The 285,736-nt window shown below is 41.0% G+C and overlaps 16 protein-coding genes across 43 annotated transcripts; 9 read left to right on the plus strand and 7 right to left on the minus strand.

The window, feature by feature from the left end:
* Positions 1-3,002: 3,002 nt before the first annotated feature.
* Positions 3,003-14,890, minus strand: LOC139634849 (DENN domain-containing protein 2A-like). Of its 4 annotated transcripts, none has more exons than XM_071501534.1 (20): positions 14,745-14,890; positions 12,208-12,279; positions 9,888-11,012; positions 9,598-9,689; positions 8,855-8,949; positions 8,554-8,766; positions 8,138-8,231; positions 7,975-8,019; positions 7,677-7,888; positions 7,207-7,316; positions 6,834-6,903; positions 6,358-6,435; positions 6,125-6,265; positions 5,853-6,001; positions 4,904-5,081; positions 4,724-4,765; positions 4,491-4,599; positions 4,092-4,361; positions 3,926-4,012; positions 3,003-3,775 (listed from the first exon to the last, which is right to left on the minus strand). In XM_071501534.1, exons 1-20 carry the CDS (start codon positions 14,888-14,890, stop codon positions 3,744-3,746), a joined length of 3,360 nt encoding a protein of 1,119 aa, XP_071357635.1. In that variant the 3' UTR covers positions 3,003-3,743. The 4 variants fall into 4 exon arrangements, with proteins under 4 accessions (XP_071357635.1, XP_071357634.1, XP_071357637.1 ...); XM_071501533.1 differs by having other exon boundaries at positions 7,975-8,025; XM_071501536.1 differs by lacking the exon at positions 14,745-14,890 and adding an exon at positions 13,457-14,701 and having other exon boundaries at positions 7,975-8,025.
* A 70-nt stretch (positions 14,891-14,960) lies between these two features.
* On the plus strand, positions 14,961-25,696 carry slc37a3 (solute carrier family 37 member 3). 2 transcript variants are annotated; one of them, XM_071501537.1, is made up of 14 exons: positions 14,961-15,104; positions 17,112-17,364; positions 18,620-18,734; positions 18,878-18,970; positions 19,376-19,459; positions 20,134-20,279; positions 20,694-20,790; positions 20,885-20,969; positions 21,297-21,505; positions 21,596-21,737; positions 22,255-22,356; positions 22,590-22,789; positions 23,333-23,398; positions 23,939-25,696. In XM_071501537.1, the coding sequence occupies exons 2-14, from the start codon at positions 17,288-17,290 to the stop codon at positions 24,029-24,031; spliced, it is 1,509 nt and encodes a 502-aa protein (XP_071357638.1). In that variant the 5' UTR covers positions 14,961-15,104; positions 17,112-17,287; the 3' UTR covers positions 24,032-25,696. The 2 variants fall into 2 exon arrangements, with proteins under 2 accessions (XP_071357638.1, XP_071357639.1); XM_071501538.1 differs by having other exon boundaries at positions 15,085-15,265.
* Positions 25,697-25,938: 242 nt separating this feature from the next.
* cdkn1d (cyclin-dependent kinase inhibitor 1D) lies at positions 25,939-32,815 on the minus strand. Of its 2 annotated transcripts, none has more exons than XM_071501541.1 (3): positions 32,656-32,815; positions 29,401-29,897; positions 25,939-29,269 (listed from the first exon to the last, which is right to left on the minus strand). In XM_071501541.1, exons 1-3 carry the CDS (start codon positions 32,664-32,666, stop codon positions 29,211-29,213), a joined length of 567 nt encoding a protein of 188 aa, XP_071357642.1. In that variant the 5' UTR covers positions 32,667-32,815; the 3' UTR covers positions 25,939-29,210. The 2 variants fall into 2 exon arrangements, with proteins under 2 accessions (XP_071357642.1, XP_071357643.1); XM_071501542.1 differs by lacking the exon at positions 32,656-32,815 and adding an exon at positions 32,178-32,354.
* LOC139634853 (suppressor APC domain-containing protein 1-like) lies at positions 32,331-47,237 on the plus strand. 3 transcript variants are annotated; one of them, XM_071501543.1, is made up of 5 exons: positions 32,331-32,466; positions 43,828-43,973; positions 45,995-46,165; positions 46,709-46,864; positions 47,031-47,237. In XM_071501543.1, exons 2-5 carry the CDS (start codon positions 43,875-43,877, stop codon positions 47,118-47,120), a joined length of 516 nt encoding a protein of 171 aa, XP_071357644.1. In that variant the 5' UTR covers positions 32,331-32,466; positions 43,828-43,874; the 3' UTR covers positions 47,121-47,237. The 3 variants fall into 3 exon arrangements, with proteins under 3 accessions (XP_071357644.1, XP_071357646.1, XP_071357645.1); XM_071501544.1 differs by lacking the exon at positions 32,331-32,466 and adding an exon at positions 32,680-32,775; XM_071501545.1 differs by lacking the exon at positions 43,828-43,973.
* Positions 47,238-50,964: 3,727 nt separating this feature from the next.
* On the minus strand, positions 50,965-51,903 carry LOC139634846 (achaete-scute homolog 4-like). Of its 2 annotated transcripts, none has more exons than XM_071501527.1 (2): positions 51,764-51,903; positions 50,965-51,653 (listed from the first exon to the last, which is right to left on the minus strand). In XM_071501527.1, the coding sequence occupies exon 2, from the start codon at positions 51,651-51,653 to the stop codon at positions 51,108-51,110; it is 546 nt and encodes a 181-aa protein (XP_071357628.1). In that variant the 5' UTR covers positions 51,764-51,903; the 3' UTR covers positions 50,965-51,107. The 2 variants fall into 2 exon arrangements, with proteins under 2 accessions (XP_071357628.1, XP_071357629.1); XM_071501528.1 differs by having other exon boundaries at positions 50,965-51,657; positions 51,764-51,887.
* Positions 51,904-52,249: 346 nt separating this feature from the next.
* prdm4 (PR domain containing 4) lies at positions 52,250-58,481 on the plus strand. 3 transcript variants are annotated; one of them, XM_071501520.1, is made up of 12 exons: positions 52,250-52,328; positions 52,654-52,717; positions 52,907-53,022; positions 53,435-53,623; positions 53,859-54,626; positions 54,794-54,943; positions 55,393-55,511; positions 55,668-55,753; positions 55,947-56,074; positions 56,172-56,750; positions 57,092-57,260; positions 57,422-58,481. In XM_071501520.1, exons 3-12 carry the CDS (start codon positions 52,908-52,910, stop codon positions 57,774-57,776), a joined length of 2,658 nt encoding a protein of 885 aa, XP_071357621.1. In that variant the 5' UTR covers positions 52,250-52,328; positions 52,654-52,717; position 52,907; the 3' UTR covers positions 57,777-58,481. The 3 variants fall into 3 exon arrangements, with proteins under 3 accessions (XP_071357621.1, XP_071357623.1, XP_071357622.1); XM_071501522.1 differs by having other exon boundaries at positions 52,286-52,317; positions 57,422-57,955; XM_071501521.1 differs by lacking the exon at positions 52,250-52,328 and adding an exon at positions 52,336-52,474 and having other exon boundaries at positions 57,422-57,955.
* Positions 58,482-58,967: 486 nt separating this feature from the next.
* Positions 58,968-65,828, plus strand: tmem209 (transmembrane protein 209). The gene is made up of 15 exons (XM_071501525.1): positions 58,968-59,093; positions 59,455-59,616; positions 59,770-59,828; positions 60,140-60,271; positions 60,388-60,617; positions 60,689-60,893; positions 61,090-61,265; positions 61,348-61,419; positions 61,567-61,663; positions 62,046-62,171; positions 62,449-62,546; positions 63,518-63,632; positions 63,838-63,935; positions 64,620-64,693; positions 64,898-65,828. The coding sequence occupies exons 2-15, from the start codon at positions 59,477-59,479 to the stop codon at positions 64,950-64,952; spliced, it is 1,677 nt and encodes a 558-aa protein (XP_071357626.1). The 5' UTR covers positions 58,968-59,093; positions 59,455-59,476; the 3' UTR covers positions 64,953-65,828.
* A 752-nt stretch (positions 65,829-66,580) lies between these two features.
* On the plus strand, positions 66,581-107,234 carry ahcyl2b (adenosylhomocysteinase like 2b). 2 transcript variants are annotated; one of them, XM_071501523.1, is made up of 17 exons: positions 66,581-66,966; positions 91,899-92,010; positions 96,478-96,621; positions 97,435-97,535; positions 97,643-97,745; positions 97,926-98,020; positions 98,464-98,570; positions 99,470-99,586; positions 99,741-99,804; positions 100,744-100,832; positions 100,922-100,992; positions 102,337-102,431; positions 103,340-103,438; positions 104,709-104,777; positions 104,927-105,005; positions 105,721-105,841; positions 106,671-107,234. In XM_071501523.1, the coding sequence occupies exons 1-17, from the start codon at positions 66,631-66,633 to the stop codon at positions 106,675-106,677; spliced, it is 1,809 nt and encodes a 602-aa protein (XP_071357624.1). In that variant the 5' UTR covers positions 66,581-66,630; the 3' UTR covers positions 106,678-107,234. The 2 variants fall into 2 exon arrangements, with proteins under 2 accessions (XP_071357624.1, XP_071357625.1); XM_071501524.1 differs by having other exon boundaries at positions 66,582-66,966; positions 91,902-92,010.
* Positions 107,235-111,781: 4,547 nt separating this feature from the next.
* On the plus strand, positions 111,782-140,498 carry strip2 (striatin interacting protein 2). 3 transcript variants are annotated; one of them, XM_071501827.1, is made up of 22 exons: positions 111,782-112,266; positions 117,264-117,333; positions 118,424-118,498; positions 121,824-121,958; positions 122,571-122,691; positions 123,770-123,838; positions 124,751-124,857; positions 124,961-125,088; positions 125,840-126,028; positions 126,786-126,836; positions 129,907-130,139; positions 131,141-131,206; positions 131,298-131,361; positions 131,946-132,017; positions 132,154-132,228; positions 132,789-132,886; positions 133,409-133,535; positions 134,703-134,803; positions 135,460-135,526; positions 135,636-135,740; positions 136,186-136,390; positions 137,574-140,498. In XM_071501827.1, exons 1-22 carry the CDS (start codon positions 112,156-112,158, stop codon positions 137,822-137,824), a joined length of 2,520 nt encoding a protein of 839 aa, XP_071357928.1. In that variant the 5' UTR covers positions 111,782-112,155; the 3' UTR covers positions 137,825-140,498. The 3 variants fall into 3 exon arrangements, with proteins under 3 accessions (XP_071357928.1, XP_071357930.1, XP_071357929.1); XM_071501829.1 differs by having other exon boundaries at positions 111,783-112,176; XM_071501828.1 differs by lacking the exon at positions 126,786-126,836 and having other exon boundaries at positions 111,785-112,266.
* A 264-nt stretch (positions 140,499-140,762) lies between these two features.
* Positions 140,763-142,712, minus strand: morn2 (MORN repeat containing 2). The gene is made up of 6 exons (XM_071501830.1): positions 142,463-142,712; positions 142,276-142,308; positions 142,143-142,193; positions 141,964-142,070; positions 141,709-141,845; positions 140,763-141,048 (listed from the first exon to the last, which is right to left on the minus strand). Exons 1-6 carry the CDS (start codon positions 142,467-142,469, stop codon positions 140,928-140,930), a joined length of 456 nt encoding a protein of 151 aa, XP_071357931.1. The 5' UTR covers positions 142,470-142,712; the 3' UTR covers positions 140,763-140,927.
* A 105-nt stretch (positions 142,713-142,817) lies between these two features.
* On the plus strand, positions 142,818-153,358 carry dhx57 (DEAH (Asp-Glu-Ala-Asp/His) box polypeptide 57). 2 transcript variants are annotated; one of them, XM_071501826.1, is made up of 25 exons: positions 142,818-142,993; positions 143,603-143,636; positions 143,766-143,945; positions 144,064-144,378; positions 144,523-144,726; positions 144,989-145,893; positions 145,986-146,170; positions 146,299-146,420; positions 146,751-146,946; positions 147,161-147,285; positions 147,451-147,584; positions 147,697-147,751; positions 147,891-148,111; positions 148,241-148,357; positions 148,453-148,549; positions 148,998-149,171; positions 149,424-149,624; positions 149,907-150,183; positions 150,431-150,526; positions 150,649-150,732; positions 151,012-151,149; positions 151,373-151,447; positions 151,544-151,678; positions 151,765-151,965; positions 152,329-153,358. In XM_071501826.1, exons 3-25 carry the CDS (start codon positions 143,770-143,772, stop codon positions 152,470-152,472), a joined length of 4,377 nt encoding a protein of 1,458 aa, XP_071357927.1. In that variant the 5' UTR covers positions 142,818-142,993; positions 143,603-143,636; positions 143,766-143,769; the 3' UTR covers positions 152,473-153,358. The 2 variants fall into 2 exon arrangements, with proteins under 2 accessions (XP_071357927.1, XP_071357926.1); XM_071501825.1 differs by lacking the exon at positions 142,818-142,993 and having other exon boundaries at positions 143,066-143,636.
* Positions 153,359-153,405: 47 nt separating this feature from the next.
* On the plus strand, positions 153,406-154,858 carry LOC139634982 (small lysine-rich protein 1). Its single transcript, XM_071501832.1, has 3 exons — positions 153,406-153,603; positions 153,749-153,800; positions 153,884-154,858. The coding sequence occupies exons 2-3, from the start codon at positions 153,786-153,788 to the stop codon at positions 154,142-154,144; spliced, it is 276 nt and encodes a 91-aa protein (XP_071357933.1). The 5' UTR covers positions 153,406-153,603; positions 153,749-153,785; the 3' UTR covers positions 154,145-154,858.
* stmp1 (short transmembrane mitochondrial protein 1) lies at positions 154,402-155,954 on the minus strand. Its single transcript, XM_071501833.1, has 3 exons — positions 155,794-155,954; positions 155,556-155,609; positions 154,402-154,997 (listed from the first exon to the last, which is right to left on the minus strand). The coding sequence occupies exons 1-3, from the start codon at positions 155,806-155,808 to the stop codon at positions 154,926-154,928; spliced, it is 141 nt and encodes a 46-aa protein (XP_071357934.1). The 5' UTR covers positions 155,809-155,954; the 3' UTR covers positions 154,402-154,925.
* A 128-nt stretch (positions 155,955-156,082) lies between these two features.
* On the plus strand, positions 156,083-166,548 carry LOC139635590 (dynamin-1-like protein). 2 transcript variants are annotated; one of them, XM_071503072.1, is made up of 19 exons: positions 156,083-156,292; positions 156,815-156,956; positions 157,531-157,577; positions 157,663-157,734; positions 159,205-159,291; positions 159,649-159,811; positions 159,934-160,054; positions 160,465-160,596; positions 161,254-161,460; positions 161,674-161,794; positions 161,988-162,143; positions 162,246-162,335; positions 162,450-162,542; positions 163,127-163,180; positions 163,499-163,579; positions 164,267-164,398; positions 164,499-164,608; positions 165,290-165,449; positions 165,561-166,548. In XM_071503072.1, the coding sequence occupies exons 1-19, from the start codon at positions 156,191-156,193 to the stop codon at positions 165,615-165,617; spliced, it is 2,127 nt and encodes a 708-aa protein (XP_071359173.1). In that variant the 5' UTR covers positions 156,083-156,190; the 3' UTR covers positions 165,618-166,548. The 2 variants fall into 2 exon arrangements, with proteins under 2 accessions (XP_071359173.1, XP_071359174.1); XM_071503073.1 differs by lacking the exon at positions 163,499-163,579 and having other exon boundaries at positions 156,092-156,292.
* Positions 166,549-166,669: 121 nt separating this feature from the next.
* tnnt2e (troponin T2e, cardiac) lies at positions 166,670-177,570 on the minus strand. The gene is made up of 14 exons (XM_071503082.1): positions 177,551-177,570; positions 175,947-175,970; positions 175,299-175,316; positions 174,967-174,981; positions 174,448-174,468; positions 173,779-173,800; positions 173,620-173,680; positions 173,023-173,139; positions 172,852-172,929; positions 171,716-171,829; positions 171,484-171,596; positions 171,210-171,300; positions 169,066-169,103; positions 166,670-166,857 (listed from the first exon to the last, which is right to left on the minus strand). The coding sequence occupies exons 7-14, from the start codon at positions 173,662-173,664 to the stop codon at positions 166,818-166,820; spliced, it is 636 nt and encodes a 211-aa protein (XP_071359183.1). The 5' UTR covers positions 173,665-173,680; positions 173,779-173,800; positions 174,448-174,468; positions 174,967-174,981; positions 175,299-175,316; positions 175,947-175,970; positions 177,551-177,570; the 3' UTR covers positions 166,670-166,817.
* A 4,784-nt stretch (positions 177,571-182,354) lies between these two features.
* On the minus strand, positions 182,355-237,760 carry cald1a (caldesmon 1a). Of its 13 annotated transcripts, none has more exons than XR_011694260.1 (17): positions 237,427-237,651; positions 211,588-211,673; positions 203,526-203,663; positions 201,028-201,463; positions 200,901-200,933; positions 200,583-200,807; positions 199,008-199,120; positions 197,445-197,712; positions 194,710-194,847; positions 190,967-191,010; positions 190,653-190,728; positions 189,523-189,666; positions 189,245-189,340; positions 188,019-188,087; positions 187,620-187,671; positions 186,304-186,340; positions 182,355-184,038 (listed from the first exon to the last, which is right to left on the minus strand). XR_011694260.1 is itself a non-coding variant. In XM_071503074.1 (16 exons), the coding sequence occupies exons 2-16, from the start codon at positions 211,662-211,664 to the stop codon at positions 184,025-184,027; spliced, it is 1,908 nt and encodes a 635-aa protein (XP_071359175.1). In that variant the 5' UTR covers positions 211,665-211,673; positions 237,427-237,652; the 3' UTR covers positions 182,355-184,024. The 13 variants fall into 13 exon arrangements, 7 of the variants coding, with proteins under 7 accessions (XP_071359175.1, XP_071359177.1, XP_071359176.1 ...); XR_011694261.1 differs by having other exon boundaries at positions 189,523-189,663; positions 237,427-237,647; XR_011694262.1 differs by lacking the exon at positions 200,583-200,807 and having other exon boundaries at positions 189,523-189,663; positions 237,427-237,681.
* Between the last annotated feature and the right edge of the window lie 47,976 nt (positions 237,761-285,736).

Below are 285,736 nucleotides of genomic sequence, written 5' to 3' on the forward strand. Positions count from 1 at the left end.
CATGCATGGCAGGGCTGCAGCTGGACACTGCACCTGCAGCTCCGAAAAACAAGCTGACGGGCGCATGTTTGGGAACCCGTCGGTGTACGTGTGTGTGTGTGTACTGTGCACGTGCATGCATTTTTGCGTGTACATGGTCAAGCATTTTTTCTCATACATCAAACTCCCGCTCTTTTCTGCACCCTTCCTCTCGGTTTCCCCCCTTTTTTACTTTGCTACTTTTTTTTCTCATTTGTTTTTCCCACACTTCTGCTCCCACAGAGGCAGTGTTAGGCAAAATGAAATCAATGCGGGATGGTGTGTAGTACAGCAGTAGGCGCAATCATGGCCTCTAGGGTTCCTAAGTTCCTACCAGGCACAAGAGGACTACATGGGAACCTATAGGTACCATATTTGTGCTGTGATGAGAAAATCACCTGGAGCACGCTAGGATAATTTGTACAAAATTGCATATGGCACCTTGACTCTAAGCTTTTAGCAAATTCAAATGAGTTTAGAACCTCATTGAAACAGCCCTTTTGATTGAGGGTTGTGTTAGGGAGGATATAAAAAGTCTGCAACAAAATGATGGAAAATGACATTACACTTTTCATTTTGATTGATGGCAAGTGCTGCTCAGTTGCCGCACCTCCTTGCCTCCATAAATTACGCCATAAATCATGTAATTAGCAGAGGCAACCACCAGAGAGTTTAAAATGCAGGTTTGCAAGCTTTGAAATGAGGTCACTAAATCTCTGGAGATACTTTATAATTGAATTGGTGGTTGGTTTTAATGGGCCATGATGTTTGTGTGATTTTATTTCTGCTAAGAATAACAGGCATAATTGCAGCAGGTTCTTACTTGCAGGTAGCTACTTTCAATTACGAGCATAATGTGGTATCATTGTCTTAAAGGTGGAATCCAGTCAGGTAGAGGGGGCCTCTGAAAGGCACTTTGAGGGGAAGATTAGAGTTTCAACAACCTATTGTTGTTTCTAAGTGGCAGATAAGAGCGCTCTCTCTCCCTGACTGAAAATACATAACATTTCTGTTTGCAGTGGTGAGAGATATTCCACAAGGAGGTTTGCTGTGGAAATACACCAGTGCAGGATGTAAGGCTTTGGGGGTCAACCCATGCTTACTGGAATTAATCGAAACCATAATTACCTCCGCGCTAACGAGCCAGTTGCCTTGAACCGCAGCCAGGTGTTTAGCAGGAAACAGTATGTGACAGTTTGGGTTTGGTGTTCACCCATCTGAGCACATACACAAACACACTCGGGCTCCAAGAACCTGAGTGAGTTGAGCAAACATTTCGCCAGCCGTCAGTGCTCGTCTCTCACCACATACATTCATCTTCCTGAGACGCCTCCTGTCCCACAGCACTGCAGCTTTCCCACCTTGGGAGCCAGATAGGAAGCTGCGGTATGATTTTCACATTTGTTACTCTCTGACAGCTTCACTGAACATGTGTGTTTTAGAGCAATGGTTTCCAACCTTTTTTGACTGATGCAACCCCACAGCCATGTCGGCCCGACTACCCCTTCATCAACGCCACTCGTCATACTCTAAAGGTGTTCATTTGCATTGACTTTAAACTGGAGGTTCCCTATGTAACAGTGGATCATTTCTTTAGGCCTACAACTAAACTGTCTTTAAGCATTCATACTATTACCACAGGCAGAGGCACAAGGTGGACATTTCAACTATTTATCCATTACTTTTAGCTTGTTCCCTGGTCAGCTTTAGCTACCGAATACTTTTAGCAAACTGCTATTTCAACTGTTTATCGATAGCTTAGCTAAACAATACTTTCAGCTAATGTCTATTTCAACTGTTTATTCATTACTGATTGATATACTACTAATCCAGTACTTTTAGGTAATGTCTGTTACAGCTGTTATCCATTTCTAGCTAACTAAAAAGTACAGCCTAACCTTTCATTCATTAGTTAACTGTAGCAATTTAACCATTTAGCCAATGTTTGGACAGATATTTCAACTGTTATCTGTGTTTAGTTCCAGATCCATAACCATTAATCCATTGGTTACACTGAAGCTATCTATTTTTTGGTTAAATTTTTTTTTCATTACTTTTAGCTAACTACAGATAACAAAGGTTATTGTTTGTTTGTTTGTCTGTCTGTTTGTTTAACTAACAGGTTTTTTCACATTTGGTTGCAGTATGCAGCCTACTGTTATGGTGTGGAGTAGTTACTCCACAATCTTGATCCCCCTGGCAACTTCAAGTGCCCCCAGGGTAGTTACCCCTGACCAATGGGTTACAGCACGGAGAGTTATAGCCTGTGTCTGTTTAATTTATGTTTCGTACTCTGTCCATCTGTGTATGTGCATCAACATCTGTGTCAGCAGGTGTGTGTGTGAACCTGCCACTAACAAGGTGACAGGTTAGGTGCTTTGCAATGCCCTCAGGCTTGCTAAACAGGCACAAACTGAGCACTGTTTCTCAGACAATACACTACTATGCTCTGCTCTGCACCTGTGTTATGTTTTCATGCTGACAAAGATGTGCTTTCCTCTTTGTGGGCTAAAGATGTGCTTTGTTTCCATGACTCAGAGGCTAAAATAGTAAAGCTGCCACCAACTCTGAACCGAGGTTCTTTGTAGTAAAATGGCCAAATAACTTCAAACACACAAACACAGCAGTGAATGGTTAGCAAATGGGTGCTATGTGGATTACTCACTGAGCAAAACTGGCACACAAATGCTGAGTGAACACAATTCCCTTGGCTTTGATTTGCTTCTCATGATTTTCCAGTGTCTAACAAAACTCATATTGTAAAACCGTGCTATTCGATACATTATGTATTTAGCCTAAAGTAAACTCATCATTCATAATCTGCAAACTTGAGGATGGTAGGAAAAGAGATTTACAAAGTTTACAATAATGATATCCAAGCTATAAACATGCATAAACATGCAACACAATGATTATGAGACCTGGACTTCAGTTTTCATGGTGAAAAGAACATGACAACATCAAGACAATAACTCAGCACTTCGAAACAACAAACAGAATATTTATTTACTTGTCAGAGTCAAAGCGTTGGTGATGTTGTCATTGTTATGACTAAAGGAAAACTGAAGCATTAAAGAGCAGGAAAGAAGGTTTGTGTCAGTGTCTGGTTGGTTGCTGTCAGCACTGAGATCATTGAATCAGAGAAAATATACTACTGCCCCCTGGTGGATTCATAAAATACCTTGACCATGAACTTTAAAGTCAGTTTACAGTGCATACAAAGGGAGACTACCATACTGTGAAGCATATAATTCACCTGATTTTCATGCTTATCCAACATGACCTTTATAGAAGCATCTGGATTCTTTTATTCACATTCAGGTTTTCCCTTTAATCAATTGTCAGTCATATGTAGTTTACAACAATAATCTTAACACCAACATTATGTTTATATTGTACATTGTGTTATTTATGCTCATGAATGCAGTTGTTTGAAGATTATCATATAAAAAAAGAACCTAGTCCCAGGTTCCTTCCCTAGTGTGAAATACAGCAGCATCTTCCTTTAGTAGGAACAATTTGTGATTCACAACAGCCACCCTATGTCTATCATGAGTGTTTAAGCTAAACACTCAGTCTTACTCATTGACACAGGTGAGGATGGCACAGTCAAGCGTCTCTGAAGAAGCGCTCAAATGAGAATTTCTTTTGTTGAATTTCTGCAGTCTTTGAAGTCTTTTCCTGTGCTTCAGTGCTTCAGTGCTTTTTTTGCGATTATAGTTGCATTACTTCTTGGAAAGAAATTTCATTTTGTTTCCTGGAATAATGGAAAAGAAAGAGTAGTTTAAGGTGAGTCTGAGCCCACAGTAGGTCTGTAGGTCATTTGTATAGAGCTTGTAACAATGAACTGTTTCACTGTTACATTCTTCATAAATTCTGGCCAAGAATAGCTCAGAGACATCCTTACCCAAGCCTTTGAGAAACCTGTTAACCCTTCGATGTTCATTCTCATGGATAGAGTCTAGATACTCCTGCACCCTCACTTCAAACAGTCCTGAGAAAAGAGAAAGAATCGTGAACCACTGGATCAACTCCCAGCATCTGAACTTCAGCTTGCTGCTGCATCTCTGTACCTCTGAGACCCTGCCTGTGGAGCTCCCTCTCCTGGATGAACCAGCCAAACATTTGGGTCTCCATGAAGACCTCCAGGAATCGTCGTACAGTCTTAGATGGGATGGCTTTTCGAAAACCCTCCCGCTGGAAGGAACAGGGGACTGGCGAGGAGGATGAGGAGGAGTAGCCATCCTCCCGTTCGCCGATGATGAAGAGCGGATAGTGGCCTACCAGCTCCACGAAGAAACGGGCAAAGGCCTCGGACACAACAGTGCTTAGATGTCCAGAGTCTGAAAAGAGGAAGTTGTATAGCATATATGCAACAATACCACTGCAAGGATGCAAGATACAAGATATTAGAGGGTTGGAACTACAAATTTTCACAGCTTCTTGTGGTCTAATACCTTGTCACGACTTACCACTGGGTGTGTCCCCTCCTCTTTCATTAGCAAGCTCTCTTCTCCTCTCTAGAACATTCTCCAGGGCTGACTGAAGCTTGGGGGGCAGGATGGAGTCCTCATCATCTAACTACAAGGAAAAGATCCAGATAGGATATGATATGCAGATTTACATGTACATATGTAAAGGCTGAATGATACAGATCATGCAGAGCCATATGAAACACACAAACATGACTCAATGCATGGCCTACCTGCCTGAGAAACCGACTGTTTCCGAGATCCACAACTAGTACCTGTGCACACAAAGCCTACATTATTGTGAAGCACAACATTTTGTCATTGGTGTATTGATGTGATAAATCTGTGAATAAGTTTTTGTCTTTAGAAGTCACATTTAACCCCATAACTGCTAAGATTTAGTGTCCTCTGACCTCTTCCAGGGGCAGTTCAGTGAGCTGGGGCAGGGAGCTGGAAAGGAGGCCGACGATGAACGGGGTCGGGGTGCAGACGATGTCGAGCATGGCCGAGGGCAGCACGGGGATGTAAGTGTGCTGCCATACAAAGGGGTAAAGCAGTGCCACCACTGCATGGCAGCACTGGGAGAGAGTACTGCAAGAAGGATGACAAGGAGAAAAGAAAGTCATGAGAGGAGGACTTTTAGATATTATCAAATGATAAATAAATAGGGGGAAGTGTTTAATTTCCTGTTTACACCAAGGTGTGACACTTTTAACAATGATTTTTAAAAGCTTTTTCCTCAATGACGGATGGTGATAGGAGGCTAGAGGAAGAGGCAAAGATAAAAAGAAAAGTTCTGACATGGGAAGAGAAGAGAAGAAAGGCTCACAAAAGGGAAAGCCACACACACAGACTGACTTACTCATTCTTTCCACATGAGGGCAGTAAAATCTAAAATACAGCCTGAACACTGATTACCCCCTAAAGTCATAAAATTTCCCATGGAGGAAAGCAAGCCTGCATTCTTTCATTTACGTCATTCAACTTTGCATTCCTGTCCTCTACTACTGTGACCACACTCTCTAACTCCCACTGGTTTTCTCCTGCAGAACAAACAAACTGGCCTCAGTGCAACAACATCTCAACAGCCTGGCCTCAAAATATCTCTCTGGCATGTTCTCTGAATAAAACTGGGGGTTGCCTTAAATTTATTTAAAAATGTGGGTCTGGACCACCCACATTTCTTATAACTTCATAATGAAAACATCCCTGAAGCTTTCACTTAATGTCTGATGTCTCCATAATTACATAAACACTGGAGGAACGATGTTCAGTGCAACCGCATATTTCATAAGAGCTGCCACATAGATGCATCATACAGATTTTAAGGGGATGTGCAAACCCGCTGGGTATATGACCAACCTCAGTTTGTCTGCAGTGAAGATGACCCTTCGCTCCAGCAGCAGAGAGCCGAACACACGGAGGAGCAGCCGCAGACTCAAACAGGAGAACAGGCATTCAAAGTCCACATGCTCCAAGCGGGAGTCAGGGGGTCGACAGAGCTCCATCACCTGGGAAATGGGATGGATGAGCAATATAAACTAATTTATGAATATTTTTTTCCTTTCTTTTAACGTAGCTTATGTTCTCCATTTCAACAACCAGAATATTTTGGTGCTCACTGTGTCACTCACCTCAGTACCGGAGCCAGGGAGGAAAGTTTTGATAGTGATGGTTCGGCCAGGAGCTGGAAACTGGGCCTCCATGATGGCTCTCATAAAGGGCTGTACTAAGGCTGGAGACAGAGCCCTCCGCCTCTCCACCTCATCCAACACCTACAGCACACACACACGCACACAAACAAATACCTTATAAATTATTTTTATGCCAATTATATTGTTAAAGGGGACCAGTGGGAGTGATTTACCTTGGAGAACAGGTTGAAACAGCCAAGGTGACTGACGATACAATAGACCTCTGGTAGACGTTTGCCCTTTCCACTCGGCTGAAGAGAAAAGAGGAAAGTTCAGGTTAACAGGTGATGGATGTAGGCTATGGTGTAAAAATAGCATATTTTTTCCTATCCCACATGATTCTTTGCTTATCAGTTTATTTCTGGCTTCATAAAACTTTGAGAAATCAAAACACATTTTAAATACATCAGGAGTACTGAAACACACTCATAGAAATACACAGAAACATACACAAACACATACTGTATACACACATACACACTTTCCCAGTCTCACACACTTCCGCCCAGAGTCTGAGATGGACTGTTTTCCCACAGGCATGCTGACTATTTTGGCACCCTTATTTACTCAGCCGTCATCGTGGTATTTGGCCACTTCCTGTCCAGCAGCAGCAGCAGTGTACTTATTTATTATATTCAATTCTATTTACCAGTAAACGCCGGCAGTATCCAAACCTCCTGCTCCCGTCCTCTCCAGTCAAAACAAAGGAGAACATCTCACTATGAGGGATGGCCCACAGCAAATACACAAACAAACATGTGATTAATATATTTTGATTGTATATGTAGTACAAATACTAGATAATAGTATATATGGTGTAATACTCGCATTAAGTATTTTTGTGCACAGTCTAAACAGACACATAAGCAGTCATTTCTATCACTGGTTAAAAAGCAAGTTTTCTAATGCTAATAGGAGAATTATTTTCAGTGTCAGTTGTGGAGTTGCTAAGGCAGAGAAATGGCTCTAGGGGGAGTTTTGGCCATTAAGTTGAGAACAGTAAGTTAATTTTACACTCTCACCTCGGGTAGTTCTCCACCGACTCCCAGTCTTTAGCATCAGGGAAACAGAACTGAGGAATGATCCTCAGTTGATCCTCTGTCTCCCTCATGAACTTGAAGCTCCGCTCCAACTGCAACATAACAAAAGAGCAAACTTTCATGCATGGCTATTAACTTTATGAATGTATATTTATCCTTAATTTTCTTGACGTTTTTTGTTCTTATTAACACAATCGAAGCTTACAGCTTTAATTAAGATTGGATAAATTTTACTTCTGCATCTCTGTCATTTATTTCAGCTTCTCAAAATCCACCAGATCTTGTCCAGCAGACTTGAGCTCAGTTCCATTCTTGGAATTGTTTTTGAATGAACCTTTGCCTGCCTGTGTGTGCGTAAGACGTGTGTTTCTATTTTTTGCATTTGGTTCTCAACCTTAAAACAAAATCACCATAAAAATAATAAATGATTCAATGACTCCTCTGCTGCTGACCTTAGGGGGGAACTGCTGTGTGACCTCTGGAAGATAGTGGGCGCCAGCCTTCGACTTCTGCAGTGACACAACCAGGAAATATTCGAAAAGTTTGCGCTGGTGGAGCTCCTGTTCCAGAGAACTGTTTCTGTTGTTGGTACCATTGTAGTGGACCTGGGTCTGGTTTGGCTGGCTCAGTACGGACTGAACTGACACGAGGCGCTGACGGTGAGCTGTACGTAAGATACAGTGCAGTTAAATATGTTGAGAAAAAAAAAAATGAAGGATGAGGTTAAAATGCTCCGATGATGTAACCTACCTTTTGCTCTGTCTTCAACTTCACTCTCAGAGTCACTGTTCTCATCTGTTACTATAAACAAAAGTCAAAATTCATAAGCCAAAAATCAACATTAATATTTCAGGCATTAGAAAACACATTACAATAAAATTCTTCAAGATGATCAGCATTTCACCAGCATCACCTCTTCCTGAGCTTGTCTCAGCATAATGGTAGATCCTTCGTAGATGTTTCTTTCCAATTCGAGCTTCAAAGATGCTATTGATTCTCAACACAACCTGTGGAATAAAAAGGCCAAGTGTTTAAGGAAATAGGACAGTATCATGTCTTTTCTCATGGATAAGAACAAAACAGCCTTTAATAATATTTGGCAGCTACATTGGAACCTGGCAGCCATCCCGGACTAAAAGAAAATCTGACTTTAATCTATAAATTGGATTAAAGATCCATCAAACTATGTCTTGGAAGTAAAAAGGGGATCTGTGCTTAATCTGAGATCATAAAAAAGTTCAGTTTAGATAAAAAGAAACAATTTTTCCAATGTGTTGCATTTTGTTCGTGATCCAGGGCTGCTGGCCCAAGATTCAAGCACATACAGACCGTTGGTATCCTGCGGCAGGTGCGGCTGTAGGGCTCCCCGGGCAGCCAGGAACCGTGTTCAGGACCAGTGGGGGTGGAGGGAGGGCTGAGCTGGGGCGGAGATGAAATGCCGCCACTGCTGCTGGCACTGTGGGTCTGCTGGTTGGTTCTCCGCAGGTCTAGCAGCTTAAAGCTCCTGCCTGAGTTCTGCCTGAAGAAGCCAGGCCTCGAGGCCTGCGAACATATAAATAATTAGTAGGCTACTCTTTTAATCTCGAAATCACAAGTGTTGAGAATTATATTTAGTTTCTACTGCAGGAACCTTGGAGGTATCAGCACCAGGAGAGGAGGGCAAGGACTGCTGGGAGCACTGACTCTCCAACTCTATGTCCTCATATGGGTTCTCCTTGGGCGAATCTGTAGAGAGAAACGGAGTGAAATGTTCAATTCATGTTTTTTAGCATTTGTCCAGTTATTGTTTATGTGCATTAAAAATGACCAGGATTCTGAAAGCAGACCCAATAATTAGTAAGACAACATTGTCTACCTGCACATAAGGTGGTTAAAACTAGGCCCTGGACCCGTTTTTAGACTTCTATTTGAGTAAGTGTTTGTATGCCAGATTTGCACTTTTAACAGAGTATTTTTACATGTCTTGGTACTTTTACTTTAGTAAGTGTTGTGAATACTTCCACCACTTCCACATGTTACATTTACTGGGCCTAATTGTTAAGGCTCATGCCACAAAACTGCAAAATCCAGGGTTTGATTCCCAACCGGGCGATCTGTGTTGCATGTCAGCTCTGTTTCTCCAGTCTCCTGTTTCTCTATACTGTCAACTTTCAAATAAAAGTAAATTTAGTAAATGTTTTCTGCAGAATATATTTCATGTGAAAAAGTGATAAAGTTGAAAAATCTCCTTTAAAAACAGTCCCTTTAGTGCAGTTCCAATCTCAGTTGTCTCCTCTCTAACACACCGTCTTCACGTTATTTACATTTCATACATTACACTTGGCACAGATTTCAAAGGGAAAATAAAAATAAAGAATAATAGAGGTGTCTGACCCAGGATGTCTTCATAGTGATGTTCCTGAGATAGTGAATGAGAGAAGAGCGGGCTAGTCGACTCTGCAAGGTCTTCAAACTCAAAGGATTTCCTGTCATAGTGAACAGAACAGTACAAATCATTATATAATGTATTACTAAAGTATGAATACATTTGTATGAGAACTGAATGTGGTCTAACTGTGACTGTCGGTATTGTCCCCCCTACAGTCGTACAACATCAGATCTAACATTGGTTTAACTCTGGTTATTACATCAGCAAGGAATTCATTTCTCTGATCCCAGTGTACCTGTTCTCTCTGACTCTCTCGCCCCTGGGTCTCCCATAGGCACCAGAAGGAAGTTTTGATGAAGGTCGTGTGGAGGTGGAGGGCAGAGGAGGGAGGTTCCTCTGTCCTCTCCCTTGCCTCTGACTCTTCCCCATGGGGATGACAGCTGGATGCTGGAAGGTACGTCTGGGTTTGGGCACTGGGTTGATGGGGAGTGCTCCCGGCTCTGTGTACACATGGTCCTGGTGCTGCTTCCCATCTCTGGCCTCAGAGGATTTCATAGCACCACTCTGACTGATAGCTTCAGAGTCTTTCTTCTTCACCTCTACCTGTTTGTCCTTACTCGGAGGGCTAAAGTAGTTTCCAAGCTCTGGAGGTGTTTTCCCATGGTTCTCCCCCATAGCCTCCAGCTTTTTAAAGAGAGTGAACACGGCTCTCTTCTCCTGGCTGGTTTGTTCTGTTGCTCTTTTGTCATTGCTTTTCCTCGACAACCCTACCTGCTGCTGCACCGCCACTGTAGGTGAGCATGGCCTTGAATCTCTGAGCTTTTCCACATTCTCTTTCTCATGATCTTGCTTGTCTTTGTGAACCACTCTTTTGCAATCTTCCTCTCTTTGGTTTTCATGGGGCTTACTGCTCTTAAGCGTCCCTCTTAGCAGTTTCCCGGTTTCAACAGGTGAACAAGGCCTTGAATCCTCAAGTTTTCCTACAGTGTCTTTGGCAAGATTTTCCTTTTCCTTATGGGATACTCTCCTGCAACTCTCTGCACTCAGCTCATCAGTAGTTTTATTGTTGCTTTTTGTCAGGGATTCTGTCCTTTTTACAGTAGTGCACTGGCCTGAAGAACCTGAGGTAATGGGTGAATGAGTGGGTTCCTTTCCCTCCCACAGAGAAATTTTGTCCTTAATTTTGCCACCATTGGATCTGGGGAGCTTGTTGCCAACCAAGAGCGTGTTCTCATTGTCGTGAGGGTCAAGGTTTGGCCTCCTGTGAGCCATCATCGGTGATTCTTCCCTCTGGTTGTTCAGGTTGTCTAATGGGGTGAGGGGAAGTTTCGACGCAACCGCTCTTCTTTGCTCAGCTCTCTTGTTGTCCACTGAAGCAATATGGAAACCACTACTCCCACAAAGATAGCCCTTCTTTAGCCTAAACACACAAAGAAAAAATACTTCAGTTTTACAAAATTACAAATTAGCATCAAATGATCCATGTCAAAGAATTCATCAACATTACCGAAATTACAGGTTTCACAGCAGTGACTCCAACTCGGGTTATTTAGTTGCCCGGGGGCACATGAAAAGATTCTGGAGTAACTCAGCTAATTAAAAAAAATATTAATTCAAAAATAAACCACCAAACAAGTAGGATTACACATTGGTGTAATGCTGATATTTAGTACATTTATTACAACAATGGCCACAGTAGTTGAAATGGTTAAATAAAAGTCATGGAAATAGTTGAAAGAGAAAAATAGTCATCAAAAAGCAATGCATTAACATTTGAAATCATTAGCTAAAGTAATGGGTAAAGAGTTAGAAAAGCTGGCTTAAAGTAATAGATAAACAGTTGTAAACAGATAGCTATAAATACAGGGTGAACAGTTAAAATAGATAAAGTAATGGATAAACAGTTGAAATCTTTAGCTAAATGTAAACACTTATATAGCTAAACGTGATGGAGCAGCAGTCCAGCCTCTGCCACTCTAAGATAGGAGGACAAATACAAACCTGAAACTCAAAAGAATACTGAAATAATATCTACTTTTATATAGGTAAAAATAAAATATAGGTAAAATAACATCCTCTTTCAAATTAACTGGAATTGTTTGATGGATACTTGAGTTCATCATGCGGGCATGCAACACTAAGAAAGGTTGGGAACCACACAGCCAGTGATAACCTGAATTCAGTCCAAAAATGCAATAACGGCTAAGCAATAAACTTCTACGAGAGTTTCCTGAACTTCCCAGTACGGTCACTGTGGCTGCCAGTTAGGGGACACTCAGTCTTTTTCTGGAGACAGTGGGAAAATTCAGCCTGAGAGTAAATGCCAGAGGACAAGCCTATGACCGAGCATCTTCTTCTCATCGGCCTCGCTAAATAAACAAAAACTTGGACTGGATCCCATTTCATCAAACTGTTATGTTTTAATAAATAAACCAGAGGAAATGGGAAGCCCTAAGTTGAAAGACCTTTTCTGACTTTTCCTTAATAGATCTGAGGAGTAAAGGGCAAAACGAAACCCTGTTACTTATTTCTCAGGCTCAGGAGGAATTTGTGAGGTATAATGTCCTTTATCTAAAGGGAGAACCCTTCACTCATAAACCTGCTCTGATACAAACCTGTTGACAGTGGAGTAGATATAGTCTTCCTTTGTTTTCATTCTCTCAGTGGCCTCCATGATCACTGTACACCTGAGGGAGGAAGAGAGAGAAGCATCTTCAGTCAGTGTCTTCACATATTTCCCAGTTTTGTTGTTTGAGGCATTCAGAGTTAATATTTTAACATTTTTATTGATGTCCTGTGTAGCTTGTCTCCAGTTGACAATTCATGTCAAGACCATATCTCATAGTATCATATCTCTGCACTTTTTAATTTAGAATTGGGAACAATTTGACTCTCAGGAAATAAGGGAATCTAATAACTAATATGCTGAATAAGAAAAGACACAAACCTTTTCCCTTGAGGGCAACAGAGTGGTCTGATTTTGTATATATAGTAACAAAAATAGTACAAAAATCTTTTTGAAACTGTATCTAGTATCTATGTCACGAGACTAGCAGATCAATATGAGATTAAGATCCTTGGTGAGAATTGACATTTTATCCAGTGCCAGTATTTCTCCCTCTCAGATGGTAATGTGCAGTATTCAGAGGCCAGCTGGTCAGAATCAAGGAGAAACATGACAGCAACTCCCTCGAGCAGTTCATCACACAAACCAACATTTCGACAGTCATTAGGGACGTTTAGTGATGGAATCACTCTTCTCTCCACTTTTCTTCCCTTTATTATTGCATGATCCTCATTCTGCCACTTCCTCCACACAGAAGACCAACCTTTGACCCTGACAGCAACAAAAATGCTCGGTTCTCTGCATGAGTCCCATATTTTCACATCTCTAAGGCAAATGTTTCAAAGTTCAGTGGCCTCTAAGATAGCGATAATTTCCCAGATCTGGAACTGGTGTCATCATTTGTTTAGTTGACATGTTGTCCGAGGGACACTGCGTGAGCCACAGCCCTTAAAGCTGTAGGCTAGCTGATTAACTGGGAAACGAAGCATTCTTATATTTAGTTGAGATATTTAGTTACTGTGTGATAGAGACAGCAAGCCATCTAGACCTGCACAATCAATCAGAAAATGCATAAGCTGTTTTCATTATGCAGATTACTTTTACAATTATTGAAGCGACTAAGCAGAAAACATATGTCTCAGTTTAATTCATAATGAATCACATTACATTCTCCACAAAACCAGTTTGTGCGCTTTAGGCAACGGCAATGTAAATATGAGACTGCACGATCGATTTAAATCTGTTTGTGCACATGACATTCTGTATATTGAATATACAAAATTAAACCTGTTTCTTACCTCCTTGTGTTGTACAGTTTCCATGTGTTCATTAGTGAAATGGCAGCATATTGCCAAAGATGCTGCTATCACAGTATCCATTGGTATAACCTCCAAACCGCAGTGGTGTTGGTGTATGTCCAGATTAAACAGCCTGCAATAGGTTTTCTAACCTGATTGAAGCCTTGAGGTGAGTTGTCAGATTTTTACTTAGATGAGAGTAGAAACAAACTACTGTTCACACACTCTCTCTCCCTGCTTCTTCTCCAATCTTCAGCTTTCATTCACTCTCTCTCCTCCGGGCACCCGGAATATGACTCCCTCCCTCTCTCTCTCTCTCTCTCTCTCTCTCTCGCTCTCTCTCTCTATGTGTCTTTACATATCTCTCTATCTGATGGCTGTGACCCTCAAAACTGACTTTAAGAACAAGCAATGTAAAATGAATTTATGACTTAATACTGACTGAAATGACTTATTTTCCATAATCTTTCCCAGCGACTCACAGGACAGACGTCATCGTTACGTTGTTTTTCTGTGGGATTCATGTCACAGCTGCTTCTGAGCAGCAGTTGGTCATGCAGCTGTATCAGCCCGCCCTGTTTGTCCCATGGTGTGTTTTTACTGCCATACCAAAATTAATAAGAGCTCTCCAATGAGATTTGCAAACCACAAGTGAAGAAAATAATGACAAAGGGGTTCTTCTAAAAATGTCCCATCCAAAAAGAAACGACTGAAAATGTTTTCTTTTTTTCTACTGCCATGATACAGATTAAATCATGTGCTGAAGGGGTGACCACAGAATAATATATTAAAATACATACATACAATACATACTTTTTTGAACTGTGATTTTAACGTATTTTCTATTGGTGTATTTATTTCTTCTTCCTGTTCTCTATTAGATCCATTTACAAAGCTAAAAGGCATTTATTAAGATTTTCTAAAATATTTTATTTGAATTTGTGACATTTTTCTATCATTTTTTGTCTTCGGTTTTTATCCATATATCTATTTTTTCTAATCCCTATTTCTCACACTAATCTTTTAGTTTCACTTTAGGAGTACAGGACATATCACTTTACTGCACATCTTTCCAGATTATTAACCCTTTAATGCAAATTAACCTTTTAATCCTTGAACGCTCTAATATATATAGGCTGCAAAGCATCACTTGTAGTGATCATATGAAATTTAAGCACGGTGGAAATTTGGAACATACCCCCACAACGCTTACATAAACAGTAGCTGCATACAGTTTAAATACATATATTCTTAACAAACTATGTATTCATTATTGATAAAGGCTTACCAGAATTCAAGTGCAGTGTTGGATCCCTGCTGCAGTGTCAGGCAGTGCAGTGCGGCCTTAAAGAAAAGCATTTTTGGCGGTTCATGTATTAAGCCATGTGAAAGAAATCTGCCTGCAGCCAATGACAGGCCGGCCCCACCCCACATGTGTCACAGAGACAGGTGAAAGCCCAGCAGCCGTCCCTCTGGCCTCTGCTGTCAGCGGCGCTCTCGCAGGTGCACTTCCACCCCTGTCCTGCCGGGGGCAGCAGCGCGCCGCTGCGCCCTGCGGCCGGTGACGTCCGCGACGCACGAATCCACGGTAAACACAGTGTGTCGCCTCGCCGAGGACTCGCTGGCTAACGGGGACCCGAGCGGAGAGGTGAGCAGACGCCCTGTTTTGGTTTGTTGATTCGCAGGAGGTTTAAACTGCAATTACTGGTTGTCTGCTCTCGGACGTTTACTCTGGGCTGTCCGTGTAACTAACCCGGAACTGGCAAAATAAATAAAGACGGTTACAGCGTTGTGTGTCCTGTCACTCAGGTAAGAGGAGATGAGACAAACGACAAAACGACAAAACTCTGCCGAAAATGAAGTGAGACCACTGAAAAGCTATGCTGGTACTCAGTGGAGTAAAAAAAAAAAAAACAACGTAGATATCCTTTATTTAATCACACAGTGTTTACCCCAGAGGTGCAAGCTGGAGCTGGTGTGTTGTGTAATCTACACAAACCTGAAGGCGTCCTTTGAACAGGACGTCCTGCTTGCATTTTCCCTTTCGCCGTGGTGCGGGACACACAGTGTTACAGTCCTTACTCTCAGTTTATGTATCTGCAGGGGGTTGCAAAATGCTGCCAAACAAGTGCTGACAGATCCTGTTTTGCCTCCAATGTGTTTGTCTAACTTGCACTTTTGCAGGTAACAGCCTGTCTTTTATCAGGCTGCACATAATGGAGAAATCCGTGTGTGTGTGTGTGACAAGTCAGTGTTTGCAATATGAAAACTGTTTATTGATATGGTTCTTGAGGTTTTCCTGGTTAGATACATGTTCAAAATGTGTAACAGCAACCTACCAAATATGGCTCTGTTGTCCTTGTAGAAAGCACACAGTCACATGTCTGATTGTGTTATATGCCTGCGGCAGGAGGCTTTTTATTGCATTTGATTTAGAGCTGGAGTGAAAAGATACACAACCAGATACAGTAATTGTTACTTGGCAGGTATCAGGATGTCCTGGGTGGAGTAACATTCATGTGAAATGAAAACCTCAGCTGTTTTTGAAAGCTTTTATAAAGGAAATGGAAGTGAGGCCCCTAACTTTCATATCAGTGTTTTGGAGCTTAATGGCTCTCAACATTTTGGCTTCTGCCCACCCCCCATCCCCCACCCCGGCCTGAAGCCAGACAAAGGAAGCAGGCACGCTGTCTTCAAGAATACATATAATTATTGTCTGTGCCCTCTAACTTTAAACATAAGAACCATCCAGACTACTGTAATTCATATTTTATAAGTATTGGTTCCAAGGCATTGGTGCATTAGAAGTGAAACCATCCGTCCCCCAAAGGTATAATGTTTTGCAGCATAAAGTACATACAACAGAAACTAGCATGTGAGCATCACCAATACTGCAGTTGCAGGAACAGTGGACCAGTTGATGACGTGTGACAGCAGAAGATTTTTTTTCTGTGGTCCGAGTAAGTATCGGCACACATACAGACCTTTTTAAACTGACTGGGTTTCAGTCATGACAGAAATTGTGTGTTACATTCGTTCAGTTACCGTGCCAGTTTTTCATACCACACAGCAGTTTCCGGTCTCATGTGTATGTTTCAGAGACATGAGTCCAATGGCTTCCACACTTTGAGGTGTACAGATTCTTGATTTGGCGAAAGGAGCGGAGATCAGGAGATACCAGAGTTGAACTATTGGAACAGAAAAGGGGTTGATGCATCTTGACTTCCTAGTTAGCTGAGTCCTGTGTAAACAACATAGTTGCAGCTGAACAGGCTGGTGGGGGAGGTGGAGTGGTTTCGGGGGCAGTCAGTCGTCACACTGGGCCCATTGATACCTGTAGCTGGCAGTGCACACCTCAGCATTCAGACAAGATGCATGTATTAATGGTTGTCTTTTACAGCTGAGGAGGAGGGATGCTTCCACCAAGAAACTGTTGCCTGTCATAGTGCAGGAATCATCCAGGGCTAGTTTTAGGAACATATAGATCACCAGGTCACCACAGTGTTGGCTGAACTTTGAAACAAATGGAAATTTTAATTTTAACACTCCTTGGTCCGCTGTGAACCTGGGATGTGGTGGTTTTCTAATGTGGATTTCATCAATGATAAATGTTATTACAGTTAATTGACTTAATATTGGTTTCCTCTTTCTGCAGGCACAGCTTTGTTGTTCTAGTGATGTGCTAGTCCCATCTGGCATAGTGGGAAGCTCTAGCCGAACCCCCCTCCCCTCCTTATCCTGTCGCTGTTCCCTCAGAGGACCTCCACCAACACCACCTCCTTCCTCATCCTACACTTCCTCCTCCTCCTCCTCCCTTCGGCCGCCCCTGTGATGCCTCCCCCGTGCTGTGGCTACCTGTCACAGTACACCCATCATCACCTGGTTACCTTCCTCCTCACCTTCTTTAGGTAAACTAGACCCGCCCTGCTTGAAAGATTTACCTCAAGCCTGTTAGAGCTGTTTTCCATTGCAAGGTAGTCCTGGGTTTATAGATGATCCTGTGATACCGGTCATGTCCTCAAAGTAACTGGAAACCCAGCGAGGGCTAGACTGGTCAGCTGTACCAGTGACCGCTCCAGTTTGACTTTTGAGTCTTTTTTTTTTTTTTTTTTTTAAGGATTTTGTGTTTTTGAGGTTTTTTGAGCTGTATTGAACGGCTTCATTGAAAATTTTTGAAACAAAAATCTGCAAACGCGCCATTCATAACCAACAGATACGCAGCAGAATAGTGGAGTTGCATAAGAGGATGCAAAGAGAAAAGGAAATTTCAATGGAACTTGTGTAGAAACACATTGAATTGATGTGAGCTGTTAATTTAGGTGAAAGGTCTCTGGGGTTAATGTTAACCCAGGTCAGACATTGTCAAGATAGCATAAACTATGTATATAGATTTCCAACAGTCAGGCTTGCTACAGTACGCAGCCTGGAAATTATTAAATGTAATATTTAGCAGCTGTAAAAAGACATGCAAAAAAACATGAAAAATATTGTACATATTGTTAGAAAGCACACATTTTGTAAAGTGTTGACTGTGGAGCGGATCTGATTGGACAAAAGGTTTGTACACAGTTCACCCTTTTTTCACTGCAAAGCTTATTTTTCAACAGAGCAGTGAACGTGTGTGAGACCATCTGGTAAACTTCAGTCAATTGCTTCTGTATTTAGGCCAAACTCAGTTACATAGTTAATCATCAACTAGTAGCTGTCATATCACGCGTCTGTGGCCATGTCACCATAGTCATGACACGCAGCTTCGTCTGCAGCAGATAGGAGCACACAGTGAACTCTGCAGGTCATTCCGCTTCCCATTTCTTAGATAACAATGAATAACTATCAGTGTTCCCTGTAAAGTCTTTCAGCAGAATTAAACTGCTGCTACTGCGGAATTAATCATCTCCAAAAGGGAAATAAGCTTTTATTATATGAGCTTATGTAGCCCAGGACGACCAACAAGATAATTTTTTGCATTGTGGTATGATTGTGTAAATTCATGCCATTTTTTTTTTTAAACCATTGTCAAAGAAGCATTAAGTAAATAAGAGGTTTCATCCCCTCCCTAAAGTATGACTGTTTACCTGTGTCTGAACAGATGCTTTTAAATAAATCTCCATCAAATAGCTTTTGCTTTTACTCCGTGAGTCACACTCTTTTCTGTCTCTCCAGCTATGTGTTGCTGCATGCGTCGAGGAAGACGTTCAGCAATGTGAAAGTGAGCATCTCAGCCCAGTGGACGCCGTCCATCCAGAATGACAGCGCAGCCTCTTTCTCCCCTGGCGAGGTACGGAGCAGAGCAGCTTTCAGTGCAATGCAGACAAACACATGCTGTCCATGCTGACTTGGTTCTGTAAAACGGTTGATAATTGGGACCCCTGTTGCGGCTTAACTGCATTTAATGAGCTGTGTTTTCTCTGGCTGTCCTAGACGTGGGAGGACAATCATCTGTTTGCAGATGAGAAGCAGGCCACTCTGTTCCTGGGAGCTCTGGACTCCATCTTTCTCTTTTCATATGCCGTGGTGAGTATGTTTTTGTGTGTTTAACCAGCTTCTGAGAGCAGCGACGTCACAGAAATGACTTAGAAGTGGCTGAGGCGGAGGCTGGCATGGATTCACAGTTTGCCAAGTAGGGCTGGGACTGAAATCTGATTCCTGTTGCTCCCATTGATTCAGGCATGTTGGCTTCAAACAGCAGAAATATCTAAATATAAATCATCTGAAATAGACAACAGCAAGGAAATTTCCTGTTACACGATTAAGCAAAGTGAAAATACGTTCAAGCACATCACAACACTACTCAGACATATTATTCTGTTGCTGGGACATAGTGTGAAGCACAGAATCCCTTTTAATTTTGAACCAAATCAGACCTGAAGTTGTGTTTTTTTAATCTGGAGTCTTTTGTGTGTGTTCCTGTCCACACAGGGCCTGTATCTGAGCGGCGTGATCGGAGACAGAGTTAACTTGCGCTACGTGCTCTGCTTCGGCCTGTGTGGCTCTGCTGCAGTGGTAAGCTCACACATCACAAGTTGTGTTATGCATCTAATTCTTGCTCCTTTGGGATCACACTTTTGTTATTGTCAAGTTGTAAATTCCTTGAACTTTTCTTATTATCGATTATCGAAGCTACTGTTTTTGGAAATCTTGTTTTGTTTCTTTTTTGCCTTAATAAAAATAGAAATCTGACTTTATTAACAGAGGCAGTGATTTTAGGTGTAATCACTGTGTTCTGGAAATCTTACAAATAAATGGTGTCAAATCTGGCAGCAATCAACCATCACTTATGCGTACATCAGCTACACCAGCTTTACACGATGGAATGAATATTGCATGAAAACAACCATTTGAAATTTAATGTGACATCACACCTGGCTAGCCTATCACCAACAGACCCAGTTGTGTTTACAGGTACATGATTCCCTATGATGAGTTTTAATCTGGAAATAAATGTAATTCTATAATAAGATATGTTAGAAGCGGAAAAAAAGTTGGTGTCTACTAGAATATCACACCTGACGTTGCCTGGCATTTATATAAAACTCGCTATTTCTTAATATGGATGTTTTTATGAAATCAAGTGTCAACATTATAATAGGTTTAGTCCCCTATGTGGGTTTTTAACCATCAAATAATCAGGTAAAATGTGTTTTTCAATACAACTGTAGCTGTTTCTGTCTTTGCAGGAGTTTGTGTTTGGCACTCTAACAGAATGGCTCCACATCTACAACATCTATCTGTACTGCAGCCTTTGGGTGCTGAACGGGCTGCTGCAGTCGGCCGTGTGGCCATGCGTGGTGGCCGTCATGGGCAACTGGTTCGGCAAGGCGGGGTGTGTGCTGTTTGTCCGCTTTATAAACCTGCTTTTATCTAACACTGCTTCAAGTATTCCCAGCATCTGCCCAGCCCAGAAATATTTAGTCAAGTCGAGCTTTATGATGCATACCCACACACAGAAACACACGGGCTCACACTTGCACAAAGACATCCATTCACTGGTGCTTCCAAAACATAGACGCCATTTAGAGTCAGTTTTCCACGTGGGTGAACTTGCAAATATAATTTGCTGAAAATAGAAATAGCAAGTCACTGAGCTGTCTGTGAATTGCATTTCATAAAATATACTAAGTTCTGTATTTAAAAAAGTTTATTTAAGAGACCTCTCAAAATAGAACCACATGTAGCTTATTTAAAAAAATAATATTTATAGATCATAATAATTGAACTTCCTGTTGTTGTTTTCCAGGCGGGGCTTTGTGTTTGGTCTGTGGAGTGCTTGTGCCTCTGTAGGCAACATCCTGGGGGCCTTCTTAGCTTCTAGTGTGCTCAAGTATGGATACGAGGTAACGCAAACATATACACTTCACTGATTCCTTTTACCATAACATAGTCAGCAACTACATGCTAACATGATGTAATGTGTGTTGCCGTGTGCAGTATGCCTTCCTGGTGACCTCGGTGGTGCAGTTTGCTGGTGGGGTGGTGGTTTTCTTCGGTCTGCTCACCTCCCCAAAAGAAGTCGGTAAGGACGGTTAGGAACGTAATAGAAAACGTGTGTTCTTTGAATCTATTCAGGGTCATCCCACCGTTATGTAAAATGCTGCTTGTTTTCCGCAGAACATTGGAAGATGAAATCCTGATTAGTATGCTTTCAGTCAGATTGTTGTTTTTTCAACAGGACCACCCAACTCGTTTACTTGTAATTGACCTTGCTCCCACGGAAGCCAGTTTGAACTTGTGTCACACTTAACACTGGGAAACTGTGCCCGAAATAGAATCGGTTGCAAGTCTCTTGCTTGAGTTTAGCCACTCTCCGCAGCTTGAATGTGTGTTTCTGTGTGTGCGTCAGGTTTGAGTTTGGAGTCCGAGACCGGACTCAGCCCGGTGGAGACAGACACAGACAGCCACAGGCCTCTGATGAGCGACGAGGAGGATGAGGTGGAGGTGGAGGCGTATAGCAGACGATACCAGTCGGTTCAGCAGCCGGAGGAACTCCCGGCTGAGTCACCTCAAGCTATCGGCTTCTTCCAGGCCTTCTGTCTGCCAGGGGTGCTACCTGTGAGTCTGAAGCACCACCAAGTCAAGGCACATTCATTTATAAGCACTTAGCTACACACCATGCTGACTCTGTTTCTGTTTGAACCGCAGTACTCCTTGGCTTACGCATGTCTGAAGCTGGTCAACTACTCCTTCTTCTTCTGGCTTCCCTTCTACCTGAGCAACAACTACGGCTGGAAGGAGGCCGAGGCCGACCGCCTGTCTGTGTGGTATGATGTCGGAGGAATCATCGGTAAGTGGCTGCTCAAGCCAAGTCAAATTTATTTTCCTCATCCTGTATTTAAATCACACACTGAGATTTGACATTTTATTTTCAAAGACAGAATAAATAGGCTGGAAATGAATAATAACCGAAACAAACTGAGACAAAACATCTGCAGCTATTTTTATCAGTTCATAGTTCAAGTCATTTTCAAGCAAAAATGCCAAATATTTCCAGTTGCAGCTTCTCCAGTGTGGATTTGATGCTCTTTTTTAACTCGCGTGAGAGTTAAACCAGTTTTAGGAAATTATGTGGAGCTTAGTTTTTTTGGGGGTTTTTTGGCAACATTTTATTGAGTAAAATAATTTTCATCCTATTTTCATAAGTTTCATCCTATATCTAAAAGAGAATTTACATAAACAGACATATGCACCATCTTACTTAAAGATTCTGATGAATATGAACTGCTCTCGCTGATGTCTTTTTATAAATCTCTAAACATCAGCAATTCTCATCTTGACTCTGCCATCTTGTTTCTCCGTGTCAGGAGGAACAGTTCAGGGTCTGATATCTGACTTCATGGGCAAGAGATCCCCGGTGTTGGCATCCAGCCTGGCCCTGGCGATGGCAGCCCTGGTGGGATACAGCCGTGAGTACATACACATTATCCTACAGCATGAAGGCAAGCTTTGAAGACGCAGAGTGTGAATGATCAAAATGAAATGACAACAGCAAAATTAATCCTGAAATGTTGCCTGTTTGTTTTCCTATTTGCTGTGGATCATCACTTCAACATATTAAGTTCAAGATATAATAAAAATCTACACTTTAAGGCTAAAAAATACTTTTCACAGTTTATAATTCTGTCTCCCTCCATCTCAGGCTCACCTAACGACCAGGTGATAAACGCTGTGCTGTTGGCGGCCACGGGCTTCTTCATCGGTGGCCCATCCAATATGATCAGCTCCGCCATATCTGCCGACCTGGGGAGACAGGAGGCTCTGAGGGGCAGTCAGGAGGCTCTGGCTACTGTTACTGGCATAGTGGATGGAACTGGAAGTATAGGAGCTGCGGGGGGACAGGTAAACAAAAATACAGGATGTTTCACAACGAAAACTTTTACTGTGCTTAAAATTCATTCAGAGAAAACAACAGGAAAACATAACACTAATGAGATTAAATTACAAAATAAAAGACCTAGTAGTTTGTTACTATGGTCAGTAACTTTCTCTGCACTCAGCTATTGGCAAGCATGAACCATCTTGTCATGGCACATTTGTCCTGCCATTTAAAGCTGTTTGAAATAGAACCAATGCACTGCAAGTAATACAGTTGACAACATGTTTTTATTTTTATGTAATGGAATCACATCTACTAACCTTTATTTCTTGTTAGGTTACATAAATAGTCGTCATTGACCTAATCATGTGAGAAACAGTTAAGTTGCAAATGACATTACTGAACTCTGAATTAACGTGAACTCTAGACGACCGTCGGGCATTGTTCCTAGTTTGGATTTTAGCTTTGCAGTGACACTTTCAGGATACAGAGCCATGGTTACGCCCACAGTCACATCCACAGATTGATTTTTTAATCTGGGCATTTATATCTCCACCACCCTCCAGTACCTGGTGTCCCTGATTGAGAGCAAGCTGGGCTGGATGTATGTGTTCTACTTCTTCATCGTCATGGTAAGATGATCCACTAAAATTACAACCGGCCCACTTTCACAGGACATTTTGACAGTAGGCAGAGCACAGGTGTATTTTGTTCTTTCGTCTTTTATGTCAGCAGCAGAGGTAGTCACAGAGCTGGATCGACATCTGTGACAGTCGCTGATGCTGTTGTGTTACACATCACGCTTCATGGTCACACCTCTGATTGTGGAGCATGTTGTCTAAAATCACACACAGAGGGCACTTTATGCCGGCTCGTTTGGTTCAGCGTAAACAAGCAAAGGTGGCATAATGAGGGGGTCGCCTTGGCGACAATATAGCAGGATCTCTGTATAAAAAAGGCCACTGTCAAAGTTTACTGAGACTACACTTTCATAGAACAGAGACATTGTTTGTTATCAGTAACACCCGTGCTTTTCCTACTGTTATAAGTCAGAACGTCTGCTGTGTCTGTCTTAGAGATGTTTTTACACTGACATGGGTATAAATACAACTTCTGAAGTACAGAGCATAAATTAATACCCATTTGTGACTTCTTTTGTTTTTCTATTACAGACAGGGGGCAGCATTGTGTTCATCACTCCCCTGCTTCTCAAAGAGCTGCGTGCCATGTGGAGAGACAGACGAGCGCTGCGACGCCAGCTGTGAAAGCCTCAACATCTGCCGGCCGCAGCGTTTCCACTCCTGTCAGTGACAACAGAGCAGGTCGGCTCAGAAACGGGTCTTTGTAGGTGATTTGTGGGCTGTGCAAAGATTTGGTGGATGCCATTTCTCACGGTCAGGAGGGTTAAGGTGATCTAGAATTTCACACCCACAACCACAAGCGTATGTCTACTAACGTCCACGTGAGCAGGCACATGGTCGTTGAGCACAACACTAAAGTTTTACTCACACTAAAAACCTAAAATGTAAATGTACACTCCCGGTAGTGCCAATGCAAGGGTATAGAGGTTTAAGGGTCTTTGAGAGGGAACCAGCTGTCAGTCAGACCAGTCTGTGAATTCAGGCCCTCACAGAATGTACTAGTGTATATATGTAAGGGTTTTAATGGATGTAAATATTTTACATGTAGATGTACTTGAATTGAATGAATTTGAATTTTAAACCAGGGGTTCTTAATTTAAAGATCCGGCCCTTAAAGACAATTTGAGGGTCAGAATTGCCTGGAGAATGTGAATAATAATTGTAATGTAGAAATGTATTGTCATCTTTTGTAGATATGTATATTTTGTTTTTAGTTGAAATAATGAACATTGCACTCTAGGATCTTACAGTGATTAGACAAAGTCTTAAAGTTTCTAGTAAACTACTAAAAAGTAGATTTTAGAGTTTTTTTGGAATGTCGACCACACAGCCACTTGATTTCTCCTGTGTACAGTTTTGAGTAATCAGGCTCAGGAATTTTACTGTAAAGCCTTTTCATTATGGGATCTAGTTCTCTTGATTCTCTGTTCATTTCAGTCCCTAATTTGATATTTGCTGATCATTCCTATTTCACATCCTCCTCAAAGGAATGTATACAGACTTTCTTAGGTTACAAGAGATTCCCATGAAAACCCTCACGCACACACACACTCGCTGACAGAAACACACACGCTGACAGAAACACACAGAAATCTGACATCGTTTTCTCACACTTTTAGTTTACATTGTAGCATACAGGAGTGAACGGTTTTGCCTGCTTGTGGCAGAAGCTGCCTGTTTGTTGGGGATCGTTACTTTAAATCCATCTGGACCTTGCTAGTTATTAAGTTTTAACAGGAAATGAAGGTAAAATAAATCCTATTTACTGATATACAGGGTGGGGAAAATGATCATACAACACCAGCTGTTTGCTAGTTTACACTTGAACAGTTTGTCTGTATTACTAAGACACTTTGCTTGGTAACTAGCCACCATATGAATTAAGATCGTTTTGGTTAAAATCAGTGAAGGAGACTAAAACTGGTGATTTTCCTCACACTATGGTCAGTGGACAAAACAGGTAGTTCGCAGCCTTGTATGCAAATACATGAATCATCATGTAAAGTGCTTCTAACATGTAGGAAGACTCATATTAGGGCACATTTTTATCGTCATCATCGGCATGAGACAGGTTCCTAATGCTCCACTTGCTCAACTAAACGTTCCTCATGCAATGGAGTTTAGAATAATACTTGAACCTCTGGTATCTCTGAAGTGAAATGTAATAGAATGTAAACTGAAATGTATCTGTGGTGTATTTTTTATTTGTTTTATTTGTATGTTTCAAGTTTTAACCAATGTAAATATAATTGTTATTTTGAATAAATGCAAATTACATTTAGCAAATCATGGAATATTTCAAAAAAAGATTCTTTTGGTTTGGGTGGAAACTTGAACATGATTTTATTACAGCTCCTAAGCTGCACTAAGCTACATTATTATTGCATGCAACAATATGAAAATGACTTGACTTGATATATGCAATGTTACATCAAAACCACCAAGAGGCGCTATTAATGCAATAGAAACCTTCCCTTTTAATCCTTTCTTTTCTAATGCGACACACAATGGAAACAAACTTGAGACCAGTATTTTGAGGTTTATATCATTTATCATTTATGAACATTTTATTGTTTTGAGCACACTATACGAACAACATTATCAACATTATGAAAGGCAACAGTGCACCAACAACCCATCAATGGAATCTCATTTTCTATACAAATATTACCATCAAAAAAGGATATGATTCTGATCCCATACAATTACACTTCTTACATGTTGCAAGGATACATAAATCTATTAAATTACAATAAAATTATTACAAATGGTATACAAAGATTATCATACATACATGCATATACAAAATAAAAAAAAAAACACTACACTTTGATATAGCTGCGACAGGTGAATTGGGAAAGCAAAGTTTGCTTGAGCACAATTATATATGTCTTGACTCATCATTTAGTTGTACTTTTTCATTTATTTTTTCCTGCCAATGGACTTGAAGAATATTAATATTAGGCCACAGAAAATCTTAAAGAAACCAATAAACATGTCAGAAACTCCAACAGTGTGAAAAGTCTGTTGGGAGGAAAAAAAAATGTAATTGTCAAGAAATTCCTAATCTGTGCCTCAAATTCTCACTGAGGATTTGTATGTTTTTTTTTTAAAGATTACCATAAAAAAATAGTTCTCTTGTCAACAATGTTTAAAGTAGTGCAAAGATATAGTTTCAGAAATAACACAGTTAGTTATAGCAAAAAAAAAAAAAAAAAAACACAGGGAATTTATAATCATTTCCCCACAAAACAATGACAAACTCAAAATAAGTTAATATAGACTTTGAAAGTTTCGTCTTAAACACACTGAGAAGATAGATGCACACATAAACACTGTATCACACTCGCACACACAGATAAATTGACAGAAAAACAAGTAATCCTGACGAATTTCAAACAATTTGAAATCTGTGAAATTTAGCTGTGTGGAGCCATGAAAAGCCCCATCATTGTGTTAACATGATTATGAACAACTGCTTTCATTCCGATTTCTTGCAGAGACTGAGGCAGTTTGTTCATGAAAGAGAGACTGTGAGACTTTTAAGGGGGCAGACAAAAGCTTGTCTGAAACACAGGCCACTCGTCTGGCTGCGAAATCCTTTGATTTGGGACTTTTTCTCCTGAAGTTTCTCTATTAAAGTTTGTCCCTTCCCCTCGTCCTTCCCCCACACCACTATTCCTTGGCTCTGTCTATTTCTGGGAAAGCTGTCATAGCAAAGTGAGGCAGGGAGGGAGCAAGAGACAACAAAAGCCGCCTGATTCTCTCACCCCCCCGAGGGGCCGGAGTTTCCTCTGCACAGAGCAGGGCCTCGCTCTGACACACTGACTCTTTTACCTGATGTGAAACTCTACACGAAGCGCTGAACCTCCACAGCTTTTACCACAACTAAATAATTGCTTCTGTCTCTGTTTCGTGCAAACAACCTGAGCTACATTGTTTTTTTTGTTTTTTTTTTTGTTTTGTTTTTTTTTAATTAGTTTGAATTACTGAATTGTTACTGAATGAGGTAGTAAGAGTGGATTTATTTAGGTTATGGCTTTTTATCCAAATACAAACTAGAATAACTGTAGGTAGGGAGAGAAAATAGGCACATCCTATTTGAGTCCCCAATTTTGAAGGTTGAGCAGTTCTGGACCAGATCTCGAGACCTTCTGTGGCCTGTTACTGATCACTCAAACAGTGAGCGACTTCTATAAATGATGTGTTTCTAATTAAATGGCACAGCAATTTCTCTTTGGTTCAACTGCCTCAGCTGCCGCAACTTTTACAACTGGTGAAAACCTCAAGATAAAACCACACCAACACATTCATACACACACACACATATACATACACACACACACACACATATATATATATATATATATATATATATATATATATATATACATATACATATATATATATATATATATATATATATATATATATATATATATATATACACACACACACACACACACACACACACAATGCAAACACTTAGAAAGCTGCACTGCTATAGAAAATGTGACGTAGCTCAACTCTTCATATCAAAAATTACCAAAAGTAGAACCAAAAGTGTTGATTCCTGTGAGCTGCAACACAGTGATACAAGGCTACATTCCCTTCATGGAGAAAAGAGGCGCATTTAAAACCTACAAGGTCGACGTCACATCAAGACAAAGAGTGGGAAATGCTACATTGTTAAAAGCATAAAGCTGAAAAAAAAAAAACATACAACTAAATAAGGTATGTTCTGGTCTGTTGCCAAAAAAACATTTTTACAGCCCCATTATGCAAATTAATACAAAGCAAAAAGGGAATATAGTTTGCAATTTGAACATCTTTTGCTATGTTGTGATGGTGTAAAATTTACATGGTCAAAATTTTAAAGTGGCAACGGTGGAGTGTATATGAGCCATAATGACTTTTAGTCTTTGGCATAATTTGGGGGCAATGGAACAGGTTTCCACCTTATCTTACCTCGTTTTACACATTGCTTACTTCTTTTTTTTTTAATATATATTTTATTTTATTGTATTTAGACGATGATCTAGCATCGTGAATAATAAATAAATAGTCACATTTGAAACACTGTATTGTATTATTATTACTCAGAATTTAAGTCACTACCATATAAGTATGGCCGCATTACCTCATTGCTAAACCTCCACCGTTGACCTTTAACCTGATGCTAATCACAGTCGTGCTGCCAAAATTTTTAACCCCCGGTGAGGTTTTGACCCCTGGCTCAACTCGAGCTTTCGGAGCCTCGGGGTGAGACTAAAGGCTAAGTGTGATGCGAGGCCAGGAATAGTAACTCATCTAATCAAAACCTCTTACAACTTTTAGCGAGAGGGAGAAAAAAGGTTGAGGACTGAGGTCAAATACTATCCGCAGCCCGTTCAGAAGAAACTTAACCTCGTAGAACTAAAGCCCGTTTTCTGTTATTTCCTGAAAGAGTGCATTCAAAATCATTTCACAGTATAGTCAGCTGAGGAAAACAGTATATAGAATATATACAGTATATATATATATATATATATATATATATATATATATATATATATATATATAATATTGATAATTATCCAGAAACCGTTTCTAGAGTCTACGAAAACTGTAGCTTCCTTGTGCTGAAAATTAAAGGTATGCGGTGTCAGAGGAGTTTTTAAGCCCATGCTGTACGAGCTTGTGGACAGTCAGTTACAAATTGCTACATATATACATATGATATGAGACATATCAATGTGAGGTGATGTGGGGAGGGATGTGAACCACTTGGTGATCCTCCACTGGGTCTCGCTGTGCTTTTTTCTTACTGCCGGGAAGATGCTTTGTAATGCAGAAGCCTCCTCTTCTTCACCTTGAAGAAGTCTGGAGAGGGAAAAAAAGTCAATTAGTACAACAGTTTTAAAGGAAACGTTCAATATCATCTAACATGGCAAGAATGCGAAGGAAAGGATTTCCAAAAATATTTCTTTAACCAAGATATTCCATGGACTGACCTGTGATGTTGGACTGTCTACGTTTTCCTGACCGTTGCAGCCTGTAGCATCCCCTGGTGGTCACCTCCAGGTACTCATCCCCAGACCCGGACGAGCTGCTGGACACTGGGGAACCCTCGCCTGATGAAGACGACATCCGCCTCGTGCCCTTCTGCGCCCCGACTCCGGCCCGCACCACTGGCCTCACCATGCAGCTGCGGTAAAATGCTGGCACATCCTGGCACCGGAGCTCCTCCCACTTGATGTTGGAGCCCTCTCCTGGCATGTCGGTCTGGAAATCGAAGTTCCACCGCTTGTTGGCCACCTCCACGTTCATGCAGAGCAGCCTCTGGAAGTCCTGCTGCAGCTGCTGGTGGTCCACGGGCCCGAAAAGATTCCTCCGCACCGGCCCAACCTTCAACTTCAAGGCCTCTATGCCCCCCAGGCAGGAGGGCTCTGAGTCAGATGCCATAGCTGGTCCTGTGGTTGATGTTGATGGAGAGGCCATCGCCATGTCCCTGTCACAGAACAAACACATACAGACACACACAGCATTAGAGGAAGGGCAGAGGTTGAGTGCTGGCTCTGTTGGTCCTGCAGAGTTTCAGTGAGGTGTGATCTGGGGTTTTACTTGAATGGATTACAAACACACACACATACAAGCTATTAAATACTCAAACCCCTCACACACCATCTGCCCTCTTGGGGGCCTTCGTGTTTTATGTGATGAAATACATGTGTGCCCTAACCCGCTAAGTAATTACTGCAGCTACAGGTAACTGAACCAACACCAAATAAATCTCCAACAACATTCACTGCCCTGCCGTGTCAAAGTGAACCTGATTCTCCACCTGCTCTGGTGTCTGCCAGTCAAAGGTCGACAGTATAGATCAGCAGGTCACAGAGAAAAGGCCCACGTAGACCACTTTTGAGGAATGCTCTCCACACTCCCCATCTGACACTTTAAATTAGAGTAACTGGAACCGATCTGCACTGGATTTTTGGTTTTCTACCTTGAGTTTCTGGCTTCATCATATCACAACCTGCATTATCTCTAAACACAGTCAGATAATATTTCACATGGAGGTGGATAACAACCACATCCCTTGCTGCCTCTGAGCCTCACCATTATCAGCTATGTGTAGGCACTAAAAGCAGATGATATGTTCTCTGGGACAGGCCGTAACTACTATACAGATATATGGTTCTGCTGCTGATATATACCATATACTAAACTATATAAGCTTATATCCCCAACCCTGTGCTGGTAAGATTAATTGCAATTTTGCCTTGCTAATATACATCAGAAACAGACAATATAAACTAAATAAAGTGGCTCCTGCATTTTTCTCATTCTATCTTTGGCCCTCTATGGACTGGGGCCCTGTGTCCAAAACCAGCTGCAACACCTTTCATATTTCGATTCATATTTAGCTTTAATGGTTCACTTTCCTAAACATATTTGCATGTAATCCAAAGGGGGATTATTGTAAATATCAACAATCATGCCCCAAACTTTGTCACATTCTGGGCATATTTAGTCAAAGAAAAGTAAAACATTTTTGCCAATACCCACAGCCCTGCAATGAACGGCACACATTAACACTAGATAGGTGTATTTCACCCCCATACCACAAAATCTGGTGAAACATTTAGGCTATGTATCATAATTACTTAATTAGGTTAATTAAACCGTAAGTGACTGAGTCATTTGTGGTTGCTATAAGGTCCTGGCAGTAAAAACACAAAAAGGGAAAAAAAAACATGTGCAGACAGATTTTTGGAAACACCAACATGCCACCTTATCATCGCAAGATCAGCTTGAAGACAGAAATACCGTCTTTAAAAAAAAAAAAAAACACCCCTGAGGAGGCAGAAGAGAGGAGGGGGCGGCTTCAGTTTGACACAGACAGAATATACGGCTAAGAAGGGCACTTTCACGAGTCAAACAGCTTGTAATTTTACGATGTCTGTCTGCCCATAAAAACTGTTAGAAACCATGTGTTTGAAACCACAGCAGGCGACTCATTCACACGTTTTCCTGAGTCTAATCTCTATTAATTATACATTTCACCAGCACAACGTGAGTTTCCCCGTTTAGGGTTTCCTTCGCAGCTGCTTATAACTCATTGGGACAACATTTAAAAAAAAAAAAAAAAATTGCTTTCTTTCTTTCTTTCTCTCTTTCTCTCTTTCACTAACTACTGCTCAAGTCTCCGAGTGAAAGTTGTTTGCGTCGAAAGTGAAGTGGGCGCGGTTTGCAGATCAGGTTTCCACAGTGGTCGGTGTCCCCACTTGCAGAAAAACACCGAGTAAACCCCCAAAGATTTTACCCAAATTCACCAAAAAAAAAAAAAAAAAAAAAAAAATGCATCCACCACTTCTGCATCCCGTCACTCAAACAGCCTGAGGATCTTCACTTTGTCAAAAGTTTCACGCATTTTTCTGGAGAAAAAACTTCGTGACGCAGTTGGACTCGCTGAGGATGTGGGTCAATGAGATGCGACACACAAACAGCCCACGTCGTGTCACAGCGCTTAACACACACACACACACACAATGTTCACTTAAATACTGAGAGCGGCGGTGTAAGTTCACATTTACATACTAACACCGTCTCTGAATAAAACCTGCCAACAACAGCACAGCGAGTAAAGCTTATAAAACCGGACCGAGCTTACGTTTATCCAGAGCAAATCTAAAATAATCCTTTATTTAAGCAAATAAAATACGTCAAAAAAAAAACATATTATAACCTTAAACACTGACAAGGGGGGGGGGGGTCTTTTTCCTCTTACCATCGGCGTCAACAGCCTACTTCAAAAGTGTTCAAAAGCGGAGTTTTGACGGCTCTCGTCCACAAACGTCGCGCAGTTCCTCCAGTGACAGAGCGTCCCCGACAGCGGCGTGGAAATAAACACTGTCACGTTGAGAGGTTATAGTGGCCCCGACCCACGGGAGGGCTGTTCTCGTCCCCTTATCTGCGACTTGTTTGTTATGGACTCAGAAGACAAGTGGGACGTCCTAGCGGAGCAGCCAGTCACGTGGTTCCCATCAAAACAGTCATCGCTGGAGCTCAGCCAGGAGGTAAACAGCGCCTTCGCAATTTCTTACGACAATTAAACGCACCACAGGCTGCAAGTTGCACTGCTGCAGAAGTGCGCAGAAAAGTATCCAAAACGCGCGAAAGCGGGGGGAAATGTAACATAATTGCATTGCATACTGTTATGTTATATGTTTATAAAATGCTAATGATCGTAATGAATAGTTTCTTACCCTGTGATCATGAATGATGCAGAAATCCCCTGATTTTCTCCGTGCGCTCTTGCTCCAGACCTGTTGCTCCTACTCTCCGCTGCGTCCTTGTGCTGTGCTTCTCCTTCGGAGCGACTGGAAGTAGGTCAAATATCTTGGCAGTGGCGGCCATTTCCTCTTCTCTGTAAAATGTGACACACATTCTCGTGTAGTGCTTGCATCACGTTTTGTTTGGGCGCCGCGCCCACATCCTCCAGTCACGTTGAGCTGCAACGTGAGTGAGACAGACAACTCCATTTTGACTTCTCTGCAGATTTACCACATCCCCATATGGATATTTAATTGTGAATTGATAAAAAAAAACAAAAAAAAAACACTGAAACTCATGGTCATGTGCAAAAGTTCAAGGCAGTTCAGAAAAAGGCTCCAAGCAAATAAAACAGTTTGAATGCAAAACAAGCGTGTTTATGTGTTTTACAGAAAATAAATGAATAAATAAATAATCTCAAACTTGGGCTTCATTTTCTTGGATTCTGAACAGAAAGGGACTGTATGAGAATTATTAGGTTGGGTAGGGAGGTTGAACCTTAAAAAAAGAACAACAATAATACAATGAACAATAATAATTCTGGGGCAAAAAGAAATTGGAAGACTGTCCTCTTGTCCTGATTTCTGACCTCACATGACCCCCAGTAATTTTCTAAATAAAAAAAAAAAAAAAAATAGATGTAATGATAGTTTCTGGATGATCTGCTTTTCCACTGACATCATCTTTCCAACACAAACCTCTAAATGCTGAGTTATTTTAGGTCCTCCCTTCATAACAGTCAAATGAAGGTTGTGCCCCAGTTCCCTAATGCCCTACTAATCTGTGTGTCAAGTGGCCTTTATACACTGTCATATTTGACAGTAGACAATGAGCCCTCAGCAGCATGATCCCTCACTGTTTTGTCAGCTCCCTGACCTGTATTTACAGTCGGTTTATTGTACTCCATTAAATTCCTAATCCTCCTCTTGTTGTCTACAGTGCTGTGTGTGTTTTGGTGCACCCCCCACCCGACCCCCATCCTTAATCCTGAGCTGTATGTTACAGTTGGTTATGCAGTCATTAAGCCCATTGTCTCCCCTCCACGGTCAGTGCCCTTTGAATACATTAGCATCCCTGTAAAACAACAGTCACACAGTGCAATGTGACTCAGGTCAGAAGACGACGTGCTGGGGAACTGTCACGGAGGGTCTTGTGCTTGCAAAAAAAAATGATGGGGCTCTTTTCATTCAAATGCTACTGATTCATCGTAGAATAAAGCAAACAAAGGACACAACAGAGAGCCCATTAGGAAGCTAACCCTGTACATATCCTCCAGCAGCAGGCAGTCTTCTGCAATTGTATTTGGTTTGAGTGTTAATCAATTGGAGGTGATGTGCAACAGGATGGTATTTGTCAGATCAGGAAGAGGACAATAGAAATGTAGCTTGAGAACACCTTATCAAGGGATGATGCTCATAAAATAGAGTTAATAAAATTTAATTCAAAATCAAGCAACTGCAATACAGAAAACGACTTTAAGACTTCAAGCTCTTCACTGTGATTACACCTTAACACCAGACTGAAACTTCTTAACGTGGTTGTGTCACTCTTATTAAAGAAATAGTTTGATATTCTGGGAAATAAACATATTCGCTTTTTTACCAGTTAGATGAGAAGACTGATACCACACTCGTGACTGTCATATGAAGCTGGCACTAGTAGATGGTTAGCTTAGCTTAGCATCAAGACTGGAAAAAAAAAAACAGCTAGCTTGACTCAGACCTAAGGAAAAACAAAATCTTCTTGAAAACTCACAAAAAAAAATTTTTTTTCATTTCATTTCATTATTATTTTTTTCCAAGTAATTCTGAGCAAAAAAACTGAATAAGGAAATTAAATTTATATTATATATTGTATTCTAAATTTCTTTAAACTCATTATTTACTTAGCAGTGCTGTGTCTATTATCATTCAGTCTCTACTCTATACATAGTCTAAAAGAATTTTATAATCGTTAAGATTAAGAAAAAGAGTATGCAACAAAATGAAGATGTACTGAGTGAAACGTGTCTTTAATTAATAAGATGGCAAAGTACAACATCCACAAACTATTGATAGTGCTTTTTTTTCTTTCACAGTAAATGCAACCATCTAATATCACTGACAATACAATTACTCCATCACTATGTTGTTTTCAGATTCAAATGCTGTTTGGTTTCACTCCGGATGAGACGGTGGTTTCAGAGAGCTGCGGGTCAGAGGTCATAGGCAAAACCAAAACATTAAAGCCAAGAGTTTAGTGCTGAAGGTGCTCTTTAGTAAAACACCAAGAGGATGCATGGTGCGTACCATATGGCAGTATCAGTTCTACAGGAAGTCTCTCTGGTGAAGGAGAGGCTGTGATAGAGAGAACAGGATGAAAAATAGAGGAGAGGAAGTTGTTGGTTCGCAGGTGCAGTGTGGGGCTTTCCACATCCTTCTACCCCTCAGTTGCGGAAGCAAATACTGAGAAGAGACTCACCACAGACTGTAGAGTGTTTACGTCAATCATAATTTCCTGATGTACCACAACAAATTGAGAGCAATGAGCACTAAGAGAGACTTTATGTAGAAACATGGCATGGGGAATGGCAAAGTGGTTAAGAATTACAGGACGATAGAATCAAAATTAAAGCACTTAAAAGTAAAGAAAAAAGAAAGTGTGTAACATCACTCAGGCAAGCTTTCGGAGCTGGCTGCTAAATGCTGGTTTGAGAGATGAATCGCCTCTCGTGCGCTGATTTATGTCCACAAGCTGCAAAGATGAGTTATAACCTCAAAGCAGCTCATCCATATTTGCTGACATGCACATGCAAATATTCATACAGCAGATAGAGATCTAACCCAAAACAAGTTTGCACAACAGTAGTGACAGATACCTGTAGACTACAACCGTGCAGGCAGCACATTATGAACAGCAAGTGCATAGGTTTGGTCTCAACATTAGTAGAGACAAAACAACCCCACTACCCCGCCAAAACAAAGAGGACTTTTTAATGCTGTCATCTGTATGCATCTAAATAAAACTATACACAGTAATAGATCAAAGACTAGAAGTAAACTTAAGAAAATTACTTGCTAGTGGAAAATAAAATATTCCATTGTAACATATATTCCTATCCTGGATAACAATATCTTTGCATCCAGGATAGGAATTTCACCATTATAGGGCCATTTGGCCTTCGGTGTCACAAAGAATTTTAGGGCACAAAAGCCATTGAGTGATTTTCTGCCTACAAATAAATAACTTGACTTTGTGAAAATATCACAATGACATGAATAAATTCTTCACTTTTTTATATAAATAAAAAAGACATGTTTTAAGGTGAAGTCCGTTAGAATGTAACAATTACATTAATAATGTATCAATTTACCAGGATCTATAGATATATTTCATTTTAGAGAAACTTTCAGCAGCTGAATCAGTTGTCAGTTGTGATGAAGCCTCCAGGAGGACACATCAGAATGAGCTAATATGACTTCACTTCAAACGTAGTGTGAATCAGATCACTCAAATATTGGTAGGGACAATTGTGTCCTCCCAAAATATAGGTAGGGACGTGTCCCTAGCATCCATATGAACGGTACTGATGAACAGCAACCGTCTGGAAAACGAACTGATCTCAGTAAACATGGATTTGGAGAATTACAGGTTACACAAATTAAAACTGAGCAGAAGAAGTTTTGTCTTTGTGAGGGTTTGTGATGTTTAAGCTTTACCTCTCGACACATGGCAGCTGTTTATCCCTTTTTCTCATCACTAAACAAAAATGATCCCAGGGGTGCAAACTAAATTTGGAACTTTGTACTTTGCGAGAGGAGGTGGGGGAGCACTGATAATACACAGAGGAGTTAAAAAGGCAGTGAACCCAAAAGTGACGTTACAAGCGCACACAAGCGCTCTGTAAGCGGGAGGTGTTTCCACGGGTGCGTTAGCCCAGCTGTGGAGGCCACAGGTGGGGTTGTGGGGGAGGACGGAGGAGTGAGCTGTGCTCTGATTTCATATGTGTATGTGTGTAAGAGAGAGAAAGAGAGAGAGAGAGAGAGAGAGTGTGTGTGTGTGTGTGTGTGTGTGTGTTGTTCGGAGTGGGTCTGCTGAAATTTGGGGTGCATGGAGAGCGAGGCTGCTCGCTGGCAGCTGGATATTGTCAGGGGTTCACCAGGGGAGCTTGCTTGTCAGGGTGAACAGGTTTAAGATGAAATGTGCCCAAGGAGACCCTGACTCACTGTTTGCTTTGGGGGAGGGGGGGGTCCTCAGGGGCTTGCCTTGGGAGGGCGGGGGGCTGCTGGTGTAACATACAGATTTATTTTCTTTTAGCAGTGGTGGCCTGTATAGGTATTCAAGTGCGTGTGTATTCCCTTTGTGCATTTATCTGCAGATTTAAAGCACTTCTTGTTCTTCTCAGAGCAGCCTGTGGTTTGAGGTGATAACATCTTGTGCTTTCAAATATTGTTTTTGCAGAGTGTGTTTGTGGGCGTGGGGAGAGGAGGAGGGGAGGGGATTGAAGGGGCGGTGCGAGGTGAGTGTAAATTGATCCTTTGTTTTTGTCCCTGAATATGTGTCTGAGCGGGCCGTGTGTCGGTCCCACCGGAGCGACTTTGAGGCGAGTTCAATGTCAAAGCAAGAGACAAAGTCACAGCAAAGATCAGTTTCGTGTTTCTTTTAGACAAAAAAAGAAACATTTCCCCCCACAGATTGTTTAAAATGCTGCTTCTAAATGAAACCTTACCCCCCACAGATAATATATATGTTTATTTTCACTGCAACATAATGCAAGCAATGGCAGGAATGATACTAATGAACTTAACTCTCTGAAAAATATACTGTATGTGCCATTCAGGACCTTCAGCGGGGCCGTCTGTTTCTGCTCCGTACAGCTGAGGTGAAAAGGTGGCGCACTTCAGCTGATGTGTTTTCGTCCTTATCTACATCTGGAGAACATCTGGTTTACATCTGGCCCCGGCTGTGTAGTGTTGGGCTGTGCTTGAGCGTGACAATATGTGTATTGGTGTGAGAGAGGGAGGGAAAGAGAAGGGGAGGGCATGGAATATATTTGTGAGCTTGGAGGTGAGTGCGTGACTGCCCGGCAGAGGGGATAAATGAATGAGGGAGCAAGAATTACTGTGCTGAAGAGAGAGAGAGAGAGAGAGAGAGAGAGAGAGAGAGGAGTGTATGTGCGTGTGACTGTGTGTCACCTGGTCTGTAGCCAGTTATGTTAATGTTCTTGCCATAAATTGTAAGAATGCAGAGCAGAAATCTTCATGTATATTATTAAACTGGCTGTTTACAGGGGAAATCAGATATTTCATGCAATCAGTTCAGCACCTGCGACCATCAGATGGGAGATCTGCACGCACGCCTGGCAGTCAGCCTTATCTGTCACGTCTGGTGTCACTGAATGAAGTGCAGAATGTGTCACAAAAAGCCAAAGCATGACTCTGATCTGGAAGATACCAGCTTTTCACCCGGCCACAGTGATGTGCCTTTTGCTAAATCTGGATACAGCACGCAGTGAGGGTACATCCAGATGTAGAGAGGGAAGGTGAGGGAGGAGGATAGAGATGGCAGAAGAGAGGAGCTGGTATTTGGAGTCCCTGTGCTGGGGGCCAGTGGCGTGGTAACAGGGCCAGCTGGGCTCCGGTACAGTTTCCAAGGTATGCAGCAGTTTGTCTGACTGCACGAACCTGTCAAGAGAAAGACATAAAACATGTCATCTGTCCTTCTGATAAAAGGTTTCTTTGTCTATTTAAGTTAGAAATGTGATTATTTCACCTTGGAGAACCAGTGGCTCTCACTAAGCAGTCAAATGGAAAAAAATAAGAAGTTCAGTGCCCTGTAGCCATGTGACACCAGTAAGCTGCACACAACACGTGCATGTTTACCAGCCCGGCCAGTATGTAATGTGAAGGATACCACAGGGATGACTAAAGCTCCACACCGAACACTGTTGAGTTGTCCCTAGGTGGAGTCCCCGCTTCTGTTTTAAAAGCCAAAAGTATTTGGCTTTTTACCACTTTTATTTCCCCTTAAGGGATTTAATTCCCCTTAACTCTCCAAACTCCAAAGACTAACTGTTCAGTACTGCATTAGTATACAGTCACCCATTGCTCACTCACTGATTTTCCTCTCCACCTGTGTTAAAAAGCTACTAAAACTACACTGGTAAAGCCACACCCCTCATTATCAGTAAATGTTGTTTTTGAGTTGATCCCAGTTTCACAAGTCTAAACACAGCGAGGCTGTGAAGGAGGTGTAGTGAGGAGATCGGTTTTCGTGTTTTGTTTGTGATGACATTTAACGTTCCTGACAACCTCTGTAGTCTCATTTAGCCACTCGCTGCCAGCTGACATGCAAAAGCTTAAAAAAAAATCATGAATGGAGTATTTCCTGATATATTTTGGGTGTGAGGTCAAAGTTTATTTTATCATTTACGGTGTCCATATTTTTGACCATAGGTTCCCAACTTTTTGGGCTTGTGACACCTTAATATCAAGCCACTTGCAACACTTTGTCACAAGCTGCATTAGTTGTGAACAGATTCAAGATCTTTTATTTCATTAGGCCCTAAACTATCCAGTTATTCATTAGAAAAATGCTGCAGATTAGAGAGAAATGTGAAAAAATGATATAGATACAATGGTCATTTTTCAGTATTTACTATCATCTAATCAGCTCACAAACCTCCAGATTTGTTTTCCTGCATTGGGAACCACTGCTAAAGACTCTCTGCTGCCCATATCTAAACAGGACTTTATTTGGGCAAAGGAAGCAAATCTCTGAGGTCTGAGTTTGGTGTGACCCAGTTATGCTTTCGGCCAGTGTATTTTACCTCCAAATCTTGCTGGTGTGGCTTAAAAAATAATATCTTTGGCATGAATATCTCCAATGATTTTAAGGAGTGAGTTATCTTATTTCCGCAGTATGATTTGTTTTACCACAATCCAGTGTGTGGATCTGGGTCACAGGACAAGGAGGAGAGTGTCCATCTCTAATGAGACCCCTTGAGAGAAGAGATGCAGTTCTTTCATATCTGGATAAGATTCCTAGGAGCTATGATGTGGAACAGTGAGCCTTGAGTGGCCAGTGCTAGCGTGAGCTGGAGAGGCAGAGGGAATGCCCGGCTTCTTTTGGCCTGGAATAAAGTCTCAGTTCTACCTGGCAGAGCCTCCTCAGCTCTTCGCTGACTGCGGAAAAAAAAAAAAAAAAAAAAAAAAAACTGAACCATGTTGTATCTTGAAGAGATGTGCGTGACCATGTAGGTGCATACCATTCCAGTTGCTGGAGCATGTGCGTCCGTGTGTCGTTTTCATTCTTCGTGGTTTAAAAATCATGCATGAAAGCAGCAGTGACAGCGAGGGAGCAAATATTTGTGTGTGAAAGTGTGTATGAGTATGCAGGAGTGAGACAGGAAGCACCTAGGCGCCCCACTCCAAGCCACAAAGTAGTGTATTGACTAAAAAGAGTCAGAGCAGGGGAAAGTGGCTCGCTGCAGTATGTTTTTATGTGTATATATGTGTGTGTGTATCTAAAACTCAACAGTTAACCTTAACAGCCCGCCGATGTGAATACACGTGTGAAATTTAGCTTGTATGAATACATTTACACTATTTGTGTGGCGATGTGGTGAACTTCCTCCTCGGGGGGCCCACAGAGGAAACTCATGATGATTTTGCTTGCTGCATCAATGTGATACACAGCTGAAACAGCTCTATTTTGAAGTGGGTAGGCATCTGTAAAGTGAGCTTAAAATCTCTCTTACCTCCGTGTTTACTCCCAGAGAAAGAACCTTAAGTGGCGACAGTGAAAAGAGTGAGAATTGTTCATTTGTTAGCGTCTGTGATATCATGAGCTCATTTACAGCTTTAGGCTCTTTTCTGGTGACAGTCACATGCCTCATGATATAACACAGGGTCATGGGTTCCCCTCAGGCTCCACCTGGGGGATGCTGGAGCAAAGAGGGTCATTCCTCTGCAGCAGCTTAATCCCATGTTTTTGATGTGAGTGCTCGGCCTCAGCTTGTGACCTGTGTTCACGTACATGAAAGTACAACAGAAATACGGCTTTTAGTGTCTGCAGGGAACACTGATGTAACAGTGACTTTTCAGTCTCTTAATCTGGTGATTGAGATTGAGTTTGTTGTCTGTAAACTTTACAGGACAAAAAGCCCGTTATCAACACTATCATTGGGACATATCGCGTCTTATGCAGGCAAAAATAACAAAAGCACCTCACAGCACACGGTGTAGAGGGGTTGAAAATTGTTGGCATACTTCTGAGGACGTCTCAGTGCGCTGGCTCTTCACTGTGTAGTGCCATCTGGCGTTTTGTAAAAGCTACAGCTTCATGCTCCAATCAGAATATATCAAGTCACAAAATGTCAGCTCTGGACAGGAGCCTCAACTCTGGGAGGCGCTGCAGCTCCCTCTGCTGGTGTTAAAGCGCCTCACTGCCAGAGAGTAGGAGGTGTAATGAGGTAAAAGCCGTTGACAAATATAACCATGTCTCAAATCAGGTAAAATGCTTTACGTTTTTGGGTTTTAACCATGCAGTACTCTGGTAATCTGGTGGGTGAGGTTTATGGGAGGGCCCCATACTGACAGTGTCACACAGGGAGGTTTGTTAGTGTGTGTCTCCTGTCAGGATGAACAGACTCAGCCACACCCTCTGAGTAATCAAAACACAATAAATACTGAATGTATATCCGCCCTCTCAGCAGTTTAAAATGATACTCCTGCACCACGCTCCTATTAAGTTGAACGTGCAAGAGACAGAAGAAGGGTCAAAGTCGATGCAGCACATGCAGAGATATTCAGATTTTTTAGGCCCCAGAGTGGGTCAATTTGAAAAAAAAAAGCCTCCTGTATTTCCCATAATGCAACTTGTAACTATCTCATTGTTGGATCCTCCCTGCAAACACCAACATCTTTCAAACTTCAGACACCCAACTCACAAGACAGAGATTCTGTTTAAAAAAAATGTATGAAGCACAAGCTGAGCAACCCCCTGATGACATCACTGTGACATCACAAAAGTTTATTTCTTACACCTGTCAAAGATCTTCCAGAGCCTCAGCAGTCAGTACACACCCGTATTCACAGACTGAGTACTTATACCCATGACCAGTAAACTGAGTTTGAATTTTACCGTCATTCTACCGTCACAGTTTAAAGTGAAGTTATGCGATAAAATGAACTAAAACTATAGCTCCTTATCTTGTTCTGAGAGGCAGGGAGAAAATTAAAAAAAGTAAAAGACATCATTACAATGACAAGCGTCACCATAAAGGGAAATGATGTTGTTAATCTCTTAAAGATATTGCTCACAAAAATACATATGTTTCACGTCAGTAGTTCCCAGTGCAGTGATGGAAAGTTACTGAAGGACAAATTTAGAGATACTTGGATATTTTTTTCCTTTTTAAACTACTTTATACTTTTACTCCACTACATTTATCTGAGAGCTCGAGTTACTTTTCAAAATTGCATTTCTAATTAAAAAAATAAAAAATAAAAATGATGAGCTCATAACATACAATACATGTTAATAATTAAACCAGTTATTTTTGTGTTGTGACCCCTTTACAAAAAACAGAGCAACAATTAGAGAAGGAAGAGCAATTCCTTCTCTAAACTTCTCATTAAAATAATTGAACCACGTCCTAAAAGGATAAAGTATCCAATATTTCACAAATGTCCAAATACTAAACACAAATTTGTGTAGCAGAATTCTGTTTTCTCTTCTTTCCTGCTGGATTAATCATCTTTTGACCACTCAGATTTATCTTGGGACCCCTTGGCTGGGAAATACTGGACTAATATTTCAATGTATATAAAGTGGTTGAAACTAACTCCACCCTGAGCAGCAATAGTAAAACGCTGCTTACACATTAATACATCAGTATCAACAATCTAATAATGACATATGTAATAATATATATAATAATAAATTATAGCACCATATCAGTCACAGCGGCATTTTTCTCTTCACTGAGGACTTTTACCTTTTATATTTCAGTTCAGTTTTTTTACATGATGAAACTTACTGAAGCCATTTTTAACGTGAACCTTTATAAGGTGGGCAACATGACTGTGGTTTTCCATCCATCCACGGGGTCTAACAGCCAATTTGGCCTGAAGCAGTAATAAAAAAACATGTGCCACTGATTTTCCCTGCTGGCACTGACCAACTGAACAGCTGAGCGCTGATAGTAACGATGTTAACGTCAATGCACTGTGGCTAAAATCCATGAATACTCCACCCTGTATCCATCCTGCTCTGCTTTCACAAACAAAACGGCACTGCCCTGTTTTACTTTACTGTTTGTCTTGACATCTGTTCTCAGTTGCTATTCTGTCCACTGGCACACACTCCCACGCCTCTGCGCTCGCAGAGATTGCGTGATCTCTCGTCCCCAGGTTATGTCACATTCCAGGGAACATGTTGGGACAGGGAGCTCACCTGAAACTGTGGAGAAAATAATCACATGCACCCTCCTTTCATTCAGCAGCACCTACAGAGGAATGTCGAGTTTGCACTTCAGTTGAGGGATGACGGGATTCTTAGAAAAGTTCTGCCAGTCCTTGAGCTGAGAAACCCTTTAAGAGCTTGTTAAACTGAAGTTGCTTTTCTCTCTTCTTTCTTCAAGGCTTCAGACTTAGGATGAATAATATTTTTTAGCCAACAGTGCTGATCACACAGAAGCATTTTCTCAAATCTCTCATTCACACATTTATTTTCATATTTCCTGTTACATCTCACTCACTGTTTTCTATTCTCTCTTTTATTTGCTCCTCAACTGCCAGTTTTAGCCTCTCTCCACCCTCTCTCGCTCTCTCTCTCTCTCTCTCTCTTTCTCTCTCTCTCTCTCTGTCTCTCCCTCTGTGTCACTGTATGTCGATTAACCAGTCATGGCAGTGACATGTGGAATTTTTCATTACCTCGCCCCGGGGGCACCATGTTGTCCGTGCCTGTGTATCGTGCTGCTTTTTTTTTTTTTTTTCCCCACTCCTGCCTCCTCTCTCCCTCTCTCCTAAACACACACACACACACACACACATTCTCTCTCTGTGGTATTATTCAGTCAGAGTCAGCCACTGGTGAGCTGTGATTTGTTGTTTGTTGTCCAGCCAGCTGTATGGGGCAGTAGTAGCTGTCAGTGACTGATCTGCTCCCCATGGCCTGTCATCCCTCCGGCTCTGGCTCCTACACTGTGGTGCTCATCCCGCTCAGGACCAGCCTCTACAGCCTGGACGCACTTCGCTTCTACCTATGGGTGAGGAGGGAGATGATGGTGTGTGTGTGGTGTAGTATGAGCGTGGTTTTGATCATAATCAGTTACATCTCATTGCGCCTTTCTTGTGTGTGTGTGTATATGAGTGTGTTTCTACTGAGTTGGTGATGCTTATCAGCTGCCGTGCATACTCATGTGTGTCTGGTTTCAGCACAGTTTTTTTTGTTTTTTTTACAAAATTTAGGCAAAATTAGGCTGTTTGACACTTTTGGCCCGCGTATATTTACATGACCTTTTCTCCTCCTCTGGAATGTGGGATGTCTGTTATGAGCAGATCCTGTTTTTCAAAACTTTTATGTTTCGATTTGAACTGATACTAAAAGAAACACAAAAACAGTTGCGAAAGAGAGGTCTGTGTCACTTGAGGTTCATGTAGCACATTTTTCTGTGAGAGATTTGTGCTAAATGGCAACATTCAAAGCAATTCAATACATGTACTCACTGTAAGTACAAGCAAGTACAAGCCAGTAGGGAAGACGTGCCAAAGTGCACTTACAGCAGAAACACGGAGCCGTAGTGTGAGTTGATCGGGGCTGAAGCTGCTGATTATCGATTGATCTGCTGATTATTTCCTCCGTCAATTGTGTATAAAATATCAGAAACCAATGAAAATGTCAGTTTCCCAGAGTCCAAGGTGACTCCTTCAAATGTCATTTTTTTTCTTTATTTAAGCAAAGAACCTTCACATTGGAGCAAATGTTTGCCTAAAAATGATCTAAATAATTAATTGATTACCAAAAGGTTGTCGATTAATTCTCTGTGGATTGATGAATTAATTAATCAACTCACTGTTGCAACTCTTGTCATGAAATATAGGATCTAACTCGGAAATCTTTTCCCACACTGTTTAATTTGGGGTTTTTACTCTTTTTTTTTTTTTTTTACACTGCTTCAAAGCCCTCTCCACACTGTGAGGAATACAGCCCTGCCAGGGAAATCCTCAATTATGGATTTAGTCACTTTTTGTCGGCCTAAAAGTGATCACATTTAAATATATCAATCTATATAAATTATTCATATGATTCCAATGGAAGTAAATGTTTCATGCTGTTTAACTGAAAGACACGTCGGGTCATTCTGTTTTCACTCAGGTTTTCCATCATGTGTGCGTGTTGTTTTGGAGGTAGCATGGCTGCAGTCGTCCCGTTGACACATTCCCACATGTCAGGTCTGCTCCTCACAGCTTCCTGTTAAAGGCTCAATATAACCAGGTTTCCTCTGACTGTAAATCTGTGATCATAAAAAGTAGCTGTCAAACAGTAACTAAGGAACACAAACAGTAATATATGTTAGATTATTTTACAGCGGATAAACGGCGATAAGGTTAACACAGGAAACTGAACTTATGTGCGCGATGCATGAAATGCATCTAATATTAATCCTAGTGATGTCATGATGTCATGAGTTTCTAATGTCATCCTGAGCTAGCTCGTTGCTGATTGGCCTTCAACAAAGTGATCGTGATGTCCTGACCTCATGATGCCACAGGTGGATTATCACCAGCACATATTATGATTCCCTGGCTGCTGTAGCAGTGTTATTTCTGTTTGAGCCTATTTAAAGAGCATGACATCCAGCTGGGTGCATTCAATAGAACTAAAGGCCTCCTGCTGCTCTGTAGATTGGCTCCGCTGATAGACAAAGCCTTGGGGCCTCTGGAAGACAACAGGCAGCACTCTGCCAGTCAGGTTGCTTTACGTCAGGCTGCTGGCCAGGTTGTTGGTGGTCAGAATTGTTAGTCAAACATACACGTACTTAATGAAACTGGGTATATCATCAGTCTTAACATTTCTGATTATTTTTCAGGGAGTTTTGCCTCTTTAGATAGTAGAGAGTGGAAATATGACAGGAAGAGAAGGATGCGACAGGGGACGATGTGCAGCAACAGTTTTTCAATTATTTTTGTAATCATCCAACATTTCTCCCAATCCAGTTGAGTTTGGAGGTTACAGGACACAGTCAAGGTTTTTGTGCCTGATGTAGCTGTGTTCCTCTTGTTTCAGATTAAGCGCCTGAAGGATCTAGAGAGGGAGAAGGACGCTCTGTGGTCTGGTCTGGAGATTGTAGAGAAGGCTCGCCTCTGGTACCTCCAGCGGCTGGAGGAGAACCGGGTCCGGCAGAAAAACATGGAGAGCACAAGTGGGGCAGGCTCCTGCCAGGGAGGAGCAGCTGAGGTACAGAGCGTTGCTGGGGATTAGAGCCTCATGGACTTTACTGACCTTAATGCCATCAGTATCAACAAACAGATGGACACACGTGCAGCCACTGACTGTCACTTACAGGGTTTTTGAGTAAAAAGAGTAAATCAAAGCTCTTCAACAAACGTTCAACGCCACACTGATGCTATGCTGCATATTATATGGCACTGTGAGAGAATCCAGAGGCAGCATCAGGAGTTATCTTTGAGACCAATGACAAGTCAAATGCCCATCAGTAAGATTTTTGGAGGAAATATGGGTGACGATTGTTCACCTGAGATAAAGTCATCGAGTCAGACTGGGGTTGACAGTTGCATTGGATGAAAGAGACAGTTTTGTCACTAGATCTGGAAATAGGTGTGAATGAGGGCATTTCACTTGCCAAAATAACCCACGATTAGAAATTCTAAGACTTCATCCTTTTAAAAAGCAGCACCTGAATATCATCTTCTCATGGATATCTCTAGATAAAACTCTGAGCTGACTATGGTGGCGTTCCTGACTCTTGCCTCTCTCCAGGCTCGGTCCTGTCTCCTCAGGTCTCGTATCCAGCGGGTGAACGGCTGTCTGGGCTCTGTGATGGCTGAGCCCAATGTCATGAGCAGCAGCAACCCCTCTCTGCCTGAAACAGTGGCAGACAGTGACCTCCGGTGGTACAACTCAGTACTGACTCAGGTAAGGTATTGCGATTTGAAAGGCTTCAAGATACATAATTCCTATTTTGTATTCATTTCTAATATCATAGTTATATTATGGTGCATGCTTCAACTGATTAGCCTATTTGCGTGTGTGTGTGTTATATGGCCTTGGATGTCTCGGTTTATCTTTCCGTCTTCAACAGGAGTTGGGGGATAAAAATCGTCAGATCTCCATGTTAGAGCTGGAAAAAGATGCTCTCCTTGAACAGCTTGACGAACTGCAGGCCCACTGACTGCCAACACATGCTGCACTGCAAACCTACATTTCGCTGAATGTCTCACAGTTTATTACCTTCTAACTTCTTGTAAATATGTATTTAAGTGAATAAATTACAGTTAATGAAGCATTACGTCCTTCTGTGTTCTTCCTGTTCCGTGAACCAGTTTTTCTGAAGGGCTGTTGCTGCCGAATACCTTGACTAACGTGTCAGTCATAAGTGACTTTATAAAAGCCAAGCCCTGCTGTCATTTTTGCAACATGAGGTAACTTAATACAATAATTGACACTCATAATTATTGGGAGTTGTTTCCAATTGTTACCAAGAGGCTAAAATTGTAACCAGTTTCTGCACTAGTTGTTTAATATATGAAGGAGGCAAATGAGTTAGACAAAATAAGATGAATACTTTAGTTGGTGTAAAGTAACCAAGTACATTTACTCAAGTACTGTACTGCAGAATTTCGAGGTATTTGTACTCTACTTGAGTTTTTTTTCCACTTTACACTTCTACTCTACAAAAGTTCATGAGGAAATATACATTTATAAAAATGTAGGCTACTTTTTACTTTTTTCACAGCTGTAGTTACTTTTCATATTAAAAGTTTAAATACAAGATATATGATTTGTTTATCAAATATGATTTATTTTTTATAAACTAAACTAAAATTAGCTTCACCTTAATCAACTACAAAATTAAAGTACTGCTCACATATTAATGTATCAACAATAATGATGCAGTAATACAATATAAAACACTGATGGGGACCATTCTGTGTAATGAGTACTTTTGCTTTCGATACTTTGCGTACATTTAGTTGGCAATACTGACGTACTTTTGTTTTTTCTTTTTTCCTCTTTCCTCATCTGGTGTATTTCATACTTTGGATTTTTCTCTCAAATTCAATGTAACACTGTCATCAACATGCCAAAGATTAAAATCACTATTGTGTGGTGTCTGCTGCCAATGCTGAGTTGCAAATTGACATTATTTATTCTTAAAAAAAACAAAACAAAAAAAAAAACAGTTAAATCCTAAATGGAGTATGTGGTGATAAGCATTTTAGCACTGATGCATAAATGGGACGTTTGCTTTTAAGTTAAATCTCGGAGACCTCAGTGTTTGAGCTTTTCTGCAGCAAACAGAGGAAGACCCAGCATCACAGTCGTGTAATGCCCAGTTCCTCCGTTTCCGTCTCTGCATGAGGGCTCTCTGTCTCGACACGTAGTAGCAACCTTTCCCGGTGGTCCCGCACTGATCTTACTTCATCTGATAAACTTTATCTAGCCCAGTCATCATGCATTTTTGCAGGAATTTTTCTCTCTCCTGTACTGCACAAATAGGTAGCCTTGCACAGAGAGGAAAACATCAGCAGGCTTAATATAGAACCCAAATCTCTTGCATGTAGAAAACACGTGTGTGACACCCACAGAGGTGTTGAACGTTTTAGAGTTCCACTTCAAAACCAATCTTTACTCCATTTTGCTTGATAATTTTTGCTTTTGACTTGTTTTCATTTTTCATCCTCCATATCCTAAATCAGGACCTTTTTTATGTGACTGTTCTTACAAAGTGATGTTGCTGTCATTGTCCACAAGTGTGTGTTTACTCAGGGGGCCCATGGTGGCCCTGTGTCTCTGCCTGCCTGTTTGGAGGAGATGTTGTTGTTAGCTTGAGCTTCAGTACCAGGCTATAAACTTCCAGTCCTTATGGGAGAGGGTAAACAGAATGGAGAGAGGACAGCGTGCAGTATGAGGGCGCTTTGTTGTATCTGTTGCTGTGTGTGTTTTTCTGGGGCAAATGTTGTAAAAGATTCGCGAAACTGATAGTGCTGGAGGGTTAACACATGTGAAGTAATTCCGGAGATAAATTGGAATTAAACTGCAAAATGGAAATAAACTGCAATAATTCCCCAAAGTTATAAACCTTTCTTCTGTCTTCTGTGTTGAATCACATGCACGCATTAGCAACAGCTCTTCCAGTAAAGTAGAGCAATGCCTGCAAGGAATCTGTGCAGGAGTCCGATTAGAATCAGCCTGTGTGCATCAGGAAAGAAAACATCCATTATGGCAGAGGCTTTCATTTAAGTAGCTTCATGTTCTCTATCTTCAATGCCACTGAACCATCAAGCCCAGGGTACCAGCACTTGGCTAATTATTGGGTCTAATTCACACACTGCACGGCCAAACACCTCTTGCTGAGGGTTTGTCATGCCTTCATGCCTGTCAATGCCATTCCTCCATACTAACACGGATCACTTGAGCTGCACTCTGCTGGTCTCTCCACATCCCTTCTACTTATATACAATGTCATGTTTACTTTTTTTCCCCTGATTTGTGGTTTTGGTATTACTGTAAATCAGAAAAAGTGAGCTGTTTCCGTGCAGGTCGGCGGAGGTGGGAAGAATAAACACACAAATAGGATGGAAATTAGGTGTTTTTCTGGGGGCTCCTCTCATGAGGCTGAGGGCTCCCTGATAAATGCATTCTTCAGGCTATTAGGAGAGGAACTACTTCCTGAGAATCCAGAGATAGTACAGACAGTAGGTGGTCTTTGAAGAGCACTCAGGTAAAAAAAAAATAATTAAAAAAAAACCACAAGAGAAACTTTCTTATGAGGAGACACTTGTGGTTTGAGATGTCATTTCTGAGATTTGGAAACCGGTTAAATCTGGATTACCGAAATATAATGTCCACTTCCATAACATAACGTCTTGTTCATAGAAGTATAGTAGTATAATTAATGAAAAGACAGTTGGCTGCATTACATTTAGGTAGTTCATGGAAATTAGTTACTGATGTTATTACACACACCCATGCTTCTCCTCTTAGTCAAAAAGAAAAAGGTCTCTATGGCACAGGTGGAAACTGCTGCATTATCCGAGGCCATATTCAGTTCATTACAGTAGGTTTTCTGATTTTGCAGTAACAGTGCAACATCATAATGTGTAGGTGCGTTAGAAAAGTTCAAACACTGTGATCTCTTGAGTGGTTTGCTCCTTTGGTGTCAGTGGAGCACATGCATAGTACATGTCGCATTAGGACCAGTGCATTCAGACGATCTCGAGGAATAATCTGTCTGCCCCAAGGGCTTAAATTCAGCAATAAAAAAAAAAATTTTTTTTTCATTTATTTATGGTTTTCAGAAAATTTCACTGCTGGTCTGCACAGATCTGTAAATCTGAGATATTTAAGTTGTATTATACAAAACCTATGGTTGAATAGCCCTTCCACTGTTAATTTGCTTTGAAACAGAGTCAGTAATTGGAGATAATTATAAGTCATGTAATAAATTGTCCACAAGAGTTTAATGCAATACAAAAAATAACAATTTCCTCAAACAATGGCTTTGTACACTGAATTCACTTTCAGTACTCACGATGAGGTGAGGTGTCCCGGTAGAGAACAGAATTACCCCTGATACTTATTCTGACTGTAGCCTGGTACTTGGATTTAAAGGACTCCAGTGTTATTAAATCTCAGCGTCCCACACAGTCAAACATTTGTTCACTGAAATAATGTGTTGGTCAATAAACAGGCAAAGTCACTGACCTTGTTGATGATCATCACCAGGCACACAACCACCAAATCAGGAACATTTGGGATATTTAATCTCAACGTTAAACTTCATTTAAATCACATTAAACATATTGTTTCCAAAGGTCGAAGATAAAATTCCAAATATTGATCAAATATTGATGTTTTTTTGCCTCTAATGTCCACCTGGAAATAACTGTTTTCTCTAAAGGGAGTTTTTCCTGCCTTCCAACATGTAAACAAACTGCGTCTGTGCTCAGTGTACAGTTTAAATGGCGTCAGTGAGGCATGTTTTACCCTCTTGCTCCGCGTTTTATTCAAGCACATCTTTACTGTAAAAAAAAAAAAAACCTTAATGTTGCTTTCCATTGCTCTCCTTTACCTTCTCATTCACTTTGTCCTTTTAATTTAAGTGTTGTAGAAGTCACATGCAGCAGGTCATACAGAGAAGGAGAGAGAGTAAGAGCTAGTAAACAGTTTCCCCACTGTCGCTGAGGCCGGTTTTGGATTCTCCATCACTGTTGCACTCTGTCCTCTGAGGCAGCGGCGCACGGTTGCGCGCATCTCCAAGCGACGTCTCCATCCCGGACGCGTTCAAGTCCAGCAGGCTCTGCAGGTGTTTGATGTAGTCAATAGCCGCCCGCAGAGTCTCCACTTTGCTGAGCCGCTTGTCCTCAAACTCCTGCGGCAGATGCTCCCTGAGCCGCGCGTAACCCTCGTTTACGCAGCGCACCCGGTGTCGCTCCCTCTCGTTCCTTTTCCGGATGAACGCAGGCTCGAAGGAGTAATCACACACGCCGAGAGGTCCGTGAAAGGGGAAATAGGACAGCCGCCTGTACGGTAGCATGTGGCCGTGCACAGGGTCGAGGTATGCGGGGTCTAGGTGGAAGGGCAGTCCGAGTCTGAGCGCATCTTTGTAGTGCGCTCCGCTGTTGTCCATGGAGATGCCGTGGAGAGCCAGCGGGGGGAGATATGGAATATGCTCCATAAACTCCTTGTTGTGATAAGACATCTTTCTAAAAAAAATTTAAAAAAAATTAAAAAAGGAGACACTTTTATATTAAACATTTAGATACGTGCAAATGATCCTGCACTAAATTACCTACAATCATTTCAACTCACCTTGTCAGAGTCCCCTCACAGTCATCTCCTGCGTTGTGGAAGAGTCGCCACTTGAAGGTTAGGTATCAGTGTGACCTTTTCAAAGTCGACCGTGTTCGATCAGCACATTGCCAGAAACAGCTTGTTTGTGGGGTTTTGAGGGTAGGACAGGGTGGGTGTGATCCGGGGCGGGGATGCAGCCGTGAAGCTGTTCTCATAAAGATGAAACTGTTTACGTAACGTTTTCTTCCTTCCGCTGCGACGGCGACACATGGTGAAAGTAGTAGGCTATATCTCCCGGAATATCACAGTTTTAAGCCTATTGTCAAGACATGCTTTAATTCACTTGAACATTTATTACTCACATTTTTATTCACAGAAATCTTTATATCTATTTTTTTTTATGTCTTTCACTTCCTAATTTACAACAGCCTGTGTAATCTGGGGCCCCGTGAAGAGCCTCCGCAGTCTGGACACCTGAGGGAAGAGCAGCTGACCTGTGATCAGCACAAATACTCACTTGCTACCGCGCATGCGCAGAGGAGCGATATGCTGTCATGGCCCCGTTCATGGAGGTATTGTGCTGGTATGTTGTTGTTTTTAAGGCATCCTCCCTTTCAAATAACCGGTATCTTTGCAATGAATCTACACCTTCGACCATGACAAGGAATATATGTACTTTTGCCAAGGTCAAACCCCTGACTGTTGTTTGTTTTGGCGATATATGGAAAAGTAAGTTAGCAAGGCTAACGTTAGCAGTGTGATAAAGCTGGTTGTTTCGCTAACTAGTTGCAAACCAGTCGTTTTAAAATAACTCGCTAACTGTTATTTGTGGCTATTTGAGTAAGAAATGTGCAAGAACTATGAAGGATGCCTTAAGTTGTTTTCATACCAGGGCTTTAATTTAACAGGGAGAGGAATATAAAAGCACCCTTCAGCAGGACACGGACACTGATGGACAGTTGTTGAATTCAGGTAAGCTAATGTAGTAAGCTAATGTCTTTATATGGCTTATGTTGAATCCTGAATATTCACCGTTTCCTCTGTAAAATATTGACAATAATCTCCTATATCGGTCACAAGATAAGTTCACGGCTCATAATTGCAGCCAAAAAAAAAACCAAAAAAACACAACGTTGTTATGTGATGATGTTGTTTCCCCAGGATGAATGACATGAACCTGAGTCCTGTGGGCATGGATCAGCTCAGTGTGCCCTCAGTGAGTGCCAGCCACCTGGGTCTGCCCACCTCACCCACACACAACCCCATCCCCACGCCAGGTATGGAAGGCATTCCTGGCCTTGTTTGCTCAAGCTGGGAAACACACTAAATCAAAAATGCTTCATTTATCCTACTCAAGTGTGAAAAGACTCATCGTGACCTAGTGACTGAATTACCTGTGCAGATTACAGTTCTGGTCGTGTTGTAAACTTTCTCTAACAACCGGATTGTGTTGATTTCTCCAGATTTCACTTGCCAAAGTCATACTTATGATATACAGGAACAAAACTGAGTCCTTAACTTCTGCCTTATAGATGACAACTGGGCTTTAATACGTGTAATGTGTTGTGCTTCATGGCTTAATGAATAAAGGACTATACTTTTTACAAATACATCATATTCCTAACTAAATTGTATAATGCTCATAAGTCTGGAGTCCTTGCTCATCTGTTCATGGGAATTATGGTTTAGGCATGCCAGTGGCCATCCCCAGCCTGGGTCCTTCCCTGGGCTCCCTCCCTTCTGCCCTCTCGCTGATGCTCCCCATGGGTCCACTGAGTGACAGAGGAGTTATGTGCGGCTTGCCGGAGAGGAACTACTCCTTGCCACCTCCTCCATACCCCCACCTGGAGAGCAGCTACTTCCGGCACATACTGCCAGGTGAGGTTCTGTCTGTGTGTGAGATATATAAGTAATTTCTGTTGAAATTCTCAAATCAGTTGTTTGGATTCTCTTGTAGTGTAGATGCTTGTTAAATTCAGCTTTAACCCAGATGCTCTGTTTGAAGGGTAGTCTTTGTCCTGTTACTTTTCAGCTGATATTAATTAGGTTAATGAAACATTTATGTGTGCTTCTCAGTCCGTGAAAAACCACACCCTCTCTCTTTGCTCTACAGGTATCCTGTCTTATCTGGCAGACCGTCCACCACCTCAATACATTCATCCCAGCAGCCTTAACATGGATGGGACTCTGTCTGTGGCCAGCAACAATCCCTCTGGTCTGGACCCCTACAGTGGCCCTGGAGGCCCACTGGAGCAGGGCCTGGTGCCCATGGACTCCAGACAGGTCAGTGGGCAGGGAGACCTTCACCAGACCGGCGCTCATGAACTGGACTCTACAGGACTGGCCATGGAGTCACGTGTCAGCAGCCCCATGTCCCCTGACAGAATGGGAGAGGAGCTGGCCATGGATGGAGTCGGGGTGGTGGCGGTGTCTGACACCCAGCAGCAGCTTGGCGGCGGAAGGCAGCCTCAGTCACATGAGGGTCTGACCGGTGTGGACTCATCTGGTGGGGTGTTGCCCCTCCATGGGCCCCCTGTGCTTGAATTACCAGTGGTGATGGAGCCAGATCACATGGGGGGCCGAGTTGGAAACGCTGGAGGAGGAGGAGCAGGAGGGCTCGGGGAGCAGCTCCACTCGAATGGGGAGCTGAACTCAGGAGTCGTCAGTGTGGTGCTCACTGGCTCCATGGCCAGTCAGGGCCAGCTGGAGCCGGTGCCTCTACATGGACACTCTGGGATGGGGCTGGAGGCAGTAAACGTGTCCCCCATTACTGCAGAGGTGTCACTTGGGCCAGAAAACAACCTGGTGCTGGTGAACTCCACCTTGCAGCTTGAGGACTCTACCTCCAACAAGGAGAACATGGTCACTGCCTACACCATCTGTGAGTCTGTAGTTTAGCTCCCTCAGATGTTTAATAATAACTGGATATACTGAAAAATACTTTTATTCAGCAGTCATGGAATTGAAGTGAAAAGATGATTGTTACAAGTTAGTGACCCCAAATAACTCACCTGTAATAAATTTTGTGCTGGTTTTGCTGTCTACTAGGGTGCACACTGTGCGAGCGCTCATATACCTCAGACTGCCCAGAGCATGGCCCAGTCACCTTCATCCCTGACACGCCCATCCAAAGCCGAGCTCGCCTCTCTCTGCCACGCCCACTGTGCCTGCGCATCTCAGTGGCCGATGAACCACTTGGTAAGAGAATAAACCCCCTTAACAAGGTTCTCTGTGGCTGTTAGAGTGGATCAGAGCTGAGTCATTTTTCTGTGGACTGATAACATGTCTATATTTAGGAGAGAACATGACTGACATATCTGACTAACTGTCTGTTTACTTTTTCTGTCATTGTTAATCCTTAGCTGGAATTTTAAAAATGCACATAATCTCGCAATTTGTGTAGAAACAAACAAAAAAAAAAATTTCAAAACTTTTCATTCATGCATCATTAGTGGAACAGAAAAAGATTATTTTTATGGCTCATACAAGATTGTATGCACACAAATGTGATTTTTGGGACACTTGTTAATGGCTTTAGTAAAGTAAAGGCACCATTTAGGATTTGAAACACATGAACACCACACATGAAACACAAAAAAGTTTGGTAGACCATCATTAATATTGCTGGCAAACTGTGCTTTTTGTAGGAGTTTTTGCACGGGATGTCATTCCTCCAAGGACCTGCTTTGGACCAATGGTTGGCCAGCATTGTAGCAATGTGGATCTATCTGATTGGCCGGAAAAGGACACACCTCAAATATGGAAGGTCAGCGCAGTGTATTTAGTTGGGATATGATTTTTGTGGTCAGCACAAAACCACGCTAAGATAGATAGGTAGATAGATAATAGATAGATAAAATACTTTATTAATCCCTTTGGGAAACTTCAGAATGATGATGTTGGACTGTTTTTTGTGTCGCAGATGTATCACAACAACGTGCTGGAGTTCTACATCGTGACAACAGATGAGAATGAATGCAACTGGATGATGTTTGTCCGCAAAGCGAGGTATGACACAGAGTAGCAGTGGCGCTTGCATAGAATTAGCTGCTACAGTGAACTTCCTCTGATAACAAAAAAGAAAAAGAACACATATGATACAAAATTGTAATTCAATTTCCTGTTCAAGTAATCAGCGCTTGTGATCAGCATTCTGGCTTTTTAATTAATACACAGTTGTTTATTCGTTGTGTATATTTAGGACTCGTGAGGAGCAGAACCTGGTGGCGTACCCTGCCAGTGGTAAACTGTTCTTCTGTACAACCACAGAGATCCACCCAGACCAGGAGCTGCTCTTTTACTATAGCAGAGACTACTGCAGGATGATGGGTGAGATGACGGATGAGTAAACCTTTATAGTTCTGATTGTAAAATACCCTCACCTCACCTCACTCAACCATTTCCACCGACTTTTATGTCTCTACAGGTGTTCCACAGGTGCCTGAGGGCCAGATCTGCCAGTGTGGCAAAGAGTGCTCCTCCTTCTCTGAGCTCAAGTCTCACCTTAGCAGCCATAACAGCAACCACAGCCATAACCAACCTCCGCACAGCCACAGCCCGTCACAGCAGGACCACTCTCAGCAACAACCACAGCAACAACAACAACAACAGCAACAGCAGCAGCAACCACAACAAGAGCAACAACCACAGCAACAGCAACACACTCACCAGGAAGAGAAGATGACCAATGGCACCTCGAGCTCCTCCTCTTCGCCATGGCCCTGCCACGCCCATGCTGCAGGACAAACGAGCAATGACAACAGCAGCAGCAGCGGGGGCAGCGGCAACAGAAACTCTAATAATGTTACCAACAGAGCAAAAGGTCAGGGCCATGTACGGGAGAAGAAATTCAAGTGCAGCATGTGTTCGCGGGCTTTCATTACATCCACTAAGCTCAACGTGCACTTCATGGGTCACGTAGGGATGAAACCTCACAAGTGTGAATACTGCAGTAAAGCTTTCAGCGACCCCAGCAACCTCAGGATGCACCTCAAAATTCACACAGGTATGTACAGGGCTAACAGAAGTGTGAACAGTAGTCTGAAGTTTCAAGCTGCTGTATGACCCCAACAGCTCTTCCTGTTTCTTCCCAAACAAATTCATCTACATATGGGAGAAGATATTTTTCTTGAAAGGCTTGTCTAGCAAACTCCAACAGGTTATGATCATCACAAAAAAGATTTCTCATCACTTTTAACACTTTACCCCAAGCTTCTTAAAAGAATAGTTTAGATGAGAAGATTGATACCACTTGCATATCTGTCTGTTGAATAACTTTATTTCCCACAATGCCGAACTTTTGCTTTGCTTATGTTAAACCTCTGATTATTCTTTTCCAACTCACAGGCCAGAAGAACTATAGATGCACGGTTTGTGAGAAGTCGTTCACACAGAAGTCCCACGTGGCGTCACATATGCTCATCCACACTGGTGCAGAGAAGCTCAAATGTGACCTCTGCGACCGGGCGTTCATCAGGAAACATGACCTGAAGCAGCACATGCTCTCTCACACACAGTATGTAACTCATTTATCGTATTCTAGATAAATCTGTGGAAGTAAACAACATTTTTTTTTTGAGTTGGCAAAGCAATAGCTTGTGCGCCTGATTTGCACTGATTGTCATATTGAATGTATTGTCTCTCAGGACTGATGTTTCTTTCCCTTTCCCACCACAGCGAGCGCCGGATACAGTGCCCAAAGTGCAACAAACACTTCCTCAAGACCAACCACCTGAAGAAGCACATGAACTCTCACGAGGGCCGCAGAGACTTTGTCTGTGAGAAGTGCCACAAAGCTTTCCTCACCAAATACCACCTCACCCGTCACCTCAAGATATGCAAAGGGCCCAAGATGGAAAGAGCGTCCCGTAAGGAGCAGGATGTCGAGGAGGAAGAGGAGGACGAGGAGGACGAGGATGGCAGCAGGGGAGGAAGAGGAGGAGAGAGACTGGTTGACTCAGCCAATAATGAAGACTGTGGTTTAGATGTTGGAGGATATAACTCTGAAAAGTCCCTGTCACCCCCACATTGACAACACTGTGCCTCTTGAGATCTCTTTGTTTATTTATTTACTATTATCACAAAACTGAAGTTTACCTCTAGTTTTGCCAGATATCAGTTACAACAAATTTTCCAATTTTAATTGTAACATCTTAAAGAAGCAGTATATTTTAATTGCCCCATTTTCCATAATTAAAATTTAAAAATCTGTTTTTTGTTTTTTTTAAGTTTTCTGCTTCTAAAATATTCTTCATATCTGATCTGACTTAACTTTTACAGAGCTATTCTGTCTTATTTTCATTTTACTCAGGCCTGTGCAATTGTATTGATTGATGGGATTCATATAAGCTATTATTCATTCATTGTTATTTCTTAATCTGATTTTCCTCAACTCACTCAATAACATGGAGTGAATGTTTGATATTCATTTATAGTTATCATTAATGTCATCAATAATTCAAAATTTCTGATGCCATATTCTTGCGTAGTAGTCCTGATCATATGTAACTGCTAACTGACCTGTGCTTTTACTCCTTATTTATTAAAAGCAGGATTTTTTTTTTTTTTTTGTTCTTTTTATTTTTATTTTTTTATTGTCCATGTGAATAGAAGTGAGCCTCTTGAAAACAAGAATCTGGACACTGGTGTGATACTCATTGTGTGAATGTTGACTAAATGTCATAGCTCCATCCTTTCTTTTGCATAATGATTTAATAAATTAACATTTACAGTAACATTTTAGAATGTAATGTATATGGACTGGTGATCACAGCTGACCCAATCACCTTTACATTTAACAGATGATCACCCATGTGTAAAACCATATTGGTAATTATAACACAGGGACATTGCGCCCCCACATGGCCATGTGGGAGTCACTTGTTGGGCTTCAAAAAGTTATTTAAATGAAACTATGAAAAGTTCAGGGGGGAATTGGTGTACTTGCTAACAACATATACTGTGGACATATGAAATGTAGAGGAAACCCCAGCTACACACAGTTGAGTAGATATATAAAGTAGTATAAAATGGAAATACTCAAGTAAAGTAAAGTACAAGTACCTCAAAATTGTGCACAAGTACAGTAGGTAAATGTGCTTAGTTACTTTCCACCACTGACCAACTGTATTTTTTTATATTGATATAATAATAAGATAATTATTTTTTACTAAATCGTGGGCAGACTCAATTTAATTTTTTTTTTTTTAATGATGTATTTACTTTTAATTATTGAGAAGAGATTTATCACTTAGCATAACCTAGCATTTACTGCTAACGGAAGTAGATCCTGTAGCTTCCGGTTAAATACAAGTTATGCAGCGCCGTGTTTGTCATTCACTTTAACGTGGTAGGAATATCTATGTTTCTTATGCCTTCTGTTTGTGCTTCATTTGTGTCTTACTAAGCCTAAAATGTTATATCATTTGTCATATATCATGAAAGGAAATGTAACTGACCCATACGCTCTCTGCAAATTCTATATTGTTCATTTGTTAGCTAGCTAATTTTAGCTAACAGTTTAGCTGCAAGCTCTGCTATCCGCACTACACCGGTAGCCGTAAGTCTAGTGCAGTTGTCATGCAACAGTCTTATTCCATGTCGAGCTAAAGAATAGTAGTGCTATATGTTATTGGTAATATTTGAAGTTTTTAAAGAAGTTCGTACATGTGGCATTTTGTCTCAGTGTTGTTCTCTGCTCCTTGTGTTAGCCCTAAACAGTGAGATAAAATCATGTTGACCCCACCGAAGGAGGGGATGCCCAGTATGATAGACAGTGCGCTGAGGATGAGGAGAGAGGAGCAGGCTCGACAGGTGGTCCTCGCCTGGGCTGTGCTCAACGTTTCCCTGGCTGGCATGATTTACACTGAAATGTGAGTTGTTCCAAGTTCAGTAATGTGCTCTCCTGCAGACACAAACAATCATTTGTAATGTAACACTCATTTACAATCCATCCATATCCCTGCTTTCTCATTCCAGTGCACAGTGTGATGGTATCTGTGTGTCTCTTTTTACTTTTCTGTTAGGTCAGGGAAATTGCTGAGCCGATACTATAACATCACCTACTGGCCTATCTGGTATATTGGTGAGGACTGACTACACTTTCATTTATTCTAAGAATGTCTGCTTATGTTATGAAGTCATAAAATGTATTAAATTAAAAGTTGTTACAGCACAAAACATTATTAACTATAAAGAGTACATTCTTATATATTTAGACCGAAAATTATTTTCAAATTTATCTTAATTTAAATTAAATTATATATAAGTTGATCTAATATCACATGCCATGGGTACTAAAAATTAAAGTCAGAAATCTCATTTGACTCTAGCAGACAAGTATTTATACTTTCGTCACAGAAGACCCTGTGTCCTCTTTTCTGTCCTCCTTCACAGAACTGGTGCTAGCGTCTCTTTTTAGCCTCAATGCTCTTTTTGACTTTTGGAAATATTTCAAATACACCATGGCTCCATCCACCATTGCTGTATCCCCTGAGCAGCATCTCCTCCTGGGGCTGAGGAACACAAGTGAGGCTCTGTTTTTTTTTCCTGCAGATTGATTTTTCAATATGTTTGATTATTCATTATTACATGTATGTAAATACTCTCATTAAGTACGGTTGTCGTTATCTGTCCCCTTGCAGGTATTCAGGCCTCTCCACCCCAAAAGCCAGAAAAAAAGGAAACCCCAGCTCCAGCCCAGTCATCTCCTCTGCAGGGTCAGAGTGTGCTGAGTTTCAGCCCCTCTAGACCAGCCACCACCAGCCCCAAGTTCTCCCCCAGCTGCGTACCTGGGTACAGCCCCCCTCTCAGCAACCCACCCACCCCAAACAGTGCGGGGGGGCCCTTTTCTCCCTCAGTGGCCTTTGGAAAGGTACGTTCATCACAGCATTGATATAATGTGTGGGAAACGCTTCAGTAAATAACATATTATTCCTGTCTCAGGTGTTGAACTACAGTCCGTCCCCTGGTTCCTCTCCCTACCCCAGCAGCATTGGGCCAGCAGAAGGCTCCAGCTTAAGGGCTCGATACCGCACTTCACCCTCAGTGTTTAACTCTCCAGGAAGCAAGGAGGACTATATGGAGGATCTGAAAAGCCTGGAGAGGTTCCTCCACACAGAGGAGGAGAAGAGTCACCGCAGCCAACTAGGTACAATAAGTCAGTGTTGTAGCTTTTCCACTGCCAGTAACGAACTCGTTTCCTCAGAGTCACTGGTAATCTGAGCTGCCAGTCATTTCTTTAAAATGATTATGATCTCAAACTGAGCTAATTTTTTCACATGTGGATGTATAGCGTAATGGAATGAAACCTGTCAGATAAAGTGATTAACTGATGCCCTTTGCAGGGAGTCCAGAGTCTGTGTCTCCGAGCCACAGTCCAACATTTTGGAACTACAACCGCTCTGTGGGAGATTATGCTCAGAGCCTGAGGAAATTCCTGTACCAGCCAGCCTGCCGCTCTCAAGCCCCATCTGCCCACAAGGACGAGACTGACCTGGGCTCCAAACAGGCTGCAGAGGAGGTTTGTAAATTATGCCCTAATAAAATGAAATGGAATGTATGATTAGCATGAAATTATATCTTTTTCCCTTCCTGTTATGCAGGTGTGGGCCAGAATCACAACTAGTCGCCCTGTAGTGGACCGAATCGATAGCTGGACAGCCAAGCTTAGGAATGTGAGTGTTTAAATATATTTACAGAATTATGTAATTAAGGAACTTTGTGTATGAAAATATTTGAAATGATTTTCACATCAGATTTTTGTCACCAAAACACATAAAAGTTTTTGGATTTGAGGAAGGAAATATTTGTTTATTTTGCAGTGGATAAGTGACACTATATTGGTGCCTCTGGTCAAGGAAATAGACTCTGTCAACAGCCAGCTCAGGAGGATGGGCTGCCCTGAGCTCCAGATAGGAGGTAAACCATCTGCAGAGAGTATGAATGAGGCTAAACCTACTATCTCACACTGCTGTTAGAGTCTGATTAAAAAGGAAGTGATTTAATATATTTTGTTTACCAAAAATAATGAGCTATAGCACCTTAATATATATAAATGAACGTACAAAGTAAGAGTAAGTAAAGTAAAATCTTTTTGTGTTAGAGCAGCAGTAGCAGCATTTTGGCCGTGAGTTGTTTTGCTTATTTTCTGACATACAACATGGTATGTTTACCTGGCACTTTGCACAGCAAGAAAGCAGCTTGTTTAGGAAACTAAATAAATTCAGTATTTCATCTTGAAATACTGTATTTTTTTTTGTCATTTTGAAGTCTTACTAGTTTTTGCCCTTTCCTCCACCAGAGGCCAGCATAAGCAGCCTAAAGCAGGCAGCGGTGATGAAAGCCTCATCAATCCCCACCATGAACTCTATTGTCCAGTACCTGGACATCACACCCACCCAGGAATACCTAGTGGACCGGATGAAAGGTAGGTTCAGTTATAAAGACCACTTGTGTGTTGATATGTGCATAAAGTCCCTGCTAACTAAAGGGTTTTATGTCCCACAAAGTTCTGTCTATATTGATGTAAACCTATTGAAATTAAAGCTCAGACTTGGCACTTTAATGTAGCATCTATTATTTTATTTGAAATTAAACATGCTAAAGCTCAGAGTCTGAAGAACAAAAATGTGTAACTGTCCAAATACTGACAGTCCGGACTGTGGAGGTGTATTTCATATGTTTTCTGTGTTGTGTCCTGTCAGAGTTGGCTCACAGTGGCTGCATGAGCTCCTTTCGCTGGAACAGGGGTGGTGATCTGAAAAACAGGAAGTGGGACACGGACCTCCCCACTGATTGTGCTGTGAGTCCACACACACACACACACACACACACACACACACAGAGTTGTGCAGGCAGTTAGAATGTAAAAACAGTCATTGCAGAGGTCCAAATGTAGGTTTGATCTGTTATGTTATTAGTGCAGCATCTAACATTTATTTTGTGTCATGTGATCTACAGATTATTTTCTTGATTAGATTAGTAACTGATTTGCCCATAAAATGTCAACATATTGTGAAATATTCACACCCCAAGTTTCAAGAGCCCATGGAGATGTCTTCAAATCCCTTCTTTGTCTGACCTTCCATCCAAAACCCAAGAATATTCAGTTTACTATCAAAAGGTGCTAAAACAACAAACAAAATATTCACATCTGAGAAATAGACACCAGCTATTTTTTGCTGACGATATTACTAAATTGATTAATCAATTATCATATTTGTTGCTGATTTAATTTTCTGGTAATCAACTAATTGATTAATTGCTCTAAACCTTTCCATTCATTTGGTTCTTTGATATGTATTTTCGTGGAGGTCTCAGTGTCTCTGTATTGCACAGAGCGAGGCTCATTTTTCAAAATGTTGTTTGATTCCTTTGAGTCAATTGAGTAATTTATCTTGCTCATATTTGCATTTGTATATTTCAGTTGAAACAGTGTTAACGTCCTTGTCATCAAATGGCCTTTTTTTCTTGCCCACAAAAGGACAAGGACTGGTGGTAAAACAGATGCTAATACAAGCATCAGTAAGAAAACAGGTTCTGTAGATTGGGATTAGTCAAAATAGTGACTTGTTTTGCTTCTGAAATACATGCAAATGTTTCCGTTTACAGACTGTTAAGCTGTGAAACTGGTTGTCGTTGTCTTGACTGCAGGGTCTGTGCTGCAGTCTGTGCTATGTGGCTCATCACTTTGGGATCAATAGCCATATACCTAATATTGCCTAATACCTGAAACCCACCTAGTCAGGTCACTGTCTTTGTCTGTCCTCTCAGATCCTCATGCATATGTTTTGCACATACTTGGACTCCAGACTTCCCCCACACCCAAAGTACCCAGATGGGAAGACTTTTACTTCACAGCATTTCAGCCACACCCCAGACAAACCTGGTAAATACACACACACACACACACACACACACACACACACACACACACACACACACACACACACACACACACACACACACACACACAGAGGCTGGCTACCACAGGAAGGGAGAATTATAAAAGACTTGTGATTTCCACTGATGTTTATCATTTTAAAAATGCAACATCTACTTCCTTTTCATGATACTTCATTTCTTTGTCATAGATGTAACTAAGGAGAACCTCTTCTGCATCCACCAAAGCAGCACCACGCCCCCTCACTACCAGCTCATCTACCAGGGACACATCTACAGTCTACCCAAGGTGACCAAACACTCAGTGTTCTCACTCCTTTTCAGAAACAATTTCTTTATTTCTTCAGGCTCTTACAAAACAGCTCGTGCTTCTATTTTGCCCTTACCATCTCAAAATTAAAATTACTTATTTTGTATCTTGTAAGTTGTGTTATTTATACATCTCCCTGAGGTAAAACCAAATTTGAGTTAAGATTAAATCATCTTAATTGAAAAGGACTGAAACTGCCAAAAGCTTATAAGATACTAAATAATAAATACAGGGGACATAGAAATAACAGGGAGAGCATTGTAGCTCAGACTTCCCACATTGAAGACATGCAATTCTGCATCAGTGTATCTGTACATTCATCAGCTGCAGTACAGGTTTTTCCAACAACAGCTTGTCAATATTTGTGTTCAGTCAATACTTTTTGGTTTTAATGCAGGAGTGTAATTTTATAATCTAATTATAAAGATAAACCTACATTAACTCCTTTTTCTGACCTACACTGAAATAATCTGAGTTCGCGGTCTATAAGCTGTTAGCTGGATTGTCTCTTTCCATTAGAAGTTCAAACTCAGTTATCCCCGTATGCAGTAATGTAACTGCTGTAAAGCTAGCAAACTCTCATCCATTAACAGTTCAGGATGTCTTGCTCTACAACAACACTTAGACTTCAATGACATGGACCCATCTTGATTTCTGTTACAGGGCAGGAACAACCTGTTCCACACGATCCTCATGTTTCTCTATGTCATTAAGACCAAGGAGTCAGGGATGCTGGGGTGAGTATGTTCACCATTTAAAATTATATAAATGGCCAGCTAGCCCAAAATAATCTTTGACACAATAGAGAGAATTATGAAATATATATTTGTTTTTTCCCCCAACAAAAGGCCATGTGCAGATTGCATTGTGATTGAAAATGATTGGTTTGACCTTGCTTGCCAACTGTGAGATAATGAAATTGCCTCTCGTTTTTTCTGTAGGAGAGTAAACCTTGGCCTCTCTGGTGTGAACATCCTGTGGATATTTGAAGATTAATATGTTGCAATTTACAAGCAACACAACAAAGTGGATGATTTTTTTTTCTCCTCAGTGCTGTCTTCACTGGTTGGAATATCTCCTCCACCTAAGGACTCCTCTTTAAGGGGCACATGAGAAAAACAGCACTTCGCTTTGGAATTCAAAATAAATGCACATTTTTGGACATTTTCACAATTTTAGTCTACAAATTGGCAGCAGGCTGTATTTTCATGGACATTTTAAGGAGACATTTCTGTTAACACCACAATGTGCTTATGATCTAATGCAGAGCTGTATTTTTTTTAACATTGTTTGGTTTGTTGATTTTGTATTTTGAGAATGCACCAGCATGGCAGCCTTGTAAATAATATACCTCACAACTGGTGGATAGCAACGGGCTCACACCCTTGCAACTTGAATGTAAATACAGTGTGTGGAGTTGACGTGTTTCTTTGGCATCAATAATCAGCTGGTATATAGTTGTTTTTTTATTATTTTTTTTTTCCTGTTCTGTTGTAGAATGAATGTCTGCAATAATAGGGATACTCCTGGCATGTGCTTGAATTTATCTGCAAAAAAACTGAACTGTGCAAAATGCATATTTTAGGCTGCATATATTTTCCATATTACTAGGCTGCAGTGCCACACATAACTGTGTTCACTATTAATTCTTTTAATATGCAATTGAGAACAAATGAAAAGCCTTTGAATTACCATAGTCTTTTCTCTGCGATGCAATGCCTTCTACAAAAGAGCTCTGAATGCCATTTATCCTGACAGCCATTCATTACTTTTCAAACTTTCTACATGGTTGCTTGTTTTCAATAATGCTATTTTACAAATGTCACCTGATTCTCGAAAATAAAATTTAGATATAAAAAAAAAAAAAAAAAACAGCTGAAGTTTGCTCACATCATTTTTCTAGTATCATAGGCATCCACTTGGTGGCAATGTAGTTCATTTGTTTTTAACTATTTGACCTTACTCTTCCCATTTTCTGTCATGACAGACTGCATGTCCTCTGCATGAGCAGTGAGATGTGATGCAGTGTCTTGTGCAGCCGCGTCCAATGAATGACTTGAGGTTGGAGAACAACACTGACTCACAATTTCAAGTGTTTAATGTATCATTTTGTGTCAACACATCGGTTGAGGATAAACCGTTCTGCAACATATACTTCATGATGTATAAGTGATCCCGCTGTCTTAAATGCTCATATGTGAGAGTCAATATGAAGGATAGAGCGATGAAGTCCCCATGTGTGGTTTTAGGTGACCATATAGAAATCAGAAACGTGATTGCTCTGTGAACAGACAGCAATATCTGGAATAAATCGCGTTTGTTTTGTAGTTTAGTGTTGTCCTTATTTTTATTACAAACTTCATTTCCCATGATACATCTCACAGTGCAGCTCTACCAGCTGGGTAATGTAGTCAAAGTGAAGATTAGGAATGCTTTTCAGCCCGATGAAATGCACATGTTAGTGGTTGTATGGTTTCCTTCCCTGATAAACATTATTAAAATGTCAGCCGTGTGTCCATCATTGGTATTGAAGGCGGCCAGTGAGGGAGGGGGCGGTTCAGATACTTAGAGGAACTACGAGAACCACAATGCATTTTGGTCATCGTTGCTCCTCCGCTCACATCCGCTTGACTCGCTATCTGTGGTGGAAAAAGGACTTTGTGAAACTGCAGCGATGTCAGTCCAGGTTGTGGCAGCGAAAATGGCAGAGGTCGAACTCAAAGACGTCTCCACCGGCAAAGACTTACCGGCTGGGTCTCCGATGACACCAACGTCGGAGGGCAAGAGCCTCGGCAGGACCGACCCGCATGAGGCCGGTTCCTCTGCCGCTGCGTCCCCTACAGCGGAGCCCTCCGCGAAAGACGGGGACGGCAGCCTGGGCTTGCTCACCCCGAACCCCGCGAAGATGCCGCAGGCGTCGGCGATGAAGCGCTCGGACCCGCAGCAGAACGGCGGAGAGGCTTTTGTCAACCGTGACGGCACCGTGGCCGAGGCTCCGCGGATGAAAAAGGTGAGGGGGGACAACCTTTAGCTCCGTAACTGCTCGTCCGTATCCTCGCTGTTCCTGGACCACCACTAAGCACCTCGCCGCAATGAAAGCTCCCAGGAAAAGCTGGCATTGTGTGACTATGCTAGCAGGCTAGCTGGTCCCAAAGCTGATTCAGCTGTGTCCGTTAACGCTTTAAATGACGGTCCCCGGTGCTAATAACACTGCAAAGGGTGTAATAAGGACGAAACACCTTTTTTTTTTTTAAAAAACCGGTGTGCCAATTTCATTCAGGCTGACATGGCTAAATCTTCAGGACGTGAACTCGTTAGCTTGATACGAGCATCCAACTGTTGTCACAAGTTTTGTTGAGACGGTGTGTTTAAGAAGGAAAACACCTTGCTGTCCCCTCACCGTGGCTCGTATTCATTTTCGCTGGTTTGTGGTTGTTTCCTGTGATCTTGCGCAAATTAAATAGCAAAACACAGAAAAACACACACTTAAATGAAAACATAAAATGAGTATCTCGACTGCTAGCTAACCTTAATGTTGGCCAGCAAAAAGAAAAATGAACAGTTCAGCGACTTCCAGTTTTAAGACACGTGGTTCCTTATTGCAGCAGCTAGTAAATGATAGATGTGGTTTTCAGAAAGAGCTTCCTCGGCAAAAAAAACAAAACAAAAACATTTAAGTTGGCTGCATGACCGATACACGCCGCAGAAATCTTACTATTGCTGATGTGTGTGCGCTTAGTTGGCACATCAGGTGTCATCAGGTGATGTTTGCTTCTTCGCTTGACCTCCTCAGGTTTGGTGTATTCACTGGTTCACTGCTCTAAGTGACCTCAGTCAGTCATAACACTAGTCAATAATCCGTGACCCCGCTCTCAGCACCTAGTTTTCTCAAACCTGATTTAGCCTTTAGAGCAGTGTGAAGGGTGTTCCTGCCCTTGGGGCTTGACTCAGAGGTCAGATTGACTTGGCATGTGTTTTTCTTGGCAAGCAAGGATCCCAAAACTGCCTTGCTGTGGTTGTGCCCTAAATGCATCTTATCTTCCTGTGATTGGGACAGAAATGGATATTAAGGGCAACATTCAAGGAAAGAGAATCTTTGATAAGAAATCCTATTGAGGAGGCAGCCAGGTTTAGTCTTCTTCTAGTGGACAGTGACTTATAGGCTGTGGTCATTGTTGTGTGCTTAATCAGTTGTGGTCAGATTCAGGAATTGATTTTAGTTATGTGTATGGTGAGACTCATTCATTGACCTCCTCCAGGTACACGCTCTTAACAGGCTAACTGCTTAAAGTTTTGGTTTTAAGATTGGTTCAATTGTGTGTGGATCAGTTCATGCTCCACCTTTTGACGCAATCGCAAAATACTTGTTTAGTGTGTTTTCACTGCAAACCAATTGAGATGGAAATGAAAAATGGGGTGGGGTATCAGCCATAGAAAAGGGTGAAACTAAGAGGCAGGAAAAGTGGGAAGAGATGCACGTCCACGCTTACGCCCAGACAATGATCCTATCCTGTTAGACAAGCCCCCCCAAAGAAACCCCCACTGAAAAACCCAGAGTGAAATAACTGGATAGTACAGTTTGAGAATGGACTGCGCACCGACAGCAGCACAGAGCAGATGGCTTTACGTACCTCAGGCTGTCACAGCACGCAAGCGCATGGAGGCCAACCAGCTGCTGGAAGCACCGCATCCACAGGGTGAACCACATGTGGGGGGCAGCCCCAGGCCTGACCTGCCAAACAGCAACAGCCACATCTGGATTATTGAGGAGACCAGGTTCACATACAGGACCATGGTACAGAGAGTTCATTTTCCAAAATTCTCTGTCGTAGTGAAATTATCACCATCAATCATTTAGTATCTCATGAAATAAAGCCAGTAGTGTGCTGGCAGTCTGCCGCTGTAAAATGCTCCTCTGTGTAGCAAGAGTCTTTCAACCAACAAAGCTTGTGGTTATAGTGTGTAGAGGCTGTAGCCAATGTAGTCACTCTGTTTATCTAATCAGTGCTTTTATGCATTTTTTAAAAATCCATTTTAATTTAAAGAGATCATGGTAATGTAAAGAGAAACTGCAATTTAACCAAAGAGGGGGCAGTACTTAATTTTTAGGGTCAGTTTTTCTTTTGGTTGGTTTTTATTTATGTAGACCAGTAAGCCTGAGTAATAGATAATAGGATAATACCTCTAAATACACTGGGCTAGAGATTCTTCCATTATATGAATGTAAATAATGTAAATACTCAGTTGTGACTGCATTTATGTGATCAACCACTTAAGAGTGTAGCCACTGGGACAGAAAGTATCCTGCAGCCTATTTATAGATTATGGTACGCTGTATTATAGATATATGACCACAGCCTGGCCTCGGAGCATCTGCTGAATTGTGCTTGCCCAGTGCAGTAAAGGGTAAGTGAAGCAGTGGAGCTGATGATGCAAATACACAGGCAGCAGTGTTGACTGACTGACTGACTGGCTGACTGGATGACTGACTAGCCTTTAATCCATGCCTTTATCATGTCGCCACATGAGGGGATTAAAAGGCTGGCTCTCTGTTGTAGGTGGGCCCAGTTGTAAGCTTTTTGAGTCAGTGATGAGTTTCACTGTGACCTGCGGGGCTTGGCACGCATATCTCCTGCTTCAGGGTGATTCCCCAAGTGGGGAAGGAAAGACACTAGCAAACAGCAGGCCTAGTTGGTAGCATGGCCACTGTTTTCTGGTTATTAGCTAGTGCTGTGAAGTCTTGTTTTAGTCTCATACTGGGTCAGAAGGGTCACCTGATGCCTTATTTGAAGCGGATGATTAACCTGTTGAGCAAACTGACCTAACTAAGGCTTTTCACCTTGTAAACCATCATGGCTGAAACAATTCTCCACTGACCTCTGACATCACCAAAGCATGCACAGTGATATTTTTGAATGACTCCAGAGATCGGCGTATTAGTAAGCTCATCCCTCTCTGATGTAACGTTATGTCACTAAGCTGGCGTTCCTGGTAGGTGCTCGCTGGTTAACAGGCTTACAGTCCGCTGTGGCTGCTCTACTCGGGAAGAGCAACCAGTGAAGAGGTTCAGTAAAATCTGTCTGCACTTTAAACATTTAGTTAGGTCATGTAGACTTAACTGTGAAGCTCTCATTTGTCCTTCACTAATTGCAACTACTCTGTTTTGTGCCACTTTGCTCTGTAAAAGTCAACACCTTTCATTTGGCATTTCTCTGGCCCATTGAAAGCCTTTGTGGCAACCTGCTATATACTGATGTCAGCATACAGTATAAAAGCAGGCAGGCTAATACAACTTGTTGAACCCACTGGAACTGAAAATGGCTGGTGAATGAAATCATGAAATAAGCTAACAGAAAGCCCCAGCATTAAGCTCTCCAACCACATTGGTCAGTTGTTGCGTTCACATTCCTATAAGGTTACAAGGTTATCTAATGAAGTATGAAGAAGTCAGTGCACTGTCAGCATTGTCATCTTCATGCCAGGTCATTGAGCATCTTTCTCTCCCTGTGACTGTCCTCGGTTACTTTCCTTTCCCTCCGCCCTCTCATTCATGAGTCACCTCGGCGGTTGAGCTGGTGTTTGTGTCTGTATGTGTGTAGTGGTAATCACACGCACTCATGTTGTCATAGCCTAATCCTACGTTTTGTCTTGAACAAATGGATTTTGAAAATATTTAAAGTTATGTACACGAGTCACCTGAGTGACTGACACACCTCTTGATCTGCACATAAACTTTGTTCCTATAGTGATAAACAGTTGGATCAGATGTATATTGTTTTTGTACATTAGACATTGCAGCCGTGGTGTGTTTATAAAAAGTTTTTGAAAAGGTCAGTCCACATTACAACACAAGTGTCTTTTAAAGATTTTTGCATTTTAGAGTTGAAAAGTGCGTCTCAACGTGGATGGAAGGCCAAACAAAGAAATCTGGACTCTCGGTGAATAAGTTGGCAGTTGCCAGCTGTGCTGTATTTGGCAGCAGCATAAAAACAAAATGTGATTTTCATTTTGAGTTTACTGCCTGTCTTCACCACATTAGACAAAATGAGACTGTCTTTTGAGGCATACAAACACACGTTCACACATCCTTTTGCTTGTGTGTGCTCACGAGGGGAATGTGGCACCGTGGTGTGAATTTTGAAAAATGCCCAGAGAGAGAGAGGGAGAGAAAGGGAGCGAAAGGGAGCATTGGTTACAAATCCAGCTGTCACACAGTCTTCCACCTTTTTTTACATGGATGTTGATCACAGAGGGTTTTTGTGAAAGCATTGCAGCTGCCACGTCATATACCCATTTTACTGCATAAACCAGTAGTTTTCCCCACTATTATCTCACCTCTCCAAACAATGTATTTATGCCATAAAAGACTGATGTGGTTAAAGCATGTTATTTGAGGACTGGCAACAGAGAAGAAATACATGCACATATTCCACATATTTGAGCTTGGTAAGCTCAGCCAGACTAGAAAGAAGTAAACATAGCACTGACCTGACCCACTTAAACCTTTCCTCCTCCAATGTAATCATTATGATTTGAATATAACCTTATCTTTTTAATGAGTTTATATAACACACAGTTTTTAATTATAGCCCAGCCTGTCGTTCACGGCAGGCTCAACACAACTCGCAGAATTTCTGTCATATTTATTTCTTTAAACATGGAGAGCTTGAAGACGGCTTTTCTTTTCAAGGGTAACATTATTTTGGAAACACAGTGGGAGTTTCCCTCAAAGCCCCTGGTAGCTCTCCGCATTAGATTAAACGCTGTTGTGCTGATTCTTGTGCTGACAAGAGCTTTCATCGCGTATTGAGTCATCGTGGAGGATGGAAAGTAAGTTTGACCATTGTCGGAGGTCACTGGGTGGGGGAGGGGGGTCGGACAGACCATGGTTCAGGGAGTGAGAAGAACACAACAGAGATGGGGAGAAAGAGGCCGAAGGCCAGTCTTAATAAACAGGTGGGAGAGCTCCAGGCCTTGTCACAGAGACTGCATGAGAAGGAGAAAATTCAATCATGAGGCTTTGAGGAGAACCTCAGCCAGGCCTGCATTTGATGCACTCGCTGGTAATATTTCAGGCCTGGTGAGGGCTGTAATGCCTGGCTATAATGAGAAGTGGGGAGTGGGTAGCTACAAGTTTGCTTTAGCACATACCTTGAACGTTAATGATTAATCGATTATCAGTTAGTCACTGGTGCAAATTTGATCAATGAAGGACACAGTGAAACAGCAATGCACAAAGTTGGCAATTCAGCATTTATGCATCCCCCTGACATCGGTTCCAGGGTTCTTTAGCAGACGCCCACACTGTGCTGACATGTGAGCAGGCGGGCATTATATAAAACCTGGACTTCAGAAAATGCTGACAAATTGCATCACCATTACATTAAATGCTGTAGACACTGGATGACAGGCTGGGCAGGCAGCATAACATGTAAGGAGAAAATTGTTCACCCACAAGACGGAGTGTGCATCAGTTGCATTCTGCAGTTGTATAGTCCCCTTTTTGTGGTCAGTGCTGCTGTGAGATGAATGTAAAGCAATGGAGAGCTGGATGTCTGGATTACTGTGAAACTCTACCGGGCAGCAGAACAAGAAATGTATCTCAAAATAAATGCGTATAGGAGTCCAGTGGTGCTGGTGCATGTCTTAGCTGCCCCTGCCACCCATGGAAGAGGGTATATATTTGGCCAGCGTTGCCCCCAGTGCACTTAGCCTGGGTTTATCACTCTTTTTAATGACCTATGAGTGAAACCCTGATTAATCTGATCTGTCTTTGGTGCTCTCACTCTGCTCTTCCTCAAATTACCACACCACAACACTTTTATTTTTGCTTCATCTCCTCTCTGTGCCAGCCCTGTTTGTTTCCTGCCTTGTTTCAGCCTGCTCAACAATACTAGTTTGTGCCCTCCCTTCATAAAGTGGATCAACAGACTACTTAAAATAAACCAAAACTCAGCAATGACTCCTCTTTATCTGGGTTACAAATTACAGCCACTGCAGGACACCACTTCCTGTGTCGTTTTTATTGTTTTGTTGTTTTCGTGCTCGTGCTGCCTTATTTTCTGAAAGTCTCATTGTGTTCCTGAGTGTTGCGAGCTCTGCTCTGTCTGCCCTCTTGAAGCGTAAATCTCAACAGCACACAGCGAAGGCATGTGAGAGCTCACACCTCTCTAACCATCTTCATCCCCACCACGGAGGCCAAATCAGGAAACGGACTGCTGGTACTTTACACCAGTTTGAGTTTCTCTCACCCGCAGGCTGCCAGATAGAGATCTTTTCATCACTGTCCAGACGGGACACTCTTGTAGCCTCGTTGCTCTAAGGCTGTGTGACTGAACTGATGAAGTGAAAATCACAGTTTTTCCACTCAAGACTTGAGATCACAATTTTCTCTTGATCTCACAATTTGTCCGACACAGTATTTATTGCAGTCACTTTTGCCAACCTGAACGCCTTTCTAACACAGTGTCAGCAAAAACTGAATATGATCACCTGCATAACTGTAGGTTGATGTGTAAGACTGCACTTGAACTTCATTTGTGTATTTTACTAATTTATTATACTCACTTAATTCCCACTATATGCAGCTGTACACATGTTTAAAAGTATATGAATATACCTTAAGTAATAAAAACATGCAAGTACATAAGGTTAAGAAACTAACTAAAATTCACTGATTTTTAAATGGGGATTTGTAAAACAAAACTAACCTAGTTATAAAGGAGCCTGCTTTTATTGTGTAACTCAGTAAAGTAGGCCACTAGTACAAAGAGCTAAATCTATGTGCCGTCAGTACTATTGCACACACACATATGGCTAGTGTGTGTTGGAGTATCACTGAGTGTGTTTAGCTGTGCCCTGGCAGAGATGCAAAGTCCAGTCAATATCAAGCGAAACTTTTATATTAGATTTAATTAATTCTGTTGAAGTAAACCCATATTCAAATGTTAATACAATTTCATAAATGTCAGTGAAATTAGAGTATTGGCTAGTAGCTGTTGTAATGATCCTAGCAGACCTTTTGTGACATTTCCAAGCAATAGTTAATTAGGGTTTCCTTGACATTAAGAATATGTAGCTGTCCTCTGTGGTATTGAAAATATGCAAAAAGAAGCCTGCCAGCTCCTGTTCAGGATTTCTGTCTGCCTCTGCCTTGAAACTGCATTTTGCTTTACATAGGTATTGTTTCCAAATTAATTGACTTCTATATAACGTCAGCTGTCTTAGCTACCTTTCCAATACCAAAGAATACTAAGTATTCACAGAGTGCACTGGCTTTTGCTCTCAGTGCTGTGCTCAACATGCCAAATTCAATTTATACTCAGTATACTGAAGCCCGAACGCTTATGCCAAGGCAGACAATCAGAAAGCTTTACCCACGTTTCTGGCATGTGGCTCCTGGGTTGTACTATTTGATCTGTGATGTGGTTGCTTTGTTTTGAGGCTGGTATCAGTGCTCCTGAGCGCACCACCCACACGTAACTGCATCTGTGGCTCCCCAGTTGAAACTCATTTCCTTCCCCGTCATCGCAGCTTGCTCTCACTGGGCATGTACAGCTCATTGAGTTACACATCTTTCCATCAGAAGCTGTTGAATAAGCCTCAGATTCTTGGAACATGAAGGGAAAGGGAGAGCACTCGCCCTTCCTGGAATCTGTCTGTTCACAAGAAACCAACACAGTGTGAAATTTTAAACCACTTGGTTTGGTTACAGTTGAACAAACAAGTGAGCACCAGCCCAGCTGATGTGTATATGTGGCCGCTAGCCTGAGGATCACTAGACAGCCGTGTACATTAACACTGAACTCGCTATGCAGCATGATGAGGAATGCAGCTCCGTGCTCGAGCACTGCATGCAAACAAAGGGCCAACATTGTGTTCAAAAAGTGCTGCCTCACAAAAGGGCCCTCACAAAGCCTGAAATGAACCCCCACACACCCATCTGTCTGCCCTGCTTCCTATGAGTCAGGCCAAACCACCAACTTCTGGCTGACAGAGAGGATAGCAGCTGGGGCTGAAACACCTTGGGGCTGGGACATGAATATATACATCCGGCTGTATGTGAATATTTTTACTGAGATACATAAATACTAATGCATCATGAACCTCAACACATGAACAAATCCCATTGCTTACTAATCATATAGCAGTCCTGTAGGAATGGTCAGGTCTCCTACTGTGGTCGAGTTCACTAAATGCACCACATGTTCATGCTGTGTTATTAGAAGTTACATAGACATATATCCATGTAACATCTAACGCCAGCTCAGCCACAAAACGTTAAACAAGTTAAACAAGGTAACAAACTGGTGTTGTAACAATTTGCTCATTTAAAGGCCCCACACCAAACAGATGGCTGATGTGTGTGTGTGTGTGTATATGTGTGTGTGTGTGTGTGTATGTATGTATATGTGTATGTATATATATATATATATATATATATATATATATATATATATATATATATATATATATATATATATATATATATATATATATATATATATATATATATATATAGTAAACACAAACATCTTTGTTAACAAAGCAGCGGCACATGACAGACTTGGTTTATTAACTGAAGCACTGCCATCTGCACTGTCTCAATTTGAATAAGTCCAGTATTTGATCTCCTTTTAGCTCTGGTTTGGTCTCTGCCAACTGAGAGAAATATCTGGCTCTTTAGCTCCTATGTTCACCAGCTGCTTGCTAACATTTTGTTCTGGGAATGAGCAATAGAGTGTTTTGCTGCCTGCTGCCGGAAACAACACCAATGAGAGCGTTTCGAGTAAACCAAAACAATGAGCTGATGGAAGCTAAAACGCCGTAGAGCTGAGGAGAGCTGCACAAGTTGGGTGATGATTCTCTGTGGGTCCATCACTACAAATGACCCCTTTTCACATTACACAAAGTTATTTGATCCCTTGTAAATATAAAAATTATTGATTAGAATAAATGAATTTCCTCACAATGCTCAGTGTTTGTTTGTTTTTTTTTTTGTTTTGCATCCAGAGCTTTTATCAAGAGGACTTGGAAAAAATCCAAATCCAGCCTAAGAACTAATGAAGAATCGCTTCACACTACTAATTAAACATAGATCATTGACCCCATAATGGGTTTATTCAAAAATAGACCAGCACCACCCCCGTCTGTGTGTCTTTGATGTAATTATACCTTCCCCACAGGGAGAGATGGCTATTTTTGGCAATTGAAGAGCAAGGAAGGAAAAAACAAACAAACAAACAAACATGCAATTCCAGAGATGGGCCACTTTTTTTTTGAGACTTTTGTTGCTGTTTAATCTGAAGCAGTTTTGGCTTTGCTTCCATGCTTATGGAAGCATTTGTGGTTTCATTTAGCTAAATGACAGACATTAACAATCCATTTGTTTTTCAGTCTAGTGAAAGGATTGGTGGAGTGGTAGAAAAAAAGTGACTAATATGGTGAAAAACATGTCCTGATGGAGATGGATGATTGCATAGGTAAATAGATGAGTGGATGGATATGAATACATACAGCAGGTTGATACAGTTTGCTGTTTAATTTGTGTAAAAGCCATAGGATTGTTGATCCATCCCCGGATCAAATATCTACTGTATTCCATAATGTGTTTTGAGAGCCATTGAGAGCCATATAGCAAATAGATTTTTAAACGATCTGATCACTTCGCTGTCAGTGTGAATGGAGGTTATTTGACCACCGTCATTAGATGGGATCACTAAGCCTTGGGGCTCTACACTGTGCCCTATTTTGGTATACATGGACAACAAGAGCCTGTTACACAACTGAAGTGTGTGTGTGTGTGTGTGTGTATGTGACAGAGAGAGCAAAAAAAAACTGTAGTTAGACTAGTTGAGGTAAAATAATTAGAGGGAATTTTAATTTACCTTTTTAGGGAAAAACCATGCACCAGTATCAAACCAAGCTGCTGATAAGTCCAAAAATTGAAATATTCACATACCCTACAATTGACAATAAGATTTGATGGGCACTGCACAATTTGAACATTTGGAAAAAGTTGTTGGCTTAGAAGAAAATCAGAATCCCAATGAAAGCTGTAACATGTCGATGAAGGACGTGTGAAGCCTGCAGACTTGGCACTCTTCCTCCATTCAGTGGCACACAAGAAGGGAAAAGCACGTGAACGAGAAGAAAAACATTAGAGAAAGCCCTGAGTGTGGTGGCTGTTCTCCTCTCCTCCCTCCCTGTTAAGAAGCAGGTAGGGTTTAATCTGTCACTAAGCCCCATCATTCATTGCCTGTTCTCCTCTAGTATCAGTGTCTCTGGCTTTTACAATGACTATCGGACCATATCAGAAGGAAAGAGATTGTTCTAGTGGGCAGTGCTCTTATTAGCTCTGCATACTTTCCATAGTTTTATAGCAGTGCTGTGATCATTCAGGGCTGCAGGGTCTTGCATTCAAGTACCAATATTAACTGAAAATCTTTTTTTTTTTTTTTTTGTTTCAGATTGTGATTTTCACAGCTCTCAAACACGCAAACAAATCTTTGATATAATGCTGAGGCTAACATTTTTAGCCACGCTGGCTTTAGGGATGGCTCATGGGTCCACCGCTTTAGTCCAAACTGAAATTTCTCAACTAAGGCTGTCACTAACATTTATATTTATTATTGATTAATCGTCTAATTATTGTCTCCATTCATATAAATGCATTTATTCAATTCATTCAGATAATTCATTTTGTCTATAAAATGTAAGAAAATGCTGAAAAATGACCATAATCTTTTCCAACAACTCAAGCTTACATCTTCAGATCTTTGGCATTTTTGCTCATCAAAATACTTGCAGATTCATTTTCTGTCTGTTTCCAATGTCCCGAAATTTTGTGCAGACATTCTTGATGAATCCTTGTCACTCGGCTGACTTTTCCTTTTGTGCGGCCTTGAAGTTGACGTTTCTTGTGTTTGGCAGAAACGTGTGGGGCACGTGTTAGAGCACTGGTAACTGTGCGTGGGCTCAGTAACTGCTTAGTGTATGCATGGTGCTGCATGTGCGTGAGTGCATTAGACTCGTGACTGTGTGTGTGTGTGTGTGTGTGTGTGTGTGTGTGTGTGTGTGTACGTGTCATTATTTACAGTCTGAGCACTTGTCTGTGTATATAAATCAGCAGGAGCCATTCTTACATCACAGCCCCCTCAGGGCAGCATGCTGCTCTCTGATCCACACACATGCACAATCACCACCTCACATTAGCCACTTCCTCCTTCCTTCTCATCCTCTATTGGTCAGAGTGGTCAGGAATCCTGTACTTTTGGATGAGAGGTGGGTAATTGAGCCACAATTAGAGCAGCCACCTTCCCTTTCCGGATGATCTATTGTAAAAGCATTTCTTGTACTCAGGCTCTACCTTTTCATTTCCTGTCTGTCGCTCATTTTCTCTCTTATAACACAGACAATCGCACACAATCAGCCTGCTGTATCTCATATTTTGCATAAAAACACTGTGTCATATTGATAGTTGTATGTGTGTCCAGTGGTGGGACATGGCGCCATATTGACCCAAAAGTATGCAAATGGCATGTCAGGGTCATGTCAGCTGGCTCACACGTATCTCCCATTTCTACTCATGAGCATTACACACATACATTAGTAATCTCTGCATGCTCTTTAGCCGGTTTATTCCTTTTCTGCTCTGCTCTCAGCACCTGCTTTTACTCCGCCTGTGTGTGCAGTGCCAGAGCTGAACGACTACAGAGCGGTTTCACTAAAAGCCAGGCCTCTCTGCCAGAGTCGTACGCCTGTTTTTGAAGGCCTGGTTTTTCCTGTGGTTTGACTTCAGGTCTTGGTCTCTGCCACTGACTTCAGAGGTTCTTGTTGTCATGCTGATAAACTAACTAATGGCTACTGTTACTGACTTCAGAGGCTCTTGTTGTCACGCTGATAGCTAACCAGATGTGTTTTAAAATGGCCACTGTTAAATAGTGTTTTTCTCATCTGAACTGCATATGCATGAGCCTACAGACATCAGAATCTGAAGAGCGTTGCTGCTGTTGCTTCTAATTTCTCTCTGACAAAGCAGTTTGTTATTATGGAAACAAAAGTGACTCTATTCCTTGCGTGACTCAGAAAGTGCCAGTGATGTGCAAAACTGGGCTTTAGTCAGACATGAAGTGAACATGAGGGTGGTGATGACACTCTTAAACATGCACAATGCCTCTGCTCAATTACAGCTCAACAGACTCTACTGAATCAGTAAGATGATATAATGAAACAATATACAATGATTGTGACCAGTATGGTTATGGATTCATACATTAAAATGATAAAATATAAATAAATGTAGACAATTTATTGGACCGTAGATCATCCTGGTTGTGGTTTTAACAGCTTTTCTACTCAGATTTAGAGACTAGAGCTCATTTCTCAAGATCAACACAGAGATGAAGAGGAAAATATATCAGTATCTAAAGTGAGCACAGTGAAAGACTAACACTGATTCATCTGGTTACTCATTATAGAGATTGAAACCACTGCTCATACAACTTACAACTAAGTATCTAAAACAGTCAGAAAAACAAGAAATCAAAACTGCTCTCATGTCTAAATGAAGCCAGCAGTCGTTCAGGGGCAGCGTGGCCTGGAGCGTGACCCATCCTCAACATTAATGGCAACAGGCCTGATTGTCAGCCAGTGTGTCAATCAACAGCAGTGCGCTCTGTTTAGAAGGCTGGGAAACCTGTCAGCTCTGTCATGGTAAATATATTTTCTTCTTGTTATGTCTCAGAGGCAGTATACAGCACAGACTATACTTTTTTTTCATCCTCGGACATAGATGCTGTGCGAGTTGAATCAGCGGGCATCGTATCCCTGGCTAGCTGGGATTGTTTTTGATCCAGCTTCAATTACGGATGCAGGGAAGTTGTGAAAAGGGTGAGACCATATGTAGAGTAGTGGTAAAAAGACGCACGGAGAGAGACAGAAGGAGAAAAACATGGGCACTGCTCTGTCTATTTTTGGGTTTTCTTCTGCACAAGCACAATAGTAATCCAGGAATAGCAGTTGAAAACACAGAAAAACGCATCCACGGCTCTTTGATGTGCCAGCCACGGGCTTCTTCAAAACATGCACATAATAAACTGTGGTCTACTCTCCAGTTTGCATGGAGTTGTACAAGAAGAGAGTTGTGGCTGCAGGAAAGAAGGGAGGGAGAAGGGGAAATCAGAGAGAAGTGACTGAATGCAGAGAAAAGAAAGCATGAATAAGTGCACGTCCTCCACAGAGCTCTGTGCGTGGGAGACCTGAAAAACAAGACATCCGCTGCTTTGTCCAGCAGCTACTCATGTAGGCCTGAAAGACTGCTGTACTAAAGGACTTCCACTGCTTTAAGAGCCAAGGCCAAATGTACAGGTAACAAGATGTCACAACATTATTCTTCTCCAGCGAGGTGTCTTAACAGCTGTTTGCTGCCAATGAACTCTTTGTACTAACCCTCTGATGGTAGGATGATGCATTGCTGTTATTTATTTGTGCCCTAGGGAAGATCTGATGGTCTGAGTTGGACGGAGACGCTTTGTTGTGACTGCCAACAATCCTGTGTTTGTATGTGTGTCTGTTAGTGTCTGCATGTGTGTGTGAGTAGGAGGAGATTAATTCCAAAATAAATGGGGAAAAAAAATAATCAATTATAAAAAGGAAAATAGCTGGTTAAAGACCACCTGCAGTGCAGTTCTAAGTGGCAAATGAATGCACTGTGAATAATCATCAACTGTAACATTACAAACAAGACATTAGCGTAGTTTCCATCATATAGAATATCATAACATCCAGCCAGTTTGTCAATCCAACACCGTGGACATTCACGGGCATTAAAGGGCCACTTCATCTATTTTATACACTGAATTCAGTGTTTTGTCATGAGGAGTACTACTCAACCAGCAACATCTGTATTCTGTCTTCTGTAGCTCTGGAGGAGCTCTAAAGTGGGAAAAAGTAACTCATGATGTTATCAGGTCTCTGAAAGACTAGTGAGTTGCATTATGGGAAACATGAGACCCATTGTTTTTGTAGCTTGACCACTTCTAGGAACCTTTAAGTAAACTCTTCTGCATTGATTTGAACACAGGCCAAAATCTGTACCTGCTTGAACAGGCTTATTAAAGGCCACGTGTAGTATTTTATGTGCATTATCAATTTACCTCTATATTTCTTGGCATCCAGACATGTCTCTTATTCTTTTTCCTTCTGTCAGAGGATTTTGTGGAGTCATAGGCCTGTTTTTTTTTTTCTCCCAGATTGGGGACAGTCTGGCAGAAGCACTTTTAGGATTTAGCTTTGAGGATATTTCCAGACATTTGTTTGTAGCGTTAAGCCGTTAACAGGACGTGTTCCTCTTTTCTCCTCTCCCTGCACTGAGTTTTTTTATTTATTTATTTTACATGCCATCACTTGCTTTTCCAGGCCTTTTGGCAGACGACATCCAAACATAAAGCTATTAAAACTCCATTGGCACTTTGATTTGAGCGTACTCATCCTTGCACTTAGCCCCGTCTGATCTTCGCTGTCACTGTGTTCTCCTTTTAAACTTGTTTAGTCATCATCAGCTATTATACTGCTATCATCACATGGAAACTTGGCGTGATGCCACAGCCAGGCAGCATGGGGGGGCATTAAAGCCAACCACTGGTCAAATAGTGGTGAAAGTTGGCTGTGGCTGCAAAGTTTCTCTAACAGCAACTTTGCTGCTATTTTGTCCATATGTCTGCGTAGTAAGCCTATCACAAGTCTGACTGAGCTGCTTTGTGCCAACACAGTCATCCATCCATCCATCACCAATACAGACTTAATGTCTGTCTGGTAATATGAGATTTCCTGGCCAGTGCCAGCTTCCCAGAACAGAGCAGGTGTTTACACAGCACTTAAAATACTGTAGTAGCAACTCATGTTTTCAGTTAACATTGAAATGGGTCACTGATGCATTGTGTTGAGTTTTGGTCCAATATTGCTCACTGTTTACGGTCTGAGTCAGTCTTGTGTATATTTCAGGACATTCATTTCCCCCGATATCTGAAAACTTGTGCATTCATTCAATTTACAACCAAAACCTGTCTTTGAATATTATCATATATTTTGTCATTTCCAAGTCTCAGTAATAATCACTCCCCATAAAGAGAGGCTGTAACATCAAGATGAGATTTCTGCCAAGATTATTATAAATGCACCAAAAACACAAACCAGAATGACATAGTTTGTGTCTTTTGATTCTCAGTCCCTATAAGTTCACACAAAGTTCACTGTGTGTTCCCTGGCTTGAGCTCAGGTTGTGTTTTCAGCAATGAAGGTCAAGCCCCCACCCACCCACCCAGAGGGGAGCAGCAGTAAACAGCTTCCCACTGGTTCCCCTGGTGGAGAACACTTCCTACTCTCTTCTCCCGGTGGTTTAGCTCACAGAGGACCTTGCATCAGCTCTCAGTCGGCCCAGCCTGGTTTGCCTCTAGTGCATCTCTCTTCCAATGGAAAAAAAAAATGGCTTCATTTACCAACACCGCCCTGTGTCAAGATATCAGCAGGTAGACACACATATGGTGCGATTCAAAGAAACAGACTCTAAAATGTCCATTGGGAGTCTGTTCTGCAACAAATTCATAAGTCATTTTGGGAACAGTAGTGAGGCCATAGTCCTCTCAGTCCCTGTAATTCCTACTCAGTGTTAAATGATAATAACTTTCAAAATGGGTCATGGTGACTGTAACTAACTCCTCAGAATGTATCTGTGCTGTGGTAATTATGCTGTGAATACCAGCACCCCCAGCAACTCTACTTCACATAGCATCATCTCATGACCTCGGAAAAACTCTGTGTGTGTGTGTCTGTCTGTCTGTCTGTCTGTCTGTTTGTCTGTTTGTTTTCTTTTGGATGGCAACTCTGCGTGTTTAGATTGAGTTCAACAGAAATGGCTTTACCGGCATTATGAAATGCATCTGAAATCACAGCTGCTGGAAGAGTTTTCTCATTCAGGAACAAACACACACACACTCAGATGTCATTCAGATGCGGCTCCGTTTCGCTGCACATGGGGGCTCAGTATCTCTGACACAAACACAAACATTCACATTCAGTTTTCTCCCTGTGGACAATGGCTCTTTGGTTTGAGATGGAGGAGGAGGGGAGGGGGGGGGGGGGGGATTTGGCCCACGATCATTTATCACAGCTCTTTGAGGTGGAGGTCTTGAAACAGTACGCAGCTGTCTTAGGTTGATCATTTGGTCAGTAACATGTCTCTACAGAGCAGTCATTATAGATGAGTGTTTTAACCACGATTTAATGCTGAGAGAACGAGCTCAAGGTTTATTTATCTTTGTTATATTGACGCTTCTGTTCCTCTCTCACTCATCTCCGTTCTCCTCAGTTCACCAGAGACATTCCTCCCTGATTCCTGTCATGCTGGGGTGTAAAGGCTCAAAAATTCAATGTGCCGTAGAACAGGAACCGCCTGGAAAATATCCGTATACAAGTGCAATTTGATGTGTGTTTATATAATGACATTTGGCACCAGATGGGAGAGCTTACACAGCCGTCTCCTGTGAGACGAGAGCTCTTGTGTGACCATTTAGCATAGAGTGCGTAAACAAAGAAATGAATCAGACACATGTTCTCCCGGAAGGACGCGTGGAACAGTCAGATGACCTCGGTGAACAGTTTGGGGGTGAGGGTGAACGAGTGCAGTGCAGAAATGGTTTTTAGTCTGCATACACCGCAGCAAATGAGCCAAAAGTAAGCTGGTTGTTTTGTTTTTTATGGACGTCATCAAGTTTCAATTTTCTTTATCGTACATTACTGCTTGTCAACAGCAATCTCCTCTGAGTGATTCTATTACCCTTCTGCTCTCTGCCTCTCCCTTCTCAGCTCAGTAAACACGGCCGTCTGTGAATGAGATACTGTGCACCCTGAGGCTGTGGGCCTGTGCAGCGTTCATGTAACTTAGTGATGCAGCAGGTAGCGGGATGGGACAGGAGTGTCATTATTAACTGCTAAGAAGCTGTGAATCTTTCATCCTTGAACGCCCGCAGCCAGTGAACAGAAAACACATTTTCATCGTAGTTTGCATTTAGATTCATACGGTAATTGACTCAGATCTTGTTATCCTGTTGCAGTGCAGCATTAATCACACTAAAACTTAAGAGTGCTGACAATTGTCAGTAGTGAGGCTCAGGTGACACGTTCCCTCGTGCAGAGGTAGAGAGAGGACTGTCGACCTAGCTGACAGCTCAGGGGCCCAGTGTTGTGTTGCTGCAGGGGTCTCTGCTCCATCCCATGACCCCATTGTGTTTGATTAGGATCGAGTTCCTTCCTACGCAGGTCTGGAAACGTACAGAAGATGAATCTCCTCTGGTCTGGAACGACTTCACAAAAAAAAAAAACAAGCTGTGTAAGCACAAGAAAAGCTTTTGTACAGAGGTATATACTTTATGCAGTTTTATACAGCCAAAAGCTTAATTTTGAAAAACTAAAATGTTCTGGTCCCCAGAGGAAACCTTTTTGAGGAGGGAATTTTCAAATGGGACAAGCATGGAAACCCTGCAGACAACACAGCTGTGAAGACATTGCTGTATGTATCACATACCAGCTTGTTTCTGTATAGCTGCAGCTGAGTATACACACATAGCAGTTGCAAGAAATTGGTTTAAAAAAAAAAAAAAAAAAAAATTGGCTGATTTGAATTTTTTCATGCTGTAAAACAACAATCTCGCCCTCTGATACATGCTAATGGGTTGGAAAAAGGAAAGAATTAAGTTTATTAATGCACATTAATTAGTAACTTATTCCTTGAATTTATGAATTTGTTAGTTGTATGAGCTAATTTACTGGCCATTTTCTCCATTAATTGTTTGTTGTATGAATTTGTGAAAATGCTTAATTACCCTAGAGCCCAAGGTGATGTCTTGAAATTTCTTATTTTGTCCGACCAACAGTTAAAAACCAAAATATATTCAGTTTCATATCAGGAGTCAAAGAAAACCAGCATATATTCACATTTCAGAAGGTGGAGCCAATTCATTTTTGCCATTGGGGTTTAAAAAATGACTTAAATGACTTAAATTGCTGCCAAGAAATTATCTGTGAATTGACTAATTGATAAATCAACAATTTGTTTCAGCTCAAGTCCTAAAGATAGTGCAACATTGTGTTCAACAGCCAAAACCCACAGTGTATCCAGCCTTAAATCAAAACAAAATGCTGTCACTAATGACTCATTTCAACAGAAATGACAGTAACAGCCAGGTTCACTTGGCCAGTAGGAAAAATGTGCCTCTATCCTCAACCTACGCCCCAAACAAGACGGCGTTCTGTGACTGTGGCGCTAATGGTCAGTTATCAGGTGTAGTTTGTATAATTATGTGGGCATGTGGTAGATTTTTGCTGGGAAAAGAGCAGCCAGGTCCAGAGAACTGCTCCTGGTTAAACACCAGCCAAAGAAATGCAGGTGATGTCAAGCCTGCGTACGTTTAGTTATCAATTTGTTTGGTTAGAGCGAGGCGTCCTGCTGGTTCAGCCGCGAGTGAGGTCACTGAAGGCGTCAGACTGGAGCTCTGATGCAGTCACGGCCTCATTATCTTAAAAGTCAGGACGTCAGATGACTCTACTACGACTATCTCAAGGCGTGAAGAGCCAGTCATTGTTTGTTTTTTTTTGTTTTTTTTTGGCCAAGCTTAAAGCTAATCTTACAAGGTTTTTAGGCAGCTTCTGGATTTCATCTTGCAAAGAGTTGGAAACATTTTAGCCAAACATTAATTTTTAGGGCGTGAAATCTTTCTCTTTTGGAATCAGGTCAGAGGCTTATTGAGTGCAGCTGAAAAGCAGAGGGAGCTCTTAATATGTTCATTGTTCTGTGCAGAAAACTACTGAGGTATTGTTTGATTGGGAAAACAAATCAAGCTACTTTGTAGAAAAAAAAAAAAAGCAACCACCTGTTTGGAACCTACAACATTTTATTTCACACCTCACCCTGCTGCCTTTCAGGTAGATCTGGAGTAATCTTATTACAAAAGACTGCTGCCACCTCTTTGCCATGCGAGATTCAAGTTTCATACACAAGCCTACCTGTAACCAAATCCACCCTGCTTGCATTGTTTTTGCGACAGCGTCTGTAGTTAATATTTCGTTCTGCCTGCGTCTTGAGTGAGGGTACAGTCTGTACAGGCAGGACAGAAATTCATCATGTTTTAGATTTCATGTGTGTTTGGCAGCAGCACTGAAGCATTTATCACCTTGAGAGTTTGAAATTGGATGTTGTGATTGAATTGGGCTGAAAGGGAAACATCATGAGGAGAGTGTGTACCCTGGTGGGTCTGAAGATGAAGGGCACGAGCAGAGGATCTAAGCACTCCAAGGTAATGCCGAGCTTTCATGTCTCCTGTGATATCAGCTTGGAAAATCTCGGTTAGTTGAGTTTTTTATTTTTTTTAAATTGTTATTATATTTTTTTATGTCCAGGGTTTTTTTTCTCCTAATTTGATTTCCATGAAATGAACACTACAGGTCAAAGGTTTTACTGCTGCTCCATTGTTCCAGTTGTTACTGAAATGTACAACGTCAGCATCAAACAAATTAAGAATTTGAGATTCTAAAAACAAGGAATCATTGAACCTTGAGCTAAATTTAATCTAAACTTTTGAACAAACCCGTGGCTTCTTTCTACAAAGGAAATCAAACATTTTCCAGAAAGTCTGTCTGGTGCAGAGTTTCCCACAAATATGTTGCACTTGCAGGCTGGTTTGCTTTCACCTTCTGTCCAGTTCATCCCAAACCAGCTCCGCAGGGTTAACGTCTGGAGACTGTGCTGAAGCCACTGTTTGCTTCTTTTCTTCTAATGTCTGACCGACGTGTCTGTCTTCCTCTGGCCTCTTTCTCACCACTCTGGTAACAATATACAGTATTACTTCCTGCAGCGCAGTATTGTCCTGATAATGCATCAGAGGATGTAATAACAGTAGGAATTGTTTGCATTAACTTTCAAGGCTTTCAAAGCTGGACTTGAACTCCTGAAATTTCAATACAAAAAAACAGGACGAGCTGCTTCTGCAGTAAATAGCTGTGAGGAAAACACACAGTATCCCATCTCATCGCGTTTGCTGCTACAGTACATCTGCACTTGTTTTCCTTCTCTTTCACCCAGAGGGGTTTCTGTTTTCTCACCAGGCCGACTCAGACACTCTCTCTGCGCTGTGCTGCGTATCCCATGGCGTTCAGCTCGCTTGTTGATGTCTTTAACCAGGGATCCACCCTGTCCTGAAACATAGTGTCTTACCACAGAGTTAAATCAAACCATGCCCTTCCAGGGGGGGCAGAGTGCATGCTGGATATGGCAGGGGGCAGGATTTACATTCTCTGGCATCTATAGTGGTATTTAGATTATTACTGTATACTGTCACTGAGTTAACTAAGCAGATGGGACACAAAGCCTGTGTGTGTGTGTGTGTCTGTGTGTGTGTGTGTGATCTCTGAGGTCAGACATGTATTTACTCCAGCATGGGCTCTGTCCTGCTTCCAGTTGGACTTAAAGGGATATAAATTATTACAGGTTCAGCTTAGGCCTCCACCTCCACCTCACTGCAACACACACATGCAAAAGGCATTTTTTATGTGGGTCCTCTAGCCAACATAAAATAGCCTGACAGTATTGTGATCCTTACTGAAATGAAACGGCCCACTTATATTATCAACGACTACAGTCCCATTGTTATTGAAAGTTATTGAAAGACATTACATGTCACACTTATTAAACTTCTGTTTTTATATAACTGGTCCTTTCTGGACCAAGTGCTGAACATGTCACACATTTCCTTTTTAAACATTTAGCTTGCAACTTTTTCACCTAAATATAAATTTGTTAGATGTTTAGCCTGTGTTTTTTAATTAGTTTTTGGTTTTTAGCACTTGTGTGTTAGTTACTTGAAACTGCTTTGTAATAGTTGCTTAGCAACACCAGGAGCTATTATCAGTGTTGTGTGCGTGCATCTGCAGGGGCTAATATCGTAAAAACAAGTGTGAACATGCTATCAAAGATATCCTTGCTAACTAACACAGTGCACCTCACAGTGACTGCCTACACCTGGCTTCACTCCCACTATCCCACATATCCTCTGTGCTGTGGTGTTGCTGCTGGAGCCTCACTACTGTACTACTGTATTTAAAAAAAATAAAAAATTTATTCAGAATGTAATCCCATCAAACACACACACACACACGTTGAAGGTGGGAGTCCTGGGTGAGCTCCCATGTGTCCCAGTATTGAGTTAACATTTATTATTTACATGTCATTAGCCTCCCAATCAGTCACCATCCATAATGTAAAGGTGTGCACTGCTCGCTCAGAGAGATGGAGACAAGGTGTTAGATCATAAATGTCACAGGTGAAAAGAGCGACAGTCACAGCAAAGAGACTGTTGAAGAGGAAAAGTTTGACAGAACAATGAGCAGCTGACATTCATGTGTTCAGCCCACTGGATTTTTTTTTTTTTTTTTTTTTGCCTTTTGTTTTCATCTTAAACTCAGAGATAATGTTATGCTGTAAATATCAAGAGGTTCTTGGTGGACATGATGACATTACCGTAGAGCCGCCCGCTACATTTTAAACAGATTGAATGAACTCCACATAATGATTTTTCCAAAATAGCCACTTGCCAGTGTTTTGGAAAATGACCTTTTTATGTGATGCTGAGTCATGCAAACCTATTAGGTAGCTCTCTAATCTACTAGCACAGGAGCAGAGTGTTGTCGTCTCCATTAGCTGTTCTCAGTGCCTCTCTTACATAAGATCTACAGCAGTGAGTCTCTCTGAGCCTCGGTCAGGTCGGGTTACTATGAAGTCGTGTTTGTTGTGTTAACTTTGGTCATCCAGGTTTTGATTAATGCACATGTAGTAATTTTAAAAAATCATATCAGAATGTGACCACTGATAGCACCACAGGCTTCATTCATAAATACAGCTCGGTGCAGGGTAGTAAGCTGCAGGAACAGCTGATCAGCATTTGGCTGGCGGGTTATTGTAAGCAACTGTGGATAAGGGCAACAGCTCATTCTCTGCCTTAAATGTAATCGTGAAGTCTCATTACAGCAAGTTGAAATACAGATTTCTAAAAGAACATTTGGTTAATAGAAGAAAAAGATGGTTAATATGTGAACCTGCATCCCTGCTCATGTAGGCTCTAATAATATGTGACGATGATAATCCTGGAGAATCTGTTTTTCATAACCCTTGTTTTCATGAGAATATATGTGTAAATTAGCATATCATATATACATAGCTTTACTTTGAGAAAGATCTAAAGGGTGAAATCAGTGTAGGTCACCTTTCTGTCCTTGGCTCGCTTGCTCTCGCAGAAATAAACAAACCACTGTGTCACTCTCTCTGGCAGGACCCCCTGTTCTGAGGCCTGAGCTACCCTGTGGTAATCTTGTCCCAAAAAACATCTCGTAAGCCCCTCGATCCCCTCCTCCTGAGCTCCCAAAATGACCCTCAATCCTTTAGTGCAACTCTGAGCTCCTAAAGCCCGTCATCTAACCTCCATCCCATAAGCCCGAAGAGACCAGTAGACCTATTACAGCCTGTTTTAGGGGTCGTGGTTATTTGCACCATCAGCTGCCCTCCTAAATGATAAATGACTTCTTCATAGTTTGTTTAGAAACCGCTCGTCAAAGGAGCATCAGCTTTAAGAAACATGAATTTGTGGGTTTATTTTATTTATTTATGTTATTATGTTATTTATTTCCTTACTTTTTTTGTTTTTGAGGGGTTTTTTAGGTTTACCACTCCCTTTTGTATTTGTATATACTTGATTCAGTAAGTGTTTTCGGTGTGTTTATTTATTTATTTTAATCCTTGGACCCTTTGGCTTTTGGATAGAAAGTCATTTAGATAAGAAGTTGCTCTTTTGTGCTCCAGTTTGGGCTATATTTTAATAACTCCATAGAGCCCCACCCTAGTTTACGAGCAACATATTCAGACATCTTCAGGACCTCCATGCATCCTCTGAAGGGCTGTGGATCATCTTATATTTTCAATTTCAGTACTGATCTTTCCATCGTAGCTTTTCCTTATTAATAGACATGTTTGTTTTTCCAAATGATAAATAAACTTAAAGAATTTCCATTACCTTTTCAATAATCACAGCTAATGCTACACTTCATAACCATCTGGGGTCAGCTGGGGTAAAGCTTAGCTTTGGTTTCGATACCAGCAATTCAGGGACCCCAATCTGTTGAACAATCAACAATTAAACAAGAATACAGAGGTAGCAGAGAGAGGGAGGGTAAAAAAAAAAAAAGAAAGAAAGAAAGGGGAAACAATTCATTGCATTGTGTTTGCCGGCGCATGGTCAGACCAGTTTGGGCTGGATTGCAAGAAAAGCGGAGGCCAAAAGGAGGCAGAAGGAGAAGAGGTGTAGCCTATGAAATAATCAGACCTTGAAAGACGAGGTCCCCTCTGTGCACAAGGCCTCGAATCACACACTCCAACACACACACACACAGACACACACGCATATACACACACACACACACACACACACACATGTGGCAATGCTGAAGAAGAAAAAGGATGGGGAAGGCAGTGAGCCCTGTGTGAAAAAGGTAAGGAGAAAGGACGGGGCGGATTAATGTGGCTTTACAGCAGGTTGTAGGAGGCTGATGCTCTGACATCAGCACCTGGAGGTTGAGATCTCGACAGCCAGCAGTCACCTGATATTAGGAGTCAAAGAAAGCTAATGGTAAATGTGTTTGCATTGGATATCAGGAAGCTGTTGCCTTGCTTGTTTCTGTGTAATATGGTTGATCTCCAAGAGCTGTAATATGTCACGGTGGACGTCTGCATGTTTATTTGGAGAGAACTGTGAGAAAACACAAGATGCAGAGCTGAGAAAAGCTTCTTCAGCGCTGTTCTCTGGTTATGATGACTCAGTCCTCTTTTTGACTGGACAGCAGCTCTGCTCTGTGTCATTTACCCTGTGTCTTACACATTGTGAGAATGAAAGAGTGAATGAAAACACACGCACACACACACACACAACACAACCTCTTGGTATTTGACGTGCATACACATGCACCCACAGAGGATGTGTCTGAATGTCAGAGTTGTTTTGTCATTTCTCTTTGATAAAAACCTGAAAACATTTGCTTGTGTGTGAGCCCAAGGACGGCCTTTTTGAATGAGGAGCGACTCGTTTGGCTGCTTTCAAATCAAATCTTTAAAGTATTTCGCCACCTCCGTCAGACTGTGGCTTTGGCAGAATCTCTCACTTTTTAAGTCGTATTGTGACAGAATGATTATCTGATTCGTGGATGTTATTCAACAACTTTTCTGTTCTTGGGCAAACGAAGAAAAAAAAAAAAAGCCTCACAAACTTCTTGTTTTCATGCTTGAATGCACACACCCCCACTAGCATGGTTTGTTCTCGTTGCAAGGTTTTATTGCAAGAATAAGTCATCCATTCATACTCTGCAATATAATCAGTACATGGATTATGATGCACCAGGCTATTGACTCTGATGTAATAGTGGAAAGACTAACAGAGTGATCGAATCATGGTCAGTTCAGTGTCCTGACTTCAGCAAATAGCCAGACACCTCCCACCCACTTCACAGAAGCAGGATGAACTGTTGTACCTCGTGTGGCCTTGTGGCTGCTTGATAATAGCCTCATTGTCTCCCTTTTATCTTTGAGAAGTCGGAAGACGGAGACGGAATGACCTGACGAGAAGAGATTGAAGATAAAGTTTTGATTTTGACGGTTGGCCGTTGAGTTTCAAGTGTCATTTACCACATAATGTGTGCTTCATACAAACTGTAGCCAGGTGGTCAAGTGGCACCTTATTGGGCCCAACTTGAAAATTCACTAAAAGAAGCAGAAGTTAGAATGAAGCAGAAGTTGTTCAAATCTGAATGGAGTTCTGATCCCCCTCCCCGCTCTCTCCCTGTCTATGTAAGCAGATCCAGTTTGCTGACCAGAAACAGGAATTCAACAAGCGTCCCTCCAAGATCGGCAGGCGCTCTCTCTCCCGCTCCATCTCCCAGTCCTCCACAGACAGCTACAGCTCAGGTAAACAGACACACACACACACACACACACACACACACACACACACACACACACACACACACTCTTCCTATTGCTCAATCCCTATAGCCTGCTACTTATCAGTCATGCCACTAGTGGAAAGGACATGTTTCCATTCCATTTTTTTTTTCTCTTTACGACACTAAAGATATAGAAAGTGTTCCAGTGGGACGAACAGTTGGCTGACCTCGTCTGTCTCCTCACTAACCACCTCTATCTCTCTGGCTCCCGCTTGTCACACCCTGACACTGCGGTTCATGTGAAACTGTGGGCTCTGTGTTAGAGGATTAGCTGCTGGTGGTCTGCTGGAAAGGGGAGAGCTGGGAAGTATTGGATGTGATTGAAACTGAATAGCACTGGAGAGCCCAATTCCCATTCATGACTGTAGTGGTGAGAAAGAAGAAAGAAGGGAAAGATGAATGAAAAAAAGAGTTCTGCTAGGAAACTGTCTTTTTGGGTTATGGACATGAATATAGTTTGTGTGCAATGTATGTTTGCATGTAGGCTGAAGTTTGTTAAGTGGTAAGTGAAGGAAAGTGAGTGTAGGAGTAACTAGCGTCAGTGCCTGCAGAAATAGTGATAGAGGTGGAGGAGGGAAACTGACAACTTAGAAGTTGTTTTGCTTTATCTAGTGGTAAGAAAACAGATTTACCAGCCAAGTGATATTCGAGAGCATCTGTTGCTCGCACAGAAAAACGGTGAGCATTCATTTGACCAACGTGTCTCTAAGAGAACCTGCTCAAATGTGTTAATCACCAGAGTGATGGTCAGTATAAGCAGCTCAAGGCAACCTACAGCACTGCCTGAAAGGTATTGATTTCTTTCAGAGTTAGACTGAACCAGTCTCATGCATGTTGGTTAAATATAAAGCTACAGCCAGGAGATGGTTAGCTTATATACTGATAGCAGGGGAAACGGCCTGGTACTGTCAAATGGTAACAAAATCTGACTACAGTCACCTTTTAAGGCCTGTTTGCTCAATGGAAATGCTCAGAAGTTTTCAAGTCTGCTTTAAAACAACCGTTAAATATCATGGACATGGACATTAGAACAGGTTTTTCTTGGTGTAATCATCCCTCCTGTTTATTCAGGCCATTGAAGGGTCCCTTCCTAATGCGCTTTCAAGTTTTTAGGGACAAAATCCACAGTCCTTATTTTCAACCAAAATATCTGAGGCTAATACGAGGCTTCAACATCACTTACATTGAGAGCACATTAGGAAGGGGTCCTTTAATGGCTGGCATAAACAGAAAGAATAATAACAGCAAGAAAAAACCTATTTATTGTTTTAAGACAAACTGTAAACTTTTCCTGGTTCACAGTGCAGAGTGGAGTCTCCACTCACTACAGGAAAGTGAATAAGCAAACATCAAACGACTCCTTTAACACAAGGCAAAGACCAGAGAAAAGTTCTGGCTTTGTTATTGAGAAATGGGCGGAAAGCATCAAGATGCAAGAGCACAATCTGATATGAATAATCCTGTCCTCCCCTGCTCTCCTCTTAACCTGTTACCCTCCCTTCTTCTCGCCACCTCTCTAAAAGCAGCACAGTCTATGTGCTGCCTAAGCCTCTTGGTTTTTTGGGGACTCTGCCTTCCTGCTGTGCATCAGGGTCATCCACAGGGCATAGTTCCTCCACTGACACCATTAACATGATGAATTAATCTGTGCATGATACTGCTTGGACGGCGTCACGACTAGTGGCAGAGTGTGATGGATGGACAGATGGATGGCAGATGGACAAATGGACTTTCAGTCAGTATTAGTGGATGGCTGTGATGGGCCCCTCAGGTCAAGGGTGCTTTAAAAAAAAAACAAAAAAAAAAAAACGTCAGTACTGAGAAGAGATGAAACACTTGGGTCCTGTGACTTCCCACCGGCACATTTGCAGGCAGCTACATGTTTTTGTAGGCAAGCGACACCAATCAGGGTCAGCTGAGAAAAGGACCTTGTGTTTCCTTCAGGAAGAAAAATCTGCCAAAAGAAATCTTGTTTTGTTTAATAAATTAAGACACTTGGCCCTCAGCTGTTTACATGCCTCTTAGAAAAAGGGCATCAGCGAAGGCCTGAACTATAATGTAACTTCAGTGACAGAAGAAAGTGTCACTGTCTCTTCTTTTTTTAGAAAAATATTCTAAACTATTGCTCCCTCACTGATAATTACATTTGAAGGAAACAGAACTCTTTCAGTCTCAGTTGGCCCCAGAGAAATCTGCCTGAACCGTGTATGTTTAATATGTAGATTTAGTTCAGCTCTATATTTGGTTTGAAGCTCCAAGATCAAAACTGGTCCCTTTCTAAGGCGAGAGTTGAAAATCTTCCAGTTCCCGCCACTGAATCTTATTCTTTTCTTCTTCTTTCTCTTCACTTCTCTTTTTGCCTTTTTTTTCTCCCCTCTTTCACCTCAGCTCTTAGTGACCTCACTCCTGCTGCCAGCTCACAACTAAATCACTCTGCTTCCCGAGAACCTCCCTCTGTAGCCAGAGGCTGTCACATCATTACTAAAATAATGATCTGGACTTTTCTTTTCCGAGATGTTGTGATAGTGGTGAGAGCACTTAGTCTGCATTTATTTCACCCAGTGGTTTGACAAGCTCGTTTTTTGACTGTGCTGTTGGCTTCTTATGAGGAGCCGTTAACAGCAGCCACTGTAGAGTGAAGTGTTGTCAATGCTGCCAATATTAAGATTATTTTCCAGCACTTTTGAAACTCTACTGTCTCCACCTTTTGAACTCTCCAATTTATGCTTTTATGCTCTTTTTTTTTTTCTTTTTTTTTTTTTTTTTTCCTCATCCCTCTCCACCGACTCTCTGTCTTCTCCCTTAATTCCCTCACCAGAGTGCTTCTTATTTCTCTGATGGTTCCCACAGTCCCGAGAACACACTTTTTCCAAGACCACTCTGGTATCGATTCTGTTGAAGTTTAGATATTAATGTTTCCCTTATATAAAAAAAACACTTTATGTAGTTAGACACTGTAATTTCACATGATGTTTCAATTGTAGCCGTAATAAGCCTTTTAAAGTATCAAACTGAGACAAAATACTACATTGAAATCAGTGTCTCGGTTAATTATAATTTATCTTTCAGAGTCATATAAAACCCATCTGTGGTTGAAAAAGATAATAAATCCCTGTGGTTTTAATTTTGTAAGTTGTAAATTTTCTGTAGAGGGCTTTTCCATTACCTGCACACCATCTTTGGCTCCGTCCCAAAATCCTCCGCAAGTATCAGAGCGTCTGCCCACATGACCCCTAATATCTCCTCAGCTCACATTATCCCCCAGCCTCTGCTCCTGTCAGTGTGGATGGCAGGTTTGAAAAGAAGATTTTTCCTAACAGTAAAGTCACGGATTATTACCTTACTTTTTTTTTTTTTTTTAAGCTTTTCCCCTCCTGGCACAGTACAGCATGTTCCTCAACTTCAGTTTTGTTACAGTGCTGGCAAGGCACCCAGTCTTATCTGGTGCTGGTCCAGGTTCACTTTGAAAGGGTTTGTAGGAGTGATACTGGCATCATGTACAAGAGGGACTGCACCTGTGTAGCAAGCACACAGACACTGAGACGTGTCCTCACTGAGTGTGCTGCTGTGGGCACTACTGTTTATATCTCAGTGGGGCACTGACACTGATACTATGACACGTTTCTTCTTTTTTTTTATTTTTTTATTTTGTTTGAGTGCTTAAACACATTCGGTCTGTGTTTACTTTGTGTTGTGCTCCTACACTGGAATCGGTTTCTCTGCTAGAGGAAGAGGAAGCTTTATAGTCAATTGAGCTCGGTGCTGTGCAGAATCTGTGGCCTACCAAAGTCAAATTGCAGGGTTGGGAAAAGTACAGGCTTTGTTCACAATGTAGAAACCAAAGGAACATTGTGTTTGTTCTGCACTTTGAAACCTGGAAGCTCTGGATGAAAGAATCCAGTGAAAAACAAAATCCTGTTTAAATCATGTTTATAAAAACATTAGAGCTGCAGTGATTAGCTGATTAATAGATTATTTGATCAACAGAAAATTAGTCAGCAACTTTTTTAATTGTCAAATAATCATTTTAGTCATATGTTTTGAAGAAAATGTTAAATATCTGCTGGCTCCAGCCTCTCAGATGTGGGGATTGGAGGCTTTCTTTTCTTACACATGACAATAAACTGAATATTTTTGGGTTTTGGAGTTGGACTGACAAAAAGGCGTCAACTTGGGCTGTGGGGATTTAGTTTTTTTCTTTTTTGTTGTTGGTTTTTTTTTGTGACATGTTATAGTCAAAATCAATGAAAAAATTTTTAAAAATCAATGAAAATGAAGAAAAGTGAAAATATACATTAGTTGCAGCCTTAAAAAAAATACACAGTTACTCATATAGCAACAGGATCAATAGGGTAATGTTGTTCTTTTTTATGTGTGTGGGACGTACTCACAGTCTCTCTGTCTCTGTGTGATTTTTATTTTTTTTTAGCGGCGTCATACACGGACAGCTCTGACGATGAGACGTCTCCTCGGGACAAACAGCAGAAGAACTCCAAGGGCAACGGAGACTTCTGCATCAAAAACATCAAACAGGCCGACTTCGGTCGCAGAGAGATCGAGATTGCTGAGCAAGGTAAAGCAGAGGACCCGTCACTGCTCGCTTTGAAAAGAAGAAACATAAGGGTCAGAGGTTCAGGGGGCTGATGCAAATTTCCAAGAGGGTGAAACGAGATGACGTAAATATTGGAGATGTTTAATGAGATTTAATGTTGCAATCTAAATCTTTGTCTCTGCAGTAGAGGGGACACTTCCATTCACATGTTTTTTATACATCATGTTTTATCCATTTCCTTTGCACTTAGCTGCATTTTCCTTCTATTGTTGCACCAGCTATAAACATTGTTTGCAATATTTCAACTTCATTTTCCAAATTGTCACATTTCCACTGGTGCCACAACAAGTACAGTAACACATGCATGAGTGCATGCTATGCTCATAGTGTGTTTTTACTGTGTGTGTGTGTGTGTGTGTGTGTGTGTGTGGGAGTGGGGGGGGGGCTGCTCTCTACACTGCTGGGTGGCCATATGTGCCCTGCCACCACAAGTGAGAGCACCATTTCAAACCCGACACTTTATTCACAACTTTGCCTAATTACTTCACAGAACATACAGAGGGGCCTCAGCTGAACCCTGCAGGCTACACAGACACACACACACACACACACACACACACACACACACACACACACACACACACACACACACACACACACACACACACACACACACACAGAGCATATATCCTTAGCATCAGTGACTCCTTCAGCTGGATAAATCCATGGATTAACGATGAAGTATGAGAAGGATTAAGTGATGGGAATTCCTTCCCAGCAGCTGATTCCTGTATCCACTTATGTGTGTGCTTGTGTCTCCTTCTCCTCCTTCAGAGATGCCAGCTCTGATGGCCCTGAGGAAGCGAGCCCAGGGGGAGAAACCCCTTGCCGGTGCCAAGGTGGTGGGCTGCACCCACATCACCGCCCAGACTGCTGTGAGTACACACACTCCTCCACAGCCTAAACAGTGTTAACACAGTGTCACATCAGCAGCTGCAACAAAAAGTCCAACTTGACCCTCCCCTCTCTTCTCTTTCCTCAGGTGCTGATGGAGACCCTGTCAGCTTTGGGGGCCCAGTGCAGATGGGCCGCCTGCAACATCTACTCCACCCAGAATGAAGTGGCAGCTGCTCTGGCGGAGGGAGGTGAGACTCTTGGGAGGTTCCTGTGTGTGACACCTGCCCTTTCTCTCTCTCTCTTTCTCTTTCTCTCTCTCTCTCTCTCTCTCTCGCTCTCGCTCTCGCTCCTGTCTTTAAAATATTCAAACTCCCTCTCTCTCTTCCACCAGCTTCTCTACATGAAATTTCTTTTGTCTCTCTCACTAGGTTTCAGCGTATTTGCATGGAAGGGTGAGTCAGAGGACGACTTCTGGTGGTGCATCGATCGCTGTGTCAATGTGGAAGGCTGGCAACCCAACATGGTAGCACACCTACATTCTAAATACAGCCTACTTAAGCTTTTTTCTTCCCCATCCTACAGTCCTCATTCATCTGCTATTTTTACCTGATAACTGGATTTTACATGATGGTTGGTCACCTGTGGGTAGAGGTACAGGAAGGATCAGGCGCAGCATATGACTGAGATTAATGTTTAAAAATGGTGCTTTTATTTTAAGAGCCATGACATTTCTTAGACATTCAGATATAAATATTTTTATGCAACAGATTTAATTTTTTATGGTGAAGAAAAAAAGCACCAGAAAAATGTGTCATTTCACTGTGGAGCTTATCCACAAGTTTGAGATTCAATTTCAAAGTTTAAGCAGCTTCTGTCTGTCCTTCTTTCTTTTCTTGTCTAATATCCCTTCTCATTTTCCCTCTCCCTCTTCCACTCTGCTTGTATCTGTCTCTGTTTGTCTGTCAGATCTTGGATGACGGTGGAGACCTGACTCACTGGATTTATAAAAAATACCCCAACATGTTCAAGAAGATCAAGGGCATCGTAGAGGAGAGCGTCACCGGTGTGCACAGGTAGGACTTGGAAACAAACCTACGTAGTGAACGCGAATGACATCACAACCGGACTATTGTAGCTCCCTGTATTTGGACTTTCACTAACTCGCCTGCACATGGTCCAAAATGCAGCTGCAAGGATGTTGACCTGTTCAAAAAAGAGCGAGGACGTCACCGCAGTCCATTCTTCACTGCCTCCCTATTTTATTTTATAAATCTCTCATATTTGTGCCACAGTCACGACTAAAACTAAAAGGTGACAGAGCTTTTGTTGTTGCTGCTCCATGATTGTGGAACCACTTCTTGTTAGAATCAGATTTCCTCCCTTTTGACCCACTAATCCTTTATCTGTTGTGATTTCTATAATTCTGTATTTGTTTGTATTCGGTATGTTTCTCTTTGTGTTTTTTCTTTTATTTAATATGTTCATATCCTTTTGTACAGCATATTGGTCAGCTTTAAATGTGCTTTGGAAATAAGCTTTACCTGCATTCTCGTCCTTGTCGTTCCGTCCCTGAGCAGTGTCTCTTGTAAACATCTAAAATATTAGAGGTTTGCAAGTTCAACCACTTTTCGCTGTGTAAAATGAGATGGTGTGTGAAAATGTGGCGCTTACACTTTTACACATTTTCTGATGTGGTAACATCACCATCTAGTGGTGAACATGTTAACCATTAACCGTGATTGCACAACTGCAGCATGGCTGCGGTCATTACTGAAACCTAAATCTAAATATATGACTGATAAAAGATAAAAACAGTCCTTTCTTGAAACTGAAAAAAAAAAATTCTCTAAGGATTGCTTAATTTGTATCACAATGTATTATCATCACTAACTCAGAAGAAAATAAATTAGATATATAATGTCCTCTGTCACAAGTTTTACATCATTTTATTGTGTGTGTGTTTTATGTGTAGGTTGTACCAGCTGTCCAAGGCAGGGAAGCTGTGTGTCCCAGCCATGAACGTCAATGACTCCGTGACCAAGCAGAAGTTTGACAACCTCTACTGCTGCAGAGAGTCTATCCTAGATGGGTATGAAACAGCCTCCTGTTTAACCTCAATAACTCAACATGTTTGTTGTTTTTCCACTGACTGTTTCAGGGCAGCTACGCCCACCTCCCCCTCTGTTCTCACTGTCTGAATAAATATCAGGCTGCCAGTGAAATGATTGTGTTTGTGTTCTTAGCCTGAAGAGAACCACTGATGTCATGTTTGGAGGCAAACAGGTAGTGGTGTGTGGATATGGAGAGGTAAGGCTCACACACTCATACACACTCATACACAACCAAGACTGAAATATTAGAGCCATGTCCTCTCTCCTGAAGTATTTAAAGTGAACTCGCATTAAAACTACAATAAATCCACTTGTGACAATATAAAGATTTAGGTGTTGGTTAGAGGATTTAGTCATTTCCTTTCCTTGAAAGCGTGTAGGGACAAGGATTAAGCAAGTTAGTATTCAGAAGATTGTGTTGAACTTTATTAATACAGAACAGGTCACTATAGGCCACTGTTGACATCTTCTCTTAGAAAATAATTATTTCAGGGCAGCTGGTTTATAAGATGTCCGAAAATAGTGAAAAATATCCAACAATTTCCTGATGGTCTGATGATGTTGTCATATTGCTCCAAATATGTTAATTTTACTGTTATGTGCAGAGAATTTTAACAAATAAGAAGTTGTGGCAAGGAAATGTTTGGCATTTTTAGTTGAGAGACAACTTAAACAATGAATTGATTATCAAAATAGTTGCTGATTATTATTCTGTTGATCGACCACTTGATTAATCAACTAAACACTGCGGCTTTAGATTATTTGTACACGACCAGGCAGCATAGGTTACTGTCCTCCTCTTGGTCTGTATGTATAAATGTTCAGGTAAACAAGCATGTAAAACCTCAGACCACACAACAAATAAAATCAGTTTGTTGTTAGGATGGATTAGTTTAAATCAAAGTCCAAACAGTGGCAGTGTATCCTGCTTTACTAAGGGTTTTATTCTTTGGACCAGATCGGACACAGACAGAATCTACCTCCTAACATGGGTTCATTAGTTTTCTACCCATGAAGACATCTACTCTCTACCCACTGACAGTTTCAGCATGTCACATGTCGATATGTTGTCTCCTTTGATCACGACGTGTGTTTATTGTACTGTGTGCTAACATCCTGCCCTCATCTTCCTCAGGTTGGAAAAGGCTGCTGTGCTGCCCTCAAAGCAATGGGCTCCATCGTCTATGTCACAGAGATTGACCCCATCTGTGCCTTGCAGGCCTGGTGAGACTCCACTTATTTAGTTTCTTATTCTCACTGGTGTGGACATTGCATTGGTCTCATGCTCTTTGTTGTTTCTCTCCCGATGGCAGCATGGACGGCTTCAGGCTGGTGAAGCTGAACGAAGTCATCAGACAAGTGGACATCGTCATCACCTGCACAGGTGTGGTTTGGCCTCTGTGTTTGTGTAACCTTTGGATTGCCGACTAATTGCCTCATAGCAGCTGCGCAGGGATTTGTCCTGTTGGCTTTTGTGTTGGGACATAATCCAGGACTTAGCAGTGCATAAATAAATGCAGTTAATAAACGGGGAGAATACCAACTTTCATTATGCGCTATTCTGTCAGTGTTGGTTCAGGGGGACTGGACAGATATTCAGTCGTTGTCATCAGTCTGCAGCAGAACAAGCTCTCAGCTCAGCAGCCAGGGACTTGTCCTGAACACTGATTTGGAGCAGAGAATTACTTGTCTCTCCGCTTCATTACCTAACGCTGCTGGCAGGCCTGGAGCTGTGGCCTGGCTTTAGGGTGAAAATGTAGTTGACCAGGAAAGATAATGAGAGAATGATGAGGTAGACAAGTAATATTTGTGTAAGATGTTGCCAATAAAATAACAAAGTGCGGTGAAATAATTAAAACGGGACAAGTGTAAAAAGGTCATGTGCTGTTAACTCCATGAAGGTCAACACAGTAGAGCCTTTGAAATAAAACTCAGAGAGCTTGTTGGATCCTCAGTAAATACACTGTAATAACACTTCTGAAATCAGTTATCAGTTGATTTTAAATATTTTAAACACTCTTTAAAGAAAGATAGTGATAATCATTACTATAATGATGAAGTCCCAGAGTTAGATGAATCACATAATGATAAGACTATAATATTTTATGTCGATTAATACTGTTAATAACATTAGCATTACATTTTTATACACCTTAAAGTCGGATTTGCATCATTAGCATGATTCCAGTGTACAAAACTGTAAACATACATAAACAGATAAAGAGTCGTTAGTATAGTTTGTCACAGAATTCCTTAAGTTTAGAGATAGATAGATAGATAGATAGATAGATAGATAGATAGATAGATAGATAGATAGATAGATAGATAGACTTAATTTGAATCCTTAGAGAGACCTGTATAGATCCTTAAAGAGGGCACTATGCAGACAGTGGAACACTTAAACTACATTACATTTTCAGACTTTATTAACTAAGACTAAGTAGTGAGAGGAGAAATAATTAAATCAATAAAGACTCTATTAGTTTGCCTGGAACAGAGAGATAGAAATTTTTTTAAATGCCAAAGGAAAGTCGCAGTGTTACAGCAGCCGCTTTACATCACAAATCACAGAAACAATGAGGTAGGTGTAACACAAACACAGTGAATGGAGTCAGTCCACAGTTTCTGCCTGATTGGGCTTCCTGGTGTCTGCCTGCTGGCATCAATAAATATGGCTTCAACCATGACTACATTTTTCCTATTCCCTTTTTTCCTGTCCTTTCATCAGGCAATAAGAACGTGGTGGTAAGAGAGTACCTCGACCGCATGAAGAACGGCTGCATCGTCTGCAACATGGGACACTCCAACACTGAGATCGACGTGGTCAGTTACCAGCCTGCGCACATTTCAGTTGAACAGTTGAACTAACATTACTGTATAATGTGGCAAGTTCCTCCACTTGAGGTCAGCAGGAAAAAAGACGGATGAAGCAGAACAAGATGAAAGCAGAACAAGAACTGTCAGAACAGAGCGAACATCACTGCAGCTCTCATTAACATGATTGACAGCATGTTCAACGTCCTCCTGTCTCTAAAGCCTGACCTTGGGCAGTGATTGTTCAGTGTTGTCATGGTAACTGACAGCTTAGCTGGAGTTATGGGCTTGTAGTGAAAGGCCTGATCAATAAGGCAAGTTTAACACTTTTAACAAGCCATGACAACATGAAGATGAGCAGAGCTTCTTCCTCCTCTGGACACTGTGGCACACAAATCAGTTTTAACATATTTTACCTTAGGGGAAGTCGTGATGCCGCAGCTTGATGTCGTTGCAATACTAACTTATTTGTGACGTAAACTAACAAATGGGGCTTGAATTATGTTCATGTTTTAGGCTTTTAACTTCTGCAGAGTGCTGCATTAAAATACAACAAAATCACACAAATGCAGGGCTGGTGATAATAAGGAACACAAAGAAAAGGGCTGTGGCGCTCTGACTGGGTTCTTCTGACCAGAAAACGATGAGGAAGTGTTCAGAATAGAATAAAATACCAGAGGAATGGAAGACAGCAATCTGAATGAGTGGTTGGTGAAGGAAGTTGTTCAGACGTGAGGGGAAGTTGTGACTCGTCTCATCCCTGGAACAGATGGAGCATGCTTAGTCAACTTTTAGCCCTCAGTAAAAAAGATGGCTGACAGTTCATCCAAACAGAAACAAGAAGAAGATATGAGGTGGAAAAATAAAACCCTTCCTCATAGCAAGTATTTGTTGACGATGTTGTGCTCAACCTGTAGGCGAGCCTGCGGACTCCTGAGCTGACCTGGGAGAGGGTGCGCTCTCAGGTGGACCACGTCATCTGGCCTGACGGCAAGAGGATAGTGCTGCTGGCTGAGGTACACACACAAACACACACACACACACACACACACACACACACACTTACCCAGAGGACTCTGAAAGAGCAAATCAATGGAGCAACTTTAAATTCCAAGTTGAGACTGTTGTTGAGAGACTGAGTCAAACCCTCTCATTAATAAACATCTCACTGAATTCCATTAAAATAATTCCTCAAATCTAGTCAACAAATTACGGTGGAGAAAATGTGAGGGCATAGAGATATACACTTCTGCATACACACATGGTAGAGAGGTGCGTGTGTGCGCGTGTGTGTGTGTTACAAGCGGTGACAGAATGAGAGCAGTCTGACACGACCAGTGTGACAACCTGCCGGCCTGTCTCTGTCTGCGTCTCTGCCACTGTTTGATCTGCAGCAGGTTTCAACCACATCAGTGGATCTGCTCCCCCACCCTCACCTCCCTCCAGATCATACTCTGATCCAAAATAGAGTTTTGTTCCAAAAATACGTCATCATTTATAAATCTGAGAGAAACAAAAGTCAAGAATAGGTGGTTTTCATTAAAGTTTAAAAAGTACTTCAATTTTTGAATAGTAGATCTGTCAACCGAGGAGCTTTGTTTTCATTCCTCTTTGTTTCATAACTTTGCTACACAATGTAATACTACACACTCACACTTTTATTTATACAAACTCATGAGCTGCACTTGGCTCAGAGAGCGAGAGAGGGTCAACACAGCACAACAAGAGACTGAAGAAACTAAAGATTCTTCCACAATTGGATACATGGGAGGGAGAAGGAGGAGGAGTAGGAGTGATGGGACAAATTATAGCTTTCACAAACTGTTTTAATTCTGCTTTCCTCGTGCAACAGCAACAAAACAACCTGCTCCTCTGAGCCAGAGAGAGTTTTAGTTTCACATAAATACAACCTCACAATCTGCAGCACTCGGGATCTACCACATCATCCACTCTCTGCAGTGCAGCAGTTTGCTATTGTGGAGAAAAACAAATATGTTTTTATCATCATGTCTGTTGGCATAAGATGATGATAAGTAGAGGATAAATAGACAGGTCAAGGTCAGGTGTAAGATTTTACATTTCTTAAATTCATCATATGTCATATAGTCACTCTGCAAAACCTCTGTTTGTTGGTTTGATGTCAGTTTTCCTGTCAGATAAGTTGATTCATCCCTTTTTCCTTGTATTATCATCATGTCAGATTTCACATCCTGACACAAGGTTAAACACCCGTGGGTGTTTCTTGCCTCCCACGCTCCAACCTTGTTTTGCCTTTTCTTCCTCTAGGGTCGTCTGCTGAACCTCAGCTGTTCCACTGTGCCCACTTTTGTGCTCTCCATCACCGCCACCACCCAGGTAAACCGGAGCATCAGTTTCTCTCTTATTTATATTCTTGTGCATGACTGCAGTTGTTTTGTATTTTATGTCTGTCTCATTTATTTGTGTGTGTGTGTGTGTGTGTGTGTGTGTGTGTGTGAGTAACACTTGTGTGTGTTTCTGCCCAGGCTCTGGCTCTGATAGAGCTGTACAATGCCCCAGAGGGACGATACAAGCAGGACGTTTACCTGCTGCCCAAGAAGATGGGTAAGATTTATTTTAGTTAAAGACATAAAGCTTGAGGGAAGACAACTTATACTACAACAGTACAAAAATACACCATGTAGAAGTATGAATCCCTATCAGATAACATAAATGCAGTGAGCTGTCCGGCCAGGGAGATGAACAGTAAGCTTGTTTGGTTCCTAAGTAGCCACCAAACCACCAAGGAAGTGATTACAGGGAGTTTGTTTTTGCCCCAGCAGAGAGCCAGCAGGCATTTTACATTTATCTCTATAGACAACACAGTCAGTCTCATCTGTTCAGCCCAGAGTCTTCTCCCTGGATAGCAAATCAGTCAGAGCAGAATGAGTCCTGTGTGTGTGTGTGTGTGTGTGTGTGTGTGCGCGCACAGCCCATAGCATGTCTGCAGCACTGGCCCGTCACATTTCTTAGCTTTCCCTCAGTGTGCTAGAGCAGCACACATACATCATAAAGACAAACAGACAAAATGTAGGTCACCCTGCCAGTGACTGCAGCACACACTGACAGAAAGATGATGGAGAGAAAGAAGGAAGGAATGAGATGAGGAGAAGGGAGCAGAGAGATGAGGATAGAAGAGAGTAGTCACTGCAGAGGAGATGGAGAGATGGTAAATCCCAGAGCCTCCCTGCAACTTTGCAGGGAGGTCTCATTTGAATGCTTAATCAGCCACAGACTCCTGGGGAATGTTAACATGTTCTTCCTCTCTCCTGCCCTCCAGATGAGTATGTGGCCAGCCTACATCTGCCTACGTTTGATGCACATCTGACAGAGCTGACTGACGAGCAGGCCAAGTACCTGGGCTTGAACAAGAACGGGCCCTTTAAGCCAAACTACTATAGGTATGAAAACTTCTTTTCATTGTCAATCAACCATTTGGCCTGTAAAAATGTTAACCTCATGCATCAATCCAAAAGACATTCACTTTACTATCATAGAGAATGATATGATAATCTGCAGACAGTCACAGGAGCAGCTGGCTATTTTTGTTTAAAACATGACTCAAACAACGAATCACCTGCTATTTTGCTGTTGCTCATTTAGTCAACTAATCATTTCAGCTGTAGTCCGGTCTCCAACATTAGTAAGTAACCAAGATTCAGCTGAAATCTGCAGACATTGTGATTCGAGGTGATTGTTTTTATAATGAAATGAATGAATGAACAAGAGATTCCACTCCTGTAATAGACAGGATGCAAACAGCGAGATCATCAGAACAGTCACCACTCTGTTTGTCTGTCTTTTTAGACTTTAAACACACTGTCCAGTGTCACTTTGGCTTTAATCCAGTTACTCACAGGGTTTAACATCAATTAGCTGGAGTCAAGTGACACTTAGCAAGATGCCAGATCTCTTAGCTGCCAGTTCATTGTCGGGTTAAAGACCATCACACAGGTTCAGTCAGAACCCAGAATGCACCGACAGTCTTTTTTGTGGAACTGGGTTCCAGTAACGAAAGATGATCTCTCTTTTGGATAATGTTGCAGTAAGATCATGTTGAAATGAACTGAGATATCGTTTGGTTTTGTGGTTCAGTGGTGCAGAACTGAACTCTTCACCCAAACGGTACAAATCTTAGTCCAGACACACTGACTGAAACCTCTCTCTCTCTCTCTCTCTCGCTCTCTCTCTGTCTGTCTGTCTGTCTGTCTGTCTTTCTCTCTCTTTAAGGTATTAAACCAGTGTTGGGGTTGGACTTTGACCAAATACCAATACTCAATGAATCGCACAGACTCACAGAGGGAGGATGAGGAGGAGAGAACGGAGGACAGAAAAGTCAACACACCTGCTTTATATTCGGGAAGGGGGCCGGGGGTTGGGGTGAGAGGGAGGAGCTCTGAACGAGCCCTGACGGGGGATAAGGTGGTTGGGTGGATTTCCGTGCGCATATGGCAGTGGTTTTATTTATTCACGCTTGACAACAACAATAATAATAACATTAACTAACTGTGTGGAGCTGCTCCTACCATCCGCCACTAGCTAGCTCCCCCTGCGTCTCCTCCTGGGAGATGTTTCACTTCCCTCCCGCTCGTCATCACGCTCACCACCCATTATCTCGTTCTCCTTAGACGCTCACTTGTGTGTCGAGTTGTATGTAAACCCTCCATCCTCCCTTTCCATTGTCAGATCTTTTATTGTTTAACTATTAAAGATGAAATTATTGACGCTAAAAAAGATATATACTATATAAAAAAAAAAAAAAAAAAAACTTGATTTAAAAAAAAAAAATCTGTGTGAATGAAGATGACCTTTGAAGATTTAGTGAGGGACACTTTTTTTCCTGTCCTTTTTTTTTTTTTTTTTTTTTGTTGTCCTCCTTTCTTTTCTACTTGTGATCATGTTTTTGTTTTCTCTTGTGTAATATTCACGAGGGCGGGGTTAGACCTAATAGAGGAGGGAGGGGGTTAGGAGGGATCTCAGGGTCCAATCATATCACGTCTTTTATTTGATCGTTTCATTGAGATTCACTGTTGTGTCTGTTTTTAAACATTTTTTTATTACGCGTTCTGTCCCTTTGGATCAGCCTGTAGTTTGTCGTAACTTTTTTTTTTTTTTTTTAAAGTATGACTGGATGGTGGCCGGTTCTTCCCACCTGTCACTCAAACCCACAGTGAAACCATCTCATTAGCTGCTTCTCTCTCAGCTTCCAGCTGCTGACACGACGCCAGTGTTGAAGTCATGAAAAGTATTTCAGGCTAGTGAGAGTTGACCTTCTCAGTTTGTGTTTTCCTTTACCAAGAATGACCATACTGTATTAGAAGCATGGCAGGTTGTCAGATCATTACAAGGGGTATACTGTATATTTAGATATTTATATAGAAACTAAGATTTTTCTATCTTTTTCTCTCCTCTACCATCTAATATCATAACTTTTGGGAAAAAAATCAACATATGTCATAAAGATAAGCAATTAAATGTTCTAATGATAAGTGTAATAAATTTAACCTAACTTAAAGCATCATTTTTAATACTGTGACAGAAAATAATTACAGAGATACCAAATGTGCAGCAAGTTGTTGCCAGTCCGGTACTAAGGCAGATTTCTTCAATCAGGTCCTCTCTGAAAAGTATGGTGCTGTCTAGATTTACTGTACTGACCATACATAACACAACTCTTTGGTACTCACAGATATAGTCAAGGGGTTCAGCTTAAAAACAAAATCTGGGATCTGAATTTCACCATGTTTTATTTTCTCTCCATCCAAGAAACACATCTAACGTCTCTGCAAATTCACATGCCTTTGCCTGTAAAGGGATTTATCCTGTTTTTAAAAAAAAGCTCCAGTCTTGGCATGTCATCCCTCCCCACACCTGAAAGGCTTTGATCCTTTCACTATAATGAGCTGCACGGCCGTCCCCAGCTGACCTGACGGTGGAAATGAGAAAATCCTGACAGTCATTTCATCTGACAGCCCAAGTGCACCCTGCCGCCACCGGCCCCAGCTGCACCTGAACCAGTCAGAGTCTGTGTGAGCCTGCTGGGAGACGCTGGCGGATCTGCTCTCACACAGTGGGGTCAAATGCTTAAACACACATGTACAGCAGCTTATTATCCAGGTCTGAAAATCTACTGTATGTGGAAATAACTTCACATCCACAGGCACAAATAGCACAGAAAGCTGTTTACTAGTCAAATAAATACTGTTGCCTACAAATATGCCTACACATTACATGTCATAATGAGTAATATCCTCAAAACCAAATTCTTAACAGGAATAGTTCGACATTTTGGGACATACACTTATTGGCTTTACTTATTGTGAGTTGAGAAGATCGATACCACTGTCATGGCTGTGCAGAAAATATTTAGAATGAGGCACTTAGCTTAGCTTAGCATAAAATGTCAAACTATTTTAAATTTGGTAAAAACCTATTCAAGTCTAAAGAAATTGAAACTGTAAAGGTGTGTGGGAACCTCTCAGATAAACCTACTGCACACCCGTACACCACCATGACATGGTACTGTGTCACAGCCCATACAACCTCAACGTCGAGCTATTCCCTCCCAGTGTTTGTGCGTGTCTGTCTCCTTGTGCTGTTGAGAGTCCCTTCTTAAAGTAGCGTGACCTGTTGTCAGTGTACTTCTCAAGTCTTATTATTTTTTTTTTTTCCCTTTTTTGTAAGTGTGAATGCGTGTTAGGGAGTATATGACCTCTCAAAAGGTGATTATAGCTGATGTGTGTGTGTGTGTGTTTGTTCATCTGAATGTCTTTACATGTTTGTACACATCCTTTCTCGTAGGCCATGGTTACTTCATTAACAGCTGCCTCAGGATCCTAGCCTGTGCGTTAGGGGGAGAAACCATTTTTTTTTTTGTTTCTGTCAGTTGTTTGCTGACCAACACATGGGTGGGCGGGGGAAGACACCAGCATCATATATGTATATACATACTATATGCAGATATGACAACCTTTAAAAGTATAGGATGGTAAAAGAAGAATCGACTCCTGTATTTATTGTTGTAAATCCTCATACAGTGCAAACTGGCAAAATTCTCAAACATGTTTTAAGTTGTCTAATAAAGAAAAAAAAACCTATGTTTAAATATTGCAAGTGATAATAGTAGATGATGAGCAATAATTAAAAAATTCTGTAATCTTAATGAATAAAGATGTAAAAATTGTAACCAGTCTGTGTTTCGTCCTGAGTTTCTCCTGCACCTTGGACTCATAAAAAGCTCCGTAATCACCTGCTTTGTCCTCATGACAATGTTTGGTGTGTGTTGTTCCAGGCTGTTCTCGCAGTGGACTGAGTTGTGTAGTTGTGCTCATGTGTGTTGGGGGAAGGGGAGCCTCTGTGTGCAGCTGCTGAGGTCTGTCAGTGAGCTCATCTGAGCCGTCAGACCGGGACGTCTCTGACACCAACAGAGTTCAGCTCAGCTGTGAGCTTTTATTTATTCCCGACACACAAATCGGCATCGCAGGATTCAGCGGGTAGTTGGACACACAGAAGAAGATGTCATCACCTCATTTAGAGGTTTAGACAGCACTTCTCTCGCCATGTTTATGCTTCTGACCTTAAAAAAAAGGTTTGACATAGGAAACAGCATGACAAAAACATAGTTTCAGATTTATTGTAAATATATAGAAATTAGAAATCCAATTTAAATATTCTTTATTAGCTGTTAAATACTAGATTTTCAAGATTTTTTTTAAAGGAAATTCTGTAAAAGCTTCAGAGGCTTTACTCCAACATCAGTTTTAAAGGGGAACCTATAGATCTGGACCAACGAGGGGACAATGACTCTGATGATGTCACCAGGGTTAATTTTTTTTTTTTTTACTGTGTCAGGAACTGGGTGTCCTTTAAGTTAAAAAGGGCATTTAATAGCCGTTAAGTAGAATTATGGGAATTGTAGAATCCAGTGATTTCTGAAGCTTGACCTATACTGCGGCTAAATGTCTGCATGTCTTGGACCCCACTGATTTGATTTTGATCACCCCCCAACTTATTTTTGCTAGAATACTCCTTTAAATTAAAAAGATGAAGATATTCTACTTTATTGGCTATGTTTTTCATGTAATACTAGTAATTTATTCCTTTTCTTTCAGAATGCCTTTACCCTCTTTAGAAAGCTGGTTATAGTGTTCCCCAAAATAAATATCACTGTCATTGTTTTTTGGCCCCTGCCTGACTGTATGTCAGCATGAATTACAAGCAAGATCCTCCCAAAATACTGTCTTTAGTCCTTGTTTGTTCCTGAACCTTTTTCCAGGATATAAAATCCACTGAGTGAGAATGTTTTTCAGCACTTCATTTACCTTTATACTGATCAACTCCTGACGTCTTTACTCAAGGTGATGTTTTATTGGATTTCTTGCTTTGTCAGACTTCAGTCCGAATTGATTCATCTTCCAGTGAATACTTATTTAATCATGAACTTGCCCCCCACTCCCCCGCTGTCCTGCCAGCTGGTCACGTTCCACCAGAGGCCTACATTCAACTGTACAATCCAATCATGTCATCTTAAGTGGTTTTCACAGTCAGGGGTTTGTGTGTGTGTGAGTGGCAGCCTACACACCAACGCCCACCTCCACATATCAATAATTCACTGGCTCATGTCTGTCTCCGCCTCATGATTAGATGTGGTCTCATCATGTGAAGACCTTTCTTTACTTCCAATGTTTTTGGGTCATTTTCTTGCTGTAGGATGAACCAGTGTGTACTCGGGTGTGGTAATACAGTTTGTTCCAACACTGACAGAGCGTTTGTAAGTCATCAACCTGTAGGAATTGTTTGCATTCATTTTCAAGGCTTTATTTACTTCCATAGTAATAGGAAATCTGGAAGATAGCACATTTCTTCATCCCTGAAAATAATAAAAAAGCCAGTTTTCTATAAAATGTACATGATTTTCATGTTTTTGGTGACCTTTGTTTTGGTGACTTTTGTTCCCCTCAAGGTTATTCACTGCACTTGAACTGCTGTAAAAGAAAAAGAAATGGAGCTGTTCCAAAATTTCTGGCCAAGCACCTCTTAAATTAACACCTCTGTTACCTTTTCACTGGCCATTTAGCGTAATTGTTCCTTTTGTCCAGTTATGGTTACTGACTCTCTTCACCTCCTTACACTCCTATTTGAGTCTTAATTATTAACCAAAAAAAAAAAAAAAACACAAAACACACAATAAATGAAGGTAAAGGTGAATTTTGCTGACAGCATTGTTATTTAATTATTGTTTTCCTGTCGATATCGCGATATTATCGTTATAAATTCTTTTGGCCACGATAATCGTGTGGTGAAAATGTGATATCGCGACAGCCCTCCTCCAAAGTAGCATTCCTGTGTTGTTATGAGGTGTATTGGTCCTTTAGCCTCCTCACCCAGCCTAACCTCACCTCCTCTCACTTGTGATGCGAGCAGCTGATGCTCCTTTCTGCTGTCATGATGACTCTCTAACCCCGCCCCCTCGGGACACACGGGGACAGCGAATCAAGCAGACTTGAGTTGTGATATGGGTGGTGGTGGTGGTGGGGGGGGGGGGTTGGAGTTGCAGGAGGCGGAGGAGATCTTCAACTTGAGCTCCGGAGCAGAGGCTGGACACATAAGAAGCTCCGGAGTCGCTGCTCCTCCTGGCGCGGTGCAGTCTCAGCTCTCCGCCGGACCGGTATGCACCACCCGCGGGGGAGGAAGTGAGCCGCGCCGACCGTGAACGATGCAGGCGGAGGACATGGAGGTACCTATCATTAATAACCTTAACGATAACGGCGACAGACAGAGGCCGAGAGGGAAAGATGTGTTCAAGGATCAGCAGAAGGAGTCAGAGGTAAATCCGAGAGGCGTTTGCGTACAGTCGGATACAACAGCTTATGGTGTAGGAGCGCACTGGAGGTGTGTGTGTGTGTGTGTGTGTGTGTGTGTGTGTGTGTGTGTGTGTGTGTGTGTGTGTGTGTGTTGTTGCTGGGGAGCTTTCAGACCAGCTGAATGTCCTTTCCATGCGGTGAGTCGCTGTCTTGGCTCGGAAGCGTGCACACATGCAGACGGGCAGGCAGGCAGACACCGAGGTGTTATTTTGGCAACCGGCTCCTATAAATAACCCAGCAGTAATCCAGCAGTGGTGCTCAGCGTGGAGAATGCAGGTGGTGAAATGTGACTGCTGCTGTCAGGACCACACCACCACTACGAAACAAATCTTAATATCATATTCATTTATAGATTGTTGTTCTCCTCTGGTGTCTCTTTAGGGAATCTTTCCATAACCTATGATCTCCACATCCCCATGTCCAACATGTATGATAGAGGAAAGCAGCAAATCTTCACATGTGAGAACTCAGAACCATCATGTTTTAATCGATTATCAAAATAGCTGATTAATCTTCTGCCTATCAGCTAACCTAGTTGTTGACCTATTGGCTCTAGTTGAATTTCAGGTATTCAGATTAATGTTTTCGATATTGCTATGAATAATAGTAAATAGATTCTGATTTACGGCCTTTGCAAAATGCCCAACTGAAAATATTTCAGGGCTTAAATTATTAATTGATTGGTTGATTGAGAGAAAATGAACTGGTAACAATTCTGATGATCAATATTTTATGTTAGTATAAATTGAATATCTTATGAATATCTGAGGCTTTGGACTTTTGGTCAGACAAACCAATATGAAGATGTTCCTTTGGGCTCATTTTGGGCATTTTTACTATTTTCTTACAAATCAATTCACAGATGAATCAAAAATAATAGAGCCCTGTAATATTTCCTTAGTCAAAGAGGCTGAGATATACCCATGGATCAAGTTCTATGATGTGAGTGTTTGGAGTCACCCTCTAAAATATGGAGCAGTAAGTCTACTCTGCTTTTGTAGGCATGAATGGTTTATATTCAGTCTGATGGGGGCTTTTTTTGGTGCCCTGCAGATATAATTTATACCCTCATGACACAAAGATGGGTACTCACTCCTGGGTTGCTCAGCCCAGATACATCAAACAAAGCTGTCATCCGGGGCCAAAATCCAGCCCATAAACGACCTCCACCTTTTGTATGAGCACATTGAATGGTTTTGAGGGAACTGGAGCATATTCATCTCAGAGCATTCAGGGAGGGGGGTCGGTGATGGTATATCGGGTGAATGACATGGACGTTGAAAGCACTTAACGTCAAAGCCATGTGTTGATGTTGATGCTTTCTGGCCCCGCTGCACTACAACTGGGATCCGGTGTCTGTCTGCTGGGTGGAGTTAACCTCAAATCTGATTCATTCATGTATGTAAATCGTCCGTCATTTGTGCTGGGTAGAGCAGTCGTCTGTTGTCTGTGTGGCATATGTTGGTAGCAGTGGGGGTGGTGTGCCTTGACATTGTGCCCAGTGTTTGCACACTGATGTGGTGCAGGGTGCGCGGGCACAGAAGCTGTGCCAGTTTGGAGCAAGGACGGCTTCGGTTATCAGCTGGCGGCAGAGAGGGGAGAAACTAGATAAAGAAAAATGAAGGAGAGGGAGAGAAGGTGAGGAGGAGTGGGTGACTGGAAGGAGAGAGAGTGAGAGATGGCAGAGAGAGAGAGAGAGGTAGGGTCGTCTGCGTTGGTGCTCCTGGGGATTAAAGAGACATCTCAGTCGGGTTTAGACAGAGCAGTCACCTCAGCGTCCTGAGGTGACCCTGGGCTCTTTATTAAACCCCTGCAGGATGAGACCAGTTGATCGAGTGGACTTTGCACTGCTGGTTGGACAGTTTCTTTGTCAAAAAGGATTTTGTTTTGTTTTTTTGTTTCATTTCCCTTCCATTTAAAAGAATTAAAGTGGCTCTTTCAAAACAGGCTGAGATATTGTCAATTATAGTCCATTGGACCAAAAATGCTAGATCCTACACTTCCCATAATGCAGAGAGAGATGTATTGAGGTCATCTTTAGATTGACTTAGAAATGAGTTTAGGTCATCCATAAGTGTTAAAAGATGGAAGATGAGTAAATAAACTAAACTATAATTGAGGTTGAGAATGAATGAAAAAGGATGATACAGAAGTTAAGAGCTGTTTCAGATCTATTTAACTTAGATGATCTGTTGGTTGAAGATGTTCCTTTAGGCTTAGGCTGTAGGTCAACAATCGATTAATCGTAAAGATATTCAACACATTAGTCAATAATGGAAAATATTGACCATTTCTAGCCCTCTTTTTCTACACACTGAGCTATCAGACAGCAGGATGAATGGGAAGGGATTGTGCGATGGCAGCAGTGGATGAATGTTGTTGTTGGAAAAGCTGCCTGCAGCAGTGATGATATCACCCAACAAGTCTGTAATAGCTACTGTATATCTGAGGTTGCTCCTCATGGGAAAGCACGGCAGCGTAGTTCACATGATGCAAGTGGCCCTTTAATAGAGCTGATGCAGAGAGTTTTTGTTGGCAATGATTTTACAGTATCAAAAAAAAAAAAGAATGGATTTTACATTTCACAGTGAGTTTGTTTTAAATTGTAATGAGCATGGATTAATGCTGCCCAGAGACGCAGATGGCATGTAGAAATGGATAACTGAGAATATACTTGTATTTTTTTGAGCAGCCGGCAGAAAATGTTATTCTCTAATGATACAGAAAGCATTTGCATTTCTGAAAGGTGTGATCAAGCTGTGTGTGTTTATGACTAAACAATTAATCATCCATAAGATTGTAATGATATATAAGGACTAATGCTTTCAGCACATAATTACTGTATGACAGATAGTGCTGGAATTGTTTATTGTTGCTAATTGGTCTCTTGCAGCAAGATCAATACTGAGCAGTTACATGCAAGAAGATGCATCACATTAGGGTGACAGTAGGATGTTTATATTTATTTGTGATGTATGAAGCTAAAGAGGAGACCGAGGATGTAGACAGATCAGTCAAAAGTGCCCTGAAAGTTTTAACCAGCCAAACAGAACTTCGAGCATCCAGTGAGAAAGTGGTGCAGCAGCTTGCCACAAAGACCCACAGGCTTTCTTTGCCCACACTCAGAGTTGTGGGTAATTTTGTTGAATCCCGTGCGCTCCCAAGTGGTTCTCATTTCCTGTTTTACAAGTGCCATAATGACATCAAATCACATTACTTCAGCTCGCTGTCGTAAACAAACCGCCTGTTGACGGCCTGGATATTTCAGTTCATGCTGACTTGGTTGCAGCAGGTATTTATAGGAGACAGCTACATGACAGCACACAGCAGTTATTTAACCAGGATAGCTGACTCAGAGCACATCCTTATTTACAGTCTTGGGCTGGCCCTCGAGGCAGTTTTCACAGGGTTAAACACATCTAACACTCCAAGCGCGGAGCTTGCCAGTGGTGTTCCTTATTCTCGTTAACATAATGATGAAAATTTAATCATCCCTGTAGGGGAATTTCATCAGTTCACATCTCCCACCTAAAAGATGAAGAGATGAAAAAACAAGAATGTTCCAGTCACCAGGTTAATTCTGTTACTGCTATCATGCTCCCACTTGTCCCAGGTAGTGATCATATATTGGTTTCACTGTGGATATCATAATGCTGTACGTAATTATCACGCTGAACCCTTTACCACTCTGTTCAGCTGTTCAAGACTTTTAGACATACAGTGGAAGACCTTGATCAAGGCCTTATTTTCACTATTGAATGGCCTGAAGTGCCTGGTTTGAATGGCTGCATGCTTTTTATTGTGCAGTTGTAAATGAGTTGTGATTATATGTGAACTCTCTGTTCCCCTCCATCTGAGAGAAGTGTTTGTTTCACAGTACGTGAGTGTGTGTGAGGTTAGGTTTAATTTGGGGTTAGGGTAAGGGGTAAGGGTGTGGTGAATGCATTATATCAATGAATGTCCTCACAAAGATAGAAGTACAAGTGTGTCTGAAGTGCATTCAAAATGTATTGGATACCACTTCAAGCTAATAGAAAACTGTGAGGGTGTTCTCAGCCACAACTGTATTTGTGATAATCAACAATGCTAACCTGCTAACAAGATATTACGCAGGTGTAATGCTAATCATGTTCACCATCTTAGTTTAGAGTGATGGAAAGGCCATTTGTTTTGCAGGTATTTTGTAAAAATATGAATGTTGAAGTGAATTGGTAAAAAAAATGAATATTTGTACAAAATCTTATAGTTTCCACCCAATATTTGTTAAGACATTTCATTCTGGACCAAAGTGGTTTGAATGTGCAACATTGCCGGCAAATATGTACATTTGTGCAACAGCATGCAGCAGTGAAATGAAGTGTTCACAGGGATCTTAGTGTGTGCAGTCAGTCTCACGGGCACGTGCTAATCACAGGGTGAGGCTAAAGTCAGAGCCAAGAGAGACCCTCACTTGGATACAGCAGCTAATCTGCTCTGTAACAGGGGCCATGTTGACCCCTGCACCCTCTCTTCCCTCACTTCTTGCTGTGGCGCTGCGTTGTTGCAGCTCATCATTCACAGGTGCAGCTGGATGGACTACTTTGTTAGGGTGAACCTCCTGTGATGGTTCAATCACACTGATTAAATCAGGGCCGTAGCTGTGTGTGCCCATAGAGAGCACCTGTAGCTGTGAGTGGCTCTGGATAAGAGGATCTGAAAGAAAAAAAATGTAAATGACTGGAGATCCAGCAGCCAATCATATCGTGGAACTACACATGATGAGGGAAAACTGTGAACGAGCCTGAAGAGCGCGTGGGTGGTGTGTTTCTGCAAATGGAGTACGGAGTAGTGGTAGGTGTTACAGAATGTGAACAGCCTATAGTATGTTTGTGTATCTGTTTGAATGTGGGTGTCAGGACAGGTGTGTGTGTGATTGGCTGACCATGATGTATGCTCATATGTGTTTTGTTCTCGTTCATAGAGCTCCATGGAGTCTCCCAACCTGGAGTTTGAGTATGGAGACACGGACACGCTCACTGCTGAGCTCTCAGGTAAGACCGACCACCTACCAGACTCGCGTTGTACGTTTTTATAAACCCTTTTGTTTTTTTCTTGAATCTTCGTGCACAGCTCCACTACTAAACTCACTTACAGTAGCTTTTATCCATTTCTTTTTCATGTCAAACTGAGTCTGATTTTCAGCTAAAATTCCTGATGGTTGTTATGTGAGACACCAGATGTCCCCCACAGAAATCTTGCAATAATACCTCTGGTTTCTATTTGGCATACAGATTACAATGTGCTATTGATTGGGAAACTTATCCTGCATCTACATTCCTCAGGTTTTCCTCAGCTGTTTTATGTTACAGTGTTATTCAGGAAAAAAAAAACAACAAGATAATACTCTGGCACAGAACAAAATGTTCTGATCCTGACATGTTTTTCAGACATAGGACACATTGCATGAGTAATGTTATGAGTAATCATAAACACTGTGATTGTACATCCAGAACTGCCGAATTGCTCCAGTATTTGTATATCTGGTAATGTCACACACGTGACTTGCAGCCAAAAGATGCATAAATAGATAGATGTTTCTGATTTTACTTAAGTTTATTTCAAGTATATAATCAACCTTTTTTTCTGAGCCAGCAGATGTGCAGAAGGATGGTTGAATTTCAGCAGAGATTTAAAGTCAAAATGATTGTCCCTCTGATAGATGGCAAGCGGCAGCTGATTTGCCAAGAGTGTTAGTCACACTGGCAAACACACACACACACACACACACACACACACACACACGAGCCGGCAGAGAGTTTCAGCAGCTTTCTAGCGACAGCTCCTCAGGGCCGAGGACTGATGACTGCTCTCAGAACAGGAGGAGATGTATGACAACGTGACAAATTGTTAGACTTCTTAGACAATCGCTTCATCTATAAAACGTCAAAATACCAAGAGGAGCAGAAGCTCATCAAACTGGAGAAGGAGCGACAAGGAAATGATTACAGCTTCTGCTTTGATTATTGACTTTTAATGATTAACCCACTAGCAAAATAGCTCCTCATTAATTTTCTGTCAATCAACCAGTCAATCAGTCAACTAGTTGGTTCCGCTATCATTCTGTTTTTATTATCTTCACAGAGCTCTACAGTTACACAGAGGAGCCGGAGTTTGCCCTGAACAGAGACTACTTTGAGGAGGACTTCAGGAGCCATGGTACTGAGTGTGCGTGTGTGTGTGTGTGTGTGTGTGTGTGTGTGTGTGTGTGTGTGTGTGTGTGTGAGAGAGAGAGAGTGTGAGACACCTTTTAATATGCTCAATTACCTGAAGCATACCAGGTGTGTCCCTCCCCTCTGTGCCAGTGCCTCTCAGGAAGAGAAAGTAAACACAAAATAGGGTCACAAATACACACACTATGCCAACACTCTGCTTTGCTGTGCCGTGTCAAACACACACAAGTCCACAGCCAGTAGGCCGGTGCTGCTGCTGCCGCCTGTTGTTGCTGTTGTTTATCACTGAGACCTTGACAGCTCCTCCACCAGTGCGATTTCTGTTGACTGACACAACAAGACTGAGTGCTTTTGTGTAGCTGTGAATGCCCCGACTGGGTCCAGTTTGCTGCTTGATAACAGGGTCCTTAAGTGAAATGCTGGAGGTTAACTGCTTTCTCAACATGGCACGCAAGTGATAAAATGTGCATTGAAGGGAATTATGGATGAGATAACAAAATTACAGACTGAGGAACATGGTAACTTCCACTTACATTTCTCCAATTTGTCTGTCGGAAAACCATTTCGCTCCTCCAGCCCTCTGTGCGTTTCTCGACTTCACGCTAAAAGCTGTGTGTTCAGCTCAGTTTTCTCACCTCGCAAGCACAACACAAGCCAGAGCTGCTCTCCAGTGTGTTGCTGTGGTTTTTTTAAGCCGACCGGTGTGAGGTGAGTGTGACCGGGCACATCAAAGCTCTGTTCTTTTAAGCTGTTCAAAGAATGAATATCCCCACAGATACAGATGGAAGGGCCCATCCCAACTATGTGATTAATTAACGGTCACCAAGAACAAAGCGGCTTTTCCAACATGGACTTTGGCATAATATTGTCAGTCTGATGAGATGAGGCTTTAATACAGGGTTTCTTTACTTGATATGCTGAAGCAAAATATCTTATGCAGAAATGATTATGTTTTCATTGTGTGAATTGTTTTTTTTTTTCCTGTGAAAATAATGAATATTTATTGCATCGAAATAGAATAGCATTATCATTTATTGTCGTTTTCCTTCATTTACAGTTTCAAAAAAGTCAATTTTCTAGGGATGAAGAACCATTTATTTTGAAAATACTGTGTCTAGCAAAACACTGAGAACAAGCAAGAAGCCACAAGAGTCCCAAGGCTCTGCGACACACACACATCATAGACAAAAGAACAACTTGCCATTTGGAGTAGAAAAAGAGGGGGATGAGCTCCATCCTCCTTTATCTGACACCTCCTCTCCAAGCTGAGTGATAATGAATGGCAGGATTAGATGAGAGCTTCTCTGGCTGCTGCTTTACAGAGATAGAGCACAGAGCTGCGTCCCTGCATCACAGGCTTTTCATTAGTGTGTCTGTGTGTGTTCAATGAGCACTGCGTGTTTGTTGTTAAAGGGTGGTTTTCCTGTTTGACTTGTGCTCTTTGTGCGAGTGTGTGTATATATCACAGCCACTGACAGTCTGCTCATCAGCAGCCATAAATTCAGTCACTCACATGAATTACAGTGATTAACAAGATGTCTAATTTGAGGTCTCTGTTGGAAAGTACAGTTTTGGCGGCAGTGCTTAAATTAGAAAGCATTTTTGCTTCCTGACTTGAGTAGACAGAGCATATGAAGTGGAAGGTCAGGGCTCCACCGCTCATGATGATGTTGCACTGCTTAATGTCTCTCACTGTCCACTTAATCAAATGAAGAGTCTAAGAATAGAAGACTTACACAGAGGCTTGACTCGTCGCCAGAGAAGCCTGCATTTCATTTAGTTCTATGTTTTTTGCAGTAGTTTAAGATACACTAGTACTAATAATCTTCCCTTTTTCGTGTGTGTACCGAACGTGTGTGTCTTTTCTCCTCACGATGCCCCCGGCTCTGGTAATTACTGCTCTATATGTTCCTACACTCCCCAGCTTCCAGCTATTTCCAGAGCTGATGCAGTGGGCCTTAACATGATGTTAAAAACTAATGACAGACTGATCAAAGCAGCCGTTAGTCTCTATATTTACACACACTATAACGTGAGGACTGTGAATATCCAGGTCAAGATAAGAGTTTGACTCGCGATCACCAGTGATTACGTTTTACGTTACACCACATGATACAGTGGCTGAAATACCAGATAATAACAAATACAAAGTGCCTGAGGAAGAAAATGAGTATAATAACTACAGTGAGCTAATAAGTATGATAGCTAACGAGTATGATGACACATTAAGCTAATTAGTAAGGTAATTCAGTAGCTAACAAGTGTGATAATGAGGGAAGCTAATGAGTATGATGCATTAAGCTAATAAGTATGAGAATTCACCAGCTAACAAGTGTAGCAGTGCGATAAGCTAATGATAACAAGTAAGATAAGTGTGAAGTGATGGAAAAGAAAATAAATCAGCTACACTTAGCAAATGAGAATGATAATACAGTAAACTGACAAGTGTGATAACTAACTGAAGCTAACGAGTGAGCTGACACGTTAGCTAATGAAAGCACACAGAAGCTAAATACTTTTTGTGGAGCGAACATCACTGAATCAGTTTGCTGACTTTCTGACTCTTCTGAACTTGTTACAGTAGCTGAAGCACTTAGCTTAATTAGCATTAAGCTAACCAGTAGTTTAGGATGTATCATCCCCATAACAGTCTATCATAATAATAATAATAATAAACCTTATTTATAGAGCACTTTTCAAGAGATGTAGCTCAAAGTGCTTTACATTAAGAAATGGAATAGTACAATAAAATAAAGACAATACAATTAAACAATACAAATAGTTATAAAACAGGAAAATAAAAATAAAAACAGTAATTAGTAAGAAATGTAAAATGTGAGAGAATTAATTAAAAGCCAAGTTAAATAAGTTTTCATCTTTTGTTTAAAAATGTTCACAGAGCCCACGTCTCTTATAGCTCTTGGCAGGGTATTCCATAATTTTGGAGCATAGTTAAAAAATGCTGCACTGCCTGTCTTCTTGTGCATAAAATTGTGTGTATTTAAAAGTCTGGCAGTAGAAGATCTAAGAGTTTATAAAAGATTATAAAACGGATAACAGAGAATCTGCAATGTAAGCCGGCTCCAAATCCATTAAGAGCTTTTAAAACAAGTAAAAGAACTTTAAAATCTATTCCAGTAGCCACATTGGCTGACAAAACCATATTAGTTTGCAAAAAAGAATAAAAAATGGTCTGCTTTAAGAAGCAACTGCATTTTAGTAAATTCTCAGCTGAATTACCGGAGGCACAGGAGAAAGATACAGATAAAGAAGTTGACCTTGAACACTGTGTTGTTGTGTCCTCTCTGGAGCTCGAGGCAGGAGGTGGATCGAGCTGACGGTGGAGGAGCAGAAGGCGTATGTGATGAGGCTGCTGGACGCGCTGGAGGTGACGGACAGAGACAAGAGGCTGAAGGTGGCCAGGGCCATCCTCTACCTGGCTCAGGGTACGTAGGTCCAACACTTTACAGCCAGCAACAAGCATTTTTCACTGCAGACATGTTGTCTCTTAATAGTAGGGAAAGCACAGCTGTTACTACTGTAATTAACATCATTCCAGTGTCTGACTAAGCCATGGCAGTGAGCCAGCATGCATAATACCAGAACTACATGGAATTCAGCCGTCGTTCATTTCATTATGTTCACCGTGGTTTTTGTATTGTGACATGAGAATGTCTCTCATGAAAAAGGTCCATGCACCATGCAGCTTTAACACGTCATTTACAGCTGTAAACTACACCGATGTCGCTGTTAACTTTTTACTTGAGCATATATTTGCTTCTCAAAGCCTTTATACATGATAAGAGACAGCCAGTGGCATTTATGTAAAATTATGTTTAATGTATACTAATGCTAATGGAATAGCACATATTGTATAACATATACTGTGTCAAACATATGTGTGAGAGAGAATGTAATGTATGTTACTTAAAAGCCTGTATTTAAGCCTGTTATTTAATAACCTGAAAAGCTCCAAAGTAAAATGAAAACAACATGGAAGCAAGGAAAACATCACAAATCTAAAAACACACCCTTTGTGTCCCATTTTCCTTCCCCAGGAGTGTTTGATGAGTGCGACACAGAGGTGGATGTGCTCCACTGGTCCAGACACAATGTCTTCCTGCTCTACAACATGGGCATCTTCACAGCACTGCTGGAGCTGCTCAGCATGGAGATAGAGTGAGTAGTACTCACTGAACACGCTGGGGATGTCTGAGTTAGGAAAGACGTTTCCTAACTACACCAGCAGACATCAATAATAATAATGACATTAGTTACTGAGAAAAACCAAGAATACCATTTCTTTAATACAGACCACATTGCGTCAGTGTCACTTTCGCATAAGATTTGTTTGATGAGCATTTAAAATGACTGGTTACAGTAGATGGTAAAAGAAAGGGACGCAAAGGACAAACAATTCAGAGGAGTAGATAGGGCCTCAGAGAGGTGCAAGACAACTCTTTGTATATTTTTTAAATTTGTTTCCTCCTTGGGTGAAGGTCTGCTGAAATAAAGAAAGGGAGAGGGCTGTAATAAAGTATGACTATCAGATAAAGGAATGTCTTCCGATGTGTTTTTCCTTGTTACAAGATCAAACCTCAGCTCCCTTGGCACATCCCTTGTTTCTTCCCCAAAATCCCCCATCTCCTTACTACAACAAGAGGGGCTCAGTCAAATGAAAGGAGGGGAGGCTTGTAGGGTTAGAAATACACGGAGAGTGACTGAAATACAGGAATACAGGAAACACACCGTCTGTGATCCATGCTTCAAACCATCCGTTGAGGACGCGGTGTGGCAGCACCTCCTTCAAGTCAGCTTCGTTGTGGCTGGTGTCAGCCTGAGTTGGGATCCAGCACTTCTTTGTTGTTACATAAGCTGCTCTGAGGCATCATGGCACAGTCTGTCCTATCACCAGGCTGCACAGCAAAGCAGTGTAAACAAGCCAATCAGGCAAACACACATACAGTGCTTTGCAGGTCATTGCTGGTTATACAAAAAAAACATGAAAAAGGCATCACATTGAAAATGAGTCTGGTTGTGTATGTGTGAAAACCTCTGTATCCTCCTGTCATCATTATATTGTACTGATATTCTCACCTGCTCTGTATTTGATGGCATCACTGTGCAGGCTGGTTTGTCATTTTTAAATAAACCACTAAAATAATGTAATTATTTACCTGTGTGTGTGTGTGTGTGTGTGTGTGTGTGTGTGTGTGTGTGTGTGTGTGTGTGTGTGTGTGTGTGTGTGTGCGTGCAGTAACAGCCAGGCGTGCAGCAGTGCAGTGAGGAAGCCTGCCATCTCTCTCGCAGACAGCACAGAGCTCAGGTGAGGGATATAACCACATCACTCACAGTCTACTGCACCTTCTTCTCTGCTTCAACTAAGAAGGAAGCCAATAAGTAATAAACAAAAGGTTTTTATGTGTACTATATTTTCCCCTTCCTCAATTTTATATCTCCTGCCTTGCTGTTTTTCTCAGTTTCACCTCATTATTTGTCATGCTTACATTTCTGTCATCTGTCCACATGCATGCACATTTACGCACACGCGCGCACACACACACACACACATCTAATCTTCAGAATTTAATTATATTCTTTGTCCCTCACATTCATTTTCATTCTCTGCTTTCATTTAATGGAATTGATTTTTGACCAAAATAGGCCAAGCATTCCTTTATACACACACACACACACACACGCACTCTCATATTTTCACACATACACAAAGCTCCGTCTGTGCATTCCCTGGATGAACACTTACAAATAATTACAGGCTAGAGGAGTAGATTTGCACCTAATTGCTGATACAAAATTGAAAAACTATTATAGTTATTTTGGACAAAGTGAAAAGCTTTATTGAGTGAACAAGGCATTTCATGCACAAAACACCACCTGACTTACATCAGATAATTGTGAATGGGTGGTGCATTATCGGGTAGAGCCCAGGAATCATTTCCTCCCATTTTCATAGGCACAACAGACGGCATAAACAACTGCAACTTGCACTTACCATTTATTGTTACTCACCATCTCTTCCATTATACTATTGTTTCTTGTACATGTAGACCTTTTAAGCCCATTAGCATTGTTTAGAACACCAGTTAAATGCCTCCCACACACACACACACACACACACACACACACACACACACACACACATACATACACACACACACATACACACATTCACATAATTAAGCCGAGTTGTGTGTGTGTGTGTCTCTCTTCCTTGCAGAGTGTTGCTGAGCATCATGTACCTAATGGTGGAGACCATTAGAGTTCAAACAGAGGACGACCGACCTGAGTGGATAACAGCCAGAGAGGCTTTCAAGAATGAGTTAGGTGTGTGTCATTTAGTATCTTGAAATTACATGAGGTTGTGTCTTCCCAATTATACTCCATCAACCCAATCCAAAAACACTGGCTTTGACCTTTGTCCCCTCAGGTTCACCTCTATACAACGGAGAGCCCTTCGCCCTGCTCCTCTTCACCATGGTGACCAAGTTCTGCAGCATGAATGCCCCACACTTCCCCATGAAGAAAGTCCTGCTGCTGCTCTGGAAGACAATACTGGTTAGTCGATCACAACCAGTCATACATAGATGTATTCCACACCATTCAGTTTCTGTGTGTGAATCTTTATTTGTAAAAATACAACATATCAGACTTTGTCAGGGATTGATTGATAAAGTCCTGCACATTTCCATCACTGTGTGTGATGGAAATGTACACAGCTCTCCAGTCTCACAGGACTATAGCAGCAGTGCTGCAATTTTTTTGCCTACAAATGACACATATTTTAGAGCAGTGACTGGGGCGGGGAACAAGATAAGTGTGAGGGATCACAAGATGATTGATGGGAGTGAAACGAATCAAATCATACAGTATTTCTTCTGCAAAAAAAATTGTCATGCCCTCACTTTTGTCTAATATGTCCTTTTCTCTAGTGAAATACTGGATTGTTTTAGCCTTTCAGATATGTAAAAACTATTTGAGAAAAAAATTTCAAAATGAAAATTACATTGCTTGACATTTTACCTTGTGATCAGGGGACACACATAGACATTATTTCATTTTAGGAGCCACAAACCAAAAAGGTTGTGACCCCACTCTCTAGAGTGCTGTCAGCCAAAGGCAATATTTGATTTCCATTCATTTGAAAATGATGTGTAATATGCTGTATTTAAGCCAGGTACATACAAAATACACAAACCACATACTGGAAGTTCCATTGCATTACATTTCCCACCCTTGTGCTTCTATCAACATGATTCACTCTGCATAAACCTGTTTGTTGTGCTTCTGTCTCCAATCTTCTGTCCAGTTCACCTTGGGGGGTTTCGAGGAGCTCCAGGAGATGAAGGTGCGAGGCCGAGAGCGTCTCAACCTGCCTCCGCTACCGGAGGACAGCATCAAGGTGGTCAGAGCCATGAGAGCAGCCTCGCCCCCAGCTTCCGCCATGGAGCTCATCGAACAGCAGCAGCAGCAGAAGAGGGGCCGCCGCAGCCGCAGGGTACAGCCCCCACACCCCCATCTTCCACACACAAACACATTTTGAGTGTACCAGTAGTGTGACATTTTATAGTCTCTCTTTATGTTTTACTTCCTCTTTGATCAATCAGATAAAAGAGCTTCTCCTCAACTTCACTCACACATATTCATTTAACTTCCACGTATTCAAACAAGGGGACATAAATGCAACATGTTAATATGCATTCATTGAAAACTACATGTAGTCAAAACCAGAGGTGCAAATGTTAGAGCTTTAGTGTCTTCACAGTATTTCTGTAGCCAAAAGACACACACACACCTACCAATGCAGTTTCTTACTTAGTCTCAGTTTTGTGGCAGCTGTTCATTTATCTCAGTAACATAGAAGGCAAATGTGTGTTTGATACCTGTAACCCTACAGTATAACTGATCTGTTCTACTAACATGGCCGTATAAATGCTAACCCAGACTCATTTTTCCATTATTTGCCTTCTTATCGTTGAACAGCTTCATCTGTTTCTGGTAAAGTGGATCTATGCATTTTCCCTCTGTAACTCATGCTCGAACTCTTTGCTGGGTCAGGTTTTCTAGAAGTGCTTTAGTGCCAGCATCATCAGTTTCCTGTTGTAGGTCAGTGACCACAGGTGACCTTGGTGCTATGACGGCCTTGGGAATCCCAGCCCCATGTTTTTTGTAGATCTTTGACAGGACAGGCTCTCTCTCTCTCTCTCTAATTGCCCTGTGGTTTCTCATTGCCCCTCTTCCTTGTGTCCCCACAGAGTGCCTTTGTTGATAGCTTGGAAGGAGACAGTCCCTTTTCCAAGAAGCAGGTCTTTACCCACAAATTCCCTCTTTTCCTTCTGCATTTTCTCTCTGCATTGCGCTGGACTTTTTGCACTCCTCTCCCAATTCCCTGCCACCTTCTTTTTCCTGCCTCTCTTTCTCCTTCTTGTCTTTCTCCCCTCCTTATCTTCCTCCTCCTGTCATTTAACGTCATCCACACCTGATGGGATGCACCAGAACAATTTAACATGTCCTATATTTCACCCTTTTCACATGTTGATTTAATTCTGATCTGTATCTAGAAAGAAATGGATGAGGAATGTGGTTTTGGTGCAGCCTTGCTTTTGCCTTCAATTCCACGTAATTCACTCCATCTTGCATATTTGTTCTCTATTTTTTTCTCTTTTTGTCTATACTTCTCTTTCTTATACTCCTACTTATCTTCCTTCTACACTTGTCTTATTAAATCTTTTTGCCAAGTCTGTTTCCTCCATCCCCACTGACACCTTTTTAAATGTTATTTTTACCCTTATCCTTCATTTCCTCCACTGCTCCTCCACCCTCTCTTATTCCCTTTCCTATTTCTTTCTCTATTTCCTCTTCGTCCTATTGCTGCTCCCACTCTCCTCCTCCTCTTACTCCCTGTCCTCCCACTTCCTCCTTCCTTTCTGTGCTTATTCCATTTCTCCTCTCCTCCCCCTCCTCAACCATCACCCCTTACTAACCATCCCCTCTTCTCCATACCCTCTTTCTTCCTCCTCTCTCCTCCTCCTCTTCCTCCACTGTGGCCTGCTCAGTACGGGGGTGTGGGGTTTGAGAGACAGGGCTGACTTGCTGGCTGTTGTCATTGGCGCTGGAGCGGTCACTATCCACTATCCCATAAAGACAGTCACCTCAGACATCTACAGTAGTAGCATCTCCCCTGTAGTCTCATCACATTGCTACTGGGTTTGGCCTCAAAGATCACCCTGCACTGTAGACTCTGGACTAGGGGTCAATGTCGTTAAAATGCATTCATTGAGGAGGTGAACTGAGATCATCATGAACATAGTTTTACTTCTGCAGGTGTTGTATTTGGGTTTCACTTGACCTCTCTCTTGAATGGATGTCATTGAAAGCAGTTGCCCCCTAACCCTGATAGAAAAACACTAGCTTTACGTCCCACATAGCAGAGAATGGCTTCACCATAGAGAATGGCTCACGACATAGTTTCTCCTCCTCTCTCCCTCCCTTCCTCCTCTCCACCATACACTCACTCTACTCCTCACTTAGTCCAGCATTAGTACTACCACTGACGCACGATACATCAACTGCACTAGCTCAACTAATGTCCAGAACGCTGACTCATGCCTGATGCTTGCACTATTTCCACAGTCATTCATTAGAGAATTTGTTTGAACTGAGATACTGTGTGTGTATGTGTCTGAAAGTGTGTTTCGCACTTGTACTGAAATGGTTGTTTGCAGATAAGAGCTAAATATAATCTTAGCCTTATTAGGCCTTGCTTGCATTTTTTTTTTTTGCCTGTAACTTTTGAAGTGCAATTGTGTGGTAAGTTAAATCAGAAACTTTGCTTGCTGTTGCTGTGGAAAGTTGACTTTTTGTCCCACTTTAGCTGCCATATCTGGAGTTTGGTAACACTGTGGTTCTCAACATGACAGAGGACTTCACAAGACAAAATAAGAGAGAAGATTTGGGGAAAATACAGTTGTTCACTTAGATGTTAGAGTTAGATGAGAAGATTTGTAATCATGTTTGTAGGATAAATATGAAGCTACAACCAGCAGCCGGTTAGCTTAGCATAGCTCAGCTTAGTGTAAACACTAAGAGAAGGGGAAATAACTGAACTGAAATGGCTCTGTCCAAAGGTTGAGAAAAAACACCTACCAACACTTCTATATATAATATGTTAATTAGTAAGCTTTTCGAGGCACCTCCTTTGGAAGATGAGACCAGTGTTTCCTTTCTCAGTTTGCGCCTGTCCTTTGGGATTTATTCACACTGCAAGCCTCATTGCTGTTATTATTTGTTAGGCTGTTCACAGTATGTTTCCATTGTGGCCAAAATGTGATATAACAGAGATAGCTCTCAGTCAGCAGCTTTTTTTTTATACTTTGTCTGCAAGAAACTCACCTGTTTTGTGCATTATTACTGTTGACACACAAATTTGATATTGTATGTATCTAAGTGAGAACCACATATGAAACTGGCACATGTCCAGATTGAAAATGCCAGATGAAATAATAATCTTTTTTTTTTGTCAGTAAAAACACACCAGTGTTACCTAAGGGGAATCAAAATCCTATCTTGGCCAATTAGAGTCTACCTGCAGCCTGACTGTAGCTACATCAAATCCTACTCTGTGTGTGTGTGTGTGTGTGTGTGTGTGTGTGTGTGTGTGTGTGTGTGTGTGTGTGTGTGTGTGTGTGTGTGTGTGTGTATATATATATATATATATATATATATATATATATATATATATATATATATATATATATATATATAATCCATTGTAAAATGAAATGGAATTAGGAAAAACTAGATGTAGACACCAGTATATTATCCATAACTCAAAATAAAACCAGTTCTCTCCTTTAACTTGACCTCTTCAAAATAGTAGACATGGCCTTTTCCTAAAGCATCATTATAGTGATGTTTCAAACTTTCCATGAACTTTAACCTCTGAACATACTGTTATCCCTTGTTTAGTCTGAAAATATATTTTAAGGTGTTAAAATCAATTTACCTGCCTAACTATTCACCATTCTGTCAAATGAAAATACTGACATGTCTTGTTATGTCATTTTATTCTCATTTCCAGAAAATTCAGCCTGACATATGTTTGTTTGTTTTTGTTGTTTTTTTAAAATTCTGGATTAAGACAAAAATTTAGAATAAAGCAGGTTTGAACAATGTGCAAACAAGCATGAGTTAGCATATTGAAGAATTAAAGGTTACATACTGTCTGCTATCAGGTCAAGTATGTGTGGTGGATTTCGATCAAGTCATTACACATATTTACAACTTTGCTGCTGATATTTAAGAAGATTTTAAAATATAGGATGGTGTTAGTTACTCAGTCTCATTCTAACCACCAGTCCTCTCTCTCTCTCCCAGCCCCTGGTCAAACAGGACAGCCTGGACACGTACAACGAGCGGGACCCCTTCAAGAATGACGACGCCCGGGATGAGGAGGAGGATCCTGAGGACACAGACAGTGGCATCGAGGGCGAGGTGGACCCACTGGACCGTGATGTTATCATCCAGCCTCCACCACCACCGCCTCCTCTGAGGCCTCCAACAGAGAGGGTCAACTTCCCCAAAGGCCTCCCCTGGGCCCCTAAAGTCAGGTTAATTGCTCAGTTTTTGTTTCTTATTTAGCTTTTAGCAGCACATAAGAGAAATAAACACCAGTTGACTTTAAAATACTGTTAAAAAGTATATAGACTTTTTTAACAATTAAAGGCTACAGCTATATGCCTGTTCCCAAAGTTTGAAAAGGTACTTTTAAGTGCCCTTTACAGTTTTGTTTCTCTCTTCAGGAAAATTTACAATGTTTATATCCATACACAGGCCTGAAAGTAAGTGTTGCAGCACATAAAATGGCATTACAAACAGCTTATGTGAGACCTTTCGATGAAAAATAATACAGGTATTCATTACTGTGCCTACTAAAAATTAACCCTGCATGACTTTTTATTAGTTTTAGAGCACTTAGCTTTTATTCCACAGAATAAAACCTCCAAATGATGGTTGGCCACTTGCCATTTTGACCACTACAGTTGAGAAAACTTCCCACCCACAGCCAGGATTAACACCATTTGGCTGGCAGCTGGTGTCAGTTTCCCACCCTGATTCTGTGCCACCGTTTGAGTTAAAAGTTAAATATTAAAAAATTATCTCTCGGTTTGCTTTCTTATTATCATCCGGCAATATGCTCTCCATCTGTGTTTTCCAGACAGTGGCCTGTGTGTCTCTCCAGGGTGCTGCTGTCGCTGCTTCTGGGATATAAATAATGCATCTAAGAGAGGACACAAACACTATATAGCACTGCATTTATAATGCATTCGGGATCAGCGAACCTATATTCTGTCTCTCCATGAGTGAACCTTATCATTAAGTGTGTTCATTTCATGTCTTTGGTTCAGAGCACTGCAACATAGGAGCAGTAGGAGGTTCTGTACCCTTCGCACACAGCGTGACTGAGGAGATTTGACAAAGCTTATGCGTGTGTTTGTGTGGGTGTGTGCAGATGAGTGCTCCCTTGAAAACAAGGTGATCAGTTGCTTGTTGGGATGCAGAAATGTAGACGACTATAAAATCTGACTGCAGCCTGTCTGTGTATTCACAGGGAGAAAGACATCGAACACTTCCTAGAAACCAGCAGAAACAAGTTCATCGGCTTCACTCTGGGAAAGTGGGTACCTCATCAGAGACATTAAGTCCTTACAATATTTTTCAAAACCTTTTCTTCTTTCAGTCTGCTGTAACTGTTCGTTGCTTTGTAGTGACACAGAGACCTTGGTGGGCCTGCCCAGACCCATTCATGAGAGTGTCAAGACTCTTAAACAGGTGAGCGGGGAAATTGCTGATGTTTCATCTCATTCTTTCTATATTTTTGACTTATTTGATTTTCACTTGGACTGAACTGATTAGATTTTGGTGGTCAAAGATCAAAGGTTACAGTGCCCGCAACACACAAATTCATACTCATAATTCATAATTATGACACAATTCAACACAAATGTCTAGTAGGATAAAATGATGAAGTGACGACATATCCAACTGGTCAAAGGTCAGCTTCACTGTGACATCATAATGTTCTACAAAAACACCTCTGACCATTATTCAATGCTGTAAATCAGGAAGTTGAGATTGTGACCATATTTCCTGCAGCTTGGCTGGTTGGTGGAGCCATACAACCATGAGGCTGTAATTCTAGTTCTTCTTTGCTGTGGCTTATTATGGTCTCCTAATCAATACTCCTTCACAGCTGAATCCCCTGACACTGGCATCTCACTTAAAAATCCATACCTCTTGTTTAAATAGACTGTGAAGTGTAGCTACACAGAGGAATATCCCTGTTGTTGTCAGTTAGCAATGCTACTTAACCTCGTCTTTTATTAACAGTAATTTGTGTTGTTTTTCCTCTTCAGCACAAATATGTCTCTATTGCTGAAGTCCAGATCAAGAGGGAGGAGGAGCTACAGCAGTGTCCAATGACGCTGGTCAGTAATCTTACCGACCATATATATTTCTTTTTAATGTTTTATCTGAGAGTAAAGAAACGGATGCTGTTTAATCAGACTAGAAAAACTGCTGTTTTGTTTGTGTCTGAAATATCATGTGTGTTGTGTTGTACAGGGTGAGGAGGAGGTGGAGGAGACGCCAACAGAGATGCTGTACCTGGGCATGCTTCCTAACCTTTCCCAGTATGTGGTGAGTAGCTTGGAATACGGCACAGAACGTCTGGCGTTGCTGCTCTTTATTTGATAAGAACAGCATATGAATTTTTTTTATAATGTGGAAACACACTGCATCACACTTCTCTGCTAGAAAACGTGTTTTATCCATCAAAACAGTGTAAATTTGCAGAAACATCAAATCAAACTTTAATCAAATGTGGGAATTTCAATTAAGTTGGACATGGGTCTTGAAAAGTTTAGGAATGTCTGTTTAATGTTGTTTTTAGATGTACACAGACTGTGTATTTTTTGTAGCTGTGAACCTTCATGTGGAAACAAAGTCATGATTAGATGTATCGAGGAGCACCATATTTTACCTAGCCCTACAATCAGACAGAATTACCATTTCATTTAGCATATTATTGTACTTAATTATACATACTGGAAATACTTTTTGACTCACTGAAAAAGTTTTATGTGTGGGAAGCAATTTAGAGGTCTTGAACTAAGCTAGATTTGACCTGTTGTATGACAATGCATGTTTTGAACTGTAACTAGCTGTAATGTTTTGCATTGTTTTTTTTTCTGCGTCAGATCGCCCTCCTGAAGCTCCTTCTGGCTGCAGCTCCCACCTCCAAAGCCAAAACTGACTCCATCAACATCCTGGCTGATGTGCTGCCTGAGGAGATGCCGTAAGTACTGTTGAAAGACGGCTGCGTTGCTTAAAGCTGCAGACATCTAGAGCCGCAAACAGGACGCTGTATGCTGTCAGTGTCATCACCATTTAGTGGTGTTTGTTGAGCATCTTCACACTGAAGCTACACGTTCACAAACATTTTTCCGGGCTGATGAAATACTCGCAGAAATACACTTACTGCAGATTCTTTTTGGTCTGCAGGAGGGCCCAGTTTTAGAGCAGCTGACACTGACAGTTTCCGTGTTGAGAAAAGAATAAAAACCACCAACTCAAAAAATTCACAGCCCTGTCTGACATTGTCATGACTGAAATTCATACAGTCTGGTTTGAAATTGTGCACTAGCTGGAAAAACCTCAGCTGCATCAGATGCAGCAACAGACTAATCGAAACATCTGCTGTTTTCAGTCTGTCTCTTAAAGCTTTTTTTTTTTTCTCTTATCGAGTCAAAGCTGTATTATTACAGACTTGAAGGTCTTACAGTGTGTGTGTGTGTGTGTGTGTGTGTGTGTCCTCCAGTATCACGGTCCTTCAGAGCATGAAGCTGGGAATTGACGTGAACCGTCACAAGGAAATCATCGTCAAGGCCATCTCTGCTCTGCTGCTGCTGCTCCTCAAACACTTCAAACTCAACCATATCTATCAGGTTACACACACACACACACACACACACACACACACACACACACACACACACACACAGACACCTCCAGTCCTCCATCCTACAGGCACTTCACATTACCATCTTTCTCTCCTCTTTCATTTTTCTTCTCTTTATCCATCTTGCCTCCACCCAGCGTACACATACACTAATATCCATGCACCTCCCCCACTATCCGCCACCTGATTATCCGGTCAAGCGTGCCATTACTTTCATCCTCCACACCTCCCCCCACCTTTGGACCTCCACCCTCTTCCTCACACCTCACAAACCTGCATCAGCCGTATAGACTCTCAGTTGAAGCTCTGTGACTACAGGAAACGGAGAGGGATTGAAGGAGAGCGTGTGGTCTAAAATCTGCTCTTTTTCTGAATAGGATTTGGCCTGATTTCAAGTGCTCAATATCTTTTTTTAATTTCTACTATCAGCCGTTCTTTGGTTCAGTAGGATAGGGATATTTTCTATTGCTAGAAAGGGACATTCCTTCACACTGTTTGAATTAGCTTCCCTTTACAGTTATTGTGGTAGCGCCCTCTGCTGCCACAACAGGACACATCGAGTCATATTGATTAGTCTTGTACATCATTTAACCACTAAACACATACATTGTATTATAAAAACTGATTTCAAGGACAAACTAGTTAGTTAGGAGTCAGTGAGTGCAGAAAATAAGGCTAAATATAGCACATTTTAAACAACCACAGTCAATTAAATACTGAAATATGAGCTCATGATCAGCAGCAGAATCGTTTTTAATCTTCTTGGATGAGGTAAAGGATTTTATATCGCTGCCACATGAGGATAATAATCCCCTGGTTCTTGACCTTTTCCTCGCAAAGGAAACTCATCAATGATACAGGATTATTGGCTAAAGGATTTTTTTTTTTTCCTCTTATTTCTAGAAATATGGATTTTCCCTCCCAGGGTTTATCCCATCGACATCATCATCTGTCAGTCCTTTATTGTGTCTTTTACAGCATCTAAAAAGTGCTGTGTGACTATGAACTAAGTAAAATTATTTTTTTATAAGACCAAAGGATCAAATCAGGCATGTGAGCATTCAAATAAAGAGTTACATTTTTAGTCGTTGCTCTTTTCCAGGCTGTCAAACTCTCTTAACTCTTCACACTGCCGCCTCCTCTATTCCTGCAGTTTGAGATTGTCTCCCAGCACCTGGTGTTTGCCAACTGTATCCCACTCATCCTCAAGTTCTTCAACCAGAACATCATGTCCTACATCAGTGCCAAAAACAGGTAAGATCCTTTTCTCTTGGACTTAAAGCACCACATATCTTGTTCTTCTATTTAAAAGTTACAGCTGAGCTCTAGGGTTAGGGTTAGCACAAAACTATGTATAAATTGCTGTCCTCTTTGTTAATCTCACTGTGTCTCACCAACAAGGTCACACTGCCGTATGCTCCTATTCCCACCGACAGCAGTCTACACTGAGTGGATGAAAATATGTCAAACTGAAGCAGTTTAAAAATTCTCAAAGCAAAAATTTGACGCCTTGTTTTTGACAGTACAAAACAGGTAAGCCGGTGGTATGGGTGTGACTCTCAGGAAGCGGCACAGATGGCTTCACAGCAATGCAATCCCAGGATAAAAAAAAGAAAATGACAGAAAGAAATTAAATGACAGGAGACCCTGTCTGCAGGTGACAGGATCCAGTCGGGCTGTTTAGCTTGTGTGATGGCTCTAAAACTGGACTGATAGACTGGACTGTATGAAATATGAATATATATAAAATTGGGGCAGCAGTGAACTACCCAAAATGCTCTATCACAGCTTTTGCAGTTCAAGATTATTTGAAAAATTAATCAAGGAAAATAGGAGGGTTCAAGTGTTGTGACAGTGTATAAAGTGATGAGCTGATCTGGAACGTGTGTTTGTGTGTGTTTTCTTTGCAGTATCTGTGTGCTGGACTTTCCGCACTGTGTGGTCCATGAGATGCCTGAGCTCACAGCTGAGAGCTTAGTGAGTCAAAACACCTGATTGATCCTTACTGTATGAAGTAAGCACTGTATCAAGTAGGAATGGAGCTCGACCTCGCTTTATATGCGCATGTCCGTGTGTGTGTTTTCAGGAAGCAGGAGACAGCAACCAATTCTGCTGGAGGAACCTGTTCTCTTGTATCAACCTGCTGAGAATCCTGAACAAGCTGACCAAGTGGAAACACTCAAGGACCATGGTGAGTAATCCTGAATCACAGCAAAGCCGTGTAGCACTGGGGTGAAATTTTCCACTTGCTCCACTATAAAAATGATCAAATTTTAATTCTTAAAATCTTGTTTTTTTACACTGTTATATGTTAATTTCAACTCTGCAAAATCCAAGTGAATCATATACTTTATCTTCTCCAAAAAATATGCAGGGTTCTATTACATTTGGATTAAGAAATGAGATTTTAAAACTAATATTAAACTGAATCTCCTAATGAACTGGACACAGGACCGGATCTACCATCTGCATGTCCCATCAGCATCTGACTGCAAACTAAGGGACTCAGCAGGGAATAAGTTGTTCCATTATGAGATGGCACTAAGGTTATTTTAGCTCAAATACAGATCAGTGAAGAGAAAAACTAATGAGGGCTGCAAACCCCCCCCCCCCCTTGATTCCCAATTCCTTACCAGATGCTGGTGGTGTTCAAGTCTGCCCCCATCCTGAAGAGAGCCCTGAAGGTGAAACAGGCCATGATGCAGCTCTACGTTCTCAAGCTGCTTAAGATCCAGACCAAGTACCTGGGCCGCCAGTGGAGGAAGAGCAACATGAAGACCATGTCGGCCATCTACCAGAAAGTCCGCCACAGGCTCAACGACGACTGGGCCTATGGAAATGGTGAAGAACAACCTGCCGAACCAGAGTCATGAGCTGTTTAAACTGTTCACTTTGAGTTAAGCTGAGCTAATAAAGAACTGTTCTGGCACTGTAGAGATGATGATTCACATCCAGAATGAGTCAGTTTAGTGCCAGGCTGGCCACACTTTATTACAAATTATGTGTTTAATTTTTCTTTGCATAAGTTTGGATTGGGGACTTTTTGTGCATTAAGGACATTTACTGATTTAATATCCACAGCAGCTTTATTTTTCTCCCTTAACAGAAATTTTATCATTTGAATACTGAGAAATGAAAAAGGGGACATAGTAAATATTAAAATGATAAATAAACAAGAACAATTCATACATAAACACATTTAGGATAGGTTTGTTTTGGTTAGGTTTTATTAAAAAGTAAACAAAAGGGGGAAAAAAGCATTTTAGTATTATACAATTTAAAGAGTAAAGTATATAAAGAAAGCTGGTTTGCAAAACTTTCTTTATATGCTTGATATTTTTATCTTCCACCACCAGTAAGGTGATTAAACATGTGTTTCATCAAGTGCAGCTTCACGAAAAAATACTGTGAAAGACTTTGATAGTCCTCAGGAATGTTAGATCTCACAACAGGTTGAGGGATAATCTGGCCCTTATTTGTCATTCTCCAAGAGCCATAACTCAAATTATCCTCTCAGGTCTTCATAAATGAAGCGGTCACAGCAATAATTGGTCCCAGCAGTCCTCCTCCACATTTCAGGTTACTACATGCTAATTGGGTAATTAATGGTGGATGTGTACATGCGTGTTTATGAATCTGTCTGAATGGTTATTGTACATTTGTGTGTGTGTGTGAGTGTGTGTGTGAAATACAATGCTCCAACAGCCACTGGCAAGCAGACTTGCGTTGCCATAGCAACAGAGAAAGGGGGACTTTTCAGGGTCACAGTCCCTTGCAGGAGAGCAAGCGATCTGTCACCATGAGTGTTAGAGAGAATAGATGGGTGGGAGTAAAGAGAGGGAGAGGATAAGGGGGAGAAATGATAGGAGATGGAAGGTATTTTGGGTTTTGCGTTATTGCTGAGAAAAATAAGTATTTTTACATTCATAATATGAGGTGAAATGCATAAGTGTGAACATTCAAGCATATATATGAAAAAAAAGTGTCTTTGAGATTGATTAAATGGTCCCTCCTCTCGTCCCAGATATCGATGCTCGGCCTTGGGACTTCCAGGCGGAGGAGTGCGCCCTGCGTGAGAGCATCGAGAAGTTCAACAGCCGCCGCTACGACAAGAACAAGAATGGAGACTTCATGCCTGTGGACAACTGCCTGCAGAGCGTGCTGGGCCAGCGCGTGGACCTGCCCGAGGACTTCCACTACAGCTACGAGATGTGGCTGGAGAGAGAGGTGTTCTCCCAGCCGATCCAGTGGGAGGGGCTGCTGCAGAATCCGTGATGGAGGGGAGGGAGAGGGTTGAGGATGGGGAGGGTGGGGAGGGCGTGGTAGTGAAGAGGTCACATGTGAGCTTGGGGGGGCTTTAGGGTGTGGCATTACAGCAAGAATGGGATCGGACGAGAACAGGAGGAAGGAACGGAAGGGGGGAGGCTGAAGGAAAAAACGAGACTGGAGAAGTCACCTCCCAGGTCATGCAGTGACACAAATCGATGCCACACACACACACACACACACACACGCGTTTGATGCTAACATGTGCCTATGACTACTGTGAACACACATGGACGTGACAGGCAGGAACAGAGGTAGCAGTTCATAAGAAACATCTTGTATCACTGTAGCAGGAGACTGTTTTGGCCAGTTATACTGCCCCCCCCATGTTACACAACAACACAAAAGGTCAGTTTATAGTGTATGTCCCCCCCCTTTATAACATGTTGGTGCTTTTTGACTCTGTAGTGATGTTTTCCAATTTATTTGTATCAGTGTGTGTAGTTAAACATTTTGATATGTGATTTTTTTTTTTTTTTTTTGAAAGATGTAAATTTAAATGATTTCTAATCAGTTAATGCCTTTTTTTATTTTGTCACATTTACTACAAGAGTTTGGGTTGTAGTTTGTCTGTGATGGATTTGAAAGTTTTTATGTGTTTTCTAGAAAAAAAAGTCCTTTTGGAAGCAAACCACAGGGTCATTCTGATCGTCCAGATGTTGGAGGTTGGAGCTATTTAATCCAAAAAAAAAAGGCACCAAAAAAAAGAAATATACCAGCTCTAAGTGTATGGTTTGTTTGTGGATGTTTTAAGTATGTATGCACAGAAAGAAAAAACTGGTTATCAAAAAATGCGTAAATGTGGAGAGGATGGTTTTTGGAGCACAAAACAAACAGCATCTGCTTGAAGAAACTGCATTCTGATTTGATCTCTTTTAAAACAAAATTCACCTTATAACAGAATCCTTGTTATTCCAGAAAATATCAGTATCTTTGTTCTCAGATCTGTAGTCGCTGATATCGTCTAGGATTTATTCATATACACGATTTGAACTTCAGAATAGAAAGACTTCTGTACGCAGGTTCATTTTGACTCCCTGCTTCAACCCGCTGACACGTTCTCCATCTGCCAGACAACAGCACAACACGTAAAGCACTGAGCTTCCCGGTGGCGGCCTTGGTGAGCACTTTGCCACGCTTGCTTGGAAGAACATGTTGTCACTAAAATGGTGCTGTTTTTTCTAGTTCGTCTTCAGCTGAACCTTCCCGTTCCTTTACCTGCGACTACCTACTACCTGAGTTGTGAAGTGTTTCTTGGAAATGTCTCTACTGAAGCACACAAAGAAGCACAGAGGACAAAAAAAAAGCATGGTCACCTCATTTTCATATCACTGGTTCAGATTGTTATCGACTCACCTTGCGGGGCCAAGAGCCGTCCTGTATTATCTTTGTATAGGCCAATAATTTTGACACTCAGTCTTGTGCTTCGCTGTGGGGATGTGCATGGCCACTGTTTTGTTTTGAGTGCCTGTTCACACTCTAATATGGTATTTGGAATGGCTTTTTTTGTCTACTGATGTTTCCAGCACAATTAGAAGATGTACTTTTTTATCTTAAAGTCACAGTGTTCTGCTCTACAAGGGATTTTATTTATTTTTTCTTCTTCAGGAAGGTGAAATGTTTAAAGATATTATCGTATACTTTATAGATTCTCAGGTTTATGGAGATAATATATTGCAAGAGTTTTAAAAGCTTCCTTCCCGTCATCTAGCTCATTATCTGTAGTGGTGAATACACATTTATCATCACATTCTTATACTAAAATAACACCTGAAGCACTAAACATTTCCTGCATAGACTGCACATCACTGTCTAAACACAAAAACTGATTGTGAGTTAGAATTTATGTCAGTTGCATTTAATGTTCAGATGTATTTTTGGTATCTTGTGCCAAATTTGAGTGCCATTTTCTATTTTTATTTCATTGTTGTTGCCTCCATGATCATATTTAAGGTTTTTCATTCAAATCACCACTAAGGGTTTGCAATACTGAAATGTTCTTTTCTACCTGAAAATTGTACAATCAATGAAAATTGTTGTTCTTGTATCTGGTACAGTAGTTTACCAGAAGTGTTTAGCATTATATGGATGTTACTACAGTATATATGTGTTTTTGTTACACACATTTCCATATCTGTATAGTATAGATAAATACTCAATACTGAATTTGTTCAGGGGTATGTGCAATTACAGATCCATAGAGGCATTATTAAATAGAATGAAAAATTACAATATCAGAGTTGCTTATTAAACAATGTTGAACAATTGTGATTGTGAAGTAATTATTCATTAGCTGAGGGAGTTGTGCAGGGCAACAGTGGGTGGAGAGCTGGTTCACACACACTCAAACACTGAAGGTCAAACTGACCGTCACATCACACACTTCCTCTGGCCAATGTTCCAACAGCTCGGGTACAGCTGTTGTGGATGTGGATGTGGATGTGAGCATATGCCCCTCAGCGCTTGGCTGGTGGTGTACTAATGTAGAACTGACCTGCACCCGTCCTTCACCCTCATAGAATCATGATACGGTATAATTTAGAAATGATAAATGTCAGGGGGTTTACGAATCTTAAAGCAAGTTAACAAAAATTGTATAATAAAGTAACTGGTAGAAAACCTACATTAATATTCCTGGATTTATTTTAGAGTCATGTAGCTTGTAATGCACCTCTCCTCTCATGGCTGCATAAAGTTATGGAGACAAAATGCCAGAGAAAATAACCCCCGTGTGATATTTCCCAAGTGAAATGAAGCTCACACAAAGAGACACTTGCTGTGTTGGAGCACCGCCACCAGGAAGGCAGGAGATAGAGCGGAGAGTGACTCAGAGCCAGAAACATGACTCACTGATATTCAACCACCAATACGCAGACATACAAGGATGTGTTGAGCAGTAACACAGGTTTATCTGTCAGCATTTAGTACAGTGTATTTATCACATGCAAAGAAGGAATTGCGTTGAATACAATACCCCGAAAAAATCTTCTCTTATACACTTCAATAAGATGTAGGATATGCAGTATGATACAATGCTTTGTAAGCCACAGTACTATAATGTTGGTTTTGCAGAAATGTTGAGCTGCATTTTCAGACCCAGTGCTGCTTTGCCATGAAACTCTCCCGTCCAAGCCACTCCTTGTGTGTTAGTGAAAGCCCCTTCTCCCTCCAACCTAGAAATCATACATCAGGTAAGACAAATAAAGTCTTATATTTGGTGTAAGTGTGCAGCCAAAACTAAAAAAAAAAAGTTTTTTGTTGAGTTTTAATATTTGCCAGAAGAAAAGAAATTCATAAACTGTGTGCAACATCAGAAAAATGTTGTTATCTCTGTCATAACATTTAATCTTGTCTCACAGCACAGGACATGTGTCATATTAAGGTGGCCCAAACTAGGGCTGCCACTAATGACAACTGTGATTATCAATTACTCCACTGATTATTTTTCTTGATAAATAATCAAAAATAGTGAAAAATACCCCAAAATGATTGATTTACTACCACATAACACAAAGAAGAAAAGTAAATATGCACAACTGAGAAGCTCAAGCTATTGAACTTTTGGCATATTTGCTTCACAAGACTAACTAAAAATCTATTATCAAAACAGTCGCTTATTAATTATCTGTCAACTAATCGATTCATTGACTAATGTACAGCAGTCCTGAGCCTTTCTGCTGCTGCTGTATTCTGGTCATAAAAGAGGGGTACTCTGAAACACTGCACATAAAAAAAGCAAAATAGCTCTCAACTACAGTATATGAAGCATCCTACTGGGCTCAGCTCTTTTCAGAAAACATTAAAATAAGTGCCTAAAATGGATTGCTTTTTACCTGTTCTTGTGAAAGGGGCCTTTGTAAGTAGAACCATCTGGGAAGGTATATGTTCCTGTGCCATGGTACATGTTTTCTTTGAATTCTCCTTCATATAGTGCTCCAGAGGGATGCTGCAAGGTCCCTCTGCCATGCATCTGGGAGAAGGAACAGAGGGAGACACTGAACAATAATGACAAACTACAAGGAAAATAAAACCCTCCAGGCTTTAGTCACTGACTTCAGATGAGTATTTAGACATATAGCTATGCATACCTTGTCGTCATGCCACTCTCCAGTGTATATGATCCCATTTACTGAGGTGTGTTTACCAATGCCACTCCTCATCAGTGCTCCAGATGCAGACCTGCTGAACTCCCCCTCTGTGGGCGGAAGAGAAGTTGACACAGACCTGATGTGATGTGTAATGTCAGGTGTAATCAGTTACCACTCACCATATCTGTCCCCATTTGGAAAAACGTATGTTGCCCTTATAGGTTGTTCCCCTGCAAACAAACAGAAGTATTTTCCTCAAGGTGAATATGCAATTTTTTTTTTTTTTTCCAGGTATACAACTTGGATACTTACCATGAAAATTTAAAGAATCGCTTTCCTTGTTGTCTGAAAATGAAAATGAAACAAATTTAGATAGCAGATAGGAAAGACAGAAGGAGGTGTGTGTGTGTGTGTGTGTGTGTGTGTGTGTGTGTGTGTGTGTGTGTGTGTGTGTGTGTGCTGGGGTGTTAGAAATCAAATCTTCATAATCACACCCCACCAGACATCCGTGACAGCTTCCCCCAGCTGGCAGATGGCTGTCAGAACCGACAGGAAACGCTGTGTACCGGCCAATTTCTGTGGTGTGAAAAGTAAAACAACTAAATAAAAAGTTGTGGGAAGGATACTGGCTAATTGTATGCCATTCTCGTTCACTCGTTTGTCCTAAAAATAACAATTTCTGTCTGAAGTAAGCACTCGGCTGTATGTGTTGTACGAGCTGGCCGACGCAAACTGCCGTTACCATGGTTACAAATTTGGTGCAGCCTTACCTTTTTTTTTTTTTTTTTTTTTTTATTATTTTTTTAACAGCGTCACTAATTATAATTATCAGCTTAACATATGTGGATTAATGTATTCCAACAACCTCCAGATATTGCTTTTTAATGATGCATTTACAAAATATTACACGGTTTTATATACAGTCTATGGGTGTTCCCACACTTCCGGGCACCGGAAAAGAAACTTTGAACCCCGAGTTTCGACCAATGAAATACTCGCAGGCTGCCGGTGGTTTGCACGGCTGTCTCAGGTTTGTTCTCACTTGTTATGAAAGTAAAGTTTTTCAACAACTTTTATTCTTTATCGGTCATAATATAGCTCAGTATATTTTTATGGCGTTCTTAACCATTTAACCTATCGACCTGAAACCGCTCACAACTGAGCTAACGCTAGCTTGTTAAATCAAAAGTGAGGAGTAAGACTGCTAGCTTGCTAGCTAGTTTAAGCTTGATACTTGAAGCTGACTGACAAATCAGTCCCGACACAATCAAAGACGTTATTTCTAATACGAGCAGTATACTGCTCTTTTGTAACTTGATAGTAAAACACAGTGCCAGCCAGCCGGGCAAGTTAAATGGTCAGCGCCCTCGTTGGGTTGTTCGTCTGGGTGCTCAGTTTGATTGCATAATTCTAGCCACCGGCGCTGTGTGTCAGCCACCACCTCATTGTTCCCACTTGAACTGAAGTGCCACCCCGCAGCTATGTGCGACTCTTGTGCACTGCAGTGGATGCACAGTAGCTGCCTGCTTTGCCCGGGTCCGCAGCTAGACTCTCTCTCTCTGCCGTGTTCAGGATTATTGGATACTCTCAGGGCTGGGAAGATTTATTCATACTAAACATCTTATGTCTCTGTTCACAGATTCTTGGCTGCAATGAAAGGACACTGATTGAAGGTGAGTATACTTTAGTTTGGCAGCAATGTATTTTAAGTCATCCATAAGGTGTTGGTGATGATACTTTGAAGCTAGACTGCTTTAAAAATATATTATGTATTGTCAAAGTCCTCACGAATGTTTTCACAGAGAAATGAATGCAAAGAGAAGAGGTGGGAAGCCCAACAGAGGAGGGGGGAGATTTAACAAGCCAAGAGGTGGTGGTGGTGGTGGTGGTGGTGGTGGAGGTGGAAGTAGGAAAGGGGGAGCTGGTCAATGGGATGACGGGGATGATTTCAGCCTTGATTTTGGACCACCTCGTTCCAGCAGGTATAAATTCATAGTTAAAGAATTAATTATCAGATTAAAAATGACCACACTATCCTCATTTCATCCCCTCACTCTCATTTCCTTGTTTTCCTCTCCGTTTCCCGGGCTCTGTCTCCAGACCTGGCAAAGGACGAGGTGGTGGCAGCCGTGCTGGCGGCAGGGATGGAGGTAGAGGGAGGGGAGGGAGAGGAGGGAGGGGAGGTAGGGGAGGTAGGGATCGAGATGGGCATGGCAGAGATGATCGGAAAAGCAGCAGCAGGGCTCTCCCAAGTTCCCTGGCAAGGATCAGAACGTGCCCAAAGCCAGGTGAAGGCATCAGGTCAGAAGTGAGCACCATGCCCTTGCAGAGGATCTTCATGACTAATGAGAACCAGGAACAACTCAAGGAGCTGCTGCGAGATCTGCAGACTCAAGACTCTGATGAGCCCTATGAGTAAGGGATAGGCTGCACCCTTTTTTCTGTTGAGAAAGACTAATGCAAGTGCTAGAAAATAGCTTTTTATTTTTCATGAAGTGATGTTTTTTCCCTTGTTTTTTAATGAGTCCATATGAACTTATTCTACCCTCTCTGCCTCAGTGAATCTGGTTCAGATTATTCGGGAGGAGAAGAGGACGAGCAAGAATATGATGAGTTGGATCACCGTGAGGAAGGCCAGTTTTGGGCCACTAATGATGAGCCCGTGGAGAGAGCAGACAGCCCATCATATGAGCCAGAGTCTGACGATGAACGGCCTACCCCCGAACCTGTCATCTCCTTATTTGCCATAGGGAAACTCTGCAGGTAATGTTTAGATTTATCTTTTCTTTCAGATTTTGAATTTTGTAGGTATTGACTATCACCTTACATTTGTTTAAAATGAATTGAGTGTGTTTTTGTTGTTGTTGTTGTTGTTGTTGTTGTTGTTGTTGTTGTTGTTTGTTGTTTGTTGTTTGTTGGTTGTTGTTGTCTTAACTGTTGTACTTTCAGGAACCTAAACAACTAAGTTTTGTATATATTTAACTTGTCTTTTACCTCCTCTGTTTCTCACATTTCCTTTTTGTAGGTATGGATTTGACAGAGAGCGCAGTAAGCTGGCACTAGAGTCTGGTGGCGGGGAATTCGGGGGCACTTTGGAACAACTCCTCCACCAGGTTTTTAGTGAGCGCTATGGCCAGAAAGCAGTTTCCCCTGACGGCCTAGAGGGGGTGCCTATGGATGAGTGTTTGAGCCAGAGGCAGGAGGAAGCTCTGGCTCTAGCTGCCATTTATGGTGAGCGCTTCAGTGAACGCATTGCCAACGCGGTCTGGGCGGTAACACTGGACCTCTCTTTCCTCTCAGACAACAATGGCAAGAATGGTGGTGCAGATGGGAGTCGAGGTGGTGGAGGATCTGTTAATGTCCGTGACGTATGCAGATTTTACCTGAAAGGGCAAGGCTGCCGCTTTGGGGACAAGTGCAAGTTTAAACACCAACTTCTCACCAAAGGGAGGTCTCAGGCTGATTCCCCAGACATGAAGGGCCCAAGCCAGCCTGGATTCAGCAGCTATTCTCCTCCTGAGTATGAACTAGAGGTCCGTTTCCCCAAAGGAAATCGTTACCCATTTCAGGCACCTATAGTCGCCTTCAGCACCAATGATGAGTCTGTCGGAGCTGCAGGGAGGCTCAGCGTGACTGAGAGATTATTTGGAGAGGCACTCGCTGCAGCAAAGAGCAGCGAACCTGTTGTTTACACTCTGATCACATTGTGTGAGGATGAAGCTACCATGAAGGAACTGCTGGCTGTCAGTCATCACAAATACAGCACACCACCATCTGTTGTGGTGGCAACTCCACCCTCACTTGCCATAGCAAAGAGTAAGAGTGTGAGGAGCAATGTCTCAGAGGAAAGCAGGAGCAGTAGTACTAGTAGCAGTAATCACACAAACAGCAGAAGGGCTGCTCCACCCAACAACCAGAGACCCATAGACTGTGAGTCAAAAAGATTATTTACTTTACATTGTTTATTTATAGAGTTGTATTTATGTGCTTATGCACTGAATCAATCGCCTCTGTCTTTAAAGTGAAAGAGACAGGAGAGGCAGAGGAGCTGGACGAGAGGGAGGAAGATGACAACGATGAGGTTGTTCCAGTTGAGAGCGAGAGTTATGTTAATCTGAGGAAGAAGATGGTGAATAAGCACAACCTAAAGATAGACAACATGCTGCAAGAAAATGGCAAGCTGTGCCGAGAGTTCCAGAGGAAGAAGGTAAACAGGAGGTGCAGTGATTGATTTAAAAAAAAAAAAAAAAAAAAAAAACACATTGTGTCTTTACATTTTCTTACTCTACATGCGTTGTGATGATTTGCTGATCTTTCTTCCTCCTCTTCAAACAGTCATCCAGGCGCTTCAGGTCCATGCTGGAGCAGAGGAAGAACCTGCCGGCTTGGCAAGAAAGGAAGAACATCCTGGACCTGTTAGACCAGTGTCAGGTGCTTGTGGTCAGCGGGATGACAGGGTGAGTTACACAGAGAAACCCCAAGCACTGATAGGAACGAAGACTCAAATAGGGGAAATACTAATAATGCAAACTTGACTGAATGATAGATAAAACTGAAATGAGACCTGAATTGGTACTGCTGCTCAACAGCAGGGTGTTTTGGTGTATGAGGATGTATGGAAATTTGTAAGTGGCTTCATATACTCTAACCTGACTAAGTTGTTATTTCTTCAATGTTTAAAAACAATGCAGATTTATTTTCAAAAAGACCAAACATGCCTGCTCATTTTATTCTTGACTATCTGTATGGTTTTATTCAATGTTAATTTTCTGTTTACCTTGGGGCAGGTGTGGTAAGACCACCCAGATCCCTCAGTTCATTCTTGATGCTTCATTAAGTGGTCCAGCCAAGCAGGTGGCCAACATAATCTGTACCCAACCCCGCCGTATTTCTGCCATTTCTGTGGCTCAGAGAGTGGCACAGGAGCGTGCAGAGTGTCTGGGTAACTCAGTCGGATACCAGATCCGCCTGGAGAGTGTCAGGGTATGTGGACATTCAACATATACATCCAGTATAAAGTATTTTAAGCTGCCAGCATTTTTGGCATAGACTTAGAATAAAATGCAACTTTAATTCTCTTTGTGTCCTGAACATGAAAGCGTGAACTCACCAACAAAACCTAAGTAAATGTAACCAAACTTTAATCATAAAAATCTCACTTCTAGCTCTTTTATCTCCAACTACTCTTTTCTATCAGACTTCTGCCACCAGACTGCTGTACTGCACTACAGGCGTGTTACTGAGGAGGCTTGAGGGTGAGGCAGACCTCAAAGGCGTCACACACGTCATTGTGGATGAGGTGCATGAGCGCACGGAGGAGAGGTGAGACTGTGCATCATTCACAAGCATTCATGCAGAAAGTGTGGATTCATGCTCCGCATCACACATTTTTAGATCCTAGTTCAGAGCTTTAGAAATATATTCAATACTTTTTTAATGGCTGGGTTCTTTCTCACCGTCTTTCTGTCATATCCTTCTTTTTATCAGTGACTTCCTGCTGCTGGTGCTCAAAGACCTGATTGTGCAGAGACCAGACCTGAAAATTATTCTCATGAGTGCCACACTTAATGCCAACCTCTTCTCTGAGTATTTCTACAACTGTCCCTCTGTCCACATACCAGGTAAGAAATGTAGTATCCATTTTACACATAACCTGTATCATGTTCCTCTCGCAAGTCAGTTGATAGATTTTTTTTTTTTTCCCCCCACCTCAATGAACATCTCTCGTTCCAGGGCGCACTTTTCCAGTTGACCAGTTTTTCCTTGAAGATGCCATTGCTAAAACCGGGTAAGTACATTCACCTACATTTGAGAAAAATTAACTGATAACTGTTTTAAAAATCTGCCTCTATAAATGTGTAAGAACATAATTAATCATCTGTTTCTTGTATAGTTTCCATTCATTTTTCTTTCATTTATTTTCCCAGTTATGTCATTGAGGATGGCAGTCCTTACATGCGCTCAGGGAAACAGAATTCGTCTTCCATGGGTGGACGAGCAAGCAAAGGAAGAGGAGAACCAAGGGACATGGTGGATGACTTGGGTGACGACATGTGGAACTTCATGTCTTTTTGTAAGAAGGACTTTGTCAAGGACTCGATCCCAGACCAGCAGCTCAGCCTGCAGGATCTCACGGTCAGGTACCAAGGTGAGTTGAGAACAAGTATTAAACTGAACGGATATGTGGTGTAGGCTCTTAGACTGTACGCCCTGGGTCTTACTCAAATAAACTACTGCTATGCATTAATAACACATTTCTTATGCTGTTGATGTGCAGATACTAAGAAGTCTGTGCTAAAGACCATTGCTGCGATGGACCTGGACAAGATCAACATGGACCTGGTGGAGAGCATTTTGGAGTGGATTGTAGATGGAAAACACAACTACCCTCCAGGTAAGAATTGCCCACATACTGTTTGCTCAGCCATGTCCAGGCTTGAGTTGTACTGTTTTGCTTTGTTGGTGTAACCTTGTGGTTTCTGTGCTCAGGTGCAGTGCTGGTGTTTTTACCAGGCCTGGCGGAGATTAAAATGCTCTACGAACAGCTCCAGTCCAACAGAATGTTCAACAACAGGGGCGCAACCAGGTCAGTGTCTAAAGGCATGTGGGTGTTTTTGCAGCAACAAATTCTTCTTTATTGTCTCATATTTACAAGGAGATATATCCCATCAAAATTCATATTCTGCTGTATTTTCTATTTACTAATTTTCTGGAGCGAGTGTGAATTTCCTGATGCCTTTAAAAACAAAACAAAAAAAAACATAGACATAGAATCCATAATTAGCTACATAATGCTCAGATTCATCTTAATACTTTTCCATAGGCTGTGAAATTATGTGATTTTTTTTCTAATTAAAAACTGAGAAACCACAGATGTTAACAATCTTTGTAGGTAAATCATTTGTGATATATGGTACTTATATTAATGTTGTACAAAATGTGTCCTGTTATGTTCTACTTCCATAGTTAAAGTGGGGCATGGACACTAGTTACTGGTCAAAATGCTAATGTCTGAGTGTACATCCCAACATTAGGTGTGTGGTGTACCCACTTCACTCAACCTTGTCCAATGAGGAGCAACAGGCAGTTTTCAGTCGGCCCCCAGATGGTGTCACAAAGATTATCATCTCTACCAACATCGCAGAGACCTCTGTAACCATTGACGACGTGGTATATGTCATTGACTCTGGCAAGATGAAGGAAAAAAGGTAAACTAATGTTTAGCTAAAGTGAACAGATATTATCTTGGTAATTCTGATATACTATATATATATACTGATATACTATATATATATATATATATAGTTATATATAACTTTTTGATAACAATGGATGTGAATTATATCACATTTTTGTTGCCACATAGATTTTAGAATCTGCTTGTTTTCAGATTTAACATGAATTAAGTACTTCTTATTTAAAAATCCACATTTTTCAGCCTTTGTTGGTTCTGTTTTCAGATATGATGCATCTAAAAGCATGGAAAGCCTAGAGGACTCGTGGGTTTCTCGGGCCAACGCACTGCAGAGGAAGGGTCGAGCAGGTCGTGTGGCCTCGGGGATCTGCTTCCACCTCTTCACCAGCCACTGCTTCCAACACCAGCTGGCTGAACAACAGCTGCCTGAGATCCAGAGAGTGCCTCTGGAGCAACTCTGCCTCCGGTAAATCCATCTGTTTGCTCTTTGCATAATGCCAACCTGTTTTTGTTGTCTTTATAAATGCAAATAATAGAGATTTATGGTATGACAAAGGTGTTAGGATTTGTGTTTGAAAATGGCACCTGAGAAAAATTGCCAGGACACGTGGGGTGGGTTTTGTCCAGTCTGCCTGGGTTATTAGTTTTCTCCTGCCAGGTGTCAGCTGTGGCACTGTCTGATTTGAGGAAATGCAAAACAGTCCACTCCCATGCTTGAATTTACCATCCACCCCCCTCTCTCTGACAGAATCAAGGTCCTGGACGTGTTTTCCCAGCAGCCTTTGGAGTCTGTCTTCTCTCGGCTCATCGAACCCCCAGCTATGGGAAGCTTGGATGCAGCCAAGCAGCGCCTGCAGGACCTGGGAGCTCTAACTGCAGATGAGAGGTTGACCCCGCTGGGCTACCACCTGGCCTGCCTGCCCGTCGACGTGCGCATTGGCAAACTCATGCTGTTCGGTGCCATCTTTCGCTGCCTTGACCCAGCACTCACCATCGCTGCCAGTCTGGCCTTCAAATCACCATTTGTAAGGAAACCATGTGCTACTGTTGAGAGGCCATATGTGTCGCTTATCAGCATCACAACAATGAATTTCCAGTCATTTATATCACAGCCATGTGTACATCCAGTATACAATACAGTTGCTTAAACAGGTGCTTCATCTTTGTGTTTATTTTTTAACAGATGAACCCACATAATGATTATTATTCACCTAAAAGTGTCTTATTCTATCGAAACAATCTCTATAGTTTGTGCTCTGTTTGTTTTTTGAGGTGTCTCCGTGGGATAAACGAGAGGAAGCCAATGAGAAGAAACTGGCCTTTGCCTTGGCCAATAGCGACCATCTCGCCTTGTTACAGGCATACAAGGTACTGACTGGGTTTATTAATGTGGACAAATCATTCAAAGACAATATTGATCTGTAACAATGTTGACATAGCTTTTGAATCTGGTATATTTTCTGATGTGATGGATTTTCCCTCTGTTGCAGGGATGGTGCTGCGCTGCAAAGACGAGTAACCGGGCTGGCTTCCTTTACTGCAGGGACAACTTTCTGTCTTCGCGGGGCTTACAGGTCAGGCAGTGCTGTCTGAGGCAATCTATTCTCTCCTGCTGTTGTGTAATGCTGTTACTGTAGAGCTTCTGGACCCCAGGCTGGGCAGTAGAATTGTGTTTAATCTACTGTACATAAATTTTCTTTTCCTTTTATTTCATTCCAGGCATTCAAAAAATGTAAACTTCCATATAGCAGAATAACTTTAAAGTTTTAAAACAACTGACATGAATCTAGTACTTGAGTTTAATTGTGTTACATTTTTTCCCATAAGTCTTACATTTCTTAAAACGTGTGCAGGAGATCGCTAGTCTGAAGAGGCAGTTTGCTGAGCTGCTGTCTGACATTGGCTTCATCAAGGAGGGACTGAGGGCCAGGATTATAGAGCGTATGTGCTCTAATGGCACTGATGGAGTTCTAGAGGCTACTGGCCCTGAGGTAACACACACACACACACGCATTATAGTGTTGGAAGTGTTAAATTTGTTGTTAACAATACACACTATGATATCAGTTGTATGATATTGCTTACTCTGCCACATTTATCTGCCTTATTTTATAGAGAATTTATATCAGTTGTATAAGGTGCACAGTCAATCAGTCTGTTTTTTAGTGCACAGATATGTTTTTTTGCTAAATGCTAATTGCCATTCTTTTCCAGGCTAACTTGAACTCAGAAAACATTCGGCTGATGTCCGCCATGCTGTGTGCTGCCCTTTATCCTAACGTGGTGCAGGTGGATATTCATTGTTGCTGTTGTTTGAATAGAAAACTTAAAGCCAGTGATAATATATATAATTACACTCCTCCTGTGTTTGGTGCTGTGATCCAGGTACGGGCTCCTCAGGGGAATTACAAGATGACCAGCAAAGGAGCGATGAAAATGCAACCTAAAGCCAACGAGCTTCGCTTCATGACCAAGAATGATGGCTGTGTTCACGTGCACCCATCGTCTGTAAACTACATGGTGAGATAAAAAAAAAGCAAAGATAGGACATTGTATTGAACAGATAAACAGAGAAACGAGTCCTGTGACTCTTCTTGGTCTTTCAGGTTCGTCACTACAACAGCCCCTACCTAGTTTACCACGAGAAGGTGAAAACGAGCCGTGTCTTCATCAGGGACTGCAGCATGGTGTCTGTTTACCCGCTGGTGCTGTTTGGAGGCGGTCAGGTCAACGTGGAGCTGCACAAGGGAGAATTTGTCATCTCGCTGGATGATGGATGGATCCGATTTGCTGCAGCTTCTCATCAGGTCAGTGATAAGAGTGACAAAGATCTGAATAATTTACAATCACATGATGAAAGTTGTTTGGAATATTTTCCACTGATGCCTGAGAGGTTCGCACAGAGATATTTGTTATGATAAATGAACATGGCTCAAACCTCACTATGGGCTGAGGTGGTAAAAACTTTAATGTGCTTTAAAGATTTAAAAGGCTTTTACTTCAAAGTAAACAATGAACTACAGCCAAACCCCATATATTATCACATAAAAATCACTGTGTAAGCATAATCATAATAAAAATAGCATTATACATTCTTTGTGTACTCATGAAAGTATACAAATAAACTTGGCTCTGAATATGTTGTGTGGATGTGTGTGTGTGTCACCCAGGTGGCTGAGCTGGTAAGGGAGCTGCGCTGGGAGCTGGACCAGCTACTAGAGGACAAAATCAGGAACCCGAGCATGGACCTGTGCAGCTGCCCCCGCGGCTCCCGCATCATCGACATGATCGTCCACCTCATCTCCACACAGTAGTTCTGCTCCTTAACAAACCTTTTTGTCACCCTCAAGGGCTTAAATGCATGGAGCTCTGCAGTATAAATGTCCTTGTGCTCCTGCAGCACTGCTACTTAGTCATTTTAATACGTTAAATCATTGGTTAGGAAAAACAGGCTAAACAACCATGAAACTGGTTAAAATTCCTATTGTATTTTTTAGAGACAGATCAGCTGGGCAGATATTGTACTTGAAGTGAGGTCCTCTAGTGGACCACCCTGCTGCCAACTGGCACTTTACCACAAGTATCAGTTTACACAAAGCTATTATTGTGTATTGTGCACCAGAAGCTTCTTAAAGAAAATTCTGCCTTGTAAGAAAATTATGTCTCTTTGCAGGTTGATCCACAAACCTCCAGCGTTGTGATTGCTGGAATTAAGCGCTTGTCTTATTTTGATACCGATGAAACACAACAGTAGAAGAGCTTTTGTTTTTGATGCCATACTACTACTGTATGTGCAGTGAATTGGCACATTGATTGTTGAATTTGATGTTAGATACAATTTGTAAACATTACATTTTTATTTTGAGTTGTGTGTATCTTGCTCACAACTGAGAATTTTCTTGGTCCATATTGGATTTCTTATACTCACGATAACTGCTCATTGATTATGGTTGTGGATATTTATTTGTAATGCATGGTCAACAGATCCAAGAGCTTGTGCATGATATTCAGTTGTTTTACATTTACTGAATGTATTTAAATATTACAGTGATGTCAAAACCACACTTTCACAATGTGAATGCAAGGGCTTTTTAAATCAGGAAAATGTGGTGGGAGTCACCAAAGAATCTGAAAGCTTATTGTCTTAACAAGTGATGAATTCCGCTGCACACAGCACTAAAAATAAATAAAACAAAAATATTTGGCTGTTGATTTTTTTTTTTTTTTGGCTTTTACCTCTTGCATTTTAAAATATTTGAGTTGTACTTGAAGCCTAGCTGTGTTTTGGATGCAGTAAAGAAATTTACAGGCTTGTGGAAGAGGCCAGCCCCTTCATTCATGGGGCTGTTCAGTCTCCTTGACAACAGGACATAAACAAATGGGGTATCACTGTCCCAGTTGAAGCCATTCAGTTGCCACTTACATCAGTGCCAAGTCCAGAGCTGGTAAGATATATGGATATTTTTCGATTGTGCTTAAGCCATTTTGAGAAAACACATTATTTACTATGTAGCCATTAAAGCATCTTGTTTATCTTATAAACAGATGATAAATATTATAGGATTCTATAGTATTTGTCTTGTTTTTCAGATGGGTAAATAGCCTCATCACACTGGAAGAGATCTTGATGTTTTTCACTATGGTAAAGTGCTCCCTTGATTAACTGTTGAATATGGTCACTGTGGGGGACCCAAACAACTTTTTTTTTTTTTTTTTTTTTCAAAGCCTCCCAAATCCAGGAAATCAAGGTCCCACAGTTCTAGGCCTGCCAAGAAGACTGGAAGTCCAAAAACACCCAAAAAGAGGTCCTCTAGTGCCAAATCCACCAAGACAGAGGTGGACATCCTCAGCCCAGCAGCCAGGGAGAATATCTACTACATTGCTCATAATGCGGTAGACTGTCTGGAGTTCAGAGGCTTCGGGTGGCCACATTCAAACAAAAAGAAGAAAAAGAAGAAGGGAACAAAACGAAAGAAGAAAAAGTAAAGCATAATATTTGCCAAATTTAATATTTTTTCTCCTTATGGTTTAAGAGATAGTTACAGTTAAATACCTTGATAATAGGACCATCTAGTGGGTAAATCTGTAATAACATCCGAATTTAAACAGGTTTTGCAAGCTAGAATTAATATAACAACGCAACATGGAAACATTTGTTGATCCTCCACTGATTAATGCAAGACTGCTCAGCAGTGAAATTTTACCAGTAAAATGTCACATAAAACATGAGGCAAAGACTTAAATATTTTTTTAATCAGCAACTTTATTGTAAGCTGAATGATTCAATTGTTTTCACTCATATCATAAAAGGCTTGGCAGCGGTTTTTGACAGTTTGGAAGCTTGTGAAAGAATCTCTTTCAATTTAGTGGAATACACACAGGAGCAAATGCATGCTCCAGTAATATTCATTTCAAAGAACATTACATGGCTATAATGAATGTCATGTGCAAGTTAAAACACCATAGTGCATCATAGAAAAGGCCAGCCAACAGTGCCATGATACTGGACATAAAGTGTTCCCACTAGCTAGTTATAATGTTCTTTAAATCCAGTATTTGCACAATTTATCTTACAAAAATAGGCTACTTTGAGAACAAGCCCATAAAACTAAGGGAAAAACGAATACTGTTCCAGGCACTGTTAATATTCTCATATTTTACATTTTCTGTCCCTTTATCAAATGTACACTCATACCATAACCCTGTAAAATAAATAGTTTCTCTGCAGAGTCAATATGTTCTTGCTTGCAACATGGTCCTGCTATGCTCACTCTGGGGGCTTCTTTTTGGCCTCCACGTCTTTCTTAAAAGCTTCAATTTTCTTGGCTATGTTGGGGACCTAGGAATGAAACAGAATTACAATCAGTACAATCTGGTAAATGCATACAGATGTCGGTCTATTAGGTACCTCTTGTTAAAACTAAATGCAATCTAATACAACACCTCTGCCATAAATCATTCTTTTGTGATGGTTATAATGTTCACTTTTTGTTGCAAATTTTAAAGGGTCATTTTACATTGTAATGCATTATACAGAGGTGTTTCTAATATTATGCCCAGTACATGTACAATGTATCAAAAAGAATGGCCAAACTATTGAAACAACACCTCTCTAAAACAGATGTCACAGAAACGGAACATTACAATCTTAAAATGTAGGATTCATGACAGGATTGTTGATTTAGATTGCATTAGTTTTAAATCGGTGTAACAAGTGAAATGGCAACTGATGTAGGTCCTTGGTTGGTTGGGGGTGAATTGCTCTGGACACCCTTGATTTGCCCGGGGAGGAGGGTGTGGCAGAGATGGGAAAGTGAGACAAGCAGGTGACTTCACCAACTCGTTGAACTCTTATTGTCGAAGTTAATAAAGTAAGAATAAACTCAGACAAACTTACATCGTAGTTTTGAGCGAGGTACATCCCCACGACATTCCCCAGGGTGAAGCCAGCCTGTAAGATGAAACAAAAGATGTATACTAACACAGAAAACTTCACGTCGGTAGCACCACTGTAGTTAAGTCAACTGGCAGCCAGTTACCATTATGCTAATAAATTAGTTAGCCTAGCTTCGCTGACATCTTTCCGCATCCTGACAAACGTCGATGTCATACACGGTAATGTCCATTTAACTCACCAGGAACTGTAGCATTGTTGAACAACGAAGCCACTACAGGACTGTCCACAGCAAACTAACCTACTGACTAAGAAGCAGGCAGTAGGTTCAGAGTTACACCGGGTAAAATCGACCAAGTCGCTTGGCTGATGGAGCTAGCTTGTCATCAACAGTGAGTGTACGCATGCGCGAGAAAAATAGACGCTCGCGTTATTTTCCCGAGCAGACGTTTTGTAGTCTTTTATCGTGAATTAGCTGTGGTTGTCCCCCACAGGAGAACTACAACTCCCACCACCGCACAGATTCTCTCGCCCGTCCAGTGGGTGTTGTTGCAATGGTGGCTTTTGTGGGACATTGAATGACTTTGGCTCCATCACGAAAATAACCAGTTTATTAATTTTATTCATAAAGCGTGAGCATGGAGGCTCTCATCCCCGTTATCAACAAGCTCCAAGATGTGTTCAACACAGTGGGCGCGGATATTATACAGCTGCCGCAGATAGCAGTAGTCGGGACCCAGGTAATAGGCTGTGGTTGTCAGCATTTTGTGATATAGCAGCTGTCATGCTAGCAAGATAACCTTGCTTTAACGACATGTATGCATGGATAAAGATATCATTACGACCAGATGTGTACTAGCCGCGGAGAATTAGTACAATACTACTTATTCAGATACCAGAATGAATGAACTGAGGTTACACAGAGACGATTGTAGATGCAGGGAGCTCTGCTCTGGATATTTAACTGGAGTGGTGCAAACCTCATTTGCAAGTCTGCACTGGCAGTGGAAGTGAAATCTATTTTGATCACCCTCAATCACTGCTATTTTAAGAGCCTCATCCACACACTAACCTCTGTTGGCTTAACCAGGTCAATGCCTGTGGAGAAGACAGGTGCAATTAGCTGTGTTGTTTCTATCCCGGGCCCACAATGGTGCCATATCAGGACTGCGCTGGATTTAGTGTTTTAACTCCAAAGGTAGATACAGTCCCTGGTCTACCCTCGTCTAACTCATGTCTCTATCTGTATTTTGTGTCATCAGAGCAGTGGGAAGAGCTCTGTGCTGGAGAGCCTGGTCGGTAGGGACCTGCTGCCTCGTGGGACTGGCATCGTAACCAGGCGACCTCTCATCCTCCAGCTGGTCCATGTAGATCCTGGAGACGCCAGGAAAAATGACGACAGTGGTAGGTATCAGCATCCCTCTGATGTCAGCAGTTTTTTCAGAAAAGCAGTCCACCGTTTTGGATATAGCCTCTTTTACATGGCAAGGTGGGATGCTCACATATAACGGAGCAGAGTTTTCATATTTACTCCTGCACAATATTTAGGTTATTATAGACATATATGGAGGGAATATGTCCATAATTATTGATGTTCGCTCTGAAAAAATGTCTTCATATAATTTCCTGGTCCTCAGTATGCAAGGACCAGTTTTAAAGCTCTGCCACTGTTTTTCGAATCATTTGCAGATGCCAGGGTGTGACAAAGCACTGTGCTTCACAAAGGTGCATAATACAGTTGTCTTCTTATAACCTGAATTAGTGTCCTAGTTCTGGTCTCTCCTTCACAAAGCTGAGCCTGTCATTACAGTCCCCTTCTTCACACGACTAGTAACTGTTGTCAGGTGTCTGTCCTTACTGTCTTATCTTAGTGGTGCTTGCTTTGCCTCGTCCCCGGAGTAGTTAAACACCTGCGTTCTTCCACCTTAAGAGTGCTAAGTGAATACTTTAACCCCTATTGTTTTCTTGTGTTTCACAGGTAGAGAAGGCGAGGAGTGGGGCAAGTTTCTTCACACAAAAAATAAGGTATGGGTTTGTGTGATGTAAAGCATTTAATTAAAATCCTTTGTCCTTGCTGGTCCTAACACATTTTTCAATTTCCCTTTCACAGATCTACACAGATTTTGACGAAATCAGGCAAGAAATTGAAAATGAGACGGAGCGAATATCAGGGAATAATAAGGTGAGATGTGGATGGAGGATGAAGAGGCCATTCTGTTTGTTTTGTAATCCAGACCTACTAAATTTACTGCACCCGCTGTGGCTTACATCTCAAATGATTGGGTTTCAAGGCACTGCTGTTGATGGGAAACTGATCTATGACGTATATCATTAGCAGCAGCAAATCCAGTTTGCTCGCTCTCTGGTATGATCAAACACGTCAGCTTCTTACAAAGCACATTAAAGATGTGAAGCTAAATGCTATACATTTTAAAACAAAATAGAAAGAAATTTAAAAAACACACATGACACCTGTGTGTGATAGAAAAGAAAGATTAGCATGATGACCTAGTAATGGAACAAGGGGTCAAGGAGTTCTGAAGTAATGAGAAGATTTTAAATAATGATATATTCGAAGTTATATGAATATAAATGTATATAAGAAACCAAAACTTTAGGGCAACCATTACTTAACTAATGTAACAGCCAATGATGGAGGGCTGGCACATGAAAAATATATTTCTTCTTTCTTTTGCCAGTTGGGCGCACATTCTGCACCAGCAGCAGGTGAACCAGGGCTTAGTGACTGACACGTATGTAGAATTACAATAATCCTCATCAGAAGGTCAAAGCACATCAGCGTCAGTGAGACCCTTCCTCTTAGATTGTGCTGACACTACACCAACAATCTTTCAAATCTCATTTCAGCTCATATCTCTGAACAAAGCAGTCTCTCCAGGACCTAGTGTTTCTGTCCACCAGAGAACATTTCTTACTAACCTGTCGCCAAACAACAGTTTGAGCCGCTAACCCTTTTACAGTTAGACACACCAAGTAGCGTTACTCTTGAGTAGCAATACCTTCTCAGATAGCAAGCTGACAACATTTGCCTCCCCCGGCCAGAGATGCACATTAGCAATACTTCCATTCTGTTGGCTACCTGGAAGTCACAACACTCCTAATAGGCCCCCACCCTCCCATCGGCCCCTCTGGCTATCCATAGCAGACACCTAAGCTCAGTTTGAGCCTGTCATGTACGAGCTTTACGTCCGAGTCGCAGAGCTAAGCAACAATTTTTCTGAAAAATAAATACCCAGAGATGTTTGAAAAACACGCAAGCGTTCTGAAGTTATTTCCCGACTTTTGTAACCTGGATAAAGAAATCTGCTGCACAATAAAAAAAAGGATCCCAAGTTTCCTGTCCAGGCAGCAACCATCTTTGTTTGGATTAGGAAAAGAAGTTACAACTTAAGTAATGGGTTAAAAATTGTTTTCGTCAGCAGTGGGCGACAGTTTTCTTCATCCACATAGTTTCAAACATCGCAGTCTCAGACCTAACACCTAACACCTCCAAATGTTACCTAGAATATCATCATCCAAACTGACAGGCAGAAGGCATCGATTGTGCTCTTGTGTTTTACCATGTTCTGTAAAACAGTGTTTAGCTGTTAGGTGCACAGTACACATCTTTTCTGTTCTTGTCCCTCTGCAGGGGATCAGCGATGAACCCATTCATCTGAAGATATTTTCTCCTCACGTTGTCAACCTCACACTGGTGGATCTGCCAGGAATCACTAAGGTAACACATGCTGTACTTCCTCCTCCTCAAGGCTTTGATCAACACTGCAACAACTGTTCATTAAAAATGTAGAAAGCGAAAAACACCTAAAAGCCATGCTTCACCAGATATGCCTGGTCGCTGGTGTTAGTGTCCTTGTCTAGTTAAAGCTTTTGTGTATTAGATATTTGTAGACTGCAGGGAATTATCAGCTCGCTCTCAGTGCTTCTAAACCGTGTGCAGGCTTCGATTCCAGCCTCATTAGTTCCTTCCCTCTGGTTGAACATGTTGGTTTGAGAAATCCCCCTGCTGTAGTTCCTAATGAATCAAATTGAGACATGCTGTGACTTTGCCTTTAATTGGTATTGTTCCTTTCAGGTGCCTGTAGGGGATCAGCCTAAGGACATTGAGGTTCAGATAAGAGATCTAATCCTGAAGCACATCTCCAACCCCAACTGCATCATCCTGGCTGTCACGGCTGCTAACACAGACATGGCCACCTCGGAGGCCCTCAAGGTGGCCCGGGAGGTCGACCCTGACGGTAAGAAAAATGGAGAGACGGACATTATTATAATAACATTTATTGTCTGACTTTTCCACTGTTTAATTCGACAGTAAATGGTGAAGAGATGAGTGCTAGTGGCCATTTTTGTGACTCACCAGGCAGGAGGACTCTGGCTGTGGTGACCAAGCTGGACCTGATGGACGCTGGTACTGATGCTATGGATGTGCTGATGGGCAGAGTCATACCTGTCAAACTGGGCCTCATTGGAGTAGTCAACAGGTCTGAACAGCTGTTGAGCTACTGTTTACTGTACTGAATACACTATGAGATTAGGCTACCCATTAATCATACCAGAGAGATGAGTGTGTACTTATAGAGACGAGAGGCTCAGTAGAGATGAGTGTGCTTTAATACATTTTTAATGCAATATCATTATCTGCTTTTTATATTGATTTATCAGTGCAATCACATTGTGGGTTGTTCTAATACTGTTATGATTAAATGATAATTCCACCTTCCTTTATTATGCAGTTCACTATGATTAACTTCAGTCAGAATCGTTTTTCATATCTAACTAGACACCACGATACATACGTAATGTAAGATGGTCTTCTGTTCAGTATAGGTTTTATTTTTCTTTTTTTTCAGCTCTAAATATCAGTTTTGTGCTGTTGAATTTGAACTTTTAGGAGCCAGTTGGACATCAACAATAAAAAATCTGTGGCTGATGCCATTCGGGACGAATATGCTTTCCTGCAGAAGAAATATCCATCTCTCGCCAACAGAAACGGAACCAAATACCTGGCCAGGACGCTTAACAGGTAAACGTATTCACAAACGTTACTATGACAAAATATACAAGAGCTGAAAGCACAAAGCCTCGTGCTTCCATCACTGTAAACTATTTTGAGAGAGAACAGTTTAATAAAAAAAAAAAAACAGAAACAGAAAAGTCAAAGGAAATTAATACTAAAAAAAGTTATTTTCAACATATTTGTGTGTCTGTAAATTTATTTCACTTTAACCTATAACACAAGACTCCCAGATTCTTGTCATCTTTCAGAAGAGAACAGAATGTGATCAGAAGGGTTCAAGAGTAGTTTTATTTTGATAATTTTTCATAAAAATATGAATAAACATCACTGACTGTGCAAAAAGCAAGATGTGACCTGAACTAAATGTCAAATGTAGAAGCAAAGGGTCTGAACAATTCCATCGATGTGATATTTCAGTTTTTGCTTTTTAATAAATTTGCAAATTTTTTTATAAATGTATAAATTTGCACTGTATAGACATGGATTTAACACTAGGACACATGGCGCTCTGTCTGCATCAGTGAGTTGAATGTCAGAAGCAGGCCTGGCATTGATCAGCCGTCAGAGGAAATGCTAATGTCTGTCATTTAGACAATAGCTTGACTGTAATTAACATATCTGCATAAAAACTGAACCTTCTGCCCTTTGCTGTCTTAATGTCAGGTTACTGATGCATCACATCCGAGACTGTCTCCCTGAGCTGAAGACACGGATCAACGTCCTGGCAGCCCAGTACCAGTCCCTGCTCAGCAGCTATGGAGAACCTGTCGAAGACCAAAGTGCCACCTTGCTCCAGCTCATCACCAAGTTCGCCACAGAGTACTGCAACACCATCGAGGGCACGGCCAAATACATCGAGACGGCAGAACTGTGAGTACGGGTGCCTCTCCTCCGCTCGGCCACATGGTGATGCTGTTGATCCAGAGCAGTGAAAATGAGCAAAACAACTGCATTGGTTTCATCATTTAATATGACACAACTTGTAAGTTGAAGCACGCACAGCCTCTGTGAAGGAAGAGCTGACAGGAGAGAAGGCCACGGGGTTCGCATCACAGCTAATATCCCCCTGCTGCTATTTTTCAGGTGCGGTGGAGCCAGGATTTGTTACATATTCCACGAGACTTTTGGCAGAACATTGGAGTCTGTGGATCCTCTGGGAGGACTCAGCACCATAGATATCCTAACAGCCATAAGGAACGCAACAGTGAGTGCTGCTGGATTATCTCATAAATGTGACATCATTAGTGTCACCGCACTTTCTCCTCTCATCTCATGAGCTATTGTAAAACAACAAAACGCGACCTTTTCTGTAAACAGCCTATTCTAGTGCTTTAGTTTTTTTGCTCTCCCAACACAAGTTGCTCTGGGTAAATGTTAACCCTCTCTCCCCGCACCAGGGCCCGCGTCCGTCTCTCTTTGTGCCTGAGGTGTCCTTCGAGCTGTTGGTGAAGAAGCAGGTGAAGCGCCTGGAGGAGCCCAGTTTGCGCTGCGTGGAGCTGGTCCACGAGGAGATGCAGAGGATCATCCAGCACTGCAGCAACTACAGCACACAGGTAACGAGCTCTGCTCACATCTTCTCCGTCAAAGAAAGGAGCATGTGTATTTATCTTTCCCTCACACGCAGACATTCACATTCCTTTTGTTTTGTTCTGCAGGAGCTGCAGAGGTTCCCTAAGCTACATGAGGCCATTGTGGAAGTGGTCACCTCCCTCCTGAGGAAGAGACTGCCTATCACCAATGAGATGGTACTGCTGCATTTGTGCTTTCATCCTCTGCTGTCGTTATCTCTGAGGGTTGCTGTGATTCAACAAGAGGCTGAACTGACTGATGACTGATGTTGTCCTCCTTTCTTGTCACAGGTTCACAACTTGGTTGCAATTGAACTGGCCTACATCAACACCAAACATCCTGACTTTGCAGATGCCTGCGGGGTCATGAATAACAATATAGAGGTTAGTTCTCAAGATAAATACCCTAAAATACAAATATTTTCATGGCAGAATAAAGAGCTGCAAACCTGATATAGCTTGTTTGTAGGCCTGGGATTACATATTATTATAATTAGGTATTTAAAAAGTATTAAATGCCATTCAAGCTGAATTTATGGAAGTAAATAAAAGCCAAAATATTTTACTTTGAAAACCATCTATTTGCTGTTTAATTTCCCATCTTTTTGGATAATTTCAGGTTTTACAATTTCGAACACCTGATTTTAAGCATTGTTTGTGGTTCACAAATTTAGCTAGGAAATTTTAGTGTCAAATATTTTATTCAAGTTGTTCAAATTCAGTCACTTTGATTCTAGTACGTTATCAGTCTGTTAAAGAATACATGTGGCTTTAATTTATTTTAAACCCAGAAAAAGCTTTACACTGTTAAATGATGAGAATGATGGCAGAATGGTTTGTAAAGAAGTAGAATAACTTCTTTCATTATGTGTTTTCCAGTAAATTATCTTCCATACTTTCCAAGGATGTGTTGAAGTAATTTTGCCCAAACCAGCAACTGTACCAACATCTGTTTTTGTGTGTTTTAGGAGCAAAGGAGAAACAGGATGAGAGAGCTGCCCACTGCAGTGCCCAGGGATAAGGTAAAAAAAACAACTTCATTTGAAAATGTAATAACAGAAGCCTATGTGTGCTAATATTTGCAGTGTCCCGAGTATAAAGGGGATTTGTGCAGCGTTAATCACTCATAGCACTACAGGATGAGGATCTGTGAACCAAGTGCTTCGGATAGTTTCCATCGAGGAATTTTATCCCACATCTCCTCTCTCTTTCTCAGAGTGTCTCCTCTCCTCCCCGCAAATGACTTTTGACAGCCAGCCTCCTTTCCTCTGTCTTTCCACATTTCCTCTCAGTGTTGTTTTTTTTCTCTCTCTCCATTCCTGCTCTCATATTCCTGCTAGTCTGTTGGCAAAGGCCCGCCTGGCCCAACTGTGGTTTCTGGCGAGCCCCCTGCGTCTGGAGTAGACATGGACGGTGCCAAGGTGGGCACGTACGCAGCTCACTGGCTCTGCGCCTGACTGGCTGTGCTGCTGGTAGTGGGGCATGGATGGATGGATGGATGGGTGGGTTGATGGATGGATGGGTGGGTTGATGGATGGATGGGTGGATGGCATGGGCTGCTGGCATGCACTCTGATCTTTGTCTGCTGATGCCGTGCTCTTGGTTTGCTTTCCCCCAGCCTGTGTGGATTTGCACTAACAACTGTTACGTTTTCTACAGTGTCTTTCTCCAAAGCTGGTCCACCTGTCTCACAGAAAATGCCTTCTCCTCCCCTCTCTTTCCTTTTCCAGTGTTGTAATACTTCAGTTGCTCTGTCTCTGTGTTCTTACTAAAGCGAGGTTGTGTGACAGTTGAAATTCTTCCTTTGTGCATTTCTCTCAGCCTTTTTGGGTTGCACATGCATATTGCTGGAGAATGACAACAGGCTTTACTGTGCCCAGTTTTAAATGTTTAGCTTCAAGTTTCTTGAATCTCTTTGTGTCCATGCCTGTTTGACTTGTGGTTGCAGTATTGCCTATGACCCGGTCAAGGTTATTTTGCTTCATACCCTAACCACCCTCTCCCTGTGAACCCTGATGACAAGCAAAGGGTGCCGTTGTTAGTTAGTGACTGAGGTGCTGTTATGATTATGTTTATCTGTCTTCATTTTTCCTCTTTTGGCCCCTCAGGCCCAAGCAGCGGGACCCCAGGGCGAGCAGGACGGCACGGGGAACTGGAGGGGGATGCTGAAGAAAGGAGAGGAAGCCCCGGGCTCTGGACCCGGAAGCCCCCTTAAAGGAGCCGTCAACCTACTTGATGTGGTAGCTAAAACATTAGCCCATCAGCATGCCCCTGTATGAAGATTAAAGTATTTGTCAGTGACCAAGGGATTAAAATGCTCTCCGCACTTTCTCCCTCCAGCCTGTGCCAGTCGCCAGGAAGCTGTCATCACGTGAGCAGCGGGACTGTGAGGTCATCGAACGCCTCATCAAGTCTTACTTCCTGATTGTCCGCAAGAATATCCAGGACAGGTAAGCCCACCAACTCATTTATAAAGCAGAGGTTTGGTGACTTTCTGTATGTTTGATTATAATGAAGAACCAATGATGTATGGATCCTACTAACAAGCACCGTCTACATAGCTAAAGCCTGATTTATTACGTTAGTAGGAACAAATGGGCTAAGAGCTACAGGCAGAGAAGGGAAGTTAAAAAGTATTGAGATGGACCAACATGTTGGTTTTGGTCTTTTCATGTGATGTGTTTACAATAAGATAAGTACTATCATTACTACTACTATTATCAGTGCTTTATTTTAAAATGTCTTCTCTTCCATATTTTCACACTATGATTAAAACTAGACCTCAAATGAACCCACCGTCTTGGAAATAACATAACCATAACATATTACCAACCAGAATTTGGGTTTTTTTGTGATTTGACTTGATTTGATCCTCTTTTACCTCCTACTAAAGAGGATGTTTTTAGTTTTTGCCATATTCTCAGGGTGTAGGGTCCCCTAGAGCTCAACAGGGTCACATACCTCGTATTTAGCTTGTATTTAACTCAACTCAATACTTCGTCAGGCACAACCATCTGCTGGGTCAAACTTGAGCCTTCCATCTGGGGGACAACACAATCACCAGGCCATCTTGCTGCCTTGTTCTCAACCATCTGTTCTGTTTGATTCCTCTCTCCCTCTATCTGCCGCAGTGTGCCGAAGGCAGTGATGCACTTCCTGGTCAACCATGTGAAGGACAGCCTCCAGAGCGAGCTTGTTGGCCAGCTGTATAAATCTGGCCTCCTCAATGATCTGCTGACTGAGTCGGAGGATATGGCCCAGCGGCGCAAGGAGGCCGCAGACATGCTACAGGTAACACACTCCACCTTGTAGTGTGTAGTTTTCCCTGATGGATTGAAGCTCCTTTATCCATCATTTTAACGTATTTCTCTTTTTTTTTTTTTTTTTAAATCTTGCACACAGGCGTTGCAGAAAGCCAGCCAGGTGATTGCTGAGATCCGGGAAACACATCTGTGGTGAAAACTAAACAAAGGGAGCTGAACCTGATCTGTTATCTCATCACCATGTCCAAAGGACCGATGCTCCACGCACTCATGTCTGAACTTGAAGTTTTGGATTTGCCACCATGAAAATGCACTGTTCTGATCCCTGCTCAGACGTACAGTAGGTATGATTTTGGCTCACAAGCTACCTGAAAGAAACGTAAGTTAATTGAAATAGTTTATTTAAAACGCTTGGTGTTGTCTTGATTATATGAAAACGCACTGCCTCTGTTAACTAAGGTAAAATTTTAGAAACTATAATTGCCACCCACTGCTCCTGGCGGAATCAAGAGTGCAGCCAAAGGCAAAGTACTTTTCATTTTTGACAGACTGTGGTTAACCAGTATGGAAATTGACTTTTGTGTTAAGTAAAAATGAAAGTTTTGATGGCATTTTGGCAGCTCCACAATGCATTTGGAGAAATATTTTCTCTCCAGGGTTATTTAAAAAAAAAAAATCAAAAATATTATACAGCCCCTCATTTGCACCCTAATCCTTAGGAGTAGCTGTCATGTGTCAGAACCTGTGGAACCTCACAAGTCATAGTGTAATAACACAGCAGGGAATGGTTCACTGAATTACTATACATACTGTACGTTGCTCCTGACTTGCAGCAAATGTTAGTCCTCCGACTTGTGTACATACGCCATCAGTTTATTTTTTGCACTGTTGTCACCACACTGTACTGTATAGAGAGGCCATCATCTTGACACTGTATTGCCAAAATCTTTATTTATTAATCTGTTATTTAAGTGTGTGGATAATGTTCTGAGCACTATCGCAGCATGCTGCGGTAGGTCATTTAATTATGTTTACATATCGCTGCCTACATGTGAAATTTATAGTGCACTGTGGTTCTCTGTGTATGGTTCCCTCAAGAAAGAATAAATAGAGACATTTTATTGCCACTGGAGTGATTTAGAGTCATATGTGGGGACAGTGGGGACTGGTGGAAAAAAAAAAAAAGATGTTTCTGAGGTAAGTCGAACATAAGCCACACAAACAGGACTCAAAATGTGACTACATGACTCAAAAGCACAAGTTTTTTTATTGATTATGTGTATGCCCAGCTCTTGCAGCACTGTGTCTTTGTTAAAGCGAACATTACAGTCATCAGATTCAACAGTGCTGCTCATTTTCAGACGTCTCTTCGGAGAACTCCTGCTGAGGTTCCCCTCTATCTCAGCCTGCCCTTGGCCTTGCCTCTTCCTTTGGCGCTGTGGAGTCAGACAAAAATCATTTAATAATTAAGTCTGTTACAGTTTTCTTTGGTTGCTCAGGTGGGCCCCTAACAGTCACAGTATGTGTCAGAAGCTGGGTATCACATCTTAGGATACTACTGGCAATACGGTATTAAAAATTAATAAAATAAATAAGAAATTATAAAAGTATATTATTCATTTAAATGTTATTGTGAATAAATTACATAAATAACCATTAAATTTGAAATAATCCAGTTACATTTTTAAAACTCTGACTGACAGATAGCGATGCTGTTATGAAAATACGATTTATTAAATGAAACAGTCACTTGAGAAAATTGGCATTGTGAAATGAAAAAAACAGACTTTGGAAAAAGGACATTTTGCAACAAAAAATTCTGGACTTTAATAAAAATTATCTGCAATCAACTCTTGAAAATATGCAGGATGAAATAATATTTCACAACAAGGAGAGTTTTGGGGAAAGAAAGGATTTCATTTTTTGGTGTATTTAACAACTTCATGGTGATATTTCATATTTTCTTATCATATGATTATTTCATATTGTCTTATTTATTTGATTTTGAAGTCTCCATACAATTACGACTTAAATTTTCCCAAGTTTAGTCCTCAAGATGTTAAATGTTAACAGGCTGCTGTACGAGAACTTTGCTGAAATGAAATAGTCTAAAATGGAGAAGGTTTGATTTTAATTTGGAACTAATTGATCAAAGATTAAATAAATAGCTGTTGGTACTTAAAAGTTTTTGATATTTGTTGCTTCAGATTAACTTGAGTCACTTAAAAAAGAAGCATTACCCAGACAAATGTGTGTATAACATCACTTGACAGTACACGTTCTTGTCTGCACATGAACAGATAACATTTCATCAATACATATTCCCTGTAGTGCCCTATAAGCTTTCTAGTGTTCATTAAGAAAATTACATTGGCATAGAAGAGAGTGAACTGGAGTGGAGGGATAAATGAGGAGAGGACAAACACCAAAGCATCATGCAATTAGACGAGGGCAAAGCACACGATTTCACACAGATCACAGCTGGCGAATGAAGGTTTCGTCCTCTCATCAGCTGCCTTACCTTTGATACGCTGTCTTTGTTGTCTTTTTTTTTTTTTTTTTTTTTTGCACCTTTGCCAATAAGATGTGATGCAACCGCAGTTAAATGCACCAGATAATTGACTTGAAAAGCAGAGTGTAAACACTTACCAGCAAATTCAACACAGATGTCTTGCTTTCTTTCTGCCTTAAACTTTTATGTACTAAAGTTTTCAAGAGACTTCAAAATTTGTAACTGATACTCTACTGAAAATATTGAGTGTCTGGCTTTGTCATTTTGCAGAACAAATGGCTGATGTGGGAATCCAGGCTGTCTGCTTTCGGGATGTTCGTTCAAACCTCCACAGAGCTTTTCTATTTTACCAACTTCAAAGCCCTAATGTAACTGCGGATCAGTACCGCAATGTTTTCAGCCTGCTTAGATGAAGACATAAAGAGGGAGGCTGAGTAATAGATGAATGGAGAAGAGATGCTACATCAGTTAAAAGAGAATAAAGAATATTAAGGAGAGTATAATCCAGCAGACGATGGTAATAAAAAAAAGTATAATTAAATATTGCACGCATGCCCCAAAAAGGCTGCATTAGAAAAAAAAAAAAAAAAAAAAACATCACAGAATTTCTACTACTACTTTTTCTACGGCTGTCTCAAACAGGTTAAAATCAGAATTGTTGTTTTTTTACATGTTTACAGCCATAAGAAGGTGAGATCTGCAATGTACAAAGTTAGAAACATTTTTACTACACTATATTCACTATGTTAATCTACAGTTTGCTCACAACTCACTCAGAAAAACTCTGTCACATGGTCCCACTTTATATTAAGTAGGTTGATGTGACTTTAAAAGGCCTTGGGTAAAGGTCTGAAAATACTGGATGAAGAGGAATTAATACAATTTTATTTACCTGTAAAGCTGTTACAGTTTAAACATGTTCTAGGACAGCGAAAGTTATGCATAAAATATCAAATTTTGCTTTAAAGATCAGGAAAAATGATTTGACTCAAGATTTCCCGAGGCTCTTTAAATGAGAACCAGCTCAATACTACATCAGTGTCTTTTAGGAAAAAGACTGAGCGCTGATTTGAACTACACCTGAGATTTCCTGAAAAATCTCAGGTGTGGTTCAAAGGTGGCTGCTACTTACCTCTGGTGGTCCTGAAAGCGAGCCTGGAGCAGATTGATCTGTGGGGGACAAACATGGAGGACTGACTAGGACACAGACAACAGCAGAGACAGACGGACACCAGCTGAGCCAAAGAGCGGACCTCGTGGTCCTAAAGAGGGGCTCAGCAGGGCAAGACATGGTCACCTGACTCGCTGGGATTTCATCTCCAGATCAGGACTCACCTCTTGTCTTCCTTCTGACTGAGCTATCAGTCAACTAAATCCCAGATGTTTGGCCACAGAAGTTCAGAACTGCAAAGTTTATTATGATATGGTTGTGCTTGTATCATGAGCAGTCAAAATGTCCCTTTCAGCTACAGCAGAGTAATGAGACACTGGCAGCAAAATGTGATCGAGATCAAATTATAGCTGTCAAAAGTTGGAAAGTAAGTATGAAAATATGATCTAAAGACACGGGGATCTTATTTTGGATCAGATTTTAAACGGTACACAAACATCTTCCTCAGATTGTTTTTCATGAACTCGCACCTCCAGACACATTAATGCAATTATATGACATTTTAGAAAATAGACTTTTTTCACTTAATTAAACTAGAAAATTGATGCCACCAATTTGTCTGCTAAATATGAAGCTACAGCAGCAGCCGGTTAGCTTAGCTTAGCATAAAGACTAGAAACAGGGGGAAATAGCTAGCCTGGCTACCTACCTCTAATGCAGTGTTTACATCATGTAATTCAGCCCAATTAACAGCAAATGAGCTGGTGAAAAACATCGAACATCATCTGTCCAAGTTGGAATTTCAAATTGGGGATATCAGGAATTTCTATTGGCTACAAAACCTCCCCACTGCTGCAACCCACTGCTGCAAAGCTATCACTGCTGGCAGCTACAAATAAAAAAACAGCATTAACACTCATTTAAATAGAGCTGTGCATGGTTAGTTTGTTTATTCTGGATTTTATTAGCTTTGGTGTTACCCCCTGTTGTCAGCCTTCAAGCTAAGATTACCGGGGCTGCTGGCCAGACATATAAAAGTGGTATGGATACTCATGTAACTCTTGACAAGAAAGCAAATCATTTCCTAAAATATCTGATTAGTCTTATGTTTCTGGTGCCTTTAAACGGTGCATACTAGCTGTAGGAGTAGAGTATCTGACTTTTGGGACTTCTCTTCCTGGATTAAATACAACCACATGCCATCTTGTGCAAGCTCCCTCATCAAGACACAGCTTCACCTTCTGTTTGTGTCGCTCGGCTGCTTCCTGCAGCCCGAGACTCGGTTTGTGACCCTTCAGCACACGGACTGCAAAACTACACAACAACCAAGAGGCTCACTCTCCTCATTAAGAGTTACTCACAACTTCTGCTGCTCATTGATTCGGGTCTGGAGAACATTGATCTGGAAGTCAGGTCACATTCATTTTAGATAGGTACCCTGATGACAGCCTTGCATTAGAATTAGAGGCGTAGTAGTTTCAGCCGTCATATTCTGTGGCTTTCTCAGGGCTGTGGACTGTGCACCACCACTTTATCATTACACCCAATGAACTAAATTGATGTAAGAACACAAATCAAGTTAAATTGTAGCTACGCTAACTTTTTAAAGGCATGCCATAAGATTTTATTGATTTTAATTTTTATTTAACAAACACTAAGAATCACATCCTAAAAATGTCCTTATTTTGCAAACAAAGACCATAAACAAAAAGTAAAACATTTTGGGAATACTTACCTTACTTACTTTGAATTATTTTGGGAAATTGATGCCACTCTCGTATCTGTAGTACAGTAATTATGTAGCTGGAGCAAGTTGCTAGTTAGCTTAGCTTAGCATTAGGATGGGAAACAGTTAGCCCGGCTCTGTACAAAGGTAACAAAATCAGCCTAGTAGCTCTATACAGGTTATATTTCATTGGACAGAGCCAGGCTAACTGACTGTTTTCAGTCTTTGCTAAGCTAAGCTAGGCTAACTGACTGCTAGTCTAGCTGCAGCTTCAGCTTTACCATACAGACATGAGAGTAGTTCCCAATGTCAAACATTATTGAAACTTTTACACCGACACAGTTGTTTTAAAAGCAGGTATGTTTGTAGAGAAATGGTTTTCACTTATGCAATTTCACGGCGCAATCGGCAAATGAACATCCTGGGGCAAATCACTTACATCATATTTCTGTCTCTTCAGTTTCTCGCTGAGGTCAAACTTCTCGGCCTCCAGCGTCATCAGCCACTGCCACAGCTCATTGGCCTTCTCCCTTTTGAGCAAAAACCAGGGGAGTAAAGAAACAGAAAACTCAAAGGCACTGTGACACTGGGGATGGGAAGTTGATGGCAGTTTATACTCAAACAAATCATCTGCATCAGACTGGAAATGTGGCCATCAGCCTGTCTACAGAACTGTGAAAAATAACTGCTTAGTAAAAACTCAGTGTCCTTACTTCAGTTTGTCCTCATTGAGATGGTCGATGTTGAGAGGCTTCCTCCTCTCTGCCAGGATCTTCTTTTTCTTCTCTCTCTCCGTCTGCTTCTTAGCTCCCCTCTTGCCATCTTGCTGGATGGGAGAATTAAAAGGATGAAAGAAAACAAAAAAGAAAGAAGCAACATTTTCATTACAAACTAAGCGGAAAATATGAAACTCAAATGCATGTGCGCTCATATGTGATGACTGACCCTCTGTTGGACTCCGCCATACTGCTGAGTCATGTTTGTAAGAGCTTTCTTCTTCTTGGCATCCTCATCCTGCTTCTTCCGTGCCTCCTCCAGCTCTTTCCTCTCCTTTTCTTCCTGCAGCACAAATAGTTCAGTGCAGTCATGAAGGGAAAAGACACACCTGTTCACCTTTGGAAGACTTAAACAACCTTTACTGTAGTTGCAGGAAAATCAGTTTGCCATGACAATAGGTTTCATATTGATTTCAACATTTACACACGTTTACCTATTTGTTTGGCCACTTGGGGGCAGTGGATACATGGTGTAAACACAACACTATCATATTATTACTTTTTTATTTTGACTGGCTTAATTGCCATTTATTAATTTATTAATTCCGTTGCTGGCTTTTTAGATGCTAAATGCTGCACTGTGTGCACTAGCTAGTTGCCAACTTTAGTTGTGTGCCTTTATTGATGGGTAAGCAGTGTATATCTGGCTGCAGCAGTCGAAAACAATGCTAGAGTGAGAGTGAACCAAAAACAATGGGCTGACAGACCCTAAAATGCTCCGTATAGCTGAGAGGAACTTGGAGGAATTTGGTGATAGTTCTCTTCCTTTTATATTACACAGCTGTTTGACCCATTGTTATTATAAAGATATTGATAAGTGCAGCTTTGAAGTAAGAAAGAGAAAAGTCCATCTTAGGGTTACATTATTTTTACACAGCAGTCCTAACGTAGTGTATAATTTGTAACAGAAATCATAAATTAGAGTCCTTCAAAGGCAAAGACTTAAATTTGATCCAAATCTAGGTCGTCTCAGCAAATATTAAAGCTGCAAAAGACAATTTCGTAGAATGAAATTAGTAAACTTGGAATAGCACATTCATATTATCAAGAATGTTCTTTTCTCTGGTGCTTCACAGTGAATCACATTAAAAGAGGAAATGCTGGAAAAACATAACGGATAGACTATTCCCATAGGAGCTTGTATCCGCCACTTCTGCAGCCACAGAAGATTGCCCACCAGGAGACACACATGCCTGGCTCCCTAACTGCATTTGGGAAGGTAGGTGAAACTACAGGGTGCCAGTCATTTATTTGTTGTATACAGGGTCATGTTCTGAGAAAGATGAGATGACTGTGATTACTCACAGCAACGCGGGCCTGCCTCTCCTTCTCCTGCTCAGCACGGACCCTCTGCTGCTCAGCCCTCTCAGCACGACGCTTCTCCTGCACATCCAAGTCCACACACACACACACACAGTGTAATTGTTGGGTGGGGCATCACTTCAGGGATCTAGCATGCTTTCCTGGAAGACTTACGATCCTGTTAACGAGCGCAATGAGCTCCTCCTCGTCCTTCTTCCTCTGAATGAAGTGGGCCTCGATCAGAGAGTGCAGCTCAGCCAGATCCTTCTCCTGACGCTTCTTTTGGATGTCCTGCAGTCACGAGCACACACATTTGTGGTGTCTCTACTCGAGAGGACCTCCAGTCACATCTATGCCTAGAAAGTCTTGACACTAAACTAGCAGACACTTAATTCTCAAAAATGATGAGAAAATCAACATCACTCTTATATCTGTGCATTAAAAAAGAAGCTCCAGCCATCACCCAGTTATTTTAGCTTAGCATAAAGGCTGGAAACAGGGGGAAACGGCAAGCCTCGCTCTGTAAAAAGGTTAAAAAATTAAACACGTCCTCTAAAGCTCTCTAATCTATCTTATTTATTAAACCTGTGCAAAAACTAAAGTGTAAAAATGTCCTGTTTCCAGTCTTTGTGGTGAGCTAAGCTACTAATCTGCTTATACCAGCATCATATTTACATTTGAAAAAAAGAAATATCGATCTTTTCATCTAACACTCAGCAAGAAAAACCCAAAGTGTCAAACTATTCTTTTAAAATGGCATCAATCACTCACATCAAAGTCGACTTTTTCTCCCTCTGGTATCTTTGGCACAGTCATAGCTGGAGCAAACGCCCTAAAATATAACATTACTGGGTTAGAATAAGAGGAACTTCAACTCGTCACCAGTTAGATGATATGAACTGATTCAAAATCAAAAGACAAAAGACTTACTTCGGCTTGGGTTTTGAGTCATCTATTATGGTAAAAAGGGGATAATCACAGTTATCATATACAGTATATTTTTAAAATCTTCTATACAAATGTATTTATTTTATCTATTTAGTTTTTAAGACTAACATATTATTATTAACAAGACAATTTATTTGTGGTAAAAATTTGATCCTTGATAAATAAAATGACAGAACCCACTGAGCCTGATTCTCTCCTGCAGGCGAAGATTATTAATGACTGACTCTCACTACTGGAACAATAGAAAGCAAACACACTGAACACACACTAACAAATGTACTGTTTCTGCGAATAATTACTTGCTGGATTCTGTACAATAGATTTAGTCTATGCACTGTCTGTTGCTATTTTATGCACAATGTCCAGTGCAGTGGTCACATAATGAACAGCATGTGTGGCTGAAAGAGCAACAGCAAACTGAAATTCAGTGCACTCGGTCTGAAAAGGGGTTTTTCTTCATGGCATTCCAAAAGCTGTTTTTGAAATGCCACATAGCCTTTATTTTGGCAGTGTTTGTGAGCATGTGTTGTACAGCACTTTGTGGTTTGCAGCAGTCATCTAACAGACAGCTGAGGACACCAGACATTCCTGTTAAACTACAGTAATGATCACAAACTTTAACCATAAGGCCTCCTCGGCAGGTCACAGTACCTTCATCTGCAGCTGGAGACTCTACGGCAGGAGACAATAAAATAACTGTTAGTGCACCAGTGGCAGAATGCAAATAGTTTTACTTTATTATTTGTAAATACTCTTTCACTCAGAGCAGATATCTGCTTGATATATTTTGATATGACAAACTTTCATGCCTGTCAGAGGGAGGAATGGAAAGTCTAAACAGCTTCTGTTTGCCTTGTCATACTTTGTTATGATGTAAGTATTCGAGGGGGTTTGAAGCCATGACAGCTTAGCACAGACAGCAGGGGTAGTTCTTTTATGAGTGTATTATTAGAATAAATAAAATAGCAAGGCATTTACACCACATGTGAATTAATCTGTAACAGGGAACTGAACACTATTCTTATTTCCCACAAATATTTCAGCACTAAGGTTTTTTTTTTTGCCCTAACTAAATGACTGTAAAACAAGATGGGATGCACAAACCGGAGTGATAAAGTGTTATTTAGTCACACCATGCATGAGAGTTTGAACAGAGACACCATATGTTACCTTCTTCTGCAGGCTCTTTGTGAAGGCAGTGTGTGCAGACAGATGATCAGTGACAGCGATCGTGATCAGCGGAAGAAATGGAGAACAGCTCATCAGTAAATATTCATGGCGCGATTCAGCTGCAATATGTTAATGTTACCTAGCGTAATGGTTCAGTCAGAACATGCTGAAGTCAAAGAAAAGATGTCAAACATCAAATCAAAATGCTACTTTTTTCATAGACAAAAACAATACATTAGTTTGCACTATAGAACAGCTGGCGTTCAAGCCATTACAAGAAGCCTATTAATTATTGTTTCACAATAAAATATAACAGTAGAAAAAGTCATTACCTTCATTGGTGGGAGGGTCTGAGGTGGTGTGGAATTATGAACATTTAATTAGATGCAAGTATTACATTTTATACAACCTCTTTTTGCTGTCTTAAAATAAGTAAATACATGCTTTATATGCGGTGATGATGAAGAGAAGAGTTTTACAAAATATTTAAATTAAATAAAAGATTACAGATGTTTAAATCCTCTGAAATGTCAGTCTTGTGTCTGTGAATGAATAATACAGCCAAAGTTTCAACAGTAATAATCAGCAGGGACTTTTTCTTGCAGGCAAACAGTAATTTTCTCTGAGTAGATGTCACACTTTAAACAAAGTGGATATCTCATTTTGGAATGATTTCATCAAATACTAACTCAGCGGGCGTCTCCTTGGCAGCCAAACATCGCAGTGATTAGTGAACACTAAACATGAAAAGGCTAATATTGATATAGTTAAATGAATGGTGAAGTGCTGAAGTGAGTGAAAGTGATTGAAAAGACAATTTAATATTTACTGTGATGTACAGATGGAGACTATTTGAAGAGAATTAGAGTTTTTATATAATTTGTAATATAATGCACAAGCAATGCCGTGTATTATTCCATCAAACAGCAGTTTTACTGGCACATAGAGAAATGAAAAAAAAAAAAAAAGACGAGAATTACCTTCTACTTCAGGTGCAGCTTCTTCTACATAACAAAAACATAACAAAGATTAATGAAGCCAAAACCTGTTATTGTTAGCCAAAAAGCATGACAAAAGAAGGCATGGTGCCAAACACATACTACACTACAATAATAGTGAGTGTGAAAGTAAAGACAAAAAAAAAAAGAAAGGCATTATTTACAGACAAAAACAATTCATACAAACCTTCCTTTTTCAGTGTCTATGACTGAGTGAACAAAATATGGATTAGTGGATCAGTGAGACGCTGGCAAACGGCTTGCAGCTGGGATTTGGTCAAACTCTGAGCACTGTGATATTGTCTCTTGGGATACACTGAAAAACCAGTGCTGGTGTCTGCATTCATTCTGAACAAAGCTACAACAGGGAATGATCTGATCACATACTGAGTCTGTGAGCCTTGTAATACAAAACACATCAAAGCAAAATCTCAATGCATAACAGAACAACAGGAGAAAATGTCATTTTTTTTTGTTTGCCTCATGTCATTTAAATCGATAGTATCCAGTGATAATCAGTGGTGGAAAATACCAATACATCAATGCAACATATTGCATGTAAAAGTCCTGCGTTCAAAACTACAAGTAATCTTTCTGAAGAAAAATAGTCCAGATCAGATGAGAAATCTGAGGGGCGTTTGTTGATGAATGGGTTAGGAGAAGAAGAAAAAAATAACATCCTGCTACAAAAATCTGTTTGCACTTTTCTCTAATTTTTGCATTTTTGGGGGGAATTCTTGAACAATTTTACCTCCGTTAATCTTACGGCATCCCCTCAACAACTTCTTATTATTTTAATTACACCACCAAAAGTTTCAAGGGGAAAATTGCCGTTTGGCGTAAATAACCAACTCAGAAATCTGAAAGCTGAAACTTTTTTCTAAGGAGTCACGAGCCACTGTGACCCAAAAATGTGTTAGGAGAAACACTTACTTGCTAAAAATGAGAAGAGATTTTTGCACCTGAACAGAGGCTACCTGTTCCCTGTTCTGTTTTTTTGGTAAGCTAAGCTAACCAGATGCTCGCTGTAGCTACATACTCAGCATACAGGCATCAGTCCTCTCACCGAACTTTGCAGGAAACCAAATAAACATATTACCCAAAGTCAAACTGTTGGTTTTAACAATGCATTGCTATTAACTATAGCTGCCAAATACTAGTCAAATATTTCCCTGTGTAATTTACTAAATTAAAAGCATAAAGAACATTACTTGTGAGTGTGCTTATTTACTTTCCATGCTTTTATAAGTTTTTATAGTGTTTTATTTGAATATAATGTTATTAGTATTAAAATATGAGTGCATCAAATTTGACTTGCAGTCAAATCAGAAAAGCTTCCATGCAAACTCAGAATATTGAAACACACAGATGTATCAGTGCTAAAAATGGGATGAAGATAATTTGGATACTAAGTGACAGTTATACACGAGCTGACGGATCAGTGTTGACAAATGAAGTGTTAACATTCAAACAGAAAATACATTCAGCAAGCTTGCTATGGTTTTCATCACTGACAGCAGACACTAACAGCAGCAGACACACCGGAAACAAGACAGTACACACACAAGCCGTGCAGAAGCCTTTACCTTCCTCCTCCTGGGTTTCTACCTCTGAGTGGACACAATCAGGTCAGCCGTGTCTCAAAATGGAAGCTTGGAAGTGACATTTTGCTTTTAAAAACACAGTGAATGCTCTTGAAGCCTTTACTTACCTTCCTCCCTGAAAAGAAAACAGGTGAAGATTTGAACTTTTGGACGAACAAGTCAAAACAAGCTCTCTATATAAAACACGAGAGATGCTTGAAAGGTGTAGGGAAAGCACTCACAGCATCTCCTCTACTTCCACTTCCTCAGACATCTTGGATTGAAATTACCTGAACTGAATGAGAAAAGCAGAGAGTGAATGCAAACATCAAAAATCTCCACACAGAAGATTCATTTTTAATGAATTCCTTTGTTGTGAGTCCGTAACAGAATTTTAATGCAGCTGTTAAAACGACACACACTCATACACACAATTACTCAATTCTCTTGAGCTCTATGTAATTAGGACTGTTCACAGTTATTTTTGTATTTTAATGTTTTTCTTGCTGTGATTTGTATTGTTGTTTGCCTTCTTGATATTTTCCACTTTATCTTATCAACTGCAATTTTTTCTATGAGCTCTTGAGATTTCTTTCCCTTGGACAGACAGTTTGTATCGCTCTTCTTTTCTTCTCCTTTCAGTGCATTTATCATTTGTGCAAACAACTAAACCAAAACCTACAAAGAAAAAAAAAACAAAACAAAAACCTTGGCTACATGCTGGGAGATTGGAGCAATTGTAGAATTTGAAATGATTCCACCATGGGCACTGCAAGCAGAGGCCCAGGGCTTTAAACAGCTCCAGGCCTAATCCTCAGCCATTTCCTCTTGGCACTGATCAAGGCTGCAGGCAGTCGACTGGAGTCCGAACAGCACTGAAACTACCAGGACTACACGAGTTCTTCAGGGACGCCCTGACGTTTCTGAAGCCGCGCATATCATATTAGATTTGATACGTAAACAATTTTCCAGGTATTCAAAAGACTTTGAAGAGGTACGCTGCAAGAAATCTCCGTCATAACAGTTCCATTTGATTTCAGCACAGTCTCTAAATCTTCTGTTTACTTGATTCATTAAAGGGGCATTCCAACAATTTTACCCATTAAGCTCAATTTACTTGTCATGAGGAGTACTAGTCAATCTGTGTAATGTCCTCTGTGGCTCTGGAAGGAGATTTATAAAGTATAAGAAAATAAGCCTGATGATGTCATGGTGATGTCATCAGGGTTATCTCGTACGAAATGACCACAGTAAAACCACAACTTTTTTTTTTTTGGGCCAGTTATTGTATGAATTAGATAAACACGATATAACTTTTCTAACCTTTGGGCAGAGCTTGGCTGGGTGTTTCCATCCACTTATCAGTCTTTATGCTGAGCTAAGTCTTTCTTTTACTATCCTTTAATCTGCCCTCCAGCTTCATTAAAGTGCAGTGCTAAATCATTTAACAAAACAAAGAAAATACAATAGGCTCATATGCATGGGAACAAGTCCAATTATATAAAGTATCTTTATATAAGGAAGTGTGTAACTATACTCGATCTAGCCTCCGTAACTTCCAAAAAAGAACAACAGGGAGTTCGGGGTCAAGGTGACAGGGATAAATTCAATAAGGCTCTGGTATCACTAGGTTCCTTACATATCAGAATATGATGTGCACAACAGTCCCTTGGACCATGTATTTTCCACATGCTTATAAATCACCAGATCATAAAAACTGGTGTCAGTAAGGGCTGAACAGAGGGGGAGAGCAAGGGTCTATTTTTAAGAATAATAGAGCGTGCTCTTGAACAGGTGTGGAGCTACTCCTCCAGACAATGGGTTTGGCTCACCTCAGCGTACTCACAGTAAATCAGAGAGCTGGGACCCACATTCAGACAGGTTATTTTTGTCATTGCGGTTTGGTCAGCTGCTGGTTGGGGAACATTTTTATAACAATGCCTCTCAGGACTTTGTCTTGCTTCTTAAACATATTCCTCATCATAGAAACCAGTCCATACTTTATATTTTTTTTTGGTAATAATAGGAACATATTTCATATACATGTTGGACGGGTGATGTTGGAATAAAGAAAATTAGCTCCACATCTCCAATTCCGTCCTCCCCCCTCCTCCTCCTGCTTGGCTACAGTCCTATTCTTTTTTTCCCCCCCCAAGTCATTTCAACAGACCAGCTGCACATTCAATCTCTGCATGCCATATTTACACCTTCCCTGTATATGGTTACTGTCCAAAGTCATGCTTCTGTTTAAATTCTGTTACATCTCTGCTCAAATTCAAATATTGTGGTGCTTGGAGTCCCAGTGTGGTTGTCACTTGTGTCATCAGATAGAGCGGCTTACGTCGAAAGAGAAATGTGAAGGGGAGAAAGTGAAGGGAAAGTGAGCAAGGCTGGGAAAGACAGAAAAGGAGAAATAGACGAATACCATCTGGCTGAAGAAAAGCAAAGACTGGAAACCCAAAAAGAATTCACAGTGTGTGTATGAGGGCTGTCATGGTTGGGGTATTAAATGTGTATTTGCTTTAATGCATGCGGTCAGTCCCTGTCTGGCTGAAATTGTGGAATAACACACAATCTGACAGTGGCAGGAATGTTGCGGGTGCTGGTTTCGGCATTAGGCAGCATTATGTCAAAGCCCAAAGCATGCTACCAACACGGCAGTCTCAGGGGCGAGCTTAGCACCTTCTTCACCAGCAGATGCACTGCTCAGATCAGAATACATCAAAGAAAAGCCAATCATAAAATCTTTAAGAGTCTACTTAGGCAACGTCTTAGCCAATTTAATTCAGCATTCATGGCTTTGTATGAGTTAACAGCTAGATGTTAGATCATGCTGAGGGATTTTATGGATTTTATTCAGCACAGCTCACCTAAGGTTTTGTCGAATTGATCCAAGATTTAAAAAAACAGACACGCTTTCATTAAAATTGCAAAATATGATCTGTATATCAATAAAGAGTTAAAGACAATGAATGAAAGATGTTATTGACGTTTTTACTGTCATGCACCCACAGGTCATGGTCGTGCTCTTACCTCCTGGATATCCCTGAGGAAGAGATAGGATTAGCAGCAAGTTCAGGTCGTATTCTTTCACATCCAGGCAGAGACAAGTTCAATCATTCACCCCACCAAAAAGCATACTTAATACAGCCTTGTCTGTCACGTGACCACATATCTTTTGTATGACTGGTTAGGGTTGTCAGTTCTATTGTTGGAGGCAGAAAGATGAGTTACACCTGGGGAGGAATGCTGCCTTCAAGTGCTTGTCATGATCGGCTCAAATTGAGGTCAGAAAGTGGAAATACGACTTCTGCTTCAAATGACTTTTTGACTGGAAATAAAATTGATCTTGTGAAGTTTTCTTTTTTGGTTGTTGTTTCTTTTTGTTTCTAAGAAACATGAACACAGGGCTGCTTTGTGCTGCTGAAGCCAAATGAAAAGTAGAAAAGTAGAAAAACAGAGTTTTAAGAGCCTAAATTTATTCAAGACCTTTCCCCATCAGCCTTCTACCATCAAATTCTCGCTGACACTGTAAATACATCATGTTCTGGCCACTTGATGATGATAAAATTATTCATTCAAGTCGACACAATTTATTATTACATACATTTTCAGACAACACTTGAAGGCAGCAGAGGGCCTGACAATGACTGGGTCCTTTGTGTGTCCCTATAACACCTATCCTTGAAGAAAATATTCATTAACAAATATTGTTATTAGGGCCACAACTATAGTTTTCATGATTGATTAATCTGTTGATCACATTTATGATTAATTATTATCACAATTTCCCAAAGGATATTTTGCAATAACATTTGAAAATACATTTTCAGACCAACAATCCAAAACTCAAACCAACCCAAACATATTCAATTTACAATTGCACAATAGAATATGTAGAAAGCAGCAAATGCTCACTGTTGAGAAGCTGGAACCAGTGGAAAGTTTTGAATATTTGTTAAATTATAAAAGGTTATCAGATAATATTGTGAATTGTTAATTAATAATTAAGATTTTAATAAGACTTAATTTTTTTTAACTTTACCTCCAATTAGTTGATAAAACAAATTAAAACTTATCCAGCAAAGTAACACTAGCTAGGTTAACTAGCTAATACTACTTGAAAGACACCATCTGTTTGATATTGTAGCATCAGCTAGCTTACTAACCTAGCATTTGCTTACTTGCCAAAATACCTTAGCTACTGTTAGAAGCTGCAGCAGCAGATTGCAGGATAGCAATGAATGATTAATATGATGATTAATGAATGATTAATATTATATGTACTAGCTGGTGTAGTCTGATGAAAAAAGTTAGCTTCATCTAAGTAACTTGCTAAAACGGCTAGTGTTCAGCGTGAAACCACCGCTGGAAAAGTGAGGAAAAGGTGGGAAAATAGATACAAGATTAAATTTATTGTGCCAAGATATGAATTTATATCCATGGCCAAGACCCCCAAAACAGGATAACAGAGTTGAAAACTAAATTATGAGCTACTGAATGAGTGAATTTTTTAGAAAGATCATTATATTGTTTAATTATTAATTTTTTTTTGTTTTATTGATTCGTGGTTAAGGTAAAAATGCTTTTTTCCCCAACCAATTGACCATATTTTCAATAGTTTAGCTAAAAATACTTTTTAATTTATGTATTCTGCTTTTTTAACTTGTCTGATAACCTACTGTATTTCATCAGTTTCAGTGCCCCATATCAACTGGTTGATTGACAAATTACTTCAACAATTCCTGCTACAATGGATATATTAACTATGGTAGAGTGTGGAGTTATGTAAGGAAACTTAACAATGTGGAATACCTCAATGTCTTTATTGCTGTTGTTGAATCAAGGGTACAATGTTTAAAACATCCATCCAGTTGGAAACTGTCCACTTGTATGACATTGGGAGTGTTTAGAGAGACTACAGATAGTGTGTTTTGCATAGGCTTATCGCTACACAAACAACAAGTGTCTGGTTAAACATGGAAATAAAAGAATTTTAAAAAACAAGGTTGTAGAAAAAACAATACGGCATTATGAAACCATTGTATTAAAAAACATAAATGTCACATTAAATCACGCTTAAAAATATTTTGGTCAAGCCCCCCTGCTCTTTTCAGGAGCCCTGGAATGTGATTGTCAAACTTTTGAGCAGTAACATGGATCAATTTTAATGCCCTGCCAAACCATTCATATGCTTGTCAAAGCTTGTGCCGCGCAGAAACTAGTCAAAGGGAATGCGCTACTTAAGACCATGTTTGCAAAAAATTAACATGAAAATCACAAGTCTTAATATCATACTGAGTTGCTTTGAGGCTTTTATGTACTGTACCTCAGCTGTCATAAATGTTGTCATTGCAATCATAAGGCCAGAAGAGTTACATAGTGGTAAATATCCTTGTACTGTACTACTATCTTGCTATATACTTAGGCACCCTGATTTTACTTTGTATGCCCTCAATTAGAAAATGATCGTTGAGCATAAGAGTGTGCATAGAGGCAAAAAAGAAGTTAAAGGTTGATTAAAAAAAGGCTGGTTTGCCGATTTCCTACATTATAAAACCTACAGCTTTTGAGCAGTGAAGGCATCTTGTGCACCTGCTTTTTAAGAGGAATGTCTGAAGATTTTAAAGTGATCAAACAGATACAAAAGCTACAAAAACAGCTAGAAATAGAAAAGGACAAAACACATTAAAACATAAATAAAATGACATAAAGGATAATAAAAGTCATAATGGCCTTCTGAATATTCAACACTCCTATCACCTCCAAAATTAACTGCCTGTTGGTGAATAGTTTCTGGATACAAAAAAGCAAAAATACCTTTTGTTAGGAGTATAAAGATGTTATATATGATACAGTATGATAGGTCATATTCAAAACATCACATGTGCTAACATATATTACTCAGACCAATGCTGCACTATTGGTAAGACATAATAAAAGTGAAATCCGCTAAATTCTAGAAGTGCTAATATTTCTATCCTGAACTGGTGAACGTTGATAAAATAGCAATGTGTGAAGCTTTTGCTTTAAATATAAATAAAAAAGAGATGGAAAATGATCTGTGTGAGGGAGAGAACTGATTTCACCCATCTCTTTGGAATGTGGAAACTTTAAACTCATCTACTCTGTCTCTATGAAAACTGTCTGCATGGAGTACAACAGATAAATCTAAATTTGATTAGTTTTTTTCCTCCTGGCAGGATTGTATAAAGTAATTAGTAACAGTAATTACAAATGTCCAAATTTCACAGCATTTTGTTTCTTTTAGAAAGCAAAAATCATTGTGCAAAGGCACTATACGTGGCAACCGTACAAAAATATGATCTTGTTTCGGTACAGTGCTTGGTCTCTCCTGTCCCTCCGTTTTCTTGGGGTCCCTCATGGGAGTGTGGTCATTATTTGGTTCTTAAGACAAAGTCAAAGGAAGAGTCTTGGATTGTCGTGGTCCCCAGCTTTAGTGGCTCCTTCAAGACATTAGTGCCCCATCCCTGGTGAAAGACACAAAACAAGTCTGTCAGTGGCTTTACTACCAGTCTGCGGGCAGGTGTGAGTTAATGACTCTGACCTTCTGACACAAAGGGTCAGATCAAGCTGCAGACACCACAGTGAGGAGCTGAAGTCACGCAGTTAACTGCTGTTGACATAAAGTTTAAAGGCTACTTGATGCTGGCTCCAAGAAAACTGACTGTATACAGCTCACTGCAAAAGAAGTAAGTCAATAACTCTACTGCTTTAATATGTTTGTGGTTGCAGATCTTAGGATTGTTGTTGCATTAACAAGACTGTGCTTTTGAGGAGTTTTTGCTTGAGTAACATTTCTAACTTGTAAATATTCCTTCTGATAACTACTGGGTCCAAAAATTTGGCCTAAACTGAAAAATCTCAGACTCAGACTGGCATGAAATCTAGTACAGACATCCATGGAGCCCAGAGAATGAATCATACTGAGTTTGGTGAAGCCTTGACTTTTGGTTTTCAGTCAAATATCTCAACAATTATTTTACTGATTGTCATGAAATTTGGAAATAACATTCATGTCCCCCTCAGGATTCATTGTAACAGCTTTTCATCTAATTTCATCATGTCAAATTTTCAGTTTGCTAAATCAATATCTTGGTTTATGCCAGCCCACTGGCAAATGTTATCATGCTAACATGCTAAACAAATATCAGCATGTTAACATTGTCAATGTCAATGTTCACATTTAGCTTGAAGCACTGCGGTGCTTACATGCAGCTGTAGACTCTTGTCTTGTTCCACATTTCATGGTCTAAACCCACATGTCAAAACAGGCCACATCACTGCAAAAATATTTACAGTAGGATACTTGACATTTAATAAAATACAGGAATTGTTCATAGACATTTTTGAATCTTTGACAAGTTTAGTGAAGCAAACTTGGGAGCATCTAAATCATGCAGAATAACATTACTCCATAGTATACAATAGAGACCAAAAAATTCTTACATGAAAGTTATTCTTAGTCCAGTAAATAAATTCAGAGTTACATTTCCTCCTACACTTTTTCCAAAATGGTGAACATTATTTTGGAAGCCCTCTATCAGAGCCAAGTATGTGGAGAGGCTAACATGAGGGGCTGCTAACTTGTATGTGGTCCAGGTGTGGTGTCATATGTCTGTAAGGTCCTGCAGCCAACAACTAGTGAGAAACACACAATCTATACAAAGCCTCTGTCATCCTCTGAGTCAGACTATGATGGTGTGCTAATCTCCAACATACCAGCTATTAATGTGACAAACTGACCTGGCAGAGTCACTGCATCCAACACTCCAAGAGGCAGGACTGCGATCTGAGCACCAGAAGTGGACATGCGCATGAGTGGAAAAGCTGAAAGGTTTGAGTGGTGTCGAGATGGCTGCTGAGTGGGTTTATAGAGGTGAAATTGGTGTGTGCATGATCCTTTGTGCTGAACAAGCAACACATTAGGCAGACACGTACAAAATCCCTCAAGGCTAAAACAGCTCTTCTGCCCGCTGGGGGGAACAAAAGGAGGAGGAGGCTGCACTCAGATCTGATTTTAAAATAGCAAGCAATGTTTAAGTGGCATTCTAAAACGCTGTGGAGCAGAAGGCCAAACGGCCTGAAAAAGACAACAGGGTAGGTTGTCACAGGGTCAGTTATTGGTTTGTGACACATGGCGTTGTATAAATCAAAGAGTCAGTGACAAGATGACACACTTAATGAAAGGTCACACCTTTTAAGCTGGTATTATAGTTCTCTGGACTTCTTTTATACTTGGATACTAAGACCTTTAGGTTTGTTTTCATCTCTGTTTGCAATTCGAGTCCTGACAGAAGTGGAATCAACCATTCAACTTGTTGATGCTCAGGTCCACACGATACATTGTTGAGTTTCCTATGTGAGCCTCTGTGACCTATGGTTACCTGTGAGACATTCTGTGCAGGTCTGCGGAGATGTTAACATGTATTTTCAGAAAAATTCCTACATCAGTCATGAAAATTTCTGTCCCACCAAAGTGTTTGAACATTTGTCTCAACAAGCACAATGGGAATATTCGCTGGTGAGAATCCAGTGAAGGATCATGTGCTTCTAGCTGCACTAGCAACTTGTGGTGGGTAAAGACTACTGAGTGGATATAGGTGGGATCTTGGGTGAATAGCTTGAACCCCTGTGTATGTTATGCCCTCCCAGTGTAGCTCTTAGCTGGCAGGAGGAATGACTGCGCACAAATTCACAAGCACCGCAGTCACAAGTGCCTTGTAAAAACTCACCGTTGGCGACTGATTTGGTCTCCCCTCTGCCTGCCACCTGCAAGACACGAGGACAGGAAGGTAGTAAAGCAGCTAAGATGCTGAAAATTAGCAAAGCATACCTATAAAGCTTCTAGGTTCTAGTTTAAGCAGCAAGTGCTCACTTCTGATGTTACATTTCCATCTGTGCACACTGTTGAACCTATCCAGATGCCCCACACCAATCATCATCCTGCTCTTTTGCCTCCCCTGACATCACAGCATAGCATGGTTAGCTAATGACAAGGTTGCTAACCGCTACCTTTCCTGTCCAGGGCCCTTTTTACGTCAGTGCAGACCACCGCCTAGTGCCCTCCAACCCCACTACTCACTGTAGCAGACCACAGCCCCCGGCCTGCTCGGCAGCTGTTGGCTGCAGGAACACACCACTACCAGAGTAGGAAGGAAGGAAAGTTTATAGGAAAGTAAGTGTGTAGGTAGGACATCCTTGTCATGCTCTATTTTAAAATTTTGAGTTTCACTTCTACTGTGCGGTTCTACAAACACAGTTTCATCTATGTACTGAAATTAAGATAAGAATGTATTCATCTCAGCTTTAGTAAGACTTGTTTGACAATGTGAGGTGATAACAGTGATTCAAATCTGTCAAACTGCTGCTGCAAACTCAGCAATGCTGTAAACAGTTTCTCCATTAGGGCAATAAAAAGTCAAGTGAAGCTGGACGGAGAGCAGTGATTTGTGGTTGTAAGAAGAAGGAGCGGTGATGTGATACAGCCATTTGTGAAAAGCATTCAGCCTGCAGTTGGACAACAGGCGCACTTTTAAAGGTTTTTACGACACAGAATTTACACTGAACTGTAATTTCAGGGTTTTGTTGAGTCGGCGTTAACAAGTTATGGGTGTTAATGGAGTCAACGGCATAATCCTTCTTTAAAATTGGCTCTGCTCTGGCTTTGTTTTGCTCATTTTGTTCCTTGTATTTTACAACACTTAGAACATTCGGCAAACATGTTTTACAAGTGAGGAGTTTAATTGCAAAATGCTTTATGTGCATTTTACAGGCCATTTCTGTTTGTTGCTAAATATTGACATAATTCAGAAAATTACATCCGCTAAGATGTTGTGACTTTGAGTGTAACTTCAATATAACAGATAATGCATTTGTAAATGTCTCGTTTTGGACTCTTAGTTATCTATTATCATTATGATTAAAATAAGCAGTAGTGTCCAACCGCAGCAGAACAGAGCGCAGCCCTGTCAATGACAGGGCAAAACAGTGTGACAGCAGAGTGTGAGCTCATTGTGAGACAAGCGCTTTAAAGAAACAACTCTTTTACCTCTCCAGGCTTATTCCAGATTTAATGGTGAGGTCAACTAGCTATGAGAGTTCTTTAAAACAAAAACAAACATAAGTGATTGTTACTCCCATTGCTGCCACACCAGGGTTTCAAATATTTTGTGAGATTATTTTAATAGTCTAATATTATTATTTTAATATTATTACATTTCTTTAACAAAATTAAGATTGACAACAACTGGAAAACCAGGAAAAACCACAGAAAATCCTTCCAAGACCACAAACCAATTTGGCATAGTAAAAACTTAATCTGGAGAAACTCCAGATGTGTAATGCTCACTTGGATTTTCCCTGGTGGGTGAGACTGGTGCTCTGATCACCTTACACTTTTTTTTTCATGACACTAGACAGTGGATGGTCTGAAATCAATAAAAGCTACCTTGGTTGGAGAGGCGCCTTTGTTTTCCCATAGACTCCTCTTGTTGGTGACGTCAACAGGCTTCAGGTCCTGTGAGAGTGAGACACAAAACAAGAGGAAAAAAGCAGCACAGTCAGTCACAGTCAGTTTGAAGATAGTGGTTATATTGTGGCATTGGCAGAGTCCCTGAGATGCAGAGGGAAGGAATGACAGTGGGTGAAGAGAGCTTAAGGAATGAGAGGTTGACAGATGCTATCACTTGTTGGACACTCTCTTTTGCAAATATTTGTACTCAGAGTTTCCTTTCATACCCTCTGGTGTGTGTTACCTATTTTTAGCACAAGCCAGAATCTGCAGCATGGAAAGCTCTAACATAAATATTTGGGTAAAGTATAGGTACTGTAGGAGTAAAGGGTGGCAGGACGCACTGGCATGGATCCATGCACATAAGCACAAGAGAAACAGCAAAACTGATGCCAAACCTAAAATATCCACATTGACCTTAACTGGATATTATGACAGATCTGAACGTGGACTGTAACTAACTCAGATCTTCACAAGGTATTTTGACTAGAGGCCACCAGGTGGCGCCAGACAGATATGATCTCAGAAACATGCACAAGGACAACCTGACTTGCTTCTACTGCATCATTTGAAAATCAGTATAAAACATGAACCATAATGAATGTGACCAGCAGTAATTGCACCATTACCATAATAACACTGCAGAGTACTGCAGTTTATTATGAAGCTTACCAAGCTTGAATAAACTGAGCTCAGATGCTACAGGATAACTGTTCCTATGCATGACCGCCTACTGAATCCTTAATACAAATGTGCTTAGACGTGAGCATTTGAAAGGTTGTAAACACAGTAAATGCATGTGTCAAGTTCTGTCTTTACTGCAACTACAAGTAGACACATCACTTAAAGTATTTATAAAAATTTAATACTCCAAAACTAATCTTACTAATCTGCTTTTTCAGGACTATGTGGGTGTTTGGCACTAAGAATTTTTATTTGGGTCTTTAAAGTAGATGTGTAGATCCTGGGATTTAAAGACAAACATCTTAGATAAGTTAAAGCAAGTCTTCAGGTTTATAAAGATGACTCTAACCATAATGCAGCTCAACCAACACAGCTGCATCTGTCATCTCTCTATAGGGCATTCAGCTGTTCAGTACATCTACTGTACTTGCTAGCAGCAGCCACAGAGGTTGCTACGACGACAACCTACAACGACCTACCGCTGGCCTTCCTCCTGACGTTTTGCCGCTCTCCGGGGTTTTATTCAGCCAGTCATTGATGCGGCCCGCCACGCCTGTCTTCATCACAGCTGCTTCCTGTTTGGACAAGGTCAAAGGTCAGCTAAGCCTGGTTGTCATCGGCAACGGGGCCGAGCAGGAAGTGCCAGTGAATTGGACTCTTTCCTCCCTCTCTCTCTCTCTCTCCCTGCTTCATTAACACAGGCACACACACAAAGTTTCATCAGCTTCCTCACATCCTCCACCACCTCGTCTTTTACCTTGAACGTGCTCCCGCCACTTCCAGGCGAGCTGAACACATTGCCTTTCTCCCACATGCTCTTGATGTTTCGTATGCTGTCTGTCACCATGGGCAGATCCACCGCTCCGGAGCGAGGGGATCGAGACTCCTTGTTCTCTCTCTGCTGAGACAAAGTGCTGGGTTTAAATTGGAGAATAGCAGGGGATGGCTGTTATGATCAACTCAAACAGGGCACAGACAGGGTGTGGGCTACTTTTAGGCCCAGAATGGCTCCCAAAATCAGATTCTTTAGCATAGCAAGAGTGGAATCAGGTAGGGAAATTGATTACTGCAGTTCAATATCTAATTATATTCAGGTTTTTAGACATCTGTGTCAGTCTTGTTGCTCAAATCTGATTTCAAATGGTCAATTTTGTGCTACTTGCAATGTGACACATGACACTGACATCACGTTCAGGGTGCCCTGACAGGGTTTCTGCAGGATTCACCATTTAATGTAATTCAATACCTGCTTGATGATCATACCTATGAAAGTTATGGAAAACCAGTAGAATGAATTAATTACCAAATCTATGAATTTATTGATATTTGTTCATCAGTTTTCTGCCAGGACATCATTGTGTATAACAATAATTTCTAATAGCATCATTAATTAATCATTAAGAACAACCTGGATTAGCAGCAGAAAATGTATGAATGGGTGGATTAAATAATAACCAATTAAAAAGTAACTTTAAGGTCCACATATTTTACAGTCTATAAGTTCAGAGGTCTGGAACAATACTGCTGGGGCTTTTCCTACTACTTTTTGGTAAAATCACATACAAAACAATTTGTGACAAACTTTACTACCCGCTGCATTAAAATTTATGCATTAAAATGCATAAATTTGTTTATTAAGATGACACCTGAAATTATTAGGAATTATTTTTTAAATATGGATCATGCACATAGACATTCTATCTTTTGCTTCTTGGTGCACAGTTTGATGTTTTTCTTCTTACTGGTTTTGTACATGTGTTCCTGGAAGATGTCTTGTTATATTTTTGATGTTTGACACACAGTGGCGTCCTGTAATCCCAAATGGGAGTAGGCCAAATGTTTCACATGGCGCAAATTCTGCATTTTTAAGATCAGATCAACTCTAACCTGAGCAGCTGAGGTGTACTGCTCCAGCCTGTTGTCTATCTTGGACACAACAGGAGAATGAGACGTCTTCACTGTGCTGCTGGGCGAAAGCAAGCAGTTAGCATACATTGCATAACAAATGGGATGACTTTAAATATTATATATCATTTGGTCTTTATTCCCTTGACAGGAGACACTCGGGTGGGAATTACACTTTCAGCTCAGGGTTACATTTTTCCTACTCCTACTGCTGCAAGGCTTACATGCTCAAGCAAAACCTTTGTTACTTGGGGGACAACATGATCTGGCTGACGATGCTTTAGCTGTGTTTTTACCTTTTCTGTGCTGACTTGTTCAGGAACTCTGCCCTCTCTCCAATCTGTAGAGAAAGGGTAGAAAGTCTCTGGGTTATAAATATCACAGCGATGTTCCACTCATGCATACATCACTGCAACACAACATTTTTCCTTCACTCTTCAGTAGCCTCAAAACAGATGTTAAACCCAACCCTCCTTTGAATTTCCATGCCTCTATTGTTTCTTTATTGTATGTGTGAGGAGTTTCACTGTGAGACCTTTTTGTGACTTTAGGTCAATTTGCAGACACACACGTGATTCTGTAGTACATTATAATTATTACAGCTGATGATTCATAACTTAAATAGCATTATGTACTTAACTTTCTTGTCATTAATCATTTAATTACAACAGACTGCGTTTGATTAATGGTGGATTTTCATTTTGTCTCGTTTCTTCATATGCTCAGTAAGTTGGATTCTCCTGACCAGGTTCACACAGTGTAACTGATTGTTCCCTCCGTGTGCAAAATGATCTGAAAGACATGCACACACACATATACACACACACACACACACACACACACACGCAGAAAAAACACAGCAAGCTTTTTCCTATCCCTGCCTTTCGACTGTGGGAATGTCAGAGGATTGTTTATGATACACGACAAAAAGGCTAAAAAAGGGAGCAACACATGTGCTCCTTAGATGCTCACAAAAAAACCTTTAAACGGACAAAAGAAGAAACAGCAGAAAAAGCTCTCTGCCCCCTCTCTCTGTGAAAAAGGACCCTGCGCTTGGCTGCTACCGAATGTGGGAGTTCCCAAAATACTCCATGACAGGAAATTCCCCATTCTCAGACGCGTTTTAAAGAGCTGTATCCATCCGAACGCAGTTACAGTAATCCTGTTAACCATAATCGCTTTCCTGCATCCCCGCAGCCTGTCCTTCATTCTGCCCCTCTGTCCTTTTCTCCCAGAGAACACTGCACTTTATCTATAGTGTGGAGCAGGGTTATGCTGGTTTACTGCTGATAACATGAAGGCGAGCTCCCGGGACTGTGTGCTCCACTGGGAGGTGATTGCTGATAGCAGGGCATAATTCTCTGCGTTTTAGAGTAACAAGTGCCATAATATGGCATGTGTCAGGCGCAAAACACATAACGGCAAAAGGTAATGAAAAAAACAATGTATGTCCTCGGTATCATGCAGTTTTGAAATTTGAAATAGAAAAGAACTGACGGGGCATGAAATGCACTCAGCACATAAATGGAGCGGGAAAATTTATGTGACAAAATGAAAAAGCAGATCTAACTGCTGTTGTGTAGTTTTTATTTGGCCCTTGCAACATATAAGACAGATATGAATCTCTTTTTACTATTCTGTCCATTTATGTGCATATTAGGAGATCCTATATTGTGTGCTGTGATAATCAAAATCTTCTCTAACCAATATTTTTATGTTAACAATGGGTCAAATGACTCCAACTCTTCAGTTCACCCCAGCTGTATGGATTTTTTCAGCTTTTTGTTTTGGTTTTACAGGCCGCAATTTTAATGGTTCAGTCTCAGTGCGCTCATCAACTCCCGTTTCCAGAAGCAGCCGGCAGCAGGCCGACTGCACATTACTTGCTCGGCTCCAAACAGTAGAGAGACAAAGTAAGTAGCTCGCTGGTGAACATAGCAGAAGAGAGAAAAACAGACATTTTTCTGAGGAGTTGGTGGAGACAACACAAAGCTAAAAGAGGACATACGGACATCTCCAAATGAACGCTAACATGTCAGCTAACATTGTGTGCTAGCCATGTTAACTTCATTAGGTGATAAAATGTCGGTTTTGTCTTTAATCCTTGTTCTGCTGATCTCAAGTGAAAGAAAGTCAAAAAAAAAAAAAAAAAGATTTTTCAGTATCTTTAAATGAAAGTGTTTCAGTAACAAACCCTGCTTTCATTACAAGGGTAGAAGGGGGTGGTCTATGTCTGGCATTCACTTAAGTTCAGCTGGTGGAAGATACAACACAAAGCCCAACGTATTATTAAATGATAATACAACTAAAAATCTTTGACACTGCAAAGTCATCACAAAACAAGTCATACACAATAGTGTGTAGTGAATTAACTTTGCAACCGATCGATGCATCCACACAGACACACACATACAGAAACACAGCTGTACCTACAGTGAACATGACGACAAAGTAAAGCTGTGTCTGTGAAGCAAGTGCAGCGGGGTGGAGAAATACAGTTATTTACAAAATTGACCACAAACTGACCGCAAACAAACAAAGTGTTTCTAGTACGGTCAGAGCTCACACACCATTAGAGCTGAACATTGCGTCTGGACTCTCACCATGCCTGGGCCAGATGGATATATTACTGCTAACTGTCACTAATTAGATTTTCTCCACTGGCTGAAAATCCCCCTCGATTTTCAGTGTGTGGGAGTTGGCGTTTGGTAACACTGGAAACATTTATCCACATTGGAGTTGATTAAATGTTCTTTCACCATGACAAGCATTTATCTTTGAATGATGAGTCTAAGGGCATGCACTGGTTTGATTCTGGTTGCTTTTTCTTACGTATTTCTTCTGACATACAGGTTAACAAGTCAGCAAAATTACAGTGTCAGCAGTCCAATTTGCCAGCAGCTGACTTTTCCATATTTCTCTCAGTTCATCAAGGTTCTTTCCAATTATGAACACTCCTTCATCTTAATCAGATAACACTTCATGCAAAGAGCTAAAAGAGGTGAGAGGGGCAGATGTGGGTCATCTGGCACTAAATCTCTCCAAATATTTTGAATGTTTAGCTTGAGCTTTGCTGCACTGCCAGATGAGTGGGATTTGCAAGATTTGGAGAACTATTATATTGACAACTGTGCTGGATGGGATGCAAATACAACACAGGCACAGAAGTACAATAAGCAAAAGAGTTTTTAAGTTCCAGTTGTTTTCAGCATTGAACTGAATAACCTGTGTTTACAAAGAACTCACTGATAAACTCACAGTTAGGTAAACCCCTTCCCTCAACTGCAACTGTCCAATCACAGCTTAGCAACAACAACTGGCAGAGCTGTCAAGCTTTGGATTTCTCCACATATTGAAGCAGTGTGCATGGGGCTGTAGTAAGCATTACACTTAGAGAGTATCTTACTCTAATGGTGCAGTCTTCCTCCAAAACACATGGGCAAAAGTGTAAAAAACTCATTGGAAAGTGCTAAGCTTCTAAAGTTAGCAGGTGTAGTTACTTCCATCAGTCTGTAAGGCTACAGGCTTGAAAATACAAACAAGTATGTAAACTAAGCAGCCAAACAGGGTCATGTTTGAATGAAATAACAGTCTTATTTAGCATTTTCCCCTCATCTCTACATGGATCAGCCGGTGAGGATGCTGACTATTTGTGACCTGTGAGCTTTAGTCTCACTCTTTTAGCATTATAACAAGTATGTAGCCACCATGTGCTTATTTAAGACGTATTTTACAGTAAAGTCATTTCAGAAAGAGGCAGCTGGAGACACTTAAAGGTCAGCTGTAATCTGAGTTTACAGCCACCACCGCAGCTGACATTAGCTTCATTAGATAAGCCAGCCAGTGACAGTTGTCTATTCAGGTGGCATAATCGACTGTGTGAAATTTCCAGTGGGAAATCTGCCGCCTTTATCATTATGAACTGCACATGTGCCAAGTGTAGTAACAGCAATTAAGGAAAAGGCTTAGCAAAATGGCAAAATAAAACTGGACTGACACACTGTTGCTGGGGGTGAGAGGTCAAAAATGGTGGACTGACCTTCAGAGAGGAGCCTCGGGGGCTGACACACTTGAAGGGTTTATCCTCCCCGTCCACAGTGTCCTCCACCTTCTGTCTCTTCTCGGCTGCCTCTGCTCTCCTCCTTTCGATCTCCTCCTTCATCTTCCTCTTCTCCTCCTGAGAAAGAGAGATGCACTTACAGTTAAGCAAGTTCAGCAGATGCACTTCTGAACACAACATTTGAAAGAAATTAAGTAGCACTCCTCAAGATTCTTGTCATTTGATAAAACATTTTTTACAGGATATTTGGTGTTGACAGAAAAATGTCAATGTAACTGGAGCATATGTAGGTGGCACTCTGTTCTTTGCCTGTTCAGCCATGCAGGATATTGTTGCACATGGTAACTTTCTACTCCTCATCTATTTACTCTAAACAAACCACTGTTGCTGGTGGAAACCTAAAGCACACTTCCTGTGCGCCAGAGGATTTTGCCTGGGAATGAACTGACAGACCTTGTGTTTGAAACAAAGAGTGTTTCTTTTTTCAAGAACTGGGTATAAGTTAAATGACTTTCTTATGACCGAGAATAATAAAATAGAACCGTATTTATGTTATTATAGGTTGTTATATGAAACAGCATCAGTCGCCAACAGACAACCAACGCGCAGCCAACCCAGACAATAGATCCATGGCACTTTCTAATTGATTCACTTACTTTATCCAATGAAGCAGGTCAGGAACAAATTCAATTACTCTGAACAAATTCTTATTTACAGTGATAGCTTGCCTCAGGAAAAAAGGCCATTTTGGAAAGCTTGAGACATGCAGATTATCAAGAGTCTTTTTTTTTAAACAATTAATGTATGAACCATTTGTACTGTATTAAGAAGAGGGCTGGTGCTTGGCAGTATATCATGCCTCTACAGCAGCCTTGTCTTGGTTAATTAGTCCCTCTGTATCTCTGGGCCATCTTTTAATTACAAACCAAAAGGCCTCATTAACATCACACAAGAGGAGAAGAACAGGGGCAGATAGCGAGAGACGGGCCGCCACATTCACAGCCAAGATCAACAAAGAAGACCAGTCGTGGTAAGAGTGAGAATTGCCGGGCCTCAGAGCGAGCAGCTGAAAGGGAAAAAGAACGACGTTGTGCGGTTGAGCTCAGATGTGAGCACACGCTGGAGGAGGTTATCTCGTTTGAGATACATAAGGATGGGGTTGTTATAAGAGCAGGAAAAAGGACTGACATATGTGAGTTATGAGTGGGGACGCAAATAGGTTGAGTCATGATAGCGGTGAAGTATGGAGAGATAACGTCACTGCAGCGCTAGTTTGAGCATGATGCATGTGTCTCGACTCACACAGGTATAAAGGGTAAATCAACATGAAAGTGGTGTGAAAAACAATGTGAAATTTTATGATAATTTTAATATATAGCTAGAAGATCAAAATAAATCTGATGTCATTTTTGCTGGGAAATCAGCCTGTATATCTTGTGGACTTCTTGTTGTTGTGTGTTTTGACAGTCTGGTTATTTGCCGTCACCACATCTGGACCCATGAATTAAAGTCCCTCAGTGTGTGCGCTCTAGGCTGCGAGGGATGTCCTAACAGTGTGTAGTGGCCAGGGTTAGCGTCTTAGCTGTGGTGTGCTGGGGAGGTGGCATTGGGACTTGTGGTGCCAACAAAGTGGGCAAGCTGGTGAGGAAGGCCAGCTCTGTGGCGGGGATGGAACTGGACAGTGTGGAGGCAGTGACAGGGAAGAGGGAGAGAGCTGAATGCTATCACGGACAACCCATCCAACTCATCCTTTTCATGCCAAGCTGTGGCTCAGGAGCGCGTTCAGCCACAGACATCCAGCCATGTGACTCAAAGCACTTAGGAGGATGTTTCATGCCATCAGCCATCAGACTCCACAATGCCATAGCACTCAGTACTGACTGTCAGAACCATACACCACTCATATTTTCTCTGTCACCAACACAGATATTGCACAACACATAAACACTGCACAGACCTATTTTATTATATCTATTAATCTAATTTCATATAATTTTAATTATTTCATTATTTCTGATGTATATGTATTTGTGGAAATGTCTTTCTTTGACGTAAGGACATTCCCTTGTGCTGCTGTGTCAAACTGAATTTCCCTGGGGGGTGATCAATACAGGTACATCTGATCATCTTATGAAAAAGAGCCAGCTAACGCTAGCTAGACCCCCTTCTGTCTAATGTATGATGAACAGAGCACTCCGTGTGTAGGAGCTTGGCAGATGTTGAAATAACATCAATATAAAGTTCTGTCTGGTGGGAATTGGTGATAATAATAGCAAGCTACACCCTCTAGCTACCAGTGCCTGGGTGGAAACTAGCTAGCCTAGCTTGTTAGCTTTCAAAGTGAAAGACAAACTTAACAGCATGATGAAGTGTTGCATTGTTGTAAGGGGACGGATGTCTTAAACCACTAACGGCTGATAACCAGTGCTATGTGGGTTGCATGTTTCAGTCAATTGCACATTATAGAAGTTGACATTATGTCTCACAGCTCTTAAATGCCTGTCAACTGCTGCCATAGGCAACACAAACCCAGAGGCTTTAATGCCTTTTCCACAAATAGATCCTTAAACTGTTGAAAAATGAAATAAGTGCACTATAGTTGCAGTATTACATGAGAAAAAATGTATTTTCAGAACAGCACTGATCAAACAGCATCCACAAAACGACTCAAAAAACCCCCAAAACTTATCAAAACATGCCTCTCTCATCCCTACCTCCTCTTTGGCTTTCCTCTCCGCCTCCTCCTGCTTCTTCTGCCTCTCCTCCTCCTCCAGCACCTTCCTCCTCTCCTCCCTCTTCCTCTTCAGCTCCTCCAGCTCGGCTTCGGCCTCCTGCTGCTTCTGCCTCATCCTCTCAAACTCCTCGCTCTCTGCGTCGTCGCGGCGACGCTTCAGCTCCTCCAGCTTGCGCTCTGCCTCTAGGCGGGCAGCGTCGTCCTGGTCGTCACCCGCGGACACCTCGGGGGAACGTACACTGCTGCGACTGGGATGGATGCACAAAACCACAGGTCAGTGGACAAAAGCAGATCACAACAGAAACAAGCAGGACACAAAGCTGGTTGACATGCAGGATAACACCAGTCATCTGATACAAACTGAATATTTAAAGATACACTTGAAGGATTTGGATGAGCAAACACACACAGACAGTGCATGTGCACCCATACAAATACCAACAATCACCATTTCAAAGATAAGGTTACAGCTCGGCTGAAGTTTCATTCAGTGCTTCAAACTGGGGATTTACTGTGGGTGACCCAAGTCAAAAACACACACTACTCTGCTCCGGCTGAATGCTGAACAAAAACAGCTTGTTTGCTTGAAAATCTGATTCATGGTACACAGTTATTTTGCCGATGCCTTAGCCAAGTGACAAACAATAGTCAGTAATATCAGTCTGAAATTACAAGCTGCAAGGAGTCCCTGACTGTATGCAAAGTCTGTTGAGACAAATATGACTTCTCCTCCATCCACTCTTTTCCTTGCACTTCCGGGCATCATTTTGGAAAGTTACAGTGATCTTTGTTGTTGTTTTGGTAACTTGATCTTTTCAGCTGACCTTTTTGTGAAGAATATTAAGTTACTGCAGTACTTTTCCACAACCGGTCAAGTGTAGAGAGGCACTGATATATCAGCTTATGGATAAAATGGGCCAGTATTTATTTATTTATCGATTATCTAATATTTTTCACTGCCAGTGTTAGGGTGATTGAAGAATAGGGATTTCTGTGTGTCACTTATTTATGCCTTTTTCAGCATAAATATGGTTGCCATTAGCGCTGTAAAAGTTAGAATGGATTGACAGCAGAATAATTGGCAGGTATTTTGATTATTCAATCATTTTTCCAGCGGAATAATAATTTAACAAAAAACTAAAATGACTGGCAGATTAATCGATAATGAAAATACCACTGGTTGCAGTGGTATTTTCTGGTAAATTCGAGGAGCTTTGTATTATTAATATCAGCCCTGTAGGAAAATATTGAAAAGTGCAGGAGACTAAATATTAAATATTGAATATTTGTTTTGGCCTAAAACATTGATATTGGTGCTTTGAATGCAGTATGAAAGAAAGGCACAATTTGGATATTTCACCATATTTTGCCAGTACTACAAAGACTTTTGATTTTTAATTCAATGGCAACAAACTCTCACACGCATCATAGGAATTTGGTTTTGGAAAACAGAGTTTCTTGAATAATTCGTAAGACCTGACTATCCTCAACTTCGGCCTCAGAATGAGAACCAGGCAGTGACTTTGCTCGTGTTGTTGTGTACCTGAGGGTCCTCTCAGGTTTCCTGTGCTGTTTTGGAGCCTCCTCCTCATGCAGCCCTCCGTTCTGCTTCCTCTGCTCCTCCCTCTCCTCCCTGGCCCCGCCTCTCTCATTCACCTGCACAGAAACAACCACCAGGGCAGTGAGCAAACACGCAATTGGTGGGTAGGCTGAACGGACGGGATCGACCATGTGACATCACTGGATGTCACATGAGAAAGAGAGCACACCCCAAACAAAATAACACAGAACATCACATCAAACAGTGTCCACTCCAGAATTACTACTGACAGAGGATTATCTAACATGTGATCAACATGGGAGTGTCTCCAGCTGCATATTTTCTACTTCTCACTGTTAACCACCATCAAAAACATAATTTAAGTTTTATAAATTATAATTATTATGTGTGTAAACTGCCAGTCACATTTAAAAAAAAACATGCATTATTAACCTGTAGCACACTTGATGATTGTGCTGTCTAGCAGAGCATGTGTATTTTTAACATTATATGGGTTGATTTTTCAGCAGACATGTTTTTAATAAAACACAAGTTAGCTCAAAACTGTGAAAAAAATCACTATTATTACTGAGGACTAAGAATTGTCTTTATCTTAACAGATTAAGTGCTAAGGAGCATGAACTTTCTTTGAGCACTGATGTTTACACTCTCAAAGGCACTCTGAAACTGTGAAGAGCTCTGGTCAAAAGAGGTGTGACACACCCTTACTGACTACAAAATAAAACTTTTAGTTTATAAGGGTCTGTACTTTATGTAAGAGGAAGAAGAATTCAAAGTGGGAAGTGTTCACTTGAGTAGTTAAAACAGTTCAGATGTTTGTTTGGACTTCAAAAGCAACGAACTACAGCAGATATGAAAAAGTGGACTGATGAAAACAAGTCTGCCATCAGCCTATTGACTTTTAAGTTTGCATTTCTAAAGAAACAGAACAATTCTCAGTTCTTACTTAATTTAGTTTTTATAATAATAATAATAATTATCATTATAATTATTATGTGTGTAAACTGCCAGTAATAATAATAATAATAATAATAATAATATATAAAATGCTTATCTTGTATGGTCTAAAACATTTGATTGCAAGTATCTGCATGATATGATGGCTCAGTGATCTCTTGTGGTAAAGAGACTGATTATATTAAATCAAACTCTGCTACAGTCAGTTTTGGGAGTGGAGTCAGTTTAATGTGATGTGTTGCTGCTCTCATAGTTGATGTGGAAGACGTGCAGAAAAAAAACACTGTGACCACTCTGTGGAGCATAGCATTAACCTTATTAAAAATCTGACCACAATGCTACAACCACACCTCATAAAAGTTTGGCTCAATTACCACCAGTTTGCAAACGGTGCAAACCACACTGTGATGACACGGGGTGTCTGGGTAATTTCAGCGTCTGGCTCCGGCATAAATCACAAACTCAACAAGATAGCCTTATTAAGAGAATTTTTTGTGGGTGAGTCTTTACACATCTCATCAAGACAGTGAAGTTACCCAGAGAGATTTTCTGTGCTGTGCATTTACACCTCTACTGAAATTCTTACCACATGTATGATACCTCATTATCCTCTGATTGCAGTATCTCAGATACTTCATTGTCCTCTTCAGTCTCATTTATGAGAGTCATGGGCTTGTTCTCTGATGAATTATCTACATTATCATCCTCAGGTATCTCTTCAGCCTCCCCTGATTCTACTGCATCCTCATCAGCCTCTGAATTTGCTGACTTGGCCTGATCTGACCTCTCACTGACTACAATATGTGTTTCTTCTTCAGCGAGTTCCTACGGAAAAGGATTACAGCAGTTCTTTGAAAGAAAGACCAGGGATCAGCTCAACAGTGTTGCATCACAAAGTCAATAAATCAATGACCATACCTGGTCTTGAGTTTTAGGCTCTTCAGTTGATTCCTACAAAAACAAGCATCACATTTGCAGGGTCTGTCAGCTACAAAAACACAACAAATTGCTAAAGTAATTGGACAAGAATGAACAGATGACTCACTTCTTCTCTCAAGTAAGACCTTCGCGGTTTGTCCTCCACTACTTCCACTTTCTGCTCCTCCTCCTCCTCCTCTACATCCTCCTCTGCTTCCTCTCCACCCTCAGGAGCAGCCTCCTCTTCCTCTCTCGGCTCCTCTTGCTCCTTCTCCTCTCTCCTTGAGCTGTATGTGAATGTCTTCTCCTCCTCTTCTTCATTATCACGGTAACGACCCCTACGCCAGGAGGAGGGCCTCTCCTCTTCCTCGTTGTTTTTCTCCGTGGCGGCGCTGCCGTTGTCCTCTGTTGCGGTGGGGTCCACCTCCTTCTGTCTCTCCAGCGCCTCTTTCATGCGTCTCTGCCGTCTCTCTTCACGTTTGGCCATGCGGTCCAGCAGGGCTTGGTCCTCGTCGTCTCCACCGCCTCCATAAGAGCTGCTCACAGACACGGTCTCTGTCACACTAGGAGGAGACAGAGGAGACAAACATTTCACTGTGTGGTAATGAGGAGGAAGCGTTGAGGTCAGAGAAACAGACGTCAGCTGTTTAAGTGACTGCATAATATTATCTCCTATTGCCCTTTAGATGCCCTTGAGCAAGGCCCATAACCTCTGTTTCATAGTTTTTTAAAGGCAAGCAGCAGAGACTCATGTTTATTTTTAAGCAGTGTGAATGTGAGTAAGTAATGTGCAGCAGGGTGCTGGTGAATGAGCATATGCATGGGGCTTTGACAAGACAAAAACCTATGCCCAGAGAAGTTGTTTGAAACGTTTGGGACCTGATCAACTGACTGACAGCGACTTACAATGACCACTGACACTCAAAAAAAGGTGATTAAAAAAACATGAAAGCTCAAGCAAACTTGTACGGTACTGTCTAAAGTGCCTGCTGACATTTGGCTTGATTGACAGGGCTCCAACACAGAATTCTCAAAAATGGTCAAGACTGAAAATAAATTTTTAATCAGTTCTCTTGGATTCCAGGTCAATATCTGTACACTCACTCAGATAGCAGCTACTTATCAATTATAATGTACATTAACAAAAAGTTAATACATTATAATTGTATCATCATTATATAAAACTCAAACTCTCAACTGTTCTGACCTGAAAGTCTGGCAAACATTATCCTTGAATCTACACAATCAACAATGGCTAGTCAGCGCTAGATCCTGCCTCAGCATCCTCCTGCACAATCCCCTTGTTGTTCGACCGGCCCAGGATGTATCTCTGAGCTCATAGAGGGGAAACATTCATGACCACAAAGCAACGTCTGTGTTGGTAGATGTCAGAGCAACCCACCACCACTTCCACTGCAGCCAAGACGATTGATCTCATAGTCTTAAAATGCATAGAAATGGATATTTAGCTCCTTTGTTCCTATGACAGTCTCTCTGATTGATAGACGTGAGATCACAGGTTGACTGTCATATTGACAGCTGGAAATGAGTAGGGAGCAGGGGTCAGTTCTTTCATTTCTTGTCTAAAATGTATTTCAGAAAGCAAATTAAAGTATTTGATCATTCAACACCTGACAATCTTCTAATATTTGGTCAGCTTAGTAACTCTAAGTGGACACAGATCTGTCAAGCTTTGGATTTCTCCACATGCGAATGTTATGTTCATGTTATGGGCTGCAATACTTAGCATCTAGAGTTTGGGGGGATGGTGTTTTTTGTTTCTACCTCCCCACAACACTAGAGCACAAATGCAAATGTTTGTCTGCTCTAGCAATTGTTAGCATGGCTGGCTAAGTAGCTTACTAGTACATACAGTAGTAAGCAATTACTACCAGCCAACTTTACCCATGACAGCATAACATTTTATGCCATATTAGCCAACCTTTGTCCTAAAAGCCCTTTCTCTTGTAACATAAAAAGTGCTTACATAATTTAAAAAGACATTCAATCAAGTATGTAAGCTAAGCAGTCAGAGGATTACGTTCTAACAAAATAACAGTCTGATTTCAGCATGTTGTAGCATGTTCGTAGCTACTTAGTACATATCTAGGACCTGTTTTGCAGGGTTCTCCTTTTAAAATGAGTCAGCTGGAAATGTTAAGAAGTCATTTAGAGACAGTGTTTCAACAGACTCATGGAGCTCATGTTAGCTGAATTAGCTATCTAGCTATAGCTAGTAAAATTTGACAGAAACAGTTGTCATTTTAGCTAGCAAAACTGGTAGTTGCTAGCCAAAAATGACTGCTTCTGTCAACTAAATTCAAAGACACATTGTTTCAAACATTACCAGCAATTTAGAGATAAATCTGCCACCATTATCACTATAAACTGCAAGACCAAAATGCTTGATGTCCAGCTGACAGTTCCCACTTCCCCTTCAAAGCAGAGGCTGTGACTTTTTGGTGGCATTCTTTCCTCTTCGACACACATTATTTATTGATGAGGTACAGCCCCTTTAACCAGACAGGATGATATGACAGTGATAAAAGAAACTGGGAGACAAGCCGCCGGCTGCTGACTACATATTCATCACTGACAAAGCTTGTGTTGCTATTTGTGCATCACCTGTGGCTGTTGGTCATGACCAGACTGTCTGGCTGTCCGCTGGGCTCCTCGCTGTCCCTGCTCCTCAGCCTCTCCTGGCGTGCCCTGCGCCTCCTCTCGCGGGCCGCCTCTTCTTCATCATCATCATTCCTCGCCAACCTGAGGGAGACAAAAGAAGAAAGAGAGAGAGTCAGGAGACAAAGAGAGACATTTTCTGTCGTCCCCCCCCCCCCCCCCCAACCTCTTCTTTCAGCTTTTCATCTGTCTCTTCCCTTCTTCCATTTAGCTTCACAGTTAAAAACTTCAAAGTGAACAATTCTTTAAATTGGACCGTAATCATTGCAGTGACCAAACCTGGTGGATTTGTCCAGAGTTTTTCTCTCTCCTATCAAGCTGACCTGTCAGCTGTGCAACAACTAATACTTCTTATCATGGCTGCAGTTTTCACGAGCTGATAAAACTCAGTCTGGAGACAGGGCTTGGCTGCGGATTAGAGAGAAGCAGAAAAACAGTGTTCCTGGCCCACAGTTTATACTGGTCTGCTTTGTGTTGAAACAGACCAAACTGGGGAGGTGTGTGTTGTGTGTGTATGTGTGTGTGTGTAAGTGTGTTTGTGTGCTGCAAAACAACCACTTGCCTTAAAAGTTTATATTTCTACAATGAATTTAATATGACATTAAATCTAGAAATCACATTTTTTATGATTGTATTAAACTGAAGTTAAAAAATCTTCAAGTCTTCAAAAATACTTCATTGCCAAGATACTGCTTCTTGCTTTAATAAAACTGTAGGCAAGAGCTCAGTTTTGCTGAAGTTATGCTAAAACAGTTAAAGATATTTCTTTTTGAATACTTCTTATTGTTTTAATACAATTCTCTACACAAGATGACCCATGACAACACAAATATTACCTCTCCGGTTCACACAAGAATGCTTGCATGTAAATAATTAGAAGGAAAGCACACCCCTTAATATTTCAATAGTGTTAAGCATAGCCTCTGGTGGTTTGTTTTTAATATTACTACGCATGGCTGGTCAAGCGTACAGTAGATGAAGCAAGGTCTTGCCAGGTCAAAATCATGGGTTAACATCTGTTTTTTTTGCATAAGATACTAAAAATTTAGGAACTTCTTCTTTCGCCACTCACCATCTTGCCTTGACAGAGTAAAATCCAAACCAGTCATGCAGTGGATTATGCATGTCTTTAATAAATGCAGTGGATTATGTAAAGGGTGTGGCTGCATGCAGTCGTCAAACACAACTCCATTGTTCCCAATCTAGTTGGCTAGTGAGCTACTGTATATTTATGTGCTTAAATTTGATTAAACACAGTATGTTCAGGCCTTTCTCTGGGGCCGGTCCAAAGTCATTCTGGAAAAGGCAGGAAATCTAGCTAAAGCACAACTAGACAGGTTGAGGGAAAGAGGCAACACCCAAAAAGTTAAGTATATTTAATTCTGAACTATACATTAAAGCATTATAAACTGTGGATGTCTAGCAGTGCAATGCTACCTGAGACAGTTTTCCTTCTCTTCCAAAGTATCAAATCAGTTCCTGAGCTGCTGCGCGTCCGGCCACCTGACATCGATGAACTCAGCTCCATGCTTGATCTGTGTTGCACTGGCTGACCTTTACGCTCCCACTGCTACCCACATGCCTAGCTACCTAACATCACAGCGCAGCCTTTGAGGTCAGCCAGCGAAGCATGCTATTGCATGTTAATTGCAACATGTGTGGTTAGCCGAGCTAAAGCTGCTGTGTTTATGTGAGGTTTTACAGCTTGTGAACAACAGTTTTCCTCTTCCTTTACTTCCCCTATGCCGTCCCCCCTCCACCTCCCATTTCTTTCTCTCAGATGAGGGATGTTGTCATAACAGAACAGATTAATCTGTTAACGCCCAAGCTGGACCTATGGGACCATGACATCAGTGACGTCAGGCAATGCTTTGCACATGTGCATGAATATGTGCTTAGTCCTCATAATTCAGAATCTTTGAGCATTGAAAACTGTGAGAAGCTAGACTCAGTTAGCATGTGTGAAATTTACTGAACACCAGCTATTACCATGATAATAGATAATGCTAAAATGTAAGCTAACATTTACATTTTTGTGTCAGGAAACCGAAAGTATCTACAGTATCTACAGTTTGCTAACATTGGATAACATGAGCCATTTAAACCAATTAAAGCTGCTGCAAAAAAAAACATGTGTGTACTGAATTGGGCAAGTGCGTGTGTTTTATTGCTTATTCAAATTTTTATTAGTAAGAGGAAGAATGTGTTATGTCTTCTTTCAGAAACTTAGATAGTCTTGCATTAAATAAATAGTGTTCTCCATAAATCTTTGTTTTCAGTTTTATTCATATTCCATTAACTTCAATTGAGTTCCCCTGCACTAGAAAGAACATTAACCCTTACTTAAAATGTCAGAGAGATATGTTGTTTCTGCAAGCAAAAAAAGAAAGTTACGAAACAACTGCCTTAACTCCCAAAGGACTGTGCCGTCCCAGAAACAGCACCAAATGTCATGAGAAAGAGAAAACGACAACAGCTAAAAATGGAACAAAAGAGTCCTTGGTGGCGGTGACAGCGACAATCTGAGGGTTAAAGATTCCTCAGTAGGAGAGAAGAACAAACTCCTAAAAGCTGAATTAGCATTCCTGTCAATCACAGCCTTGGCTAGTGACACATACACAACCAAAGCCCTGATTTAATATCCCTCTCCTTACCTAGGCCCCAAACTCTATCAGCATACTGACACAGAAATGTGGGGAGAGGTGGAAGTGGGGAGAATAGGGGAAAGAAAAAAGGAGAGGAACAGAAGGAGCAAATGAAATGGAGAGTGAGAATAAAGAGCAGAAGTGGGAAATGAAAGACGGGAAAGGAAAGGGCGTGCACGATAATGGAAAAAGGAGTAATCTGCAGATTTTATCACAGATGACATGTTTTCCTGTACAGAATGATGTGTAGCCACAGTTATAAACTGCAGGTAGTGCATGTGTGTCTGCCTGTATATAGTACGCAGCAGATGCTCTTTTCACGGGTGGCCAAATACAGTAAACTACACACTTCTGACTGACAGCTAATATAGACCCTACACACTTACTTAGTTGTACATGTGGCAGCTGATGCAGCTGAAAAGGAAATTAAAAGTTTTGTTACATATGCACATTAATTCCTCATTTTCTTGAGTGTTTCACTTGGTGCACAGCACAGAAAAGCTGATTTAAGCAGGATTCTCCATTCACAAACCAACTGTCTGCGTAGATAGCAAGGCACACAAAACATCGCCATCAGTGAGCCTATTAGGGAGAAATATGTCCAAATATTTTCTTTACAGCAAAATATCTCAGAAATGTCAGTGAAAACTATTTGGGAAAAGCCCATGAGAAAAGACTTCTTCACCCCTCCTCGGCAAGTGAGGGAGGAGAGGAAACCAAGGGAGAAAAAGTAAAAAGAGGAAGATGGAAAGAGAGAGAAAAGAAAAACTGCTGTTAACAGAGGAGAGGGGAGACGAGAGAAGGAAGGGATGGAGGGAGAGGGAAAGAGGGTGGGGGCCTGTGCTGTCAGAAATGCTGACCCATTCCCACGCTGGCCCTCTCTGGACTATTTCCCTTCCTACTGCCGGCCCAAAGAACCACATCGTACCGTCTGTCTCTCCTCCCCACCCTGCTCTCTGCTGGGCTGGCTCAAAGACTACACAATGTTAGCCATGACAGAATTCCCCTAGACTGCACAAATTCTCACTTACAGATGAATCTGGCTGTTATATTAAACATAAATATCAAATTCTACACCTTTTGTGAAAAGTAAAGAGTAAAATCAGGCTTTCAAAATCTGTCACAGTAACTTAAATCATTCCCAAGCTAATGTGCTAAGTGTGAAGTTGGCGAACCTGGATCAAACTCTCCGTTCCTTTTCTCTATCTCTCTATCTGTATCTCTCTTCCTGTCAGAACCAAGAGGACTACGATGCAGGACCGGGTCATGTTTGGAGTGGTCCATTCATCCAGGGTGGGGATTGTTTGGTATGGCTCATTCACGGAGGATGGGTGTTATTTCCTCAGCCCTTCCTGGTCTCTCGGGCGGAGGGGCCAGCACAGATGTAGGGAATGATGAAAAGAAAGAGGAGAGAGAGGAGTATGGCGTGAGAGACAGTGGAGTGAGAACTAGATATGGGGAAGACAGGAGACAGACAGTGAGGATGAAGAAGAGAGGGATGTGGAGAATGAGTGGATGAAGATGTAAGTGGTAGAACAATATCAAAAAGGAAGGAGCAAGGAGAAGATTAGAGGAAGAAAAAGGTTAAAATAGATAAGGGGGAAGGTAAAAAGGAGAAAGAAGAGAGTGAGACAAAAGAGGAGCAGGGTATTGGAGAATGAGGGGTTGAAAATGAAAGTAGAAGAAGATGAAGAGAAGGACGAGGCAGTGGAGAGTAGAAGGAGAAGAAAGACTGATCCCTGGGGGAGAAGGAGGAGGAAAAGGAAGATGCATAAAGAATGAGAGGAGATGGAGTATGACAGAGGAAAACGACAGAAATCAAAAATAAACACTTCCAAAATAAGACATGAAAGAAGAAGTGCTAACCAAAGCGTTAATAAGTCATGTTTAACATTAAAGGAACAGTGCCAAATTTGGGGAAATATGCTTATTTGTTTACTTGCTGTGCGTTAGATGAAAAGGCTGATGCTGCGCTCATTTCTGCACGATAAACATGAAGCTGGTGGTATCATATCATCTAATATTCAGTGATGACTCACCACTGTGCTTGTGCAGAATACAGTATAGTATAGGACAATGAACTGCTAAGTGCTCCAGCTGCATTCAACAGGCTATGTGTGCTATCGCTGTTATAAAAGACTATTTTTGGCTGTAGCAAATGGCGTTTGGTCACTGAATTGACTGGGAAAATTCCACATCCATGTGCTCTCTTTAGAAAAAAAGATGAAAAAAAAAAAAAAAAAAAAAGCAGCAGTCGAGACATTCCTGCGTCTGTGGCTGTGTTCGGGTGAAAAGAAATGTACTTTAGCATTGATGAACTGCATGGACTGGGGAATTGAAGAATATGAGTGTGAGAAACTGTAGCAGGGCAGAAAACCGTGTGTGTGTGTATGTATGTGTGTGTGTGCGTGTGTTTCTTTACTGAATACAAGTAGAAGGGTATTGAGGCCCACTGCTCTCCTCTATGTCAATAATAATTTTCTTAACTATAACTGAGACTGATGTAAGACAGAGCAGCAAAGATTTGGCTGTACACCCACAGACATACACACACACACACACTGGAAAAGTGAATGGAGCCTTCATGATGCTGATCCAGACACACATGCACACTACAGCGAACACCCGCATGCTTAACTGCAGGCATGCACTCATCCTAACCCCTATGCAGCTGCATAGCACAGACAGGCATGAGCACAACTGCACAGACTACAAGACAAAAACAACACACCACATAAAAAAAACAAATCACGAACACACACACACACGCTCTCACACAGACAATCTCAGTGTCCCAGCATGTAGGAAACAGCTCATGGAGACCTGGCCAGTAAACACTTATAATAGCCAGGAATTTGGCATTCCTTCAGCGGTTATTATATGGCCCCACTCTCTCTCTCTGCACTCTCCATCTTCTCACAGTGTGCTCAGTGATGGTTGAATGGAAGTAGGCCAATGAGACAACATGTGGTTTTGACTAGTCTGACCAAGAGGGGCATGTAAATATTGATTGTTTCAATATATTGGCAGAAATGGAAACAATGTAGAGATGTAATCTTTTATCAATAACAGGAGTGGCGCGTCGCCTGCCAGCTGACATTATTGCTGCTTGGACCAAATAAACAGTCATGAACAAACTCCCGTCGAGCTGAAAATGTAAATGTTAAAAGAATGAGGCTTACAGCTCTTTCTCTTTTTCACTCTTGGTCCACTTCTCTTTTAGTCAGGCAGTCTTCATCTCTTGTGTCTATCAGCTCTTCTTAGTCTACTTTTTCTGCCGAATTCCATCTTCTCCATGTAACATAAACATTTAAAACTGCATAAATAATTCTAGCCACAGGGGGTTTATGGGGTTTGTATGCCATGAAATGTAACAACGGCATTCACCTTCACTTCGATCAGCTATTTAGAGTGCAAATGGGGAAATGAGGCATAAAAGTATGAAAGAGGTAAAACCTAAACGACGCCAAGAAGGAGAATAGTGCATAACTGTTACAGAAAATGAAAATGCACAGGATCTTGCCTTTAAATGATTGTGGGAAGCTGTCTGAGGTTGCAAAGGCTGTAGATTAAGTCGCTACAGAAGTAGCCAGCTAAGTATGTATGTAAGTAGGTTGGTTACAACATTTTCTAAAATGATTGCTTAAATTTGGTTAATGAAGCTGCACTAACGTGTGACTGGTGTCACACTTAGTGACAAACCAACAGAGAATTTACACCAATTCTACTCATACCCTCAGCTCTATGCAGTGTTTTAGTGTCTTTTAGTTCACTGTTTTGGTTTGTCAGCCTGCAAACACAATGATCACCAACCTTACTTCCAGCCACATCGGGCGCCTGTTTTCGGCAAAAAAGCCCTACACACTCCCTGCTTGGTCCCAAACGACAGGCAAAGTTAGCGACTAGCCAGTGAGCACCGCATAGCTTTTAGAAGCTAAAGAGCCAGATATTTTTCTCAAGAGTTGGTGGGCACCAAAACAGAACTAAAGGGAGAGTGAATCTTGAACTTCGATTTACCAGTTCCCATGAAACGAAAACTCCAAATGAATGATAATGTTGCTCCGTAACGGCTGGATGTATAAATAAGCAACTGTTGACAAATTGTGACCAAGATATGACATCATATGAGTGATGAGCTATTTAGTGATAATATCGCAGATAAAGATGTATTGGTCTGGCTTAATTCACAATCTTATATCTATCACTCTTGGCCAAGCACTTCAGTAAGTTCAGTTTGTGAATAAAAACACTATTGTTTGAATGAAATGACATTCTGGATATAATCTTATAATAAACATCATCAATGCAGCACACACAAGCTGACAGGCACTTTGTTTTCAAGTCTGGATGAATGACTTAACCGTGAATTACATTGTCTACTGAATCTCTGTTATTGTAGACATTTTCCTTTACACAAGAAATGATGTTTTACCTTGAGCAAAGGGCCGTGTTCATCACTAAGGTAAATGCAACTCGCATATTCTTTGTGTCATAAGAAATAATTATCAGAGAGAAACATCTATGTATTCAGTAGTGGTCAGACCTATGTCAGCTTGTTTTTCATCTGTGATGGAGTAGCTGGCTCTAATAAAGCGCTTCTCACAGACACGTCAAAAAGGTAAGTGACCTTGGCTAGTATCTGCATCCACATCGACCTCATCCTTAATTGCAGCGGCTGCAGCACAGATGAAGGGACTTTTGCGAAAAAGGCCCTATAAAAGGCCTCCTTGGCAAGCTATGTATCAAGCTCTCATAATAAAACCCCCTTTTTACTATTTTTGATTACTGCACTTGGCATGTTACCACTCAATCAATTTACTGAAATGAACTTAAGTTTAATCAATTTCTTCCATTGAATCAAAGGGGGTTCACAAGGCCACAGTATCTGGGAGAGAAAATTGGAAAGAGGGAGGGTCAGCATGATTGAACATTCCCACTTAAAGGTCATCTCATTGCTTATCAGATTTCTTATCAAGCTTTTTTTCTTCTGGCCTGGCTTGGGGAAGCCAATATTTGCTGAGTGATGCCTTTAAAGACCTAGAGGAGGGTCTAAGCCATTAAAGCTCGCTCCCTCTTGTTCCAACTTGGCATGGACATCAGAGGAGCTGCGCTGTGCATTGACAACCAGAGCTACATTACACAACACAGGCTGCTCCCTCAGCTTCACACAACCTTAGTAGTAAGGTCTTAGATGACAGCAACATCGCCCCCTCTGGATAGTAGGGCCTCTGTGGCCCCAGCTACAAATTAAGCCTTTGTGGAGGACTGACATTTTAAACACTTTCTGCTTTGCAAGAAAGTTAGTGGGAAAATCATGAAGTGCTAATCTGCACATGAGTGAAAGACAACCAAATGAGTCTTACCGTTCGGCCTCCAGGCGCATCTCCTCCCGCTTCTGCCTCCGCAGCTCCCGGCGACGCTCAAAGTCCATTTCCTCCATGATTGTGCCCTGTGGGATGACATCATCAAACACATACATGTTAATTTACTCAATTTCAGGATGGCAGAGAGTCTTGAGAGGGCAGGATGCTGGTTCACCAGACAAATAAAGGTTTATTTTCCGATATCTGATTATTGAAATACCTCATTTACTGCACTGGATTAAAACTGCCTTCACATGCACAGGTGACTCACAAGAGACGATGTATGCATGCAATCCAGGATTGTCATTTTTCTTTTATATCATCAATATCCCCTGATTACTTCACTGTTCACTATTTGCTCTCATTACACCTTATCCTAGCTGCATTAAGCTACCACTAATGCACTGCATTACATTACATTTACTCTTTTGACAGATGCTTTTATACAAAGCTACTTACAAGTGAGGAACATCATTTCAGGCTTCAGTGCAGTAGGAAACCATAGTGTTCTAAGTTCTAAGTACTACATCAAACGGAACATCCTTCACATTAAAAGCTGATGAAACACAGGATGGCTTTTATTGCAAAGACACCACAGTTATTGCTAACAGTAATCATTTAATTTCAGAATGGGACAAGAATCAAAGCTTTCCAATCATTGTTTGCTGGCACATTATACAGCTATTTCCCCTGCTGTTACCACCTTTGACTACCAATCAACCAGGACTGAAATATTAAGGATTACAACTTCAAGTACAACCAATCCTACGACACATGGTAGTGACCAGAAGTCTGTATTCTAGGTATACCTCTGTATATACAGCTGACAACAGCCTAGCTTGAATCTATGCCCACAAACTGTTGGGAAACAGAGGAATGAGGCAGAAAACAAAAGAAAGAAGAGCAGAGATAGAAAGGGAGAGAGACGAGAGACGAGACAGGATGTTAACTCAATCAGTTATGAGCAACTCTCACTAAAAATACCCCGCTAGGGTACGTGACTGGCTGTGCTCTGAGGACAGAGACCACCCAGGAGTTGTTGAGCCTCCCATCATACATCTACGATCCCCACTAAACCACCAGCAACATCTACTGTACACTGAAGCTAAGCAAACAGACACAAGCTGAGCAGTGGAGGGGGAAAGACAAAGGTGTGTGACAGCCTGCGTACTGAAAGGACAGCAGTGAATAATGTCATATATCAACACTGTATACATTTTATTGTGATATAACAGAAGTAGGAAGGCAACAAGTGAGGCAGAAAACAAGATGTTTTAAAGTGCTGTGGGACAAATCTGGAGAAACAAAGAAGTAACTGTGACTGTCATACCTTGAGTTAAACAATGTCTTTTCCTTCACACCATACCAGCTTCTCACAATGACTTCTCCAAGCAGAGACACAATGCAACTTCTAGTAATAGTCTCCAACAGTCCAGCCTCAGCTGACAGAAAAGCCAAATGCTTGTTCCTTCCCCTCCCTGCTAGTCGTCCCTCCCTCCATCCCTCAGTGACCTCCTTCCTTCTTTCCCTCAGTCTTACCCCCTAACTCCCTCCCTCCCTCCTTCGTCCTGTCTCTCTTTCTCTCCCTATCTCTACCACTAACTTTTCCTGTGTTGTTTACTGACATGTCAGAGCTTGGCTAAACCCTGTGCTAGGACATGACTCGACTCTTGAGCCCAGCTTCCTGTGTGTCATACGCGTATTTTCTGCCTGCTTTTCCCCCCATCTGCAGGAGGGGTCAAGGAGGGCCTCTTCATGCATAGACATCTGTATGTAAGTATGCATTGCAAATGTGCATGTAGGTGCAACATTACAGCATTTGTGTGCATGCATTCACACTAATAAACATACTACTGAGCACATACAGATGTCCACATGGGCAGGAAACACACACAGGAGAGAAATGCTAAAAGAAACCAAGGGATCTGTCTAACCCTCACCCTCCCCACTGCATCTTCTCACCCAGTCTCCTCCCCCCCATGTTGTGTGCCTGTACAGTAAACAGAGCCTTGCCTTCCCCTGCTATTATACTGTAAAAAAGACAAAGAGGGAGAAATATTTTAGATGCACACTTAGTGTCATTTCTGAAATTTGAGGGGGCTATTCATACAACCGTAATTAAGACAAAATGAGAGCAATAACTAAAACCGACAAGGCCTCCAAACATCACCAATCTAATCACATACTTCCGAGAACCAGCAACGCCAAGGGAGACAAAGTTGTTAGTAATGCAAGCACGGCAGCATATAAATTTGGAGTTATTGTTGCAAATAATGCATGATTTATGCAGCTGAGAGGACTGCGTTTTCATTTGGTGTTCAATTTTGTACAAAAATGAGTTATAGATCATTTTAAAGATGTGTCATTTACTCTAAGAAAATGTTCACTAGGTAAATCAAAATAAAAGCAGGTTTGTCAACAAAATGATCACAAATTGGTGCATATATACAAGAATTTACGTGAATAATAACCCTGAAATCATTATGTTTTAAAACTGATTTATGGTGTATGAAAAGAGCTGTTCATTAATTGAAGGACTGAATGCAGCACAGTCACATTGTCTTGTCTCTACATGGGGCAACACCGTGTAGAACAGCAATAGAAAAGGTCCTCAGCACGACGTAGAAATGTAATTGTTGTGAACATCACTGATGGGACCACCCATACTTTGCAAAAGCTAACACAGGTGGAACAAGAGAAAGACAGCATTCCATAAAGATGAGCAGCCCGGAGTCACAAGTTTGTGACATTTTCAGACTTTTTACAAGTTCAGCCTGTCTTAGCATGTCCACTATAAAACATCTTCTTCCTTCCTTCCCTGCATCTGTCCATTTATTCCACCATTTATCTCTACCCGTCCAACTCCCTCCTTACACTGTCTGTCTCTTTTTCTCTTCTCCTCCCCCTCTTTCTCTTTCCCCGTCTGCCCCGTCCTTCTACAATGGCTATAATGACACATTTACCAGTCAAATTACTACCTGTCGAGACTGCCAGACCCTGGCACAGAACCCAGTGTCTAAGTGCCAGCCTCTTAAAAAGCCTTAAAGCCAAGTTGATATTATCCTGACAGCCACTGGGATTACACCACCTTATAATGCCTCTATCTTCCCACGAAGTCTTGAGTTAAAAGCAGCAAAACAATGGGCCCTTATCAGCCAAATGAGGGACAGAGTAGATCAAGTATAAGTCTGGGAGCGAGGCTGAAGTATAAGTATGAGCTAGCAGTGCATCTATTTTTGGCTTTGGTAAAATGTTCCTAACGCTGGCTTAGCATTTTGTGAGAAGAGAAGACTGCAGCTTTTTGGTCAGACTTCTTTCTGTGATACTCCGAGCAACTATCCCCTCACAACGTTAGACAAACACATTAATCTCCACATTATGGCTATGGAGCTATGCGAGGAATGCTCCTATTTAACCTCTGATTTTAGCAGAGGGGACTTGAAAGAGCCTCCAAATTACTCATTCACATGCCAGTTAAAAACAACTCCTTCTCCGGATCTTGTGCGTGCAGTGACTGTTTTGGTTGTTGAGTAAAGGGAATTAATGTGAGGATAAACAAGTAAAAACTGGCTTGGCACAAGTTATGTGCTGCCAGCTGTGAGGATGGCAAATAAAGGAACAAAAGCGACTTGTTACAGCTGGTGGTTTTAAGTCTGAAACAGTCACATGCAGTTTTAGGAAGTGACCTTTGTGGTCCTAAACCTAAATCAAACATGTTGGAACATAATTTACTTTTACAATAAAGATGATAACCCTTTATTAGCCGGCAGTATGTACATAAATTATTGTCAATTGTTGACATGTTACCACGCTAGCAGCTCTGTGAGGCTACTTACAGCACTGCTTTAACCTAAATGCCAATGCCATCATGATAACATGCTAAATGCTAACGTACTAACATTTAGCAGATATGATGTTCACCATGTTATCTATCTTAATTTAGCATGATAACATGCTAAGATTTGATAATTAACACTGATTATTACCACAATTGGCCTCAGTGGCTAACCACTAACTGGCTAGCGAGCATCTAGCTAATTAGCTAGCCCCCACAGCTGGGGCCAATGTCATTAGTTTTTCAGTTAATGAATAATAGCCATAAATAAAAGTACTGGGAATTTTATTCTGGTTTACAAAGCCTTTGTTTTTTTATCTAAATAAAAAGCGAAAGAGTATGACCATCTATCAGTGACAACACCAATCACAGTCTGCAGTTACCAAATCTGTCAATATACCATAAAAAGAAGCTATGGTGCGTTATTATTTCGCAGAGCGAGGAAATAAAAGCACAACACTGTCACGCTACAGATACTGTTGCCCTCGTCTTGGTTTCCATAGGAACACACTGTTGTCTGGAGCCCAGAAGAGGTCACAGCTGTGCAAGTGTCCAGGTGAAGAGAGGTATCCCAGTGATCTGGAATGTGAGAGAAGCACCAGAACAAAGCCTGGTCTTTCTAGCTTTTGCTCCAGTGGAAGAAAATATTTTGCCATCTGCTACAGTGGTTGGTATGTTGGAGAACTCATGAGCCACTTCCACTCCTACCAGGGTAATTTGGTCTAATTTGGTATCAGCTACCTTAGGAGACCAGATGACACACAAGATAGTTGTGATAGTGAAATATGTTCTGACTGCTGAAAAACGATACCCAATTATATAATACAAAATAATGTCAGAGATACAGAATAGGCTAAGATTGTGAGGACGTGAAAAGAAAGCTTTCACAAGCTGCAGGACTTCAGTATTTTGGCATCAGCTGTCCTCGCCTATCATCATTTAGTCAGCCAGACTAAAAGTGTAAGACTGTAAATACAATTGTGTCCACATTCTGACAAATTTGAGGCTTTTATTTTGACAGCAGGATTGCCTCTCTTCAGATTCTGTCATGGGTCTGCCAGACTAGCTTAACACATGAATCACTGCTCCTTCACAACAGAAATGATTGCCACAAAGCCTCTCCATCTCTCTCTGCTAATGGTCACCTTAACTTAAAGGCACTGTGGAGTCTTCTTGGAAACAAAGTTGTGCATACATTTGGTGTTTCTCACAAAATGCATTCTGTCTATCCTTGAGGCCTGACCAAAGTAATGAATGAATCTTGTGCCTCAAGAACAGCTGCCAAGTAGTTTTTTGTATCATTTGCATCCATGTTTGCTAGCTAGCAGTCTTCTTCCTCCCTGACTTTTGCTGCTGCAGCACCTGCAGCTCAAAAAACATTTTTTTCCATTGACCACTAGTAAAGGAGACACTCATAAAACTGCTGACAGTACACTTCGAACTACAAACAAAATCAGGTATTTTCTTGATGCAATAAGATTTTTTTAAAAACCCACAAGGAATTAATATTTCTATAAATCAGATTTTATGTTCGCTATGTCCTTTCAATGTTAAATCTATGAGACTAGAGGCCAAAGAGGGAGCGAGAGAGAGAGATATTAATTGCACTCACGCAGATCATTAAAGTATCCATATAGGGAGAGACTGTGAGCATGCAGCAGTTAACTGACGCTGTGGGAATTTAACTGCTAACCCTGAAATGCTCCTCCATTTGCATGCTGCTGTAGGACAACCTACAGTAAGTTGTCCATTTAGGGGAGTAGTGGATGCAAACTTCACTGGAGATGAACACAGTAATTGTAAACACACCAAATGAAAGCAAAGGGAGACTAGAGGGAAAAAAAGAGATGGAGACCGAGGTCCATTGGTTCAGTCTGAGCTGAGATATATGGGCAATGTACAGTATTTTGGCAAAATAAGAATTATCATTATGTGATTATTTTATCACACAGATAAACCCTCTGCAGTAAAATGGGAATGAAAAGGGAAATAAAGTGAGAGAGATAGTGCATGCCTGTAGGTAGTGCACACTAACAGCTGTTTTGGCTGGGGCTCAGGGGACAGTTTGAGTTGGGTAAACCTAACGTTTTCTGCAGGGGTAAGGAGTCTCCTGAGAGTAGTCTGACAGGGCGGGTAAAATATGTTCAGCCTGTATGTGAGGGTGTGTGCATCATTATAAACAGTATTTAACAAACAAGCTTTACATTTGTAAATGTGTATTTATGTAAATGTGCATGTGGAAAGTGTCTGCAGATGTGCAGAGAGGAGGTACTTCGCGAATGATTGCAAGCTTTTGTGTGCGTGTTAGAATTGGAGTGCAGGTTTTTACAACTCTAATACTGCAAATATGTGACTGCTGGTGCTGTATGTGTGTGTTTATGGTACAGTAAATGTGTGTACATGTGTGATATCCATCACCACCTGCAGGGCTGTGTTTGGAAAGCTGGCCCTGTGGTTGTGGGTTTCTTGTGCTATGTGTCTCCTCTCATATGTCCAGGCCTCGGCAGCATTAACACGTTTACAGGCCTGGGATGCAGAGCGGCTGCGGATGAGCATTCATAAATTCACTGGAGGTTTTTGGCACAGCGAGGCCAAGAGTTTCTCTCTTTCTTTCCATCTCCGCTTGTCCCTTTCTCAGCCTCATCTGTCATCTAGATTCTTTCTCTCTGCCTGCCTTTCGGAGCCTGACCGATACAGCGGTGAGCTGAGATTGCTGAACGATACTGTATAGTGGTATACAATAAGGCTGTCACTCTTTATTTGAAATTCAAACTTGAACTTGAAAATCAAATATTCAATGTGCAAACATCTTTATGAATACAAAAAATTCACACTGTATAAACACAACAGGCTGCGCCTTCTAATCCAACAAGGGCCTGTCCGTCTGACCGCTGCAGTAAACCAGGCAATTGTTGAGCTTTTTCTAATGTAAAACACAGCTGCCTTACAAGCTAACGTTAGCTTGTCATGTTAGCTTGTCCCTCAAATGAAGCATCGGAGGCACTCTGTATGAATGAGGGCACAATTCCACAACCATATGTAGGATAAGGCTACATGGGTTGAATTAAATCAACAAACTTTGAACGAGTTGTGAAAAAGTAGCAGCCCTAAGAAGATAATAGCAGTCCAGTGAGTTTTGAGATAGTGTTACAAAAAGAACATTGATGCTTCATTAATATTTATTTTTTCTAAGTTGTTTTGTAATATTAGAATTTTATTTTCTATATTTCTTATGCATGTTGTTTCTAGTTGTTGTTGATACAATTCGACACTAATTCACTTTACTGTTTTAAATGTATTGTTATTGATGTTTTTAAACTCTCACATGTCAATAAAGGTATCACAATTGAAAATCCTGAATTGGTTGACTCTTTTTGACCCAGTTTCATTCTCTTCCTCTCTCATCCCTTTCTCACAGATTTTCTTTCCTCTTGGACCACAATGCACCAGCGTGGCCAACAGCTGCACACTGTGTTCAGCCACAATAGGAAGAGACACAGGATTGGTTGGCTATGAATTAAGCTTAGTCCTGGGTTTAAATTTTACAGGATTTATCCAAATCCAAGCAGCCAAGCCTCTTTCTGTATTTGTCTTTGTCTGCATCCGCATACCACAGTGTGAATATCAACCACAATAGCCTCTGTTGTCAAAGCCGAGGTCTTCAGCTGCGACTATATATTCTAGGCGACATGTGAGGTGGCCAACTGCATCAGAGCTCAACTCAATCTCAATAACATCTGCTTTCCACTCACACTCTATCTCCCCCAAAACAAAATTTTTTGAAAGTGTGACTTCAGCTCAAATGAGGAAAAATTTCACTGAGCATGAGCAGACGGTATTCACAGGCAAACCTGAGAAGCTAATGCCACTGTGGCAATTGAAATGCGGTGGGATAATGTGCCGACGTTTTTGAGGGTTAGGGGGAAAAAAATGGGCTTGGGACCTTGAATGCCTCAGACGCATTGTCATTAGTGACTTAAGATGTGCCGATCAGATGCAATCCTCCCTCAAATTGCCCTCTGTGCTGACTCTGGCTATTGGATAGAAAACGACAAGCGAGGGGAAATTTCACATTGGGGTAGGGAAAAGACCTGAAGGTTAAAGATGTTAAGTTTCCATTTGGTGAAGAAAAAGGAGACTCCTGCATTCCCAGACAATGGTTCACATTCCATAACACCTCTCTTTGCCCTGTGAATCACACACACACACACACACACAGACTGACTGACTGAGGTTATCTGTTCACACACACATACACACCTCAGATGCATTATTTCATACAGGCTGCTAGCAGGCTAAACTAAGCACTGCTGGGATAGCCCATCCACTGGATTTATCACAGAAGCAGTGAACCAAAAATCAAATGCACAAACAAACTACTAAGTGATTACTAGTAATTAACCAGCATCACAGCTGTACTACACTGAATGCTTAAACAAGTATTTAAAGCCACTGAAAACTTGATTTCAAATCTTACATGTTTCTCTGTAACCTTAAGTATTTAGGACAAAATAAGAAAGAAAATTATTATTATCTAATATTTTCTGAGAGCTGAACACTAAAAAAAAACAATCTGCTTGGTCATGACTGTGTTATTGTGGATAGGGGTTGGGGTTAGCTCAGCCACACAGTCAACACATTTTTTTATTCTAATGTTGCTAAACTCTGATTGGTGCAAGGAAGTATGTGACATTAGTTTTTTCCAACTGAACTCCCCCCATGTCAAACCAGTGAGAAAAACCAGGTCATAATCAGAACAACAGTTTGGTGTTAGTAAAAAAATAGTTTGTGTGGGACCCAGCAGTGATAGTGCCAGACAGGGTCTTTAAATGACAACTGGATTATTACAACTGCAAAATGTGTAAAACAGAAACGCTGTAGACTCGCTTTAAAGACCACCGCCCTGAGTCAACTTTAACCCATTGGATTGCCATAGTTGTGTGCACACTGTATTCCAACATATTAGACATGCTTTCAGTCTCACAGGTTCAGATAATCTGACTTGACTCTTGGCTTGTTTATAACCTGTTTGATCGTCTGATTGCTCGTGTTTCTTGTTTGGTTGGACTTTGTTGAGCAATGCAGCCATGTTCCCACATCTCAACAGTTACTCTGAAGAGTAAAATATTTCCATAACTATTAGCAATGGTAGCCAAAACTACAAAATGTAAGACCCCCCCCAAAACTTAAATTATCCTTTTAAGTACTGTGGAATTCAGCTATAACCCTCATGAGAATGTCATGGTAATAAATAGCACTTGTTTAAATTATCTTTCAAACTGATGAATCTCTTTTGGAAAGGAAACTGTAGCTTGATACTTTGTAAACTGTTGCATTGCTCTGATAAAAAACAAATTACCCTCTATGTAGCATTCTTGAATCCTGTGTTTTATTTTCCACTGTCAGCGAGATAACCTCGCTAAACTTTGAGCACACTGTCATCTGTCGTATATTTTGACTATGACTCACTGTTCTTTTAATATTTTCTCCTCCCCTGGTTGCACACATGGATGGGAGTTGTCCGCTGTTCATCACACTTTACATCTGATGGTATTATGACCTTTCACTTCTGTGGAGAGACAGCTGAGAACACCTGCGCTTCAAAAGCCAGCGTTCCCCTTCAGGCTGAGGGTGTGTTTATGTGTCCTTAAACCTGACGCCTGAAGTTAAGGCACACTTAAATTGCAATAAAAACATTACCCTAAAATGCCATATCCATCACCTGAAACTCACGGGTTTTTGACAGGCAGGTTTTAACACACAGATGCTCTATTTAAACTGCAAACACGTCATCCTGATTCTCATTTTTGAGACAGATCTGAATAAATCCGCCCTCAGGAGCTCTCAAACTCTCACTCTAAGGATTTTAAAGTTAACCACTGAAATGAGATGATAAATTCTTATTTGTCAGCTGCTGATCCAATTTACTGAATTAAATAAGTACCCAAAAGGAGTTGATGTAGCAGCTGGCTGAAGAAAAAGAAAGCTATAAAACACTGTCTTACTTTTTAATGTTGGTTTTAAGAGGGGCATTTGCATTAGGGGTTGGATTCTTACTGCCCAAATCATAAATAATACTGTAAAAAGGCAACTTCTTTGTGGAACAGCCACAGGAGCCAATACAATTCCTCTCCAGTGTTTGACTTTTAAAAGCCTTGTGTCCCTTTTAAAAGTGCACTTTCAGATGCTACACCCACAATCAGGCAGAATTGGAGAAAAAGCATTCCAAAAAGTACAAATCCCACACAAAATAGGGATGTTTGTACGGCATCAAAAGGCTACTGCTCACTGGCGGTGCTCCATATGACCAAATATGGAAGGAAAAAATGCTGCCTTTTCCCGTAACCAAACTGGGAAAAAGGGAAAAAAAGGGAAGGTTTTCTTGCATGCTGTGTGCACAGCAAGATAGAGCTCTCACACTCACTACACAGTGGCCACAGAGTTGGCTCCCGCTCAAAACAGCATGACTGATGGTGATGGTGGACCTGCCGTGACATCTCAGTGAACACTGTCGGGCACACAAATACACACACCTGCACAACTCAGGAGTCGTGAAAGAGAGGCACACCGATCTTTTCACTGCACTGACGTTTCATTTTTAAACAAACACAAAAGCCTTCTCCACTTTTACACATGAGCTCTATACCGGAGTCTCATTGTGTCGGAGCCCCCTGGAAGGGAACATTCCTCTTGGTGAAAAAGCAGCCATCTAAAGTGCCATAGTCCTCTGCTTAAGTTAGAAATGGTTTGTTTATCTGCCCCCCCCCCCCCTTGCCTCTATATGGAGGGGCTCTGACATTCTCTTGCCACTGCTGCACTGCAAAAAAAAAAAAGTCTGTGCGTGCATGTCATTTCACAAGAAACTTATCAAATTATCTAGGACATTTTTTGGAGTGTGTGTGAGCCTCCAGCAATGGACGAAAACTGCTGGAAGATGAAAAACAAAAAAAAAAAACCTCTGCAGTCAGCACAGAACAAAGCAATAAATAAAAGGAGTTGTGCCTCTGCTTTTCCAAACTGTCCAGTTTAACAAGTCACTGAACCTTTGTATTCCATCTTAAAGGAACAGTTTTGCATTTTCAATATGCTTATTCACTTTCTTGCCAAGAGTTAGATGAGCCTAGCTCTGTCTGATGGGAAAAGAACCTGCATTCCAGCACCTCTTAATCTCGCTTATTAACACATAATATCCAGTTAGTTTAATTCGCACAAAAACCAAAATGTAAAATGTCTTAGGTTTTACGCAGGTTAGTGCTGAACTTTGCTGATACAATCTCGATACAGTAAACAACACAAAGTAAAACATATGTAACCACTATGCCGAGTGGTGGAGAACAGAATAGAACAATAAGATTCAACATTTTTCATGTTTAGTGATAATAATGCAATGATATACAGTACATACTGCGCAGTCCTTCAAATGAAAATGTAATAAGCTAAACATTACATATGAAGCTAAAGTCAGCAGGTCATTAGCTTAGCTTGGCTTAAAGACTGGAAGCAGGGGGAAACAGCTAGCCTAGCTTAAATAAAATCACCTAGCTTCATCTGGTTTCTTAATTCATACAAAAACAAATAATATAGAACAGCAACTTGTGGTTTTACATGGGTTAGTACTTTGTCTCCTTGCTAACAGTCTTTATGCTAAATTAAGCTAATTACCTTCGTGTGGCCTCAAGTTAGCTGTAGCAGCATTTCCTTAAGGTGCAATAACCTGTTGATTGGTTGTTTCTTAAGAGTCCCCATTGTGTGATACAAGTGATTTGACTGAATTAAAAAAAAAAAAAAAAAAACACAGAACGATCTCTCTTTAAAATAGACATCTTTGGTGTTGCTGCCCAGCAATGACAAGCAGAGAACAAAGTCATAAATATCCCATTCCAGCTCTTTCTTCTCCTGTTTCCTCATGATCCAGGTGGTTTTAGTTTTCTTTTATTGAAGCACCTCCTTGAAATAATACATCAGATATTCTGTTGCAAATATCCAGAGTGTCAAAAAATCCTAATAATTGTGCACCCTTGCACTTGACACGCGATACTAAGTGTGTTGTGTAGTTCTGCAAGTACATCTTTTCATCACTCAGGAGCAAATGCCATGTCAGAATATATATGCTATAAAGGGCGGTATCAAGATTAGACCATAATAGACTAGTAATAGTAATAACCAAACAAGACAGGGCAAAATGAATAAATAAATTGAATTTTTCCACATCATTTTCCCGTCAAAACAAAACAGCAGAGCTATGATGAGTACACAAGGACAACATCACCTAGTCTCTCAGTACCTTAGGGTGCGCTGTGACATCTATTAAATAGGACTGTAAATAAATAATGACAGACAGCTGCTGAATGAAACCAAAGACAAAAGAGCTGATAGCAATCTCAATCCACTGACAAAAAAACCCCCCATCTTCCGGCAGGTCATTTAATGGTCTCAGAAACCTCTAGCACGATTGGGAGAGTTTTTCTCTCATTTTCAGGAAAAAAAAAAAGTATTTCTAGACTGAACACCACAACATGTGACTTCTCATGAATCCCCTCCTTGTCCTTCTCTTGTGTTCATTTCCAGGAGAATAGCAGCCTCCTCTTGTTCCTTCAGGACAGCTCGTTTTGACACCTGCCTTCTGTCAGAGTAAATGAGGCCTGGGCAGGAGTCTGTGTCTCCTCAACAGGACATTAATCTGCTACTAGTGAGCTGACCAGGGAGACTAGTGGAACCAGAGTGCTGATATATGGTGGGTTTTAGTCTAAGCACTGCTACTGCCGACACCGCAGCTCGAGAACAGTTTATCCAGCTGATGGCAATAGAGCCGAATCGAACGGAAAAGGATAAAAACAGGACATAACGGGGCAGAAATGACCTCTACACTGCTTTAAGACCTCACTTTCTTTCAATCTGTGAGGAAAGTCCAGTTTTTTTAACCAGAGATCGAAAGATCACTGTTTCAATCGCTGCAAAAAAGCTAGTGCGTCTGGCTAAAAGGCCCTCAGGCAAGATCTTGAACCATTTTAATAAGTGTAAGTCACTGGGGATATGCACCAAAGCTCAATCACTAAAATGTAAAAGTAAACGTGATTAGCATGAGCCACAGCAGCCTACAGCCTCATGGTACATGGGCAATAACATGACATGCTGGAAATATTAAGTGGAACATAAAAATGCATGTCTCATAAAGCTTGAGAGGTTCCTGATGTGTTTCTCTTAAGGCAAGAAACGGCAAAGAAAATGGTTCTGCTGAACATTTGTGACATGCTTCCTATAAAAGTCACATTTCGGTCAGGGTGGACGTGTGGCTCTCCGTGGCCGGAGAAAAATTACACTTTGGTGAAAGAAGGAGAGAAAATCGGAAGGAAAAAAAAAAGAATATAAACGGCGGACGGATTTATGTGGCTGACTCAAACCACACCAAGAGAGAACGTCTTCCCATCATACCTTACATGGAGACATACATGAGGGTAGAGTGAGGCTAAAAAGCATGATGCAATGCCCCACACACCGACAGCCTGTTGAAAACATGACAGCTGTGTAAAAACCCTGACACAAGTTTGCCTTTTTTTGAGCAGGCACCACATCCATATCTGGAGAAAACAAAGAAAATCACTTTCACGGAGGACATTTATTTAAATCTCTCCAAAATGTCATAAATCTTTGTCTTTCTTGCCTTGTTTTAACACACAAGTCAGTAAATCATGCGGCAGAATGCCAATTTATTGAAGTGTGCTGCGAGGCTTTTCAAGGGTATTACATGACAAGGTATTTCTCAAAATAAGGGGCTGCATTCCTGGAGAGAGATAGGAGGAGATTAAGGAGCGGGTGGTGTTGTGGGTGGAGTGGTGTGTGAGCGAGATGACCTGACCGAGTGGGGGTTTTACTCACAATGGATGTGGAGAGGTGGAGTGATCCCCTGACAGTGCTCTGAGTTCAGTCTTACTGGGGGGAAATCGAAGGGGTTTCTTCAGGGAACTCACAGACAAGACACATGCTGCATACGCACAATTGAGATAAAGGAATGATAATAGAGAGCCTTTCACAGAGACAGTCAGGGATGTTTTGTTTTAATCCTATGACTCTCTCTCTCTCTCTTTTTCTATCTCTGGTTATTCATGCGGCCCTGACATGCTCTCAGTGAATTGATGGAGGGCCAAGCTGTTTAATGGAGGATGTACTGGGACTCCTAAGCCAGGTGTACAAACTAAAAGATTTCTCTCAGCAGTACACTCCGTAGACATTTGATAAATTGGCTTCAGTGGCAGTGATAGTGACCAGGAAAGGGGAGGCAATCAACATGTTCAAGTTACACTATCACTTTTTGACTTCCCGAAAGGTACTCAGTGGAATTTCCCTGGAAAGAGCTTTGTTTATATTCAGTGCTTCTAACCAAAATGTGTTACAAGTATCCTTGTAAACAGTGGGTCACCCTTATTAAGTTGATACGGCCAAATCGTTAGCAAACAGTAACACATTCATCAGATATGGAGCAACATTAACATCCATCTAGAGAGATGTTTCTGGCCACCTGGCAAATGTCTCTCTAGCATTCACTTTCCTTTTAATTCAGTTTGGGTCTCCACCAGTTCCTGGGGGAAATTTTAGGCTCTCTAGCTGCTAAATGCTAAGTGTTTGTCAGTCAAAAGTGCTAAAAAGGCCCATACAGCTGAGGGGAACTGCAGTTGAGTGATATTTTCCAATGACACTACACATTACACGTTCATGTTTTATGTCTTGCATTTGCATTAATCTATTGCCCTCTACAGTCTGCAGGAATTTATTGGCAAAAATTTCAACACTAGTTTTAGGTCTTTCTAAAGAGTGAATTCAATATTGAACTTCATGAATTTTAAATTAATACTTCTTGACTGTTCTTGAATTAAGTATAAGCTGATTGAGAAATTGAGGGTGCAAAGAGCACATAGAGGGGAATGGTTACACGAAGAGGAAGGACTGTAATAGAAAAAGCCAGAGCATAGCTCTTGACAAAGGACTGCAGAAGTCAGCACAAAATTCTGTGCTGTATACCAGTCCTAATCCCAGTCCACCTACACTGGTTGACAGATGTGATGCCAGGAATTAGAAATATGGAGCTCTTTCATTCAGGCAAAGATGAAATCCCAACAAATATCACACCCCTGTGGATAATGTGACATTTTTTTTCTATCTTTCAGTGGTTTGAAGTATCAAATTTTAAGCTATTAAAGCATTAGCGTTGCTTGCGAATCAGCCGATACACATTCTCTAAGTGACAGAGAGCTCACCTCTCCTTCCAAAAAATACATTCCACTCTCCTCATACCTCAAATCCTTTCAGGGCTCTGCAGGGCTAAAGTTCACTAGCTTTACCAGATCTCATTTTCGTGCATGGCTGTGCTGGCTGTTATTATTAGTGTGGCAGCCAGCCAGCTTGGATGGGTACACGTCTTCTTTCCCCCTCAATCCCCCTCGAGGTGAAAGGCCCAAACCAAGGTCTTTAATCCGTAGTATACAGTAGGTAATGTATGCTGCTTTATACTCTGCACTCACTCCATATGTGTATGTACTGTGTTCATTGTGTCTGTCAGTCTAGAGGTAAAAGTGACCACCAGTGCAGACAGAATATGTCTTCATACCTGCAGTTTACAGGGGCAGAGCACTCATAGTCAGTCCTTCAGGAGTTACCCGGTGTCTGTCTCTATTCCTTCTCTCTTTCTGTGGTTATGTGACTTTGGGATCCATTGCCAGAAATTCCAGGAAACCCTAGAGCTTCATGAGACATAACAAAGCTCTCTCTCTTCCTCTGTCTTTGTCTCTTTCACTGTAGATTACACTATGTTTCTCTGTCTGCCTTCTGCAGGCCTGGAAGCTCTGAAGCTCATTCTCCCTGGGAGCTGAAAGTAATTTTATTCAGTGGCTGATTGACTCATATCATACCATTTTAAATACTGGAGTTACTTACTTTTAATGCGTGTGCTAATTCCGGACCACACACTATTTAGACCATGGAAGACGCAATCATCATTGAATGCCATTAGCATGATGTGGCATTTACTGCTAAATTGGGGATAAAATTCAGCTTTAGAGGTTAATACATGTGCGGTATTTAAGCCTCCTAATTCCTAAATTTATTAGAATAACACATATCTCAGACAGCCATGAAATTGTAAATAATTGAGCGGTGCTCTTAGGAGGCTTCTCTGGTTGCTCCGTTGAGGTTGCTGCTAGCTTTTTTTAGCTGATGGCAAAACTGGAAATGAGATTTGGTTCACAAAGCAGCAGAGCTAAATGGGAATAAATCCAAAACCACAGCTGACCTCCCCCCGACCTCCCCCCTGACACTAATCTGTCCATGGGGGGTTCACCCATCTCCTCTCGCTCGAAATTGTCTCCTCCACCTGGGTCAACCCTGCTCTCAAACACATACATGCGTGTCTGAACCCCCTCACACGCATAGACGGGCACCTACAGACATACCTATCCACCCCCACCCACCACCCACCTTGTGTTTATGTTCAGAGCTTGAGTGACTGGTATTTCATTTCGGCCTGCCCGGAGCCCTTTAGCACAGTTTGGCTTGGCCAGTGTACCATTACTAGTCATTAACTCTAACCTGAACTAATAGGGGCCCATTTTCCAAGGTGGTCTCCCAGGTGGCTGTCACAGGAGTGAGTGGCACTGCGGGGCTCAGGGTTTGACTCAGGTACACAGAGTCTCATGAAAAATCTGCCGGGACGAAAGCCAGACTCCATCACACACTGGATGCAGACCTTGATAACAAGAACCCATTGTTCTTTGGGGAGTGTCTGGGTGTTTTGTTTCTCATTAAGGCAGCTTTAATGAGGCCAGCCAGAGTGGGCACCCCATCCCATCTCTGCAATGCACTCTGCTATATTTGCACCTTATTCAACACCTGATCCAATGCACCATCAACAACCCTCCCAAAACCATTCACTCCCCCATAAATAAAACCAAGTCAGACCAAGAAACACAATATACTTATAGCCTAGTACATCATTCAGGTCAGTATATTGATGTTAATTGATTGATTATCGATGTGCTTATTGCAGATATATTGGTACAAGGATATGTGTTTGCTGAGAGGTCAAAATAAATTGCAAAGGAATGGCAAAATACTGTATGTTTGAAGTAATTTAGGAACAGTGTTGCCATTACATAGTTTGTCCACTGGAGAGCAAAGATGACACAGTTCTTTGTATTTGGGGGGGTCATCAAAAAAATTGAGGTAAAAAGGACTGTCCAACAAAATATCATTACCAGATTATTTTTAAACAATTTAAATATCAAATACTGATGTTACTGATGGTTTCTGCCTCAACAATTTAATGTTGGTTGGATTACAGTTTGCATTCAAATATAACCTACTAAATACACACACCCTATATTAGTTATGCCACATCCTTGTGTAATACTTGATACTATAATATTAATTAGGGCTGGAACAAACAATTATTTTCATTATTGATTAATCTGCTGTTTGTTTTCTTATTTATTTGACTGTTTAGTCTGTAAAGTGGAGAAACAAATAGTGGAAACACCGAACAGAACTTCACAAAGCCCAAACTGACATTTGACCAACAATCTAAAACTGAAACATATCTAATTTACTATTATATTGGCAGCTTCTTATAAATGAGAGGCTGGAACCACTAAATATTTGGCATTTTTCCATTAAATATGACTGGAATGGTCAATCAATTGTTAAGATAGTTGCAGATTAATTTTCCCTTCTATGGACTAATTGATGCAGCTCTAAAATATCACACACCTTTAACTGGTTCCTACAAGCATTATACTGGAACTTGTTTTAACACATGTATATGACAGTTATGGGTGCCTCCTCTTTATGGAATGCTATTTTGTCATTAAAAGACACTTTATGACTAATAACATTTAAAACAAAGACTCTTCATATGAGCAAACTTTGTCAGTATAAATACATTCCAGTTCCCAGTGTATGATTTTAGCATAAAACTATGCGTGTTTTAGCTGTGCGCTCCTCCGTGTGACATGTGTCATCATTAATCAGAAGAGAAGGAGCCATTAGTCTAAATGTGGGGGTAATTAATCCACGCTTGCACTCCATTAGACGTCATGCTCAATTTGTGCAGAGAGCTGTGTACTGAGTAAATAAGCAGAGACGATGGGACCCACAGCTATTATTCCTGAATAGCATGGTATCAGTGTTCTGATACTGCGGAGGTGCTATCGTGCATCTCCAAGAAAGCTCTGAGCTAAACTACTGAGCACACATAGTTCAAGTGGATATTACAACTTAAATTTAAAGTACAATGAAATGAATTACTGTCTCTATTAAATAATTGTATTCATGTATCTTTTTACGTAGGAAATTTGTGAACTTTGCTGTCTGATCAGAGGATAATCATCCGCATATGTATCTCAGTCATAAAAAATGTGACTGGACTTCAGCATTAAAGCCAAACCATGAGCCTCCAACAAGGTTAAACTGCAGTAGGGCATATAGTATGAATCAGCCCTTAGTTTAATAAGTACCATTTGGCTGTCACCTAGGCGGCTGTAGAGCTGCTCTATTACAGTAAAGCCCCTCCAGTACAGAGCTGGGGTTATTCAATAAAAACCTGACTGAGTGTTTCTCCCAATCACCACTGGCAGATCTCTGATGAGGTAAAGAGCTCTCCTATGCCAGCCTCTGTCCCTGCGGAGCACTGTCTGATTAAAATGGTTTTCTGAGAGCATATTTTTGTTCTCCTTGTCCCCTTGCCAGACCCCAGTTTGAGTACAGAGAGAAAAATTGACAAATTACCTAATGCATACTGAATGAATCCACAAAAGGCAGATCTAATCTGTAAAGGTCTCCAGTAGGTAGATAGATGAGAGCCTTGGATTTCAACTTTTTTTGGGGGGGGAAAATGTTGGTATCCATGTCTCAAAGATACAGGAAGAGAATGCTCAAAATGTGCCTAAACATACTCTACATATGTTACCGGTGCTGAGGGAGGAATGGTTTTGCATCAGCTATTCTGCGCTTTTGATCTTCAGCCTAAATCACTTTCAACCCCCCCCCCCCCCCCCCCCCCCCCCCCCCACACACACACACACACACACACACACACACTTATCTTACCTGCTCCCAACAGGGCTGTGACATGTGAAGTGGAAAGAAATGGCAACAGAGGAGTGGCGCACTAACTCCGACTTTCTTACTACTTCTGTCCTCTCGCCTTGCTTATAATACATTCCTGAGCAATCCTCGGAGGCTCATATGTAAATGCCTGAGTATGCTTCTGATTAGGAGGCACAAAGAGTACACTCTATAAATGCACTCTTAAACAATTACCACTGCTCCTGACTGCAGCCCTGACACAGACCCCAGACTGTGCTGCTGCCTCACTGGCTTATTCGGGTGGGAAAGATGGATACAGACCATTTACAACAGCGTGCCTTTCTATAAGACATATGTGTAGAGTTTGACTTCCATACCAGATTTATTTATTTAGTGCTTAAACTAGACAATTACTTGATTAATCACTTTGGTCAGCTAATCATTTACTGGCTAACCAAATAGAAAATTGGTCACTCACACTTTAATTGCTGATTTATCATTTAAAGCTGCTGTAATCAACATTTTATCAATATTAAATGTGGACCACATAGATGTGTAATGTGGAAACTGGTGCTCAGAATGACAAACCCAGAGAATAATTATTCAACTCTTAAGTTCACCTTGGCTATATGGAGAGTTTTTGTGTCATTTTAGTGTCTTTCAGCTCATTGTTTTGGTTTTACGTCACTATTTTGATTTAATCTTATCATTGTTGTTTCTAGACACAGCAGCCAACATGTTCAGCAAAAAAGCTTTGCTAAACCTGCTGTACGCTACCTGACCAGCACCAAAAGGCAGACATAGTAGAGCGTTCAGCAGCTAATGACTCAGATATTTTCCTCGTGCGTTTGTGCAGGGCAAAACCGAGCTAAAAGGGGAGTAAATATTGGATTTAAATTTGGGAACAGTCAAGAGATACTACTCCAAATGATGTGCTGGATGTGCAACTGTTGGCTAATGCGTCAGCCATATCAACTTAAAAGGGGATAATAAGTCAGTGTAGTGTTTACAACTCATTTATGCTGACACCAGGCAGGCCAAAATAGTTCACACAGGCTTCAGGTTACAAAGCAAAAAATGCGAAACATTTTCCAGTTTCACCTGCTCAATTGTGAGAACTCGCTGGTTGGTTAGACAAAAGAATCAACCTGAAGACATAACCTTCAACTCATCAGCAGATTCTACGGTAAATTCTATGGTAAACCTAACCACTAGTCACAGCCCTAAATTAACAAGTTGTGAGACCATCAGACAATATTGTATTCCGCTTAGACTTTACACCAAGACTTCAAATAAATGTTCAAATACTCAGAACTTGGTAGGAATAAAAAATACTCTCTTTGAAGCTCTTCCAAAGAATGAAACAGAAGTCTGACTCATGTGAATACCCATGTAAGGACACAGTGATTGTTTTATATGTATGAGGTAAGTCCTCACTTTCATCATTACCACATACAAGGCTGATCTTGCTCTCGCCAGTTCTCACTCCCATGATGGCGGACGTCCAACGTGGACTCTCCAAGCTGTCCTTCACATTCACCATACACACTTCAACACACACAGAGCCTCTATAGCCACAAGCATAAATCCAGCAGGCCTATAACTGACCCACACACTGCCCTGTCTGTTTTCCCCCATGCGATTCATGGAGCGGTTAACCTTGCTAACTGTGTAAACACATGACCTCACCGGTCATGTGTTTACACTCAGTGGTATTTTTCACACACGCCACTGGGATTTACATCACCTTATTACCTCCACATTCCCTTAATTCCCCATTACTCTAAAATATGGGACTTTTAAATGGTGATTTGACAAGCTCTTGATTAGGAATGTTTGTTTAGTTTTGGGACGCTATGGGAGGAAGACGATAGGCTGAGAGCAGAGAGGAGGAGGAGGAGGGAGGTGAAGAGAGGACAGAAGGGGAAGAATGGAAAGCTGGCAAAGAGAAGATGCAGGGCGAAGTGAGAATGAACGTTATAGTAATCATTTCTTTTTTGGAGAAATAGGCTGAGGTGGAATAGATTGGTGTCAAAGGAAAGGAGAGAGGCGAAGAGAAAGTTAATGTAGCTGTTGGGAGAGAGACAAGTAAGGTGGTTTCTGTGCCACAGGGACACACTGTGCACGTCTGAGGTCCCAGTGGGAGGACGCTGAAAGGCAAACACAAGGCCAATCAGCTAACAGAGACATTTCCTGTGCTTGTTTTATCAGATGAGAAGAAGCCCAAAGGCTAAATGTCCCTCTCAACAGCGTTGTACACTTCTCCGAATGACCCGCTTTGGGGAAAGAAGGGGAGAACATGCATCTTTGTAGGATGACATCAGAAGCACTGCTTAGGAGCACTGACCTCACTCGCGCACAATCAATCATCCACAAAAACCCCAAGAAATGTAGACCACGTAAGTAAGAGATGAGGTTTTACCTTTTAAGATATAAAGCAAGGCTGCTTCATGAATTAAATCATCACCCACTTTAAAAAAACAAAAAAGATTTAGTTTGGGGAAAGGAATACAATTGTGTTTTTTTCACAGCTATGAAACTTCTGATGGAGCTTGGCATCTGGCAATGAGCAGATGGCAGACCAATATGCCAATTACCAAACCGACATGCCATGCTGACTATTAGGCAATCTGGCCTTGAGTGATAGCGCTTTAAAGTCAGAAAATGACACGAGCGAGAGGCTGATCTAACAAACCCTCTTTATCAGAGTGTGACTAAAGCACAGAAGAATTCAAACACAGGTTGTTCATGCCCACATGACTGCTTCAGTCAGGAGAATCTAAGTTTGGGAGATAGTTTGGAAAGAAAGGAAGTAAAGATACACATCCCAGGAGAAAAGATCACTGTGAAATTATTTTTGTATGCACAGTGTATTGAATCTGTGGCTTGAAAATAGCTATGTAAATGCGGTTTGATTAAATAAGGCTTAATTTGGTGGTGAATCTATTATAGGCCAGCATACGGGTCAACTAAAAGACGAAAAAGAGACAAGAGTAAGCATTCTCCATTGCCCAGGAGACAACCAGAGTCTAACTGTGCAGTGAAGAAACAGCAGAACATCCAAGAGCAGAGTGGATATTCCCCTACAGAACTGTTCCATGTCATCTTGGCTGTGTAATGAGGAACAACAAACAGAATATAAAGCTAAATTACACAGAAGGAAATTTCATGGGATGAGAGGTCATTCCTTTTAAAATGGCAGATAACAGGAATTTTGAATTTACATCACAAACATCTGCAAAACTCGTACTGCATATTTTCCAGGACCTAAATAAACATCATCTAAGGTTACGTGCCCTCGTGTGACTTCACAAGCAATTAAGCAGCACTACCAGTTTTTGTCTACCACTTGCTGACCGTTGTTACTCTATGAAGGAGTTAAGGATTCTTTTCCAACCCGAGATCTGGCCGTCCGTCCAAGCTCACCATATTATACAACTTAGTGTGCGGTTCTGGATGAAGCGCATTCAAATTACATGCTATCGAATTCAAAGGCAAGGGGGAACAGAACGAGTACACTGTGGGGCTTGAGTCCAGGGCCAGAGTCCCATGAGCGTAGCTGCGTGTCAATCACAATCACTTAAAATGAGCTGAACCCTGTCCTACTCCTGCTGTTGTCCAGAAGACACAAACCTAAAGCCTAAACTAACTTTGTTCCAGGCAAGTGGTGGACACCGATGACAAGGGCACCACTGATGAAACAGAAAACAATCATTTTGCTTGTGGCTCCGCAGTCATGGTGGGGCTGCATCGCTATCTCAAACCATATTCTTAGAACAAAAAAACGTCTGCATAAAATTAAGCCAAGGGGCAAAAAGTCTAGAACACAGGAAACATGCTTGACATAGTTTCACTGGTCCGTTATGAGAAGAAACCAGAAAATAGCTCTGGCACCTGCTGTGCAGAAACAATGTATGTTTGGACTGACATGTCAGCATGTGATCACTGGAAACTGAACCACATTTTAAAACCGTAACACTGAACACAGTATAGGTAAACATCCATTAAAAAAAGAACTGAACAGTCTGATCATTTGTGTTAGAAAATTATCTTTGCCAGTTTTCCACTCTATTCAAATTCAGTTTGCCACTTGGTTGGCTGCCTTAGCTCAGTGGTGGTAAGAAACTATTGCCTTGCAGGGAAACTCTGGATTCTTGCTTTGGAACTTGATACTGTGCTGGATCATGAGTATCTAGGATCAAACTATAACAAAGCACCCACATATACTGCATGCATGTAAACACATAAGCATACACAGACAGATTCATGAATGCTCCATGCTTTAGCAGATGTTGATTATGATGAGAACAAGGCACAATAATCACCTGATACAACATTTAACATTAATCAAGTGTATGAGAGAAGGGAGAAAAGGGAGGGGGAAAGAGAGGGAGCCAGCGTACAGTAACTAGAAGCCTTCACCGCACTGTGCAGTCTAGAGCCAGACTCCGGAAATGCATGGCAGTGTTCCCTACATCCTGCCCGCCCAGCCCTAACCTTGGCCCTGGCTCTCGCCCCACACTGCCAAACCCCTGTTATCACTCTGTGCAATTACCTCCAGATTCCTCTGCACCCATATCATATCATGCCAATTATAAAATCCCCTTCTAAGTACACTACAAAGCACTACATGCATTTGACTGTGAAGCCTGTTGTTGTCTGTGTGTTTCAGCCTAGAAATAGCTGTGTAAATGTATGTATTTATGTAAACAGGCATGCAAAGACTGAAAAAAAGGTTTGATTCCCAAATATACTGTGGACCTCACTGTATAGTGAAACTGGTCAGGAAGCCAGCAGGGAAGTTTAAACAGATAGCTAAATATAGTGGGCAAATTTTTGAAACAGTAATAGTAATAAATTATGCCTGAAAAAGTTACATAAATGTAATGCCTATCTAGTTGAAATAGTTATCTTAAAATAATGGATACCTAGTTGAAATAGCAGTGTTTCCCTTATATACATGTTGAAGTGGCAGCCCATCGCTGCAAAATTATTGCAGCCACTGCAATGTGATGAAGTCACAATTAAATGACTCTGCAGAGGACTTTTTAATTGAAACAACAGATTAAGCGACACCCTGCTGAGGCGAGAGGGGGAAAGAGAGGATGAAGAAGAAAAAAAAAGAAAAGAGAGAGAAAAGTAGATGTATCTAGCTAACATTAAGTGATGCGCACACATCCCATGTACAACAAAACCCTTCATAGTTGGACTGGCCATTGGGCTCCAACATCATATATATGATCTGATCAGAGAACCAATAAAAACAAAAGGAATGGTCAATTGGTAGATGTATTGATTAATTCATGATGTCAACTCATATATTCACAGAGCCAGGGGAGTGCTGTGTGGTCAGTTATAGTTGGCTAATGTATGTTAACTTGCCACTGTAGGAACAGTGGTTACATAACCTCTGAAACAGGCCACAACTGAACCGTGTGTGTGCATGTAGGCATGCACGTCATAGATGCTGATGGTTTAAATAGTTAGCTAAACTTAATTGATTATTGGCAGGCAGTTGAAACGAACACATCTGGAACATGACAACGTGGGTGTTGATGAAGGGGTACTTAGCTCATCTGACGGGGCTGGGGTGGTACATCAGACAAAAATGCTGGGAACCACTGTACTAGAGGATTGTCATGTATTGCATTCCAGAGGCTATTCCAATCATCTGTCACCAGGTTGGGCCTGCGCCTTATAAGGAGTGGAGGGCATTCTCCACGTGTTTTCCAAACACTGCACAACTTATCAGTTACAGTTTCATGGACAATTACTATGCTGTCTCTTGCCTGAAAGCATTCAAGAAAAAAAAAAAAAAAAGAAGGGAACCTACAGATCTACCCTCTGCAGCTCCCTCCCTCCACCCTCTCCCATTTTCCATGCTTCCATTTCAGAGGTACTACTATGTAATAAAGCTGAGATCAAAAGACTTGCTGTCCAACTCAACTACAATGAGAGCTGAAGAGTCTCTTTCGCCTCAGGGGTAGTGGGATTACAAAGAATGTGTTACCTTGAAATGATGAGAAGTGGATTCATCTGTGAATGAGCAGGCCTACCTTTTGCAAGCCCTACCCTGTGACTTCGTCTGCAGGATATGCCGGATGTGTTTAAGGTTCGTCCACCAAAGAACACTCTGTAACTCTGCACAGTTTTATGGTCAAATTTGATCTCTGCGGGGCATGTGGGATGCTGGGAGCCATCTGAGGCCCATCCTTGCCTTTAGCCGACTCTGTACACTTTCCACATGTCAAATTTCAACAGGTTTATATCCACATTCTGCTCTTGCGGGTCAAGATCACAGCTTTCCTCTAGAGTCTAGAGGATGCTGTTGACAGAGGATGTTATAAACAGACAAAAACTGTGTGTGTGTGTATGTGTGTGCTGCTGTTCCAGTCCTAAAAAGTTGTTTCAGGCAGTAGTTAGTGCCATGTCGGCTGCTGAGGCCATGAGAAACTTGGCAGGCCGGGGGCTTGGAGACACCCACCCACCCCCCACCCCTTCATACTTTGTTCGATAAGAATCTGAAGGAGTGAGCACGGCTTGCAGGAGTGGACGGAGGGCTTTGCTTTTTCTTTGTGTAGCCCCGCGGTTAACACAACACTAACATGACAGCGTCGCTGCCCGAGCCGCAGAAAAGTTTATCATAGCTCGCAACCGAGCGCTTCCCTCGCCCCCAGCTCACCGCTGGCGTGGACAGCGCACAAAAGAGGGAGCGGCAAGACGCAGCGAAAAGTATGAGCGGCGGCAGCTCATGCACACGGAGGAGACCCGGAGTGTGATCATCTCCCACCGTCAAATAGCACGTCGCATTTAACTCTAGCTACAGCAATCAGTGGGTCGTGATCTCTCCCCCCGAGGAGAGATCACTAGAAAACTGTAAGAGTTTGCAGAGTGTGCAGGAAGTGTTTTTTTTTTTTTTTTTTTGCGCTTACCTGTGGATCTGAACGGGACAAAGTAGAGCTCTTGAGTCGGGTGAGAGGAGAGGAGAGGAGAGAGAGCCAGTCTGCAGTCGGTCCTCCACCGCGCTCAGTGATAAAACCAAACTGAATACCCGTTCAAGCCCCTCCCTTTCAGATATAATCGCACATCTACTCTGGGCCGGGTTGTGCTATCTGAACGCTAAGCTACAGCTCAGACCTCACTCACAGGGCGTCCCACTAAGCCTGTCTGAGTCCGAAATGAAAAATGAAATGTGTCAACTCCGCGAAGAACCCGTGAAACACTCCCAGCAGCCGCAGTGACTTCATAGGCAGAAAGTGCCCTCTCTGGTTATCCTTCGGGGGGCCCCTGAAAGAAAATCATCTGTCAGGAGTGATCATATGAAGTGTTAATCTTGGACAAAGAGGAGGGCTGGTTGCTCACAGGCAGACCACTAGGCCTGAAAGGTTTCATATTAACAGTGATGTGGTGGCAACTTCATAAAAGAGGTGCAATTGACCTCAAGTAACCACCACCACCTCTATTATCAATATTTTAATGTTACACTTTTTCACTTTGAAGAAATAGAGGCTACTATAGGAAATAAACAGAGGCTAACTTATACTTTTGCCTTTAATATATTACCATTAGTTTTGAGTAGTGGCGCTCACTGGCTTCTGATTGTCTAAATAATAAATATAGGTACTTAAGGTCTTACAGCTGCAAAGACTGTTTGCCAAGTTTACCATGATCTAATCCAAACTGAGGCGATAGCAGTATAGTAGTAGTATGCTAGCTCCATGCTAACAATACAAACCAAAATTAAACACTTATTATTATTATTTTCTTTTTATTTATTTGTTTTTTTCCCTAAATGCTATATCAGCATGTCCACAGTGACAACATGCTAATGTTAATGTTAATGTTACAAAATAAAAAGTTTGACTCTTCAGTCATGCTTCATGAAAAGTCAGGGATCACCAAAGCGATTGCAGTTAATCCTAAAGGGGACATCCATGTACGAAATCTGAGGGCAAACCTTCTCACAGTTTTTTGGTTTGAACCTGACTCCAATGGACAGAAACTATGTGACGATACATTCTATATATTTAAATCATAAACAATCATATGGTTTTACTCCACATTTTGAAAACATAGGTAAACTGCATTATACGTTAGCACAACCAATAGCTACTGTAAGCCCTTCTGTGCCCGCTGTGTGTAACTATGCTCAGGGCTGTAGCCAAGATTTAGAAATACTGAGTACTAAGGGAAGCCACCCCAAACCCACCCATTTAATGTTGACTAGGAAACAAAAATACAACCAAAAATTGTTTAACGAACAATATATCTATGTGTAAAAAAGAATATAAAGCTATAAATTGTGGTAGGGAAATACTGAATTGCCTTATTATTTAGGGATGTATAAAGAAATTATTTATCATAATTTCATTGTATTTTTTATTTCTTGGCCTAAACGTAGGAATCAGCCTCTAGATTACTCACAATAGTAGGTTTTTAATTGTACAATGGTCGCTAGGCTAAATGCCTCAAATTTCCAGAAAAATATAGATGACATGACTTCAGCGTTCTCGATAAAAGCTACATACCTGACTTTACTGTGAGCATCAGTTCTACTGCATCAGGATATTGATAAGAACGCAGTGTCATGTTTAGCTCCCTCCATCTATTGCACCCCTGCTAGGTGTGACCTTTTTCTCTGTCAGCAGTTTTGCTAAGGATGCAGGGAGTTAGGAGGTGACAAACACAATAGCTGCAGTGTTCTACTTTCTACTATGAAACAGCAGCATGTGGACACTGCCCCGCTTTGTCTTCCCCTTTAAAACAATGATGCTCAGAACAAAGAATGAACTTAAGAGCATTAGGCCACTGGTGCAGAAATGAGCACCATATGCGCTGGTGTTCTTCTTGCATGTGTTTTCTTTAAGATAAAGTGAAATAAATGCAGTCTGTTGATTGTGTGCATGTGCATATGCAATTGTGTGTAAGTGTGTGTGTAAGTGTGTGTGTGTGTGTGTGTGACAAAATGAGATTCAGTGTGCATAAGCAGGGAGGGAGGGGGAGTGAATGGGGGGGTTTCAGGGCCATCCTGCTCAACAAATGTAAAAACTTGTTTATCTTAATTTCTTTGAAAAAAATATGTAATTCAAGATAAACTTGTCATCCTTCAATTTTGCAGGCTTCATTCAGACCTTAACTCCTGATCCAGTTTGTACACAATGTCTTGGCCCCTGAAACCACCAAGACCCTGATCCAAAATAACTTCATGGCATTATTTGATTGCCAAAAACGATGCCATAGCCGAGGCATGTTCCGAGTTAGTATAAAGCTTCATTATTGATAGTCACTTGCTATATATACACATCATGAGCTCAGGTGTTTACCTCAGCACCGCTTTGGTTTATACTAAGCCTCTTCAGGGCTGAGGCCTTTCGTGAGCGCATGTGTGATTTAGCAATTGAGTTCAGCGATTGAAAACAAAGATCCTTACAAGACCTGAATGGACATAAGTCTCGGCCATATTAGTGCCAGGAGAGGTTGCACTGAACATATGGACACTGGTGCATGTTTATCTGGCCACAAACCAAGAAGGAAACATCATGGCTCTTGGCTGTTTTGCTCTCTGTGAGTTGTTCACAGCTGCTGAGATGCACAGATCAGCCCCAGGCCGAAGAGATTCGTAATGCCAGAGCATTATATACCTTCGAAACGTTACATCAGATGAAACACCTCAAAGGCAGTTATAAGGGTTTTAACACCACATTGCTTTTCACAAACCTTTGACATTTTCCCATTTCATCATATTGTTTTAAATGAGTTGAAAGACTGTGATGCCATGTTGTTTGAAACTGACATTAGAGGTGAGGATAGGACATGCCTTCAAAGTTGTATTCAGTTGGAGAAAAGGGTTATTGATAATGATGAAAATCCTGTATGTTATCCTGCAACAGCATTACCACAGCATAATAAAACATGGCAACAATTCAAAACCCAGGACAGTTTTAAAGAGAATCAGATCTCCCTGTTTAAAAATAAAATAAAAACCATCAATGTCAGTCATCAACTTTGAATGCAATAACACACACTGCAGCCTTACTCAGACTGTGACTGTGTATGTATGATGGGTGATTAGTATCTAGGATGTCTCGGTAGCTCAGCTGCTCGATGTGCATACCAAACACCTGCAGCATCCTGGGTATAATCCAGGACTTTTATCATTCTGATCTGTCTCCTGTTCTTTTCTGTGTCTCTATTGTGTACTGTTAAACACAAAAATGTCAAGAATCAAGAAAGGATAGACACCTGCAGCAGAAAACATCTGGACTATTTCCCTGGTGTATGGCTCGTGTTTGACTTAATATTGACAACTGCCCTGCCACATTCCACGGACAAACAATAAGATTATCATAACAATGTCACATTCTCTGGCCCTTCCCCTCTACCAAAGACCTGTTTTAAGTATTCTGACTACGAGATTGTTTACAAGGAAGATGACATTACTACCACACCAATGACAAGGATTTAAAAAATACATTAAAAAAAGTTTAAATAAACAAACAAATGTTGAGTCATGCTAGTGGTCCAATGAGCCACAATGGAGCTTTCTGCTAAATGCTAAAATCAGCATGCTAACTGATTGCATTGTGGAAATGTAGAGTTAGACCAGAGTTAATATAATTCACCCGAAGAACATGAATGCCTGTACCAAATTTCATCGCAATCCATCCAGACATTTTACTCAAAATCCATCTCCATCAAAATCTATCTCTTGGGGACCACAAGATTTCATGCCAATCCAGCCAGTAGTTGTTGAGAGATATATCACAAAAAACAAGCTACAAGTGCTATAGAGTAGAAACTTGGGCATCACCAAAGTCAATAAGCCCCACCCTCTGGTTACCAAGAATGTCTGCACCACATTTCATGGTAATTCATCCAGTAATTTTTCAGATATTCCAGAAAAACATTACCAGCCCTAAAAACCAAAGCAACCTTGCATTAGTGTGTAATGTACATCAGTTTAATATATGACAGCATTAGGTGGATCGACAGTACATGTGTGGATCACTAGAGGAATAACTGTTACATGAAATCTGAGCCTCTCCTGTTAATGTGCATGATGAAAACGAATCCTCTCCTTGCACTACACCCTCTGACCTTCTTGCATGGCTAATACATTATATGAAATGATTTATAATGATCAATTACATGTAGCGTGCAGGAGGCTCAGGGAGAGATTAAAAGCCTTGCTCTGACCCACCTGGATCAAGTTCTAGCTGTTTCACATGTTCAAGGTCCCTGGGATGTGTCCCTGGGGGACTCCGTAACACTGGCTATAAGTCTAACCAAAGCAAACACAGAATCTCTGTTTGTTGACTTTTTATGAAATGTTGAATCAAGTCAGGAAAATATGAGAGTTTGTCAAAAAAAACGGCTCAGTGCCGCTATGTGAAGAATGTTGTTTAAAAGTAAGAACTCTTTCATGTCGCGTTTCATGACATCAAAGTAGCTCTGAACTGAATTCCCAAGAGGCGGTGTAGAGCATAAAACTACACACATGAAGTGAAATGTTTTTCCATTTTTCTGTCATTATTCTAGAAAGAAATTTGCATTTTCCTTTTCTAAAGATACATCAATTGGCATCTGGCTTTCTGCTTTCTTAAGAACCAATAACCTAAACCCACAGTCAGGTGCAAGAGCTTTTCAAACACACCAAGTGTACCAAGGACGCGCTGGTTTAAAAAAAGAGGCAGAAAAAAAAATCATACACATTTGCCTGAAGATGAGCTGATAGTACTGGGTTGTCTCTTTCAGTCCACCTGGTAACTGCTTTCACCAGGCTGTAACCATTACCAAGCTCATTCATGACCCAAAACCCAGCACTAGCATCCACCTAATGGGTCTTTGGCACATTATCAGTGGCTGTTTTCCTGCCCAGCATCACTTGAGTGGTTGCATATCAAAAAACAGGGATGACCCCTGGAAAATGTCAGAGTTTTCTTATTTGCTGAACCCCACAATGTAATATACATATCCCATGTGAAAAGGTGTGTATGTAGAATCCTGGCTTTGATACACAGTAAAGAAAGAAGGGGTGAGTAAGAAAGAGAGCATGTCACTGAGGTGGGCACCTCCCATCACAGATGTTTAACTGAATCGTTCCCATGGCACCTCTGCAAGGCTCCCCTGAAATCTCAGCACCACCACATCAACAAACATAAGAAGATAAATATCTGGATCTGGATGGATCTCACAGCCAAGACTTTGGCTGCCACATGAGAGGTAATTCAAAGACGTTTCATGTTGAGCCATTTGACTGTTCAGTAGTATTAGCAGTTCAGTGCAAAATGAGGGTCCTTCTGGATTATTTCTTACTTGTTTCAGTCTAAGCTGCACTGACACACATGAGACAGCAGCAGACAATAAAGCTTTAAAATAATTTTTGCTTGGGAGTCAATGCTGGGCCAAATATACTGTAACATTGTGTGGGATGTTTGATATTACCACGGAAACCCCATCTGCGTCCAATCACAACAAGGCCATCTGTTCAGCATAAAAAAAAAAAAAACCTAGCTAAATGACATGAGGAAGAGTTTGCAACATCAGGAAACTGTATTGTTTTTCTGATGTACATTTTGCAGACACGGTACATATATTGCACATGTGGGCATGTAGTTCTGCCACGTGCAATCATAACACACTCTATATATTTAAACAGTCCACTGAAACTCTACCTGCTTACATACTGTAAGTTGATCTTGCTAAGACTAATGTAAAAACTGACTTCATTTAATTATCATACATGATTCTACTAGAGTCTGTGGACCAGTGAAGTCCAATCACAGAGTGTGTTGATCTTCTTGTCCTTCCCTTTAATCCATTTCATGCATCAGTACAAGATGAATGGATGAATGGAGGGTGATGCTTGGACAGCCCCTGGTGGAGATTATGATAAAGTGAACATTGTAAGTATGAGTCAGATCCCTTATTTGTTATGGTGTCAGCATCCTGACCTATACTGCCACCAACAGTTCAGAATGTAAAGTAGATAAAACACTATGAAAAACACCAGCCTGTGGGTCACAATTAAGATCTTTAAAGGTCACTTTTTTTTTGGATATGCTGTACATTTTTCATTGGTGTAGTATAAAACAACTTTCCAATAAATGTTCTTGCATTATCCTTTAACAGGCATGATGACAAAAACAAAAAGGTTACAACAGCATCAAACAGACCCAGAGCACTTGTGTATTATTCTCACTGTAGTTACACTACAGTACACATGTTCTGTGCACTGCCACCTGAATGAGCCAGGCCTCAAGAGCCTTTAATGTGACTCAAGTATCTGAACACTTTCGATTCATTTTCTCCACCTTATTATTAAAGGTTCTTGACTGTATCTTAAGAGCCTGCATACTTTGTGTAGTGGTGATTGACAGATTTCTTCCTTTTCAACTGAGATATCAGCTGTGAAACTTGTAGGTCTCCATGGTGAGGGTGTGGGAAGGCCACGTGTTTGGTGAAAGACCAAGGATCACCACAAACACATAGACATGCCACAAATGAAGCTTGGTGTAAGTTCAATCAGGAAGACTATCTTTGCTCCTCATCTTATTCACAATTCTTTTCTTTCAGCGGACTTTGGGTGTTATCGGAAAACCAATCATATTTCACCATGATCTTAATCAGTCAATCATGCTGCTGCTGTCAAACCTTAAATCCATCTCTCTTCTGCTGTCAGCTGTCATTTCAGGCAGATTTCTGTGACCCTCCTTTCCCTCCCCTTTCACCTCCAGTCTTCATGTCCAGAGTCGAGGTTGAGCGCATTGTAATCCATACGACGCCGCACAGCCTCTTCCCCCTTTCAAACATGACGACATCCCAATGAGGTCTAACCACCAAAGACTCTCTCACTTCTCACTTTCCTGCTCTGCACACAGTCTCTCCTGATTGAAATTATATTTCCCAGACAATTTTCTTTCTTTCTTTCTTTCTTTCTTTTTTTTTTTTTTTTTTTTTTTTTACAGCCAATTGCAGTATGAAACTGGGTTTTTCTCTTGGGGCAGTTCCATAAAAGATGAATTAGCACGCAGCTGTACCTCCAAAATCTAATCTCATAGGAAAAAATGCCAAAAAGTAGAAGAGACTCAGATGCAGACAGAATCAATTTATGCCCTGTGCAAAAGGTGACATCAAGTGAGAAAGCCTGACAAAAAGTGAGCATTTTAGTCATTGTCAGCTCAGCTAAGACTGTGATTCCAGAGTATCAAATTGGCTACATCAGAAATTCGTGAATGTGAAATGGCGGGATGCAGAGTTAGAGATATTTTTGAGACAAAAATCTTCCTCCTTAACAGAGTCGTAACTCGGTCAAAGATGAACATATAGACACGATACACATATCCTTAGACTCAATGTGACTTACACTTCCCAAGGATATTAAAACCTGAATGTAAATCTCGAATCAATTACCATAAATCCACTTCGAAATCACAGAGAAAATATGATCCTTATAACCTGAGAATCACCATATTTTAAAATTTTCTTCAGCGTCAAAGTAATCCAGCAGTAGTTTGTACATTAATGGGGACACTGCACATGGGAACATGGGAAACATGGGAAAAATACTTTTAATGGTGCTGAATTTGTCCAAATGTAACCAAATATAGTCTAAATAAATAAATACATGGGGTCCAAGTGCAACATAGCACTTCCTATTTACATTCTGCAAAGACCCCAAATAATGACTGTAACAGGCTGTACAGTACAAGGATACTCAAATGAATGAATATACAGGCATATGCACACACACACACGCATTCCCATACATTAAAATCAATGTACACACATGTAAGTGTATACACAACAAAAATTAGCCTCTAGAAAATACCTCAACTAGCCATTCAAATCTCCTCATTTAGACCCCGTGGATGAAAATCCATTTACATTCAGGTCTAAATAGTTTTTCCTCAACATTACCACCTCTGCATGGTTTTGTAATCTGTTGGACGGCACAGAAACAAAAGGCTGAGACTGGATGAACAGTTTATTTTAAATTTAAATCATGTCTGTATGGCACTTTTGTGTCCTTAAATCTGTGTCCTTGACAGTTTTTTTCAACCTTATAAATACTGTGTGTATCTAAAAAAGGCCCGACTATCTCTTTGTTTCATTCTACATTATAGTCATGATGGAGTTCAAAATTACAGTTTAACAGTTGCAAAATGTGACACATTATTAAGAGAAGGAGAAGTACAAGGGGCTAGGCCAAACTTGACCCACATACAACATGACTTCACCTTATTTCCAATTATCATTAAGTTGCAAATTAAATTGTTAAGATCTCTATGCACCATATTTTGAAATGTAATTTCCGAGGTCAGGGATCATTACATTTTTGCAAACGCTGGATTGCTGGGGTTTTTAATAGCCCTGCTTTTAGTTACACTCACTAGGCATTAACTGTAAATTTAACAATAAAATTGTTCTTTATACCACCAGTCCTGCTGGAGTCATGACCTTGTTCTAACAATTGATGTTTACCATCTCCAGAGGAGGCTTCTTGCTCCCTGTCCTCAAATGACACTGTGCTTGTTTCACTGCAAAAAAACCTGTGAGCACATTTGTTTGAAGGATTTTTCTTCTGCTTTGGTTGTAAAGATCAGAGGTTGATAATGTGATTCTGAAAACATATTGCTTTGCATTCCTCAACAAGGCTTTAAAGGTGGTACATGACTGAAATATATATATCAGATGCAAAGGCATTCTTCATCAAAAAGACCGACAGTGAGTGTGCAGGTAAGGCATCTATTTTACACATCACTGCACGCTTCAAATTGTCCAGTGACCTGGCATCAAAATGAAACTCATTACTGAGTGAGATGGAAGATGACAGCTACTTTAAATGTCTTGTTTCAGAGAGCAACACTTTAAGATAATGCACTTATCTGCAGCTTTAAAATGCCAAGCAATGAACCTTTCATTCAAATATCAGAAATATGAGAAAAAGACTAAGGTGCTGCCTCCAGCCTTGCCTCTCTTTGCAGGTTCAGCCTCTTATGAACCTGCTGTTCCAACATTGTCCAAAATAACAAACTGGACTGTGGGTCAGCAACAGGAAAAAACAAAAATAGTGAGTCAGGGTGTTTTTTTTTCTGTTTTTGGCTATTTCTTTTTACAACCTATAATCTAGTGTGGATATGTTGTAGGCAAATACGGCATGAATACAAAACATCTTTGGTTCTGTATCCTTTGTGGATTAGAGCAGATCACAAAGTCTGCAGAATCCAATCTGACATGACGCATGGCTTTTCATACCAATCTCTGCAATTCCCTGTGAGTTCACACAGTGCATACAAGATCATAATTTCACTTTGGTGTGGTTACAGATGTAAATAGATATAATCTTGGAAGGAGGATTAAGATGAGAGCGTTGCATTTGATCTTCAAAGGGCTGGAGGTTATCTCAGGTAAAGTACAAGCACGGCTGGCTTCCATAAAAATTCTGACACAGAGTTAAACTTCTGTTCATTTCCATTACAAAGACAAGTGCCTCTCTCTCATTCTTGGCCACCTTCACCTCAATATTGTAGCGCTCATCATCCACAGTGTCAATCTTTCATTGCAAATCCTTACAGAGCTCCTGTGAGGAGGACAGACACAGGCTTCTTTAAACTGCTATGAAAAAAATGGAAATAAACAAAGACAACGGAAGGATTCATCATGAAATGGCATGTAAAAGCCACAGCTTTAAGATTTCACTCAGCCGTCAACTAGACATGTGGCATAATATCTTTTAAAGTGGGTTTTTAGAGAGAAAAATATACAGCTGAGTGAGAGATGCCGTTCATGGGAGAAACACAGGGCCAGTGCTGCAGCAAAGGAAATGTCTGTTTGATATTATAGACAAAGTTTATCCTTATGTAAGTCCAGTGCACACATCCAGGGAGCTCTGTGGAGCGGGAAACTGGCTGGGTATTCAGCGGATGGCTCTTGGTAGCGTGAAATAATATTTGACAGTTGAATGACAGCGATTACAGATCACAAAAGCAAATGCAGCATTCTTCAGGGAACAATGCAGAAACCACAACAGGCCAACAAAGATACAAGATAGAGTGCCACGACAATCTGAGTGCGATTTCTTGAGAGTCTACAAGCAGGACACAGATGTACCTTTGTTGTTGATGCAAGCCTAACATTTACCCAGCATGCAGCTGTTCAAGAGAATCATTATTTAGTCATAATACTAACAATGAGCTGAAAGACACTGAAACACAACAGAGCCATGGAGTGGGTTCCTCACTACACCTTTCACAGTATAGTAATTTGATCCATTGCTCCCATAAAAATATTGAATATAGCAGCTTTAAAAGTAATTGAACAGTAATTGTAGACATTAATCAAAGTTAGCAAATTTATTCAAATTTATACAGTCACAAAGAAAAGAAAATAAGATTTTACTCTCAACCAGTCAGCAAAGATCACTGATAAACCCTCAAACCTCAGTTCACTTATGTGGTGTCTCAGAAGCTTTCAGCCACAGCTCATGGCCTTCCTCAGCAGAAGTTCTGTATAGATGAAAACCATCTCCAACTGAGCCACTCAGTTACTGAGGAAGGTGATGAATTTTAGCTGAAAGCTGTGGAAACACCAAGTTAATGGACATTGTGTTATGATAATAAAAGAAAATGGACTAGTACATCATGTGTAAGTAAGTTAAGCTCAGGAGCTGTTGTGTACCTGCTCACTGTCTCTGCAGTTTTGACTCTCTACTCCACAACCAGGCGAGGCCTCAGCCCCTCTTAACCGCTTGCCATGTCCATTAACCATGTATTAAGTTCATGGTGCATAGTGGTGACATGGAACACTATTTATTCAGCACACAGTGCTTGGCACTTTGATTCCAGTGCACAAGCCTCCATTAGACTCACGACACCAGAGGCTGCAGAGTGGATTACCCTTCAGTGATAGCCTGCAGGGATGTAACCCAGTACAGACAGGTTGTTTGGATATGAACAGATAATGCACTCCAAAACAGGCATCTGAACCGGAGCAGTAATTTTTTTTAAAATTTTTCACACAGCATGGAAATGTCACAACATTGTGGATAATTGCAAGCAAGAATCCCCCTGGACTTAAGTTGCTGGAAGGACCTTTTCATCCCCCCTAAAATCACTAAATAGTGGGCAGTGTGTCAGAGCTTATTGCCAGACCTGCTGGCAGTGGGGGGTGTGTGCGCACACACACAGACACACACACAAAGCAGCTCCACAAATTTCCATTGCTGACTTTTCTCCTGGAAATGCTCCGCTGAACCAAACAAATGGTTCAAAAGGGTCAAATGCAAACAAAACATTGTTTCATCAGTGGTCAACATCAGTCACTGTAATCACTTCACTTCACTTCACAGGCTGTCATCCGTCATTACTCTTGTCTAAAAGAAAATTTAAACCAAATCTCAAACTGTATATTCAATAGCTTATTTATTAGCAATTTCATATTGCTTTAACATACATATTATAACTTGAGGGTCACATTCTGTTTTATATGTTGTATTAATGTCTATGTTTCATCCTCTGTTCAGTGTTTCTACCAAAGTGGTCTAAAAGATTCACACAGTGGTTTAATTCAAGGTCTAATTATTCGATTCTTTTGGAGCTCTCAACCACATCCAAGCTTTGGTTAATGCTAGTAAATTCTAATGTATAATGAGACAATGAGATAAAACTATTCTGTAAAGCTACTGCTGTCAACTATCAAGCTCAACTTATTTTAAAAGATTGAAGATGAAAGGCAACCAGAAATGCTCTCATAGGATTCTTTAATTTTTTTTTTAATGATTATTCATTCATACTACATTAAATATGGTGAAACAAACAGCAACTTTTGGGTGGTGGATTATTGAGAAAGGACACTCATCTCAGGCATAATGATATAATGATAAGAAAACTTTTAAACCTAGAAACAAGTTGGGGCCGTTATTTGCAGTGGGCTGTTAAGAATACCAATTCACAAATAATGACAAAACCACAGATAGGCACACAAAATCATTTTAACAACTCTCTTAATTCAAGGTGGTTTGGGATTAAATGGAGCGGACAACACAGCTGACGAGAGAAGCATCTCCGGCAGAAAAAACAAAACCAAATCAAGACCAGTAATCGTTCTTACATGGCCTGTGTCAAGGCGGAGGACGACAAACAAACACATCAGAAGGAGGCGAATAATTTCCCAACTGCAATCAATAACAAGGACATTATTAAAGAGATGACTGATTGAAATGCATGACAGTGTGACAGGCAGACAATGAGCCCTCAGACTGGTTGTCCTTGTTTAGATTTCCTGATCGAGAGAGCCAACGCAGCGCGATAAGCAATTGCCTGGTCGACACTCACAGCTGTGGCATGTCATAGCAGGCGCCATATGGCATGTATTATAAGATCATGAGATTTGATTATGTGTTATTAGATTCCATGTTGTAAGATGTTTGCGTTGAGTCTAATGATAAATGTTCTGGGCCATAATTTGTGTAACATATGCTTTAATATACAATACAGTATGTTAACACAATGTAAACATGCAGTGACCTTTTTTCTTTTTTCTTTTTTTAGTACCTACATTACATTGATGTTCACATGCTCAGAGAAAGCAGGGAATATCAATACATGTTCGACCCATAAATGGTTACGAGCAGCTCTAATTTAACATACATCACACTGATTGAAGGAGCCGATGGCTGAGGCAGCACTGATTATCAGGATGTAATTGTGTTACAGTCCCATGGCCATACTGTTCTCCTCTCCTACACGCTGACCCCGGCCCCAGCTGTATCTTGTCCTATGATTTCCACAGAAAATGCTATTACAGCCACCTCTCCTGGGATCAGATCAACAAAGGTCCTCACGGTCTCGGCTGGGGATAAAAAGAGCTGACCCCGTCTCCCTCATCACAGGCAGAGATGAGGATATCTGAGAGTGGGACGAAAGATCATCCTGCGGGTTAATAGGGTCCTTGGATGAAATCACGTGGATGATACAAACAAAAAAAGGTGGAGGCGAAGAAGTTTTAAAAGAAATCCTTTGATTTTCCCGCTCTTTGATTTCCTCTCTGTTTTTTCCTACTTGTGTGGCCAATTGCCCTTCAGATGTTTTGAGGGAGAACATTAACTTGTAGGAGATAAGATTTCATGCTGTAATTGAGGCTTAGGGAACATAATAGTGTTCCAGCCACGGTGTCTTCTGTACCAAAGACCAGCACAAGTGAGCTGAGTTAAAGAGGCTGCCTGCCTTAATGTCACCAGTGCGACATTACACGCAGGGAGTGAACTTGTGACCTTCATTGTGACACATCATTCTGTTGGTTCTGGTGGCCTTATTAGCTCCCCTGAGCTAAAACACATAGTCACAACCACACACACATGCACACACACACAAGTTCTACTGTATGTCACAATGTCACCAACCAGGATGTGGCCATCTTGTTAGAAGGTTACAATACATTACACAATGCCTCTTGACAGGAGCTCATTTTTCTCTTTTTCACGCGCGCACACACACACACACACACACACACACACACACACACACACACACACACACACACACACACACACACACAGGTATCTCAGGTTGCAAATGAATAAGAATCAGAAGGACGGGAGGGGAATGAAGTCAATGCACCATTTTACAGGCAAACGATCTGACACCAATAAAGTGCAGCTTTATTGACAGAATTTCACGCTTAAAATATGAATGAGGATATGAGCTGTGACCTGCAGGAAGAGACACTGCTATCGCCAGCCACATACACACATACAAAAGCAATCACTTAAGTACAAAGAAGACTTGACCTATTTGCATTCATCATCATTCATACATCTCACTGCAAGAGATACTCACTAGGCAATTAACTCTGAACAACGGAATTATATTTAGCTGTGATTATTACAAAACCACTTGAAACATGAAAACAAAACTCTCAAAGAATAATTGTATCTGGTTTAATAACACTTCATTACTCCATAACTTATTTTAGAGAGGCAGTTTGGTTTGGGAGGAGGTATTAAACTGTGAAATCGACCACAGAGAAAAGGAAGATTACGCATTTGGGTGACTGATTTAAGGGCAGGTGGTGATTGGTTTTCACTGTAAACTTCTTAGCTAGTAATTACTTTAGTAATAATTAAATCAGCTTTAACATCCAATGTTAAAAAGACGAGAAGTATGTTAAACTGAACTGCCAATCCTGTGTATGATTTTGTAGATATTTTGTTTCTTGAAGCTTAAGAACAAGTGGCAGATATCCAATCATGCTAACAATGTGAGTTCATCATGTTCATCATGTATTCTAAGCTAACATTACAGGCAAAATGTTTCATAATTTAAGGTGTATTGAGTTAGTTTTGTAAAATGTAATTAAAAATTTTCCACTTCACTATTTATCAGCATTTTGCTCAAGTGTCTAGATGTGCTGACCATACTCCAAGTCACCTGTAATTTAAACATCATCTGTTAGCATGCTAACATTAGCTTTGTAAGCTACTTCAATACATTTAGGAAAACCTACCAAGATAAGATGAACTTTAATGATCCCACACAGGAAAATACAAGAACAGACACCAATGCCATTTTATTGAAGGCTGAATTCCAATAAATAACCAGATCCCACCCCCATGGAAGAACTGGTTTAATTTAATGTAATGTGTAAAGCTCCCCTTGGTAAACACTTACATAATTAAAAGGCCATGTTTGAACAACTGGAAACAGTTGGGGCAAGCAGGTCACCTGCTATTTTGACCTTTGGGCTACAATGCTAATGTTGCTAATAGAAGCTAGATCATTATGGAGGAAAATTTGGAAGCTGAAACTGAAGGCTGATATTTTACCCATGAGTTTGGTCCTAACATGGTGATGATTTGTTGATTGTGTAGTTATTTTTAGAAACACAACATATTAATTTTAGAAACACACCATATTAATTTGTTCTTCATCTGTAATCACAGCACAAGCAGCTGCATTTAGCTATAGGCTAGACTCACAAAGGTCTTAAACTTTCTATACAGTGTGGATCCAAACTGTGTATATCAGCTTTGGGATAAAAAAAAAAAAAAACCCACATACACAATAACAAGGGTGATAACTGGTTGCAACTGGTTTCCCTTAACACACTTTAGACTTTAGTGCATTTTTCTTCTCAAAATGTCCGTCAATCCTGCACAGAATTTGAAAATCAAGCTAATTTATTTGTGTATGACTCATTACAACATGTACTACTTCTCCTAACTTTGCAAGCTGTTCTTACTTGGACAATATCCAGCTCCTTCAGTGTCTCGCTGTTACCACATAAAAACAGGCCTGGGAACCAAAGACATTAAGGGTCAGTAATTTTGGCAGGGTAATCAGCCCCCGCCACATCCCCTACGAAACCTAGCCCCCTTCTGCCCACCTCCAAAGACAACACTGGCTGTGGATGGGCTTACGGTCAGGTGGTGCAGTCATATAGCCTCATAATTGTTTAATGGTGCGTTTTATGAGGCTACACTATGAGTCAGTGCAGCCTCAAGGCTCTGAATTCCAGACAATAACACATTGGGTTCGGTAATGCGAGGTTAATCACAGGTGGATATTAGTTCACTGTGGACTATGGGCAGATGCTGAAGGTGTGCGCAGCCTTTAGGGCAGGAAGAGGTGAATCCAGAGCTTTCTGCCTGTCTGTCTGAGTCAGACTGACCTTGCTGTCTGAGCACAAATAGACATCAGTGCGGATGGGGACATGCTGTTCCCCTGCAAATATAACATGCAATTCAGATGAGCTTGCGAAGATGCAAATGCCTATGTGCACGTATGCACACACATTTATACATATTTACTGTGTTTGTACACACACAAAAGATTTGCTGAGGTAGGAGTCCACACAATGCTTTGTTCCATGATCAAAAATAACTGTTCTGCAGCTGCCTGCGTGCGGTGATGCACGGTAACCTGATACTGTCCCACAGTGCTGCTCTGCATGAGCTGAACAGGCGCCTGTAGACAGTCCCCAAACACAAGCCAAATCCCACACATATTTTTACATATAAGACACACACACACAAGAAAATTAAGGAACACATTAATACTTGTATATATACACACACAGCATAAACACACACTCATAATTCCCCATACATATTATTAACTTACCCAGTCGCTGATGTTCTTGTTAATAACCAACTATATTCATATTCATTGGCTGGTTTTGTTTAATCTGTTTCTCAACATTAATAATAGTTATTGATATTGGTACTGGGTGTGATATTGAACTAAAACACACTGTACAGCAAGTGTGCCGACTCATCTTGGTGGTACATCATTGCAATGTGCATTAACAGAAGTGCAGGCCTTTAAGACATATGACAACGCAGCTATATACTTCACAGCTGTACAAATAGCCTGTAAGCATCACTTCTTCAGATCACTTCCACTGCTGGTGTTTGGGAGTTCAAAGCAAACTGAAATGGTGACACTTTTCAGAAGGCCATTTAACCACTTGGTACTGAAATCAAATCTGTGAGAGCAGTCTGATACAAATATGACTCTCTTAAATTCTAGACTAGAAATGGGAATAAGCACCTTCACCATCGGATTCTTCTTTTAGGAGATCTCTAACAAACACTGCTGTGAACACTGACATGAAACAGCCAATACAGTGAATACAGTTACATTACCTATAGAAAGAGCAGGGTTCAGTTACTGTATACACCAACAGATTAAATCTACTTGGTAAAGTATGCGATTTGTGAAAACCCCTATGTGTTACAATAAGATGTGTCCATTATTTCTTAGACTTGGTCAAATCTCAAACCTTCTCCCTGTATAGATATGATACAATCATAATCTGTAGGTCCCTGCCTGTGTGTGGATGATACTTACAGAATAATAATATATTGTAATACAGTATTGTCCAGTACAGTTCATCATTACCTTGGAGTCAAATGGTCTAATCTAGTGTTTCCTGAACTGTCTCTGTCATTCCCAAGTTTGGAAGCTAAGACTCTATCCCTGGTATGTAAATTGATTGAATTTTTATCAACTGTTAACAATATTGTCACAACAGGCACTCATTTGAATTAGTTTCTCATTAGTTTCTGTTGTGCGAATGAAAAATGCAAATGAGACTTTGCCTAAATTGGCCGAGCCTTTAGAGACAAAACAAAAAAGGCTGAACTGCTCGAGAGGAAGATCGACTTCTGTGTATTTCATTTTGCTCAATCAGCTCTTTCATTCCTTCCTTTCTAAAGATCTGACCATCTTGTACTTTACATGTCATTTTGCTCTTTTGTTCTGAATTAATTGTGCCAACCAACTTGATAGCCTTGCCAGAATCATAGCACGCTGTTTATTGTTCCTAAATAAAAACTTGTTTATTGCTTCCTCACCCCCGACTTAAATCCAACCTTGGACTTAATAGGTCAGCCACCCTCTCCCAGTCAAGTCCAATAAAGGTGAAAATGCCAAACAAATGATTTTACAGTACATTTGTACTTAAAGTACAAACTGCAAGATCATTTGCGCATGCATCTGGTAATCCCATGTGGGCTGGAGACGCATGAATGCATGACATTGACATGGATTACATTAAAAAGTCTCCCCCTCTCTCTCTCTCATCTCCACACATGCATGCAGTACACATACTGTACATTACACCCACACGGGCCCAGTGTTGCCACGTATCAGAGGGAAGGAGCTAAGCCTCCTAATCATATGACAGACCCTGCAAACGTGGTGTTAAAACTAGCGGCCTACAGCTTGGCTCTCACGCATACGAGCTATTAGGATAATCCTGCGAGGGAAATTTGAGAGGATATCTGACACATCGTCAGACGTGGTGGCAGCTACTGGGGGCTCGTTCGCATCTTTTCTTCTGTCTGAAAGAGAGAAGAGAGAGAGTTTACCTTGGAAAGGACGTACTCTAAACTCCAAGTTGACAATGGTCTGCCTCTATGAACTGACATTACTGAGCCCAATAACACAGGTCGCTCACTTGTTTGGATTTATTCAGAGATGCAACCAGATATCAGTGTGACGAGAAAAGCTGCGTGGTATTGAATTGAGTTATGCAAATGAGGCACAGTAATAATATGATTTAACGTTCTTCCTCCCCGTCCATACCTTAGACTTGACTAGCATGGTTCTAATTTTTAATTAGATTGGATTTACATAACGATTTCCCATTAACTGGCTCCCCGGTGACCCCACACTGATGGTGCCAACTGGTTCCTCTATCCCGACAAATGCATGCACACACACACACACACACACACACACACACACACACACACACACACACTCTGTCGCTCTCACCATTACTTTGAAGTCCGTGGGTGGTGTAGCTACTTAGCGACACCAGGAGTGTACCATTAGCACGCAGCACAAGTCTGATAATGTCGCTGTATAAAAATGTTGTCAAGAAGTGTTAAGTCATTAAGTTGAGACAACTGTTTCGAGAAAACGCTGCATGTATGAATTTTAATGGTAACTTCATATGAATTTCTAAGAATGTGCCCTGTGTGGCCGTTCCTTCAAAGTAAAATGTTGCTTGATTACAATCAGAATCAACACTTAAACTTAAATCAGTTAAACCTCATGATGGTATAGGTGTGTACGAATGAGCTGCACACCTTCTTACCTGCATTATGACCTGAATTAAACAAACTGTCTAACGTGATGCAACAGAGGTTCAGTGCATGCTGTCATACCATAACTTCTCCTTATTTTCATGTGTTTACTCCCAAATGCAAATCAACAATCATCATTTCTAGAGTCATCTCAGGGTTATCTCCACTTCCCTGCTCTCTCACAGAAGGTGGCACATTGTTTAACACGGATGAAAGCCCTGAATTGTTTGTGTACCCTGTGGGAGGAAAGCGAGAGGCAGGGGGTATCCTCCGTTATCTCTTGACACACTTACACACACATGCTTGATGCCATTTTTTTTCTGAACTGGGGCAAATTTCAAACAAATCTCCTCCGCCTATCACATCCTGTCCTTTGCTGTTTACATCGAGAGCGAGGACGGAGGAGGGAGAGGGAGAAGGAGCAGAAGATGGAGAAGGAGAAGAAGGAGAAAAGCGTTCATGGAGCTGACCTAAAAACAACTCCTCATGGACGTTCTCCATGTCTCAAACACACAGGGCTACACTATCAAATATTTACCAAAACGCTGTACCCGATCACTGCACATAGGGGGGGCGTGTTTGGTAAGAAAAGGTCTTTGAAAATGATTCAAAAGCATCTGTGCAGCACTACATTGGAGCTCGCTCTCTCTCTCCCTCTCTGGTCTTTGAATGCTGATTTGGAGAGAAAGAAAAACACTTCCTTTCTTTCCCACTTGCCCTCAATTCAGCTGAGTGATTATATGGGCCAGTATAGAGTCTTTCAGTGTGACGGATGCTCGCTGTAATTCTTTCAATGCTCTGGGATCATGAGAGAGCATTTGCATATGTATGATCAGGCTGCACAATAAGTAATCTTGCCAACACATGCATGGATTCACTACACACCAGTGACTTAAGCCCTCAAACCCAATTTCACATACTCTTTGCAATTAAGGTGCTTTTTTGGATGTTTTGCTATTTCGGATTACCATTACTCAGCATGTGTTTGATGAATCTGAAAAGGGAACTCTGAAAACCAGATCATTCATATGAATATGAATCAAAGTACTCAGTGGAGCGCAACCAAGCTTTTTCCTTCCATTGAGGCAACGCTGTTACAGTAACCTCTCAGTTGCATTGCACATCCTGACCACTGGGGGGTAGAGGTCCTCTGCTCTGAGTAGCTCTACAGGCATTGCAGGGAAAAGAGGAAAACTGATGCCATGATTTCAAATGAGCGGCCTTGTAAACATGCCACAGACAGTTGTTAAAGATGATAATGAAAATGGGGGGGGGGGGGGGGGTACCAGAGAGTACAGCTCAATGAATCCACTTTCCAGTATGCATTAAGGGGAGGGGAAAGGAAGCCGAGGGAGTTGTAGTAACTCATGTCGAGATGAAAATTTAGATTTTATATCATCAAGTAGGAGGCTTTACAATGCTGCCATCTTAAATCCGTCAAACCCCTGACAGCATAATAGCCTCACTCACTTCTTGTAGGCAGTTATTGTAGCTTTTAATTGCGTTGTTGTGGAAGGCGACATCTCTGTCACTCAATTGTGTCTGCTGTGTTCGTTCAGTGAATGCTGCTATCACTAAGACCTGCCAGGTGTTCCTTTGGGAAGATGTGTGTGTGCTTTCTTGCTTGTGTACATGAGGATAAGTATATGTGTGCGTGTGAGTAGCAGTGACATTCATTTCTCTTCTCTTCTCTTCTCTTCTCTTCTCTTCTCTTCTCTTCTCTTCTCTTCTCTTCTCTTCTCTTCTCTTCTCTCGTGATAAGATTCTGTGTACTGTCATGGGAACTGACAGGAGAGGATGCAGGCCAGAGGCCACCGCAGGCTGCCTCCAAGCACTGTGGGTCAGTGTCAGTATCGGCCAGCATGTCCATCACAGGTCTGACCTCTGGAGAGCCCTATCCATCTGCTGTAGCTGAGTCTTTGCAGGGAAACTACACATGAATATATAAAGTATACATACAGACTGCCCTGAGGCAAATAAAGCAGAGATAGTGGATGAAAAAAATCACGTGGAGGGCTGAGGGGAAACCGAGGAAAGATGAGGGAAGACGAAACAGACAGGAAGGGGTTAGACAGGGGGCTATGGAGTCGAACACTGGGCTGCAGGAAGGAATAGAAGAAGTTGATGGATAGAGATTGAGCAAAGAAAGACAGTCGGAGAGAGAGGGATCTATTGGATCGCATAATTAGAAGAAAGCTCTTATGGGGAGGATGATGAACTAGACTTAGATCTGGAGGCCAAGAGGACAAGAGGAATGTGTGGAAGGATGAAATAGCAATATAGAAAAAGAGTCTGAATCATACACATTGTGGAAGCTAAGGCATGCTAGCAAACATGCCGTCGTAGTGAAAAACTAAACAGAAGACTAGCGCTCAAAGACATAGAAAAACATTTTGGGAAATGCGCTTATTCACTTCCTAAATATGACAATTGATACCACTGTCACATCTGCATGGTAAATATGTAAACAGAGCCAGCAGCCAGTTAGCCTAGCTTAGCATAAAGACTGAAAACAGGGGAAAACTAGCCTTGCTCTGGCCAAAGGTAACAGAATATACCTACCAGCATCTGAAAGACCAGTCAGTTATATGTAGCCTACTAAAACCTATGTGTAAAAACATCAATTCGACCAGTCTCTGCTGGTCACCTGGCATCTGTTCCCACCAGCGTTTAAAGTACAGTTTGTTTCATTAGTGGATTCAGACATTTATGCAACAGGAGTCAATGGTAAAAATATATCTTGAGTAAACTGTGAACTGATAGCCCCATTAACGAACTTGGCTAATGAGCTTGCTAACGTGCTGTTAGCGTCGCGAGCTTGTTGGCTTGGGAAGCTAACAAAATGGTATACAGTCGTATTTCTCCATCATTTTCTGACTGACTAGTGCTAACCTAGCGAGCTAATGAGTTAGCTGCTATCTTGCCAGCTGAAGCAGTTCACCAACTAGCCCTGCAAGGAGAAGAGGAACCACTGTGTCACCAAGCCTGTACAACCAACGTTTAAAATCTTAATGTGTTGTTTCTACTTCCTGGTGCAACCCGGCACTGACTCCCCCTAAAACAGCAAATTGTTGCTTTTACACTGTAGTTGCTGTATGTATTAAATAGAGCTGGGTATTGCCACTGATTTCCAGAGTCAATTCAATTCCAATTCACAGAGTCATCTTTCAATGTGATTCTTGATTCAATTCAATATCAATTCAGTCAGAAATATTTCAGTTACAATACCAATATGCTTGGATATGAATGAGATTCTCAGAGAACTAATGCTGTAAATAGTATCTGTAAATGGTGCACGATTAGCATATTTATATTAACAATAGGAATGGACCCCAAAGCAGTTACATTAATGCGCATTTTGATTTAACGTGATCAACAGTTTAGACACACATCTCAGTGTTGTAAGTACGTAATTTGTGTTGCTAATGTACCCTGCTGTGTGTACCTGTCAGTAGGCTACAGTGTATAACCTACACACAGCTTCTTCTTCTACCAGCTCCTTTTTGCACATCTTACATATGGATTTGCTTTTGTCCAGGTCTCTTCACTGTCTTCATTGTTTTTAAATCTGAAATGCAACCACACATCTGCCTTTAGACCTGTGCCTCCAGTGGAACCGCGTCTGCCACGCTTGTGTCTCTCACATGACCAGATTGGTTTACAGCTTCACACATCCACAGGAGACTGTAAAGCTCATATATTAAAAGATTTTATCGCAGGATTTTATGGATCGATATCTGATTATTCAAATGAAGATTGATTTGAATCAGGCTAGCTGTTTCCCCGTTTCCAGTCTTTGTGCTAAGCTAAAATGACCAACCACAAGCTTTAGTTAAGTTTTATATATATATTAGGACGTGCGATTAACTGCCGCACATTCTGTGATTATGACCTTTGGCCCACTCCCATAGTTTGGTAAATTGGGAAGCGACGCAGCAGTAACGTTGTGGATGGCGAGCAGAAACAAACCTTCTTGAGCAGAAATGGATAAAGAAAAGGGTCTTTTGAATAGCCAATTCAACCTCAAAGGCTGCATGCAGTACCTTTGAGATTATTCTGGAGAATATTCTTGACAGTATTTGTCATTGTTTTGGATTGTTGCAATAATAATAAACATACATTTGCGTAAAGCAAGCATATTTGTCCACTACCATGTTGATAAGAATATAAAAACTTGAAAAATATCCCATTAAGGTACATTTGGAACAGATTAAAAAAAAGTGTGGTTAATTTGCAATTAATCGCGAGTTAACTAAGGACAGTCATGCAATTAATCACGATTAAATATTTTAATCAATTGACAGCCTGAATATATATAAATATATATACACCATAAATAAATAAGAGTTGTATGGATCTTCCCCATCTGAATTTCAATAAGAAAGTGAAAAAGCATATACTGTATTTCCGTGTAAGTAGGGCTAGTACCTCATAATCTCCTGAAAATGGAAAGCAAAATACACATTTTAAATTACCGCATTGTTTCAATTGGGAACAAAGTATGAGGTGCAAGCTAATTAACTTATAACCCTGAACAAATTGCTTTCTGTCTGCTCCAGATCCTCCAGATTAAAAATACAGCTTTTGTTGAAACATAATGGTGAGGGAGGTATATGAGCATCAACACCAACAATGATTGGCCTTATCAAACCAAGCACACATAGTCCATTAGCAGGAGCACAGACTTTGAGCTGATTAATTGATTTATAATTGGCTGAGGCGACGTGGTGGCCACAGGCACAGCATGATGGCTTTATGGGGAGCGGGGGAGTTTGACAACCTCTGGCCATTGTTATCCCTTGCATACACACACACACACACACACACACACACACACACACACACACACACACACACACATACACACATACACACACACACACACACACACACACACACAGAGTAGTGTTGTGTACTTGTAAACCCCCTGAGTGTGGTTGTGATGATGTTAATTGAGAGGTAACAGCTCCATGCCCCTCATGCTATGCAGCTTGCTGGGACATGGATAATCATCGAGACTATGCACAGACTCCTGCTCCTCGGCCCACAATCCTTTGCTGTCAGGAGTTCTCAGGGGCTTAGCTGGTGTCAGGAACCCTTTTCATCCCTCAGCAATGCTCTGACAGAGCAGCCTATTAAACTTGCCTTTATTATATAGGGTCCCGATATACCCTAAAATAAAGTCGGGGAAGATTATCATGGATGCTGTTGGTTTTATTTCCATATTTATTTTGTGCAGCCTCTACTGCACGACATCTTGAGAGCTGTATCTTACCATTCTAACATCGTTATCCGAGCATCACACATCTGCAAAAGCAAGCTCACATACACACACATACAACTGCACAAGCTTTATGACTAATGCACATGATTTTCTCGGCACTTCATCTTCCAAGTTTCTAAGTCAGATTTGGGTATGTGAAACCTCCCCGGATGCAAAGTGCTGGGTTTTGGAAGAGGAAGGCACAAAATGAAATGTGATTGGGAACCGCTCACTATCTGGTACCCTCAGGCCTCTTCATGGAGAGGAGTGCCGTTATTACTTTGAGGAGGGGTTCCTGTGTATTGATGCAATCTCTGAGGTAAACATGAATCCGAGACGTGCCAGTGAAAGCAGTGATTCATCGTGGAGATGTGGTACATACTGTAAAAGCAATTATCAGCATACAAAACAGACGATGTTGATACACAAGCTGAGGTGTACTTTGAGGGGGGGAGATTATTAGCATTTGTCATTGCACCTAAAGCGACAGCAGAAGTAGGTCTGCAGGAAATTCAATAGTAATGAAGAAAAAAAAACCTTTTTTTTTGTTGAGGAAACTATTCAAGGAGCAGTTTCATTATTACAAGACATTGCACTTATTATTGAGGATATTACACCACTGGAGTAAACATCAGAATATCATATATTCTGGTGCCACATTACAGTTTCAGGGTGTTGATATTCTCTGCCCTTTTTACACTGTACATCTAATTTAAGGACTGACAGTAGTACATATTATTCATGGCTGGTCTTATCTGTTTTGGTATTTGTCTGAGATTGGGAATATTGCCTGAACAGTAATAACACTTGCACTCAGCTGCTGAGCTGAATGGCCGCTGTGAAGCAGCAGCAGAGCGAAAGAGGCCGGATGCCTCTCAGCATTAGTTATCTCTGTGTGAAATTCTGCAAATGAAGAGGATTTCAGATTTTTTTTAAATGTATTTATTTATTTTTTTTCGGCCAGAAACTAAACGGGTTGAAGTAAATCACTGTGGTCAATAATCCTGACCTAATGCAGTGACTAAACTCTTCTGACATACCTGCAAACCCCCACTGATTTTACTCTGATTCCAGCTCCTGCTGATTCAGTATTGGATCCTGTACAGTTTAAAAAAAATGAAGCTTCTTTGAGGTGAAAATCATCTTTGCAGAAAATGATTTTTCTCTGTAGATTTTTTTTTGCCTCCATCAGGAACCTTTTTCTTTCCTCCAGATTGTAACTGCTTTCTAATCTCCAAGGACAGATGAATTTAGGACACATTCTCATTTGCTACATTTCTTATCATCACAGCAGGAATTTAATGTGAAAGTTACATTGAAGCGTAACGCAGGTGATCAGGAATACCAGTAAAATATTATCTCTAACTCCTCGTGTTCCTCTGTCCATGTAATTGTTGTCAGCATCCGACTCGTAACACAATAGAGGAATTACACCAGTCGACGAATGCTCTGCTTCAGTTTCAACCTCCTTTCTCTCTTTTTTCTGCCCTCTGCAATCAGTATCTTTAGAACTGCCCTGATTTCCATCTTCTCTCCCAGAGTGGGTTCAACATTAATTTTGTTTTTGGTGGTGAATATGTATTGGCATTAATCACAGATGATAGAAATTTGCAAGTTTAATTCTGCCCTCTGAAATCTCAGCTGCACACTGGCTGCTTATGAATAGTATTTTCCCATCACAAACATTTGCAATAAAAAATAATTACAGCCGAATAAAAAGCCTTGATGATAACTCAGTGATTTCAAGTGCACTTACTGGTCTATTGTCTAAATTTGTCAAGCTCTAAGAGTTGTTTTGTTGTCTTTTAGAGCAGTAATTAGCCAAGTGCAGTCTGTCCTCAAAAACCATATCTACATGACTCAGCTATTTCAGCCAATTTATCTCCTGACTGTCACAACAATGGGGACTAATGAAGAAAATGGGCAACTTGAACATCCTATTTTGGAAACTTCACAATGCTGCCCTCGATGTTACAGCAGCACGAACTGTACTTTATGACAGCTTCCTTCAACTACGCTAAAACTCCACTTGCTTAAGTTTAATGTATCACTGGAAATATTACGTCCTCTTTGCATTTATATTACTACCACTCAGAGTAGCAGAAACTGGAATATGTCACTGAAGAAAAAAGTAATGTTACTTTAAAGACAATCAATTCAAACAAGTTGTAAAAGCAGTAAAAATGTAGTTAGAGAAAAGTATAAAGTAGATATTATATCATCATCCAATATATCATTATTCAATTCAAAATAACATACATTTTTATATGTATAGTATGATAGTGTGCATACAAGTTTTTTTTCTTAAATTTCATTTTTTTCCCCAAAATACCTTAAAAATTTGGGGGTTTTTTTTGTTCTTTTTTTAGGTTATTAAAACATATTCTTTGGAAAGGCCTTTTATGACTTAGATAGAGAGAGTAGAGAAACAACAAGAAATGAGGCAGAGAGAGATGGAGGGGCAACATACAACAAATGCCAGTTGCGGGAACAGAACAGTGGGCGATGCAGTTATGTGGCGAGTGTCTCAACCAGGAGGCTACTAGGGTGTACCCGCAAGTTTCTATACTCTGGTTATTTCTACATTTATCTAGAGGCTTACAGGTAGGACCTTTATGGGCTGTTGTGAGCTTACAAACAATGACAAAATAACACTCCTGTTGAATCTAATGTAGATCTAATGAATACCATGGTGGATGTCACATTCTGAAACAGAGGCCGGACGCAGAGTTGAGCATTTACATCCACTGCTGTTGCCCTATGACTCATGGATGACAGTTTTGTAAGATGATACTGAGACTACAAACACTTGCTTTCACACAGTATGTATTTTTAAATCATGCCTGATGTTTCCCTCTTAATTAAATGGGCCACACAAAGTGGGTGTTGGATTTTTGTCAGTCATTTATCTGTCATTTATTGCATACATGTTTGTTTATGCCAATCAAGCCTCTTCACAGTCTAGCAGCTCACACTGCAGACACTGCTAAACTAATTGCACCCACAGCATAATATTGTGAAATAATAAGCTACAACCCTGTTTCCGAAAAACGGAACATCGGGACGCTGTGTAAAATGTAAATAAAAACAGAATCCGATGATTTGCAAATCATGTAAACCCATATTTAATTGAAAATAGAACAAAGACAACATGCCAAATGTTGAAACCGAGAAATATTATTGTTTTATGAAAACTATATATGCACAATTTGAATTTGATGCCAGAAACATGTTTCAAAAAAAGTTGGGACAGGGGCCTCTTCACCACTGTGTTGCATCACCTCTTCTTTTAACTACACTGTAAACATTTGGGAACTGAGGAGATCAGTTTCTGGAGTTCTGAAAGTGAAATGTTGTCCCATTCTTGTCTGATATAGGATTTCAACTGCTCAACTGTTCGAGGTCTCCTTTGTCGTATTTTTAGTTTCATGATGCACCAAATGTTTTCAATGGGTCTGGACTGCAGGCATGTCAGTTATGCGTCCGGACTCTTCTACTACGGAGCCATGCTGTTGTAATATGCACAGAATGTAGTTTGGCACTGTCTTGCTGAAATATTCATATGTATATACCGTTCAGCATTAATGGAGCCTTCCCAGATGTGCAAGCTACCATGGGCAGTAATACACCCCAACACCATCACAGATGCTGGCTTTTGAACTGTGCACTGATAACAAGCTGGATTGTCCCTCTCCTCTTTAGCCCAGAGGACGTGGCATCCATGATTTCCAAAAAGAATTTGAAATTTTGGTTTGAAATTTGAGGACAGGACAGTTTTCCATTTCCCCTCAGACCATCTTAAATGAGCTCAGGCTCAGAGAAGTTGGTGACGTTTCTGGATCATGTTTGGATATGGTTTCTTCTTTGGTGGTAGAGTTTCAACCTGCATTTGTGGATGCAGTGAAGAACTGTGTTCACAGACAGTGGCTTTCAGAAGTGTTCCTGAGCTCATGCAGTGATTTCCACTATAGAATGGGGTCTGTTTTTAATGCAGTGCCGTCTGAGGACCCGTAGATCACGACCATCCAATATTGGTTTTTGGTCTTGTCCCTTTGCCTACAGAGATTTCTCCGGCTTCTCTGAATCTTTTAATGATATTATGAACCATAGAAGCTGAAATTCCCAAATTCTTTGCAATTTCACCCTGAGGAACATTATTCCTCAAGGCCAACACTCAGTCTTTCACAGAGGGGTGAACCTCTTCCCATCTGAACAGAGACTCTCTGGGAGCCTCTTTTTATACCCAATTTAAGAATATTTTCAAAATTATAAGTTCCCCTTTTTCTAATTTTTTTTTCTGTCAAGAGAGTAAATGGATTTTCTTACTTTCCTCTCTGAGTCTATCTGAGATATGTGTATAATGACCTGACATCACTAGATTTTACTGTTTTAACGCTACATTTTTTGCTTATAGTAACCTGCTATCTCCTTGAATCCGAAAAAAGTGAGCAGTACTGTAGGTTCCCCATCTCCTGCCGTCTTCATTCTCCTTGTCAGATGATTTTCCTCTTGTTCACTGATGTATGTGCCACAGAATGATAATAGAGTCCCATCATTGTAAGGAGATTGTGTCCTGAAATGGGAAGCAGTAGCAGCTGAGTCCTTTGGATCATCTCTCCACAGATTAAAAGCTTATTCAAATTATATTTCTCCCTCTCTTATAAACAAGGCGAGCTTTGCATTCCCTGCAGAGAAGTGCTGGTAAGTAGCTTTGCAAACATTTGGGTCTAGAAGCGCACAAATTGAAGCATGAATGAGCTACTTCTTGTTTGTGAAATGAATGCCCAAAGACGTAAATGGATTATAAGTCATTTAACAATATTGTGGAAAACAAATGTGGTAATTGTTTTTGTAATCTGATATTGACTTAAATAAATTGTTTCATTGTTGCTAGAGAAAGAAAAAACTCCTCCTGTATCTTTACTGCAATAGAAAATGAATTCTGCAAACAAATCTGCCTGAAGCTTTCTAAACATAGTTAAAAAAATCAATGTGTTAAACCATTTTCCTTGAAAACAAAATATGATATTTCAAAATTACATTTCTCAGGCACAGTTAAGCCCCTATGGAGCCCTATTACTGAATGGGTTTATCATCAAGTAGAAAAGAAGCAATGGGCAGAGCAAAATCACAACAAGAATGCAGTAAATAACAGAATTTCTTTGATCACTCCATTTGTAGGCAGCTGAGAACTTGCCTTGGTATAAAAAATAAATCACGTATACTTTCAGTGGTAGAAGCTTAGATCTCCACAATAGCAAAGGCCTGTGCTGTACAGTTTCTGCTCTTCTCCAGCTTTTGGCAGCTTGGCAGTCTTGACGCTTTGCATATTCATGTGAAAACTACGTCTGACGATGAAACTGCAAAGCCCTGACACCTTGTTGCAAACATTGCCGATCGTGGTAAGACGCTGGTCTAGGAGTGCAGAGAGTTTCACTGTCAGCTATGTGTCTGCGTCTCACTACGGCGAGTCACAAGCATTTAGGGGACGGGAAATTCTGGGCTTCGTTGTGCTTCAGCGATGACTGGCGATGAAAATGAAACAGCGCGTCACCTCAGCGCGCTTAAGAAACAGGAATTGTTTTAATGAGGTGGAGCTGTCCTCTCTCTTTGTCTTTAAAACAAATTCCTGGACTATTGATACAACACAGAAGTCACAATACAATCTCTGCTTAACTGAAGATGAAGTTTTATGCATGAATTATTACTATCTGCCAAGATATGAATGTCCACATATGTAACCCACAATGTTTCCGACAACTCTCTTTGCATTCTTGACTGCTTATCCCCTGTTACATGTATGATCTTTATAGAATAAATTTATTCAACTTGATGAAGCCCACACTACACGGCTGTTGTCTTCCGGCCTTCAGAAAGTCTGAGCACATTTACACTGATAATATGGTGCTAACTTTCCAGTAAGCACTCACATTATACAGTCAGGCCGTATTCAGATCCGTCTAAATGAATGATGTGCAATTACTGTCCCCGCTCCCCTCCTAACCCTGATGCTATGTGCATGCACAAGCGCTGCCACGGCACACTGCCTCGACAATTCAAGCCGCCATGTCATACTGCATTATGAAGAATGACCTTTGTCTTTGCTGTATCACAAGCCCGGAGTCTGCGCTTAATCAAAGTTGATTAGTTCAATTTACTAAGTCTGCTCAGTAATGGGTGCAGAGAGGACCAGTGGCACTAGGGAGAGGTCAAACTGAGTGGGATTCGCCCCCTATGTCATTTGAATGACGCTTGTGGGTAAACATTCATGGTGGCTCAGCGGGTGAGGGTGGCTGGCATCCACAGCATTCTAGGTTTACACATCCTGCATTATTTTATCTTATTTTGTTTTTGTTGTGTGTTCTATGCATTGTTCATTATATATTTTTTAATGCTAATTCTTTTAAACAATCTGTTCTCTAGAATTGAGACACCAGCAATAAGCAGTAAGTCCTTGTCTAGTCATTTTTTGCCTATATCATTACAATCATTCAAGGTATTTTTTGTACATGCACAATTGTAAAATGCATAAGAAACGTCTTTAAAACAGCCTTTTTGCTGGTTGGGTTTATTGTGTTTTGGAATGGAACAACTGCATGGAATAATTTAGTGCTATTGCATGCGCAAAAGCAATAAAGAGAAAAATCTAACTGCTCCACACATGTTAAAGCAACCTCAGCTGCAGTCAACCAAATACCAGGTCTGAGTAAAATATCAAATGTGGAATTGTCCATTAAAATCCATTAGATTAGATCAACTGTATCTCTCCTCACACAGTGCTGGTAAAGGAACGGTGCTGACATTAAACATGATTGGTGTGTGCATGTTCACATGAACACTCATGTGTACACCCTTCAGTATTTTACATGCATGGCTGTGTGCCTCCGTGCTCCTCTTAGACATGTAGGTCCCGCATAATTTGACTTCTCAGAGCCCCTCCCCTGTCACACTCAGGCGCTCTCTCTCTTTGTGATATGTGACTGCATGCAGATAAACTGTTCCATGTGTCAGATGTGACAGCCGCTGATAAAACGCTCACAAATGACTGGTCTTCATAACACTGTCAAGAGTGAAAATCCTACCTCCTACTCCCTCTGCTTTCTCTCTGGTGCTCGGACATGCGCTGGGCACATTAGCCCCTCTGTTATAATTTTAAAGATGTAACAGCATGTGCACTTGTCTCTTTTTACCATTGGAGGCTTGTTTCAGTCATCTCCTGATGTGCAGACTTGAAGACGGCCTTCATCAGAGCTACGCCTCAGTCGAATTTGTTAACTGATGGAAAGTTGCTCAACTCTGGGATGCGAGAGCCTTGCCCAGGGCATCGACTCCCTCTGCCAATTAAATGAAAGCTAATTAAAGCCATTTAAGCAAAATGGAACAGTTCAACACAGGTTGTTTGCCACAGGTTATGGAAGTCTGTGTAAAGACATGCATATGCAGTAAACACTAAAAAAAACCCCAAACAAACAACCAAAAAAAAAAAAAAAAAAAAATCACACTTTTAAATGAATACAGTCCAGACCACAAGAGAGGCACAAGTTGTGTGGATGCCAGAAAATCTTTTTCCAGCTGACGAAAAAGCTGCACAGCAAGTGAAGATTGGTCTGTATCTGTGCATGTTTCATTGTCAGTGATCAAGAAAAGACTTGATGACCGTAACCTCAAAGGATTTGCCACTAAATGCAAACCCCTGGTAAAGCTCAACAACAGAAAGGCCAGGCTGCAGTTCACAAAAACACACAAAAGAAAGTGGTCGAGTCCCAGAACCAAGTTTTATGGACCGGTGAAAAAAAGCCTCTATCAAAATGACAGAAAAAGGAAAGTGTGGAGGAAAAGGAACGCCAGCACCTCATCTGTCAAACATGGTGGTGGCTCTGTTTTGGCTTGGGCATGTATGGCTGCCAGTGGAACTGGCACACGGACATTTATTGATGATTTGACTGCAACAGGATGAATGCAGAGGTAAAGAGGAGCACTCTGTGGTCGGATTCAGCCAAATGCATCAAAACTGAGCGGATGGTGTTTCATCATTCAACTGGATGACCAATTCTAAACACACGGCCAAAGCAAACAAAGAGCTTTTCAGGGCGAAGGGGTGGAATATCCTTGACTGGTCGAGCCAGTCACCTGATCTCAATCTGATTGTATTTTATTCCACTTATTGAAGACCAGAGTAAAGTCAGAGACCCAAGTAAGAGCTGGAGGTGGCTGCAGTGAAAAGCATCAAAGACTTCAGACAGTCATGGAATGCAAAGGATTTTCCACAGAATATTAAATATGATGAATTTATGTCTATCTTTCCCTTCTGTTATTTCTGAACCCCTGGACTATGGGCACAGTGTGTTCAAAGGGTTACATCTCCCACAGTTCTTTCTATATTAATGTAAACCCACTCAAATTAAAGCTGAGACTTGGCACTTTAATATAATTTCCATTATTTTATTCCTAATTGAATGTGCTGAGGCACAGAGCCTGAAGAAATTATTAACTGTCCAAATTTGTACAGTCTGGACTGTCAGTGAAGATGTGTGAGCTACATCTAAACAGCTACTGTATGTGCTGCATTCTAGCATTAAAGTGTCCACCTATTTAACGTTATAATCCTTGAGATTTTCATGTATGTGTTTTCATAAAAGTATTTACCTCATGGAGTAGTCTTAGTGTTAGTGGCAAAGTCTGCATTTCCATGCTCTATTCAAATTGCCTTTACATGCATGTAAAACGGCCTTCATCAGAGCAAAGTCTCAGTCTCACTAACTTATAGTAAGTTGCATAACTCTGGGATGCAAGAGCCTTGCCCAGGGCATTAGCTCCCTCTACCAATTAAATGAAGGCTAATTAAAGCCATTTAAGCTAAATTAAACTATTCAACACAGGTTTCTTGCCACAGGTTATAAAAGCCTGGGTAAAGATGTACATATCCAGTGTGGACAAGTGTTGTGCTGTTTTTTGTCATTTCAGTTTCCACCAAGACAGCAAATCCATAACCCACCCAATGCGACACACAGCTTGAAGTGGCAGGAAAAATGTCTTGCAGTTCATATTAAAGATGCAGTCACACACATTTTTCAGGCCACACCTCTGAGGAAAGGTTTGGATTTGCTTTGTTAGACTAATACTCCAAGTGAAAACAAAGGTCACATGGTCACATTTGAATATTCCAGTTGCTTTGGTGTTGGTGATAAAATATACTTGATGCCAGACTCAGTAAGTTTAGTAAACTTTAATGGAGTTCTTCACTTGGAAAGGGACCAAGACCAACACTTTAAGGCATCTCAATACGGTTATTTGGTGCCACCCAAATGTGAATAGCATTATTCACACCTGTCCAAACAAATCAACCTGAGCGAGTAAATGCACCAGTGTTTGAATAAACAGCTCCACAAATACTTGGTGTGTCTCTGCCCTAAGAAAGGTTTTATTCATTTGTTCAGGCAACCTATATTTTTGTCCCTCATAGATCAGAAGCTGAAGCTTGGCATAAATACTGCATGGTTAGGGGCTTTGATACAACATAACTCAGCAGGTGGTAATGTAGCACATACCAGAAGCTATTTGATTCCCTATGGAAGCCAAAATACATGCACTCATGGGCCTGTATATATTGTTTACATAGCATAATTTGCCATATGACTGTTAGCCGTCTATATGTAGCATCCAGCTATAGAAAGACTATAAGATATGGGGCAATGACCTGTACCTGTCCTTTTTGTGTTTGTGATGTTGTGATGCTGTGAGTAGGAGGCGACTTCCTTGAAAAAGTGACGGAAACTGTAACCTTTCTCTTAGCAGTGGTAAATGTCTCAGAGGAAGTGACACTGAGGTGATTCCTGATGGGCTGGGACTAGTATATGGACTGTGTATAAAGGGTTGTTTGAAAAAAAGGCAAATGATGGATGGCAGAAGGAGAAGAAAGAGAAAGATAGAGGAAGAGAAAGTCTGCTAGTTCCAGCACACTGGATGTTCCAGCCTGCTATCAAATCTGAGCGGTATGAGAGACTGCAAAACACATTAATGCCTATTGAAAATATCCTCGCTGCCTGATGGAATCCCATAGGAGATATGAACAGTTTTACTTTACTTCAATATCAGCCTCTGATCTAATTTGACAAATGGATACCTATTATACAATTTCCTAAGATAGGTGTGCTAGGCAGTGGAGCGCGAGGAGCTGCCACTTTGAATTTAGAAATAAAACATCCCCGTCTAAATTCCTCATCTCCTGTACTTGATCCTCTACATCTGCCTGGATGTGTGTGTTATCTTTAGGATGCATTCTGACTGTATTCACAGGAATGCTGGCTATGCTAAAAATTAACAACATCTTCCATATATCTTCATCGAGCTGTGCTGCAGAGGCAAAATGAAAGTTAGCGTTTGACACGCAGTTCCGTTTCACTTTGAACACAGTGTTTGACCTTTTTCTGTACTCAATATAATTAGCATTGTGCAAACACATAACTCGTGCAGTGTGTGCCTCACATTCATCATTTGTGCTGCCACCACCAAAACACACACCCACACTCTTTTTGCTCCTATCCTCAGACGTACGCATCGCTCTCAAATGTAATTATTAATTCAGAGTCTAAAGCAGTGTCATGTGAGTGATGGGGTCTTACTGCAGGGCACATTTTCTTTTTCTCTCTTCAGATGTGAATTTACCTGAAGATCAAAAAAAAAAAAAGTGCTTCTCTCAAATACTTAATTAGACTGATCCTCTCAGTGAAACATTGACATCATAAGAGATGTGAGACTGAATCAAGGTTTTTTTTTTGTTTTTTTTTTTCTTTAATAAACACCTTGAAATTGTACTGTCGGACGTGTGTAGCTTGTTTTAAAAAAAAACTTTTGCAGCACAGTTGCCACCCAAGTGGCAGTTACAAAATCATGGTACACTGAATGTCTATACGTTTCCAAAGGGGCTATCTGTACATTTTCTCTGCTGCTGACTGTGGTTTCTTGCCGGGAGCAGGTGGTGGTGATTGTCGCTTGACAAGAGCTTCGGCCATTGCTGGGATTTAATAATAAGAGGTTCTAATACACCCTCTGAGCAGCGCTACGGCTTTATGACAGATTGGAGCCTACAGTGAGTCACTATCTTAAAGTGATGAGATGGGCGGGGGCTAGCTGGTTAGCCTGCTAATATCAGTAAAAGAAAAGATATGATCGAGACAAGAGTTAACACTGGCGTTTCTTTCCCCCTGGAGACTTGTCATGGGGAGTAAAGGAATGAAGTTTGATGCTAAACTGGCAACCTTTCCTCTAGACTGATAAGTAAACAGAGATTAATGCTAATGGCAATGTAGCAATAGCAAAATTTACAAATAGCTATTTTAAAGTGGCTATAATCAATATCAGATAACTACACGTATGTGAAATGTGTCGTTCATAGTGATGAAATTCACACAGTTATTACTTAATTCTGCAGTTCCAATTAGCTATAGGTGAGACTCAAAGTATAGCTCATTGTTCTGGGTAACAAGTTCACTGTTTTGTTTCCCTCTCAGTTTTTCATCAGTGTTGCTTTTGGCCACAGCAGGCTTCAGAGAAAAACCTTAGGAACTGTTAGAGAGCATTCAGAAGGACACAAGCAAGACTGAATGGTAATGTTGCCCTGCATCTGCTGGATGTGTAAATAAGCAAGTGTTTGCTAACACACTCACTATCTGCATAAAATGTAATATCTTAGTGGTTTGTTCACAGCTTGTTTTTCCCAAGTGGCAAAAAAATTGTCCCAATTAAATGGTAGCAGAAAAATAAAAAATAAAAAAAACAAAAAGAAAGCAATGGTTTAACATTAGTGCTTAAATTACTTTTTAGAGGGAAGACTTTTTTTGTGACGGAGAAATGTTTCAACAGACTTTTTGATTTCTTGTGGTAGGAAAAGCACAGGTGATGCTAACATTAACAATGGTTCTGCTAAGTGTTCCAGGAAATCATGACAGTGTGACAGCACAACACCACGAGCCTGAAACTGAAGCAGCTAAGTGGAGTAAATATTATTTACGCCTTTGCTATTGCTTCTGTGACATATCCAAATGTCTTCTGTGATTGTATGTGGCAGCGCATAAGTGGGATTGTAACAAAAAACATTATTAATATTAATGAATGAATAAATGATTATGTCAAGATAACGAGGTCATACACATATCCAGTAATGAGAAAAGCTGTAATGAGAAAACAAGATCCAAATCACAGTGTACACATCTCATTATAAAGCAAAGTTTTATTATTATAACAGTGTTGTATTTGGGGATGGTTGGTAGTGTGAGTGAGAGGGATGGGCCAGCATGAAGGTGTTGATTTTTCAGAAAAAAAAAAAAAAATCTGGCCACAAAAAGGAGAAACAAAAATGATTCACAGTTTATCACTAAGAGTCCAATTAGTGGGAAAAGACCACACAGTACACACAACACTGGCCCTCCCCACCTTCCCTGGGAAGTGAAAAACAGACCAAACAGCTTGCTGTCTCTAGAATTAGTGCCACTTTGACCCAGGATGCATCAGTCTCTGCTTATTTGGAGATAACTGATATTCAATTGTACTCTGACAAAAACATTAATCAAATTCACCCTCTCAAAAGGAATAATCAAAACATACATGTTGATAGTGAAATTGATAAACAAATAAGTGTTCCCTTCTTTGAGACTGCTGAACATTTCAACAGAAATAATTTGCCACAAAGACATTTTGAAGGGGAAGTGCGCACCTTCTTCTTACAGGGTCAGGCAGGTCAGGGATAAGCCTAAAACACTAAACACAAAGGGACAAGCAATTTCTCAAACATCACAAATTCAGCTCATATAAATGTTGACTAGATGACTGAGAGGAATGTGCACCTTCCTCTCTGCATACATACCAACATTGACTCAGGGAAATTGCATAATGGGACTCCATAACAAACAGAGAAAGTTAAAAGCAGTGCTGCCGCCTCTGTGCTGCCAAAATGCATGAGCGGGGACATTTGACTGCACCATGTCCTCATTTAAAGTACAGAAGAACAACATGACCATGACTCAGAAGCTGGACTTGTCTCTCCAGCTCAGCCACTGGTTAACTACAGAGACAATGTCACATGTCAATGTTTTGTTCTTTGATTTAATATTCAGATATCAGTTCATAGGTTGTCACTACAGCTGTAAAATAAAGAATCCATCCAACATTTCTTGTCATAATGAGCAGAGGCAATGTTTGCCTTTCTGTTATAACAGAAAAACTTTCCTCTCACAAGATCCTGTGTGAATTATTTTATCATAAAAAAGTGTTCTCTTGTGCAGTTTTAACCATCACATTAAAAGCAAATATTATTAAAAATATACGACGTGATAAAACTCAACATTAAAGCAGATACAGTAGAAAAGTTGTCGTTAAGAAGTGATAAAATAATGATGAGCCTGCTGGCTGGAGCTCCAGTAACGTAGGTCATTTCAAAGCTTTGGGTCCCATATGGCAAAAGCCTGAGGTCTTAAACCCAGATTTTGGAAAATCCAGAGGAGCTCTGGCTGCGGATCTGAAGCTGGCACTAGTTTCTAGGAGGTTAAAAAGTTTGCAATGCAGCTTTGGAGCAGACCCAATCATGCCGTAAAACCCATCAGTTAAGTCTCATAAGAAATTCTAAAATTACATTTAACTAATACAGACCTAGATTTGAGTTATTTTTTCTTTCTATACTATTGGAAACCACAGTTGCTGCATAAGACAGAATACTGTAGAGCAGTTTAAACAGTGAGGGATATGAGCATGAATGACATCCTCCAGATTACTAAATGGTAAAAATGGCCATACCGCTTTCTGATAATGTCAAATTCTGCTTCCGTCAAAGGAACAAATCAGAATAGCCTGCACTTACACTGATAAATGTCTTGCGTGTCCCAAAACTAATGCGGGGCCCGCTCATTCATCAGCATGATAAGGGATTAGATGTGAGAATGGCATGGGTCTGGTTGATGGATTTACACTGTTCATAACCACTCTGAAGATAACTTCCCTCTTACAGCTAGCACTACATTTCGCAGTGTTTCCTTGCCAAAAGCTCTGACTAATGCCGGAGTTGTCAGAAAGCTTATCATTGCTTTAATGTAAGGAGGTGAACCAACACTAAATCTCGATAACAGTGGCAGGAAAAATAAAATTCACTTTCTGCCAGTCCTCCTCTGTTGATCGGGATGTTTCACAGCGTGCAGTGTAAAGAAATTATGTTTGGGTTGGGTTTTATTTATTTATTTATTTTTTACATTTGAAACATGTCTCCATCCTCTGGGTGCTCATAACTTCACAACAATAGAGATAAAGTGGGCTCTTTATTTGCTTAGCACTCATGGACTTTTAATGTTTAATTAGGATTTTGATCAGCTTTCTTGTCTCATCTGTACAGAGGGGATTGTCGGTGCTAATGAGCAGCAGAGCAGTATTATTCAGTTAGCGTGTAAGCCAAAACAAATAGTGTTAAATTTCTATGATAAATTAAGAGTGTCTGCAGCTCCAGCTCTTCTGGGTAAATGACATGTAGCCTCTGGAAGGTGATTGAGTGGAACAAAAGAATCAGGTCAATGATAGGTTGACTTGTCAAGTGGTCATAGACTCTTATTTAGAAACAACTTCCCGTGATTGGATGACTGCACGTTTAGTGCGCACAATATCCAATCAACCGCAATCTGTCCTGTGCAAGACACTGAACCTGACAAATATTACATCCTATTGTGTTTTATCGGGAAAAATAATCTAGTCAAATCATGAAAACCTGATTTTATAACTGTTCTCAATAATATATTGATGATGCACCCTCTGAATGTCATATATTACAGCTCTTTATTAAACGTGTGTTACAATCTGTTTGTCCAAGATGATATATAATGATGAGTGAATTCATACAAAACAGCTTTTATTTTTGACCAAAAATTAATGGATTACCTTAACTATACCTTACTGAGTTATATATATATTTTTATCATTATCATTATCTAACCCTAAAGCTGCACTCATCAATATATATAAATATAAATAATGGCTAAATGACTGTCACTCTCAGTGGTAGACCCACAGAGAATTACCACGTCAGCCCTACAGGGCATTTTAGCCTCTTTTAGCTTATTGTTTTGGTTTACAAACTGTGACGATACTGTATAAGTTCAAGTTTACTGCAGTCACCAAACTATTAGTGAGATGGAAAGTAATGACAAATTTAGTCATTTGGCCGATGTACCATGTCAGAAAATGCTCATATAAGTGTTTTTTTTAAGGCAATGACAACCAGCCAATTTTGTCTTTTAGTTTGGAAGAATTGTTGCAAAAACTTTTTACCCTTCCATCTGTTTTGCTGAGGAGGAGACAGATTTATTGATAGAATAATTGATTTGGTGCCAAAAGCCTGTAGGGACAAGAGTGGTTATTCACCCTCCATTCAGATACTGTATCTAAATGAAATGCATGGTCCCAGTTTCTCTCCACTGCTTGCACAGTGAAGAGATGACAGTTGGCAGCCAGCGAAGCATGACACAACGAAACTCATTTCTCACTTCAAACTAGGCTAATCAGTAAATTAGCTTTCAATGTAGATGTTAGCAAATCCACAGGATGTCGTGATGATCGGCTTTGTGGTATTCTCAGCAGATCTTTCCTGGAAGAGCTGCGCTGAGGCTCAGACATGCATGAATGGTACTGGAGCCCCTCTGATGCACACTGATAATAAGCAGCAGTTTTTGGCTTATACTTTCCCTTCTAATACTATCTACATAACATTTGCACATACAGCCAATACATAACATGGTCACTTGCTTGTTGCACTGTATGTGATAATGTGTGTTCTATCCTTGCATCTATTCCTACTAATTAGATGCACTTTAACACCAAAACACATGAATCTCAGTCTCTTCAAGTATCCACAAATATTTTACTGAGTAATTTGGAAGTTTAAAATATCACTCCCCTGAAAACTCTGCTTAATCTACCCTTGGGTACCTTTTTCTATGGCAATGTCATTGCCATGGTTTTAAATATTTATCAGAGGTACTGGTTAATTAAAACAGAGAGGGACTTCAGATATCTTGCACTCTAATCCATTTTAACGAACATCTGCCAGCCCTGCATATGAGAACATGTCATTAAATGTAGCTGTAAAAGCATGGTACTTTACAATCTCCTCCCAACCAAAACACTGAATCTATATGAATTATTGAATTAATTATAACAACCATGTGCTTGTGCTTTTAAAAAAAAAAATCTACTGAATAATCTTTGTCCATGGCATAAAATCATTTCGCATTAATCAACTAACCAAGTGTGTTTCTTACTGCCAAGTGTTTTCCATAACACACACCATGGTGCAGAATGTTGCTTGGTCTAAAAGTGCAATCATATTTTCTAAGTGAAAGCAAAAGAACATTAAAAGAGCAGAAAATCCCCATACGATGCCCAGACAAACACAAATTTGTTCAAATGTCCACAATTCTACAGTAAATCCATAGTTTTTTTTTTTACCTTTCACAGTTCAGCTGATAATTTAGTATTTAGCCAAGTAACTGTAAGATTTACCAGCCTAACCTTTCCCCACAAAATTCATGAATAGAAGCAATTATAGATTAGAACAATACATGAAAGAGAGCCATCACCACACTGCGAGACTCCCTTCTCTCTCCATAATGGAGGAGATAATCCTATCAAAAGTGAAATGCACTAACATTTCTGAGGTCAAGCCCTCAGACTGGCAACAAGCAAAAGGCCTTTTCTCTGCTGCATTCACAAGAGGCACCAGACAATATTGAGACAAGTACCAGCGGAGTATTTTCATTATTCAAAACAAATTCAGAAAATGCAGTTGTTTTTGCACGGGTTGAATTGAGATCTGAAAACACTTCAGCTTCATTCTTTTGACCAACCAATCACAAAAAATCAGCCTCGACACAATCCCATACAATCACAATTCATTTTCAACACTGTGCAATACAGAAACAATGAAATATCAACAAAATGTGCAATATGCGAGCACTGTGTGTTTTTCACATAATTCATGAGTCTGCGAGATGTGCTGCCCCAGCTGATGATAAGAGAGGCAAGGTTTAACAAACGAGAGGGAGCAAGGAAGATAGGAGGGCAGAAAAAAATCCTCTAAATTTGATTTACAACTGGAATAGAGAGCAAAATGAATGTGATGGCATGAAGCTGAGACCTCCCATCTGCTGTGCTGTAGGACAGAGGCAGAGCAGCCATCTGCGCCTGAGTCTGTTTTAACATTGACATTTAGCAGGGAAAAATGGGCAATCTAGATAACAGGCCCAAGATTATACAATCCGCTATCACATATCTTAATATACAACATACACTACACTACATCTTTAACGAGTGTGGGAAGATTTGCCAGCAGGAAGACGTTATTTCATTGTTCATTTTCAATGCTCAACTTGTCCTAATAACTCTATGAGACATTGTTTCGCAATAGGTGAAGGGCTATTTCATAATCTTGGTCACGATCATGATCCCAGTCCATTTATTTCAAATATTAGTATTATTAGTAAATCTAGACCTTTCAATTGCAAGACCCAATGCTATTTCAGATATGAAATAACCATTTCCTGTGAATCAAATGTCAGGACTCTACTTTAGAAACCAAATCACATCTTTTCTGCCTCCTGCACTGGACCTTGGGTCTGTGACAAATGTCTCATATTTGAACATCTTCCTGAGATCACTCTCAGATCCTGTCTTGGGCTCCACAGATGACAAGGACAAAAGAGGAACTGAGACAGATAGATAGATAAATTAGTTTAGAACTTTGAACAACCTTTAATTTTGTTGCCTGTAGATTTGTTTTGACTTTGAACCTTTATATCTTCACTATGTAGATCTAAAATGAAAACATCAAATGATTGCCTAATGTTTTAGAGTACATAACATAAGGAAATACACAAACTTTAAGAGAATGATTATAGATGTATGGCTAAATATGTAGCTACATGGCCACTTAGCTCACTAAAAATCAATACAATGACCTTAAAAAGGTCAAAATGGATGGATCGATAGATGGAAAGATAGATATTATCTTAATATTTAAAAGTAAGTTAACTTATTTTTTTGTAATAGCTGGTTACACACCCAATAATTTCAAATTATAACAATTATAATAATTTCAAATGGAGACTAAAGGAAAAAAGTGAGAATTGTGTAGCTGGAGAGAGTGGCACGAGAAGAAAGGGGAACACAAGAGAGGCAGTGAGACTTCAGAGCCACATATCACCCCGTCGCCCCGTCATTCAGTGCGAACCACCCAGTATGGACGATTCACACTGTGAGACGCAATTACCAGCGTGACATTTCCTTTTAATTGGGTTACCAATGACTCCTTTCTGAGGCAAAGGTCATTTTCTGTCACAAGTCAAAGTCTGCACCCGCCTATATTTCAATGGAGGAGTGATAGGTCTGGTGAATGGCAAACATCACACTGGTGCTAAAAGTGATGCTTACATGTAATTAACAAGCTCTTTGGTAAATGGAAATGCAAAGGCCATGAGGCACATCATATATCAATCAATAAATCAATCCCTATGGAAACAACTTGGTATGTACAGGTGTTAAGGTAAACTATGGCCAACAGACAAACTGAATCTCATACTGTTCATCCTTTAGCATCTATCTTGTAAATATAGACAGAAAAAGAAAAGTAAAAAGAATACATCCTACAATACCTGATAATGGCTGTCATGTACATGACTGCACTATAATTGTCATTTGACATTACCAGATCTAAGTATTATTGTCTCGTAAAAGTGAGTTGACACTAATAGACACATGCAAGACAAAGGAAAGATTCATTCTATAAAGGATTACTTTGATATTTTGGGAAATATGCTCACTCGCACTCTTGCTGGCACTCATGTCTGCATGGTAAATATAAAGCTGGAGTCAGTAGCCGCTTAAGTTAGCTTAGCTTAACAAGGCTGGCTCTGTCAAAAAGTAAGACCCCTCTAAAACTGCAGTTTGAATACTCAAAACATATATAATGTATATGAATAACCGTATTTCCCATACTGCTGAACTTTTCCTTTAATGAGTTCAAACTGCTCAGTGTTTCCCATACATAGACTCTACTTAAATGGCCACCCAGGTAGATAAAATCACTTGATTTCAACTCAGGTAGATCTTACATTAGAATGCCTTATTTCACTCATTTGGCCATATACCTGTCTGAGTTGTATGTGCTTCTCTGTGCATAGCTGCCTAGCTAGGGTCTACCGATTCATGTGAGGCATTTAGGGGACATCTGTATATTGTAGCTACAGAAAATAACTCAAGTAACACTCTCTATACATGCACATCAGTCACACGCCACAAGTAAATTTTCATCCTGAAGGAAACATGGCTGCTTTTTCACTTCACCATGACTGCTGTCAACTTGGTGCACTCAGGCATTTCATTAGTCTACTGAGCTGCAGCATACGTTCTTATCCTGTGTCTTAATGTCATACAAAGTACTGACTAAGGAGCGGATTTTAAACAGCCATCGCCTGCTAACTCCCAGAGAGTTGCGACCTCAGTGAGTCAGTGACAGTCAGAGCAATTTTGCCACTTGCTCACTTTTTGCAATTAACTAATCAGGTCAGATACTAAGGGAGCTGGCCCCAAGGTGTTTCCTAGCAACCATGCCGCCGTGGTTGGCCCGCAGTGTTGGTGTGTGCGTTTCTGTGGAGAGGGAGAGTTACTGCTGCAGTAAAACTGTCTCTCAGCCATAAGTGATTTGTGACTTCCCTTCCTTTGCTATGCCAATGCAGTGGAAGGCACGTACCGTCTTTTGTTTGAGCAAGCACACTTTTATTACAAGGAGGAGATTGGCAGGTGGTGCAGGATCTTTCTTACAGTGTAATCATGCTTTATCCAAAGGACCGTGCAGCTATGAAATAAAGTAGTTTGATGCATTTAAAGTTGGGCTGTACAACATAATGTATTTTTATTGTCTTTGCCCAGTGAACACATGTGGTTAAGATGGCTGCAGTATCACAATAGTTCGGATCAGAATGCTGGTAAACAAAATTTCCAGGTGGCGAGCAAAACAACAGATGTGCATGTTTAGATTCAGATACCATTATCCCATTATCTAAGATCCAACTCAGGGCCTTATTGGTTTTCATGAATAAGTTTTAAGCTCAGCTGTCACCAGCTGGAATCTAATTTGGATTCTGCTGCAGAGGCCACATGAGCCACACTTTGGTCTAGACTGAAATATCTCAACTTTTAAAAAGGATTACCACAAAATTCATGGCCCCCAGATGATGATGATGACTCCTAATGACTGACCCCTGGCTGTTCCTCTGGCACCACTGTGAGGTTGACTTTGGTTAAATTTGATGCAGGATTTCATGTTACCCTCAGGATAAATTGTAATCCCTCAATTTTCCATCCATCAATAACTACCCTAACCGAGAGAAAACAATCTGACTTCATTTTACATTATGTTGCACCCAGGCATTGTAGGATATTTATCTTCGGGGCACACATGCACAAAAATGTGAAATCAAAGCCACAAAATGTAACAGTTAAGTATCAAATTGGATTTCAAATCACTATTGCAATATGTAACAACTTAATCATGCAATTTGTCCTCATCTTGAAGCTGGTTTTATGTACAGACTGACAGATTATTCACTCTCTTTCTGAACAAACATTATAGCAATATTATAAAAGCAGCCTTCTTGTAAACCAAGCCATCCAGCCACTGTGTAAAATGATGTAACACGACGCATGCAGTGTTTGAATGGCCTCCCTGCATGCACCATAATGAATGCTTATCAACTTTAGATTAATGGACAATTACAGTTGCATTTTATTGCACATCAACAATATGGCCATGTGGACTGCGGCAGGTTGGCAGCTTCGAGGCATAGCGACAGTACAGATGATGTGGGGAGAGAGACACACTTTCTACTTCTGACATTTCTCATAAGTGATAGGCTATGGGAGGAATTAAATGATCCAAAAATACGCGAACATTGATTATCCTTGACGTGCTTGTTCTCGTTGTGGGACGGGAGATAGACTGTGAAATCATTTTCCTCTTTTCACTCCTCGCTGCTGTTCGGCTTTGAACGGCTACACTGGAACAATGTTATTCTTAGAATGTGCTGTGAACAACACAAAAACACTGTCAACTTCATTAGCCGCTGATGACTTCATTAGGCAGTATAAACTGTTCATTAGCTTAAGAAGTTGAAAAGTGATACTGACTTGGAACAAAGCTTTGCTTTGATCAAATTCAGTCATCCCTAGAGGAGGCTGGCTCTTTGTCTTTATGATACCTTGACAACAAACCCCACTAGTGGGTCCACTGTTGTTTGTGTGTGTGGATGAATGTGAAGGCACAGATTTGTGTCTGAAAGTGAATGTGTCTTAAGGGGTGTGTGTGTGTGTCTCTGCCTGTGTGAGTGTGTTTCTTAGGAGAGCTGGGAGAGTAGGAGTGTGTGCCTGTGTCTGTTTGTGTGTGTGAACTGACAAATCTGAAGTTGCTTTGGATCTCCCTTCGGCACTGGCTCCCGCTAGCAAATCTCTGTCTCTGTTGTGCTTGTAGATTACAGGGGCTGTTGATTTTGGAATGTTTCTTTTTCCAACTTCAAAGTTTGACTGATCTTGGTTGCAGGAAGGGACTGAGCCACTTAAAACTTTCATTATTACTTTCCCTCCACCCTGTTTTCCCTTTACCTCTGTCCTCACACATAATGTATATTGTCCTACAACTGCTGTCTCCTTCAATGATAGCACTGGGGCTTGACATACATCTGCATCTACCATACCATTACCTAGACTCATCTGATTTCCCCTTCCCAGCATGTCCTCTGCTTCCAAGACATTTAAGACACTGTAGAAAGATGGACAGCTCAATCAGGTTCACAACTGCTTTAGAGCAAGCGTTAATGCGAGGCAGCGAGGGATAAGGCTTTTGAGAGTTGCCACTGGAAAGTAGGCACATTAAAAATCCTACTGAAATCAAATACAACAACTTGAAAGCCTTTGAAAGCCCAAGAGAGTTGAGTGCTAGAGTGCATTACAGTGTGTACATTAGTAAGTAAGGTGGTTAGCAGTAAATGACATTAATCATGCACCCACTCAGTATGTTGTGGAAGCTTTTGAAGTGTTGCTGAGTAAATACTTGAGTGTCCTGGAAAGAAAACGGCTAACAGCTCATGTTAATCACAGAGTCAATCCTTTCTTATAGAGATATTTATTCAGCATTAAGTATTTTCTATTACATTGGAAACATATGTTTTCGTGTTCAGTTAAATACAGTCTTCAATATTTGTTGATGCTGTCATCAAGACTGTTTTCCTTTCAAAGATGTAAATATATTCATTTCAACTTGTAAACCATGTGTATTGTATCATACACATGCATTATGTTATTATGAAAGTGCTGTATGTTAACGATTCCTATCTGAGAGTTGTTATCTGGCCCTGATGTTGATTAAGCACTCTCACACAACAGAGATGCATCACAGATGTGGGTAGAGCTACTAATTTAGCACACATTTGCATTGTGAGAGGTCTTACACTTTTGAATCAAAGCCTTAACTGCGGGTAAATGTGTCAGGTTTTACATGCAGTGATTAAATTAACAGCATGAGTTTAGCCTTGTGTTGTTGTGTAATCATGCTCATTATTTAAGTAATCCTATTGGACCTCTAGATTAGAATCATGTTTCTCTGATCAGTCAGAAATTCAAAGTGGGATTACTCCGGCCATATCGCGGATTTCTAAGTCGATTAAGGGCTGAAACACTCATTATAATCTAAGAATATCGTTTATTTCCTGATTGATTGTTGATAAAAATGAAATTATTTTGCTGGCTGAGAAATATCAGGGAGTCAAGAGTCAGAGCAATTATACGAGTTCAAACTGAGTGCTTGTCTCGAGATTTGATTTATGTAACTGCTACTCTTCATGCCAGCAGTGTCCATAGCAACAAAACCCTGCATGTGATGAACTTGCAATCTGACAGTTGATTGGTGTGAACGTTTTGATTTCACAGTCTGAGAATGTCTGTCTGTTATCATTCCCCGGAGGACGATCAGCATCAAGATGATCAGATTTAGAGCTATCATGTCAATTTGTGGAGAGGGAGGTAGGAAGGAGGGAAAAGAAACAGCACTGCATTATATGAACAAAGTAGATCTGTGTTTGCATTTATCTTGTATTACATATGTACATCTCATTTCCTGAACCCTCAGAACGACTCTCCCAGTGTGGTTTAATCAAATTAGCTTAGGAAGTCAGTGTAGTACATCCTACAGAACTTGTAAAACATGCTTCCCAACCAACTTTGGGTGTGTAATTAATCATGTGGAAATTAAAGTAAAAGGAGAGGGTTTGACCTTGTCCTCAGAGAGTTAACCCATGTCCGCAGCACATGACTATTTTTACATTATTTTCAATTATCCTCTGAAACAGACAGGGACCCTTGAGGAAGGTAGCCTCATTTTTTGCCAAGTCCCTGTCATTGAGTCACATTACCACATTCTTTATATAGCTGAGCTGTTGGAACACGGTCAGCTGCTGCACACAGTGTCCCTCACTTCCATCCCCCTTTAGATTAGAGGCTTGATTTGTCAGAGATTGTTTGATTCTGCCATTTTCCAACATGCTCTCTTTGCTTAAGCACAGCTAATCTTTAATATTGTAGATGAAGGCTATGTTAAAGTGATGAATAAGCTGAAAAAAAATCAGCTTTTTCATTGCATTACAGCATGTTACATACACAGCAGTAGAGAGATTAGTGTTGACATATAAATCCACAGTGCATTATTTCATAAAAGTACCATGCATAAAAATGTCACAGAAAAATGCTGTAAAGAACATCACTTGAGTAATAACATAGAAGCATTCTGCTGGCCACGTAATGTCCAGGATAATGACTTTAGAGATACTGTCTTGTTATGCACCAAATACTTCGTTTAGCGTGACAGCATCTTAATTAATACACACTCTCGGGGTGCCAGAGTGGACTGGGTGCCTGAGGTGATTGGCGGATAGATTAATATTGTCAGACCCTGGAGAGATGTGTCACATTCCACTTGAGGCCATTGTTGCTTGTTTCAAGGACAATTTCCCCACCTCGACTCCACCCCTCCTTCTCTATTCCACTGCTGCTGCACTGAGAAAGGAACTGTGAGGGTCGCACTTGGTGTCATTCAAAGCAAAGTCTTAGAAGACAAATGCAGGAGCGAAGACAATAGGAGATGGAGCACATTATACGAAACATGCTGACACCTCTCCTGTCTGTGACTATTGCTTCTAGGAAAAAAATGCAGTAAAGGCCTTCACCTGCCGATTTGCTAATTATCTTCCACAAGAGGCTTTATGCATATTTTAGTTAAAAAAAATGTATTGCTAAAATTTTCCCTCTAACA

The sequence above is a fragment of the Trachinotus anak genome, unplaced genomic scaffold (assembly GCF_046630095.1).
Source record: "Trachinotus anak isolate AG129_WGS33_773 ecotype Australia unplaced genomic scaffold, CSIRO_AGI_Tana_v1 ptg000018l, whole genome shotgun sequence".
In the NCBI taxonomy this organism is placed as follows: domain Eukaryota; kingdom Metazoa; phylum Chordata; class Actinopteri; order Carangiformes; family Carangidae; genus Trachinotus; species Trachinotus anak.

What these genes read in the sequence shown, in the direction of transcription:
- cald1a (XM_071503074.1), bottom strand. Translation starts at nt 211,664, where the DNA reads ATGGAGGAAATGGACTTTGAGCGTCGCCGGGAGCTGCGGAGGCAGAAG. An exon ending in GTCATGACCAACAGCCACAG is followed by an intron (nt 201,464 to 203,525) that starts GTGATGCACAAA and finishes GTCTCCTCCTAG; the next exon opens with TGTGACAGAGACCGTGTCTG. An exon ending in CGTCAGGAGGAAGGCCAGCG is followed by an intron (nt 188,088 to 189,244) that starts GTAGGTCGTTGT and finishes TCACTCTCACAG; the next exon opens with GACCTGAAGCCTGTTGACGT.
- LOC139634853 (XM_071501543.1), top strand. Translation starts at nt 43,875, where the DNA reads ATGGCCTGTCATCCCTCCGGCTCTGGCTCCTACACTGTGGTGCTCATC. An exon ending in GCCAGGGAGGAGCAGCTGAG is followed by an intron (nt 46,166 to 46,708) that starts GTACAGAGCGTT and finishes GCCTCTCTCCAG; the next exon opens with GCTCGGTCCTGTCTCCTCAG. An exon ending in ACAACTCAGTACTGACTCAG is followed by an intron (nt 46,865 to 47,030) that starts GTAAGGTATTGC and finishes CGTCTTCAACAG; the next exon opens with GAGTTGGGGGATAAAAATCG.
- stmp1 (XM_071501833.1), bottom strand. An exon ending in ACCTCGCTCAAAACTACGAT is followed by an intron (nt 154,998 to 155,555) that starts GTAAGTTTGTCT and finishes TTTCATTCCTAG; the next exon opens with GTCCCCAACATAGCCAAGAA.
- LOC139635590 (XM_071503072.1), top strand. Translation starts at nt 156,191, where the DNA reads ATGGAGGCTCTCATCCCCGTTATCAACAAGCTCCAAGATGTGTTCAAC. An exon ending in CCGGGAGGTCGACCCTGACG is followed by an intron (nt 159,812 to 159,933) that starts GTAAGAAAAATG and finishes GTGACTCACCAG; the next exon opens with GCAGGAGGACTCTGGCTGTG. An exon ending in CTGCAGTGCCCAGGGATAAG is followed by an intron (nt 163,181 to 163,498) that starts GTAAAAAAAACA and finishes TATTCCTGCTAG; the next exon opens with TCTGTTGGCAAAGGCCCGCC.
- strip2 (XM_071501827.1), top strand. Translation starts at nt 112,156, where the DNA reads ATGCAGGCGGAGGACATGGAGGTACCTATCATTAATAACCTTAACGAT. An exon ending in AGCAGTGTCCAATGACGCTG is followed by an intron (nt 132,018 to 132,153) that starts GTCAGTAATCTT and finishes TGTGTTGTACAG; the next exon opens with GGTGAGGAGGAGGTGGAGGA. An exon ending in AGCTCACAGCTGAGAGCTTA is followed by an intron (nt 135,527 to 135,635) that starts GTGAGTCAAAAC and finishes GTGTGTTTTCAG; the next exon opens with GAAGCAGGAGACAGCAACCA.
- cdkn1d (XM_071501541.1), bottom strand. An exon ending in TAGACAGTCCAACATCACAG is followed by an intron (nt 29,270 to 29,400) that starts GTCAGTCCATGG and finishes TTCCCTCTCCAG; the next exon opens with ACTTCTTCAAGGTGAAGAAG.
- morn2 (XM_071501830.1), bottom strand. An exon ending in CGATTCTTTAAATTTTCATG is followed by an intron (nt 142,194 to 142,275) that starts GTAAGTATCCAA and finishes GTTTGTTTGCAG; the next exon opens with GGGAACAACCTATAAGGGCA. An exon ending in GGCCCCTTTCACAAGAACAG is followed by an intron (nt 141,049 to 141,708) that starts GTAAAAAGCAAT and finishes TATGATTTCTAG; the next exon opens with GTTGGAGGGAGAAGGGGCTT.
- prdm4 (XM_071501520.1), top strand. Translation starts at nt 52,908, where the DNA reads ATGAATGACATGAACCTGAGTCCTGTGGGCATGGATCAGCTCAGTGTG. An exon ending in AGTGGCCGATGAACCACTTG is followed by an intron (nt 54,944 to 55,392) that starts GTAAGAGAATAA and finishes TGCTTTTTGTAG; the next exon opens with GAGTTTTTGCACGGGATGTC. An exon ending in ATGTTTGTCCGCAAAGCGAG is followed by an intron (nt 55,754 to 55,946) that starts GTATGACACAGA and finishes GTGTATATTTAG; the next exon opens with GACTCGTGAGGAGCAGAACC.
- ahcyl2b (XM_071501523.1), top strand. Translation starts at nt 66,631, where the DNA reads ATGTCAGTCCAGGTTGTGGCAGCGAAAATGGCAGAGGTCGAACTCAAA. An exon ending in AGGCTCCGCGGATGAAAAAG is followed by an intron (nt 66,967 to 91,898) that starts GTGAGGGGGGAC and finishes TGTCTATGTAAG; the next exon opens with CAGATCCAGTTTGCTGACCA. An exon ending in ATCTGTGCCTTGCAGGCCTG is followed by an intron (nt 100,833 to 100,921) that starts GTGAGACTCCAC and finishes TCCCGATGGCAG; the next exon opens with CATGGACGGCTTCAGGCTGG.
- slc37a3 (XM_071501537.1), top strand. Translation starts at nt 17,288, where the DNA reads ATGCCTCCCCCGTGCTGTGGCTACCTGTCACAGTACACCCATCATCAC. An exon ending in AACTGGTTCGGCAAGGCGGG is followed by an intron (nt 20,280 to 20,693) that starts GTGTGTGCTGTT and finishes GTTGTTTTCCAG; the next exon opens with GCGGGGCTTTGTGTTTGGTC. An exon ending in TGATGTCGGAGGAATCATCG is followed by an intron (nt 21,738 to 22,254) that starts GTAAGTGGCTGC and finishes TCTCCGTGTCAG; the next exon opens with GAGGAACAGTTCAGGGTCTG.
- tnnt2e (XM_071503082.1), bottom strand. Translation starts at nt 173,664, where the DNA reads ATGACTGTGCCAAAGATACCAGAGGGAGAAAAAGTCGACTTTGAT. An exon ending in CTCAATGAGGACAAACTGAA is followed by an intron (nt 171,301 to 171,483) that starts GTAAGGACACTG and finishes TTTGCTCAAAAG; the next exon opens with GGAGAAGGCCAATGAGCTGT. An exon ending in CGCTTTCAGGACCACCAGAG is followed by an intron (nt 166,858 to 169,065) that starts GTAAGTAGCAGC and finishes CTGACTCCACAG; the next exon opens with CGCCAAAGGAAGAGGCAAGG.
- LOC139634849 (XM_071501533.1), bottom strand. Translation starts at nt 14,890, where the DNA reads ATGTGGGGTGGGGCCGGCCTGTCATTGGCTGCAGGCAGATTTCTTTCA. An exon ending in TGAGACAAGCTCAGGAAGAG is followed by an intron (nt 8,026 to 8,137) that starts GTGATGCTGGTG and finishes TTTTGTTTATAG; the next exon opens with TAACAGATGAGAACAGTGAC. An exon ending in CACAGCAGTTCCCCCCTAAG is followed by an intron (nt 7,317 to 7,676) that starts GTCAGCAGCAGA and finishes GTTATGTTGCAG; the next exon opens with TTGGAGCGGAGCTTCAAGTT.
- dhx57 (XM_071501826.1), top strand. Translation starts at nt 143,770, where the DNA reads ATGAATGCAAAGAGAAGAGGTGGGAAGCCCAACAGAGGAGGGGGGAGA. An exon ending in CTGGAGCAACTCTGCCTCCG is followed by an intron (nt 149,625 to 149,906) that starts GTAAATCCATCT and finishes TCTCTCTGACAG; the next exon opens with AATCAAGGTCCTGGACGTGT. An exon ending in TGGCCTTCAAATCACCATTT is followed by an intron (nt 150,184 to 150,430) that starts GTAAGGAAACCA and finishes TTGTTTTTTGAG; the next exon opens with GTGTCTCCGTGGGATAAACG.
- LOC139634846 (XM_071501527.1), bottom strand. Translation starts at nt 51,653, where the DNA reads ATGTCTTATCACAACAAGGAGTTTATGGAGCATATTCCATATCTCCCC.
- tmem209 (XM_071501525.1), top strand. Translation starts at nt 59,477, where the DNA reads ATGTTGACCCCACCGAAGGAGGGGATGCCCAGTATGATAGACAGTGCG. An exon ending in GGCATGATTTACACTGAAAT is followed by an intron (nt 59,617 to 59,769) that starts GTGAGTTGTTCC and finishes CTTTTCTGTTAG; the next exon opens with GTCAGGGAAATTGCTGAGCC. An exon ending in CCCTGAGCTCCAGATAGGAG is followed by an intron (nt 61,664 to 62,045) that starts GTAAACCATCTG and finishes TTCCTCCACCAG; the next exon opens with AGGCCAGCATAAGCAGCCTA.